Source organism: Rhinolophus hipposideros (genome assembly GCF_964194185.1).
Source record: "Rhinolophus hipposideros genome assembly, chromosome: 5".
Taxonomy (NCBI): Eukaryota; Metazoa; Chordata; class Mammalia; order Chiroptera; family Rhinolophidae; genus Rhinolophus; species Rhinolophus hipposideros.
This window is the reverse complement of record NC_138051.1, coordinates 71,799,790-72,088,147: the sequence shown is the minus strand read 5'-3', so window position 1 is coordinate 72,088,147 and position 288,358 is coordinate 71,799,790. Positions and strand designations below refer to the sequence as shown.

Genomic DNA, 288,358 nt, shown 5'->3' with positions numbered 1-288,358 from the left:
AACCTGCAGCCACCAAACCCTCCCATACTCTTGAAAACCCCGTCTTCTCCTCACCCGCAGGGCCTGGCATCTAAGGGCACTTGACAATGGTCCTAGCTCTCTTGGCGTGTATTTTCTTGGTGCCTCAAGAGCATCCTTAGGATCTGCGCTGCTCGGAGCCCAGGCAGCCCTTTATTCTTACTACAAAGCCAGCAGGGGGAGCAGCAAAGCCCCCAGAGCCTCGTTTTTATTTTTAACATCTGTCTCCCGCATACATTATACATAAGCCCCTCATCCCCCACAGTACTGTGATCAAGTTGTTCTTTTTGGAAACAAGACTGTGGCTGAAAGAAAAAGAAAAAAATCCCAAATACTAAATAATTAACTCAAGGACATCTTCCAAGAAAAATACAAGAATTCAAAAGAGTAATCTTCCACTTGAATGATTTGGTCCTCTATTAATTATAACTTCCTATTCATTGTGATTAATGATTGCCAGGATGACATTTAGAACAGAAAGTTGGGAAAGAATAACAAGGAAAACATCTTTGTGATAAAATCTAACCACGGAATCGTCTTTCCCAGGGGAAGTGGCAGGACTTCATTTCGGGATCCTTTTAACACTAGTCCTAGCAAAGTCTGGGAGAAAACTCTAGAAGGAACAATTGTCCTCCAGGGAGTAATCAGAAAGACCCTAAACAGTTACTTACATCTTGGTTTTATGAAGTGATTGACAGCTGTGAATAATGGTGATAGCAGCAATAGCAAATACAGACATTACAAACTAGAGGAAAATTTTATTTTATTTTTTTAAATGAATTATTGCAACCAGCTTAACAATTTGTTAGAAGGGAGCACCGGTGAGCCGTTAATACTCAGCAGTTTCATGGTGGGAAGCCTTTCCTTCATGTTTGTTATTTAGATCTATTTTCTTTTTCTCCATGGGCTCAATTAACACATAATTTGGATCACCTGCTAAACCCACTACCAAATGTACCACATACTTCACATGACAGCCTATAATTTAGAAGGAAATCCTCTGGAGATGCAATCATCATGATCTGTTAGAACATGCTACAGTTCTTCTTCCTGGTGCCTTATCCAGGGTGGTGAGGAATTGTTGATAACTCAGTGCCACTGAGAATGTCATGTACCAGATCTATTTGGTATTTAGTGGCAACAATTGGAAATAAATAGAATGCACCTCTCATGCCTAGCAGCTCTATCCTCTACCCAATTTCCTGGCAGGGTCCCCAATCTTTGCCTGGTTTATGGGGGTTCTCCTAGCCTGCTACAGAGCCAAGTCCCCAGAGGGGCCCTGAGGCTGACACCTCAGCACTGCTTCCATCAGCCCATCCTGAGAGGTTCGGTGACTCAGGCACTACCTCTGCCCAGCAAGAAACGGAGGGGTCTGTGGAGAGCAGAGCAGTGTTCAGGGCCACTGCTCACTCAGACATGGCTCACCCTGCAGCCTAGCCTGTCCTCTCGAAGTAGACTGCCATTGCATTCAGGCTACATGAGATACTACTTAAGGCTCAGGGCATAGCTCTTTCCACTCACGCATTTGTGGCCATTTTACTTCTAACACATTCTAGTCACTGAATAGGGCCACTCCGACCCATCAGATGTGGAGGGGGGTTTCCTTCACTAAATGCTAAATATTTTGGACTATCTGCTAAACCTACCATAGAGCCTGGCACCATTCTCAAGGCCCAGCCAGTAGAGCCTCTCCCCTTCCCTGGATGGATTTCCTCTCAGAAGCCCTGCTCCATTTCCTGGTTGAAGTCAGCCCAGACTGTCAGATCTGGTTTATTTTTGAGAGAGAGAAAGAGAGAGAGAGAGAGAGAGAGAGAGGTGACGATGATGATGATAAGGGGGTCAGGGCAACAAGGCCACTCCCAGGACCCTGATCTCTTTGCTCCCAAATGCCTCTGCCCTTATACAACTAGATAGATGCAGATATGTAGAGGCAATTCCAGCGAGACCCCCATGCAAACGGGTTTATTCAGAATAACCAATTGAGACATTAATTTGCCCGGGTATTGCTTCAGTGAGAGTCAAAGAAGGTGGGTATTTGTCCCTCTCCTGTCCCATGAGGCCTTTGTGTTGGACAGCTGGGCTGCCTAGTCTCCAGGGAGTTTTCCTGGCATTTGTAGCTCATGTCTATCTATAGCCAAAAGTTGCAAATGCCCAGGAGATAGCCATGTACATGCTTGCATGACACATTTTCTCCCCTCTCCCATCTAGGAAACAACCAACCCCACCCCCACATATAGAAGCACTTGGTTTCAAAGACTAGGCCAATTAAGGAAGGCTGGTTCAGGGGCAAAATGGGGAATAGCTTATTTCAGGAAGAGAAATGGGTGATTTCTTCAAGGTCAAAGGGTAGAAGAAAATGACAGTATCCACAAGTGGCATTGACGTGTGCCCCCCACACACACCGACTCTCACACAACACCCAGAGTTGGCTGGGCCTGTCTGTAAAGAAGTGCCATTGTATAAATGCCCAGGAGATGGACATTAGCTTCATAACGTGGGAGCTGCAGCCAAGATCCTACTTGGCCCAGAAAGAGTGGGCCACCCCATTCCTCTAGCCCTTTCCTCAGCAGTGACCCTAACAGTGGGTGACAAGACATGCTCTGCCTGGATCCTCTGGGATTTCCAGAGGCTCCCAGGGAGCGGTGGGGCTAACCCATATACCATCTTGATTTCTTACTACTTGTTAAGTGAGGGCTCAGTAGCTCATTCAGTTTTCTTCAGAACAAATGAAGTAGTGTGACAGTCATTATCCTGGAAAGTGTGGAGAAATTAGGGAAGATATGATATTTAACTTCACCCACCCATGGAGGTTGAATCCCAGATCAGAGAACAGCCAACATGTGCTATCACACAGTGACACAGGACCAGCTACTAGGTTCTTTTACAACCTCGTCCTATGCAACAAGTCAAAATCAGACTCTACCTTCTTGAACTCTGCTGCCTTCCTCCCTTTCTCCCTCCTTCTTGCCCAGTTAGATGGACCTCAGCTGGGCCTAGGGGAGGGTAGCTGTAGAGGCACTGGAATTAAAGAGGGAGGGGAAACATTCTGGCTTTAACTTCTTCCTCTGATCCTTCTGCCGAGTCCTGCTCAGAGTGGGTTCTCAGTGGGTCTTATGGGTGACGAATTAGCCAATTTTTCTCTTTCCATCTTTAAAACCTAAGTTGAGCTCCAAGCTCCAGAGGCCAGCCTAGGCGAAACCCATTTTCTTCCTCACATCTCCTCTCCTCACCCCCAGTCCTTTGATGGACTGTCCAGGCTGCATTAATTTATCGTTTCTCCTATGCCAATTTGTAGGAACACTTCTAGATATTCTTGATGTGGTTTGTTGTTGGTTTGTTAGTTGACTATATGCTCCATAGAGTCAAGGACCACGCCTTCTACTCCCCGACATCCCTAGCTGATGCCGGTTTAAATGCAGGTCTCTACCTCTAAAGCCCTAACCCCCACCCCAAGAGGACAGTATCTGAAACCTGGAACTCAGCCCTCACTGCCTGCCGCCTCATTCTCTTTGCCTTTACTGCTTAAAGTCAAGGTTATACCATCTCCTCATGCAGGTCTGAGAGGAGTTTGGGAAATCAAAACTGCCTTAAATCAGTATTTTGCGGAAAGAACCAAATTCAAGAATGGAAGCAGCCAACCAGCATCAGTCTATTAAGGCTCGACTTGCTTGGTTTGGTGCTATAAGTAAACAGTTTTCTCAGCTAGATAGATTTATTGCCCTGCCAAAGACCTGTGAACTCCATGAAACTCACAATCCTTTTCTGCTTTGGGGTCTCCCTAGGGGCCAAGCCCTTCATGTGAAAGAGATGAGATTATCTACTTTGCCCCCAAATCACAGTTCTAGGTTCTCTTGCCTAGTATCTTTGTTGTAGATATAACACCTTTGCTGCAAGCATTTCACCGCATAACTAATTGGCCATAAGGCAATTTTGCTGTAAAACAAACAAACAAAAAAACCCCATAAAATAACTGGTTGACAATTTGGGTTTTTTTGTTGGTTGGTTTAGTTTCATTTCTCCATTGATGAATCAACCGCCATAAAAATATGAAATAACAGTTTGGGATTATTTTGTCTGGTTTCATTTCTCCACTGATGAATCAACTGCCATAAAAAATATAAGGTAACTGGTTGACATTTTGGTTTCAACTGGTAGACAATTTGGTTTCAACTGATTGACAGTTTGGTTTCATTTCTCTGTTGATGAAGTACTCGCAGTTTTGCATTATGTAAATCTTAGCTCCACATTTCTCATAGAACTTTGGAACATTTGTCAATGGACGTGTGACACTATGCCAAGGACAGTGTAGAGGGCTTTCACAATGCAATACAAAGCTCAGTTACAACTCTGTATCCTACCGTTGGGAAACTGATACCTCTCGTGAAGGTAATGAAGAAATTTTAGCAAAAAAAAAAAAAAACAAACAAAAAAAAGTTGCTGAATGAGGAAATGAATCAACAAGCAAAAATCAAGAAAACATAATACTATGACCGAGAGACTTTGAAGACAAGTGCTTAGGTAGATGCCACAAAATAAAATCAGTGATTTGCTCAGTATTGGTATGAATCAGCACACATTTTAAATGTATTCAAATATTTTGTATTTTGCAATAAAGTCATTATTTTCTCTTTTTCAGGCAAAATGGCCTATGGCCAATTAGTTGTGCAGCAAAAATGTTTGAGGCCAAGATGTCTACAGTGACGATGCTTATGGCTAAAACACCGGACAGAATCACAGCACTCTTCTGAAGCCAGGCATCTCCTTTCTTACTGATGCAATTCTCAGCCTGAACTTTCTGGCCAACTCATTGTTCAAAACACCATGTGCTGAGGGGAGCAGTGAGTGAGTCTAAAACCATCCCCAGGCTCCCCAAAGACTTTTTCAGGGCACACCCACTGCATCCCAGGGAAGACACTGGCTGACCAGTGATTTCAGCTGTTCGATATCCTACAAGTAATAGCACATCTCACGCTGAGCAGCTCAGGACTTACCCACTGTATTCTCACTCATCAGCATTCATTAGCAGCCTTTTTCTACACCTGACCCATTCACAGCAGTAAATCCCATGTGACACTCTGTAGTCACCACACCTTTTCAAAGGTTCCCAGGCTCCCAGCAAAGGTGTCTGCTTCCTAAAACGAATTAAGCCCTCCCTCCCTTCTTATGCTGCTCAAGCCAAAGGGAGGGAGAAACTGTCAAACAAAGAAAAGAAAATGGCAAGAGAAAATTTCCCCCAGGTGGAATTCTTGTCCATGGTGCCCAGACGGACGCCCAGCCGAGTCTAGTGTGTGCAGGATTGGCTGGTGCTGCCTCACCCTCCTCCTTGCCATTCCCACCCCACAGCCCCACTCTACCGGGTACCACTTTGCCAGGCTACCTGCACTGATTCCCTCTCAGGAGACTGTGCGTCACCTGAAACATGCACTGTTTGGGCATCTTCGTGAGAGTAGTCGGAGTCCAGCCTTCCCAGGTGGAGCTACAGGACTTCTCCACTGCCAGGTTGGGTGCCTGGAATGTCATCTCTCTGCCACAACTGTTGCCACTTCGTAGTTTCTAATCTGCATGTTCTATTCCTTGTATTCTGTGCTCAATCCATTATAGCGATATTCCCTCCACCTTCTGTAGTCAGAGCTTTTAGTCTACCAAAGCTTCACCTGTTCTATGGTAATACTCCTGCATGTGCAGTTGGCAAGAGCTCAGCCCCCCTGCTCCTGGGCCTCCAGGTCAGACACAGGTCAATTCTGACCTGTTACAGTGCCCATTCTAATGGACACAATGATCGATTCCTGTTGGCGGTAATCTGGGCATTCAGGGAGGGAGGGCTATTTTCCTTCTGTGAGAACAAAAGACCTTGCAAGCCTATAGTTCCGAAGGTGGGGTGGGGTTGAGGTGGAGAATATTTACCACCATGCAGAGAGAGCCACACTGAGAATAAAACCAAGGCTGAGCAAGGTGGAGCAGAGGGCCGGAGGAAAAGTGGGATCCTGCAGATGCCACCTGAGTGTCTAAAAGGAGTCTCTCCTGGACGTTCTGGTGCCATGAGCCAATACATTTCTTCTATATTTAAGCTAACTAAAGATGGAATTTCATCACTTGCAATGACTGCCTCACTAATACATCTTCAGACCCAAACCCTGGAGTCACTTCCATATTATTCCAGGGTCTTTCAGTTGCAAGTAGCAGAAACTCAATTCAAGTTAACTTATGCCAAAAAGGGAAGAAATATTAACTTGCAAGAAAGGTTATGGCTACAACTGGCCTTAGGGACAAGAGCCTTGGGGAATCCTGGATGGCCACGTCTGCTTCTATCTGCATAGCCCCACAAGGCTGGTTCCGTAGCTGCCAGGTTCTGGACTTGGGCCCTTACAGCCTCATGAAGAGATGACCGGCTCGGGGAAGGCCTCTGGTTGTTCTGCCTCTGTCTATCCTTGGACCCATCTCTGTATCTGTGATTTGTCTCTACTGGGTCACACACCCACCCCTACAGTCAAGGAGAGTCTGTCACAAGAAGGAGGTGGCAGGGGGGGTACAAGTATTGAAACAATAGCCACCTAGACTTCCCCTCTCAGGAGTACGGAAACCCTCCCTAAATCATCCCTGATGAAGCCCATTCAGATAGCACTCCATGGGGCTCTGGGCTGCTGGCTCACCCTGGACATCTCACTAACCTGATAAAGCACCCCTGCAATTTATGTGATTGAATTTTTGGACCACACTTAGAGTGTTAAAGTCAAGTTACTTCATATTTTAAAGTTACTTTATATTTTAAAACCACAAAAACATGTATTTGCCGCTTAATTTTCATCTTTCTGTCATTTGACAGTTTCTCTTGAAGAGAGGACAAGGCACACAGTGTGTCCTCAGTCCCCGTCTGTTGCTGAGCGGTACCATGAACCAGCAAGCTGGCGCTCCCAGCCTGTGCCCCCCTTCTGCTCTAAGACCCTGCTCCATTGTCCATCTTGACGATGACTCGCCTTCCAGCCTTCAGAATGCATGTGTGCACGTGTGTGCACAGGGATGCGTGGTATGTGTGCGTGTTCCAGACGAGGAAGGGCGTGGAAGTACAGTGAAGGGCTGGCAGATCAAGACAGGTGGCAGGAGAAAGGTGTACAGCCACACTTCTGCTCACTATGCATATTGACCAATTTGTCACAGACCGAGAAGAGCTGGGAACATGGTGGCAGATTCTCATTTGTAAATACCACTCAGACATTTGGGTGGATTTTTAAAAGTCGGGAAATAGGGTCCAGAGTTTACAGACCTTGTTAGCAACCGATTTGTCTTCCTCAGTGTAGAGCCTTTAGGCAAGACTACCAAGGACTCTCCTTCCATGAGCTGATCATTCTCGCCAATAGTTCCCACACTAACATAGCGCCTGGCTAGAATACTGAAATGTTGGACAAGCTTCCTTCAAGGGAAGAAATTATAATGGATGAGGGCTGAAGTGTGTGTGTGTGTGTGTGTGTGTGTGTGTGTGTGTGTGTGTGTCAGAGGGCAATATAAAACTAATGAAAAATTATTTACAAATACTGTACAATTTAGTGACTTACTCTATTAATAGTACCAAAATAAATAATCCCTCAAGTCATTTGCAATTGTATTTATTAGGTGTCACTATTCCAAGTAAAGTAGTAATTATTTCTTTTAATGAATCATGTGTTGGTTAGTTTAATTGGCCTTCTACCTTGAAAATTTCATATCTCCTTATAATTAAAACACTTCAATTAGTTATAAAGACTTTTTATGTGATTCAAGTCTATTAATAACAATTTAATAGCCAAACTTTAAATATGTTCTCATTCTAATTACAAAACTATTTTCAAGACTTTCCTTAATAATATACAAGTCTTTATGTTAGCCAGTTATTCCTGTTGATATGAAAATATTTTAATTTTCTCTTGATAACAGCTGCTGACATAAAAAAAAAATGGGCCAGATAATTTTACTAAATAATATTTTGCCGCCTGTTGGCATACATGCAATAACTAAAGGTGGACACTAGAGGGAGGTAGACAGAGAGGGTGAGAAGGAAGGAAAAGTGGGATACAATATAGATATTGTACTGGAATGAAAAATACATTGGTTTGACCCCTTTGATGCTCATTTACTGGAGACCATACTCAGGAATCTAATTAGAAATGTGATGTGTGATTCATGTTACGTGAATTTACTTCATTTGGAAAGAGACCTGAACTCATCAGGCTTGTCTCTGAAGAAAGCTTATTATCAGGCTCCCTCTCCCACCCAGTATTGTATAATGGATTCCAATTTTCAAAATGATTTCATAGACATTATGTTATTTTGGAAGCAATTTGGTGTGGCAGAAAAAAAAACAAAATTAGACTTGAGTTAGGAAACCTGAATTGTAGTCTGGTCTCTTCCACTAGATGCCGATGACCTTGAATGAGGCACTTAACCTGTCTGGGTAGAAGCTTCCTCATATGTAACATGAAACTGTTAGAATAGATGATCTCTAAGGTCCTTTCAATTCCAAAACTCTATAATTTTATGATGTAGCCTGTGAGAGAGAACCCGTAGTGTGTGTGCGTGCGTGTGTCCTACCTTAAACAGAATTCTTTCAAATAAAAACACTATTCTGCCTTCACTGAAAGCATTTTCTCCTTCTGCCTTGGAGAAATAATGCAAAAACCAGGGAACTCCCAAGTAGGGAAACAGCCCCTCCGGGACTCAGCAAGTACCAAGATTGGGTTACAAAACCTGATGTGTATATGAAATGTTTCCATCAACTTATAAAATAAAAGTCCAATAAAAGCAGTAGCTTTTTATTATTATTTAGATTTAGATCATCCCCTGCAGTGTTGAAAACCCAAAGGCAACCTCTTGAGTTTAGTAGGATCTCGGAATGAAATGAAAACTGAACATAGCAAGAAAAATAGATGCATTAGACATCCTCATCCTACCTAAAAGGCAATTCTTGTTCTTTGTTTTGGGGGTTTCTTTAAGCCCAGCAAACAGCACAAATACTGAAAGCTCACTAGAATATTAAAGAATTCTTAAGCTGCTGATCAATTGTAACTTTTAGAATTTCTGAATTATGTTCTGTCTAAACTCTGGCCCCTCCGTGTCATTTTCATTCACTGAACACAAAGTAATCCTCAGCCCCAGACTGGAAGGAATCATTTAACTCTCTTGTCTGGGAGAGTGTGGATGGACACTCTGCTTCTCATCCATGTCTGTGCCTCATAGTTCCCAAAATTCTGTCTCAAGGGAAAAACATGCAAAAAACAGGGACTCTGGAGAGCTAGGAATGTGCATGAAGGAGGCCTACCCAAGGATAGGGGTTTCTGTTTCATGGATTCTCAGGTCAAGGCTTGGACAGGAGACCAGGGAGCCCAGAGAACCCAGGCTGAGAGAGACCATTGCAGGGTTCCCCAAAGCAGCGATGTAACCTGGTTAAGGTGAGCTCCAAAGGGCGGTTCAGTGGGTCAGTGTGACCCAATCCGGAAAGGAGAGAAAGCAGGCAAGGTTGTGCAGAGGGCATTCAGATTCCCAGTGCTGTGGCTGTGCAAGGCTTATACTGAAAGAAGGACTAGCAAGTATGCATGTGAGAAGCATCAGAAAGCGTTTCAATCAGATCCCCAGAGCCCCTTTCTCCAGACATATTCCAACTTAGGAGAAACATTTCATTCAACAATATTGGTGAAGTTCCTACTGACCCTGTTCTAGGCAATAGGGATTCATCAGCGCACAAGCCAGACAAAATCTCTGTTTCCGTGGTGCTACATCCTTGTGAGGGGAAAAACACTAATATATGAAATAAACATAATCTAATAAATATGTCAGATTCTGGAGGCAGCTGCTTTGAAAACAAAATAAGTAATATAAGGGGGATAACAATGATTGGAGATCATGGAAGTACAGTTTGAAAGAGTGGTCATGGTGGGCCTCACTGAAAAGGTGACATTTCAACAGTTTTAAAAAGGTGAGGGACAGAGCCCTGCCAGTCTGTAAGGAAGAGCATTCTAGGCAGAGGAGCAGTCAGTGCAAAGGCCCTGAGGCAGCAACAGTATGTTCGAGTGGACATACTGTATGTTCGGTGGAATGTGGCTGGAGCAGAGTGAATGAGGGGGACAGTATAAGAAAGTAAGATCAAAATGAGCAGAGAATTTGATGCCATTGTGAGGATGTTGGTTTTTACTGTGAGTAAAATGGGAAGCCACTGGAGGGTTTTGAGCAAAAGAGTGGTGTGACCTGATTTATCTTTTAATAGGATCATTCTGGCAATTGTGTTAAGATTAGCCTGAAAGGGGTATGTGTTGAGATTAGCCTGAAAAAGGCATGTAAGTCAATGTTAAATGGGACTTTCCATCTGAAATGCCCTCCAAACTGGGGAAAACTCTTAAAATCCCTTTGCCATATCTACAATGTCCCTGTTTTTTAGAGGGGTCCTCTGTGCCACAGCAGGACCATAGATCTCTTAAGAGGTGATCCTGCCGTAAGGTGAAGGAGCTCAGTTCCTTCTTGATTGCAAATGGTGTGGAAGCACCTGTGGTCCCTTCCCAAAATACTTTCTACACACTCAGCCTTCTCCAGGTCAAGCCCTGAAGCGTGTACAGTCTCAGATAGCAGCAAGCCGAGGGAAAGCAGAGGTTACTTCAACTTACAAAGCACAGCCTTCCCAAACTTAATGTGTCGTGAAGGTCCCTTTCTGCAGACCTACCTCTCTTCCCTTCTACATCCCCCACCCCCTCCATGCAGCCCTCTCCATCAGGTCCCCAGTCTATCCTCCTTTTCCTCCTCTTTCCAGTGGAAATGCCAGCCATCCCCACAGGAGGAGCTGCTGTCCCCTCAGACCCTAGCACCTCAGCCTTCAGCAAGATCCCCTCACTCATTGGTTCTTAAGCAGGGCGGGAGGATTGGGAAATGAGAAGGGGGCGGTTGGCTCAGCCACTGGGCACACTGTTGGCATTGAGTGCCTCAGGGCCAGGAATGCTAAATATCCAGCAATAGTCAGGACAGTCTGGTTCCATCCCAAAGACCAACAATCCCAATAAGGGTCACTCGAGTGTTTAAGAGTGAGAACAGAGACGAGAAGCAGACCCCAGGTTATTCCCACTAGTAAGAGTCAGAGCTGATTTTCTCACTGGTTTGCCTCAGAAGCAATCGTGTTTCTCCTACAGGAACTTTAATGGAATATGAATTGTCCTTATCAAAAACATAGACTAGTCTCATATGAGGAAGGCTTGTTCTTCCTGATAGCATGCCTCTGACCTCGACCTTGCCCTGATATCAGTAAATCCCAGCCTTTCTGCGCTAGGCGACATCCTATATAGCCCAGGACGGGCAGCACAGGTCCCAACGTTGAGCTGCCTGGTATAAATGCTGACTCTATCCCTGATTAGTAGTGTTGCCCCAAGCAGATTACATAACTCAGTTATGTTATCTGTGAAATGGGGAGAATACCAGTCCCCTGTGGATGTTGTAAAAGAACACATGTCAGGACAGAGTCTCATAGTGCTCAGGAAATTAATTCCTTCTTTGGAAAGAGGGGTGCTCCTGTTCCTCCTGCCCCCCAAAATCATAATATGTAACACAAAATATGCCTATGAATTGAGTGTGTGTATTTTTCACATTTCCTAGTTAGTGACTGGGACCCCAAACCGTAATTTAATGTGAATCTAAACAAGTTGCTCTTTTGCCAAAACTCATGGGGCTTGACAAGAGCAGATGGCTGTCAGCTGTGACACATCCCAAGAGTTACTCCATAATCACATAGCAACATTCAAGGCATTTGCAAGAATGTAATACTCAGTGCGATTTTAAGGTGATGTTGCTGTTATTGTTCTTATCTCTTCCAGCGAGTCCACCAGAGTAAAACAAGGAGCCAACTTAACTTACCTGTGAAAAGAGCAGACAAATCATCACGCCAAACCCTTGCTTTTTTTAGGCAATAGTTTTGACCTGCTGTTCCCCAAGACCTTCTTGCCAGAACTACAACCAAATAGCAAGGTTGATGGGTTTTTTTATTAGCTTTCTTGAAATTCTTCCTTGAATTACTTTGTTTTTCTTTCCATTTACTTCCTTGAACCTCTCAGGTAGAGTGGTAAAATTGCATACTTTTTTTTTTCCCCAGTGAAATCAAAATAGCTTTTAAGATATTCAAATTACAGTAGCTCTTCTCCTTTTTTACCAAGTCAGATGAGTAGATGGGAAAATGGCCTAGACATGTGTATGTGGTGTATGAATGGAGGGGAGGGGTATGTGTGTGGGGGGGGGGCATGTGGGAGGAGTGCGTGTGTGTGGCATGTATATGTATTGTGTTGTATGTATGTGTATGCTCTGTGTCTATATGTGTGGCATGTATGTGGAGGGGGTGTGTGTATGTGGGGAGAAGGGTATGTGGGGAGTGTGGTATGTGTATGGTGTGTGTATGTATGTGTGGTGTATGTATATTTGGGGGGGGTGTAACTGAGTGTCTGTGTATGTGTCTCTGTGTCTGTGTGTGTCAGGCAAGGCAGTGAGCCAGAAATGGAGAATGCAAGTCCAGCTCTGACCTGGCTTTGGTAAGAGCAGTGCCTGACCTTTCAGTGATTCACATACATTATCCCTAAACTGCACAACAACTCCACGAGAGTTTTTTACAGATAAGGAAACTGAGTCTCAGAGAGGTTAAGGGTAGGTAACATGCCCAAGGTCACACAGCCAGTAAGCAGAATGACTGGGATTCCAATCAGCCTGGATAACTCCAAAAGCAAACGCTCTTGTCATGATCTCATGTGGTTTACTAGGTAACAGTCTCGGGCAAACTAAAACATCAGTGATTTAGTCAGTATTTCTTTGCCTTTCAGGGTTTCTTTTCTTTAAATTTCTTTCTATCCATTAAATGTTCCAGTATCAACATTTAACTGTGTGAGTGGATTTAAAAGGAGGGAACCAGAGCTGGGTCTTACAATCCTGGCTATTCTGAGAACCAGTCAACAATCTTAATTCTCTACTCTGAACCTTAAGAGTGACCGAAAGATGATAAAAGGGAAAGAGAGATGGGACAACTCATACAACAAATTAAAGGAATTCTTGGAGGAAGAATTGGGCACAAAGCAATTATGTTTGGTCATATTTATTTGTAAACCAGTAGCCATGGGATATGTGCCCCAAAGAGCATGGAATAGAGAATATGTGGGAAAGGATAATGAAGGAAAGAAGTCTGAGCTGAAATGAATGGGATTAGAAACAAAATGGCTGTCAACTACCAGATGCTTGACAGACTCACAGAGGCCATTTGACCTCAAGTCTCCCTCAGGTGAAAAGCTGAGGCTATCCTGGCCCCATTAATTCATTCAAACACCAGATCTGAGATTTGGTTCATAGTGCATCTTTGGAAGAAATACCATCAGTAAAGAAAAGAGCATCAACTGCTGCAACTCTCCTGCTCTATTCTTTCCAGCTCTGCCACACAGGTGGTCCCTTGGCTTGAGAGACCCTGGAACCATCCTGACTGAGGGGACACAGGCCCAGGGGACAGCATATGTGAATAGACATTGAAAGGACTTAAAACATCCATGCAGAAAGAAAAAGGAGGCAGTAGATACAGCTTCAAGTTCTAAGAGGCAGGAAGCATTATAATCTGTTACTATTGAGTGAAAGAACACATGCAAGAGAGTATTGAAAACTACTTTGAACGTGGTAGAAATGCAAGATAGGATTCTTTTCCCCAAAGAAATCCATAGTTTGGTTCAGTTCATTTATTCATTCAACAAATATTTATGACTGCCTACTATGCTAAGTATGATTTCAAAGCTGGACATACAATGGTGAACAAGAACTGCTCCCTGTTCTTTATGGAACTGATATGTCAGCTGGAAGAGAGAGAATATAAGTAAACACATAAATAAGATAATTCCAGCTTGTATAAGTGCCATGAAGGGAAAAGAAAGCAGGGTGACGTGCAGGAGAGCAAACAGAGGAGGGAGAAGACAAGCTCCTTCCAATGGGGTCTCTAGACAGTCAGTGGGTTCGAACCCCAGCTCCTCCACTTGCCTTTGATAAGTTACTCTTCCATGCCTTGGTTTCCTCATCTCTAATACAAGCTACCGTGTTCCCCTGAAAATAAGACCTACTCAGAAAATAAGCCCCAGTTATGATCGTCAGCCAGACAGACGCGTTTAGTACATTATGACGATGTTCCAGAAGAAGATGACATGACTGTATTTGAATAAATGTAGATTGTTGTACATGAAAAAATAAGAAATCCCCTGAAAATATGCCCTAATGAGTCTTTTGGAGCAAAAATTAATATGAGACCTGGTCTTATTTTCGGGGAAACACGGTAATAATGCTTGCTTTGCAGATCGCTTGAGAGATGGAAAGAGATAAGTAGGGGAAACACGGGCAAATAGTAAGGTCTCAAAAAGGAGTGACGATGGGATTCTTAGTAGCAAACAGAATTCACTCCCACAGTTTAAGCAGCAAAGGAATTTCATAAAGGAGAGCTCAGGGAATACATAGGAGGGCCAGATAATGAAGTTTGCATCCTGGAGTAGTGCGCAATTGCACCTCTAGACTGCTCCAGCAGAAATCCTCTCTCGGCAGCCATCTTGGCTGAGCTAGGCTGTAGTCTGCCACCCTTGGGAGCTCCATCACTGTGACTTCTGAAAGCAGGATGTCTCTCTACCCATTTGCCAGACTAGAGTCCTCACAGCACCTCCTTCCTCACATTCCAAATGTGTCTCATATGGGTATATGTCTGATTGACAGATGGTAAGTCCTGTCTAAAAATCTGATTCCTGGGCGGCTAGTGAAGTGGGTTTATGGTTTCAACCTAAGGAGGCAGGTCTCATAATATGGGAAATTCTTCAAGCATAGGAAGGGTGATCAGCAGTGCTTGGTGCTATGTATCTCAAGTGTCCATGGTATAGAGCAAAAAACCACATGAGTGGTTCAACATAATCCATGCCCAAAACTACTCCTTCTCTCTCCTCAGAAAACAAATCAGCACACAGAGAGATCATCTATCTCTTCTTCAGAAGTTATTAAAGAAAGGTGGAATGGGAAGGGGGAAAACAACAATGAGATATCATTTTGCACCATCATATCAGCAAGACATGAAAGTCTAACAATACCATGCATCGATGAGCATGTGGAGAAAAGAACATTGTCATATGATACTAATAGGAGTGTGGATTGATGCAGCCATTTGGGCATGCAATTCAGAAATAACCAAGGAAATTAAAGACATTCATGCCCTCTGACCCAGAAATCCACTCCTAGAGAAATTCTCCAATGTGTACACGTAAAGAGGCACATATAAGGACACTCCCTTCAGCACTGTTGATAATACTAAAAACTGGAAATAACCAGGATGTACCTCAATCAGAAAATGGATAAATAAACTGTGGTTTATCAAATAGTGGAATACTATGCAGCAGTTACAATAAGTGAACTCTAACGACGTACAGCAACATGACAGATGTTGCTATCCATACCTGATACATGAAAAACTGAGTAAAATACAAGACACAGAAGGAAAAAAAGAAAAGCAAGGTCTGACAGCAATTAAATAAAACTTTAAAATGGAAACCACGGCAATCACACGTTGGTGAATACATTTAAATGAAAGTGTAAGTCACACCTGGGGGTGATGTATTCCACAGTCAGATGGTATGTCCCTCTGGGGAGAGAGGGAAGAAAATTGAAGGAGAGCATCAATTACATATGAAATATGATATCTACGTAAACATGCTTCTGTGTGCAATTAAAATGTTTCACAACTTTTAAAAAACTGAAAAACAGGAGGATTTGAAATTGCTCAAGTTTGCGTAGAAACTCTGACTCTTCCGCTTCCTAGAAAAAAACTGTAAACCAATCCGAGCCTCATCTGGAAATCGGGGCTAATAATACCTATTAGGCTGAACCTTGTGCAATTGTCTCTTTTCCAGAACAAAGGCAGTAGCACATCAGGAGTTTCATAGGTTCCATCTCATTTTACCCAGGAGAGCTGTGGTAAAGGAAAGGACATGTGTAAAGGGCCACTACTTTGGCACTCAGTAGACCATGATCCTTAGGAAAAGCTGAGATGTGTTACTGGAAGGTTTGGGTAAAGGAGCAAAGGAGGAGCTAGATAGCCTCTTAAGATCTGCTCATCTCAGGTAGCCAGGAGCCTATCAGGTGGACCCAGAATTACCCAAATCATTGGAATATGGGCTCTGAGATGAGGGAAAGATACTTGCTGGTATCAATTCTTTCAGCACAGCATTTCCAACATCATTTCAAAAAAGAGTGTGGGTCAAGGGAGGCCTTTTAAAGACAAATGAGGCTTTCTCTGGCTGGTGCCAGATGGAGAGGCCAGCAGAGACACATCTGTTTGGCTCAAGTGCAGGGCAGCAGCAGCCAGGGACCAGACTGTGATTTCAAAGCCAATCAACTTGGCCAACCTGCAAAAAGGGCTCTGATAAGCCCTCCACCAACCTTAAGGAGAATAGACTGGCAACTTCTCCATAGAATCAGCCTTCAAAACATTGAATGTACGTCTTCATTATACCCAAGACTGAACAAATTGTCTGGTAAATGCTTGTAGTGGGTGCCAGAAATGGCAGTGTGTGGGTTTTTTTGTTTTTGAGGGTTTTGTTTTTTGTTTTCTGGGTTATTTAAGGTGGGGACGGCAGGAAAAAGCTGAAAACGATTAATGATCAAAGCCTAGAAAAAAACAGTCCAGCCAATTTGTGCTGATTTTCTTCTGCCTGAAAATGAGGAAAACCCGTGGATTATTCAAGCTAAATTGATGTTTTTGCAGCAAAGGAAATGAAAGGTGCTTAATTCTTATATACACTCTCAGAGGTCCATTACCAAGCTGTCACCCCCATCAGCCAAGCCAGTTGGTTTTCCTTGGGCTCTGCTGTCTATGCTCACACAAATATGCTCCCAGCCATATGTCAGACCTTGGGCAACTGGCTGGTCGGGTTGTTTAAGAGGAGAAAATAGAGTTGTGAAAGAGCTGAAAAAAATAATCTGGACAGAAAAATCAACACCTGTGGTCTTTGCAATTTAACAATTAAACAATTTAAGTTGTTCTCCTCGAGTTGCAATTTTTCTGGCCCTAGCCTTGAAATAGTATTGAAAGGTTTATCCAGAGTCAAAACAACTCTGGTGACGGAACTCAAAATTCTTGGGCAGGTACTTAACCCCCTGAGTCCCAGTTTCTTCATCCATCAACCAGGGACACATGTAAAACAGGGACAAAACTTTACTCAGAGAGTTGTAATGAGGATTCTGAGTCACAGAAGATACATGAGTGACACAGATTGGATGTTCCATAAATATGATTCTTTTCTTCCTGGCATTTGTGCGAAGAGATAATCTTCATGTATATGACCCACAGTACATAATGAGTTCAGGAAATGGATAAAGATACAAGAAAATGTGTAGCATGCAATAGCAACTGGGCTTTGTTAACGACTTAATTCTTTCTACTTTCACCAAATGACTGTAAGTGTAATGTCCTTTCATACTCAGAAACCAAAGACTGTACCCAATAAAATCAGTGCACAAATGAAATACAAATTTTGCACAAATGAGGTAGCTCTTCAAATCACATGTGAACTGTCCAAGTGAAGAGCAGGAACAAGTAAGCAGCAAAGCCCCCACAAGACCCTATTTTCTGGTAAGTCAATGCCTTTTAATTCCAGCTGTTGTTGCTGAAAGCTTGTTTGAAAGGGAAGGACAAAAAAACAACTATAGAGGAAGGATGTTTGCACAATGAGAAAGGTTGTCCAGGCAGCACTCAGCTGTGAATACTTGTTTCCCCAGAAGCCCTTTCACCAGCAAAGGCTGCACAGGATGCATTTGCATTCAAGGAGAGCTGCCCCTCCAGCATCTCCCAAATTGCCCAGATGGGTACTCATAGGGAATGCAAACTTAAAATAAGAGCTCTAGAAAATCAATTGCATTCTACAATGGGCATGTATTTCTTTTGTAATCAGAAGACAATAGATCTCACAAAAAAGAAATAAAGAAAGCCAAATTGATTAAGGCTATACCACGGAGGCAGAAGTCTGTGTATATTGAAGCCTCATCTTTACAAACAGTTGTGGACAGAGAGACTGAGAATACACAACAATCCTACAAATTTTAATGTAGGGGAGCAACCAATATAGTGCTGAAGAGCAGAGGCTGGCAAGGGACATGGGTCAGCATAGAACATCAACAAACAACAGGACTAAAGAGAAGACAAATGGAGAAGAGATTTGGAACCAGAAGGATACTGCTTAGCACTACTACACCTCTAGAGAACAGAGGAAATTTGTGGTCATCAACAGAACTGCCCTATACAGATAACACTTATAAACCAAAATATCCCTAGGTCCTGTCTTAAGCAAGATCACTGCAATAGCTTGAAATATGTCCTCCAGATCAATTTCCACCAGCTACCCAGTTGCACGATCTTAGCCCTTTGCCTTCTTGCATCTCTTTAAGATTATCTCCAAAGGGATGGAGTACCTATGGATCATATAGCATTTCCATTTATAATCAGTCTCTTCCCTGATCCAGGCTCTGTCCACTCTCCTCCACTGTCTGCTGTCATTCTGCTGGCCCTTGTTAGTGACACATGCCTAGCGCACCTCATGCTACCAAGTTGCCTATCTGGATATTTCACATGGCCATTGCCATGGCCAGTTGCCTCCAGAAGGCTACTCTGCTCTGCTCTGTGGAAGATCACCTGCCATAGTTCTAGACCACTGATGTTCCTCACACTAGGCCCAGGCCACCCACCCCAGAGCCCTATCCCTTGACCTCCAAACCGCTTCAGAGTCTGCTCCACCCAACACTGGTCCTGACCTTGACCTCCACAACCCCACTGCTTGCCTGGGTTGCCAGCCAGTAAGGAAACATTGCCCCCTTTCTTGCTCAGCACTTTCTGAGGGGTTCCCAAAGTAGATTTGCTCAGACTTCCAGTCATAGGGTTCTTTCTATGTCATCATACAATCTTCTTCCTGCAGGAATGTCTCCTATACAGATTGGGGTAAACAAAGATGAAAAAAATAAAAGCACCCTACCCTAAAGAGGTCTACAGTGTAGTGGAAGAAACAGACACTCAAGTAACCGAGTATGCTACCAAGTAAGTGTCCATTGCAGCATAAACAAAGTTGACATATCAGTACTTAGGCTAAATACATACATAGGAAGTATGACAATTAACTTCTCAAACTTGTTGCAATGATGTTGCTAACCTTTTTTGATATCAGAGGAATTATTCATTACAAATTTGTACCAACTGGACAAACAGTTAACCAAGTTGACTATTTGGAAGTGCTGAAAAGGCTGCGTGAAAATGTTAGATGACCTGAACTTTTCGCCAACAATTCATGGCTCTGGCATCACGACAATGCACCAGCTCCCATGGCACTGTCTGTGAGGGAGTTTTTAGCCAGTAAACAAATAACTGTATTGGAACACCCTCCCTACTCACCTGATCTGGCCCCCAATGACTTCTTTTTTTACCCAAAGATAAAGGAAATATTGAAAGGTAAACATTTGGATGACATTCAGGACATCAAGGTAATACGATGACAGCTCTGATGGCCATTCCAGAAAGAGTTCCAAAATTGCCTTGAAGGGTGACTAGGCGCTGGCATCAGTGCATCGCTTCCCCAGGGGAGGACTTCGAAGGTGACCGTAGTGATATTCAGCAATGAGGTATGGAGCACTTTTTCTAGGATGAGTTTGAGGACTTAACTGTCAGGCGTTTTACATGTACACATACACGCATAAACTAAAGCAAAGCTCAGTGCCGTCCTTCAGTCTTTGCGTTGGATCCCGTCTGTCAGCACATCCTGTCTTGTCAGCCTCCATTCTTGTCCAGGCCACCATCCCCTCCTGCTTCTGCCCATGGCCCCTCTAATCCATCTGCAACCAGCACCCAAAGGGATCCTGTCTAGTTGAGTTGGATCATGTCACTGCTGTGCTCAGAGCCCTCGGATGCTCCCACCTCACACCCCCTCACTCTGACACCCCACGTGCCCTGAGTCTTTTTTTCTTTAACTTCATCGTCTGTGGCTCAGCCCTCAGCTACTGCCCCAGAGCCTCGGCACTGGCTGCTGGGCGCTCTGACCAGATAACTTCGCTCATTCTCCTTGGGTATTTGGTCAAGAATTGCCTCTATGCCCATCTTGTCTAAAGCCTCTCCGTCCCCGCAAACATGTATTACTGTCTATATTACGTATTTATCTTGTTTGTTGTCTGCCGCCCCTCACTAGAATGTAAGCTCTACAAGAGCAGGGGCTTTTGTCAGTTTTATTCACTATGTGTACCCAGTACTTGGTACGTAATCATTGAATGAATGGAAAAGGAGGGGGGGACATTTCAGTTGGTTCTTGAAGGATGTGGAGATAAAAGTGTCTGATACTCACACAGCTGCACACCATTATCAGTTTGTTCTTCAGGGGAAAGGGCCCAGAGGCTGCGTTTAGTACTCTGGTCAGCTTTCCACAGTCCAGAATCTGACCCTCAATCTGTTAAACCAGAAACACAATTTGCACCTTCTCTAAGGAATCAGTCTCACAGTGACCAAATTATGAAATCAGAAAAACCATTTACTTCCTTACAATGCAAAAAAACAAAACACCCTCTTATTTAGATGGAAAAAGTCTATGAACGTGATCTGTACATTCACTTCCCCTGGAAAGACCCACTTGGAAATCCACGATAATCAGAAGGCAGCTAATGAAATGAAATTAAGGAACGTGAGCAGAAACAAATGTGTAGTTGTCATCGGGTTTAGATGGCCTGATATAGAAGTACCATTAGACTTCCTATGGTTGCGTGTGACAGAAAACCCAACCCCACCAGCCTAAGCAAAAGGGGGATCTGCTGGTTCACACCACTGAGAAAGCCAGAAGTAGCTGACGTCAGCCGTGGCTTAATGCAAGAGTTTAAAGGGATTCGGTTTCTCTCTTTACATCTCTTGCCCCTGCTCCCTCATGATTGACTCCATTCTCAGACAAATTCTCTCCACACGACGGCAAGTTGGCTGCAGCAGCTCCAGCCTCACACTTACAACCCCCAAACTAGGTAAGGATGCAGCCTCTTCTCTAGCAGATCTGCAAAAGGCCTAAGATTCACACGCTGTCACCAGGGGAATGAAGCATGCTGATTAGCTTAGGCTTATCCCGTATTCCAGCTCCTGAATTGGGAGTCAGACCGCACCTAAAATATGTGGCCTTAAATTGAAGGAGGGTGAATCTCAATCATTAATGAGGGCTCTTAATGAAAATGGGATGAGCAGATACTACAAGGAAAAATTAAAAATTTCCCCTGCAGCCTACAGCTTGCTGTGACATGTTCTTGTCAGTGGTGTGGGGACACTCACAGTTGGGTGGATGTGCCTTCTGCCTGCCCAGTCTCCACATTATGCATTCCCGGGTGTCTACTGGCCAAAACTCCCTCTTCCCTCGTCAGTGCATGGAAGTACCCTCATTTTTCTGGGGCTCCACTGCTGACTAACCCCAGCTAACACATTCAGTCAATTACAACCAAGGCCCGCTGGTTGGGAACTCTTCATTCTCTCTCCTATAGACGACTTCACGTGCTCTAATTCAAGGTCACTCAAGTACTTTATGGGAAGAATAAATTTGTCCCCTATTGAGAACTGGAGGCATAGTCTGAGGCAAACCCTGCAGACACATTTTCTTTAAAGTTTTACATTCCACCTTAATTTTTAATATAGATTTTGCATTCTATTCTGTAGTATTTTACTTACCTTCCAGTAAAAACGGAATCTCCAGGAACATATGCCATGTCCGCATACTGCTCACCTGAATTATCGTATAGACTTGGATGGCATGCCATCCGTGAAACACATAATCTGTCTCCTACATGTAGACCAACATGTAGAAGCAACGAGTTTGGTCTGGGATGCTTGGGATACGAGGTTTGTATGGGACATGCAAGGGAACCTGTCTAGTAGGCAACTGGAGAGATACGGGCACGTAGCTCAGGAAGGAGGTGGGAATTGGAGATAGAAGTTCAGGCAACATCAGCATGACGTGATGGCACAGCCAAGGTGGGGTTGCCCGGGGACCATGAGGAGAGAAGAGACAGGTCTGAGGGTGGAGCTCTGAGTGCAACCCACGCAGCTGAGTGATGGAGAAGGACATGAGACCAGGTGGATAGAATCACGACTATCTGCCAAAAGGCAAATAAAGCCTCAAAGACTCTAAGCAAGTACCCAATAGAGCCAAATCAAGTTTCGGTGCTGGATAATTTGAGGGTTCCTGAGCCAGTGCAAAGCACTAGCCCACACTGAGGCTAACCTAACAAACCAGGATTTACAACCTGCTCAGCACAGAACTTGCAGCACTCGTTCACCCCTGTCACCATGCAGTGCTAGGCTGGCAGGACCACTTGGCATGACCTCCAGTCCTCAGGGTTGCAGGTGCACTGCCACAGAGGGGCCAGCTTAGCTTGCACAGGTGGGCAGAGCTGCTTGTGGGAGGCAAGTCCCTGAGGGTCCTCTCTGCTGGCCTCACACTATTTGTCATCTGCTCCTCATTTGCCTGGATCAAAGGCCCAGAAAACAGGAGGGAAGATCAGGGTAGGTTGCTGTCTGCACTACTGTTTGCTAAAGAACCATCTTTTTAGAGATATCTGTCTGCTTGTGAATTGTTGGACTGAACAAGTGACTGAGGCTTTTTTACTTTTTAGATCCTCTGCAGAAGTGACCGTCACCAAGGTATTTATAATGGAGTCTATTGCCAGCAAGGCTTCAAACCTTCCTTATGACTGAGGTTCCTTATGAACCTCTAGAAGAAGAGGAACAGACAAAGATTCCACATGCACCGTGAGCCGGCCCATATTAAACACTGCACACACAGCACCTCATTTCCTCTGTAGAATGACCTGCGTAGCAGGTGCTGCCATTACATTCATTTTACAGACAAGGAACCAGGACTCAGAGAACTAGTAAGTGGAGAGCTACATCCGACATTTTTCAGTTTTCAATAACTACTTCAGAGTTGACAAATCTCTTCTCCATAGAATATTTCCTTTAGACTCAGAGACTCACACTGACTGAGAATCAACCCCATTTTACAAATAAGAAAACTGAGACCCTGAACATTTAAGTGACTTGTCCAAGATCTGAAGGTTGGGGCCCCTGGCCTCCAAGTTCAGTGTTCTTTTCGCCATACTTCCTATCCACGCCTGCTTCCTATCCATTTCAAAAGAAAGCCTAGAAGATACAAACAGGTGATTTTCCCATCACTGATGAACAATTTTCTAAAGCAGAGGCCTCTTTCTTGACTTATTAGGGGATCTCAAAATCTGCCAAGTCCCAGGGTGAATTATGTGAAGTCGGAATTACAAGAGAGCATTGATATGGGGGAGATGACTTCTCTGGGTTTAATGAAGCCCATGCCACCTCCTTTCCTCATCAGCCACCCTGGACCTCTGCTTCTAAGGGACCTGACAAGGCTGCCATCTTGGCTGCTCCCTTTGTGTCCTTAAACCTCAAGCTTCATGAACTTGGCTCCTTACAACACTTCTTTTCCTACCCTCACAAACCATTCTGTCATTCATTCAACAATTAGCCATGGAACACTCTCTGGATCCTGTGTGATTTGCATTAGATTCTCATCTAACTTACCTTTATTGTTTTTATTACCTGCCTCATGCTCAGATGTCCTTCCCCAGCATGAGAACAAGGGGTTTTATCTTGCTTCTCTCTGTAACCCTTCATGGGTCCACACTTAAAGGATTTTTAAAATCGATATAGCCAAAAGTCAGATTGATATATATTTTTTTTACTATAATACCCATTCCTTACCAAAAATATCTTTTTTGGTGTTAAATGAGTTTCAATAACTTGTCAGGGGGAGATGCTGGCAATTTCCCTTATGACTCTCTTTCCCATGGAAGTCTCCTCTGCAAGCAGGTTGTCATAATATTGTCCCACAGAGAAGCATCTGGTCCGCCATAAGTTCTGAGCTACCTTGCTCCCTTTTGTTAAGCACTGGCCAGTAGAGAATAGTAGGTTGTTTAGTACATTAGTGAGATCTTTAGTTTACTACTTAGAATAATAACTATAATAATAATGTCAAGTATTTATAACTTTTCATTTTTCAAAGTAGCAATTGGATTTTAGAGCTGGAAAGGGCCTAGAGATTGAGCCAAATTCTTTCATTTACAGATGAAGAAACAGATAAAGCTCCGAGCACCTGATCTCCTGGGTGACCCTCACAATACTCCTTGTGGGTGGGCCACTTCCCATTTCACAGATAAAGGAACAGATACAGAAAGTGACTAGTCTCAGGCGACTCAGCCAATTCAGTGCAGTGCTGGGCTCAGACTCCCAGTTTCCCGATCCCACTGGACTGGTACTCTTTTCCCTCAGCTACAGGTTTTCTCCCTTGGCCAATGAACCATTGAAAGAGGTATTTAAGAAACTGAGTCATCTGTGACATTGGATCTTGGATCTTGACCTGTCCCAGTATGAGCCCTGCTCCAAAGTTCTCCCTGCTCCAGGGGGTTGCATTGTCTCTGCTCTCAATGACAGCTTCCTTTCCTTCACAGTCTGCCTTGAGTTCTAAAGTATGGAAACCCCAATACCTTAATCATCTGTTAGAGACAATTTTGAGCTGAGAACTGAGTAGTTTTCTACCACCTTAATGACAAGTACACATCTGAAGCTCCCGATAGCAGCAATTCCCATAAATTGGAAGATATTTTAGCTCTAAGTGAGGGGAATCATTATGCAGCCTTGTATGGCCCTGTTTGTCTGGAGCAGCTAATGAGGATCAGAGACTAATCAGGAAGTGCACCCAGCTAGGCCTCCAAGGACAGCCACCCAATCATGAGGGCACCCCCTGGTGGAAAGGTACAAAGGACTTGCGTTCTGTCATGCAAGGACTCTGGTCCCACTCCCCGCACCAGAACGCAGGATATGGTGAGGCCAAAAAAGGACACCAACGGAGCCATAGATAGGGGAGTCACACCACTATATTCTCTCTGGCAGCTGGGTTGGAAACACAGGAAGCAGGAGCCACACGATGCGCAATCTGCCATCCGTTTTTCTGCCAACCAACCAAGCAACGTAGCCATGGCAGTTATATCAGTGGCTAATGGCTAACCAGTAACAGCTGATGGCCATCTACTACCCAAGCCAGCACCTTTCCACATGAGGCTGAGAGCCAGGAAACTGCTCTCTGGGACTCAGTCCCCCCACTTTCCTTGAGTACAAAGGCAAAGCCCATGAGGACAAAGGATGTTGAACTTCAAGAACAACTCCCCAGCCTCTTCTCAGGCAAGTCTGTGTTGACAGCTGCTTCCCAAGGGCCACAACTGCAGTGGAAGAGCCAGAATGATTCCACAGCAAGTATTTATCATGGGCTCTCACTTTCCATAGATGAGTCAAGAAAAATCTATGATCTAGGTTTCAGCTCAAAGAACTTACATCTTGTTGGAAATTCAAGAGGTAGAACTCTGCTATCATTTTTGTCTTTCTGGCATCCAGTTCCCTTCCTTTTAGTAACAACACCTTGATTTTCCTCAAAGGTCCTCCACACTTCATTCAGTCCAAGTGATTCGGCTCCCACCTCTTAGGCTTTCCAACCTAGACACCTGAAAAGCATTCACTGAGTCCTTTAAGACCCAGATAAACTATCTTCTTCCTCTTCTAGAAAGCCTTTCTTGACTCTGAAAAGCAGTTGTCCCCTTTCTCCTGTGACATCCCTCACGTCTATCTCTGCATTCATCACACTGTACCACAACTCTGTGTATATGTGTCAGTCTTCCTGTCCACACTCTGGTCTTTTAAGAGCTAGGGGTGTCTTTTAATTATTTTCATATCAGCAGCTTCTAGCACAGTGTCTGACACATGGAAGGTGCTCAGTAAATGTTGGATGGAGTAATGAATGACAAGATTAACTCATAAACTATAAATATTCATGTAAGTGCCATATGGGAAGATCAGATCCCCCAGGCTTGTGGATACTTTATCAGCCTTGAATGCCACAAACTATGACCTGCTGAGGCTTTATTGCATTCGTTTGTGAGGCAAGAGAAACCCTATCTGACAGATACTTCTACTCGTATATCAGGCAGACAGTGCAAGATTAAACAATCAACCCTGGCGTGCACCTGTAGTGACCCTGAGGCCTGGCTACATCTGGCACTAAGGGGCCAAGTGAGAGAGCTGCAGCCCTAAAATGGAATGTTCCTCAAGGTCTCATCCTGGGTCAGGTCTGGGCTGTGGAAAGGAACATGAAGAGGAAGAGGGTTACACATCTGCCCTAAATTTTTTTGGTATCTGGTTTATAAAAATAAAATATTTGCCTGAGGCAACAGAGGACCACCAGGCTATGTGAAGCTGCTGCTGAAAAACAAAATACTTTGCTATAAGAAATAGTTACACCATTAAAGAGATTCTGAGCAATACAGGGCATTTCTCCCCTTGTAAAATGCATGAACTCAATCAATAAAAATTCTTCCTCCACATCTTAGCAGCCCCAGTATAACCTTGCCGCAATGGAAAAATTTCACCTTTGGTAGGAAGGAGGTGAACTCAGTCATGTTCTCAAGATATGCAAATTCCAACTGAGGTGTAGTTTTTCTTCCCCTTTCCACTCCCCTCCCCCAATTTAGAAGAAAACTAAAACAGGCCTTCACACTTACCTCTCATGTACAGACTCACCCAGAGCAACTTCCCATCCAGCAAACTCCACTCATGACTCTTTGTTCAACCTTGCCTCAATATCCTCATCTATAAAACAAGCCTAATAGACTGGCGGGCTTCCAGTCAAGATGGAGGAGCAAGTAAACACTCTGCTTGCCTCCTTCCACGAACACACCAAAATTACAACTAAACTACAGAAAACCATCAACAAGAATTGCCTGAAATCTAGCTGAACAGAAGTCCTATAACGAAGGATAAACAGAAGAAGTCACATCAAGCCTGGTAGACGTGTTAGAGATGAGGAACAGGCTGGTCCCACACCCAAGTGTGACAGTTAAAATTTGGGAGGAATACCTCAGCTATAGAAGTTCCCTCTAAGGAGCAAAGGGTCCCAGCCCCACACCAGACTTCCCAGCCCAGGGTTCCAATGCCAGAAAGATAATTTCTGTCGATGAAGACCAATGGAGATTAAGGCTGAGTGAGACAGAGGATAGCTAGAATTTCAGGTGTTTCTTTTAAAGGGCCCACACGTGGACTTACTCACTAATGGACTCACTCACTCTGAGCTCCATCACTGGGGCAGCATCAGGGAAAAACATCCCTTGAAAAGCATCAAGGAAATACAGGGAAGAACTGAATTGTACTGGAGGAGTAGCTTTCTCCCAGATAGTAGTGCTGGCAGAAGCCATTGTTCCTTTGTTGCTCCTTCCCCCAAACCAGCCTGCGTGGGCAGACTGGTGCCATGTCTGGGTCTCCATCAATCTGGCTAACATTGTTTGCTCCACTCTGGTGATTCCCTGAGATCCTGCATCACCCAATTTTCAGACCCACCCAAGCCAGTTCCAGTGCCTTTTCCATACAAACAGTTGGTCTTGGCTCATGCTGCAGACTTCCTAAGATCGCAAAGGTTCACAAACCCCAAACAAGCAGCATCTGTCCTCATTGTGCCCCGTACTTCTTACTAAGTAGCCCCAAGCCTGGCTCTAGTGACAGCCAGCCTCAGTTTGCAGCTTAGCCTTTTCCAGGCACCTCCTAGCCCAGCACAAGGGACAAGCATCTGAAGATCACTTTGTAGCTCATACCAAATGGCCCTGCAAAGGGCACAGGCAGCAGCTGACCTTGGGCTCCACCAGAACTGCTCACAAGAGGCCCCAGAACCAACACAGCCAGTGGCCAGCTTCAGATCACACCGGAGCACCATTCAACCACCTCCACAAATAACATACCCAAAAGGCAGCCTGGGAAGGCACCAGGGCCCCACTAAAGTAAATCCTGCTCCATAGGGTCAGTCACTGAGCAACAGCTCCTCCACTGTAGTCACAGCTGGTTCTCACAACCAATCAGCCTGAGGGTCAATCTCTCCCACTGATATGCAAACAACAATCAAGGCTCAACTACAACAAGAGGGCACATACAACCCATACAAAGTACACACCTGGAGCACCTAGCTCAGGTGACCAAGGAGACTGTACCACTGGGCCCCATAGGACACATACTACATAAGGCCACTCTACCAAGATTGGGAAACATCTCTGCCTGATACATAGGAACAAACACAGGGAGGCAGCCAAAATGAGGAGACAAAGAAACATGTCCCAAATGAAAGAATAGACCAAAGATCCAGAAAAAGAAGAAATAAAATAGAGATGAGCAATTTACCAGATGCAGAGTTCAAAACACTGGTTATAAGGACACTCAATTATCTCAGTGAGAATTTCAACAAAGAGATAGGAAACATAAAAATGTAAATAGAAAACATAAAAAACATCCAGTCAGAAATGAAGAATACATTAAGCGGGAATCACCAGTAGACTAGATGAAGCAGAGGATCAAATAGAGATTTGGAAGATAAGGTAGCAGAAAACACCCAATCAGAACAGCAAAAAGAAAAAAATAATCCAAAAAATGAGGCTAGATTAAGGGGCCTCTGAGACAACATCAAACATACCAACACTCGCATCATAGGGGTACACAGAGAGCAAAGAATTGAAAATCTATTTGAAGAAATAATGACAGAAAACTTCCCTAATCTGGCTAAGGAAATAGACATACAAATTCAGGAAGTGCAGAGTTCTAAACCAGATGAACCCAAAGAGACCCACACTAAGACATATCATAATTAAAATGCCAGATTAAAGACAAAGAGAGAATCTCAAAAGCAGCAAGAGTTACCTAAGCAGTTACTGTGTTTTCCCCAAAATAAGACCTAGCCAGACAATCAGCTCTAATGCGTCTTTTGGAGCAAAAATTAATATAAGATCTGGTGTTATATTATATTATATTATATTATATTATATTATATTATATTATATTATATTATATTGTATTATATCAGACCGGGTCTTATAATAAAATAAGACCAGGACTTACATTAATTTTTGTTCCAAAAGACCCATTAGAGCTGATTGTCCGGTTAAGTCTTATTTTAGGGCAAACACCGTAGTTACCTACAAGGGAGCTCCCATAAGACTGTCAGCTGATTTCTCAACAAAAACTTTCCAGGCCAGAAGGGATTGGCAAAAAACATTCAAAGTAATGGAAAGCAAGGACTTACAACCAAGATTACTCTACCAAACAAGGCTATTATTTAGAATTGAAAGTGAGGTAAAAATCTTCCCAGATAAGAAAAAGCTAACGGAGTTCATTACCACCAAACCAGTACTAAAAGAATGTTAAAGGGACTTCCTTAAGAAAAAGAAAAAAAGATTAAAAATATGAATAATAAAATGATAGTAACTACATATCTATCAACAATTACTTTAAATGTAAATGGATTAAATGTTTCAATCAAAAGACATAAAGTGCCTGAATGGATAAGAGAACAAAATCTTACATATGCTGCTTACAAGAGACTCACTTCAGATCAAAAGACACACACAGACTGAAAGTAAAGAGATGGAAAAAGTTATTTCATGAAAATGGAAATTAAAAAAAAAAAAAAAAAAAAGCTGGGGTAGCAATATTTTTACCAGACAAAATAGGCTTTAAAACAAAGGCTATAATAAGAGACAAAAAAGGACCCAGTAATTCTATTTCTGGGTATTTATCCAAAGAAAACCAAAACACTAATTCAAAAAGATACGTGCATCCATATGTTCACTGCAGCATTATTTACAATAGCCAAGATATGGAAGCAACCTAGGTGTCCATCATAGATGAACGGATAAAGAAGAAGGGATATAATGGAATATTACTCAGCCATAAAAAAGAATGAAATCTTTCTATCTGCAACAATATAAATGGACCTAGAAAGTATTACGCTAAGTGAAATAAGTCAGAAAGAGTAAGACAAATACCATATGATCTCATTTATATGTGGAATCTAAAAAATAAAATAAACAAACAAACAAAACAGAAACAAACTCATAGATACAGAGAACGTTTTGACACTTGCCACATGGGAGGGGTGTTGGGGGAATAGGTGGAAAAAGCAAATAGATTAAGAAGTACAGATTGCTAGTTACAAAATAGTCATGGGCATGTAAAGTACAGCATAAGAAATATAGTCAATAATATTATAACTAGGGGCAGCCCGGTGGCTCAGGCGGTTAGAGCTCCATGCTCCTAACTCTGAAGGCTGCCGGTTTGATTCCCACATGGGCCAGTCGGCTCTCAACCACAAGATTGCCAGTTTGACTCCTCAAATCCCACAAGGGATGGTGGGCTCTGCTGCCTGCAAATAAGATTGAACACAGCACCTTGAGCTGAGCTGCAGCTGAGCTCCCGGATGGCTCAATTGGTTGGAGCGCGGGCTCTCAACCACAAGGTTGCCAGTTCAATTCCTCGACTCCCGCAAGGGATGGTGGGCTGTGCTCCCTGCAACTAGCAACGGCAACTGGACCTGGAGCTGAGCTGCACCCTCCACAACTAAGATTGAAACGGACAACAACTTGACTTGGAAAAAAGTCCTGGAAGTACACGCTGTTCCCCAATAAAGTCCTGTTTCCCTTCCCCAATAAAATCTTTAAAAAATAATAATAATAACATTATAACTATGTATGGTGCCAGATGGATACTAGATTTATCAGGGTTATCAATCCATAAGTTATGTAAATGTCTAATCACTATATTGTACACCTGAAACGAATATAATATTGCATGTCAATTGTAATTGAAAGAGTAAAAATTATTTTAAAAAAAAGCTAGTGCATTTGGTGCTTCCCCAAATTAGAATTCAGAGAAAGCTGAAGTAAGAGTTATTTCTTCATTGAGCTTCAATATTCCTCTAAATCTACTTTTTGTTGCCCCAAGCCAAAGCCAGTTATCTTTTGATGGAAAGAAATTGTTTCAGTGTTATATGATTTGTATCTGGTAAATCCATACACCCTGCTGATTATCATCATATTCCTGTCCTTTAGCTGTTTTCAAAATGACAGTCTATTGATCCAGCTATCTCCTAGGTTTTGAAGTTCATGGAAAAGGACATCTCCATTGTATTGTTCTTTCCTGCTGTTCCTTGCCCTGCAGGGTAGAAGTGTTGTCTCTCATATTTTATGTACTTCCCCTGCCCCGTCAAATGCGGATGAATCGCCAAGAATCTTCTGATGCCTACCAGGCACAATTCCAGGCAGAGTTGGCCCTCGGGGTTTGCTGAGCAGAGTGGCACCGAGGATAACTCTCTCTCCAACCTCCACTGGGACTCTGCCCTTTAAATGAAGAAGCGACAGCATTGTCAAGTCCACTCTGCAGAGACAGGTATAGCAGGACATCCTGCATTAACAAAACCTTCTTTGTTTTGTTTGAGCCTTATGACCACCCAGTGAGGCTGGGAGAGAGAGTGGCTACAGCGACAGTTTACAAGGGTGAGAACTGGATTGTTTTGAGGGACTCTTGGAGTGACAGACCTGGGATTGGCCCTGGGTGCGCTGGCTCCAGGCCCAGGGCTCTTTCCTCTCTACTTTATTCTGGGATGCCCCTCAGGCACCATTCCACTGCAGTCAGTGCAGCACCACCATTGCTTAAACAGCACCTTGGCTCTGCCAGTCAGGAGCTTGAGCAAGTTTTATCTTTCTAAGCCTCAGTTTTTTCCTGTGATAACTGGAGGAATGCCCCAGTTAGCATTCCTCGGGGCTATTATATGGGTTAAATAAGATAATGCAGATGTAGCTTCTAACACAGTGGTGATCGCAAAATTGGTGTCCCATAGCTGTTATTGTTATGATTATTGTTATTGTTGTTATTTGACTGAAATTGTTCTGTTTCTGAGCCAAGACAACTCACTCAACCAGTAGGTCTTTTCTCAGTCTTGGTCTTGACATAATTGTTCCTGCATCCACGCTTAGGGTTGGGGTAGGCCAGGTAGGGGATGGGCACTGTCTTCCCAACATCCAGCCCCCCCTCTTTTAGTAACTGCAAATTCTGTTCTCCTTTTCTGACTGCAGGTCACTTTAGCAGGACTGTCTTTCTACATCACAAAAGATAAAGCGAAGTCCCAATAGCTATGTTAAGTGTCAATACTGGCATTCTTTTAAAATGTGAATTCCTAGTTAGGTTGTGTCTATCCCCATTCTTTCTTCTTTATGAATTTGTAGACAGCATCTAGCCCAGACCACAGCATGTGGGTACTAATGCAGCAAGAAGGATGATGAGGGGCCCACTCAGAGTGGGGTCCCCTGGGTTTATGAGAACTGAAATTGCCTCCGCTGTTTGTTTTTTGCCTAGTGTAGAGAGCAAGCTGGAGGCAAAATTTTCCTCACTCCGCTCTCTTGAAAGTAAGGAATCATTGAACATGCACCTTGACTAGCTAGAGATCTTGACCACAATCTGTAACTACAAATGATTCCTACTTAAATTTCTGTGTGTGTGTGTGTGTGTGTGTGTGTGTGTGTGTGTGTGTGTGTGTATGAATGAGAAGAGCAGAGGAGTGCTGGAGGAGAAAGGAGCTGAAGTGGAAACCTGAAAGACATGAACAGCAAAGAAAGAGAGAAGACCTCAGAGTCAGGAAGCAGGCTACGGAGATGTGGGGAATGGAGACAAAATTTCGACTGCTGTTTCTCCTTCCCAGGGACACACTACTCAATGTGCTTATGCAGCACTAAGTGCTTTCTAAAGCCTTGGAGGTAAGTACTGTGGTAGAACCGATTGTTCAAATAATTATTGCCCTTTCCTGGCAGGAGGATTATACTCTCCACTCCCATTCAGTTGGACAGTGACCAGTGATTCTCTTTCTTTTTCTCTCTCGCCCTCTCTTTATCTCTCTCTCTCTCTCTCTGTGTGTGTGTGTGTTTCTGTCTCTCTTTCTCTCTTTCTCTCTCCCCCTCCCTCTCTCTCTCCCTCACTTTGTCTCTCTCTATCTCTCTCTCCCCTCCCTCCACCCCCACCACTCCATCTCCTGCCACTGAAGTGCCTTGTCTGTCAGCCTGAGCCAGAGTGAACATGACGTGGACCAGCAGAACTGAAACCAATGCATAGTAAACATGGAACATGAAAAGGAAAGAAACGTTTGTGGTGGTGGTTTAACACAGCAGAACTTAGTTTAAGCTGATGTGGTAGGAAGGGAAACGGAGGGTCCAAGAAGGTAATTGCCCAAGATGACCCTACCAGCAGGTGGTGGCGGCCTTCTAACTGCAGAGCCCAGGGCTCTTCATTCCTACATCCTCCCTTCAGCCTCTTGCCATCATGTTCATCTTACCTGGCTCTCTGTTGCAGCCACGAGGCCCTCTGGCCAAGGACAAAGACAGCCTCTCACTTCCCCCCAGCTGGCTTCTCTACACTGTGGGTACTGTGAGCCACTTTCTCATCCCTCAGGCGCTCCTCGGGGGACCTCCGAGACCTGCACCCCTGCCTGTCTCCTCCTGAAGCAGCTCTCTTTATCTCCCTGAGGCAGCCTGACTAGGTAGTTACAGCATAGGCTTCAGAATCCCACAGAATCCAAAAGGTCAAGCCCAGGCTCTTCCTTTTACCAGCTATGTGGCTGTGGGCAAGTTCCTCATCCTGTGTGAGCCCCAGTTTCTTCAATAGAAGACTGGAATAAAATCTCCTCCCTCACAGGCTGCTGTGAGCAGCATTAAACGAGCTGGCAGGAGTGAAGGAAACATTCCAACCAAGGGACCACGCATGCCTTTATTTGAGAATCTTTCCTCACTCACTTGCCTGAGGGGTACTTTGTACCACTTGACCCTACCCTTCTCCCTCTATGGTTAATTCATCCTTATGCTGCTCTGGACCCATAAGATTCACTCTCTCAACAAATTGAACTAAAAGATCCAGAAACAAATCAGTTAGATCTGTTAGCAATTACTCAACCTTCCGACCTATCCAAAATCGGATCTCTCCTCGTCACCTCCTCAGCTCCCACCCTAGCTCAGTCACCATCATCTCTAACTGGAATACTGCAACAGCCTCCTAACTGCGCTCCCTGGTCCCACCCTCACTCCGACACACATACGTGTGCGCATGCACACACGTGCACACACATGCACATAGTGGGATCATTCAGTGTACGAACATCCAGCACGGAAGCAGGCAACAGCATGTGTTCATTAGTGTGAGTTCCCGTTCTCCCATCTAAATCCCCAGCTATGAGCAGTTCCCAAGGTTCAGAGCTTGCCCCAGTGGTCACTGCCCTGGAGTTATTTCTCCTGCAGTCAGCCCCTCTCACAGCCCCCCACATGCCCACTCGGCCCCACCCGCCTGCTTCCCTTTTGCACAGCATTTTCAATCCCTCCATCTATCCTCTGAACCTGCCTTGTTCTCTGCAGCTTTCCCTCCCAACTGGCCTGTCTGAGAAGAGAGCCTCTTGTTCTGGTCAGAAACTTAGAAGTTATATGGCACATCTATTACCTTCAACCCTATGTCTGTCCACACAGCTTGTTAATTCTTTGCAAACATTTCCTAGCGTAACTTTTCTTTTCCATTTCCACAGCTGGATTTTAGAGCACTTCATTCAGGAATCCTTCTCTAAGCCCAGAACAAATCAGGCCCCCATTTATGCTCTAATAGCCCCTGTATTTTTCTTTCATAGCATTGGCCATGGTTTGTAACTGCATATTTGTGATAGTATTAGATTACTGTCTCTCTCCTCCTTGACTATAAACTCCACAAGGACGGCTCTCAATAAATGCTGTTGGATGGACAAATTGAGCTATTTTTCTCTTTGTTTCTTTGTCCTTGTCCCCAGCTATCATGTAAGTTCCCCAAAGGCTGGAGCGGTGTTTATGACTGCTTGTATCTCCCCCAGCCCCAGTGCTTAGCACAGAGCACACTGCGCGCTCCATAAATAAGGGCACACTGATTGCTCTGTCCCTGTCACTTATTCAGATGTTGAGTTCCTTTGCGGAAAGGCCAGATCTCACTCCCAAGTGACCAGTCTGGTAACCAGACCCTGCTGGCTCCAGACTTGATAACCAGGGATGTCAGTGCTTCCACAGACGCCTACCAGGCGGGCGGGGTTTCTCTCCTTGGCCTCCTGATACTGCAGTGGTTAGAAACAGACGTCATCACCACATTGCGTTCCCGGAGCGTCCTGCTGGATGCGAGGAACACATGTAGCTGCAAGACCACCTGCTGGGAAGAGAATAGAAGAATCATTTGCTGAACATGGCTGAGGGGATGAGCCACTGTATAGCAAAGAGCCGCCCCATCTTTCCCAAAGCTCTAAATAATTTTTGCACTTTAAAAAAAAAAGGAGAAAAAAATGCACAATTAATTTTTCGTGTAGCTCATCCCACTTAGTTCAGGGAAGGGCTGCGCATACTAAGAGCCAGTCTTGAGGGGCCATGAGCTGCCTCAGACAAAGCCGTGGAGAAAGGGGAGAAGGAGGAAGCGCTATGGCTTTACTTATGGCACCTCGTGGATGTGGAGTCACAGATTGGAGGGTACCTGCTTGTTCTCGCTTATCTCTAACGTCCTGCTTTGGGCCCTGATGTGGTCACTTTTACTGCCATGTTTGCCACAATAACACTGGGGGGCGGACTTGTTCTCCTTTTCTCCATGGGGAAACTGAGGCGTGGGGGAAGTCAGGCCAAGGTCAGCCAGCCAGTGGGAGGCCGAGCAGGATTCCAAGTCCAGCGGGAGTCCCCTCCAACACGCCCGCCCAAGGCACTGATTCCCTGCAGGTATTTAGGGAGATGCTGGGTGACCATCTGTCAAGATAGTGTGGCAGGCTGTCCTTGACTCCAGCTGACTTGCCCAATCCAGATTTTCCTGCATGTGTTAACTGTTTACACTCTCTGCCTTTGTCCCAGAGTGAGGAAGAGCGGACAGAAGCAGAGAAGATGGCTCTGACTCTCCCTCTGCTCATGGCTGGTCATCTGATTGGGGGTCCCTTCCAGCACGCCACCCCACATGCCATCCAGCACTGCTGTGGAGTGTGTGACTGCAAAGAAGAAGGTGAAAACATCAGCTCGGGGCACATGCCCCTGGCTTATGTTCCTTGTACCACCTCACTAGCTGTGTGACGGTCGGCAAATGGCTTAACCTCTCTGTATTCATTTCCAAGGGCTGCTGGAACAAAAGTACTGCAAACTGGGTGCCTTAAAACAACACCAATGCATCGTCTCCTGGTTCTGGAGGCTAGAATTCCAAAATCAAGGTGTCAGCCGGGCTGTACTCCCTCTGAGGGATCTTAAGAACATGGCACACGCCTCTCTCCAAACTCCTGGTGGTCGCCTGATGTCCTTGGTGTTCCCTGACTTGTGGTGTATCACTCTGATCTCTGCCTCCATCTTCATGCGACATTCTCCCTGTGTGTCCCTCTCTTTTTCTTGTAAGGACAGCAGCCATATTGGATTAAGGGGCAACCCTACTTTGGTATGACTAACTAGTCTTAACTAACCATATCTGCAACTACCCCTTTCCAAATAAGATCATTTTGAGGTACTAGGACTTCAACATATCTTTTGTAGAGACACACTTAAACCCTCTGTGCCTGTTTCCCCTAAAAGGAAGAACGTAATAGGGTGCTTGTGGGGATTGGCTAAGTAAGTTAGTACTTGGAAAGGAATCAGAGGCGTGCCTGGTACATTGTAAGTGTGGCATAAATGGTATTTGTGATTCATGATGTTGTTATTACAATTGTCTGTGGAGGGGATAAAAGTGTCCCTTTTTGCTCAGAGCCATGAGTGGAACAGACTGTATTTTCATATAGAAACTAGCTCTTTCACCACAACTAGAAGTTTAAATATTCAGTAGCTAGAACTCTTGGTTGCATATAAAGGAAACCTACTCAGGCCAGCACGGGCAGTAAAAGGGAGGCAGTAAAAGGGAGGAGCGGCATTTCCTGGGACAAAAGCAAGAATTCCAAGAAGGCTGGAAAACCAAGGTCTAGATGGCTGTAAGGAATTCTAGCTTTTCTCTCCGCACCCCTTCTTCATTCCTTCACCTATCAGATCCTTAGTACCTGCATGATTTAGGGCAACTTACTTCTCTGTGCTTCAGTTTCCTTCTTTTCTCTGCTTGGCTGAGCCTGCTATTCTGTCTACAAGGCGGAAAACACAGCAGCTGACCACTCCGGAGGTTTTCCCAATCCTCCCTTCAAGAGAACAACCCAGGCTGTGACTGAATCTCCGCTTGGCAACCCCTAGTTGCTGAAGAAGGGCCTCTGGCCAGCCTGGATAGGGAGCCTGCCCTCGTGGCCACGTGGCAGCCTGATCCAAGTCCAAGGCCATCTCTTCCCTTCTCCAAACTCCTGCTGCTGCTGCAGAGACCCTCACAAGTACCAACTGTACATTTGCCTAGACTTCCATGGTAAGCCACACCACATCCCGCTCCACCTTCACTGGGTTCTCACGATACCTAGAGTAGGACCCATATTTGTTACCCTGGTTCAGAAGGCCCTCCTAAATCTAGCCCCTTCCTGCCCTCAGACCTTTCCCAGGCTCCCTTGGCCTCGTCTCCTTTCTGTTTCTTAAACACAGCAAGCTTGTGGCCTCAGCAGGACCTTCGTCTGTGTCATTCCTGCTGCCTAGAATATCTTTCCCCACGATTTTCACATGACCATCTCTTTCTCACTACTCAGATACCTGCTCAAATGCCACTCGACTCCCCAGAGACCTGCCCTGACCTCTCCATCTAACGCTGCCTCTACCACCACCCAGACACACTCTATCCCATCACTTGGTTGTCATTTCTTCATAGCAATTATCACTATCTGATTTTATCTTGTCTGTTCATAGGCTTACTTGCTTATTTTCAATCTATTCCCCCATAGAACATAAGCCTCATGAGAGTAAAGACCTGGTTTGTCTTACTCACCTTGAGCAAAGACATGTCCAGAGCAAAGCCTGATATATCCTACATACTAACAAATATTGGGGGAATGAACAAATCTATGAATAAATGAATTCTGAACTTAATACCATGTGAGTGGTAGAATCGGGCGTTTCTCTTCGCTTTGCATGGTACCATTAGCGATCCTTTCTAATCTTGCACCACCCACCCCAGCTTGCCAATAAGACATTGTCATGCTCTTCTGCACCGTTAGCTTCTCGAACCCCCATACTATTCAAAGCTTCTATTTTGGGGGAATTTTGTACCAGGTTTTTTTTCCTATTGCCCTTGTTTAACTTGTTTTACTCCATTGCTGGTAGTATAGTTCTTCATTTACACTTTTAAACATCACTAATAACATTTGTGAACATCAAAACCAAGCTAGGCTTTTCCCTCTTTAGTCCTGTGCAGTCATAGAAATTCTCCAAGTCTACAGTTTATTATGTAATTTTATCATCACCCAACGATGCGAGATGATTTATTTGTTTACATAAGTTCAGATTATTCAAATATTCCTTTATCTGCTCTGTGATAGCCATTCTTTTTCTAGTGCCTTAATTGTATCTTATTAGATATCTTGGTTTTGTTTTATGCTACATGGCCTTAGGATATACTGATGTGTTTAAACATCCTCTCACACACTTGGATATATTGCAAGTCATCGAAACTCATTGTAACTTGTCTATGAGCATCATGATTACTCTCTTGGGAAGTAATGCTAAAGGAGGAAGTGCATTTTCCTACATCCTAAAATGTATACACCCAGGCTTCGGAAGGCCCTCTTCCTGCTCATCTCCCCCTGCTGGGCCTAACCTAACACCTTCCAATGGGAAGTAGAAATCTCCTCAACTACTAAAGATTAGGGGCTGAGCAACACAGTGACCATAAGAGTCCAGGCACCCTCAGAAAGGGTTTTACAAAGTCTTCTACTTACAAATGTTGATTGGTCTCCTGTACTGACAGCACGCAGCAAAGAAAGGCGGTGTAAGGAGTTACATGGCCCCAGTCTCACTCTAGCTTGCTTTCCTTAGCTACTTTGTGGAGTTTGGTTTCTGTGTGTTTGATTGTTGAATGTTTCCTCTCTGTGACCCACAAGTTGCTGAGCAATCCACCTGCAAAATTAGAGAATTGAGCTCAGGTTGGATTACTAGAGTCGTGGAGGTCTTGGTACCCTCTGTCAGGAGAAGCTGTTCTGTCCCCATTAATTCCTTTCCGGCCCTGCAGCTCTCTGTAGCTGAAGGGTATGGCTATGGTGGTCTTAGTCCAGAGAGCCCAGGGTGGCTGAGACCTCATCAGGATGGAGTCACTTTCCTGAAGCATATGCAGAAGTGGGTGGGTGCCCCATTTCAGTAGAGAAGACCTGAGGCAGCTTAGTCTGACCTGAAATTAAGTCCCCTCTTTAATGAATTGCCCAGGGGGACTTTTCTTTTCCAATTTTCCTTCTGGTTTTATGGTTTTCCTTAGATTCCTTTCCCTTCATTGTTCTCTCCATCCCCCCTGGGTCTGGAGCTGGAGAAATTGTTTCTTCTCCTGCTGAACCCTCCCTGTTTATGGTCACTGGTACTGAAGCTTCCCTGTGGTTCCTGAGTTCCCCCAATCATCCCCTTCCTAATAGGAAGCAGCAGGCTTAGAGTGGTCACATTGTCTTCTTTCCGAGTCATAAAATTTTCTTCCTTTCTTTAGGATGCTGCACGGGTCTCCCAGTAGATAACTAGTTAAACCCCTGCACATGTCCTGCTATTAGATTCCTGTTTATGGTGACCTGTGACCTAGCAGCCAAGCCATTTACCAGCTGGCTTGGAGAAACAGTCAGAACATTTAAAATACCCAGCTGTCACTACACATCAATAAGGTGTTGATTAATACGACTAACTTTAACGTCGTTGATAAAAGCCGTCAGAGCTACGTAGATCTGTGTGGCTGACCCAGGGCCCCTCTGTGTAGCCCAAAGACAGTCACATCATTTTGCAGTACTATAAGCACTATACGAGGAAACAGGACATTTTATTCTCTTTGTTCTTGAGCCATTTGGAGTTTGTCTCTCTGTCTTTGTTCTTTTGTGCTACTTCCTCCCACCCTCCACCTCACATACCCCCTAGAATTCAGAGAATGGGAAACATAACTTTCGGTTGTATCTAACAGTAAAGAAAAATACACAGATATGGATGCAATGTTATTTGAAGAGTGCCTTTCCTCCATGAATGCAAAGCCTTTTACAAAACTGCCATTTCCTCACATAAAAGAGGAGAATGGTTTTTAAAAAATGGGAGAAAAGAAAAAGTAGGCACAGATAGAAGATAGCCCAAGGTCATATTTGGGAGTCAGGGATAGAATAAGAAATGGTCACTGGACTTCCCAGAAGGTGCTGTGTGTGGTGCTCGTTCTGGCGCTGGCTCTCTGATCACAGCCAGCAGGACAGGAGGTGGTTAGGGAAGCAAAGAGAGCTGGCCTGGGACCCTTCTTTGCTTTGCATTTTCTCAGGGCATTTAGGGCTGACAGGACCTTTGCCCAATCTCGGGCTACACTGTCAGTTTCCAAGAATTAGTCAGAAACTCCTGTGTGTCGAATGAATTGCCAAGTCACCACCCAACCTTGGCTCACAATGTTGAAATCATAATTACACCAACACAGGTTACCATAGGGAACCCAAACTAGGACGCTTGACATTTACAGATAGGAATAGCATGACTGCTTATGTAAATTATATCATAAAATGCAAAGGAATTTAATTATTTTCTGTTGCTTTGGCAGCAACACAAAACGATTTTGAACAAAATATTTAACAAGGGCTGTTTTGTGTGTTTTTTTCATGTTGAATCCTAACAGATTTATTTTCTGGAGTAGCTATCCATCCACCAACAGTTAGAAGACAATTTATAGAAATACGACCTAATATTCATAATTAAAGCAGAGTAAAATGTTGATTTTAAAAACTGCCTTTTTGGTGTGTGAGAGCAATGTATAGTGGTATATGCAAAATAGAGGCTGTGCCCTAGCTTGTTGAAACTTTTCATCCCAGTAGTGTAATGAATGGTGCAGGCAGGCAGTGTGGGGGTGTGAAGCCAGGCTTTGGAGTCAGTCTCCCAGGATTAAATCCCAATTCTGTCCCTTATTAATAATGGGGCCCGGGGTAGTGTCAGTTTTGGCCCCGGAACCTCAGCTTTGTCTTATGTAAAGTGACAATAAGCAACCTCTACCCTCCAGCACGGAGGCTTAAATGAGTTAATTTATGTGAATCTCTTAGTTCCACGCCCGCCACATAAGCACTGGAGAAACAGTAATGATTATTATGAAGAGGAATGCGATGAATTTCAAATATGCCCATGCAAATCCTGACAGGGGTGCAGGGCAGGGAGGGAGAATCTGCAGGCAGAGGGAAGAATCACCAGCAGGGCGAAGGCAGCTGGAGGAGGGGACATGTTATCTACGAATTGTGACTGTGCAAAAGCAAGACGGCTGTTGGCTTAGAAGAAAGAGCATTCAGGAGAGTGAGAGAGACAGGCTGCCAAATTCTTCGAAGGCCACAACCATAAGACCCATGGAGAAGCCTCTAATTGTGTAAAAGTGAGAAAGTGTGAATAGTTGCACAGACCACTCCAGGGCTTCACTCGTGTCACACACAGTATTTGTGTAACATCTTAGCTAAAGCAGAAATATTTGGGGCAGACTTCCCCACTTAGGGCTAGAGGCCCATCTGCCCTCTGGAGCGCCTCTTGGGAGCCTGCTGCCTGCACCAGATCACCCCATGAGTGTGGCTGGAGCTGGAGGCCTGCCAGTCGTCATGTTAGACGATTTTCTGGGTGTGGAGGTGGGGACAGCATCTATTACCTCCTGGTCTGTACGTGAGGCAGGGTGATGCACTTTGGACAAACTGAGGTGCTTGAACAAAGTGTGGGGCTCACTGGTTTGAGCAGGTCATGTCAAAATTGTTGTTTTCTTCAAGAGAAACTGATAAGAATATTATTTTTTTTTTGTCCTTGTGTTTAGGATTCTCAAAGTTAAATTTTAATCCTCTGCTACCAGTATGTTAACCCTTGTAGTTAGAATATTTGCTTTTTTCTTTCCTTGGTCCTGATTTTCTATTTTATTAGTCCTGTCTTTTATGTCCTCGATTGTAAGCTGCCCAGAATTCCTGTTGGAAGAGGTGAGATATAAACCATCAAATAAAAATAAATAGAAGACACTCCATAAAAGTTTGCTGAATTTATTGACTTGTCGAATGTTTCCACATAAACTAGACTGCTTCTGAAAAAACACTAAGCACAAGAGAGAGCAATAACTGAAAAAGGTTCTTATTTTCTTGTTTATGTATCAAAATTCCACCTAGGAAAGCAATCCCATTTCTCCTATTTCCTGAAGCCATAATGCAAATCCCCTTTTCCTTGTGAGAGGATCTGAGAATCTGTGTGAGGGCAGATGCTTCAAGAGGCTGATAGTACAAGTTATACACCATCTGTTCATCCTCTGCCTTGAGGCATGTGCCATCTCTTATTGGAGTGAGCAACTTCGGCAGCTAATTTCAGCCCTATCTTTTATCATCCGTCCACCACTGCCCTGCCCTGCCTCATGGAGGGGTGGGGGAAAGAGAAAAAAAGAAAAGCACACCTGCCTCCTCAAGGATCAAAGAGATCTTATTTGAAGCCATTCTTGAGGTTGCTATGGTGATGGACAATTCTGATCATCGGGGAGCAGGAGTTGCTGGTGCTGAGGAAAGCACTCATTTGCAGAGTTATGGCCAGATGGGTATAGAGAGAGCGCCAGAGTGGCTCCCCATTTGAGAAAATGACTGGCTTGTTCAGCCCACTCTCCACACTCCTGCAAAGTCTTTCTGATGGAAAGCCAGTCTCTCCACACTCAGATTAAACATTACCTGGCCCTTCTCAGCATGCTCTGGTACTCTGGTAGAGTCCTTCTTCCATTATGCTCTAATGGGCCCTACAATGACGTACTGAAGAAGTGAACGATTTGCCTCTGAGGGTTTTGAATTCAGTTGACTTGAAGAGGAGCCCAATTTCTCCTCTGATAGACTCTCAGGGACTGTCTTTCCTACGGCACCCACAGAGCTATAAGCTTCTGAGTCTGGTTCACACCAGGACTGTCTTTCACCTGTCTGGGGAAGTGACAACAGATATTTTAGGCTGAGGTGATTCAATGTCTAACCATACTCTGAGGTCATCTCCCTCCAAAGATTTTCTCCATGTGCTTGCCCAACCTTCTTTGCAGACCTCTGTCCCCTACACAGCTGTGTGCTTTTCTCATTTTGAAAAACATTTGTTAAATCCATTAGATAAAATTCTCAGGGACTAAACACTGAGCCGACTTGTGTTTGCTGACTAAAGCGAACTAGCGAGAACAATGAACCATAAACAGAAGGTAGACAGAGAACGTCTCAAAACCCAAGGCTGTGGGCCCCCATGGAAAACCGAAGGTTGCTGGAACCAACACACATTCCTGGCCCACTGTCTTGACTGGCTCTCCTACAAAGTTGGGAAGGGACATGTCTCTTTTTCCTAGCCTCCCTTGAATGTAGGAATGGCCCATTCTGTCCAACAGGTTCTGGTAGGGCTTCCTGGAAAATTATTGTTTTTCCCAATAAAAAAGTACCACCATTTTGTTCCTTTTGCATCCTTCCTCTACTGAATGAAGAAATGATAACTTGAGCAGCCATGTGACAACCATGAAAAAAGTACCAAGAGATCTCTGGGTCCTTAGCTCCAGACGCATCATCAAACCTCTGAACTAACATCAGCCGCAGCCTATCTCCAGACTTTTTGCTTGAGAGAAAAATGATCCCTATTTACTTAAACCATTGTAGACAGATTTTTCTTTTACTGCTAGCTGAACGCTTTCCTCATTGATATAGACTCTCATTTCCATATTTTGACTCTTTCTTAAAATGCAAATGTATAGGGAGAAACAGGCACCAAAGTCATGAAGAGCCATTTCTTAGAAATTTTAAACTCAAAGTTATCTAATTTAAATCATTTGGCAGTGCCCATTGGTGTTCCATCCATCATTCTTACTGTTTCAAAAAGTTGGCTAGGTTAGAGTTTTCTTAGAGCCTCAAAAATTCTGCTGTATCCTATGACAAATGGAGCAGTATGCCAATTTCTTCTGACCAACCCATTTTGGAAGGGAGGAGGGGAAGAGAGATGGAAAAATAGCACAGTAGAATGACAAAGTAACTTAGCCCTATAATTTTCTGCAGGCATAAATGAAAGGCCTCTTCAATAAGCAAAATTCCTAAATGGTCCAATAACAAAGAAAGAAACGGGACCTTAATTTCCTTTTTCCTCTTTATATGACAAGCCTCAATCCCAACAATTCAATCTGCCGTCCCTTTGAGAAATTTTTCACAAAGAAGGAAATTAAAAGGAAACAAGGGTAAGCACAACCCCCAAACCTGATAACGGAAGACTTACAAGCCTTATTTTTCCAAACCCCTTTTATTGCACTGTATTCACTCCCCAGTGATGTTAGGAAATGTTCTGATTTCTCCATTCCACCTCCTGGACGCTAGACCCATAGTTCATTTAAAGTAGGGGTCATTTCCTCCAAAGTGACAAAGGAAAGAGGGGATCCCAACACCTACTTCCCCCCAACTCCATGCCTCTAGCACATCCCTAAACCATACTGGAATAGCGTGACTCAACCCCCTTCCCCAGGTTTGTTATCACTTTCCTTTTTCTCCAAAGTGCTTCTACATTTTTGTTTAAGAACTTTTCTCTCTCTCTAGTTGAGTAGGTTCCTCAAGAAACTTTTTTTTCTCCCTGATTTGTTGCCTCATATTTGATCCAAGTTTCTGAGAGAAATCAGGGAAGATACAAAGCACCTGTGCAAATCTTTTTCTTTGTCCCTATCTCAGACGTAGAGGAAAATATTTTCATACATTATATCAGACACCATCCCTGTGCTTTAGACAAAGAAGACCTGCTACCTTGGGACCTAAGAGGGGGGCCATTTGGATAATTTTTCATAGGGCATCTGCTGGGAACTACTATCAGAAGGACTTCCCTTTTTGTATAGCCTCTTTTTGTCAGATATAAAGGAAACATCTGACAAAAAAATACACTTGAGAAATAGTCCCATGACTTGTTCATAAAAAGATAACTCTACAAATGATTTAACAAGAGATGTTAATCTAGTCCCTTAATAGAGATGTTAAGGGATGTTAGAGATGTTAATAGAGATGTTAATAGAGATTAAGAGATGTTAATCTATTCCCTATATTTAACAAAATATATTGAATGACTACTATGTGCCAGGTACTAGGAATAATGAACAAGGCATGGACCCTGTTCTCACGTAGCTCACAGTATGATGGGAGATGGAGAAATAGAGACATAATAATATAGTATAAGTACTACAATAGAGATAAAAGTGTAGGAAGAGTATGTAAGCTTTAAAGATGCTGAATAGAAGTTTACAAGCCAAGAGGAAATCCAGAGGAGAGGGGAGAGAGGGACAGAGTCTTGATGCCAAGGGCACTGAGCTAGACAGTGGTCCTGGAGTGGGAAAGGCTGCTCAGGGCATGCTGGGTGAGGGGCTGGGAGTCCTCTTTCACTGCCCAGGAGTTGCCTGGGGTCAGAGTCCACATCTGCCAACACATAGGGCTTTATGTCACCTGTATCCCAGAAAATTTCTATTCATTTAGACCAAGCTGCCTAGCGTAGGAGCAATCCCCACCCATACCAGGTCCACATGTCTTCATTCTGCCGCTTTCTAGCTACCCTGGAGAGTGCCTCCTTGCTGTGCCAACCTGGGCGACTATAAATTTAAAAAACAGGCATCTTAGTAGGGTGGTGAATCATACTACTAGAGTCAGATTTATATACAAACATTTCTTTAATGGCTGAATGGCCAAACACCACCATATTGATGTGCTGTGCATTATTGGACCAGCTCCCCAACTGTTGGACATTTGGGGTGTTTATTATTAATGATGCTGTGATGAACATCCATTAATGAGGTTTTAAACAGTGGTTTATGTGATGTATTCAAATTAACTGGCTGAAGGATCTTTATTTTTCATTAACCTTTAAAAATCTACTTTAACTTCATTATAACTTATACCAAACCGCACAGCAACACCCATCTCTTCCCTGTTGATCAGAAGTCTGATTTTTGTCTCAGTGTTCTATAGAAGCAAACAGTTTGAGTGTTCGTTACAAGAACTTCTCAAAAATCCATCAACTCGTCCATGAAAACATCCATAGAGTATACCCTAAGGTTCTTTGAATGCTTCCCCTCAAAACCATCACCTTGCTGTTTACACCAACGCTGGATTATTGTAGAGTGGTTCCTACCCAATCCAGGCAAGTGTCATCCCCCTGCTCACCTCCACTGAAAGACCTGTGTTAAACCAAACTTCCATCCTTAGTCAGTTCTGACTTCACCTTCCCCTGAGACATAGTTAAAAATTTTTGAAGCAGTGGTCTCCTTCATGATGGCAAGCAATAAACCCAGCTTTCTCTTAGCAACAGGTTGTATCAGCGATGCCTGGGGAGCCAGCTTTTTTGAGAGTCTACACACTTTGCATTCTGATAAACTCAATATACCATTTGGAAAGTTTGTACTAGTTGGTATTCCCACCAACACTGCACTCACTAATGAAGGTTGTTTTTCATATTTGTTAATTAGTTAATTTGAGAGGCAAAAAAAAACACACAAATCCTCACTGAACAAATCCTCACCGTTATTTGCATTTCACTACTATTTGGTGAGCTGGCCCATACATTGTTAACTCTGAAATCAGATGGTTTGGTCCTCTTACCACAGCCACGTTAATCTTGGCTTTGTGCCGTAGATTCCACTTCTGTGAAATGGGATATGTTAGTCTGAGTTCTCCAGAGAAACAGAACCAGTAAGACATACATTTTATTTTTTCAGAGAAAGATGTATTTTTCAAAGAGAGATACTAATTGATTGATTGGTTGGTTGATTTACTTTGGCTCACGTGATTATGGAGGCTGAGAAGTCCCAAGATCCACAGTCCTCAGGCTGGCGACTCAGGACAGCCTGTGGTGTAAGTTTCAGTCTGAGATCAAGTCCAAAAGCAAGAGAAGAACGAAAGAATGATATCCCAGCTCAAAGACCATCAGGCAGATAGAACTGTTTCTTACTCAGCCTTCATTCCATGTAGACCATCAATAGATTGGCTGAGGCTCACACATTGGCAGGGCAATCTGCTCTACCGGGTCTACCAATTCAAATGTTACTTTCATCCAGAAACACCCTTGCAGACAAAACAGAAATAATGTGTAACCCATAATCTGGGCACCTCATGGCCCAGCCTGACACATAAAATTAACCATCACGTGGGAGTAATAACTGGTCCTACAAAAGAAAGGGTTGTTGTGAGAATTAAATAACACAGGCACAGTGCTTAGAATGGAGCCTGGCACATAGTAGGCACACAATAAAATATTTAAGAAATGAAACTCATCTGGGAAAAGTCATTTTGTGTCAGAAGAGGAAGATTCTATTACAAATGTTGCGTTTAGCTTTAACCTCTTGAAAGATTTTTATTTCACCATTTTCAAATTGTTTTAATGGCATTACTCTTTCACGATGGCACAATTAATCAGCCGATGCTAGACCTGTGCTCAGAAGGCAACTGTGCCTTAATCACAGAAAGGCAGTGTCTGAGCCAGAACTTGCTGACATCAGTGGGGAGCTCCCACTGGGAAGTGGGGGATGGGTAAAATGAGTTCCTGTTGATTGACCACCCAACTATGCTGGTTAAAAACGCAAATGAGGATTTTCTTCTAAATGCAAATCATAGGCCCATTCACTAAATGAATTCATTTGAATGACAATGCTGTGGAGAAGAAAATGAGGACTCTGGTATTTCTTCACAGATTATGCCTCTGTTTCTTACAGAAAAACCAAGGATGAAGGGGAGGAGAGTGTCAAGCCAGGCAGGATCCCTGATGATGATTCAATGGCTCTTAGCTCCCAGAAATTACAATAAAAGGACATAAAATTACAGCACCGATTTTTCAAAATGGCCCCATTCTTCTTCAGGAATGCAGGTACTCATATATACGTATATAGTCCTTGAACTAGAAAAGATATTGGCGATCACAGTCCTCTGTTAAAAACTGGCCAGTGACCCCCAGTCCCTCTGCACCTGAACTGAAATTCAAAGTTGTGAAAAAGGCTTCCACCACCCACCGGATCTAGCCCTGTTCCTATCTTTGTCCGCTCCCAGATTGTGGGAAGAAACCTCATATCTGTCACATCGCAATGCTAACTCTTTCTGTGTACCTTTCTGGGTCTACTCAGTGTCCCCTGAAGCAACACCCCCAACCAAGAGTCCGACTCAGGAGACTGAGGCCACTGCGGGATTCCTCAGAAAAAGGCCAAGAAGTCTGTTTAGCAAGAGCGATCTGTCTGGGGGACACCGATGAGAGTTGTTGGGATGTGAAGTCCAAGTCCTGGGGACATTAGATTGGCCCTATCAGTGGTCCTGACTTCTGTGTCTGTGCCAAGAGATACTGTTTCTGCTCTGGGACACCCTTCAGGGGATACCCATCTACATTTTCAGAGAAGGACACCATTTCAGATATTTTAAAGAAGAATTCTAAATGGACTGCCTACAGGTATTTTATTATCATTTTATTTATTAATGAATGGAGCCAAGATTCTTTCATATTACTGGTCTCATTCTCCTGGTATAAGAGCTCAGGCTAGGCTGAATCAGAGGAGGACACCCTCAAGCACTTATTTTGAATAATGAGACCATTCAAAGGGAAAAGAGAAAATTAGAGACCATGAGAGGGAAAGAGGGAGTGCAGGATGAAGAGGTTTGGGCAGTTGTGAAGTTAAGAGGATTTATTTGCAGGTATCTGAGCACGGAAAGCTCTTACCCCACCCCTATCCCGCACTGCTCCTTCGCCACTGGGTCAGGGATCTCCAAGACCACCCCAGGTTCAATGTTTTGCCAGGAGGACTCACATGGTTCAGCATGTAGTCATACTCATGGCTAAGATTTATTACCACAAAAGAATACAAAGCAAAATCAGCAAAGAGAAACCAGGCACAGGCTTTCAAGAGCCCTACCTCAGTAGAGTCAAACGGGACACACTTAATTACCCCAACCACAAATCGTGACGACATGTCTGATACAAGGCTACCAGCAAAGCTTGGTAGAAACTCAGTGACCAGGGTTTTTACTGGGGGCATGTCGGCACCCTCTGCCTAACATTTCCCCAAATGCCAGACTCCTGAGAGAAAAGCAGTTGTTGAGCATAAACCACACTGTTGGCACACACAGTTTAGGCACAGTGAGCCACTCTGATCAGTTAAGGTGGTGGGAACCCTCCTGAAAACCATGTTCCCAGAGGCCAACCTTGTAGCAGGGCTTTCAAAAGGCAGCTGTCTTAGGCGTGCTATGTTAACTCTGCATACCTCTGTGGGTCTGCTCAGCGTCCCCTGAAATAACCCCAACCAAGAGTCCTACTCAGAAGGCTGAGGCCACAGCTGGACCCCTCAAAGAAGGGCAAACAAAACTGTTTAGGAAAGTCGTACATTTACATACACATTCATTTCAAGCAACCTTCTCTACCTGGGATGTCAGAGCGTCTGACGAGATTTCTTTGCCTTGTTTCACCCAACCCAGGTTCTCCCTATCTCACTCAACTTCTCCATTCCGGGGTTCAGGTGCACTGGCTGGGTGGGTTTAATGTTCTGCCTGGCCTTGTGGAGTGAGTGTGGAAGACACCCACCCTCCCCACTACAGAGGAGAAGGAGTTCACTTATCAGGTATTCACTGGGAATCTCAGGACACATCAATGGGACACAGAAGTTACCGTGAGTGGGGTTGGACACTGCAAATAGCGCCAGCAGGAGGGACCCTGACTTGAGGGTAAATTACTCTGGAAATCACACCTAAGCGCACGAGGCAGGAGTGAGGGAGCGGCTCTGGAGTCTGGGTTCAGGTACTGGGCTCTGCTCCTTGCTATAGTGGGGCTCCAAACTCTATATTTGAAAAATAGGGGTGATAAACTCTACCTCATGTTTGTTGTGAGGATTAAATGAGATATTCAACATAAAGTGCTAGTTCTCTTGCCTTTCATCTTTTTTCTCTCCTAAAGGGCTCCAAATCATTGCTGCTTCTCTCAATAGCTAAATTCCAGCGTTAAAGGAATTAGAAGTCAGCTCTAGAGTGTAAACAATAACCCTGCCTCACCCTCCCAGCAAGGATTATCGACCCAGACATGGTCTGTTTGCTCAGCAGGAAAAAGCTCTGAATATAAAAGCTCCCACAGAAATCCCAGAGCCCCAGAAAGCTAGACTAAAAGAGAAAAGTTTAAATAAGTTGAAGTTGATCATAATCAACAAATATTTATCATAGCTCTAGTCCTGGGATGGGTACAGTGGGGACAGTGAGAAGTGAGGGACAAGACCTAGTGGTCTTTGCTCCCAGGGAGTTGGAGTTCCATTACGAAGAGAAGCCTCAGACACTTAGGGTGTTAAGACAACTGTACAGAATAGAACAAAATGAAAAGCTTGCTTACAGGAAAAACAGACTCTATAGTGTGCTAAAGCAATAGCTAGGTAAGGGGCAAAATGTTGGCTGGGCCTTCGTGGGATGCAGCCTCTGTGATGGTCCCCAACATCCCCACCTCCTGGTACTCAAACTTGAACAATCCTGGTAATCCCCACTCATGTGGGCTGGACTTAATGACTTGGTTCTAACAAACAGAATACAGCAGAGGTAATGGGACTTCACTTCTGACATTAGGTTATAAAAGTACTGTACCTTCCATCTTAGGTAGTATTCACTCTTGCTTTCTCTCTCACTTGCCCACTTACTCTGAGAAAAGCCAGTTGCTGTAATGTAAGACGCCCTATGGAGAGGCTCACATGGCAAAGAACTGAGGTAGGCCTCGTGCCAACAGCCAGAAAGGAAGTGAACACTGCCAGTGACCATGTGAGGGAGCCAGGAAGTGCTTCCTCCCTTAGCTCAGATGACACTGCAGCCCTGGTAACAGTTTTCAATTTTATGAGAGACCTCGAACCAGAGGCACCTACCGTGTTTCCCTGAAAATAAGACCTAGCCGGACCATCAGCTCTAATGCGTCTTTGGGAGCAAAAATTAATATAAGACCCAGTCTTATATAATTACTGGGTATTATACTATATTATATTAATTATATTATATTACATTATTATATTATATATTATAGACCAGTCTTATATTATATTAAAATAAGACCGGGTCTTATATTAAGTTTTGCTCCAAAAGACACATTAGAGCTGATGGTCTGGCTAGGTCTTATTTTCAGAGAAACACAGTACGCACCTTGATTTCTGACTCTTGGAAGCTGTGGGATAATAAATGTTTCTTGTTTTAAGCCACTAAGTTTTGGGGTGATTTGTTATGTAACAATAAGTAACTAATTCAGCTGAGAAGGATGAGTAGGATTGCAGTGGGTAGAAGGTGTGGGAGAGAAGGAGGTAAAGGGGAAGAAGGAGGGAGAGAAGGAACATGAATGAATTTAAAGCGAATACTTCGAATACTTCGGTGAGAAAACCTGTTGAAGTCCAGCTCCTGGTTACAAATCGATGTGTGATGGTGTGCCTCTGCCTGGCAGGCCCAGGGGACAGCCGCCCTCCCACAGCAGCTTTGGTGCACAGCCCAAGCAGTTTCCGGAGGGAGGTGCAGTCAAGCACTCAGGCCCAGGGCTGATTGTGCTTCTCACACATTTACATTCCTAGCTCAGAGGCCCCTTCATTCCTAGAGCTATCCAAGAACTTGGGCACTCTTTCAGGTGCCCATCTCTGCTGAGGCCTCCTTATGGGCAGTGGGAAAAGGGTGTGGAAAGGGAAACTATGAAGACATTTTTCCCATTCTGACTCAGTACCCAGTTCTTTTCTACTCCTAGCCCTTCCCCCTCACCCTCCCTACAACCTCGGGGTCCATAAAACTGAAGTCTTTTGTTCTTGAGCTCCCTCAATAGCTAGGCAACACCTCCAAACACACTGCTCACCTAACCCTGGACTGGTGTGCATTTCTGTGTGGGGGGGAATGAAACAGGGGGAGTCAGCATCTTTTTGAGTTTTAGAGTCTTGCTTATACCAATCATAGTAGGTGATGAATTAATGGCTTAACGCCTTCATCTGTGGCCCATTGGCTTTAATCAACTACTCTAACACCAGTGCTGTCTCTCTCAGCTCAGATGAGCTCCTGACAAGTATCACAAAGATACAGAAGGAGAAAGGTTTGTGGCCTAGGCTGGACTCCAGCTGGAGAAAATGAGAACTACGAGCTCCAGAAAGCTCGGCCCGTCACTGAAGGAGATAAATTCCAGAGGACACCAAAGCTGCTGGATGGGAATGATGGATACAAAGAATGTCCTTAGTCATCTAATTGTCATCTTAATAAGTCTCCACTTGGTTTTTAGGGCTTCACCCACTTGTGGACAGGTGCAGCCTCTGCCCTCTAGGACCCTGCCGTCTTGATGACTTTGCTATGCAAAATATGCTCCTGGACCAGCAGGGCAGCATCAGCAGGAGCTTGTTAGAAATGCAGACTCTCAGGCTCCACTCACACCTACTGCACAATCAGCACGTTAACAAGATTCCCAGGTGATTTGTATGCACACTGAAGTTTGAGCAACACTGGTCTAAAAGGGGCTGACATACTCCCTTAAAAACAAACAAAAACAAAAGCTAAAATGATTGTTACTAAGGGGTCATGCAGGGTGTCATGCGGGGTCTCTGGTCCCGCTCCCCACATAAGAATGCAGGACATGGTGAGGCCAAAAAGGAACACCCACGGAGCCATAGATAGGGGAGTCATACCACTATAGTCTCGCTTACCGCGGGGTTGGAGACACAGGAAGCAGAAGCCACACGATCCGCAATCTGCCCTCTGCTTCTCCGCCAACCAACCTCACTTGCTAACTGCAATCCCCCCGTGCTAACTGCAATCCGCGCCCCTCTGCAATCCGCAGTCCACACTCCGTGCTTGCTAGCTTAGCCACGGCAGTTATATTAGTGGCTAATGGCTAACAGGTAATAGCTGATGGCCAACTAATTACAGCTGAGGACCATCTACTACCTGAGCCAGCACCTTTACGCGGGAGGCCGAGAGCCTGGAAACTGCTCTCTGGAACTCTGACCCCACATAAGGAAAGTCCAGGAGTGGGATCAACTTTTAATTGAATCACTCATTCAATTATTTATTGACTAAAAAAACATTTATTGAGTATCTGCACTTGATATACCAAGCTGAAAAAACACATCACCTTGCCCCAAAAGAACTTAGAACTAGAAGGAGTGTCAGACAGGTAAACAAAGGAAAATGAAGGAAATAGGTACTATTATGGAGGTATATACAGGTACAGAGGGGCACAAGGAAAGGGACATTCCACTTGACAAAAGGTGTGAGGGGTCAAGAAAAGCTTGAGTTGGATCTTATTATCTGAATAAATGTTAATAAGAGCAAGGAAGGACATTCCAGGGAAGGACACTCAGCTTGGCCCATTTGGCAAATAGTTTGGTGTAGCTGGGGAATGGGAATGCAAAGTAGGGTTGACAAAAATGCTGAAGCAAGATACAGGGCAAACTTGTGAAGGCGTAGGTACCCTTGCTAAGGAAGTTGAAGTTTATCCTACAGGGCTCTGAAGACAGTCTTAGGTTGCTTTTGCCTGTAAGTAAAAAAAAAAAAAAAAAAAAAAAAAAAAAAAAAAAAAAAAGAGGGCCCATCTAAAAGTGGCTTAAATTATAAAGACACTTAATTTTCTTATATAATAAAAAGTCCACCAGTAGAAAGCTCCAGGAACTCATCAGTGTAGCATTTGGGTCAGCTTCCCCCAACGATCACAAAATGGGAGTTGAGGTCCAAGCACCATGGCTTCAACACACAAAATCCCAAAGCAAGAAAAAGGAGACTTTCTCTCATCTGCATCTTTTCTATTTAGGAGGAACATATTTCCCAGAAACCTTCAGAAGGCTTCCCCTCAAGTCCAGTTGGTCAAAATTGGGTCACACCCTTATGCCCTAGCTGCAAGGGAATCTGGGACGGGGAACATTTAACACTTTTGGCATCTTTCACAGGAAGCCAGCTCTGCCAGCAAGGAAGAACAGTGTGAGGAATGGCTTAGGAACACCAACTAACAGCATATGCCACAGGTGGGTGTCAGGCAGGAGAATCACGTAATAAGATTTACACTTGGAAGACAGCTCTGGTGGCAGCAGCATGGATGAGGAGGTAAGAAGGTAACAGAAGGATAGCTGAAAGGTAGGTCAGTGGGAGATGGTGGATCATTAGAGGCCCCTGGAGAAACAAACTTTTCCATGCACCCAAGTGAGACATCCCCTAGAAACCACAAAAACAGTAGAGGGGCATTTGCAGGGCCTGAGGTTCGAAATGAGCCAGTGAAGTCTGTGTTATTACAATCCCTGTAATCCTATCTCAAGCCGTCAGCAAAAGAGGCCTGGGGAAATTAGGACTACGTAAGACACATTGGAATTCATTTCCCTTAAAATTATAATTACAGTTAATATTGTATAGCTTTATATTGGAAAGCTCAAAAAGGCTTCCTTAGGGCCAATTGACATAAATGTTTAAAAGGGTTCACAGAACTGAATTTCCAGACAGACTTTTAGCCCAACCTTTCAACAACTGTCATATGTACAAAGTACCTGGAAAGATTTTTCAAAAGACTAAGACATAAACCTCTGGCCTATGAAAGCTTGTTCCTAGTTTGAGGAACAAGACTTACACTGTGGATAGTACAAGATAATGTTCTGATTAGAGATCTTATGGCTGTAAGGAACAAAAGCCAATACATATAAAAGACAAGGGATAGAAGACTGTGAAAATTCATGCCAGCCAAGGGTTGAAAACGAAGTAACATAGAGTCTCGTGACAGTGGAAATCACCAAGAGCAGAGGCCTTTCCAGTTCTCTGGGGAACGTGGCAGCTTATGCCCATGTGTTCTATATTGATTCCATCCTCTTCCTTCTTTTTAGAAACTAGCATTTTCTGCTTATCATTTCTGCACAAGGCCCAACACGACACCGCTAGTACTCAGATCTGTGCTGCCTCCCAAGGCCAGCGTCTACTGCCAACTAACCACAACTTCAACATTTGGAAGCAGGCACTGGCAGATGATCAGTCTATGAATGGGGCTCCCTAGGTCACGTGTCCCCTTTGCTCCAATCAGCTGCATTTGGAGTCTGAATCAGGGTGGGGACAGAAGCAATACCAGACATGCGGCATATAGCCAGCCAGGATCCAGTACATGTTGAAATGGATACCCAGAAAGCCTAAGAAACTAGGGGTGGAGAGTTTGAGGAGCTGGCTGGGGAATAGAGTAAGAGTTTTCTTATCATAAAACTGTGATTTGGAAATATTCCTCTTTTTTTTTTTTTTACATCATCTCTGTTTTATGTATGTTTTTCCAAGATAACAGAGCCAGACCCCAAAAGTAGGAACGTGAAGAGCATCTAACGCCTCCACGCCACAGAGGAGGAAGAGCAGCATCACTGGGAATCACACTTCGAAGGCCATGTTTCCTGAGTTTCCAAATCTCTTCATCCCTCTGAATCTCATTCGCTCACCTAGAAAATGAGAGGCTACACTGAATGCCTTCTAAGGGTCCTTCCAGCTGGATCATTCTGTGCCTACGAGTTTTTTTTTTTTTTTCCTTAAAGAAAGGTGTTAGGAAAATAAAGACGTGAGGAGCAAGTCTTCTCATCATAGGAAGAAGATATCATTACTTATTTGCTACGCTACAATGTTTTGTCAGCATTAATGACCTTTCATTTTTAGAAAATAATGTGACATGGGAGGAACTAAGATCTTAACTCTGCAGTATAATTTAAAAAAATAAATGACCCAGAAGGAGACCTCTGTTCCCTACTGTAGTCTACTGGTGGCAAAGGAAGAAAAGATGCTGAAAAATTCCTTTGTATGTGACATCTAAAGTGATAACCCTTCATGTCGCTAGCCAATAAAAGCTGAGGGCAGATTCAAGGTCTGGAGCCTGAGAGAACTGCAGTTAATGAGGCTGGGTGGATCCCACGTGACTCAGGAGGTCAATGAAAGAACTGAGGACCGATCAAGGGGAGGGTGTATGGCGGGGCAGTTATCACCATGGGCCTCTGAACTTTCACTTGGATTCAATCTGTCAGCCTGAAGCAGCCAAGCCCGCTGGCTGCTTACCTAGAAGAGGCAAGTTCCTACGTTGGAGCCATTGTAAACACTTGACATCCACTGGGCCCCCGCTGTCATTCGTGACAAGAACACTGGACTCTCTCACATGAGAGTAAATTAGCTTGACCTTTAGAAGAAAAGAGAAATATGTCACTTTCCTAACACAGATAATAGGCAGATGGTCCCTGTTCCGAAGAATAAACTCACTGGACAGCTTTCAAGAGGGTAGAGAGGGTCCCTAAAAAAGAGCGAGGAATAAAAAAAATTGAGGTCAGAGCAAAGGCACACAATGCAAAGTTTAGTTCCCATCAGCTTTCCATGATGCTCGCACAATATCATTTTCTTAGGGTCTGATTTGTCTTCCTTCCACCCACCTTTCTTGGACATCTAATTAGTTTAGAAAGAGAGCCAGGATCTTTTGTGTTATTAAATTGGAGTTAGCAGGGAGGCCAGCAGTGTTTGAGCCATTTTAGGGGGTGGGATGTAAGTGTCCAGGACAGCTTCCTTGGTTATAAGCAGGGGGATATCAAGTCCAGTGAATGCGTTCTACCCACAGTCCTGCTCACAACTGAGCACATCGTTCAGAGAGAACAGTGGGAGCCAACCCGGGCCAAGAGCCTCAGTCTTACTTCAAGACAATCTCTCTAGTTCAGGGCACATGTGTTGCCATTGACCTGGGAAGTGATGAGGGATAAATAGAAAGCAATCCCTCTGACTAGAAAGGAGACTGTCCCAGGTGGCCTCAAGGTAGGTGACATTTTGGTCAGCTTATACCTCAGATAGAGGCTGTACGAAGTCTTGGAGTGAGAAGGGGCCGAGACTCCCTGGAGAGAAATTCTTCTGGCCTGATGAATGGGCCCAGCAAAGTTACCAGTTTTTTTTCAGGATGGGGTTTAAAGTCCCTGGGAACAAGAGAACTTCCTCCCTTCTGCCTACACAAACCCTCCCAGGTTCACCTCATTCGTTAAACCTCTGACCACGTCAGCCCCCACTGATCTGCCCCTCCTTGGAACTCCTAATGCAATTATGGTCCAAACCATCATGGGATCCGGCTGGGAGGCGGTTACTGAGGGATCATTCAGTGCATTCAGGATTGGGATGAGAGCATTTTACAGATGAGGAAATTGATGCTTAGCAATGCGTAGTGACTTGTCTAAGGCTTACCAGCTAGTTTGCGGCAGAGGTGGAACTAGAACCCAGGTTTCCTGTAGTCCCTCTATGTCATTAGCATATAGTGCCATGGATTTTTATGTGTGCCTCGTCTCCTGCTCTATGTCTTGTGTGAAGGCCTTTGAGGGCCAAAGGAAGCCTCTGCAGGCCTGAGGTGAAAGGCTTATGTAGTGAATGCTCCATTCTCAGTGTGAAGGTGAAGGGAATGCCAGAAGCTCAAAGCCTCTCTGTTGTCTCCAAGGAAGACCAAGGAGTGGCAACCTGACTCACTGATACCCTGAGAAGCCTGAGCTAAAAAGCTCGCTTTCCTCCTTACTCTGGCCCTCTACGGGGCCCTGTCTCCATGTGGCTGCCTGGGGTCAATCCTGGCTTTGTGCCTGGCTTATGTTTGGATCCATAGTCTTGGAAGGCATGGGTTCCTCCCCCATCTCCCAGTTGTGGGTGGGGAAACTCCCACCCTCAATGTCTGGTTTATCTTCTTTCCCAGATTCTAAGGGTAAGCTCTCCTCACTAAAGAAGAAAAATCTGTCCCAGACTTCTTTTGTAGAAGAAAAAAGATTTACTAGTTTAATCCAAATGAATGCCATTATAATACCTAATACTTATTGAGTCATACAATGTGCCAAATACTGTTATAAAGACTTTACATATATTAACTGACTTTATCCTCCAGCAACCCTATGAGGAGGACGTCATCATCTTATTTTACAGACAATGAAACTGAGGCTCAAGGATATGAACTCGCCCAAGGTCACACAGCTGGTAAGCGGCAGAGCTGAGATTTAAATCCAGGCTGTCTGCTTCCAGAGTCTAGTGGTTTCACCACAAATTGATACGGCCTTGCAACGCAATGCACAGTGCAATGAAAGAACAATAACAACAATACACCTTCGTATGGCAGGGCTCAAAGCTACCGTTTTCTCCACTCCAAAAGGTTATTGGGATATTTCAGTTCTTTTCATGAATAAGGGTCCCTAGAGCCAGCTGGGGCTCCTGAGTACTTCTGCATCTGGCATCATGGATCAGGTGAAGAGTCTGTTCTGAATTGGGTGAGATGACAACCACTGACATCTTCTGAGCACTTGCTGTATGTCAGGCACTATGCTTAGCACATTACAGACATTGTTTCATTTATTCCTCACCACAGTTTTATGAGGGAAATCCTATGTAATTACCCCCATTTTATGGATGGGGAAACTGATGCTTAGAGAAGTTACATAACTTGTCCAGGCAGCCACGGGCAGTAAATGTTGGAATCCACATTGCAAGGACTGCCATAACACCACTTCTTCCACAGTGGCATGCCTGCGGAGCGGCAGCATTAGCTTGGTGGCTCTGGAGAGAGTGTGCAACATCCCAGAGGTTCAGGACCACCTTTCATAGGAACACTCTCTGTCACCAGTTCACCGATTTGCCCCACCCATTTTCTCGGCTGGTTACCCAGCAGGAAGGAGCAAGGAGGTTCATCAGCAGAGCCCAGTTGGCTGATTCTAGCTAAGACTGCGATCTCAGACAACAGCACAAGCCAACAAGAGAGAAGTGATTCAATGGAGATGGGTAAGGTCCATGAGTCATTCCCTTTCGGCTGTGATTCACCGCAGGTGGGCGGAGGGACAGCAGTGATGCAGGCAGGCAGTACACTATAGCGGTGAAGGGTAAGGATTCGCGAGCCAGACTCCTTGGGTTGTAAATCCGAGATCTGCTACTTACTAGTTGTCTGACTTTGGGAAAATCATTTAATCTCCTTGTGTCTCAGTATTCTCATTTGTAAAATGGGAATTATAATGGTATCTACTTAATAGGATTGTTATGATAATAAAATGATGTATAAAGGTCTTAAGATATTGTATGGCAGATAGTAAGTGCTATAGAATGTTTGTTAAATAAGGGTAGACAGCAGGCCACATCTTAACTTAAAACTTTATACCCTATCTTATCTTCGGTGTTGTTGGGGTGGAGGTGGGATGTTATTTGCAGGGTACAGAGTGGGGCTGGGGGAGGAGTAAACTAGCTCATGCTTATGCTGTGTGGCCATAAGGGGAAGGTTTTAGAAAGGATGAGTTTTCCTTGACTGATTCATCCCTCAAGTCATAGTCCAAGCAAATGAGACAAGAATTATGTTTCTTATGAGTTTCATCCCCCACACTGACTGACAGATGGAGAATAGATACATAATACCGTGTTTCCCCGAATATAAGACCTACCTGGTATATATTACATTACATTATATTATATTATATTATATTATATTATATTGGACAGGGTCTTATAGTAAAATAAGACTGGATCTTACATTAAGTTTTGCTCCAAAAGATGCATTAGAGCTGATTGTCTGGCTAGGTCTTACTTTCGGGGAAACACGGTAATTACATGTTGAATGACTCTCTCCAACATTCTTTACACTCATAGCTTCTATCCTAGTTTAGTCCCACATTAAGGTTTACCTGGATGGCTGAAGGTCTTCTAATTGGCCTCCTTACCTCCTTTTCCTGCTGCTTCTGTCAGGTGCTGAACACAGCTTCCCAGCTAACCTTCCAGAAATGCTTAGAAATCTTTGATGACCTGTCTTTGCCCTCATCATAAACATCTTGACCTAGAATCCAGGCTCTGCACAATCTGCTCTCAGCCGACATTTCTAAAACTGATTCTCTCCACATCCCTTTTGGTAGCTGTGCTCTAGTCAGACTACTGGCTACCATTTCCCCATGGGTCTTTCCCATATTCCCATGTTTGACACTTCCTTCATCTTCATATGTTCAAATCCTGCCTTACCTTCCAGATTTACTCAAATCCTCCCTGATCCCTCCAGCCAGAATATCTGGTTTCCCTTCCTCTGAATTCCATAGCATTTTGTATCTTGCCTTCCATGCTTATTGCATCCTGGTCTTATTTATGAAGATAAATTCTCTTCTCTTCTGCAAGAATGTAAGCTCTTCAGGGCAGGATGTGTCTAATCCATCTTTGTATCTACTACAGGGACTAGAAGTGTTCCTCACATATGCTATCACATATGCTAGGCACTAAACAATTATTTTCTGGATGGATGGATGGATGGACAGCTAAGCCCTCTTGATCCTGAAAAGATTCCATGGGGAGTCCTTTCTCTTTACTTTTTCAGAGGACCCTTTAGCTACAGGGTCCACACTCAGTGATGAAGTAAGGATGGCACTGGGACTCTAAAGTCTCAGTTTTGTTTGACTTGATACATATGTTAGGTGGCTTGCAAATTTCAATATGGGCATGGAGAGCAGAGAAGTGAAAGAGTTAATGCCCAAGTCTAAGACCTAAAGGAAACCCCTCTTTCCTGGTCAATATTCAAACCATTTACTGTGATGCTCAGAATAATGTGAATTGTCCTCTGCCATTAGAGAATAGGAAATAGGTGCACCAAAAATTGAAATTATTTACCAGTTGCTGGAGGCACTGGGTTTAGAATTCACAGCTGGGAGAGAAAAAAGAGGGAACTTTTATTGAGTACCAACTATCTTATAAAAATAAGTCACCTAGCTACAGAAGAACCTTGTGACTAGAAAGCAATCCCGCTGATTAGAAAGGAGACTGTCCCAGGTCGCCTCAAGGTAGGTGACATTTCAGTCAGCATTACTTTTCCCTATTTTACAGATAAGAAAACTTAAAGTGGTGCAGTAACTTGCTCAAGATCACATAGCTGGAAGTGGTGAAGCCTGGATTTAAACTCAACTCTGACATCCCAATGCTGGTTCTTTTCAGAGAGCAATAATGTTACACTCTGTTAACCCTTATCACAGCCTCCCCCAAGTTGGAAGATTATATGCTTCCTTGTAGTTAGACCTGGGATATTCCATTGCTCTTGATGACCTCTTCATTCAATACCTCCACTGAATTAGTTAAGGTAATTACCTTAATTATGGTAACAAACCATTCTTAAAATCTCAGTGTATAATACAATAAAGGCTTATTTCTCACTCATATTATAGTTGAATAGAGTTGGGCAATACTCATCCAAGCAGGAACTCAGGGATCGAAACTGCTTCCAGCTTGAGATACCGTAACCTTGAAAATATAGTTTTCAACGTTACCTCAGAAGAGGAAAAAGGTGTGGACAATTGCACAGAACCCAGTCACATAGCCTCAACCTAAGTGCAAGGGAGAATGGAAAATGTAGTCTTCCTGTGTGTCCAGGAAAAGGAAATAGGATTGGTAAACATTAGTCAGTCTCTGACATACCCATTGTATCAGTTAGAATTCTCTTAGGAAACAGATGGCACATCTAGCTAGGATTTTGAATTTAATGAAGCTACTGTGTACAGTGGTGTGAATGGGGTTAAGGGAATCTATGAGGGGCTTTGAGGCATCCGGGACTAGCAAAAGCAGGAATCTTATACCACCCCTAGTCTAAGAGCAAGGAGAAGAAAACATGTTATTAGAGCCCAGTAAGAGCTGGAGCCATGGAAGAAGGGCTTCCTGACAGAAGCCACAGTTGTAGAGGAGGCAACCACTGTCAGAACTGGGATACCTAAGTAGGAAGGGAATGGAGAAAGAAACACCCTAACTCCTCTCTCCTTCTACCTTCAGACCTCCTGCCAAGGCCTCCCTATGGCCAAAGCCAACTGGAAGCCATAGGGCAAGAGAGCCTGGGTGATGCAGTCCACAGTGGTCAGCTCCCAGGGCACAGAGAATGGCTGACAATGGATCTTGGGGGTTAGGGATTCAAAAGAACAGACAGCACACTAACCGTTCCATCTGAACACCTCCCTTTCCTAGGAAGTATCACTCTCTCTTAGATCCTCCCCTGTGTGTTCCTTCCCCCCAATTCTGCCTATCCGGATACATGTACCCCAGCTGGGCACCCTGTATCACATGCCCCACACCCGCCCCTGTCTCTGCCAAACCTTGACAAATGGGATGGGGGAGAATGCAGACTTACCAAGAATCCTTAGTTTTCCTCATATAACTTACAGAACCCAACACAGAGTTTTATAGCAGCTCATGTTGCACTCTGTCAGTCTGGAACTCTCTGTGAAGAGAGAGGAGAGGACCAGGGCTGAGAGAACCTGTTCATAGAGATCCTGACACCCCAGGCCCTGAATGCCTTCGCCCTTCACTCCTTCCCTGCCCTCTTCCTCGCCTCCCTTGCCCTGTCCTTCTCCACCTTCAGTAACAGCCCCACCCCCGGAACCTGCATGGGACCTAGGCCTGTGTTGATTGTGATTAGCTGTGCAGCTACCTTCACAGGAACTCAGTGCTCTGGCAGGGCTTGGAGAAGCGGCTGTGGTAATTAGAGTGGATTTCTGGAATGGAAACTAATGGTGCAGGTTCAGATCTAAAATGCTTTTGATCCTCTTCATCATTAAAAGGCCATTAGAGGTACAGCACATATATTACTGGACATCAAGTCTACATTGACATAAAAAGAAATTAGGCTGATAATTGTACCCAAGGCCATTATCTCCCATGAGTGGGGGCACGTCTCACAGTTGAGACAACATTGATTAAGCTCGTTCTATGTTCCATCCTAATCAGATGTCTACTTCTGTGACTGCCCTGATTTAAACTGTGACTTTCAAGGACTTGCACTCTGGTTGACAGGCTGAGTCCTGGGGAAAAAAGACTCGAAAGACCACAAAAGTTTGCAGCAACCGCAATGAAAGGTTCTGCATACTTAGGGACTGACCTCAGCAAGAGAGGCAAAACCATAATGTGTAAAACAATAAAACAGACTACAGAGCCATTTAATAGGGTACTTCGCATGTAACAGGTCGTCAATCAACATCAGTTTAATCATGAAATTAAACAACGACCCAAAGGATTCTCTCTTTACAGTCTTCATGTAAGGACAGGCATTAGGCTATTTGTATTGGCTGAGATCCTAGCTACCTCTCCCAAACTACCACCAAAAAGATTCTCACGAAGACTTGTACTCTGCTCAGCCCTTGTCACTCAACCCTTGATAAAAGTGAACTGACGTCTTAAGATGATTAACCATAGAGCTGGGAGGACTATAGGTGGAGCTGGGCCCTCTTGTTAACTCTCTAGTCCTGACTTCCTGTTAAACTTTGTGGCAACTTCCGGGGGGCGGGGCGGGATGCTAGTAACTAGAGAAGCCATCTTGGAATCCGGGCTTTTTTTAGGTGGGCGGCTGTAGGAATAGCAGGGGCAAGTGTGCATTCACACACTCCTTGGCGGCTGTGTTTCTTTTTCTTTTCCCAAATAAACCACTCTTTTGGTGGACTACCTGGAGAATTATTTGGCCAGTCGACACCCTGTACATTCACATTCCTAGTCACTTGGCAGGCCCCAGCAGAGCCAACTACCACCCCCTCCCGTCATCGTTGCACCGCTGGCCTGGCTCCTCCTTGTCTGTCACTCCACTCCACGTGTCACCAAGGGCAGGAGGTTAGGTGACAACAGCAGAGTCCTATTTCCAGATAACTTGAAGATGGTAGAGGATGAGGGAACCACTGAGGTGGGTGGGAGAAAAGCTCTGGATCCCTAGGCCTGTAACTTCTCCAGAGGAAAGACAGGGTGGGGGACAGCACAGGGGTAAAAGGTGTAGAAAGAGAGCTTCACTCAGGGAACAGGTTACCAAATACAGGGCCCATGGCTATTAGCGCTTAGGTCCTAGACAAAAATATCTTCAGCACCATGCCAGAGCCAGTCACTGCAAAAAAGGAAAAAAAGAAGAAGAGAAAAGAAATCGGTAAGAAGACTGGAACCAGGGGGATAAGTTTGAGCTGTAACCAGTACAGGGTCTCCTGGAGACCCTCGGCCTCAGAAGCTAAGGTCTGGATGTGACTGGATTTTATGGAGAGGGTGATGATGGCAAGCCCAGAAAGACCAGAGGCGGGGGGGGGGGGGGGGTTCCTCCTCGAGTCAGGCCGTCCGCGTGTCCAGGGCCACCTCCAGAAGGTGTCATGGCGTGCCCACCCCTAGGGACTCGTGCAGCTACAAACTACTGTAATATCTACATATACTGATATGGAAAGATCACCAATAAAGAGTATAAAATAAAAACGCAAAGAGGCATAAACAGAGTAGACTAAAATTTGTGTAGAAAATGAGTGAAAAGAATGTATAACCATTTGTTTACATGTGCATACATTTTTTATAAAGGATAGGTAAGAAACCAACCACACTGGTTGCTTGTTCAGAAAAGGAGGGCTGAGGTAGAAGGGAGAATTTCCACTTTCATATTTTTAAAACTTTGAATGTGACTATTATTTATTCAAAAATATAAAATAGTCTAAAGTTATTTTTAAGTAAATGGAGAAGGGAACTATCATTTATTGAAAGTGTATCAGGATTTTCAGTGTCTAATTTACTTCTCTCAATCCTAATGAATCCTACTTTTTATTTTTATATCATTTTTTAAAATGACAAATATAATACCTACCAATGCAGAAAATCTGAGAAACTCACATCTAATATGAAAACAAACAAAAAATCAAATGCAACTGTAATGCCAACTACCCTCAGAGGTAACTACTATTAAAAGTTTTGATATAAAGCCTTTCACTTATATAGTTGTCTTCATAAAAATGCTATCACAGTGTTCATACTGTTTTGTAACTTGTTTTTCTCACTTCCCACCATATCATGAACATTTCCCCAGGTCAACGCTCATTCTGCTACAAAATAATTTCAAGTTTATCGTTTAATGATATTTAATATTCAATATAGAGATATAATTTATTTAATGAATACTGCTATTTTGTATTTAAAAATACTGTTATGAGCATTCTTTTATGAGGGTTGTGGATTAGACTCCTCTCTTTTTGATATCTAATCTGCCAGCAAATCCTGTTGGCCTTATCTTCACAACATTCCCCAAATATAACCATTTTTCCTCCTCTGACTACTCTGGCCTGACCCACCGCGTCTCTCACTCAGAAGGTAATGATAATGCTGACAATAACATCAAGTACAAAGTGGAATTTGCTGTTACAAGTATTTTAACTCATTTAGTCCTCAAATCAACTTATGGTCTAAGTGTCTCACATTTGTTAGTTCATTTAATCCTTACCAATACCCTATGAGGTAGGGAAAATTATTATCCCCATTCTACAGATGAGAAAACTGAGACAAAGAAAGAATATGTAGTTTGCCCGCTGTCATGCCGCTGGTAGGTGGCATAGCTGGGATTTGAACCCAGGCAATCTGGGTCCAGAGACTGCTCTGGACCTGAGCTCTATCACCCTCCCTATATGACTGCAGTATCTCCTAACTGGTTTCCTTGCTTCTACCTCTGTCTCCCCAAGCGATTCTCAAGGCAGCCGCCAGAGAATCACTTCTATTACATAAGTTAGATGATATCATCCCACTGCTGAAAACTCTATGGTATCTTTCCATTTCATTTAGGCTAAGTCCGTATGCTGATCTGCAAGGTCCTACACTGTACAGTGGTCCATGACCTGTTTTACCTCTGCTCCTGCCACTGTCCTTTCCAGTCACACTTGCCTCTCTGCTATTCCTTGAGTAGGCCAGGCATGCTCCTGCCTCAGAACCTTGCATTTGCTCTTCCCTCTGTATGGAATGCTTTTCCCTCCATTGGCCACATTCCTCACTCCCTATCTCCTTCAGCTCTTTGCTCAAATGTCACTTTCTAAGGGAGGACTTCTCTCACCCTCCTATTTAAAATATCAATCCTCCACCTCCACCGGAGAACTCTTTATCCTCTCTCTGCTTCTCTGCGTGGTTTCTTTCATAATTCTTATCATTTGACATAAGTTTCGTATTTATTTATTGTCTATCTCCCTCCTTGATTATAAGCTTCATGACGGTAGGAATCTTCGGCTGTCTTCTGCTCTATCTCTAAGGCTTAGAACAGTTTCATTCAGCTGTTCCTATACTCTGCCAGCTCACCTGGGCAGATGCCCAAACAGAGGCAGATTTGAGGGTCCTACTGTGGTGGATAATTGCCCCTCACCCCACTCTCTCTATATATATGTCCTTTTCAGGGTCTTTATGTCTTTCAGGTCTTTATGTCCTTTTGATTTGTTCTGCCACTTGCTAGCGGTGTGAATTTGAACAGGTTACTTACGTTCTCTGAGCTACAGCTGCCTCGTAGGTATAATGGAGTATATTAACACTCAGCTCATGGGATTGTTGTGCAGATCAAATGAGAAGTGTGTAAAGCACACAGTAGGTACTCAAGTGGTGGCCACTGCTGCTGCTGCTGCTACTAGGCATGGGAATAAGAAAGAAGGGGCTGTGTGGCAGACATGACCTTAGAGGGTCTTCTGGAGACTCATAGCCCCAGGCCACAAGTAGGTCACTTTGAGTAAGTCTGAGTACACAAAGGGAGCAATGCCCAGTGGTGTCGTCAGCCCAGTCCCCTGCCTTGGTCCCTCCGCTACCACATACATACTGTGCACTGCCCTGCACTGGCCCATCTCACATCCTTTCCTCTCCACTCCAGTTCCCTAGGAAAGCAGCTGAAGGTGCAGGTGTTATGGCCCCTTTGAGTTCAGTTTAATTGCCAAGCTTGTAAGTGCTCAGCACCGTGCTGGCAAATGAGGCAGTGCGGATGCATAATGTTGAAGCTCTGGTTGCATTAATAAGGATACATGGCCAGGTGATAAATAATCCAACTCAAGATGAACGGTAGAATGAAGGAAAGACTGAGGTAGAGAGGAGGGGAGAGGAACAGTGCCGTGGGATGGGGTGCAGAGCTCGGCTTGCTTCAGTGGGAGCAAGGACACTGGAGAGAACACAGGCTTAGGAGTCACCGGGCTTAAACTCGGCCTCACACATCAGCTCTCAGTCCTTGGAAGAGTTGCTTAGTTTTCTTATGTAGAAAAATGAGACTAACACAAGAACATGCCTGCACTGAACTGCTGTGAGAATTAGAGCCCAGCACAGTGCCAGGAACATAATAGGTACTCAGCAAATGTTCTTTTCTTCTGCATGCTCTGATTTCCTTGGCCTCAGAGCCCAGCCCCGGGACCTAGCCCACTCTTCATCCTCACCTTGGGGCAAGGAAAGGAACTAAGTCTCTGAGAAGCGAGGCCGACAGGAAGGCCAGCAGCAGTGGTCAGTGTCCCTGCCTCCTCCAGACATAGCCCATGCTGCTCACCCATTCACCCAAACTGCAGTGAGCACTTACAGTACACCAGGCCCTTGGGATACACAGGTGAATAAAATGTGGAGTCTGCCTTATAGGAGCCAGAGGCTGAGAGGGAGACAGACACATAACCATAATCGCTATGGAAGGAGTAAGGGCTTCACTTATGATATCTATGAATCCTAATTTCAAAGGATCTGCTTTATTGTCCCCACCATCTAATGTGATTTGGAGTTTGAAAAAAAAGGCTTCACAGTTTCATCAGAGGTCCGAGCAAAGTGCTACAAAAGTACAGAGATGAATAATAAATTCTGCTTAGGAGAGTCAGGAGGCAGCATCTGAGCAAGGGAACAACATGAGAGCTAATGTTTACTAATGCTTACTGAGCACTCACATGTCAGACCCCAAGTGGTTTACACATATTAGCTCATTCAATCCTCCCAACAGCCTTATGAGGGAAATACTGTTCATATTTTACAAGGATAAGGTCACATAGTTTGAAAGTAGCAGAACCAGGATTTGGAGCCCGAGAATCGTACTCTAGGTCCCACATGCTTAATGTTTATGTATTGCCTCTCTGAATCTTGAAGAATAAATACTGTGGCCATTCTGAGAGCCAAGGTCAGTTTTCCCCTGACTGAAACTATGCTCAGACCAATAGTCTGGCTCATCCATCTATCCGTGCCGTGTTCATTAGCACCTACTCCAGGGAAAGCTCAGTACTGTGGGACTTGTGGAGGGAGCAGCAACCCACAGTTCATGTCTCTACCCCTGAGCTCTCGTCTGCTGTAATTTCCCTTGGCTCCAGAGCCTAGAGAGTGGGATATTTGGAGTTGGAACAGTCAGTTGGCCTTCTTTTCCACCTCTGGTCCTGGGAGGCAGGGATGGTGAGACCTGAGAGGTTTAAGACATAAAGAAAGGCTCAAAGGTTTGGAGACTCAAAGGATCTTCCAAAGCAAGGGTTTTCTTCTCTATTTCAAAAGTAGAATAATTTTCTAAATGCAATCTTAAATGGATAAAGCGGAACTGCTCTAAGTTGGGTTGGGGGTTTTAGAGTCCCTCTCATTCAACATTCTCTGTACCCTTTCCCATCTTCTCAGGTGGCCTGAAACCTCTCTGGCCTGGAATGCAGTTTGCAAACTGTCCTAGGTAGAGCGAGCACTGACAAAAAGCTTGATGCTGCCCTCTCCTCAGCTCTGCTGGCTGTTGAGTGCTGGCAGCATCTGCAGCAGGTAATGAGGTCAGAAAGGGAAGTTATTCATTACTGCTGTCAATTGGACTTTTAATGCACATTTACATGACTCTGCCCTAATGTGCTCTGAGTTGCTTGGAAGAGAGGAGAGACATAGGTTCTGGGGAGGAATCAAGGAGAGTGGAGCCACAGAGAGTGGGCCAGGTTGGGGGTGTGGGGGAGGGGGAGATATGAGTGGCAGACGACAGATATTTTCTCCTTGTGTCAAATATAGGAGAGGCCACTGTTAAGTAGAGATGGAGGAGAATTAAATCAGAGAATCAGAGAACCATTCATAGTGAATGAAGCCCTCTCACTTGGTTTTTCCCTGGTTGATCAAGGATACCATCATTAAATTCTACTCACTAGGACCCTTTACAAGGGCAGGGGAAGAGCTAACTTTGGTCTGGAACCTAGAGTGGGGTTCCAGCACTGCTTCTATAGGCTGCCCAGATACTACTTCATGTTTCTATTCATGTCCCGTGGCCAAGTCTATAATACTGAGGCAGTGTTGCAGGCTGGTGAAGCGACAGAGCTTGGGAGTCAGACCTGATTTGAATTTTGGCTGTGCCACTAATGATCTGTTTGACTTAGGCAAATTACTTAACTTTTCAGTTTCCTCCTCTACAAAATGGGAATAATACCAGTTTCTCCCTCATAGGGTTACTGTGAGGAATAAATGGGTTAATACATATAAAGCACTTAAAATAGTACATAGCATATAGGTTATTCAATAAATGTTAGTTTTATTCTCACCAACATTATTATCTTCAGAGGTACTTAATTATAGCTCTGGATACACTAAAAGGTCAAATAACTACTAAGAGCCTCCTCCCACGTTAGGCTCAAAACGGGGTTTGCCAGATTATGGGCAATTCAATACTGTACTTAAAAAACAAACAAACAAACAAACAAACAACACACACTAAAGGCTTCTCTCTCAGTCACATCAGTCTATTTCAGCTGAGTGCAGGAGGTGGTTCTGCTCCATGAAGTCACTCAGAGGCCCAGGCTCTTTCACCTACGCTCCACGATGGCCTAGGGGTTTGGAGTCCTCACTAATTTTTTATATCCAGCCTAGAGGCAAGGGATGAGAGAGATCGTAGAGGATCATGCAGAATAAGGGTCTTACATCACTCCTGTCCACATTCTGTTGGTCAGAACTTAAGTTACCTGGCCCAACTATGAAGTGCAATCTAGCTATGTGCCTTGGGGAAAGATGAGACTGAGAGCAGCGGGCCAGTCTGCCATATCTTTCAACATTTTTAATACTTAATTCAGATATTAATTAACCACTTTTCATTTTGGAAAATATTGAACAAGACTGGAAAGAACAGTGTAACAACCCCCAGGACATATCACTCAGTTTAAACCGTTTTCATCTCAGGATCGATCTTGTTTCATCTATAGTTCCACCCAATCCTCCCTTCCTCCCATACTACTTTAGGGCAAATCCAAGGGGTTGCATCATTAAATCTCTAATTATTCCAGCACAGTACATTTTCAGACACTGTGTCAGTCACTGTGCCTACACGAGGAATACAATGATGAATGGGATGTAATTTTTGTCTTTAAGGAGCTACAGCTGAGTGAGGAGATTATAGATTAAAACTTACTGAAATAAGCTAGACTGAATCACAATAAAAATAGAAAACAGAACTCGCTTATTTGGGAGGATGTATCCTCCAGCATGGCCCTAAATAAATAAATAAATAAATAAATAAATAAATAAATAAATAAATAAAAGTCACCCTTGAAACAGCCAAAGTGACCCTACCGCATCAGTGGGTTTCCATAAGCATCTTCACTCTTCCTTGAGAAGCTGCTCCTCTGAGAGCCATTTTAGCTTAGGAGCTCCGTGAATCACAGGGCATGAGCTCACCTGTCACTGGAGAGTCTGATAATGGAATGACTGCTGACAGAGGCCCTTTCTGGCCCAATCAGCTCCCGAGGCTTTCACTGAGCAATGACCTCAGGCTTTAACGCTGTCTTTTCTTAGGGGTGGGAAGGATAAGTGGCCTCCAGGGGTTAAGAGGAAGAGGTTAATCAAAAAGAAACTGCGAGTTGACAGCTCTGTTTGCTCCAAGCTCTCTCTAATCAGAGTTCAGGACACCTTAATGGGTCACTAACCTTGCCCCAGACGTCCTGCTACATATCACCACCTGCAGACCACTCAGAACGCCAGACAAAGACAGAAATAAAATACCATCTGTGTCTTCTACCTCCTTCAGCTTTCCCCACCCTGCAGAAGCTGGGAGTATGAATTTCAAATGCAAGTGGGTTCGGAAATTAGACAAACCATCATTAGGTAAAACACATGTGAAATATCACACATCAGATGAAAACTATATATATAACTGCAGTCACAGAGTATTTACCTGTACGGGGATGGTGGGCGATCTGATGCACACCGGGGAATTGTTTCTGCTCAGAGGTATATCTTTTGAAGCACAGAAGGCAAATAGAATCACATCAAGAGTTCCTCCTGCATTTAGGGGTTGAGTAAGTGATAGTCATTTATTATAATCTAGCATCCTATGTAAGCACAGCAGGCTGACCTGGGAATGGACTCTCTGCTAGGACTCAACTTCCAGCGGATGCAGGCAAGCAGAGGTTCAAAGACAGTGAGCCCAAGCAGGGATTTCCAGAGCGCAGGGGAAGTCTGCTGCCCATCAACTCACAGAATCTTCACTTGTCTCACCTGCCCATCTATTTCCTGTTGTGAATATGGGTAGAGAGTGAATAGCAAAAAGTATGGAATGCTAGTTCTAAAACTGTACGGGAATGGGATAGGGGAACAAGGTTAATTGAAGACCATAGTTAATAACTTCATCCTTAGAGTGAGCCTCGATGATCAAACTTCAAATAATAAAATCCTCTTAAGGAGAAATGAAGTATGAGTCACACAGTTTGGTTTTTCACTGCTGGAGGGCAAGACTGTACAGAGGCTAGAAGAACAGACTTAAGAGTCAGGCAGTTTCATGTGACTGGATTCAAGTCAACCACCTATTAGCCATTTGTCTTGCAAGTAATTTAACAGAGCTACCAAGCACGAATAGTTTGGAGGTACACCACAAAACACTATTGGTTGTACCTTCTTTTGATAAAATATTTAAAGCAATGTTTGTAAGTATTCATTTTACAACAGTTGAAGTTAACATTTGAACACTATTTGTAGGGCTTCCTGTGAGATTTCTTGAACAGTCTTTGTTATTTTGCTGCATACTTTACACTTAGTACCCATGGCCAGAGCGGTGTGAGTGACTACCTCATGTATACCTCTCCTAATCCTCCACTGAAACATCTCAGCGAGTCAAATTATTAATACAGTGCTGAATTTTTCACCAAGCCCTATATAGGTGCCCCAAATCCCTTCAAATTTATCCCAGGATGTCAAACAAATATTGGAATTTTCTATGTGTGCCATCATGCAAAAAAGATTGGAAAGCACTAATTTAATCTCTGAATAAATGTCCTCAGATGAAAATGGGAATAATGGCACCTACCTCATAGGGTATTGTGAGGATGAAAATGAGTTAAAATAAAATGAGTTAAAATATATAAAGCACTTAGACTAGTATTTAGAACCTAGTAAATGAGTAATAAATGACAATTATTTTTCCTTGTTTGTAAAATGGAGATAATAATGCCTACCTTTTACGGCTAATATAAAGATCACACATGTGAGATAAAGCATGTTAGGAGCTTAGCACAACATCTGGCATATAGTAGGAGGTCAGTAATTTCAAATCAGTCTTACCAGTGCTCTAATTAGTTCAAACATACACAATTTTTTAATGTTAGATTGTAACTTTCCAGTGCAGTTCATGTGCACAACTTTCCAGTTAGATTATAAGCTCTTTAAATAAATTTCATTCTCTTCAAAACCTATTATACTTCTCTAACTATAGAAGCTGTCCAAAACATAATTGGAGTTTGATTTCGCAGAGCTGTAAGCCTTTACAAAGCAATATTATGTCTACTAACTTATTTAATTTCTCCAAACAACTTTAAGCTATTTACATTTTAAAGGTAAGAAAACGGAGGCCTAGTCAGATTATGTGGCTTGCCCAAGACATCAGCAGGTTAGTTTCAGAGCTGGAAGTAGAACCCAGGTCTGTGACTCCAAGTAGTGTTCTTTTCACCAGACCACATTACTATATGGGGCTGCTGCATACAGTTGTACAGGGGAGTGCAAGTCCTATTGCGAACATTATGAAGCACTTTTATGGTAGATGGCAGTAAGAGTCTTATTGTAAAAATAAGTACTATATTAAATGTCTAAAGGAGCACCTTTACCCAATCTGCACAAAGGTACCAGGGAGATTAGTGGAGGCCCTAATGTACTACTATCCCAACTACAATTTTCTCTGATGATTCAAACAGTATTTTTGGATGTTGAGCCCCTTTGGATTATCAATTTGAACCTAAAAGATAGGACTACTTACAGTACGGGTTAGCAAAGTTTTCCTGTAAAAGGCCAGACAGTAAATATTTTAGGCCTTGTGTGTCATACAGTCTTTGCCAGAACTACTCAAATTTGCTGTTGCAGCCTGAAAGCAGCCATAGACAATACGTAAATGAGTGGGCGTGGCTGTGTTCCCATAAAATCTACTTAGGACAAAAGGCCATGGATCATAGAATTACAGTAATTTGAACTATCAATAAGAATTTCTTGAAAGAGCATTATTCCATTTATTATCACCTGTTGATACTCAATAGGTGAAAAACTTTGAAAACTTGGAAATAGCACTGATTCAAACCCCTTGTTCTTTAATCTTAACACATCAGATGTTCTCATTCATGGTTTGGTGACTCACCAGTATGCAGTGATCAATTGTGAGGTATGTTTGCAAACAACCGCTAACGTTTGTGAATATTACTTAAACAACAATGATAGAGGTCAGAAGGGACTCACACTTGTTTTGCTTTCTTGAATGGGAAGGAAAAGACAGATCTAGTCCAGAGAGTGCTATTTCCTCCTCTCTTGCCACCAAGGAAACTGACTCCTCAGTTCTTTTGGCCTTTGTTTCTACAAACTTCTCTTCCCTTAGTTTAGATGAAAATAGAGCTCTGTTTCTATGAAAGAGGCTTTACCAGGAAACAAAGGTGGGAAAAAAAACAAACGAAAGAGGAGTTTCCAAATTTAAATAGGGAGGTTAACAAAGCCTGTGTTACATTAGGTAAGATTAAGTTACTTGATTGAAATGGAGATCTACAAAAAGACCTAGTCACCTGGTCTAACAAATATTAGGTTGGTGCAAATTGCAGTTTTTGCAATTATTTTTAACCTTTTAAACCGCAATTACTGTTGCACCAACCTAATAGATTGGCCCTTATTTCTCTTGCTACCAGATCAAGCTTCTAAGCCTGGCAGCTTCAGGTTGGCACCACTCATGAGACCGTTGGAATTTCAGTCTCTGCAACATCACCATGAATTCATGACCTTTTTAGAAACTGTGGACTGGAAGGGAACTTGGCGGTTATCTAACCTGTTACAAGCTTAAGGTTCCCTTTGGCATCCAATTTTGCTTGGACATCCCTGTAAAGACAGGAAGTTGTCACCTATATTAGCTTGTGTCATTATCCACAAACACAATTTATTAGAAGTTTTTTGTATGTTAAGTGAAACTTACTCTCTTGTTGCTGCTTCTGCACACTGCAGTCACATGAAACAACCCTGCTTGCTTTTTCACCATGTTTCCCGGAAAATGAGACCTAGGCTAGGTCTCATTTTCGGGAAAACGGTAGCAGTCTCACCAATATGTGAAGACGTATGCTATCATGGAGTACCAAGCATAGGACTCTAGGTGAGATATAACAGTCCAATACCTTCCCTGTCTGGACACTTCTGTTTTTGATGGATAAGGCAGAGTGGGAGGGGTAGTCATAGCACACTATTGGCAATACTAAATTCATGGATAACTAAATTCTCTGTTTTTAGTTCCATCTCCCACAGGCTCAACTGAGGCACCCCTGACCTTTGGGTCTAAGAATAAAACACATTTTTAAGCTGTACAGTATGTTAAGTGCTCTAGTATTCATTAGCTAATGCAGTGATTCTCAACCTTGACTATATTTTAGATTTACTTTTATTTCAATTTTTAAGCAATTTTAGGGATTCTGATGATCTCCAACAATATAATTTACTATTATCTCAGCTTTCAGTTGCTAAAAAAATTCAATAACAATGTAATAATAATAGTGACAAGGGCTCACATTAGTTGAGCTTTGTGCCAGGCATTGGCCTAAGAGATTTTCTTATGGTAACTAAGTTAACCCTCACAAAAACCTTATGAAGTACTTACTATTATTATTTTCATTTAATTGATGGGTAAACAAAGGTACAGAAAGCTTGTTACTTGCTCAAGGTCACAGTGTCAACAGGTCGAGGACCCAGGATTTGAACCCAAGCAGATCTGACATGAGAACTCATGCTTTCAACTACATCATATTGTTCTCTTCAATGTCCCTTTTCAAAGCATTAATAAACTATGCAAACAAGTCAGGATAGAGTTCTATGGCAAACAAGCAGACTTGAGTTAATCAAACTTTTTGAATAAAGACAGCTCATTCTTAATACTATGCTCCTGCATAGTCTGGTCCACAATAACATAGTTATACCATGCTGAAATCCCAGATGCAGAATGCAGACACAGTATTCCTGGAAGTGGTTAAAAGCAAGGCAATCTGCACCCTGGCTCTACCATTGTCTAACTTTATCACCATGGACAAACAATATACAACTTCTGGGCTTTAGTTTTATAGTGACTAAAATGAAGGTAATGATAGTACCTACCACAGTCTAAACAGAGGCTATCACAGGACTAAGCTTCTCCTTCCCCCACTACGCTTTGTCCTTTTAAGTCTCTGCCTCCGAGTTTCACTTCCTGTATGGCGGAGTTTAAGTGCCTACTGAATGGATCTCCCAATGGATAACAAATACACATTTTTAACAAAATACAAAAACTACCTAAAGTCACTGGAGACTAAACAAAAAGCAGGCAAATTCTCGAGAGACATTAAAACTTGGAAGAAGGGAATGGATGGCACAAGGTGAGTTTCCCATTTTTATGGCTTTTAGGCTCATAGAAAACTGCAGTCCTTTTGGTTGAAGAATCAGAGCAACCACGGCTGCTGGAAAGCAAGGGGGGGAATCTCAGAAGAAAGAGAGACAATAAAAGACAGTCCCAAATTCTGTGCAAAAACTCTACACACATCTCTGGCTGATCCCTGAACCATATATGTGTAGGATAGACTCCAGCTAAAGATAAAAGAACTGAATTGAGATTTGAACTGCTGCCTAAGACAGTTTACAGTTTAAATCCAATGAAATTAAATGCCTGCTAACAAACAAATCAGCACTCTTTAGAGAAATATAACAGAATATACAACATAAACATTTACGACATTCAGGATACAATCTAAACTTACTCAACATTTGAAGAACCAGAAAAAAATATTAGAAAGTGCTTAGAAAAACCCCGGGTACATAGGAAGTGCTCAGTAAATGTTAGCTATTATTGTAATTCTCATATGAAAACAAGAAATAATCTGGTATGTTTGGTTCTTGCATAGTTATCACTGTTAATTTTTTTAATAATGCAGTCTAAAACCTTACTCATGACTTGTCAAATTTATCAATCTATATGTTAGTAATCTATCTTCTCATTTTTAAAAAAGTATCTATTCATCTTTAATCATTTAGCACTTCCTAGTTCACCATGTTTCCTTAAAGACCACCAAGAGTCCTGATCCCGTTCTCTACACTGAGAACCAGAGACTTGAGGCATACTCATCTTGATATTTGGATGTAATGGAGAAAAACAGCAGCAACTCCCTAAGGAGGGCACCTCAGTTTGTGGCCTGTTGAGTCGTCACCAGTCTGTGAGCCTGAGTGTAGGAAACCAAAATTGGTGGTCAGGGCAGTTGAAACAGGGCTGCTCTGGATCCTCAAGGCCAAGTCTGAGCGGAGCCACGGGTATGAACTATCACAGCACAGCTGTCCTTTAGCATACTAAATTTCTTCTGAGTCCAGGATGAGAGACAGCCAAGCAGACATTTCCAAAGAATTGGGACATGTACAGCAAATGAACCTGAAAGCATTGTACAGCTATTACTCATCTTACCAATCCTTTCCAGAGACAGAATCTTGAAGTTAGAACTTTCTAGATCTAGTCCAGAGGTCGTAAACTAATGGGCCATGAACCAAAAGTAGCCACAAATGTCTTATTTACCCCAATTAGCGTTTTATGTATTTTTTGAACTAGCTAATATTTTGAAATCTGAAGATTTGGGCATAAAAAATACGTTGCTCATCTTGAAAAACAAAGATTTGGCCACATTATGTATGTCCTTAGGACAATAATCAGCTGAGTAGTAACCACCTTCTTCAGACATATGGAACCCAACGAGACAATAACATTTGTAAACCCTAATTAGATCCAACTAAATCATTCCACAGATGAAGAAAACAGAGCTCTGTAAAACAGTTTGACCTGTCTACATTTAATGGCAGAGTCAAACTTAGAAGGCCAAGTGTTCAGTGATCTTTAGTGAGTACCACTGCTCTTTCCCCTAAAGAATCTGAGATACAGAGACATTACCTGCTTGTAGGCACTATCTCAAGGAGAAACAAAACTGAGAACTAGGTCTCCTGCTTTTGTACTCACTCCCCTCCATTCCCTTTGCTGGGCCAGAAATTCTCAGGGAACACAATCTACTAGGGAAGTTAAAACTAGTCAGAAACTCAAAGTCCCAGCATTCCTCCAGCTGCTAAACACACCCACAGTCTAAACTATCTGCACATTCCCAGCCTCCACAGATGTTCTCATGCCCAGCTGGGTTATGAACAAACATGCTTTTTCCTATGTCAATGGCCTTTTCTCTACCCACACAGGCAGTTAGGGAACAATAGCCTCCATGGGACATTGACTCAGGAGAAGAGGTTAGAAAGAACAGTTATAGATGACAGGAGGTCAGCAGGAGCTCTGAACTCTCTTCCTGGCTTTCTTCCCAAAACATCAAATGGCTGTGGCCATGGCCTTCAATACACTGCTTTAAAAGAAGTGCAGACTCTGTCTAGATTGACATAGTTTCACACAAAGGATGCTCTAGCTATACTCCCCTTGAGTGTAGTGATATCGATTTGTGAAAATCTTTGAAATCTTTAGCTTAAATGGCCATGAGTACATAGTATTATAGCTTTACTACACCTCGGGTCCAGGAACATCTTATCTAAAATTGTCCAAAGGGATATTTGGTTCCCTTTATACCTTGGAGATGCTAATGACAAAATGATAGTCTGCGCAAGTAATCAGGATAGGAACTGCATGAGGAATGGAATAGTAACAGGGAACCGTTCACATGACATTATCCTCTGTAAAGGTAGTAGGAATACAAAATCAAGATTGTCTTATTTAAGGATAAAGAGAGCAGAAAACAGGTGGCAACTGAACTGGACTGGAGATGGTAAAGCGGAATAGCTGAGCAGGTACTGAGTCAGAGATTCTGACTTGTATAAAGAACCAAAAATGAATAAATACACTGTCACAGGGCAAGTGCTCAAACATGCATAATGTCAATGACAGCTGAAGCCAAAGAACCTGCCAAGGTCTGCCTGCCCTGCCAAGGATCCTGGAACTCCTCCATGTTTCCATGAGAAAGACTGCTGCCAGGAACCAGTAAGTATAGAGGCAAACTCTCATTTGTGCTTCCCTCTGGGCAATGCATTTAAAAAATTCCCTAGAGCCTGCATCTGGCATCAATTAGGATATTATGGCCAAGTTCCGAAATTCATCAACCCTCAAGCCGCACATCTATTCTGTACAGGTCTATCGATCCTGGCTGTTGCATGGGCCTCCCGGGAGCACAAATGAAATATCAAGCAGTTCGCTATGGTCAAAGAGGACCTGTCTGTTATCCCCCACCTAAGGAGATTTATTCTCATTGAGGCAGAGGAGATTCTTCTAGATGCATTATTTAGACTCCAATAGTTTTCCTGCTTACTGAATACACAGTGATTGTATTCTCTCAGAACTAAACGATGATGATGATAAGCATTTTATGAGATAGATTTTTAAATGTTTTTTCTCTTTTAACCCTCAACTCCCTCCGAAGCTGAGTCTGTTCATGTTCCCAACTTTCTTAAGACGGAACCCAGAAAACAGCCTAGGTTCTATATGATAGAAAAAAACACTAAAGCTCAGAGACGAAAGCAACTAGTCTCTCATTCATTTGGGGCACAAAGAAATCCAGGATTAGGGCTAAGAGCCCTTCACAACAGGCATAAACTCTTTAAGTGCCAGCTCAGCACTAAATCAGATTTGAGTGGTAGGACCAGGAAAACCTTGGTAAGACTTTTTGTAACTGCTTTGTTACTAATACATAAGATTGGTACCCACATTCAATGAGCCTAGGCTAAAAATTTGGTTCTATGTAAGACTCTTCAGAAATGGGTCTTTTAACAAGGAAAAGCTTCCAGTCTTCCTAATCTAGCCCTGGTCATTCAATTCAAAACCCTGCAGAATTTTTTTAAGTACCAGGTCCTCACGAGGGAAGTACAACAGTGGTGAGGAAACGTCAGCACTCCCAACATGGCAGCGTGTATAGGAGGCATCACCATTATGTACGTGATGATTTGCAAACAAAGAGGCTCAGAAAAACTTTTCAGTAAGATGTGGTCAGTAGTATTCATTAGCCCTTGACACCTGCAGGTTTAACAATTTGGTTAGTTTTTTTATCTTCCTTCCTGCTTGAAGCTACTAGCTCTTTAGCTATTAAAGCCACAGTCTAAACAGAGGCTATCACAGGACTAAGCTTCTCCTTCCCCCACTACGCTTTGTCCTTTTAAGTCTCTGCCTCCGAGTTTCACTTCCTGTATGGCGGAGTTTAAGTGCCTACTGAATGGATCTCCCAATGGATAACAAATACACATTTTTAACAAAATACAAAAACTACCTAAAGTCACTGGAGACTAAACAAAAAGCAGGCAAATTCTTGAGAGACATTAAAACTTGGAAGAAGGGAATGGATGGCACAAGGTGAGTTTCCCATTTTTATGGCTTTTAGGCTCATAGAAAACTGCAGTCCTTTTGGTTGAAGAATCAGAGCAACCACGGCTGCTGGAAAGCAAGGGGGGGAATCTCAGAAGAAAGAGAGACAATAAAAGACAGTCCCAAATTCTGTGCCAAAACTCTACACATATCTCTGGCTGATCCCTGAACCATATATGTGTAGGATAGACTCCAGCTAAAGATAAAAGAACTGAATTGAGATTTGAACTGCTGCCTAAAACAGTTTACAGTTTAAATCCAATGAAATTAAATGCCTGCTAACAAACAAACAAATCAGCACTCTTTAGAGAAATATAACAGAATATACAACATAAACATTTACGACATTCAGGATACAATCTAAACTTACTCAACATTTGAAGAACCAGAAAAAATATGACTTTCTCTAGAGAATAAAGAATGGAGCCCAACTCTGGGATGATTCAGATTTAGCACAAAATAATTTTTTAAAACAGTTATAACTACGTTATAAAAGTTATTATAACTATGTTCAATGAGGTAAAAAAACAACAAGCTTGTAATGAATAAAAACAAGAACTCTACAGAGAAATATAAAGCAGTTATTATCAGTAACCCATAGCAACTGATGTCCTGACAAGTGAGATGCAAATTAGAAAATAACATAAGTAATCAAAATAACATATTCAAAAGTACCTCTGCTCAGTTGGAGATTTTTGTTTCAAATGACTTATTTGTATCAAAACTAAATTGAAACTTGCTTACTGACACTACAGGCAGTTTTTGCTCTTTGGGAGACTTGACTAGACAGGGAGAAAAAATTTAGGGAAGTTTGGTGGGGAGATTTTGTGTACAGGTATTTTCATTTAGTGAGGATGTAACAAACAGAGCTTTTCTGCTTGGGATTCCTAATAGTCAACACCAGGCCTGCTACTGGTTCCTACACGGATCAATTGTAGAACACATGCTATGAAATACTCCTGCCAGGCATCTAAAGGAGGCAGGCTACAGAGAATAGAAAGTGTTCTTATATGAAGAAAAGTCATGTTCAGAGAGAAAACATAGAACATCGAAGTCTTGTCTTCTGAAGTGATTCTAACAGGGAATTACTTAAAGGAAGTATCCTGAAGAGATAATCCCAAATCCACCTTGGGTCTTGCGGTGGTTCCTCTCTCCCTTGTTCACTGAATTTTACATACTGTGAGACACATATTTCAGAAACAGCCAGCCTTTCCAACCCCAAAGATTCCTGGTACTCTCAAAAGCAGGACATAATAGGAAAGGGCACAAATTGGTTCCTGGATAAAACAAGAGGACCCAACTCACAAAAAGTGATAATAGCCACAATAAGAAGGATTATCAACAAGCCCTGAAATTGTTAGTTTTGGAAATGGAGGTGACTGTTCCTCGGAGGGCAAGGAGTATGATTATTTAATTTAATTAAAAGAAATAAACAATGTCCAATATACAACAATAAAAACTCCCAAAGAGTGCTCTTAGCAACTCTAATGTGCACCAACTAAATTCAGTTTTCAGTCTTAAAATGAAGCAATGACTCTTTGAGCTAAGACTTGGTCAATTGATCAGAAACAGAAAAAAAATAAAGCAGAGAAACTACAAAATTCCTCTTTTTATCATAGTTTTGCCACTAGAAAGCTGACCACCAAATCATTCAATATGTAAAATTCTAGAAACTTTACAAAATTCCTTTTTTTAAAATTTATTTTTTGTTATCAAAGAGAATGTCCAGGAACATTGAGTACTAAAGAATCTGTTCATGGCATTGTTTTACAAAAGTTCCTAACGGATACATCATTCTGATGTATCCTTCACTTATTAATGATGAAGTGAATGAACTGATGCAATTACTTAAAAAAAAAATTCCAGACAAAAACATCCAGTCTCAATTCTGAATCTGCTGATTGGAGTGAATTCAGTGGTTACAATACCACCACTGGCTAAGAATCAACCTCCCCACAGTAGGGAGCTTTTCAGATCTCGCTGAGTCACACAGGTCTCTCAGATATAGGCACCATGTTTGAAGTCTCACACAAAATGTCTGTGTCACTTAAGTTACACAATGTGGCAGTGTTTGTTTCATGGGGACATAATCTTGAAAGAAGAGGCGAAGTAGAAAACAACCTGTTTGCATGTTATATGTGAGTACATCATTGAACTGTGCATGGGTTTGGGGGCGTTGTAGCCCTTGTTCAAGAGGAATCCCACCAATGAAGCATCTGTCAGTCCTCAGTTGCTCTGCAGGTTTCTACTCATGTAACCATGTGTTGTTAGGTCAGGGCCCTCTTCATCTACTGCTTGGCTCAAATGATTTGAACTGAGTTTGGTTGTCTTTCTCTTCCACCTTAAGCTTTATTTCTCGGCTTCAGGATATGTGGGATACTTGACAGTTTCTATCTTCTCTCGGACTTTGTAGGAGGGATACAGGCCCGTCCTTCCCAGTTTTCTGTTGACACCTTTAGAATAGCCATCCCAATGATTTCCAGCCACACCAATTATATCTCCAGGTTCCATGGGGATTTCATCTGCAGTTCGAGGTTGGTGAGGATAAATGGCAATCTGGTTGTGGGCATTTTGGCCCCCAAAATAGTAGATGTCATCCAAAGAATGGAAGTTTGCAGAGGCATCAGGATGCAGTGTTTGCATGATTTCATAAGCAACTCGACAGACCTTGGGAAAGATTGAAAAAAAAATGTGTTAGTCTAAGTAAGATCTCCTTTATAGCAATCTGAAAGACCTTGGCCAAAGAGAATAGAACCAGAGTAGGACTAGGACTGAGAGAATGAAAAGTAGTAGATTCTAATCCTAAGTTTTCAGTCCATTTGTTCTCAGATAATGGTAAAACTCATTCTTCAACTCTGTGCTTGTTATCATTTTTTTTAGCATAAAAGATTATTGCAATTAAGGTCTCTGAGAGAAAACAATGTACACAGTGCAAAGTACTCTAAGAATATGAATCAGTTAATTTTAATAAACATTTAGTAAGAGCCACATAGTGCTCCATGTTTGGCACTAGCGATACAAAAAAGAATAAGACCTGGTTTGGGCGCTTGAAGAATTTAAGGTTTAGGATTATAAATACTTCATAAAAATGCTGCTGCTCCCTTTTCTTCATTCAGTGTTAATCAATCACATACTCTTTTCTGCTAAATTGGACTTGGGCTCAGAACTCTTCTCAACAGAAATCCATGTAATTACTCACCATTAATTAGACTGGCAAGAGAGCCAAAACATATTGCCATTTCTATCTACAGTTTTAAGTGTGCTGTGTAGATAGTAGCTTTCTAGGACTGAAATAAGATGGACTAGCCTTTGGGGAAGATGCAGCTACCTGATGCATCGAAGGCTACTTAAAAGATTCCTCTGTTCAAACAATACCTACCATGCCCACTGGATAGCAAGTGAAATTCCACAATCTGAACTTCATTCCTTGAGCTCAATACTCGGTGATAAAGTTAGACTATACTATCTTCATGGAGTTATAACATTTTAAGCAATTAATAAAGACATTCATTATAGCATAAATGGGTTTCAGAAACTTTGTTAAGAATAGGTGAAGAAAGAAGAGAGAATGCTATAATTTTGCTTAGAAAATTCTTCCATTATACATTGTGAACAGAGAACTCAACTCAGGTCAAATTTTCCTAAATTTTCAGTTGTGGTTATTTCAGTTAACGAAGCTTTACTGTCCCTATACCAATAGGTTTGCATTTACATAAAATGACACTACTAATAGTAATTGTTAATCTGATCATTAGAACAATTTAGGATTACTCAGCAGTCCTTTAAAACTGACATTCATGAAATAAAAAACTGAATGAAGATGTTCATTCTTGACTGTTATGAGCAAATGGAATCTGATTAATCATCACTTTAATGTATTGAAGAATCTTAACCTCAGGAACTTGAGGGGTGCTTTCTAAATGCTATATGTAATTTGTAAAAGAAACAAAGTTTAGACAGAATTCTACATTTTGCAAATAGGGACTAAAATACAAAGAGATTAAATCATCTGTCCAAATTCTAATGCTAGAATTTCAACTAGACATAGAACTAAGATCTCTAGTCATTACCTTGGTTCTATGTAGTTGAAATTCAAGTTTGCTACTTTATCAACAAACTAATTTGATATTGCAATGTCATGGTATAGTTGAGATCACTGGTAGAACACTGAGACTATAACAAAATGAGGTTCAAAAAGATGTGGAACTTGAACTTTAAATTCAGCCAAAGGCCCACATAGGGCAAGGAAAAATCAAGTGGAGACTCTGCAAAGGAAGAAACTAAATAATTAAAACAAAGAAGCTCCAATAATAGTGAAGTACAATAAAAATGATAAAGGCTAATATTTACTGAGTTTTTGCTGTCAGACACTGTTTTTAGGTATTATCTAATCTAATCCTCTCAGTAGCCCCATGAAATTCTGTCATGCTCATTTTGCAGATGTCAAAGATCAGTTAAGGAATTTGCCCAAGGTTCAGGTTTTGAACCCAGGCAGTCTGTGTGTGCTAGTTAACTGCTACATATATTTTCTCTTGTAGAGCCTGTTCTCTGTGTTCGAATTATAACACCAGAAGGATAAAACATAAGGCCAAGGGCAGCCTTGGGTAAACCTGAGTCTTCTTTTCAGAGCCCCACCACCCACTCTTCAATTACCCCTAGCCAGAAATGCATGACCTTGTACTGCCCTTGGGATGACCACAATGCCCACTGTGGCAAAGAACCCTAATGTGTTTTTTTCTTTCCACTATTAAGTATCTCACTCTCATAAAAACATTATTATCCTCAGTACTACACCTCTAGGGACTTTCTGTTGGGAGGAATAATCCTAATTATCAGTTTACGCCTTGGTATCAATAGTTATTGATGTGTTAGCTTGCTGGATAATACATATATTTTCTTAAGCCAAAGAAATAACGAATGGGAAAAATTTCAGACACTTAGGTGAACCCTTTATCCTTCTCATAATGGTGATAATGATAGCAGTTGAGCTTAGTGAGCACTGATTGTGGTCCAGGCGCTGTTCTTTTTTTTGGTAACTTTTATTTATTTTGAGTGTGTTTTTCCAGGAGCCATCAGCTCCAAGTCAAGCAGCTGTTTCAATCTAGTTGTGGAGGGCGCAGCTCACAGTGGCCCATGCGGGGATCGAACCATCAACCTTGTTAAGATAACCGCACTCTAACCAACTGAGCTAACTGGCCACCACCCAGGCACTATTCTAATAGTGCACTTGCATGTGCTCTCTCTTCAAACTCAAAAACTTTCAAGAACCCTATGAGGTGGCTATTATTATTATTTTCACATTTTACAGTTGAAGAAACTAAGCCACAGAGAAATTAAGTAAATTTCCAAAAATTAAAATAAAATGAAAAAGGAGCTAGTAAAGGGCAGAACTACAGTTAATACTCTTTCTGGCTCTCAACCATACTCTCAACTGCCTTAGGATAAATACCTAGAGCAAGGCAGTATGTGTTGAGTGAATACCGCTCTAGGCGTAATACCAGCCCAGCAGTGCAGATTCAAGTCCATAGGGAATATTTCTTAAGACCCATCTATAACATTCTGAGTAATTAACATATTTTCTCTATATTAACCATGGGACAATATACTGCAAAAAGCTAGAAAGATTACTATAATGTTGACGTTTGCATTTAATCACCCTAGGTTTCCTCTCAGGGCTTTACAAATCCAAATTAAGTGTCAGGTAAATGAAGGCTTTCAGCTGATGTCAATACCTGTCAGTTTGAGACCCGACAGGTAGCATGACTGAGAGTGGCAAATCCTTTGATTTGAAAAGCAGTAGCTGGCCACATGTTATATGTTCTATTTCATTCTGTGTTGACATGCACTATATCATTTTTAGAATACCACTAAGCACACAGTAACAGTTAAGAACAAAAATCCTGACAAAGGATAAAACATAGATATTTGAAAAAAAAAAACACAACACTTAAAAAGGGAGGAAGGTCTACTAGTCTGGATTTTATCCCTGAGGAGCAACCAGATGCATCTGCATGAGCCTCCAAACCTTTCTCAGAGCAGATGGTAGTTTTCAATTTTTTTGTCAAAATAGACAGGGACAGGAGGACCTCCTAGTATGCAAAGTTGGAAGCAGGTCCTTGTCTCATTGGGTGATGCTGGGATATCTGTGCATTTTTCCTGTAAACTACTTTGTTTTGCTATTCAATGAAAAAACAGTATCCACTGTTGTTTCATGAGCCATACCTCAATGGAAACTCCTATCCAGAACTATCTGTCTGGAATAAAATGAATGTAATTGTCTGGTTTTTCCCTCTGCACTTTCCAAAACTGATTCAAAAAATAGTGAGGGCAATTGTGTTGTGTGTGGATTTCGAATTAAAACATTAGAGAGTGTCACACGGGAAAAAAAAGTAATTTTGTCCTACGGTGATTTTAAAGCTAGAAGAAGGAAAGCAAAGCATAGACGTACATTCCTGTAAGTCTCAGCACCTCCAGACATGTAAGGTTCGTTAACTATTCAGACATGTAGTATATATTTATTTATATTTTAGAGCTTTATGACTAGAGCACTGGCTCTTAACAAGGGCACTCTTGCCCCGCCCCCACCCTGGACACTTGGTAATGTCTGGAGACATTTTTGGTTGTTACAACTTGAGGTGTGGGTGCTACTGGGCAGAAATGCTGCTAAATATCCTACAATGCACAAGACAGTGCCTCACAACAATTTATCTGGCCCCAAATGCCAATAGTGCCTAGGCTGAGAAACCGCAACTAGAGTAATAGACTTTACGCAGGCCTAAAATCTAGGACTGTAGAGGAGGTGTTACATCTGAGAACATGACTCTTGATTCATTCATTCTAACAATAAGCATTCAAAAACGTGTGGAGGTTGTTACCAGTTATATGCACCTGTTGCTCTGACAGACACATTGCCAGACTGTCAAAACAGTTGAGAGAGAACAAGCAGTTATTACCCTCCCCTGCTGCCCCGCCTTGAGATTGGTAAAAGGAGCCTCTCAAAAATAGGATCATCGCCCTAATTAGGGAGAAACATCAGCAGTGTATGCCTTCACGGGAACTTTAAGGCCAAGGAAGTTTTTCCCTTCTGACTAGGACTGCTGCCTATGTGATTCCTGTTCTGTGTAGCTGTCTTTGTGGGTAGTGAGTTGCATTCTTATTCCATATCAAAGAAACTCATATAGGCTTTGCTGGGCTAGGTATCTTTCCAACAATCATATCATCATCCCATTGTGACAATGTGCATTGTCACATAGTGGGCAACAGCCCATTTCTTTATGCTCTCTGAAGTATACTCCCATGAAAACGATGTGATTTTTCTTTCACATTTTCTTTTCTCAATTTCTTCTAAGCTTTTAGGCATATATTATTCTTACATGATTTATATTTCTTGGAAATTATTCTCTAGTTATATGTGAGTATTTTGCTTACTAGATTCTGGACCAGGGTAAGATCTGTATTTTTATCTCCTTTGAAATTCCCTCTGCACCTAGTATAATTCTGAGCAAATAGTTGTTTAACAGATTGTTGAATGAACTAGCTAATAATATGCACATAAATGAAAGCGCAGAATAAAATCCACAACAGATATTGCTCTGCTGATATTCCATTGGGAATATAAGGCTGACTGCACCACTCATAAAAGCACATCTACCAAACCCATAACATGTAATTATCTGCAACAATTAAACTCCAAGAATCATTTTAATACAGTACTGCTTAAATTTAATATACAGTTTCTTGCTTGGTAGAAATGTAATAGGACTTGAAGAGGAATTACATTTACTCTTTCGCATTTTTTATAAAGCAATCAAGTAAGGCAAAATACTGGGCATTTAAGCCTCTCAGTATCAGTGTATCGATGTGTAGAAATGGATGGATCCTGGTAACATATTGGTTGTATGTAAAAATCAGAAAGCATTAAGTAAGCTTAATTACTTGCTGTTTGTTTCTGTTAAATGCTGTGAATAAGCCAAGTACTTCAAACAACTCCAGTAGTTGGCTTCAGTGGAGATGTATTCAACCATCATTTGCAAACAACTAAATATTCAGTGCTCTTAAATAGCTATTTTGGGGGGAATCTTCTCATACTTTTACTAAAGGGATTATTCCCAAATATTAGGAAGATTGTACCTGAGTCACAACATTAAAAAACAAAAACAAAAAAACAAGAACTTCCAGACCCCAATATAACCAAAAAGTATTGGCCACTTGAAAATACCCCATTGTCACTTACCTGGGATGAAAAAGTACACACTAAGAAGTCTGCCTGGGACAGAAAGTGTATATCCAGAATCACACCCCGAAGTGAATTTTCTGTGTATCGATTGTGTAGTCCAGCTGACCAAGAGATAGAATTATCACTAATAAATTCATAACTGGGGTACCTGAAAAAAGAAATTTACACATAGTCACTGAAATCACAGTACTCTATTAGTACTCTATCCTATGAGTAGGAGGCAGACCGGCTCCTGTCACTAAGAGCCCCTCTCTTCTACCAGTAAAGAGAGCTTTAAAATTATGGCATTCAACAGAACAGACAACGAAGCATCTCTGAATCCATCCGTGGGGCATAAACCATTCTGGAGTACCTTGTATGTTATGTTATTGGCATGCCATGCAAAATACATAGATGTATCAAAATGTCCCTTCTCAATTCATGAGAGAGTTGAAAATAGAAGTCTCCCTATTTTCTTTGTAATGAGTAACTTTTTTTTATTAGTTTCAAGTGTACAAAACAATGTAATGAGTAATTTCTAAGAGGTCAAGCTGTTTTCATTTGGTCACTGAGCTTTTCCTTTGGAACATAAATGTCATAATTAAATGTCATTTAAATAATTAATGCAGAATTTGCAATAATTCAGACTTGTCTTCCCTAACCACCATCCTTGAAGCACCGTCTTAACCAGTAATGGTAATGGAAAACCATTTTGATACTTTTCTGAGAGCAAATTCCTTTAAGATGTCCACCAAGTAACTTTTTGGTAGTCTCAAGATAGGATGTTTAAAAATATTAAATCAGGATGTCTTTAAAAAGTCCACCCTATATTCAAATGATTGTATTCTGAAATAGCGGTTTAATTATACTCTAGTATAGAATGAACAAAGTTTTTCAGTGCATGAGGTAGATCTTCAGAGTTAAGTTAAAAACTTTGGAAAGTTACATGAAAATGGGATAATAATTGTACTTACTTTATAAAATTTTGTAAGAATTAAATACATTAAGCAACGTAAAGTGCTCAGAAGAATGTTACTTACATGTAGTAAATGCTCAATAAATATTGGTTGTTGTTTTTAGACATTTTTTTTCCCCCAGACATCCATCTGGTTTTATTCCTTACTTCCTTTGGAACTCGGCTCAAATATAGCCTTATTAATGAGACCTTTGGCAATTCCTATCCCTTTTACCGCTGAATTTTTCTGCATGGCTTTTATTATCTATCATTTGACATAATCTATATTTACTGCTTATTTACTGCATGCATCCCCCACCCCCATCATCCCTAACTAAAGAGAGGCACTTCATATGCTTTGTTCACTCTATTATTCTCAGCACCTCAAAGAGAATCTGGGATATAACAGAGGATCAATAAATATTTGTTGAAAGAATAGTAGTTCCTATTTATAAACCAGAAACATTAGGAGTCAGGTTATATGTCTGTCTCCTACACAGCATTCCCCCCAAATTGGGGCTATATCTTTTTTTTCCTTTGCTTCACAGCATCTAGCATTCCACACACTGCTATGGGAATAAATACATGAACAAGTGAGTGGTACCTATGTCTGGGGCTTTTTCCTAATCCCCTAACAGCTGCTTCAGATTTCTCTTCATTTCACAGTCACCACGGAGCTTTCTCTCATTGCCTCTAATAATGACTGTGAAGGCAAAGTCTCTGAGCACTATTTCAGACTGGTATTCAGTGTTCAGATCTATTTGGCCTCATTATTTTTGACATTTTGCCCTCCTCAGCTCCGAATGAGGGAGATGAAGGAAACATCACATTTGTTCTAAAAAGAAAGCAACCAGAAAGATTTTTAATGTGATTCCTGCAAAGCTGCATACAGAGGCATGGGGTAGAGATAGCAATAAATAAATACGAAAAGACTTGAGGGTGAAGGAGAGGGGGAATTGCTAACACATACCAGTACAGGTTTTATCCTTGACAAAGACTGACTTTGTCAGCATGGCTTGGGAGCTTCAGTGAAACAAAAAAAAGAGTGATCCTTCTACTGAGAAGTGACACTTAACGTCAATACCTTTCTGAACTTAAACTTCTGAACTTGACTCCCTGGAACCACACCAAAAGGGTTCCCTCCCAGGGAACCATACCTAAGTTCCTCAGGCCTTCTCTCTATAAGCAAAAAACCACTTGATGAAAGATGCTGGGCGGGAAAAACAAGCAGAAACAAAGTGAATAAGGGGAGAGGGAGATTTTGCATCTCCAATAATGAGCATGGAATTTTCTGTACAAACGTGCTTCTTTGTCTTTTGCCCACAAGTATGTCAGCAGAGGAATTTTTCCACTGTGAAGTTGCAGAGATTAGTAAGGATAAAAAATATTTTTTTCTTCTTCCACCTTATAAAAACTTATTTTTTATATCACCCACAAAGGACTAACTTGAAGTTATAAACTAACATCAAAATTTTTTTTTCTGAAGTCCTTCTTCAGACTGAGGGAGTATCTCCTCTTCATGACTCAGAAAATTAAAATTAAAGGATTTTCAAAGAGGAAAAATATGCATAAAATGCTATACATTTATTATCGAATATGGGGGAAACTGCTGCCTGGAATACCATGGGGAGAAGAATTACTAACTGCTGACCACAAAAAGGAAATTCAAGTTTTCAGTATTCCTATAATCCAAGTACTCTAACTGTACTACCAGGGTTGCTTGGTGTAAAATTATATTAATAATGCTGTGTCATGGATCAAAGCTGATTGATCCATAACACAGTATTATAATTTTACACCAAGCAACGCTTCTAGTACAGTGAAACTTATATACCTTTATCTAAATACTTCCAAGTTGAGAAATCTAGCTTAAGAAAATAATGTTGATAATTTTAGGCATACATCATTACATTTTTTATAAGAGTAGAAATAACCTAACTATCCAATATTAAAAGAATGATCAAATAAGCAATGGCATATCCATGTAGTGGATATACAGTCATTAAAAAAGATGTTTAAAATGATTTTTTTAGTGACTCGGGAAAACAGATCTATTGCTCTATTAAGCAAAAAAGAGCTCAAATTATACAGAATATGATCAACTACTAAAATGTGTAACTATATAAACGACTGAAGGTAATGTGTCAAAATTTAAACAGGTGTTGCCGCCACTGAGTAATAGGATTTGGGGTAATATTTTTTTCCTTGCTTTATACTTACCAACTTCCATATTTTCTAATGAGCATGAATTATTTTGCTAATCAAGAAAAAAGAAAAAAAGGAAAAAGGCTTGTAATGCATTCAAGAACAAATAAGAATAGATAAAATTAATATTTTAATATTTTTTTTGACCAAGCTACAAATTCAGTTTGGTATTTTAAAGTGAAGAAGCATGGTGAACAATTTTCACTTTGTTCCTCTCTAAGAAGTGTGGATATTAACCTGGAAAAATACTTGTGAAAATTTCATATTGTGTTTTATGCCCAAATGTTCATTTAATCCCTAACTTTTATAAAAGAATTGTAATTACATAATTTGGCTTGTACTTTGCTGATGAATTTCTCAGTCCTTTGTTTATAAGTGTGTGTGTGTGTGTGTGTGTGTGTTTGTGTGTGTATGCACTCCATAGAAAGAGTTAAGAAAAAAAGCAATTTATATCAGGTTAATGTCAATTCTTAGGAGGTAGAAATACAATTTAATTATCCAATGAGTTGGATAAATACCTGCATTATAGGTCTCATTCTACATTTGATTTTCTTCCCAACCCCTATTTGTGACATAAAAAAGGGACCAAGAAATAAATTAATTAAGTAGTCAAATAGTTTAAATGATTAACTGCTAATAAAATACTTTCATAAACTGATGGGATTGAAATAATTCAGTATTTACTAGCACTAGTTACTAGCACTAGTTACTAGCGCTAGGTACTCTGTCTGATGTGTATAAACTCGTGAGGGAGACAGAAGTAAGCAAGTGCTAAACACTAATAGGGATGTACAGAGGAGGGACACAGTCAAGCATTCAGGGATGATTTCTGGAATAGATGACATCTGAGCAGAGCTAAGACTACAGTATTCTTCTCACTCATTCCCTACTTTCACATATATTTAACACATCCTTTATTTATTGACAGTAACTAAAGGCCAAATCTAGGTTCATGCAGATCCTATGAAAAATTCCCAATCGTTACGTGTTTTCCTAACACCCAATGTTAACTCTATAGTAGCACTACTCACACTACAGAATTACTGTCTGTTTCCCCAATAAATTGGAAATTCCTTGAGAGCAGAGAGTGTCTTGCTTATCATGGAATTCCTAGCACCTAGTACAGTGCTAGAAATATAAGAAGGCTCAATAAATGAGGGTTACTGCTCAATACATACTAATAGTCCTATTCCTGCACTTACAGAACTCATTTTTGATTATTTACTTTTCTTTAACATAACCTCCAAATTCCAGACATTTTTATAAGATGAAAACTCATACTTTCCATATGTTTTCAGTTGCCCATAACTGTTAGTGAAGTTAGTGAGAACAAAAGGACAAGCACCCAGTGAGTTTCATCGCTAACAGTCCTGTATAGTTGGTTAGTGTTATGGACTGAATGTTTGTGTCCCCCCAGAATTCATGTTTAAGCCCTAACCCCCAATGTGATATTTGGAGATGGCGCCTTTGGGAGGAAACTAGGCTTAAATAAAGGCATGAGAGTGGGACCCTCATAATGGAATCAGTGCCTTTTACAAGAAGAGACACCAGAAAGCTTGCTCTGTTTTCTAAGCATACAAAGAGGTTATGTGAGTACATAGTGAGATGGCAGTTGCCTACAAACCAAGAAAAGAGGCTCCAGAATGAAATTTACTTCTTGCCGGCACCTCACATATGCTTTGATCATATTAACAAGTTATACAAATAAACAGTTGTTTGAATGATAAAAACCCCAATAGTCAGTAATAATATTACAAAAAGAATCATAAGTACACATGAGAATTAAGGATTCCTTTCAACTGAAGAGTCCCACTCTAGAATTACTCGTTTATCTAACTTACTTTGTTTTTGCCTCCTTTAATAAAGAAGGGTCATCTGTGGCCAAATACACTCTCTTTTTATCCACTTGCATCCTGCGAGCAAGAAGCTGAAAATGTTCTTCAACATGTACCATGTACTCCTCGATGGGATGGAAGGCTGCTTCTGTCCCCACTTTGTCTGTACGTCTGACGTGGACTCTGGGTAGTGGTGGGGGAGTAAAGAGAGAAAGTCAGATTCTGCTGATAATGTTCCCATATGCTGCATGCTCTATTCATAGTAGTCTTACGGACATTTAAAAGCAATTTTTCTTTCATTTTCACCATTTAAAAAATGAAACAAATATATATTTTTTTAGAATTCAAACACATATATTCTCAATATATTTAGAATTAAATTAATAAGGGGGAATTAAAAAATAAGTAAAGCCTTGAAGAATGCTTTCTCATAAAGTAATTGGTGTATCAGGAATAAGTGGCAGATTTCAGTTAGGCTCCATACTGGGCAGCAAAATACCAACCAGCGTTCCAGGAAAAACGGTGTATTTTTGACAACAAATGATACCGAGATTCACAGTTGTCATTATAGAATATTAAGCACATTGTAATGTTTTGATGCCAAGTTTTCTTTTTCTTCATTTTACCCTGTATAGCAACTGTAACTGCCAACTTGAGGAATTAAAAGTTGCCCCAGGAAAACACAGACCGACATGGATTCTTCAATCAAAGCAGGATTCAATCAAAGCAGGCAAAGCTTTTAAGGGTTTTTACTATTTATAAGTTCATGGAGCCATTCCAGCCCTTTTGTATGCATAATGAATTTCATCTCTCTCGTTTTCACTCTATTAAACACAAGCAGATGCTGATCTCATCTGTCCTATTTAAGAAAAACTTCAAAATTGTAAAACTGGGGACAGACGTTCACATTGTCCTGCACTGAATAAGACACTAACTTCCACAATATTCTCCTCCCATCTTAGAGCTTTCAAAGTAATTTTAACAAAAATAAGAAAAACAGTAATCATAGTTTGTTTTCATACATTAAAATTCTCCTTAAATTTGCCCTTTCTATATTCCCCCATCTCCCCAAATTACTAAACCACTATTCATATGTCAGAAAAGGAAAAAGGTAAATTTGTTTCCCTTTAGGTCAATAAAAGGTCCGCTTTTTATTATGAATCTGGAGTGAGGGTTTGATTTCACTGGAGTTACTCAGATATCTTCATGGCTAGTCTTTTCTTTGCATGCCAGACGATAGCGCAGATGTGAATATTATTATGTGAACATTTCTATCATCTTTTCCTTCTCAGATCCTTTTTAATCACGCTTCTCTTAGGAAGTTGGAATTGTTCACTGTGCTTCACAGAGATGAGGAAGGACAAAAATACAATTCTACTGAATTTCAATGAAAATTTTCATGAGAAGAAATACTATTTGATACTCTGATTTCACCATGGACTTTCTTTAGCCCTAACATTTGGAACAGGGGTCAGTAACTTCTATACATATGAAGACTGAGACACAAGGGAAGAAGTGGGGTGGGAGCTATGAAAACAAAAATAAAAACAAAGGAGAGCTGTAATAATAGAACAATAAAAGGAAGAAGAGCATTTGAGACAGTGGTAAAGTACTGCTAAGCAATTTTCTCAATTCTACAAGTACTCCTGAAATTAGGCTTGGATCAATAATTTGACAGACGACCTTAATGAAATCTCTACGGAAGAATCAGAATATTAGACCTGTGAAGGATATTAGAAGTCATTTCATTTAATGTAACTCTTTCATCTGACACTTAAAGAAACTGATGCTTCTGAAGACATGTCAGTGAACAAAAAGACAACATAAGACAAAGGGAGACTGGTTTCTCTTATATACATTTCAACCCAGTCTTCACAAAAGTAAGTTATTTGTGTACCCCACTGATTTTCACTATTCGATATCGAGGCCTTTTGGGGCAGGGAATCTGATTTTATTTATTCCCCATTGCACCAAACACAATGAATGAATGAATGAATAAATGAACGAATGAATGAATGATGGGTGTACACAAAAGTCTAATTATTTAGCATTATGTTAGTAAACCTTAAATAGCATCTAATCTAGGTTTTTTGTTTGTTTGTTTGTTAAATTTTAAACAAATGAGGAAAGGGTGGTGATTAATGAAGTCCCAGAATGATAAAATCACATAACTTGTTAGTGGTGAAAGCGAGACGGGACACTCAGATTCCTGAATCCCAGTGCACCCCTCTTTCGTTACAGCACACTGCCGAATGTGCAAATAACTTAGTTGTCTGTGCTACTTCATTCTTCTATATTTAGTCAATTTTCAATATGGTGGATGGATGGTTGATGGAAAATTAATAAGGGTTGCTTTCTTAAGGGTATGTAAGGGTATGAAAAACTACAGGAAATCCAAACAAAATTAAGAAGGTTCTGGAACTTTGGGGAGAGATATTTTCCCTTTAATTTCCTCAACTGTAAAATAATTATCTCTGTCCATTTCAAAGGACTGTGTTACAAGATTGATGAGATAATGTAGTTAGAGGTATTTTGGTAAGAACTACTATACTGCTATCTTTCTCCATCTTTCAAGATCCTGTTCAAACACTGCAGCTATGAAGTCTTTTCTAATCCAGATGGAAATATATTTCCCCTTCCTTGCCCTTTCATAATACTTTTTATACTTCTCTCAGAGTATTTGTCACATCCTACCCACACAATGTTAGTTGTGTAAGTCTCTTAACCCACACACCGTAATGAGCCACAAGGAGACATTTAAAAAAATTAATCTCTGTCCCCTACACTAGCATGTATTCAATAAATGTCCTGCAAATAAGTGAATGAATCAACACATGTATCAATATTAATTAATAGCTGACTTTATCACAAACAACATAAGCTACAGAATGCCATAGTCTAGCTTACAAATCTATTTTCAGGAATTATTTAGGCATCAATCGCTCTGAAAGGTGATAATATTTTACAGTACATTTTCCCCACAGAACTGAAATCCTTTTTAAATCCTTATATTATCATATCATCACTTTTAGGGCACATATTACTTACCCTATTTTATAGATGGAAAAATCAAAGCCCAAAACTACTATAAAGTAAGCTGGCTCAGCATTAGGGAAAAGCCAGGAATATTACCCAGTCTCTTAAACTCTCAATGCAATATTCTTTCCATTAGGCAAAGAACATTTCCCATGGTGTGAAACCTAGCATCAGGACCCAGGAAAACTCCTCTTCCATAGCCTTTTACATATGCGTACAGGAGCACGTGCTTGTGAGCAAATATAAATATACTCTTTTGGGTTTTTCTTGCTCCCAGGATTTCCTGATATATCTCCCTTAACATAAACACGAGACTGAATACATATGTACATTGTAACTCCCAAGTGGGCCGAAAAATCATTTTAAATAATAATTTTAACATTATCTTATAGTACAAATGATATCCTTATGCTCAAAATAACTTCTAGGACAGAAAAAAAATAGAACATCGAAAAGCAAAATAATGACTAATGGCAATTAATGAAGCCTAAGAATAAGGTGCAATTGAAAAGCTATAAATGTGATAGCTTCATCTCATTGCCCTGTTTGGGTAAGACAGGAGTCATGTACAATATCCAGAATACTCCCTTTCCTCATTTCCTCGTTTCCCCAGGAAAGATAGCTAATTTCAGAAATATGGGCTTAAGATATTTGTTGAATGTATAAATAAAATAAGTGAACAAAGGAAGAAAGGTCTCCCTGTGACCTAAAGTGAACTCTGGAACCTGTTTTTGGGTGAAGCTATGAAAATTACACGGTAAAGTTCAAAATACTTTGTAAAGGCATATATGATCCCTGCTACTACATAGCACTTTATGAGGAACAAATCAGATTCTTACCCAATAACTGGATGTTTGAAGCCAAGCTTCTTGGTGGCCTCTTCTATCTCCTTTTCCAGCCAGGGTTGTGGACGAATCAAGTATTTGACGAACTGAGAGACCCACCACACTGCAGGATCACCATGCACTCGAACAAGACGGTCTGCAAGGTCTTCCGGTACAGCCAGCGGTAAATAAGGGGGACGAGGATGAAGGCTGTCTACAATGGGCAGCTCGACCACCTGAACATTTTTGTCTTTTATTTCACCTAAGAGAATACCCAAATATCATCATCAGCACACTGTATTCCTCATACAACCACCATTTAACAAGAACTCACTCTGGGTGCATCACCTTCATAGAAACTTCTAATGAAGTATTATAATTTTCACTTTACACAGGCAGTTAAGTAACTTGCTCAAGGGGTTAGTGCAAAAGTGACAGAGCTGAATCTCACGTTCAGGTTGGTGTGCCTCTCAAGTCCATAGTCTTCTTTTCGTACCCCAGATAAAGGTGGTATCCAGCACTCAAAGTATCTAATCAGAGAATAACCATGTTGCCAGTGGACAAAGCCAGCTAGGCAAAATTCTGGTTTTTGTAATTGTTTTTTTTTTTTTTAATTAGACAGAATGTTCTCTAAACTTCCAGCTTGTCATTATAGCAAACGGTCCTTGCATTAGTTTCATGACAGAGCAAATGACTCTAGAGATACCTAGAGATTACAATTATAAGAGAAGACTCTGTATGTTTTGAAGAAAAAAATTAGGTAATTCTAAAGTCTTTTTTTTCTTGGCCAAAGTAGACCTATTATGTTCTCAATTATGATAATAATAGAATCTGTGTTTACCTGGATAATACTTTAAAATTAGAACAGAGATTAGATGCTAATTTTTGTAGATGATGATTAGTTTCAGAATCCAGCTACTACATATCATTAGTGTTACGAATATATCATCAATGTTCGTGTTTCCCCGAAAATAAGACCCAGCCGGACCATCATCTCTAATGTGTCTTTTGGCGCAAAAATTAATATAAGACCTGGATTATATTATATTACATAAAACCTGGTATATTATATTACATTATATTTATTATACATATTATATTATATTACATTATACATTATACATATAATGTATATATTATACATATAATATGATACATTTATATTATATTATATTATATTATATTATATTATATTATATTATATTACATTACATTTATTATATTATAGACCAGGTCGTATATTAATTTTTGCTCCAAAAGACCTATTAGAGCTGCTAGTCTGGCTAGGTCTTATTTTCCGGGAAACACAGTATTAATTCTATAATGCACTAAGAACAAACCAAAATGTGATAGCCAGCATCCCTAAAGTTTACTTTCCATATTAAAGACCATGTAACAATAACTAGAAGACACAAAGATACCCGGCAGAGATTTCACAAATATAAAATGTGCAGAATTAAATTTTCAATAACTGAAAATATTAACCTGAACATACAAAATAACTCCGGTAAAGGTGTTGTCATTGTGTGTAATAAATTAGAATCACAGTTAGTCAATGGACCATTAAAGAACGTACTTGTAGAGAATAAACCTACAATACATTTAAAATGTATTCACCAGAATGAAACACAATCCTCAAATTCTGTTTTTCTGCATATATGCAAAATGTTTTAAAATAAATTACATGATCTGGGAATATAATCACTCAAACCAAATGCATAGTTATTAGAAAGTCAGTTGGTATAACTAAGAATTAAAAACGTCTGGTTAATATTCTTTTTCTCTGATATGTAAAACTCATTTCAGGATTCTTAGAACAAAGCCCTTGAAACATGACATTTGCTGCATGAATAAATAGGAATTAAAAAACTTACCACCAGTACTGCAGTTCATCTAGGGTGCCAGTTAAGAAAGAGCTGGGCAACTTTATCAGATGAAAAACTGTAATTAAGAGTGTTTGGAAAAAAGGGAACTGCATTTTAAATTAAACTCTAATAGTCTCCCTAAGGCCAGGAAAATTGGGTGCTTTCCCTGATGTGGATGATAAGAGACATATTACATGAATTAAAGAGAAAACAAGGAAGGGAGAAAGGTAGTTCTTTTCTATAAAAAACAGAGAGAAATAAAGGAAGACCCTACCCTCTCATATATGACCATAAACAAAAGCAAAATTAGTAGGGCTACCTTCCTTTTGTGATTCCTTCCTAACAAGGTTATTCTAAATGTTCCGTGTAACTAGCTCCAAACTGTACTTACACGAAAGTATTACCCTCTGATTGCCCCACGGCATCTTCTTTAAAGCTAGCCCTATTGACAGCTTTCAAAAACAAAACTAGACCTATACCTACAAGACAGAGAACTCAGTTTATTTTTGTTGATTCTTTGTGATTTATGCACTTGTTCTGATATTAATTGAATACTACTATGTGCCAAATACTGTTTTTAGGCATAGTACATAGTGATGACATGGTTCTTGTCCTCCAAAATTTCCCGCTCAAAAACCTTACCCAGAACTAGACTGTTTCCAGTGAAAGAAAAATAAAATATCATCACCAACAAATATGCTACCAAAAAATTATCAATGTTACAGTGCCTAGTAAAATATGAAGAGTATCTATATTTGTAAATGGGAAAAAATTGGCATAGAATAAAAGGTTAACTTCCTTAATAATGACTTATTTCAAAATGAAAGAAAATAACATAGTACATGCTATGTTAAGTCCCTTCTTTTACTTAGTTTGCCACGTAACATCTTTTATTCTATTAGAATACACATTCAAAACAATTTAAATCTGGAATAGATCCTAGAGATAATCTTATTCAGTGTTTCTAAAACTTTAGTCATTTACATACCACCTTTATAACTTTTACCGCATCCATCTGCACTATTTAATGTTTTAAAATTTCACTTTTCAAAACTTAAATGAATTTATTTTATAGATGGTAGCTATAAATATAACTTCACTGAAAACAAAACCATGTTATTAAATTCTAGTATATAGATACTGTTGCTTATTAAAGGGCTCTGAGCTCAAGCCAGCTTGCTGTTAAAAAGGAGATTATTAGTGAGGTTTTAACAGGTGATAATTGCTTTTCCCCTTACATCTATGAGTTTGAAACGAAATGAGACACAGAAAGAGGAAAAAAATGACAACCTAAATATCAGCTTGATTACTAATAAGGATGAATTGTAGAATAGGGATTTTTGGGGGGGTTTTTGGCCTCCTAATAGTTCCCATCCAGTCCTAAGTGGAGTCTGTCAGCCCAGGCCTACTACAAGGTAAAGGAGGAGACACATGTACTCTGAGAATGGGCCACACCATGGAGAAGCTAGGAAGACCTGTGCCTTACGTGTTTGGTTCCTCCTCCCAGACTCACCAATCGTATAACACCCTCCTTTCCTTGCAAGTGGAAGAGAAATGAGGTAGACAGAAACAGCAAAAAACCCCTTCTGTACTTTCCCTTTCTAAGGAATGTAATTTATTTCCTTTGTATGGAAACTCTTGAGGAACGAAGGAGTCACAGTACCCACCCCTGCCCACCTCCACCCTCACCCCCAAACAATTACCCCATATTAAAGAACTATTAAAGATATCTTGGTATCAAATAGAGACTTTATTTTTGGCATAATCAGAAAGACTGAAAAAGAAATAACTTTCTCAACTATGTGTGATTCAATGTTTGTTTTAATGTTTTATCAGGAAACTGCCTGAAATTATCTCATATGTCACCTAGAATCATCTCTAGTAATCTGTTGTAAATTTCAGTTTGGGAAACACAGATTTAAACTCCCTCATTTTACAGAGGAAACAAACTAAGAGAGGTTAAGTGAACTTCTTAAAGATAATACAGCTAATAAAATGGCTAGGATCAGACTCTAGTGTTTACTCCATGTGTACTCAATATATATATATTTAAATCATGTAAGTATGGCCCTTTTGATCTATCAGGGTTTCCTGCCACTCTATTAAGACTTTAGTGTTGGGGGGCAAAAAATAAATAAATAAATAAATAAAAGTACTGCATCAACCTTCCATCAAGAGAATAAGTCATACATAAGTCAACACTAGCCATTTGAAAAGAAAGTAGCCTGGGCATTACACAACTGACTGCCCAGTTCAACTGGAATTGATATGATCATTACTGATTATTTCAGGGACTCATTTTTAAGACTACCTCCTCTTGTTGTTAATTCTGTTTTATAAGGTCATTCTCTTTGCTAAGGGTAGATAAGACTCAAAAGGCTTGTTAGTGCTCTATTCCAGGAGCATATTTTGTGCTCTTTGAAATGGAGGATCTCCACAGTTGCATGCGAGTACCTCCAGAGAAGCCCTCCTCCTTACTAGTCAATTCATTACAGCCCCATTTAAAAGCATTACTCTGTCATCATTCCCTGTGAGTAAGACAGAGAAGAGACACTAGCCCTGGAGCTAGTCAATTAGTTAGTCTTCAGTAGACTCAAGAGAAAGGACTTGGGAAGCTTAACATCCACCATGAATGAATAGGTTCCACTATAATGAAAAATGTCTCAAGGGTGGAAAAGATTGTGGGTCCCAGTCCACAGATTTCTTCTGCATTTACTGTCTTGTTTCTTCGGTTGCTACTAAGCACTTTAGTTGCTATCACTCTGATTTGTGAAAGAAGCAAAAACTCAAGAGGGGGAACTCTCCTGAAGACAGAACCCAGAGCTCAGAATGGTCAAGGAAAAGAGGTATGGAACAGGGTTGCCAGTTGAGAAAAATCTCCAGAAGGACAAAATTATCTGGAACTTAAATTTCCCTTGGGGGATGAGGGGATGATGAGTAACTTTTTGGCACTACCAAATCAGAAAAGCTGTCTGCTTTCTGAACTCAAGCCTCTTACAGAGGTTTCCCTCAATCCCCCCATAGGGCCAGACATCTCCCAAACAGGTACAGAGGGGTAGAATGAGGTTTTAAATCCCTTTCTAAGAGTTGCCTTGATGGTTGTGGTGCTAGGTGCCATTACGCCCAACAGCCATTCCAAGGACTGTGCCATCTGCTGAGACTCATAGCCCTATTTGAGGCTAGAGCAGGGAGAGACATAAACAAAATATAGCAAGACAAATGCCTATGACTGTAGTGCATAGTGATTATGAGTATGGGGTTTGGAATCACAGTCACAAAAACTGGTGTTCAAATCTTCTCTCTATCACTATCAGTTGTGTTACCCTGAATTTTAAGTTATATTTAACTTCACCACAGTTTCTCCATCTGAAAAATGGCATTGATAATAGCACCTTATGCATCTGTAAAATGGGATTAATAATAGTATCTTGCTCATCGAGTTATTCTAAGGTCGAAATACTGCACAGAGAAAGCTCAGCACGATGTCTGATGCATAATAATTCTTTAAAAAATGTTAGTTCTTTATCCTGGGATCAGTTCTGCTGAACAGTTCTCAAGAAGCTGGCTCTAGTTTGGTCCAAGAAGAGATTATTTGCCAAAATATTGCAGTCTCTGAAAAATGTACCATTTCAGTGAGACAAAGATATGTTCCCAAATATTTTAGATATAAGGAGATATAAGATATACACCCAAAGTAAATCTTATTCATACTGCTCACCATAGGCAATAGAATAATGAGCAGCTTTTATTTTTTTTCCAAAATATTCAACAAATGTCCAAACTGAAGAGCAGCAACTCCAAGCTATCTGAAAGTTCTCACAGAATTATCATCACTAACGTGATGAAAACCCTATTCTAACTGCAAGTACAGAACAACAGTAAGGGGTCTAAACTAGTACGACCTCCTACTCCTATTGCAGCAAACAATTTGTATCCTTAAGTGATATCCACAAAGTCTATCTGGACTTCTGGGATTTACATTTTCTTTAATTCTATGTGGTCAAATATAATGCTGACTAAATTCTCACTAAACTCTCTGAGACTTGTTACAGGAGACAAGAACAAAAATATATCAAGATCAACAGTTAACTATTAATAGCTGTGAAACCTCTAGAGGCATGGGGGAGTTTTCTTGATTTTATGGCCATTAAAAAAAATCACATAAATGTGTGAGGTCTGTTCTTTGGAACTTTAAAAATGATGACATTGATATTATATCCTCATTTAATAAGTGAACTCTGTCTTCATTTAAAATATGGAGGGAAGATACACTATTAAAAAGTGAACATCTGGGAGGCTTTCCTTTTGTTTTTCAACTACTGCGGCTGATTGAGATTTTTTTTGAACTTGAATGAGCAACTGTCGCCTGCCATATGCATTCCATCACTGCTCTACTTAAGCAACAACTCAAAAGACTGTTATTACTGCCAGTTTGAAGCCTTCAACCAATTGAGTGAAAAGTTCTAAATTCAATCATATGAAACAGTGCAGTGTTAGCAACATTCTTAAGAATTAGCATATCACACTACGGGAATGATTGTGTGGCATTCTTATGAGGAGCTTGCTGCTTTTACTAGAAAGAGAAATGCCTTGCGAAAGCAACTAGACTCATGGTTCACTGACCTCAATGATATTCTGACAGACTTAACACTAGAAAGGGACTGAAAGAACGACAAATGGAAAATATGTAGTATCTTAGTGAGTTACACAGACCAGAGTAAGGCAGGCAGGACCATGTCAAAAGAAAAAGACAGAAAAGATTTGCTTTATGACACAGAAGGCTCCCTGAAGTCATTCTTAATGTTTCTGAAACAAATTTAGTCATTTAACTTTTATATACATATATATATTACTTTGCCAGAAAGTTCCATTCGGTCCTCTGACAGCTTGCTCTTAAAGGGGATACTGCCAACAGTTTCTTTGATGATTCAGATTGCATAGGCCCTAGAACTCCATGGCTGGAGGTTGGAGGGACTTTGTTGTTGTTCAATAATTTAGTGCTTTCTCTTAACTAAGAACTTCCTTCCAACGCAAAGGATCCCAAAGAATCCTACAATAGCTTGTCTTATTGGCAAGAAACAAGATAACAGAGAAATGGAAATCAGTGGAAAGACAAGACTTAATTTCATCAAATTTACTAAAGAGACAACCCCCAACCTCTCTTCTCCCATTCTCATGAACAATTACAATCCCACTTTCATATTCCTCTCATTCCTTGTCACATGTAGCGGCTCCTTGAAATAAACAGCCAGGAGGAAAGACCTCAAGGTAATACATGGCCTTTTATTCCTTGAGAATCCCTGAAAGTGGTGACTGATGTGCAGGTGTGCCCTCAGGATCTCACAGGATAGAGCTGCCAGTTGGCATATGCTGAATTCCCTTCTGCTTTGGGGGAATTTTATACCTGACTCTGTGATTGGCACGTAGAGTCAAGAGTGCAAGGTTTCATGTTGGGTTTACAGCTACTTGTAATTTCTCTAGTAAGTTATCCAATTATATTAAATCAGGAAGGCCTAATTTGGATTTTCTGATGATAGGGTAACGGTCAATCCTAAAACACTAAGATACAAGAATTGTAACAAGAAATTCTAGCTATGCTATGAGAGGAACAAAAGACAAGAGCCATGTTGAAAGAAGGAAATAATAACAAAACAGTTAAAACTTTCGTGAGATGTGAGGAAAGAAGACAACTTAATCAAGTGTAGCACCTTGCTAAAGAAAGCACTATACAAAATGCTGATAAAATAGACAAACAAGGGCTGGAACAGCAAATCTCCCTCTTACTGCATGCTGAATCCATCCATAAAGTACTAGCAGCTCAAAGAGTCATCCTTCAGCATTCCCATCTTTAACTCTTTCTGCCATCTCAGACTGCAGAATATGTCTTCTTCACCAGCTTCCTCCTTTTCCACCTTGAAGTATGGCTTTATGTGCAAACCACAGCTCCTAATGTCACTGCTGCTGCCAATCTGGTATAAGTCAGCTGACTCCCCCTTTCTCCTTGTCTGGCTTTTGTTACATCTCTAGAAAGAGAGCTAATACTTTAGGGTGGCATAGCTAAAATACTACAAAGACATTACTCAAAAAAATGGCTACATTTTACCCTTTTTGGTTTAATTGGGGAAAGGGTAGGGGATATCCATAAATGAAGAAAAAGAACTTTGAGGCAAAAGGCACGAAACCTTAACTAATGGAGCATGAAAAAGCTTGAAAAAGCGGGGAGAGGGAGGACACATGTAGCAAACAGAGCAAGGAGGAGATGTCTGAGATGGTGAGAAGCCCTCTTTTGCTTGTTAATGCTTTAAAAAGATAATACATTGTACAGATTTGATGCTTCACACTATGGTTTCCATGCTATTTTTTATTTATGCTTAAAACAGGGACAGCACCACCCCACCCTTTTAGAACCTGGACTAAAATTTTCAAAGAAATACTTCTGTCACTCCCTTGCGATGAAGTTTATCTACTGTTTCTCAACATATGCACCATATTTTTTTAACCTGTAGTCAGTGATCTATCAGTGGGCCACAAAGTCTGACTCTGGTAGATCTCCAAATCAGAGGCCATCATTTTACCACAATCCAGATCATAAAGATTCTGGCAGGGATGAGAACCCAGAGTCTGTTCTTTCCATATGCTTTACTCCTTCTCAATGAACCATGTTATAAGCCACTTTTAAAATAGTTTCTGCACCCACCCCCTCCTGTCCCAACTCCCTATGGGCAACGTTAAGTAAGAGCTAACATTTATCGAGCACCAACTATATGCCAAGTACTACATTAAATGTTTTCCATACATTATCCAATTAATCCACAAAGTCTCTACAAGGCGAATATTCTCTTATTTCCATTTTACAGATGAAGTTAGTAACTTAACTTGTTCAAGGTCATGCAGCTAGCAGTCAGAAACAGGAGTTGAACTCAGACATTCTGATTCCAGAGTCTGAAGTATGTACCTCCATCCCTGCTCTATTAACTTAAAGTCTCAGAAGAAGCCAAAGTCCAGATCTCTATCTACAGTGCTAAATGGTTAAGAATCAATAATACCTTCACAATTTGATTGTAAAGACAGAATGTGAATTACCAACCTATGACAGTATTATTTCCTAATAATTATATAATAAGCTTTCCATGAAGGAGAAATAGCCTACTTCAGGACAAAGAAAGAATCCGGAAGCAAAGTTATCAGAGAGATTTATTAAAGTTGTAAATTACTCTCCCTATTATCTTTTTATATACTTATTTTCAACTATCAAACATTAAAGCAAAAATACTTTGCAATCTGAAATACTTCTGTCCTTAAAAAATATTTCCTCCTTTAATTTCTTTAGTGGTATAGTTAGGAATAAATAAAAATAAATTTCAATTTATTCATGAAGACCTTATAAATTAAAATATCTACTCCTGATTATGTAATCCAAAATTCAGGATATAATAATTGATGGTATCCAAAATGAATCACACAATAATTGCAAGTATTTTATATTTTAAGAAACAAATTTCAACCTTGATTAGTATAATAATTAACTTTATTCGTGTTAGTGGAATGTCTAAAAGATTTTTAAAAATCACAGAAAGGACTTTTAGAGGTGATACAGAGTAATGTTTAAGTGAATTCAATAGATTACTAAACTGAATATACATGAATGGGGATGATCACAGTTGTGCTTCGATATGAATAGTTTAGTCATAAATTGTGCAATTTAACTACGATATTTCAAAAATAAAGAGAAATATTATTACTTAAGAGGATGAAGATCTTCCAAATGAGAGGCTGATTTTCTTCTACCTAAAAAGATGAGAGCCGAGAGGAGGTATGTTTGAAGCCTATAAAATTAAGAAAGATTTAGACAAGGTGTCCAAGAATGTGTTCACCAAATCTGAGAATTAGGGACCTTTCGTTGCCGCTTGAAAGAAGTACTTTAAGAATAAATAAAATAAAGCCTAATTTTACACAACAGGTAGAATTCTTACAGAACTCATTATCCCAAAAGAAGGTAAATGATAGAAATTATATGTTTGGGGGAAAATATGCATGTTTAGACCTTGACATCATGTATGGTAACTATAACTCCCATAAAATGTCACTGAGAACTACTGTTAAATCAGAGTACTGAACTGAATGAATCAGTGATATGACCCAAAAATGCCCTTCTTAGGCTTCAATGCACAAGCAACATATACGACGAGATAATAAGACTATATTACATTTTGTCTCTAAAGGATGCATTTTCTTTGCGTACTAACAAACTATTATTCCTTTTCCTTGCAGTATGAAGATAAGAAGTAGATATAACATATAAACAAGAAAAGAATAAGAGGAGGAAAAACAGAATATTACTTATGCCTGCTGATACTGTTTGCTTGGTTAGAGTAGAATATAAAACTCATAAAATAAAGGATATTGAAGTTCTGAAACTAGTACTACATAGTTAACCAGTGCTACATAGTTATGTTTTTTGTTAGAATAAAATTTGTACATGACTATTTCCTTTCAACAATATTAAACTCCAAAAAATACTTATTGAGAACTGTTTTAGTCAAGGATCACTGGTTGCAAGAAACAGAAAACTAGTCAAATTTGTTCAAGTGAAAAATTACTGAAAGAATACAGGGAATTGCCAAGAAACAAAGAGCAGGAAGTACAACTGTATCTCATAGGACATGGGAAACCTTCAATGCTTATAGTCTCTCTGTGGCCACATGACCTGTGAAGGTCAGCTATACTCTCCTTTCTGCAAACTGACTTCTCTATGGGCTCAGGGTCCATCTTGGAAACATCAGCTTCAGTCTAGAGGATTTTACAACTCAGTCTCACCCTCATGAAAGCTAGTCTCTGTCTTATAATACTAACATTTACTGAGACCATTGGCTAAGTACTGCACTAAACGCTTATAAATATTATTTCTTTTAGTTACCAAAATGACTATAGGGCAAGTACTCTTATAGATGATCAGTGAAGGAATTAGAATCCAAATCCATCAGACTCTAGCTGGATTAGATTACCTCTCAACAGGAAATCTTATTGACACAGCCCAGCCTAAAGGATTAGTTTCCCAGGGTCAGGTAATCAATCACCTTGCCTATACAGCTGGGAATAAGCGCACGCACGTGTGTATGTGTCTTTGCAGGAGGGAAGGACATGACATACACAAGACAGCAAAGGCTGTATTCCCCAAATAGATGCTATTAGGTGTTGTGGGGAGTTGATAACTGGTGTATAGAAAATCTTTGGCTTTCAGAATTTTAAAATTTTAGAATTTTAACTCTCAGAACATAAGGCAATTTTAAGAAACATCCATGTATGTTATCTCTGTCACTGTATTTACCAAGTTGCATTATAATTATGTTTTTGTGTATATTTGTTTCCCCCACAAGTCTGGAATGAGGATGTAAACCTGACCCTAATCACCCTGTTGCCTCAGCAACTACAACTATCCCAGCCACACAGAAATCACAAAATAAGGGTTTAATTGAATGAATGAATTTAATATATAAAATACTGTAATTAACATGGATGCCAGTCTTCTGCAGGAAATAATCACTTAGTAGGTGAGCCCACTTACTCATTCAGCATCACAATCACAATATTATGGATAAATTTTGAGAATATCACCATTTTACTGCTTTAAGATACAACATAGCCACTACTACTCAGGTATCACCTTTATTTAAGAACTTCTTCCAGTCTCGCAGATAAATACCTGGAGAATGGTATATAATTACTTGCTAAGCTACATCTGGTATCGAGGTATAACACCTCGATTCTTCTTGTTGCTTCAAAAAGTACTTCAGAAATATAGTCATTCCGCCTTGGCTCCACCAACCAGTTTTTAACTCTATACTACCTCAAGAGGATATGACAGGAAAGAAGATGATATTCATGCTTTTATTACTTTGTTATGATTTCACTGTACACTTTTCCAGGGACCTGAATCTATTTTCCTGGGCTTAAAGAATTATCTTTGAGAGTGACAAACACTATAGAAGCTATTTTTGTTATTTCTAGTTAAGTTTTACATGATGTACAGAGTCTGATGAAATTGAAAATTAATGCTAAGCACGGTTTAGGCATGTTTGTTTTATTGATAGAACAAAATCTGTCCCTTCATTCAGAATTTTACAGGTTTCACACTGTATATTGATTTTGAAGTAGATAATGAAATTAATTTTTAACAACCTCACTTAGACTATTTCTATATATAACATACACTATAAAATAAACATTATTTAAAACCAACATTTTCTTACCTTATTGCTTTTTATGATCATTGCCATTATTATAATAAAACATACACTGTTTTCATTTTCAGAGAATTTTCACGTATTAGTTCAGTGTATTTGCAACATAGCTCTCTATTCTTCTTTAGGCCTTCCTTCAAGGGAAACTATTTTACCAGAGCCTACAGTACTAAGGTTTTACCAAAGCCTAACCAACCTAAGGGAGAGATATACCCATCTCAGATTCACTAAAAGACATACCTAATCTCAGGACAACAGAATACTTCCCTTTCCCTATCCATACCACCATATCAATAGGGCTACTGAGTAATAGCAAAGGATTACAGCTAAAAGAACTGCCTATTTAGGGCAGCCGGATGGCTCAGTTGGTTGGAGCTCACGCTCTCGACAACAGGGTTGCCAGTTCCATTCCCACATGGGCCAGTGAGCTGCGCCCTCCACAACTAGATTAAAGACAATGAGCTGCCGCTGGGCAGCCAGATGGCTCAGTTGGTTGGAGTGTGGGCTCCCAAACAAGGTTGCTGGTTCAATTCCCAACCATGGGATGGTGAGCCCTGCAACTAAAGATTGAAAACAGAAATTGGATTTGGAGCTGAGCTGCGCCCTGGAGAAACACACTGTTTCCCAATATTCCCCAATTAAAAAAAAAAAAAAGAACTGCCTATTTAAGGAGTCTTCAAGAAAACCTAAAAACAAGGGAGACAAAAACAAAGATACTAGAGGTAAATTTAATATCTGATACCTTGGCTACAGCTAACAGTTAACATAGCCCAACTCCTAGCCAGATAAACATAAAACCTGACACTAAAAGTTCACCTACTTCACTTTTTTTTTTTATCCAATATAGTAAATCCAGCTTTCAACAAAAAAATTACAAGATATGCCAAAAGATGAAACATACAGATTGTAAGTACACAGCAAGCATAAGATCCAGACTCATATATAGCAGAGATTTTGGAATTATCAGACTGGGAATTTAAAGTGACTATGATTAATATGTTAAGGACACTAATGAAAGAAGTGGACAACATGCAAGAAGAGATGAGTAATGTATGCAAAGAGATGAAAACTCTAAGAAAGAATCAAAAGGAAATGCCAGAAATGAAAAACACTATGCTAGAAATGAAAAATGCCTTTGATGGGCTTATCAATAGACTGGATATGACCAAGGAAAGAATCAGTGGATCTGATAAAGGATTTATATCCAAAATATAAAAAGAGTTCTTAAAACTCAACAATAAGAAAATAACCCTATTATAACATGGGAAAAAGATATGGACACCTCACCAAAAAATATATACAGATGGCAAATAAGCATATGATGATCAACGTTACAGATCATCAGTGGTTGCAAATGAAAACAAGATATCACTCCATGCCTATTAGAATGGCTAAAATCTAAAACAGTGACACCACCAAATGCTGAAAGGATGTGGAGCAACAGGAACTCTCATTCATTGCTGATGAGAATGCAAAATGATACAGCTATTCCTATGGACTGAATGTCTGTGTCCTCCCAAAATTTATATGTTGGAGCCCTACGCATGTGATGACATTGAGAGGTAGGGCCTTTGGGAGATAATTAGGTTTAGGTGAGGAAATGAGGGCAGGGCTCCCATGATGAGAATAGAGGAAGAGACACCAGAGCTTCCTCATTCTACCATGTGAGGATACAGCAAGAAGGTGGCTGTATGGGAGCCAGGAAAAGGTCCTCACCAAGAACCAAATTTGCTGACACTCTGATTTTGGACTTCTCAGCCTGCAGAGCTGTGAAAAATAATGTCTGTTGTTTAACCCACACAGTCGATGGTATTTTGTTATGCAGGCCAATCAGACTACGACAGCCACGTTAGAAGGCAGTTTGGCAGTTTCTTACAAAGCTAAACATAGTCTTACCATATAACCCAGCAATCCCTCTCGTGGGTATTTACCCAAATGAATTGAAAACTTATACCTATGCAAAACCTGCACATAAATGTTTATACTAGCTTTATTCATAATTGCTAAAAACTGAAAGCAACCAAGATGTCTCACAATAGGCGAGTAGATAAACAAACTGTGGTCCATCCACACAACATTATTCAGCAATAAAAAGAAATGAGCTGTCAAGCCACAAAAGACATGGAGGAACTATTTTTTAAACAGCAGTCAGTCAGAAAAGACTCCATAATGTAGGATTCAAATTATATGACATTCTGGAAAATGCAAAATTATGAAGACAGATTAAGATTAGTGATTGCCAAAGGTCGGGGGTTAGGGTAGGGGTGAATAGGGGTGAACATTGGATTTTTCAGTGCGGTGAAATTACTCTGTATGATTATATAATGGTAGATACAAGACATTATGCATTTGGCAAAACTGATAGAATTATATAACACAAAGACTGAACCCTAATGTAAACTACTGGTATGAATTTCAGTTAATAATAATGTACCAATATCAGTTCATTGATTGTAACAAATGTACCACACCAATGGTGTGCTATTAATTGGGGGGGAGGGGAAAGGAGGAGAGAGGAGAGATGGAGGAAGTATATGGGAACTCTGCTTTCTAACACATTTTCCTAAACCTAAAACTGCTCTAAGAAATAAAGTCTATTAATTAAAAAAGACTTAAAGAATACACATACACCCACATACTTTTAAGTAGTGTTTTTATTTTGTTATATTTTCTACACTTTCTGGGTTTTTTAGCAATAGGTGCCCATTGCTTTATGTTTAAAAAAATTATTTAAAAATAACTATGACAAATATAATGAACAAATTTGGCATCAACATAATAATATGATCCAGATGAAGTAAAATCCAGAAAAGTGTGCTCTCTGAAAATGTTGTGCAGTTAACATTATCTCTAATCCTTCCTTGTCTTGTCATATATTAATTAAAAATCATGCTACCCCTCCCCTAATTGTTTTCTAGAGAAAATAAATGAGGGGTGCTCTTTAAAACTTTTTTTTAAAAGGTACCTTAGAAACTGCTAAAAATTATTAATATGGCAAAAGATAAGGTGTTTTCTTTGACTGAAGAGGGAGGTAGGGCTGGAAAGGGTTTCAATGAAACCTCTAACCAACCAACAAAGGCTAAACTTATCACAAATTAGAAACACAGAGTTTTCTATTAAATCAAAGGCTTTTTTAGTCCAAGTGTAAGGCTATATGGAGAAACAGTTTAAATTCAATAAAATACAAGTCACAAGTTACCTGATACCGCTCTCCTGGGAAGAAATGTGTTCTATCTGAATGTATTTAATTTCTACTTCAGTGTAGATATTTTCAAGTTCACAATGGTAAGAATTTTCTGGTCAATATTGATATAAAGATTATAATTTGATATAAGTGGAAATGCAGCTTTTTCACAGTCCTCTTTCTTTTATGCCAAACATACATAACATTTGCCCTCTTAAATGTTTCTTTCTCTTTGCTAATTGGTGAGATTTTAAGGCTTAAAAGAAATCAAAATGATACATAATCAAGCCCCTTTCCCTATTTATTGTTTCCAGGCTGCTGTTAGCAAAACAAAAACAACTCTTAAAATTAACAACATTACTACAATATTTATTGAAATGGCTTTGGTGTAATAATATCTCACATCCATTAATAGGCCTCAACTTTTCACTCAAGCCCATCTAAGTAGCTTGATCAGATTCCATTATAATAATGTGTGCTTTCTTTCATTCCAGTATGACACAGCACAGAGATTTATTTCATATTGAACTTTAAAAAAAAAAAAATGGATTCAAAAACAGGTGTCTCAGGCTAGATTTGGAACTGCATAAGTGAGCTTTGTGTTAGGGGATGATAAGAAAACATTTAAAATTTTAATTGAAGAATGCCAGGCACCAGAGGAAATAGCATGCAATTTTTAAAAATGCTAAATGAAGCCAGCTGTCAAAAAGGGCAAGCTCGCTGGTGGTTACAGCTGTTCACCATCATGCAACAAAACACAATAGCTCTCTATTGAGGTGTGTCTCAACCATACAGACCGTAGCCTTCTCACATCATTTCCATATCCTGGGGTTCAGTTACCATAGCATGGGCATGAAACTATTCAAAGTGAAAGAAAAGTGGTTTTTTTGGCTATCTGTTGTTTTAAATTATCTGCAATTATATCTTTTAGTTAATTTAGGAAAGAGTTAACTGCATCATTCTTACTGTTCTATGCAATGGCTACTGAGAAAAAGTGAATTCATCTTATTAGTACTGTTAGGGAAAAATGTGTCCAAATCTCTTTTTTGAATTGAGATGTTGAGTGGCAGGCTGCAAAAAGGTGTTGTCTCACATTCCAATGACAAAAGAGATTGTAAAATGATGACTAAAGAAATACAAAAAACAGTTGGAGCTTTTACTTTCTCCTTATTTCTGGTAGTCACTAACCTAACCATAGAAGGAGGAAGAACAGGAGAGAGAGCAATGGCCTTAAAAATCCACAAACAACCGTCTTTTTCTGCAAGTATCTCTTAACTGTCGTCCCTGATACAAAATAGTATTTGATGAATCTAAACTAAACTAATTAAACATAAAACTGGATAACAACATTTTATGTTCTACTAAAAAGCAATAGCTTTAAAATGCTAGTTTGCCCTCCACAGTAAATAATTCCGTCAATCACTATGGAACAATTTCTTTCCCAGTTATTTTTAAAGAATGGCATGGCTAGATAGAGGGTTCAGGCTATTTTTTAGGCACAGTGCAAAGACTGCATTCCAGTCTTCTCCAAATGATTCTTTTCCCCCTTTTTCCTTTAATCTGCTCAGCATACTCTAAAGACCAAAGTAATTCATTTCAATGAGACAGAACACCAAGGTGGTCTCTAAAAAAAGATATGGCACATGCTTAACTTACAGAAGTGTTTTCTTATACATTTGTGGCCACTTAGTTTTTACTCAATTACATAGATAATCCCACTACTAAAATAGAGAGGAATATATATAAATAAATAGTTACGGGCATATTACAATTTCTATAGTAAAACACATACGAATATTAGTCTTTGTCTCAAAGAAGTGAAAATGACATTAAATATATGTTTTTATATAAAATCAATGCCAAACAATATATCTGCACCAACAGAGAACACAGAAACTAAAATTACTATTCATCAGTAATGCATATTTCTTTTCTGGCTAAGAAAAATGTTCAAAAAAAAAGATTTCATTTAATCAAATGAGAAACATTTAATTTAAATTATATATCCACAACAGACCGAGGAACAGTGATTTGTCCATATATACATTAATTAGTTCAATAATCACATAGTAATTAATGATATTCAGAAAAAGATATAGCTAAAAGCTATTACCAGATTTTTTTAAATATCATGAATATAGACAACATTTATTACTCATACAATGGATGCTGGTTTGCACAAACTACAAAATTAGGGAATCTTTATGCCTCCCCTGGTGTTTGGAATATTGTTCAATTGACATGGAGTAATTTATCCTTTTCTTTTTTTGAGAAAAAATCCTTCATATCCAACCATTTCATTAACTATTTAACTGTCATATTCTAAATTATCTTAGCAGAAAATGCATCTCCCAATGTAGTTTAATACTTTCTTGTGTACTTAATTTAGAAAGTACAAATCTTTCAGGATGACAGTCATTGTTTATATTCTTGCCACTGTTTACAATGAAGGGTTGAGTAATAATAACAATGTTAATCCTATGTCATTTCCTCAATTCAATTAAAATTTCCTAACAAGCAATTCTATATTAACTAGACTACCATTTGCTGATATACTTCAAAAGCATGGTTGCATGTATTTACTGTTTTACCCCACATCATTGCTAATGTATTATAAAATTAGATGTTGGATGTCTATGAGTAAGAAACCTATCATAAAAATTGCAATTACTCTGAATGTAAATATTAGTTTACAGTTTCGCCTATTCAATGACAGTTAAGAATGAATACAAAATGCAAGGTTTATTTAACTAAAGCACTATCATTTCCATACTTTTACAGCTAAAAATATACTTGTACCTCAGCACCTTCTATCCCATTTGTTTTGGAGTCCCTTGAATAATACAGCATAATTAGATATCAGACCAATTTTTTAGTCACATTTTACCAAAGGATAACTGAGAAGCAGATAGTTTAAGGCTGTCTTCCACATAATTCAGCAATTCAGAGGCAGAAGAAAAAATAATGCCCAGGAGTTCTGATACTTTGGCATTACTCTACCTAAGCTATGCCAGGCACATTTTTATCATCCTCTGTCATGTACACCTAGTGTGCAGAATTCTATACCTAAGATTTCTGGTCATTTTACAGCTTTTTCAAGACCAGTTCAAATGCCGTTTCTTCTCATTTTTCTGGCTGGAATCCCAATCCCTTGGGGTTCTTGCTTAAATTTTTATAAACATCACTATCCACATTTTGCCTCATGGGATATACATTTTAAATGTTTGTGTTAATTTCCCATTTAGATTGGGAGCTTCTTGAGAACAGGGACTCTGCCTTAATCATCTATACTGAGATTGGCAAACTTTTTCTGTAAAGGATCAGATAGGAAATATTTTATGCTTTACAGGCAAGCCACATATATCTCTGTCACATATCCTTTTTTTAAACAACGCTTTAAAAATGTAGCAGGCATTACAAAATCAGGCTTTGGGGGTTAATGTTTGCTTGATCCTTGAGCATAATGTTTAAAGATCAGTGCTGAAGTCAGACTAGGGGTTTCTTATTACCTCTGGCAAGTTATTTACCTATATGAAATATGGATGATGATAGCACCTACCACATAGGTTTACCGTGAATATTAAATGAGATAATATACACAAAGTTCTTAGTCACTGTTACATAGTAAGGTTCACAAAGACTTACATAGGTTTGTCTCACGAAAACAGAAAAGTCCAAACATTTAAAAAAGGGAAGGAGGGAGAAAGAGAGGGAAAGAGAGAGAGAAGGAAGGAAAGAGGGAACTACTAGCTCATATTAGAAAAAAGATTCTTTATGAAAGGATTTCCTTCGGGAATCCTTTACATAGCTCCACTAGCATGTTTAAAACATGACTTGATATATAATTCAATTTATAGAAAATCTTTAAGAAACACAATTGTAACATAAAAGGTACATCAGTATTTATAAAAATACTGATAATTTTGAGACAGGTAGCAAAGCCCAGACATCCCACAGGATATAAGAGCACCTGGATTCTATTCCTAGCTCTAGCAACCTGGATAGGTTCTAACTAGACTTAAGAGCATTTTTCGAAAACTTTTCAAATTCAATTGTTTCTACTCCACGACGACTTTGATGCTAATTATGTACTCCTGCTTCCTAAATCGTACCTCTTTTTATCTCTAAACTCTTTCTGCCAGAACCTTGTCTAAAAAGGGCAGAATATATTGCTAAAAAGATTCACTCTTAGCAAGAGATTTTTTTTTTTTAATCTACAATTTAGTGAAAGTGTCTCACACAGTTTGGAGAGTATCGTTTGAGATTTGGACTGGAATACAGGAGAGGTGGATTTTATGTGCTTCTTCTATTGCATTTATTGGTCAAGCACTTGGCACTATGTAAATAACCCAGAATATCTAGGCCCTGTTGCCATCTGGAGTCTCCCTCAAGGTAAAATAAATAGCTAAATTTAAATATAGAATGGTGCTTCTTCAAGTTTTCCACCAAAATGTTTCCAATAGCAGAAAAGGGTAAGGTAAACTCTATACTACTAAGGGTATGAAGGCTGGCCAAAACCAATGGGCTGAAGTTTGATGTTTCATCAAAATTTTTATTTTACACCATATATGTCCTGTTTGTTTTATTATTTACAAATAATTTAACTTATATGCCAGCAAATAAAACTGATAGAACAGGAAAACGTACCATGTTTATCCTGGCAGTTTGCAAATCTCTGTCTTGCTTTCCCCAGGTTTACTCATAACTTAATTTGAGAAGCATTTATAGGATAAATATGAAAATAAACATCTATAATTGTGTTTAAGAATGTGGGCTTACTCTGGGCAAGGCTGTTGTGTGGACAAAGCTTCAGCTCCCAATTCACATATTTTGTAACTACAAATGCGATACCATAGATTCTTTTTATCACCTTAAGTGGGAAGCTAAAGGTAAAGGAGGTATCAGAGTGAAAAGTAGTTTGAATTCTTCTGAGACATACATATATTCTAATTAGGATATTACATTCCTGAAACCAAGATTTTTCTTTCTTTTACGGACCATGAATAGCAAAACCAAAGTCTTATATACGTTGAGAAAGTCCTATGTATCTGCAGTGATACTTGCTTAGATCAGTAATTCTCAAAGGAGTGGGGTGTAAGGCAGAGGGACCTATTATAATCTTGAAGCAGGGATAGCTGGCTTTTCAACTACATATGGTACCAACTCACTCTCCAGATCTCCTCCCTGTACCACCACCCCAGCCCCCAAACACAGCCAGTTGTAAAATCACTAATTGCAGAGAGCAACTGTTATAGGTGGGAGTATACCTTCTATCTCTGGTGTCCTCATATAGAAAAAAAACTGAGAACTGATGGAGGCTTGAGGCAGCTGCAGGGAGACTCTTTAGTCCAGAATTTTATTGTGAGTAAATAGTGGGTTTATTAAGCACAGAGATATTCTAGTGTCTAGAAGTTATTTCTCCTCTCTGGATCTTTTAAAATTGTTCCACTTAACTTTATAACTTTAAAAGGGAAAAACTATCTATGACGCTCTTATAAAGGCTAATTTTTATCTTAGAGTAAAAGGATAATTTTCCTGTTATTACAGGTTATAAGCTAATGATATATTCCATTATCATGTTTGTGTTTTAAAATTTGGAACCAAACACAGAGACAATGAAAATAAACTGTATGCAAAATCATCTTAATACCTTTTATAGTTGTTAATCATTTCCCCCTGTTATTTCAGCTCTATAAAAGTGGGTAGGGAGGCAGTTACTGTGTATCATGAGCTTTTGTAGAGCTACACTGAGGTTTAGAAGCTATAATTGCTGAAGTTCAGGAAGCTACAAACAAAAGAACTGAGATCACATGTGGTAAAATTCACAGTCCAGTATCCTTTCCTCTTCCATCACATGATCCAAACAGAGAAATCAAGATGCTTTTTTCCAGAATAATAGATCTAGAATATTTCATGCACTTATTTCAAGTTTCTATTAATCACCAAAGGTTGAAAATATCGCTGTAAAAATACGACATAGAAGCATATACATAGCCTATCTTATCATGTTTCCCCCAAAATAAGACCTAACCGGAAAATAAGCCCTAGCATGATTTTTCAGGATGATATCCCCTGAACATAAGCCCTAATGCGTCTTTTGGAGCAAAAATTAACATAAGACCCAGTCTTACTTTCGGGGAAACACAGTAATAGGTATATTATGCCTATAGATTCTTAACCACATTGATAGTTTATCAATCAGTGCACCTGAGATCAGCTGTTATTAAGGATATAAGCTGGTTAGAATATTTAGATGATTTCAATAAGACATCTTAGTACTTTTGTAAATGTTAAAAATATTAGTTTCACTGGAAAAATTTAAAGTCATAATTTAATCTGTGCTCTGATTGCTGAAGATTTTTCTTTTGACATAGGGAGGTATTTGATTAAAGATATTAATGGTTAGAACTGCCATATGATCCAGCAATTGTACCTCTGGGCATATATCCAAAGGAAACGAAATCACTATCTCGAAGATATATCTGCATCCCCATATTCATTGCAGTATTATTTACAATAGCCAACACAGGGAAACAACCTAAGTCTCCATCAATGGAATGATGGTTAAAGAAAATATGACATAATATATATGCATGTATATATGTAGGTATGTATATATATGCATGTATGTATGTAGGTATGTACCTATCTATCTATCTACACACAATGCAATATTATTTAGCCATAAGAAAGGAAATCCTGCCTTTTGTGAAAACATAGACTTTGAGGGCATTATGTTAAGTGAAATACGTCGGACAGAGAAAGACAAATACTGTATGATTTCACTTATATGTGGAATCTTAAAAAAAAAAAAGCTCATAGAAACAGAACGGTTTGGTGTTTGCCAGAGGCCTGGAGGGTTTGGGGGTAGGGTAAAGGGTAAAGGTGGTCTAACGGCATAAACTTCCAGTTAAAAAGTAACTAAGTTCTGGGGATATAATGGTACAGCATGGTGACTATAATTAACAGTACTGTAGTGTATATGTGAAAGTTGCTAAGAGCAAATCTTAAAAAATTCTTATCACAAGAAAAATATTTGTAAATATGTGAAGCGATGGATTGAATTAAACTTATTGTATATATACATACTCATATATCACAATATATACATACTCATATATCAAATCATTAAGTTTTACACCTTAAATTAATATAATGTTATATGTTAATTATATCTCAATAATACTGGGAAAAATTTGATCAACCATGTTAGAACACTTAATTACCTTCCTATTCTCTCTACATAAAATGATAATGCAAAATTGTTGCGATATAGAGATTATCCAAATTTTAAAATGCAGGAAAAACAGCCTTATCGAAGTGTTTTAGGCAATTAATAAAAATATCATGTTGCTTTTTTCTGGATTTTATGAATTTGTAGTATTTGTGAGCTTTTAAAAATGTACCAAGAAGAGTGAACTCTAAAAAATATTAAAAATGAAATAAATTTTCGTAATTAAAAAAGTTTAATGGTTCCTAGATAACATCAAGAGCCAACTGAAAGCAATTTGATTTCTAACTTTACTCTCTAAAGCGAAAACAAAACAAAGAGCTTTGACTCTTGAATTAAAACCTGTTGGTTTTAGGGAGGAACAAAATCACACCACCATCTAAACGCAAATCCTGTAAGTGACACGTGTCTTCAAAACAAAATATTAGTCTCTCAATATTCAAACTTTACTACGAGCTACTTCTAGTTTCCCCACTGACTCCATGTTTCCTTGCCTCTCTTTTCACATGTGCCCACTGACAGAAAATTCTTGTACCACATCTCTACCTGGCTGATTCCTATTCATACTTTGGGTCTCAGCTTAAAAATCACTTCCTCCAGAGGAATCCCTTATATGTGTTAGATATATGCTTCAGAGTACTATCCACTTACCCATATCAAAATACATTTAATCCTTCAGTCAGTTGTTTGCCTTTCCCCCTGGCCTGCTCCTTACACGGCAGGGACTGTGCCCATTTTCTTCATGTAGTCTGGCATGGGTCCCGGCACGGGTCCCGGAACGTAGGAAGTGCTTTTATTAAGTTATTTTTATTTTAATGCTGCCTCCATGTTGGCCAAATAAAACTCTTTGACCAAAAGCTTTCTGAAATAGGGTATGGAAAGAAGGTAACCCATCCAGTTCAGATAACTAAATACAGCAAATGGCAATCTACCTAAACATGTACTTAAATCAGGCAACTCTAGGGCATTAAATTTTATCACATTTATAAAACTCTTTCTTACTAGTCATTATTTTCATTAAAAACAAAGTTTTCCAATTAGATTTATTAAATTAAGTAATTCAGTTCAATTTATTACATATTTATTAAGACAGTGGTAAAAAGACAAGAAGGAAAACAGCTAAAGTGGTTTAACTGCTAATCTAAATAAATGTTCAATGTTTAGAATGAAAAAAAGTGGAGAATTGAGTTTAAATAGTTGAGGTTCTCTATTGCTAAATCATCTATTCAAGAGTAGTGTTCATATTAACTACAAAAGCATTTTAGAAGCTGGTCATCATACTTGTACACAACTACAACAGTTAATATATTTGAAAAAAACAAATCAATAATTGTTGAAGAAGAAGAATACTGCAAACCATTAAATACCAAGATTCCCATTCTGAATTATCATAAAGGATCTTTTCAGAAGAATCAGGCCTATTATATATATTAGTTTAGGTTTAGGAAAACATCTTGTGATATAGAAAAATAAATTGACCATTTTATCAACAGCTTTACAACAGACATCAATTGATGATGGAAAAGATTATTATTATTTTCAACTGAAAGCATAATTTTTAATATTTTGCTTCACTTAACCAAATTACTTCCTACAAAGAATACGATTTCATATACAATACAAAATAATGAAGAACAACAATAGAAATCAACCTAGAATAAGGTATGATTTAGCTACTGAAATGATCAGATGTGCATACTAACTCCTGTTCAAATGTGACAGATTTGAACAGGAATCAGTAAATTCCACCTGCAGGCACATCATGTCAAGTGTGTATGAAGAGCAATTTCATGACAGTGGCGCCAAGGGAAATATCCCAAGATTCTTTGTACAAGTTAGAACAATAACAGATGTAGTTGATTTATGGCTAATTGAAGGATTAATGTCAAAGAGCTTATTAAAATTCATTCTGCTTCTTCTAATCCTAGAAATAGGTTAGTTTCTCCAAAAGGTACATACATAGATAATGTATATAAACAGAAACAGAAGTGGTTGGCAACCATACTTTTCCAAGCTTAAACATAAATCTTTTCCTTCTTTTGGCTACAAGATTAGCATCTAAATTATTTTAATTATGATGACTTCTGCACGCATATTGAAAATCATCACTAGTTTAATTAATTAAAGATGTCCAAAGGGCACACACAGTTTAATTCATTAGCATGAAGAAAAATACGTGATTTTATACAATACCTGTAGTGATAAAAGAAAGATCTATTTAATTAAAGTCATAATTCTATGCTAGCATGACAAAATGACTTCTTTAATCAGGGACTGCAAATGACTAAGAAGAAAATACCATTGATAACTTTTCAGTTTGGAAAAGTTTGGAAAAAGTCACAGGATGGGGGAGGAAAGAGGGTGGAGATATTAAAATTAGTTGTTTTATTTAGTTTCTAGACATCTAGGAATTTCTCTGTCTCCAGTCATTATTCTGCTAGGTAAGGTGTTTGGCATGTGTCTATTGGGAAGGACTTAGACTGGAGGTAGGTAGAAGTGAATGTACTAACCAGAGTTCTGTTATTTATAAGCTGTATGATTCTGGATAAATCACTTTGTATCCATTAAGCCTTAGATTCCACATAAACAAAGGAAGGATGATTTCTCCAACCTGTTTAATTGTAACATTAAGAAATTCTGGGCAATGGCCCAGTGCCCCGGGGGCCCGGGGGCTCAGGCGGTTCGATTGCCACATTGGCCAGTGGTCTCTCAACCACAAGGTTGCCAGTTCAATTCCTCGAGTCCCGCAGGGATGGTGGGCAGCGCCCCCTGCAACTATGACTGAACACAGCACCTTGAGCTGAGCTGCCGCTGAGCTCCCGGATGGCTCAGCTAGTTGGAGCCAGTCCTCTCAACCACAAGGTTGCCAGTTCGACTCCCACAAGGGATGGTGGGCTGCACCCCCTGCAACGCCTCCTGCAACTTCCACTGAAAGGACAACTTGACTTGGAAAAACCCATGGAAGTACACACTGTTCCCCAATAAAGTCCTGTTCCCCTCCCCCAATAAAATCTTAAAAAGAAAAAGATTCCAAATGTTTCAAATTCAAGCCATTTTCAATTTTCATAGCCTGTCCATACAAAATGCATCTATTCTCATAGATACAAAGTATACAAGGAAGGATTAAAAATTAAACAAACCAAATAACTAGTTATAGCACATAGCATATAGATAGACAGGGCCAAACTGTATATACTAAATTTGATAAGTCCACTGAGGCCAACTTTTCGCTTTTCTGTTAACTGACTACCACCCAAAAAGTTGCCTCTCTCTAGAAACAGAGAAATATAAGAACCTTGCCCTGCTGTGGCTATACACTTCTACAATCAAAGCAGCTTGGAACTGAACTAAGTCCACAAATGAAAAAGCCGCAGTGAGCCTGACAGAGTTGCTTTGCCTGTATTTTCCTAATTTTAATACCTAATCTATTTGCACCACCTGTAAACTACAGAGCAGATCAATGGAAAATGTAACCTCAAAACTAAAGCTCTGTTAGGTTCTAGATTAAAAGGTTCACTTTAAAATTTGCAGCGAGTTACAAAGAAAAAATATGTTGATATATAGAGTAAGGGTCCTAAATCATCCTAAGGAGGACAAAATATTATCGTAAGATAATATTATAAAATCCATACATAGGACCTTTTATACAGCAACTTAAATGCACTTTATAGAAATTACCCAATTATCTTTCCTGACACTTCTGTGAGGTGTCAGATAGTATCTGATATTTTCCAAAGGCGACAAAAAGAAACAAAGGAACTAAAGTTACTTTGCCGATGACATAGCTCCCTAGTCTACATTTAGTGTTTTAACTTGTGAAAAATGGTACTTACCTCCATGAGAAATTATATTAACTGAAATTCCTCAGCCTTTTTAAAAATGTTTGACTTCTCACTGGATGTGAGTGCTGAGACAGTGTATTATTTTGCTTAGCAGTTCACCTAATAACTTAGTTCAGTATCTTCCACACTATAGGCACTCAGTGTGTATTTGCTCAATGAATAAAGGCCATACATGACAGTGAGCAATTACTAGAGCTATGTGTCAGGTGCTATGCTAAGTGCATTACACATATTATTTCATTTAATCCTACCAACAACAACTTATAGAGATAAGTAAATTATTACTTCTCATTTTACTGATGAGAAAACTAAGGCTTAGGTTAAGTAACTTGCCCAAGACTACCAAATGATACAGTCAGCATTTTAACAAAGGAAGCCCAGCTTCAGACCTTGCTTAAAGATCATCGCTGTGGAAAGAACAGACCAGCAGTAAGAAACTCTGTCTATTGCCTCAACCACCAAATCCTAGGAGAGGAGGGAAATTTCTTGCTGCTCTTTATAGAATATCTTTTACAAAGCCTAATGTGGTATCTGAGTCACATTACTCATCAAATGTCTCCCGAGTAAAATTTAAACTTGCAGAACCAAATTAGGCTTCATTGTCCTTAATTGGAGATAAAAGTACTTGCATAGTCTGCCTCTGGTTCTCAAAGTGTAGGCCTGGACCTGGAAACACTGTCAGAAATGCAAATTCTCAGACCTACGGAATCAGAAACTAATGTTTTAACAAGCCTTCCAGGTAATTTTCATGCATGCTGAAGTTTGAGAACCCCAGGTCTACCTTACTTACAGGATAATTATAAGAATCAAATGAGTTCAATAATATGGAAGCAGCCTAAAAATAATTTGGTTAATATGGCAGTTCAACCCAGAGATCTGCCATGCGGTACAGACTTCTTACCTGACCAGTGTCCAGTGGAGATGCCAGATCTGTCTGTGCAGGTCTCACTTACAGGTCTAAAGACAGTTTCCCATCCACCAGTAGCATAGCGCCAATTCTGAGATTCCAAGATAAGTGTTCGCTGGGTGCCATATGCGATCATGAAGCAGTAGACCACATGATGGAGTTGACAGCCATAGCCACAGCCTTTATTGATATTACACACTAGCTTCTTGGCTTTGCTGCAGTCCTTGGGATTCTGTCAGGGAGGAAGAAAAACAAAGGTGAAGATAAGCTGTACAGAAAGGCCAACTTCTCTTTATAGATAACAAGTGCAAAAATCATATAAGTCAGGACTGATCCAGTATATTTTATAAAGCAAAGAATCTAGCTTTAAAGATTGAACGTCAAAGACCTCATTAAAAATTTTATGTGCATACTTAGGGAGATGTCAGTGAAACACAATAGTTACTTTGGAAACATCACTAAACAAATGTGAAATTACACAGTTACATTTAAAAGAATACTCCTTTCCCTATCAGAACATGAAGTGTGAACTCAACGGTGCTTACATTGAGGTGTTCATGAAAGAAGAAAAATAGTGCATTTATTCCAGCTGTACTTCAGCATTCTGAGCTTACCGTCCCTGATGAAACTCCAATCATTTGAAAGGAAAAATTAGAATTGACCTATTAATTCCATCTACCTCCAGAGTTCTAGACATTACCAACAAAGTCATTATGGAAATAAAGCCACTGGGTGAAAGGATATCTGAGTTTGAGAATTACAAAATATCAGTCATGTGACTTTTTAAAACAACCAATCTTGATGACAGTAGTAACTTTCACAATAAAATATAGAACATGGTCTCTATTAGCTGTCTTGAAAATCAGTTTTTAATCCGGAGATTCATTTTCCTATTTGTATACTTTGCTATAAGACGACTATAAAATGGTTAAAATACGTTATATTATCTAACAGTGGATGCAATGATGTTAGCTACTGTGAGAATTTCTTTTTTTCCATTCTAAAGTTTCAATATGGCTCGTATGCGCTGTTGCTAAATATCCCTGGGCATCTTAGGTCTTCAAATAAAAATTTGTTTTGACAAGGCCTCCTTAGGCTGAGAAGTTTTTCAAGCTGTTTGTCTTCAAGAGAAGACAAAGAATGGGCGCTGTCAGGAATAGAATCTTGTGTCCCACATAAATAAGAAGCAAGGAAACCAGTTTTCAATTTACATGAGCCTTGAACGAAGCAGTTGCCAAGCAGGTATTTTCTAGGGATATTATCTGTTCTGTCAAGTAGAGCCCTAGAAATAAAAGCTAGGACAGTGAGTCTATAAAGTGATTCTGAAGGAAAAGCTGAGAGGGAGAAACGCAGCACAGTTACTTTCAGAAGAGGTTATCCTTCATATTCAAATATGCCAGTGCAGGCTGGCTTTTTAGATCAAAGCAGAACCTATACCATCAACAGACTTCTGAAGAGTTAGACCCGTAGGAATCCAAGACAGCCCAGATAAAATCCAGCAAGATCCGGTCAATACTGCTTCTCCAGTCAAGTACTAGCAGTGCTGATTCTTTTCGCTTGATACTGAACTCATGGCAGACTCCTATGGCAATAACCATTCCCATTCCAGCTGTTACAGCCACAAAAGATTTGAAGGGACAGAGGGGTGTGATGTTATGTGGTATGGGAGACCAACATTATTTACTTTCTGTACAATATTATTCAAAGATCCTAGGAATAAATAACATTCTCAGACTGATCCAAAGCTTTATTATTAACTCAATAGTTTATCAAGAAAGCAAATAAAGGACATTGACATTTGCCAGATTTTTCATGCTTTGTAAGAAATACATAGCACTTTAATATTTCTAAAATTCATATAAGTGAAAAAGAAAATGTCCTTCATATATTTTTCAATAAACTTTTTCTTTTAGAAGTTTTTAGATATACAGAATTATTGCAAAGATAGCACAGCGATCCATATACCTCACACCCAGTTTCACCTATTATTATATCTTACATTAGTCTTCATATTTTTAGGGGAAAAGGGGAGACATAATAATGAAAGCATCTGACCTTTAGTTTTGAAACTATAGATTTTTTTATTTAAAAGAAGACTAACTTCTGCATTTAAGAAAACATATCTACTGTGTTTCTTAAGAGTTTAATTAGAACTCAATGCTCCAAGCACAAGAACTGAGTCATAAGAGAAAGAAGAGGGCAGTTTATGAAATGAAGCTTAATTCATGAGTCTTAATGTGCTTCAAATCAGGGTGAAGAGAGAATCTCAAATATTTTTGTGATGTCATAGGTAACACTGAGAAATGGGGGAAAAAGTCCTTTATGTTTTGTTCTCAAATGAGAAAGGTCTACATATACATGGTAACCAATGGAAGACTCCACGGAAGAGAGTGGTAAGAGAAAACAAATGACTGGAATGATAACAATAAATAAAATACGGACAAAGCTCAGTCACAGCCCTTTTTTTTTCTTCACTAAAATAATTTTAAATGTACAAGAATTTCAAAGATCCTTTGAATAAAAGATTCAGAAAAAGGCAGGAAGACAGTGAGAAACAGAAAAAGTATGTGTGTTCCTAACACAAAATTAGGGTCACCAGACTCGATATCTAGAAAAAATAAGCAGGTGTTAATAAAGGTAACAAAGCAACAACGCTTGAGATACTAGGCAGGGAGTTATTCTGATAGGAAGGACCCTTATAGGAAACCCCTTGTCAGAGCTAAGTCAAACATACCTCATTTATCCTCATAATCTCAAGAGACATTATTTCACACTGGATAAGTGCAATACCTTTTTTATTTAGTGCTAGATGATGCCCCAATCTTGAGCCCTTATAAACTAAGTGCTATGTAAGTAACATTTTTAGTTATAATTCTGCAGCAAAGCTATCACCATAACACATATAAATCAAGAAATGAGGATTTAATATAAAATTGGGTTCTTCTGTATTCCGTTTCCTTTTCAGTTTTTTAAATACTATCTGAGGCATTTCTTCTGATACTGTTAGTTTCCAAGAATAACCCATCTCAATAGAACTAAAAGCTGTATTTGTTCTCATTGTCCTATAAATCAACATTAGGAAGTATATTTAAAAGTATGTCTCTAACTAAAATGGCATATTAAAGGAAGCAGTATCTCTTAAACCTAAGTGATTATTAATTCACTAAATGCTATCATAATGCTGAAATATTTTAGTCTTTTACTTTGGTTAAAATATGAACAGTTACCATTGGACATATTTCAAATTAGGAAGTCAGCTTAACTTCTTATTCTTTTCTATAATAGCAAAGTAGAAACTTTGTTGAAAAAGTGAATTAACTAGTAAACCACAGCCATTATTGTATTACCTAGCCACTGACTGCTAGGATTTAGCGGTTTCCACTGCCTTCACTTAGTAAATTAGTAGTTAATTGTGACTTAATGATGTAATATTACAAAATAGTACTGATTCCATGGCTTTTAAATTAAATCTTAGATAAAGCGTTCTGCCATGACTATTTAGATTTTCCATATACACAAAGATTCTTCAGAGGAAAATCTTCTAGCCACAATGTAATTTCTCTCATTTCTCTGCCCAGAGTTACTTACAGAACAAAACATTGCAGGAAAAGACTAAACTAACAATAGCAACAAAACATTTAGTCAACATAAACTCTTGCAAAGAGGAAATGCTTACTAAACTATTAGTTCAACTGAATTGCATGTATGGAGACAAATGTGATATCAAGTCCACAGTCACAAAAATAAACTGCAAGCCAGAATTTAGAATTCAGGTCTGTCTCAATTCATTACTCGGCTCTTATCCATCCCCCCATGTCTTCAATACAAGATGCACAAGAAGTGCAGGCTCAGAGCACTTACCTGGTCATCATTGCCCCCCAGCTTTATGGATGTATCCCTGACGAATAAAAATTGTATATATATTGTGTATGTTGTCAGCAATATGATGTTATATGTATATAATGAAAGGATTACCGCAATCAAGCTAATTAACATATGTGTCATCTCACAGTTATAATTTATTTTTTGATAAGAACACTTCAGATCAACTCTCTTAGCAAATTTCAACTATACAATACAGTATTATTAACTACAGTCACCAAGCTGTACATTAGATCTCTAGAATTTATTTGTCCTACATAAGTGACCTTTTATACCCTTTGATCAACATCTCTCCAATTTCCCCCAACTCCCTGTCCCTAGTAAATACTGTTCTACTATCTGCTTTTATGCATTTGACTTTTTTAGATTGCACATATAAGGGAGAAAATGCAGTACTTGTCTATGTCTTATTTCACTTACTATAATGTCCTCCAGGTTCATCCATGTTGCAAATAGCAAGATTTTCTTCTATTTTATGGCTGATTAACATTCCAGTGTGTGTGTGTGTGTGTGTGTGTGTGTATAACCATATTTTGTTTATTCATTCAGTCATCCATCAATTGACAGACACCTAGGTTGTTTCCATATCTTGGCTATTATGAATATTGCTGCAATGGATATGTGGGTGCAACAAAACAGTGATTTCTATCTCTTCAAGATAGTGATTTCATTTCCTTCAGATATATACCCAGAAATGGTAATTCTTTTTTTTAAGTTTTTGAGAACTCTTTACACTGTTTTCCATGACTATACCAACTTACATTCCCACCAACAGTGAACAAGGGTGCCCTGTTCCTCACATCCTCAATACTTACCTTTTGCCTTTTTGGTAACAGCCATTCTAACAGATATAAGGTGATATCTCATTGTGGTTTTGATTTGCATTTCCCTGATGAGTAATGATCTGTCGACCATTTGTATGTCTTCTTTTGAGAAATGTCAAGTCAGGCCCTTAGCCCATGTTTTAAAAAGGTTATTATTATTGTTTGTACTACCATGTTTGCCCGAAAATAAGACCCAGCCAGACAATCAGCTCTAATGAATCTTTTGGAGCAAAAATTAATATAAAACCCGGTCTTATTTTACTACAATATAAGACTGGGTCTTATATTCATTTTTGCTCCAAGTCGCATTAGAGCTGATTATTGGGTTAGGGCTTATTTTTGGGGAAACACGGTATTTAGTTGAGTTCCTTATACATTTGGGTGCTAACCCCTAATCAAATACATGGGGAATGGAAATACTTTGTTCCATTCCATAGGTTGTCTTTTCATTTTATTCATTGTTTTGTTTGCTGTGCAGAAGCTTTTTAGTTTGATATAGTCCCACTTATTGATTTTTGCTTTTGTTGCTTGTGCTTTTGATGTCATATCCAAAAACTCCTTGCCAAAACCAATGTCAAGGAGCCTTTCCCTATGTGCACTTCTATTTGGTTTATGGTTTCACGTCTTACATTTAAGGATTAAAAAATCCAAATCCTGGGGATCCTTTCAGCACCTAACAACATTCCTTCCATAGGGAAGTTAATCTATATAGCTCCTATTTCCTATACAGAGGTCAGTAAAAGCAAAGGAATAAGCCAGGCAAGTTAAATTTTACTGTGCTCTTTGCTCTAATCACAAGACTGAACAGTTTTTGTTTGTTTTAAAAGATTTACAACATCTATCTTTGTGTTGGTAATGAAGAAAATATTCATTAATAGTATGGTGAAAGCATTTCATTGTATCAGAAATAATCTGATTTTATTTTTCTAAAATTATTTTCAAAACCAAAGCAGAAAAGGTAATGAAGCAAATAAAGTACTGCATAGTGGTAATTAAAATGAAGAGTGGGCATAGTTAAATAACTTTGAAAGACAAAGTTAAAAAGCATTCTCATTTTTAAAAGCCAAGACCGGAAATTATTGTTTCTTACCATATTAAATAAGAATACTTTCATATCAAAGTTGAGATAGTATTGTGGTGTCCTTTCTACTCCTCTGGCAAAGAATAATCGGTTGTAGTAGTAAGGACAAGACAACAGCTGAGGAACAAATAGGCCACTAAGTGGTTCAGGAAATCAATTTCCCTGTGCGTGTTTTATAAAGTTTTAATTGTAAAAGTTTAATGGAGACAAGTTAGCAAGATACATAGTTTACAGACTGTTCTCCTGACAGACTGAAGCAAAGGCAGATAGTTACTCTACAGTTACAGAAGAGGAAAACTAATCTTGGGAAGTAAAGTATCACCTGGCTTACTTCAAATACATTTTTAAAATTTCTGCTCTTTGCCTAGAAGTCTCTATCGAATATTTTAAAGCCATTAATAATAAAAAAAGGATGGAAATTCTACAAATTCAGTAGACTGTAACAAATAAATATGGTACATTTCTTCCACTAAGGGTCTCTTGAGATAGCATTCTGTCATCTCTGGGAATTCCAAGTGGTCTTTAAAAAACTTCTGCCTCCAGTTCAAGAGATGTGTACACCAGGTCAACCTTGGTAACATTTTCTGCTACCATAAGGGGCACAAAGGACAGGCAGATAAAGCATGAGATGCATCCAAATATAATTCTCATTCAAGAATCTAAGGTAAACAAAACTCTAAGGCTAGAAAAGAAAAGCTACCTGAGGAGCCAGATTCTGCCAATCCTACATAAATGTACACATCTCCTTGAGCATCTTTAATTTTTCTCCGTAAGTTTACAGCCTGATACCTAAGTTTCAGAACCAGCTTAAATGGTGGGATTAAAAACAGCATGCTTACAAAATTAAGGTTGAATTTCAGAAAAGTCCTCCATCCTATTTTATAATACTTAACAGGACCCCCCACTAGGCTCTCTTTCCTCAAAACCAAAATACAGGTCCTGTTAAAAATAAAAAGGAGGGCGAAGTGGAAAAGGGGTGAGAAGGAAGTAGTATGGAGAAAGGGGGAAGAGAGAAGGAGAAGAAGGGAAGAAAAGGAAAGAGGAAGAGGGAAAAGGGGAGAAAGGAGGAGAAGAGTAAAAGCAAGCTCTGGAATGGCTGCCAGCCCTGTCTTATACAGGATCAAAAGAAGAAGCAAGTAAGACACAAAAGAGAAACACTGGATGAAACTTTTGTTCTTGTGCAAAGGCTGAGCAGGTATTTGTTTTAAATAAAAGTCAGAGTAATTTATACTGTTTTGCCAGCTCTTCCATTCAGCTAAGTGCCATTCTTTGGAGTAGTAATGGTACTTATAGCACTTCTCTACTCACTGGCTTTTAAATCAAACCACCAACAAAAATTAAACCAGAAGTCAATTCTTGCTACCTCTTCTCCTCAACAGAGGCTTTGTTCAATGCAGCTAGCTAGCCATGCACTGGGAATCCACTGTTAGCTGAGCATAAATTTCTTTGGAATCTCCTGTTCTTTTATTGTATTATTTTAAAAAACAAAACAAACAAACAAAAAAAAACCAACACTTTTAAACCACTCTTAAAACCACTTTTCTCACTGCCTTGGTTTAATAGTGCTCTAACCAATTCACGTTATTTTCTTTACCTTTCAAAATCTTTAACACTGTTTTTACTATTTATTTGTAACTAATTTAAGACCCACGATAAATTGCATAAAACAGTACAAAGTTTTCCCCAAGGAGAACATCTTACTTAACCATAAAGTGTTATTCAACATTAGGAAATTAATATTACCCAATATTACTAACTAAAATGTAGACATTATTTGGATTTAGCCAGTTTTTACATGCACTCTTTTACAGTATAGTATGATCAAATTTTATAACATGTACAGACTCATGTAACCACTACCACAATCAGGATACAAACTGTTGCATCAAAACAAAGAAATCCTCTTCCATTACGCCCCCTTTAGAGTCACACCCTTCCTCAAACCTAATGCCTGCCAACCAAGGATCTGTTGTTCTCCATGACAATAATTTAGTCATTTTGAGAATGTTATAAATGGAATCAGACAATATTTAGCCTTTTGAAATTGGCTTTTTTAGCACTTAGCATAATGCTCGAGATCCACCCAAGTTATTGTGTCTCAATAGTTCATTCCTTTTTATTGCTGAGTAGTATTCTGTTCATGGATTGTACCAGAGTTTTATTCACCCACTGAAGGACATGTGGAGTGTTTTCAGGTTTTGGTTATTACAAATTAAGTTGCTATGCATGTGAGTGTACAGATTTTTATGTGGACATGAGTTCATTTTTCTTGGATAGATATACAGAATAATTGCTGAATCATATGGTAAGGGTATGTTTAACTTTGCAGCATACTGCCAAACTGTTTCCCAGAATGGCTGTACCATTTTATATGAGTATGAGAGCTGGTTGCTCCACGTTCTTGGTATTTTTCATTTTAGCCATATATCCTCTTTGGTTAAACTGTCTTCAAAATTTTTGCCCATTTACTAAATTGAATGTTTCTTACTATTGAGATTGGAGACTTCTTAATACATTCTGGATATAAGACCTTTGTTGGATTGTGATTTGCAAAGATTTGTCTCTCCCAGTCTATGCAAAAGTTTTGGTATACACATACAATGAAATATTATTCAGCCATAAAAAGGAATGAAGTACTAATAGATGATATGACATGAATGAAACTCGAAAACACTATGCTAAGTGAAAGAAGCCAGACAGAAAAGGTCACATATTGTATAATTCTGTTTATGTGAAATATTTAGAATAGGCAAATCCATAGAGAATGCAGATTGGTGGTTTCCAGGAACTGAGAGAAGGTAGAATTGTGGAATGGAGAATAATTGCTTAAGGGGTATGAGATTTTACTTTTGAGTTAATGAAATGTTTTGGAACTAGATAGAAGTGGTGATTGCAGTCTCATGAATGCGCTAATACTACTGAACTGTTCACTTTTAGATGGTTAGTTTTATGTTATGTAAATTTCATCTCAATGGGAAAAAAACAAGTTAGCATATCTGTATGGGTCTATTTTGGACTCTATTCTCTTCCATTGATATATATGTCTACCCCTCCTCCAATCCAGTACACTATCTTAATTACTATAGCTGTAATTGCAAGTCTTAAAATTAGAAAGTGTGATTCCTCCAACTTTATTCTTATCAAAATTGCTTTAGCTGTTTTAGTTTCTTTGCCTTTCTATATAATTTTTTTTTGGAAAAATGTATCTATACACACACACACACCCACACGCAGGAAGGATTTGGGGGGATTTTGATAGGAATTGTGTTAAGCCTATGAATCAATTTGGGAAGAACTGACATCTTTTCTATGTTGTCTTCCACCCAATGAACACAATATACCCATTCATTCATTTAGGTCTTCTTTGATTTACTTCATCAGCATTTTATTAATATACGTACATTTGCCTAAGTATTGCATTTTCAATTTTTGGAGCGACTGTAAACAGCAGTGTGTCTTACAATTTGGGTTTCCGATTGTTTTTTGCTAGGATGTAGAGATACGATTAATTTTTGTGTTCTGATCATATATCCTACAAATTTGCTAAATTCACTTATTTGTGCTAGGAGTTTCATTGTCATGTGGTTGTTGTTGTTTGGTAGGTTACTTGGGATTTTCTTTATAGACAATCACGTCACCTGAAGATAGGGACAGTTTTCTTTCTTTCTAGTATGTATACCATTTATTTCTTTGTCTTGCCTTATTGCACTGCATAGAACTTCCATTACGATTATGCTGAATAGGAATGGTGAGTGTACATCCTTGCCTCATTCCTAATTTTAGGAGAAAATCATTTAGTCTTTCACCACTAAGTCCAATGTTACCTGTAGGTTGTTTATAAAACCTGTAGGCTGTGAAGTCGCGTGCTCCTGGACTTTTTGTTTGTTGAGAGTTTTTTGATTACTACTTCAATTCCCTTAGTAGTAACAGGTCTGTTTAGATTTTCAACTTCTTCCTGGTTCAGTCTTGGAAGGTTATATACTTCCAGAAATTTACCCATTTCTTCTAGATTGTTGAATTTGCTGGTATATAGCTGTTCGTAGTATTCTTCAATGATTCTTTGTATTTCTGTGCTGTTGGTTGTAATCTCATTTATAATTTTATTTATTTGAGCTCTCTCTTTTTTTCTTAATGAGCTTGGCTAAAAGTCTGTCAATTCTGTTGTTGTTCTCAAAGAACCAGCTCTTAGTTGCTCTGAATTTTTCTATTGTTTTTTAAATTTCTGTTTCATTTATTTCCTCTCTGATCCTTAATTATTTCCTTCCTTCTGTTTACTTCGAGTTTTGTTTTTCTTTTTCTAGTTCCTTTAGGTGTAGTTAGGTTGTTTATCTGCGATTTTTCTTGTTTCTTAAAGTAGGCCTGTATAACTATGAACTTCCCTCTTTTCACTGTTTTGTGCTACACCCCACACATTTTGAAAAGTTGTGTTTTCATTTTCATTTGTCTCAAAGTAACGTTTGATTTCCTTTTTTTTTTCTTTTTTTTTTTTAAAGGAGGGCACAGCTCACAGTGGCCCATGTGGGGATCGAATCAGCAACCTTGGTGTTATTAGCACCACGCACTAACCAACTGAGCTGACTGGCCACCCCTTGATTTACTTTTTGATCCAGTGGTTGTTTAGTAGCATGATATTTAGTCTCCATGTTTTTGTGTTTTTTCCAGTTTTCTTCCTGTAGTTAATTTCCAGTCATGCCATTGTGGTCAGAAAATGCTTGATATGATTTCAATCTTGAATTTATGGAGAATGTTCGAATGTCCATGTACACTTGAAATTACCTGTATTCTGCAGTACTTAGATGAAATGTTCTATAAATGTATATTAAATCAATTTGATCTAATGTGACATTTAAAGCCATTACTTCCTTATTTATTTTCCGTCTGAATGATCTATTAAATTAGGAAGTTTTCAGTTTTTTCTTCAAACCTTCACTCTTATTTCTTTCTCCTTTTGGGACTTCCAAGATACAAACACAAAAATTTTTTTGTTACTGCCACAAAGGTCCCTGAGGCTCTGTTTACTTTTTTTGTACAATATTTATTGTGTTGTCAAATTAGACAATATCTATTGAACTAATTTCAAGGGCACTGATTCTTACCTCTGTCGTAGCTATTCTACTATAAGTCAAATTTTTTATTTAGATCGTTGCATTATTCAGTTCTAAAATTTCCTTTTGGTTTTTCCTTACATCATCTATTTCTTTGCTGAGACTTTTTAATTTTTTTAATTTGTTTCAAGTCTGTAATTGCTTATTGGAGCATTTTTTTATTATTATTGCTTCTTTAAAATCCTTGTCAGGTAATTCCAACATCTGTATCATCTCAATGTGATGTCTACTGATTATCTTTTGTCATTTGAATTAAGATTTTCCTGGTCTGATAATGAGTATTATGTTATGAGGCTGTACTTTCTATTTTAGTGGGCAATCAAACTGTTTAGATTCCTAGTTCACTTTTATGGGCTGTGGCTCAAATATCAGTTTAATTGTTAAAGCCTTTTCAGTGTTATTTTGTTCTGTCCCACTTGTGGGTTATCCAGAGGCTGGTCTGAAGCCTGGATGGTATATCATACCACAGTTCAGTTCTCAAGCCTTTTTCTGTATTGATTCTGATCAATTCATGCATGTGTGTTCAGAGGTCTGCCTGGGGTTTCAAACAGATTTTTAAAATCCCCTTCTCTAACTTCCTCCTCTTCCTAACCCTACTTACTTCTAGTCTACCTGGGACAGGGATGGGAACTGCCTCATTATTGCAGTGAGGCAATGGACAGGGCCTTGTCCAAAGTCTCTGAAGTGTTAACACCATTTGGGAGAGGTAGGGGTGCACTCATTGCAAGGGAGGGGAGCAACCTTTTCCTTGATGTTCGCCTAGAATAGGGTAAGTAAAATAAAATATATGTATTTTTTCTTCTGGCTCCATTCACTGGTATTTCTAGGTTGGAGGATTCTCCAATATCCCCAACTGGGATACACAGGAGGCAAAACAAACAAGCAAACAAACAAACAAAACACAGGAAATTCACTTTGTACAGGACTTCTTTTTGTTGGAATTAGCAGGAAGAATAGCTATAGTGTATTTACTACATCTTATCCAGAAACAGAAACCCATATTTTAAGCCCAACATATTTTCAAATATTTAATGCACATTTAACTCACATCTATAATGGTATTTACTTACTGGCAAACTAATGATTTTGGATTTCCAGTGGCATTTACTCATGTAAGTTCCTTTTTAAAATGATAAAACAATTTTTATTCAACAATTTGAATCTTGAGAACAATACGGTACTGTATCTTCTTATGTAAAAGGAATAGATAAGATTTATTTGAAGAAAAGAACTCAGGTAATGAACACTTAAAGAGATTATTTAATGCGTCTATGGGATATAGGCTTCGAACAAAGGAAAGACTCCTTATAGTCAAAAGCTTTCTCTTAGGGGCTCAGCTTTATTTCCTTTTTCACCATTATGTAAGTACGAGGGACAGAGCCCTGGGTCCTTTGGTTGCAAAGATAAACATAGTCATCTTGGGCCGGCCCGGTGGCGCAAGCGGTTAGAGCTCCATGCTCCTAACTCCGAAGGCTGCGGGTTCGATTCCCACATGGGCCAGTGGGCTCTCAACAAAAAAAAAAAAAAAAAAAAAAAAAAAAAAAAAAAAACATAGTCATCTATTCTATCCCTAACCCTTTAAACAATAACCTTCTCACAAGGCATACTATAACAACCCCTTTCTTTATTTCTGATGAAACTTGCAGCTTCAAGATATGGTCCCCTTTACTAACTCTAACACTTCCAAACCCAGCAAGTCCAGCTACTCCAGGGAAGAGAATTCAGACCAAAACTCAAAATAAAACAAACCAAAAAAATCCCTCCAAATAAGCAAAAAACAAACAAACAACAAAAAAGAAACCCACAAAAACCACCAGCCTCAGGTAGATCTGAGCAAGAGGAATATCCAAAGTCCCTGGGTTATGTCATTGGCAGAATGTTAACTAGAATTCCTCCAACAATCTGATATGCTTTAACTTGATAAAAGAAATGATGGCATGTGTGCATATAAAAGTGTTGGATTTTCATAGGTGATACAGCTTTTTAACAACGAACAATGGTTATGCCAATAAAAGATAGACGGGAGACCGCCAGATGGCTCAGTTGGTTAGAGTGTGAGCTCTGAACAACAGAGTTGTCAGTTCAATTCCCACACGGGATGGTGGGTTGTGCCCTCTGCAACTGAAGACTGAAAATGGCAATTGGACTTGGAGCTGAGCTGCACCCTCCACAACTAGATTGAAGGGCAACGACTTGGGGCTGATGGACCCTGGAAAAACATACTGTTCCCCAATATTCCCCAATTTTAAAAAATTACTTAAAATATATAAACAAATAAAAAATAAAAAGATAGAATAAAAGATACAGTAATTATGGCAAAACAGCAAATAGTTGAGAGAAAACAGTAACAAGCAATGATAAAAATAATGACCTGTCTCTACCCATTAAAATGCAGTTAGTGACTTCTTACTTCTCTATACGGAAATCTTTATGTGCTTCTTTTTTCTATCTGCATCTTAATCTTTCTGGCTATTACAGCCTCTTGACATGACAACAATAACCCAAATATACCAGTAGAATTTTTCTGTAGAGTAAAACAGAAGAAAATTATGAACCAAAAGAAAATTTTATTAATCCTTATATTCTCCCTACCTACAAGAAATCAAAGATGAGGTAAAATGAAAAGTGCGTATATTAGCACAGATGCTTCAAATCCCCTCTTGTAGGACTTAAAGTTGCAAATCAGACTTTGACAAGGATTTTAAAAAGAACTAACTACATTTTTGGTTTACTGTACATATGCTAATAGTAAATTATACTATTTAATTAATTAATTAATAGCTATTAAAAGACTACTGCAAAATGGCATCCAGATTGGAAATGAAGAAATGTTTATTTGCATATAACATGATAATCTATGTAGATGATATATACAAAAAAGCTATTAGAACTAATATGTGAGTTTAGCAAAGTTGTCGGATACAAAATCAATATACAAAAAACCCCACACTTTTCTCATGTTGAGGTAGTTTCCTTGTAGTCCTACTTTGTTGAATGTTTTCATCATGAAAAGGGGTTGAATTTTGTCAAATCCTTTTTCTGCATCAATTGAGGTGATCATGTGGTGTTTTCCTGTATTTTGTTGATGTGGCATATCCCATTGATCAATTTTTGTATGTTGAACCATCCTTGCATTTCAGGAATATATACACAGATGGCTGTTACTGTGAGAAGAGTGGAAATTGACCAAAATTAACTGCAATTAACATACAAGCTTTCCCCTGGATGTCGCAAGCCTTCAATAGACTCCAGTTCCAAAAGAGTTACATCAGTTTCTGCCAGGACATTGTTGTCATGGTGGGAAGATACAGTTCTGGTTCTTCCTACTCTGCCACCTTGTCAGAATCCCTCTAGACATAATGTTTTTAAAAGCACATTGGAATATTTTTGACAATTACGGAAATTTGATCAATGACTGGTTATTTAATGATATCAAAGAAATATTTATAGTATGCTTAGGTGTGATAATATTAAGTGGTTATGTTTTGGAAAAGTATTTTTATCTTTTAGAAATTAATTCTGAAATATTTACAAATGAAACAATAAAATATCTGAAATTTGCTTCAAAATGATCCTGGAGACAGTAAGGAGTGGTAGCAGTATAGATGAAATAAAATTGACCATCAATTGATCATTGTTAAAGCTGGGTAGTGGGTACACAGGGGTTCACTAGTCTCTCACTTTTATATATGTTGAAAGTTTTCATAATAAAAACTTTTTAAAAAGGAGCGGTAAAGTAGCCTATAGGAAAAATTAGTGTACTAGAGATAGGGGAAGTAGTAAAAAGATCCAAATAATGAATCAGAAATTCAAATATCAAAACAAAGAACTGTAGGGATTAAACCAAACTGAGTGTGTGTGTGTCTGTGTGTGTGTGTGTGTGTGTGTGTGTGTAATTAATTCAGGGATACTTAGAATGTTACTAGACTTTAAGCTTCCTGAGGGCAGACAGCATCCTGTGTCTGTTTGGTTTATGACTATACCCCTAGCAATGTACACAACGCCCAGTACATCCAAATACTTGGTGAATAAATGAACGAATAAACAATTAAATCAGAGCTATGCTCAAATATGCAAGGGTTCTATAAAACCTATAAGAATTCAAGATAATGCAGTTTTTATAATGCTTAGAAAACTACTTTTAATAAATTTTTTTTTACTTCCTATTGCAACCTTCATCCTTCATCAGCTTCTAGTGGAGCAGTCTCCTCTTTCATTTCATGAAAGCTACCCTTGCCACCAGATGGCCAATATAGAAATAGACTAGGTAATTGGAAGCAAGAGGTGGAGAAGCAGAATTCTCTCTGCCAAAACAAGACCAGGAGCAGGTTGTCATCATGACCATAAACTGTTTATATCAAACATTGGAGAAAAGTTGAAGAAGAGGGCTGAAAAAATAGTAGTGCCAAAATATAATGTAAGTAACAATTCTGACGGACTTAAAGTCCACATGAAAAGCAGATTTACACTGTTAAACGTAATTGACTGAGAACCAGAAGAACTATGGACTAAAACGAGAATATCATTAAGGAAGAAGGTGAAAAGACAACGCCAGATATAAAAAGGAAAGAAAAATTGAGATGAATGGCAGAAGAAACACTAAAATTTGTTAAAGACAGGCGAAAGACAAAGGTAAAAGATGAGAAGAGCAGGGTTAGAATCCTGAATGCAGTTTTCAACCATTGTCGCATAGGATAAAGAAAACTTAAAAGAGAACAACAAAAAAGGAGAAACAAGAGAACTCTACCAAAAGATTTTTAAAATGTAAGGGAAATTCAAACCTAGATTAGGAATGCTGAAAGACCACCAAGGAAGCACACTGTCTGATCAGAAGTAAAGAAAGACAAGGCAGATACAGTATACCGAAAACCTATACAGAAAAGACAAGAGTATGACAGCTACCTTTGCAGAAGATTCCTATAAGGAAGAACCTGTAATTGTAGAGAGCTGCCTACAAAATGAAAGCTGCCCTGAGAGGATTGGAAAGAAACAAATCACCAAGGGTAGATGGGATACTGATAGAATTATTTTAAGTCACAGAGGCTGAATCTGTCAAAATCATCACAAGAATATGTCAAAAAAATATGAAAAACAAAAAAATGTCCTACAGATTGGAAACGTTCAAATATATATCCCAATCTTCAAGAAAGGAGATGCCAAGAAGTGTAGTAACTATAGGACCATTGCTCTCATTTCACAAGTAAAGAGATGTTCAAGGCGATAAAACAGACTTCTGCCTTATATTGCGCAAGAAATACCAGATATTCAAGCTGGAGTCAGAAAAGGAAGAGGCACTCGAGATCTAACTCGAGCATTTGTTGGTTACTGAAGTGCTCCAAAGAATTCCAGAATGAGTCTGTGTTTCAGACTCCAGTAAAGCCTTTGACTGTGTCCATCATGAAAACCTATAGGTTGCTCTGAAAGAAACGGGTGCGCCTCAGCACTTGATAGTCCTGATCTGTCACCTGTATTGTGAACAAGAAGCTGCTGTCAGGACAGAATATGAGGGCAAAGGTGTCAGACAAGGGTACATTTTATTTCCCCTATTTGTTTAATCTGTACACAGAATACATCAGATGAAAATCAGGGCTGGACTCAGAGGAAGGAGGAATGAAAATTGGTGGACAAAATATCAATAATTTAAGATATGCAGATGACAACATCTTACTGGCAGAAAGCAGCAATGATTTGACACAACTTCTGATTAAAGCGAAAAAAGAAAGTGTCAAGCAGAACTGCATTTGAACATCAAGACAAAAATCACGACTACAAAAGAAACACACAACTTTAACAGAGACAACGAAGACACTGAAATTGTTAAAGATTTTGCTCACCGTGGTTCAGTCATCCATTCAAATGGAGATTGCAGCCAGGAAATCAAGAGAAGGCTGAGACTTGGAAGGGCAGCAATAGAAGAATTGGGAAAGATCACCAAGAGCAAAGATGTGTCAATAGAGACCAAGGCTAAGATCATCCACACACTCATATCCCCAATTACAATGTACAGATGTGAGAATTGGACAGTGAAGAAGGCTGATAGGAAAAAATTTGAGTCATCTGAGACAAGGTGTTGGAGAAAAGCTCTATGATACCCTGGACCACCAGAAAGACAAACACGTAGGTCCTAGAGCAAATTAAGCCTGAAACATCACTGGAGGCAAAAATCAAGAAACTGAAGCTGCCCTACTTTGGGCACATCAGGGAAGGCAGGGTTCTTTGCAAAAACCAGTAATGCTGGGAAAAATAGAAGGCAGCAGATAAAGAGGAAGAACAAATATGAGATGGACTGACTCCATCAAAGCAGCTCAGGAGTAAGTCTAGAGAAGCTGAAATTGTGGACATCCCCTATTCATGGAGTCACCAGGAGTTACAAACAACTCAAGGCATGTAACATACACACATCATCGCCACCATATCCACTTACCACTTTTTGTTCTTTCCTCATTGAACTTGTTTACATTTTTGATCTTGGGAAAGATATTCTCTTTCTTAGTATACACTTTGGTCTTAGTTCTCAGAAACTTCGCTTTTCTCCATTTGATCTTATCCCAAGCTAAATATTTCTTTCAAACAGGGAAAGGTCCTGAAAGCTTCTCCCTACTCCAGGTATTTTTAACCATTTAATAAATATCGTAATACAGCTAAGCTAATGACTATTCCTAATGAGTTAGGTATTATCACCTCTGGGGTTATTTTGGTTCTCATCCCTGTTGGGCAAAAATACAATAGTTATCTGAATCACTAGGTAGGTAGAACACACTTCACAACTTTGAGAACACTTGATGCTTGGTTTGAGCTCACGGTCAGTGCACTAACAGACAAAGTTTCCAGTTATACAAGGTCTGATCATTAAGTTTGTGAACTTGTTATCATGCACTTACATTGGCAGCACCGTACAAACAGCTCGGTAAGGTTTCATCACCTTGGTATATCAGTGTCTCACAGCTGTTTGTATCGACGTGTGGCATTGTCTTGCTGAGTGGCATTCATTATTGTTGCGTGTTTTTGTGTACCATCGCGAGAATGTCTGAACTTGAATTAGAGCAACGAACAAACATTAAATTTCTTGTTAAACTTGGCAAGAGTGTAAGTTAAATCAGGGACATGTTAGTCCAAGTTTATGTGGATAATGCCATGAAGAAAATGGCAGGGTACACATGGATTAAATGCTCACTGATGAAGAGAGGTCAGGGTGGCCAGTAATGAGCAGAATTGATGAAAACATTCCAAAAATTCGTTGAATTGTGCATCAATATCATTGGCTGACTGTGAGAAGCATAACAGACCAAGTAAACATCAAAAGAGAAACAGTTAGGAAAATCTTAACTGAAAATCTTGGCAGGAGAAAGGTGTGTGCAAAAATGGTCCCGAAGAAACTCACTGATGAACAAAAAAGCAAAGGAGAGTCGAAGTTTGCCAAGACCTTTTGGAGAGGCAAAATGATGTTTTGGGCCATGTTATCACTGGTGATGAAACACGGGTGTACCAATACGACCCTAAAACAAAGCGTCAAAGTGCACAATAGAAGTCAGACAATTCTCCATGACCAAAAAAGTTCTGTTAGTCCAAGTCAAGAGTCAAAACGATGTTGCTATCCTTTTTTGATATCAGAGGGATTATTCATTATGAATTTGTACCAACTGGACAAACAGTTAACCAAGTTTACTATTTGAAAGTGCTGAAAAGGCTGCGTGAAAAAGTTAGACGACCTGAACTTTTCGCCAACAATTCATGGCTCTTGCACACGACAATGCACCAGCTCACACAGCACTGTCTGTGAGGGAGTTTTTAGCCAGTAAACAAATAACTGTATTGGAACACCCTCCCTACTCACCTGATCTGGTCCCCAATGATTTCTTTCTTTACCCGAAGATAAAGGAAATACTGAAAGGAAGATATTTTGATGGCATTCAGGACATCAAGGATAATATGATGACAGCTATGATGGCCATTCCAGAAAGAGAGTTCCAAAATTGCTTTGAAGGGTGGACTAGGTACTGGCATCGGTGCATAGCTTCCCAAAGGGAGTACTTCGAAGGTGACCATAGTGATATTCAGCAATGAGGTACATAGCACTTTTTCTAGGATGAGTTCTCGATCTCAATTGTCAGACCTCATATTTGGGCCTTAAATTTATTTTAAAGAATTTTTCCTGTCCAAGAATAATGGGGTCAGACACATCTTGTATGGATGGAGGACTTCTCTCCATAATCTGAAATACATGTTTAATAGCTTCAAGAAAGCATTCCTTGTATGACCTGACCACTTTCCATTTCAAAGACCATCCACAGTCACTAGAATCCATATAGGAAAAGAGAAATTTGCTATTTCTCCAATTAGTTGTAATTGTTTGTAAGTTGTAATTATTTGTAATTGTTTCACTATTATTTGTAAGTGAAGAAAAACCATATAAAAAACAAAATAGTTGTTCTCCATTTTCACATCTTTTTTTCTCTCTCTCAAAAAAAGGAAAACTATTAACCTACCAATTTCCAATAAAAGTCCTATTCAAAGCATAAACAAATAAAACAAAGCCCCCAAAACAAACAACAATCTTTTACTACTGCTACTTTTTATATACTTTATTTAGATTCCACCTGACATGGTCTAAATTTTGCTTAAAATGTCAACTTTGAGGCGAGGCAGGAAAAACATCATCCTGTATCAGAAGACCAATAATTTCAAGTTAAACTGGGAATAATCTATATGCCCTAACTAGGAGCTCTCTATCATAGTTGCCAATTTCCAACTTTACCAAACAAGAAACTAAAGTACTGTGATGTCTTTCATTGTAAACTTAATATGAGCTGATTAGAATTTAATATGAGCTAATTAGAAACTACAAAGTAAATTCTAATAACCATAATGAAAAGAGTTTCTTCCATGTCATTCAAGTCTATAAAAATGACTTACATTATGCTAAAATGTGGACTCATAACAAAAATATCATCAATGTGCAGTTTTTAAAATGAGCCTGAATACAGTATCAGAAACTACAGAAATATAAATAATAGCACTTTCTCAATTTGCTATGATTTATATAGCACAAAAATAAACATCAGCACAAAATGGAATTTAAAACAACCCAACGTTACATGTTCACTTTATGGATGAAGAACTTTTTAGATAAATATATAAAGACTATAAGACCTTAAAAGATTACTTGATCCATTCTACTTGAGCCTAATAGCATAGCAGGGATTGTCCTCAATCAGACTAATATAATCTTTTAGTCAGTTTAGGCTTTTTATACTATGCCATAGGGCCTTCAACTCTAAAGAGAAAATAATTTTAATTAAGAGAACTATGGAACTTTGTCCCACTGAAGTCCAGTTGCCTGCCCTAAGTACCATTTTATTTTCCAGTTATGTTTTGTGAAATTGCTTCTCCCAAGTAATACTAAGGTACAGGATAAATGAATAGAAATCTAAAGTTGAAACCAAACTGAACTGAACTATATGACTGTGAGACAAGCAGGATTTTCATGAGACATAATGATATTTGCTCAATTCAAAGGATTGCAGAAAGAAAGGCTTAGATTTAAAGTGAAACCTATTGTTGATTAAGACAGAGGCTTACTCTAGGTTGTTTTCTTTGTACTAGGCTTTGCATTACATTTTAAACAAATCAGAATTTAAAAAAATGCTTGTTGGTTATTATGAGAACTGATAAATTTCAGTATGAGTAAAAATCTAGTAAAACTGAAAATGTTTCAACTACCCAATCCAATCACTGAAAGTAAATTATAAAGTCTGAATTATTTGTCAGGAATACAATAAGGTATTTAAATGACTAAAGTCTCCCAAACAGGTTTAAAATATTTAAAACATTTGCTTTCATTATATCTTTCCTATTATTCCCTACTCAGATACAAATTATTGTCCTCTTTTATATAAGTGATGGCTGATGGGCTAAACAAGGACAGCATTCTAAAATCTCACTAATAAGTTACATGAAATGTTTATTTTTATTTTGAATACAAGTATCAAAGGTCAATGATTTCTTTTCTTTACCTCAGTTTTTAGCTTTATTTCCTACTATACTAATTTTCTAAGCCCCTGGAAGTCTTTCAGAATTTAAGTTGCTTAAATAGCCTTTTTACACTAATACTTCACTTAAAGTAACAGTATGGGAACACCAATAGATTTGAATACCAAGAAAAGTTGTAATGGACAAACAATGTAATAATCACTTAAAAATCTGTACAAATAGCTCCACTCTTTTGATTAAACTCTCTACTCCATTTTGTTAAACCAGTGACAAATCATTGTTTTTAAAGTAGCTGTTGTCCTTAAAAATATACTGGAAATAAATATTCCAGTTAGAGAAAGCATTCCTTACAAACACATTCTCTATCCAGAGAAAATGAAGAGTGAGAGTGTGTGGGGACAGAGTCCCAGAAAGCAGTTTCCAGGCTCTTGGCCTCTCGTGGAAAGGTGCTGGCTTGGGTAGTAGATGGCCATCAGCTGTGACTAGCTGGCCATCAGCTGTTACCAGTTAGCCATTAGCCACTGATATAACTGCTGTGGCTGTGCTGGTTCGTTGGTTGGTTGGCAGAGAAGCGGCCAGCAGATTGAGGATCGTGTGGCTCCTGCTTCCTCTGTCTCCAACCCAGCAGCCAGCGAGAAATAGTGGTAAGAACCCCCTGGCTCCCTTGGGTGTTTCTTTTTGGCATTCTTGTGCGGGGAATGGGACCAAAGACCCCACATGACAGAGTGAGTGGCATCTTTAACCTCTAACAAATAAAATGTTAAAAATATAGTTCTTGACTTCAAAGAACTTTTAGACTGGACAGAAAAAATGATCATGAATACATTAAATAATTAAATAAAAATAGTTTTCTAAAATATGTTTTTTTACTGAGACTTTCCCCATCTTCTTGAATATTAAAAATCACTTTTTCTTTTTCAATGGAAAAAAAGCATAAAAGTAATAATTTATTAAATAATAATATTTGAAACTGAACTTAAGGTCCAAGTGAAATGCTGTTTTGCTATAGCCTAAAAGATTAAAAAGCCAATTAGTTTTAAATCATTCGCATGACTTTCAAGTGAAACCTCTTATACAGAACAAGAGAAATCAGCATATAGAGGGTCAAATTTGCACTATAGGTGAAAGCAGTTGGCCAGTTAAAAACCAAGAGGAAAATAAATACTGAAGCAGGTGGCAGATAGTTGTTATAGTGTGGAGAGCTGAACTATGACTAAATCATAGTTTAAATATAATTTTTGTTGGGTGAAAATGTAATGAATATGTAGAAATGGAAGGAACTCAGAAAGCAAAGTTATTTCCATTTTAAATGAAGATGATAGTTCTGCACCACCAGCTGTTTATAGTTCATTGAATGAGGTTCTAGTTGATAGGAGATAATTACCTCTTCCCTCCAGGAGGCAAGTGTTTCTCATTCTGCAGACACCTCTGATGAATGGCCACGGGAGTATGAGACCAAGACAGCATGCCACGATCAGTTTGGTTTTTAATGATCTCTTTAAACACTTGATTTTCTATTTTTTTCTATTTAAGTATAAGAAAATGTGTACCTTAAAATATACAGAACCAAGGCACTGGCTATTATTTTGCTTTTATAAGACACTGGAACCTTGAAAGAAGAGTGATTGCACACAGAAAGTGTACCATCAATAGTATTAGAAAGAATAGGCATGGTCATTTCAACTTTTTGTGTGTTGAAGACTTCTACTTACTAATTCACTGTTTTTCTCTCTAAAGACTACTCTAAGTTCCTTGTCAGTAATGATGCCTCCATTATCTCAGTCATTTCAGCCTTCACCTACTTGGAAAGGCCTATCAATTCTATCTTCTCAACCTCTTTCAAATGTGCCTCTTCGTTTCCAATGCAAACTGCCACCCACCTCACTATTTCTCACCTGCTTTATGGTACTCATATCCTAAATGGTATCCTTGTTTCTAGTCTCTTCCAATACTAACATAGTTCAACCAAAATACTATTTTTAGATTAATATCACTAATGCACCACTCTCATCATGCCATTCCTATGTGTAAAAACATTTCAAAAGTAGGTTGTAACTCCAAAATAGAAAAAGAGCTTACAGCAGATGAAGCAAACACACACACACACACACACACACACACACACACACAAAAAAAAAAAAAAATCAAAAGTAAATCAATTCTATCCAGACAAACATTTAAGATTGGGTACATATATTAATAACCAGAAGAGAACACCAAAAAATGAAAAGAATAAATTTAAAAGAAAGTTGGAGTTTACCCTTAATTTCTATTTCCTATTTGTTTTTATAATGATTTTTATGCAATAAATATTTCAGTACCACTTACTGTTTATACACCATAAAGCTTAACATGTGCCCAAGGACCTCTGCAATCTAATTCCCAAAACTACCTTTTTTCAGCTTATGTCCCATCCCTCCTTTTCACATAGCCCAAAACTCCAGACAAACTAAAACATCCCATCTCTCACTGGGTTCCTGTACTGCTCTTTCCCAGCTACGGACCATTACTTACATCATACATATTCTTCAGCCAGTGTGTTCTTCATGTTTGTGCATCTAAATCCTGCCTGATTATTAATTAATTAATTTATTTATTTATAATTGCCTGTCAGAGGCTTTTTTTTCCTTTTTTTTTTTAAGGAGGGCACAGCTCACAGTGGCCCATGTGGGTATAGAACCAGCAACCTTGGTGTTATCAGCAACACGCTCTAACCAACTGAGCTAACCGGCCACCCCCGGTTATCCTTTATAGCTTAGTTCAAATAATACCCTTTCTACAAAGCTATCCCTGACACCTTCCTCCAATGAGCATTTCATCTATATCTCTTGTCTAGAACATAGCACATTCTATTTTGCACTGTAGGGGCGGTGAGTGTGTGTGTGTGTGTGTGTGTGTGTGTGTCAGAAGTAGCCCTCCATAGGGCAAGGGACTTTTTTAGCCTTCTTTGTATTACACTCAAGACACAACAGTCTTTCTGAATAAATATGTAAAATGAGTGAGTAAATACTCTCAAAAAGCAAGGGCTTAGCATTATAATCTCAAGATTCATCCGTGCTAAGAGAAATAAGTCAGACAGAAAAAGTCGAGAACCATATGATTTCACCGATACGTGGTATATAAAACTGAAAACAACAAAAGAACAAGACAAACAAATGAAGAAACAAAAACTCATAGACACAGACAATAGTTCAGTGGTTACCAGAGTGTAAGTGGGGAGCAGGGTGGTAGATGAGGGTAAAGGGGATCAACTATAGGGTGATGGAAAGAGAACTGACTCTGGGTGGTGAACACACAAAGTGATACAGATGGTGTATTACAGAATTGTACACCTGAAATCTATGTAACTTTACTAACCAATGTCACCCCAATAAACTTTAATTACAAAAAAAAAGCAAGGGCTAAGAAGTCTAAACACCAACAGCAACTCTTAGTTTTATTATGATTTTCCTTCTTTTTTCACTCAAGTTTATTTCTTAACCGTCTTACCTGCAGATACGTTATTCTTCGCTGGACCAGGTCTGTCAGATCTTTGGCCTCTTTTTCCCGCCAATCACCTGCTCCGTCTGTTTGTTTGAGGTAGTGTAGGTCTGTCATTATAGACCTATCAAAGCAAACAACATTGGAGGTCTTACTTATTTGGACTTCCTCGTAGGATTACACAATCATGAGAAAAGAATACAATTCTTTATAAAGATTGATGCTCACACTGATGCCCATACTTTTATTTTCTACCAAGTCTGTGAAATTCAACAATTAGTCTCTAACACCCAAGATTCATTCCTACTGGAAACTTTTACTGTTGAGAAAAACCTACCTGTTTACCCCCCCAGACCAGTCAGCTACACTTATTCCCAAACATAGAGTACTACAAAGACCAGAGAAGAGTGGATACCCATGGCAAAAAAAATAGGTAGACTAAATTAACATAAGGGAGAGAAATAACTTGATTCCAATGTTTGAATACTACATTTTTTTGTTCTGTACTGTCTACTGTCATTTCATGTCCCCTCTTAAATTTTCTATTTATACTTTAACACTTTGAGTGGTTAGAAAAAGATCAGAGAAAACTTTTGACATAACTCTTATTAAACAATGGTCTAAACCAAGAGTCAGCAAACTTTTTTCTGTAAAGGGCCAGGTAGTAAATAGTTTGGGCTTTGTGGGCCTCTGTTGCTTCTATAGCAAGAAAGCTGCCATAAACAATATGTAAATGAATGGGTGTGCCTGTGCTCAAATAAAATTTTATTCAGGAAATAAGCTATGAGCCAGATTTGGCCCTTGGGCCATAATTTGACAATGCTTGGTCCAAACTAATTAAAATGTATGTTAAGATATAAGATACTTTCCTTTCCCTCTTTTGTGTAGCATCAGTACTTTCAATTATAACATGATTGGTTTCCTGCAAAGTAAACTAAAATACCCAATAATCTAGGAAGAGGAACTTTAGGGCTGGTACAGATGGTTTTATTTACATTGTATTAAATAAAAGCCATGACTTGCATTTACGAATTAAAAAAAAAAAGTAAAAAGCAAGACTGTCTCTAACACGCTCTACCAATCTGTCAGCAAACATTTTGTCAATTTCTGACCACATATCACCACTGGCACTGCTTTCTACCAGTGAGCATTGAGCCACCAACTGAGCCATGATCTTTTCTCACCTTAATTTTATTACAGTCACCTCTGAACAGGTCTACACCCTGCTTCCACCCTTGCCTACCTCTACAGTCCATTCTCAGTACAGCAGCCATATCCTGTTAAAAATTCAGTCATATAATGTACTCCTTTGCTTTTAACATTGAATGGGCTGTTCACCTCACTCAGTCAAACCCAGAGTTATTACTTTGACCTATAAAGACCCAGACAATATGGCCTTCCCTTACCTTTTTGATTTCATCTCCTACTACTGTCTTCCCTGCTTACTCTACTTCAGCCACAGTCTGTCACCAACCCCTGAACATGCCGGGCATGTTGCTACTACAGGGCCTTTGCATTTGCTCTTCCCTCCCCTCGAATGCTCATTTCCCAAATACCCATCTGTATGGCTGACCCAAATGTCCTTCAAATCTTTGCTCATATGTCAACTTCCCCATAAGGCTTTCCCAGGCTATCTCACTTGAAAATTCAACAATCACCATCAGCATTCATTCCTTGGTGTTCCCTCTCCTCCTTCTCTGCTTTATTTTTCTCTAAGTAATTATCATCTTCTAATATACATCATTACTTCCTTACTTTATTATTTTTATCCTCCTACTAGAATTGAAGCTCCATGAGAACAGGGTTTTTATTTTTATTCTTTTAAATCATCATTTGGAATAGTGCTGGTCACACAGAAAATGTTTATAAAGTATCTTTGAATAGGTACGTAAACAAAAAGTAGCAAAAAAAATTTCAAAAATTTTAGATGAGATAATGTTGATAATTTTTACCTTTCACAAATCCAATTTTGTGATAGAAAGGTTTGGGGAATAATCTTTAACTAGTTACGACACTAGCTTCATCCTTCTCTACGCTTGTCTCTATACTTTGTGTTAACTCTTCAGTTTAAGAGATGTTTATTAAATATGTGTTATTTGCTTGTGAAAATTACAGTTAGAAATTTATTTCTATTTGTCAGAAAAGTACATATATAAATAAAATACACCGTAATACACTTCTAGAAATTACCTACAATAATGGTATTAATTAAAAACATAAAACATTAGCAGGAGGTTCAAAAAGTACTTAAAGAACACCGGCCTGTAATGTTAAATAATAACAACAATTAATAGGTATTAAGTTCTTACAATGGGCCAGACACCTATCCTAGATGCTTTTCATTATTTCATTTAATCCTCATAACTACCATATAAATCAGATAAGGAATGTGAGGCAGTGAGAGATTTAAATAATTTGCGCAAAGTCACAAAGTTCAGAAATGCAGAGTGGGAGATCAAACCCAAGTAATGCGATTCTAAAGCTTGGGCTTTTACCTATCACACCAAAAAATGTCGAAGTAAGGGGTCTGGAGTACAAAAATGTTGACTCTGTTCAATGTAAATATGCAAAATCAGAAAGTCTGAATAAGAGGAGAAAAGAGCTTTTAGAGCCAGACAGACCTATTTCCCAGTTTTAGCTCTACCTCTTACTAGCTTTGTGTCCTAGGAAAGTTATTTTGACATCTCTGAGACTAAATTATTTCATTTAAAAGTAAGTATTATAATACCTTCCATATAGGTTTTTAAAAAATGATTAGTGATAATATATACAAAGTCGTAATATATGCGGTGGCTGTTTGCTGTAGACTGAATGAATATCTGTGTCTCCCCCCCAGATTCACATATTGAAACCTAATGCCCAATGTGATTGTATTAAAAGGTGGGGCCCATTTTGACTGGAGTGAGGTGGTATCTCATTGTGGTTTTTATTTGCATTTCTCTGATGGTTTAGTGAGGTTGAGCATTTCTTCATATGTCTTCTTGCCTTCTGTATGTCCTTTTTAGAAAAATGTCTCCTCAAGTCCTCTGCCCATTTTTTAATTGGGTTGTTTGTTTTTTTGGAGTTGAGTAAGTTTTTTATAGATTTGTGATATTAATCCCTTATCAGATATATCATTGGCAAATATCTTTTCCCATTCAGTAGGATCCCTTTTTGTTTTATTGATGGTTTCCTTTGCTGTGGAAAAACTTTTTAGTTTGATGTAATCCCACATGTTTATTTTTCTCTTACTGCCCTCGCGCGAGGGGATATATCAGTGAAAATCTTACTCCGGGTAATGTCCATGAAGTTTCTTCCTATATTTTCTTCTAGATATTTTATGGTTTCAGATCTTACATTTAAGTCTTTAAGCCATTTTGAATTTATTTTTGTATATGGTGTGAGGAGGTGGTCCAGCTTCATTTTCTTGCATGTGTCTCTCCAGGTTTCCCAACACCACTTATTGAACAGACTGTCTTTACCCCATCGTACTATCATCAATAAATCAAGAAACAACAAGTGCTGGCGTGGATGTGGAGAAAAGGGAACGCTAGTGCACTGTTGGTGGGATTGCAGATTAGTGCAGCCACTATGGAAAACAGTATGGAGGTATCTCAGGAATCTGAAAATGGAACTACCCTATGATCCAGTAATTCCACTCCTAGGCATCTACCCGGAGAAATCCAAAGCTCCAATTCAGAAATCAGTATGCACTCCTATGTTTATTGCAGCACTTTACACAATAGCCAAGATATGGAAACAACCGAAATGCCCATCAATAGATGACTGGGTTAAGAAGCTGTGGTACATTTCTACAATGCAGTATTACGCAACCATAAAGAAGAAAGAAATCTTATCATTTGCAGCAACATGGATGGATCTAGAGAACATTATGTTAAGTAAAATAAGTCAGAAAGAGAAAGACAAGTACCATATGATCTCACTTATATGCGGAATCTAAAGAAAAGAATATGTGAATGAACTAATCAGAGACAGTTTTGAGGGCACAAAGAAAAAACCGAGAGTTGTTAGATGGGCGGGGGGAGAGGGGGTTGGGGATAAGGGGAAAGGTGAAGGGATTTGGAAGCAGCTGGTAACCACAAGATGGCCTCAGGGTTTTCTGAAAATTAATTTGGGGAACTTATTCAATAATGTCGTAAAGATTTTGTTGGGTATCCGATGGACATGCGTCCTATTTGGGAGACCACCTCAGAGATACTGTGGATGCCTGATCATGGCATTGCACACCAGAAGCTAAACATTAATGAATGCCAACTATAATTTTATATATATAATGTGATGGCTGGGTGTGAGGTCGGAGGGATAGTGGATGGGGGGAGGGGGGTTCACAGTGTGAGGGATATAAATGATGAACGTCTAAGTATTACCTTGTCTTGTACACCTGAAACTAATAAAAAATAAATAAATAAATAAATAAATAAATAAATAAATAAATAAATAAATAAATAAATAAAAGGTGGGGCCCATGGGAGGGCCCACTGAAATCCCACTGAACTCCGAAGCCCCTTCCACCATATGAGGACATGGTAAGAAGTTGCTGTCTATGAACTACAAAGAGGACCCTCACCAGACACCAAAATCTGCCGGCGCCTTGATCTTGGACTTCTAGTCTCCAGAGCTGTGAGAAATAAATTTCTGTTGTTTATAAGCTACCCAGTCTTTGTTACTTTTGTTGTAACAGCCTGAACAGACTAAGACACTGCTATTTATGCTAGCATGCCTCAGAGAGTTGTTTCAGAGCTTTTACTTTGTGAAGAGGACCTACTAATAACCCAACATCTCAGAGGAAGGACCCATGGGGTGTAGATGACAGTAATATGCGGTACTGAAGTTCAGTCAGAAAAGTGATCCACTACCCGGTGCCTTATAACACCCTGAAGAAGTGGAGTGATCAGTGAGAACGCATGAAGCAGATGATAAAACCAGTCCTCAAAAACTGGGACTTATCCAGGAGTACATGACATAGCCTCAGTTCTCTTAACTACATATTAAACAATTTAGTAACAAAGCAATGGCTGCTCACAGGAAAAACGAAAATCTTATTTACCCTCATAGAAAACTATACACAATTAACAGAGAATACCTGATAATAGTCCCTTTCAATGAAGCAAAACTATTAATAATACACAAATAAAATTAAAATCATAGCCACAGTTTAGAATGTCCACCCAAATAATAGAGGAACAGCTTTACACAATGCTTTGGAACAACAGGACACCTGTGAAGTATTTTAGGCACATGTTTAACATGTCAGCATTATCCACACACAAGACACGCTGCAGTTTGCCCAGTTCCATGTTTACCTTTTTTAAACAGGGCAAGAGCCTAATATGTGATGCTTTATCTTTTTTATATTATCTTACCTAAGATCCAAAACATTTTCTTTTTATGAAAAAAGAGAAATTTTAGGTGGAAAAATCAAACCTACAACTTGCTGCCTCCTTAAGAAATTAACTTGCAGTCTTACCCCCTGAACAGATGTTTAACTTTTAAGTTTTTCCAAAATTAGAAAACTGAGGCCCCTATGGACTATTACGTAGCCTACAATATTCTTTTATAGTTTCTGGGGGGAAAGGCACCATGCATAGGAAATTGTGTGAGTTGGTCATGGAAACACACAAGAAGGCTTTAACTATAATTGAGTTATAGGGCCAAGATGTAAGTTTATCTCAATTATTTGCCCAGTTTTGTAAGACTCTCATCACTCTCATCACACTCATCACTCTCATCACACTCATTATTTTTTATATGTCATAGATTTCATCATATCCAAATGTGGTCATTTGCTTTTTCCTACCCATCAAATGGGAGTGATCACAAAATCTGTTGCAAGCCTCAACTTTAAGTAGCAGTATTGTCTCTCGAGATGTAGTACAGTGTGAATAACCAACTATTAGCAAATGCCTATTGAAGGAAAAAAGGAAATTCAACATGTTCTGTATGGCTTTCTATTAAATCAAACATACACATACACAGAGACAAACAGCATTACATTTCATTGACAATAATTACATAGCATGAAGCAGGTAAAAACTAGATTCGGTCTAATTTAAAGAGGAAAATTCTTTGAAATATAAAAATTGGCATGGTTTATGCTTTCATGTCATAATAATCAATCCATTCCTTTACCATTGGGAATGAAAGCTGATCTCTGTATTTTTTCATAAATTAGAAGAGTAAAAACATAAAAGTGAATGTTTTTACCAAGGTACAGTAGTACAAAGTTTTGGCAATTAATTATTCACATTCATCGCAATCTCTCTCAAGAAAGTAGAATAACCAAGCTTACAACTAGAAAGTCAAACACCAAAAAAAGGTACACACTAATTTTTATAATAATACAGTCAAAGTCTCAATATAAGTCACTCTATTCCAATAGTCAACTAAAATTAAGCTTGCTTTTTAAACATTTTGTTCTTGGCCTCCCCACTGGAGACCATGATATGACACAGTCTCAGTTCTCAGTAAGGAAGTCTCCGTAAGGAAGACAAGCACAGGAAAGACCTTAAATCCAACCTAGTTCTTCGAGGATTCAACAATGTTTAGAAGTTACCATCCTGCAAAATTTATCATCTTTTGACCAAAGACATGAAATAACCAAAGTTTCTGTTGTGGCCTATTATTGAGAAACATCGTAACTGAAAACTATTCTACAGAAATGCTTGGGTTTTTAGTGACTCCACTCTGAAGTCAAACCTAGAAATGTCCCCAAAGCTGGAGATCTGATTGTGTTGGTTTTGACTATGAATGTATCAAACACCATAATTGGTGGGTGGTAAATCTAAAGGCCTGGGATGAGACCAGGTCAATGCCTGAGAAACACAAACCCAGGCAAAATACCAGCAGAGGCCAGCTAGTCATTTCAGAGCAGGAGACAGATGCCTGAAGACTATTGGTAGAACAGAAAGAATAGTAACTCTGAGTCTGACAGCAAACCAGCTATGACAGACAACAAATCCTCTATTTCAAAAGCTGGGCTACATTTTTGTCCTTTGTATTTTCTGTTAATTTTCCTATTTTCATATTTTAATATGCCCAAAAGTTTTAAAATGTCCTACCCTGCCTCAATTATGCCACTGAAGAACCTCAAGGAGAGCATTTTGTTTATATCTGATTCAAAATGTTAAAGAAATTCCCTGAGGGCCTGCACAAAGCAGATGTAATTCAAGCAAGAAAATCGCAAGGTGAGGGAAGTAACATTTATTAAAGTCAACGTGATATGAAATGTAGACAAATGATTAGATATATTTAGTAAGCAAGAGTATTTTTAATCATGCACATTCAATTAAAAGAAAGTTCATTCTCTAGTTTAGTATCAGAATTACACTCCAAATCAGAAACACTGATATTTTCAGAGATTCATGTAAAACTGTGTCTTAAGACTGCTTTTAAATATAGGGTCACTTAAATCCTCCAAAGTGAATCAAACATGAAGTCAAGGGTGCTGAGTATAAAAATCCTTCAATGTCAGGTTTTCTTCTAATCCCAGGCTTCCTATCAGCATGACCCTGATAACAACTTAGATCCCCCCTCCATTTCCTCTTCTATATACTCCTTGACTTCTAACAAATACTCTCACTTTTGCAGAACCCACTGTTGAAATTGACTGGAGCTTCCATCCAGTTTTATTTAGGGGTAAATGACTTTTCTCCTGTAACTTGCCCTTCACAACTTTGGGATTCTCAATTGCAGGAGAATATTTTGACCACAATTACATAATTTTCTTTAGTTGCATAATTTTCAAAACTAATTCAATGGAATAAGACTTTGTTCTTACAAAAAGGCACAAAGTAGAGTGTGAAATAATCAAAGAATGCAGATAGTTGGCCCCTCCTTTTCCAATAAAAAAGACATTAACTTACTGAAGGCTGACTAAGTAATGAGTGCTTAGCAATGTAGGGTAGAAATGTTTAAGTTAGAGTTCCAGTCCTCAGGAGATTACAATTTGTCAGGGAGAAAAGCCAAATGAGTATATAAGAAACAATAATCTCCATTTATAAAAGCTATCGTCCTAGTAAAATTCAAGTACTCCGTTACTTTGACTCATCTTTCCCCCTACATCAGATCTGTCAACACAAGTCTGCAGTTTCTATTTTTCACAGTTTAATCCTTTCTCTCTACCCCTAGTGCAGCTACCCAGATCCAAAAGCTCATTATCATTTATTTAAACTTTTGAAAAATACGTCTAATGCCCTGGTACCAGGTTTTCCTTCTCGTGGCTCTCAAAATGATCTTTCTAAATTCACTAATAAGGAAATGCAAATGAAAACCACAATGACATACCACTAAATTCCTATTAGAATGCTGTGTGGGGAGGGGCAATGTAAAAATCGACAATACCAAGTGTAGACAAGGATAAAGCGACTGGGACTCATCCATCGCTGGCGAGAATGCAAAACCAGTGCCTTCACTTTGGAAAAAAGTTTAGCAGTATCTTATAAAGTGAAACATATACTCTGCTTATGACCAATCAACCCCACTCCTATGTATCAATCCAAAAGAAATGAAAACATGTTTCCACAACAATGTGTATGCTAATGTTTACAGTGGCTTTACTCATAATCACCAAAAAATGGAAAACAACCCAAACATTCTTCAACTGTTTAATGGATAAACTGTGATACACCCATACAATGGAATAATACCTAGAAATAAAAAGCAATGCACTACTAATACACAAAACAACAGAGATTGTGAATCTCAAATGCATTATGCCAAGTGAAAGAAATCACACTCAAAAAACTACATAGTGTATAACTGCATTTACATAAAATTCTGGAAAATGCAAAATTATAGGGCTAGGAAACAGATCTGGTGACTGCCAGGGGCTGGTGTAGGGAGGGGGAGGTGCTGATTACAAAGGGGCATGAGGAAATTTCTTGGGGTAGGAGCAACATTCTGTATCTTGATGGTGATGGTGGTTATACAACTGTGAGCATTTGCCCAAACTCATAGAACTATAGACTAAAATATGTACATTTTATCATATATAAATTATGCCATAATAAAGTTGACTTAGAAAGAAAAAAAAAAGAGAATCAGTGTTTCTACCAGACAAGTTCTAAGAAAGAAAGAAACCCCTTCGGAAGAAACAAAAGCCCATAAGTTTTTTCCCTATAATTGATGTCTTTCTGAACCAAACAATGGGAAAAGTGATTCATAGGAAAATCTGAACAAGAAAACTGATAGACTCAACCTCTGATTTCTCAGAGAACACAAGCTTTCAGTCCAGAGACAACCCAACCCAGACACTCTGATTTGGACAGTGTAAAAATGAAACAAAGATTTTTGTGTAAACAGGGGCAAATATAAACATTTTAACTCTTACACTTAAGGATCTTGAAAATTACCAGTGAGACAGCATTATTTCATATGAATCATATGAAATCATCTCTATTTGTATATTCATTAAAGGTTATTTCTCTAATGTTTGATCGTGCTTTACAGATTAGAATGTACCACTACATTCTAATATGGCTGCCTAGAGTTAAAATTACTACCCTGTAAAGTTGAATTCCAAGTTCATTATAATTTCTGCAGAAGACAAAATAAATTAACTTATGTACCTTGTGTACCTTTTCATTTTTATTTTCTGTGAAATATTATTTAACATATCCTAAGAGGTAGTATCAGGAATCATATTTAAAATAGAATTCAACTTACAAAAAATTTAACATTCATTTACATCAACTTTTCAGGGACTTTTTTCATGTGTATATTTGTACATTGTTTCTACACATAGTAACAAAATATATGCAGAAAATAATTCTTTAAATAATTAAATTTAGAAAAGACCTGAAAATTAAATTCTCAAGTAATTAAATCATTCACACTTTAAAATTAAACATTCCATCAGAAATCAACATTCAAAATTCTACTTTAAATACCACATAGTCTATACTCAGCTCAAATCCTCTTCAGAGTTGGATTTTCCTATAAAACTGCAACAAGCAAAACACACAAGCATACAGCTCCAATGAACAGAATCGCAGTGCCTAGAATCAGTTTTAAGGTAAACAAGCATTAAGGACAGACTTAGTCGGCATTTGTTCTACTCATCTAACTATGGCTTGATTGCAAACTAGGCTAAAAATTTCAAAGGGACTGCCAAATATGTGGCCTAATAATTCAATGCCTCTTGAAATTTATACTATCTTATTTCTGTAGATTCATTAATGCTAAAATGATTCCAATAAACTGATAAATTTTATATGTAATTTCACTTAAAACAGCAGAGCAATATTTCAAAATCTCTTGGTTGTGGTGTGATTCTTTTCCTCTATATAGTGGTAGGTTGTGTTAATCCAACAATTTTTCTTTTATTGTTCACTAATGAGACAGTAATAGCCATTACAATTCTACTGGAAATATAGACTTGTAAATGTAACAGACCTAAGGGCAGGTTTCACTGTCTGATTCTCAGATACATCTTGTTCTGCATGAACACATCAACAATAAAATATTTTCTTTTCTATGGAATATAAACTGCATATTTTCAGAAACGTGCAAACAAATGAAACAAATTTAACTAGGTAGATTTCAGGTTCTTTTTTCTAGTAACTAAACTAAAGATCAATGAATAGAATATTCCTTTTTATCAAAAACCTGTTAACCTTTAATTAAAAACCCTAAAAAGAGGCTATGTTAACGTTTTTAATATTTGAAATAGAAATGTAACTATCAGCCTCAGTATGAGTTCTAATGTACTAAATATAAAACTACACACTCCACTTCAAATATTGATTGTACATGAAGAAAATTTACAGGAAGATATTTCAATGTAATGTTGGCTGACCACTACCTTCAAAGTTTACTTAGGGTATAAAGGTTTCTAGGAACATATTTTAAATAATATCTTCCAGTGATATATTTCAGTTGATGAACTACATTTGGCAATTATTGTCCTTTGAGAATTCAGGTACTTTCTTGTTCCTAAACATGGTAGGTATCATTTATTATTCAGCAGGGAATTTACCAAAGTAAATTGATTAAATAAGTTTCAGTTTCCCATTCTTAGAGCGTAATCTTTACTAAAGCCCAAATGAAATGTAAAGTAAAAATACTACCTTTCATGATGTCCCAAATCTGACAGAAATTCATCTACATGTCTTTGGAGTTCATTTCCTTCTAAATTCTTTAATTTCTTCAATTCACTTTGTAGGAAAAACCAGAGCTCTTTAGCTCCGTTTTCAATCCTCCTTCTTAGGATTTCATGATCCTTCCCCAGACCTGCAGTCAAAGAATAGAGAGTACCAGCGTTTCCAACATTTTGGTGAAAGGAAATTTTAAATTATTTGTGCTAATATCAATATATTGAAGAGGAAAAACACTGTATAATCACCTACCATTTCTAGTTTGTTTCTTATAATTTTCAATCTGTTCTTTGGCCTTCACAAGCTGCTCTTCTAAAGCACGAACCCTTCCAGAAGCTGGCCCCTGATCAATGGGGCCTTCTGGTATCCTGTAGTTCAGGGTAGAAAATGTAAACGTTTAGCTTATAAATTATGCAACAAAATACATACTTACTAAAGTTACATGCTAAAACATATTTATTGGTAACTCAAGAAGTCACTGAACCATAAATATATTAGAAGACCAAATAAAATTGTCTTTCCAAAGCTATAGGATAAAGCATAAACATTGTAAAGGTACTGAACAGAAAGAGAAAAAAATGACGTCAACTTAGTCCTTTGATGCAGATTCTAATACAGATTTTTAAAATACTTTTTCTAACATTTTTTTACAACAGATAAAGCCAAACCATGAATTACCTATTACACTTCAGAATACATGTTTAGTAAGAAAGCTCTTGTTATAGCTATACCAGAGTAAATAAGGTATTGTGATTTTATATGAAATTGTATGCAATAACATTGAACAGAAGCATGAAAAATCACCATACTCCAATCATAAGTGTCCCAGTCTACAGAATTTGAATTAAAAAGCCTTCATTTTTACACACACAAAGTGAATAATGATAAAATGAATAGAGTTGGTAGGTGTACAATTATCCAATTTATGAACACAAATGTGTATACATTCATAAATGAGGCATTTCCTGGTTATAGTTTTTAAAACTTGGTTCTTAAATCTCCTTCTGAATTAGATGGCATGTTTCTAAGAAATAATTTGAAAACAGAATAAAACTATCACCTCTTGGAACTTATTTTGGCAGCAATATGCCACAGGACAAGGATGTCCTTTTCTAGAATACACTTTAGTGACACAAAATTTCAGACAACAGGAAGATATGTCTAAGTTCTCCTTTACCTCATTTCTTCATATATTGATGGAATAACATTAGGGGAAAACAAGTGTGAAAAATATCATAAGATCTTTTCAGCAGATTTCCGTTAAGTACTCTTAGGTTGGTGCGAAAGTAATTGCGGCAATTATTTTTAACCTGTTAAACCGCAATTACTTTTGCACCAACCTAATAAATATAATCTAATTCTAATAAAACATAAATGTATTAGTGATTTATATTACATTATTATATACAATAATCTAATTCAACGGTGGGTAAACTGTAGATAAAGAAAAGTAATGGAGAAGCCAATGTAAGAAAAGCACACTCTAAGGACTATTCTTTCCAAACCCCATCCAGAAGAGCTAATTTATAAGAACAGCCTTTTCGTCTGAATATTTGGGGAATTTGATATTTTTTAAGAATCACACTCACTATGTAAAAGATAGATAGGACATCTCTGGCTAAGATGAAATAACAGAATTCAGATTTACCATTATTCCTGAAACAACTGAAAATCTAGACAAAATGCATGAAACCATGGTTTAATAAAACTGGAATCAGGAGACTTACATCAGAAAGATGGCAAAGTTCCCAAACTTTGGTCCCCCTCAGGGAATGGGCCACTAGCAACTCTCCATAGACGAGATACCTTTATAAAGCGCCCAGGACACAGGGTAAGACTTAAGCTTGCCCTTGACCACAAAACCCCAGAAAAACCGCATTAGAAGGGTAAGAAGAGCAGTTTCACTTTGCCCACATTGTTCCCCCCCCCCCCGAGGTGAGCGCAGTGCTGCATGGAGGGGGTGTCCCAGGCCCTACAGTTTCTCCAGTGGGAAAAAGAGAGGGCAAGGTGGATATCAAGCTTCCCCAGAATTCTGGATGCTTCCTGGGAGGTCCACTTAAGTACTGCCTCATGGGGATTACTGGGAAAGTCAGCTAGAGATAGAGGAGGGGCAAGGGGCTCAGAGCAGAAAGTGCAAGATCTTGGACGACTGTGTTCTTGCTAGTGGTGGAGATCTCTGTTCCTGGTGGAGATCTCCGTTCCTGCTGAGCAGAGATCCTAAACGAGCAGCTCTGATCGTTTGCAGAATTGAGCCAATGGCCCCAACTGTCCAAGGAATTTGATTAGCAGTTCTGCCTGGTTTGGGTACCCAGCCAGAGGGCAGTCCTGGCAGAGGAGCTCATTCTAGAGCTCCACCTAGACAGAGAAGCAAGGCAGCGGGGCTCAACTCAATTGCTGAGGATAGCCTCCAGTCCCACTAGAGGAAGCCTGGCCAAAGACGCCAAGCAGCCGCACAGCACATCCTACAGCCTGCCTCAGCAGCAAAGCAAGGCAATAGCCCTACCCAACTGCTAAGCATAGCCTCCACATCCACCTGACAAGGAAGTGTAGCCAAGGACTCAAGGTAGCCACAGAGCCCATTCTACTGCCCCTTTCAGGTAGAAAGCAGAGCTAGCAATACCACCCATCAACTGAACATAACCTCTAGCCCCACCTCACCAGGTTGCACAACCAGAGACCATGGACAGCTCTGGAGCCCATCCTATAGCCCCACTCAGGCAGAGAGCCAAGCCAGCAGCCTCGTCCAACTGTGAAACATGACCACTGGCTCTGCCTGGCCAGGTAGCCCAAACAGTGACTCTGGGCAGCCTCAGAGCCCAGCCTACAGCCCTGTCCAGCAGCACAGCATAGCTTACATAATCCGTAGATTCACCCAGGCAGAGCATCCAGCCAGCCACCCCACCTAATCTTAATGCATAGCCTGTGGTTCCACCTGATCAATGAGCCCAGAAAGCAACCCAGTCCAACTGTGGAGCAGAACCTCCAGGCCCACCCAACTATGGGGTATAGCTGGCAACTGTGTCTCACCAGAAAGTCCAGTAAGAGACACTGCCAAACAGCAGAGCATAGCCAGTAGCCTGCCCCATCGCAGAGCATAGCCTGCAGCCCTGCCCAAATTTGAGGCACCACCTGCAGTCCCATGTGATCAAAGGGCACAGCGTGAGGCCCGATCTGATCATAGCATAAATTTGACTGGATATAGAATCCAGCCAAGGGCTCCATCAAGCCAGGAGACATAGCTTGGGGCTCCACCTGACCAGAGGCAATTGCAGAGCCCAGCATAAGGCCCTGCTCAATTGAGGAGTGTAACCAGCATCACTGCCCTGCCTTGCCAGGGAACACAGCCATAACCTGCCCAACCAGAGGTGACTGCAGAGCCCAGCAAATAACCATGCCTGAATGCATATCCCAGCCAGTGTTTCTGCTCAAATGTAGAGCCCAGCCACCAGGCCCACCAGACTGCAGAACAGTGACACCCTCCCCACCGCCTCAGAGCACAGGCAGTGGCCCCATCCAATTAGAGACCCTGAGAGCAAGTATGGTTGCCCGAGGCTGCTACCACCTGCCCATCTAGAATCCCAAGCTGAGCTGACTGGTGAAGGTCTTTTCCCACCAAAGCAAACCTGTAAAGGCTGGAAAAGAGACTGCTTTCTCAAATGAGCGGATACCAATTCAAGGATACAGAATCACAAGAAATTAGGTAAACATGACACCACCAAAGGAGACTAATAAAGCTCCAATAACTAACCCTAAAGAAATGGAGATCTATTAACTGTCTAACAAAGAATTCAGAATAATCCTCTTTAAAAAATTCAGTGAACTTCAAGAAAACACAAATAGACAACTAAGTGAAATTAGAAAAACAATGCACGAACAAAATGAGAAGCTCAACAAAGAAATAGAAACCATTGAGGGGGCAGAGACCTAGGAATCCAAGAGCTGAAAAATACGATGAAGAATTTAACAGAGAGCCTCGATATCAGACTTGACCAAGCAGCAGAAAGAACTAACAAATTCAAAGACAGGTAATTTGAAATTATCCAGTCAGAGGAGCAAAAAGAAAAAAGGAGTTAAAAACAGAAGAAAGCCTATGTGAGTCATGGGATCCTAAAAGAAAAACAAATCAATCTATGATTATTGGAGTCCCAAAAGGAAAAGAGAAGGAGTAAGGGACAGAAACCTTTTTTAAAGAAATAACTTCCAAAATCTGAGGGAAAAGATCTTCTATTCCAAGACAGATTACAATACGTCTCTCTAGAATCAGAGACAAATGTAAAAGTAACAAGAGAAAAAAATTCTTCACATACAAGGGAATCCCCAGTAAGGCTATCAGCGGTTTTCTCAGCAGAAACATTGCAGGTCAGAAGGGAAGGGGATAATATAGTCAAAGTGCTGAAAAGAAATATACTAACAACCAAGAATACTTTATCTTGTAAAGCTGTTCTTCAAAAATGAAGGAGAGATAAAGACTTTCTCAGAGAAACATAAAGACTTTCTCAGAGAAACAAAAGCTGAGGGAATTCCTCACCACTAGATCAACCTTATAAGAAATGCTGAAAGGGGTACTTGAAGCTGAAATGAAAGACACTAATTAGTAACATGAAAACATAAGAAAATATGAAAACACAGTGGTAAAGGAAAGTATGTAGTCAAATTCAGAATACTCCAATACTGTAATATGGTGGTGTTTCAATCATTTCATTCTGGTATAAAGGTTAAAAGACAGAAATATTAAAAATAACTACAATTATTTGTTAATACCTACACAATATAAACAAATGTGAACTGTGACATCAAAAACATAAAATGGGGGTAGGGGAGAAAAAGGGTAGAGTTTTTCTTTTATGTGATCAAAATTAAGTTATGATCAGCTTAAAGTAGACTATTATATCTATAAGATGATTAATGTAACCTTCATGGTAACCACAAAACAAAAACCAACTGCAGATGCACAAAAGATAAAGAGAAGAGAATCAAAGAATACCAACAAGGAAAATCATGAATCATGAAGGAAGACAGCAAGAGAGGAAGAAAAAAAGAAAGTACAAAATAGTCAGAAAACAAGTAATACGAAGGCATTGGTAAGTCCTTACTTATCAATAATTACTTTAAATGTAAACGAATTAAATTCTCTAATTAAGAGACAGAGTGGCTGAATGGATAAAAACACAAGATCCTGTTTACAACAAGAAATTACTTCGGCTTTAAGGACATATATAGGCTCACAGAGAAGGGATGGAAAAAAATCATCCATGAAAATGGTAACCAAAACAGAGCAGAGGTAGCTATACTTATATCAGACAAAATAGACTTTCTGTAAAAAATTGTAACAGAAGACAAAGAAATTCATTACAGAATTATAAAAGGGTCAATCCTTCAAGAACATATAACAATTGTAAATAGTGGAGTTGCCAAAAAAATGTATACAAGTAGACACTTTGGCCAACATTGCTCAAGCAGTAGTTCACCATAATCAGAAGTGTCTGGACGCTGATGGTAACCACTTTGAGCACCTCTTGTAATTGCAGAAGTCAAATATGACTTGTATTCATCTTTTGTTATTAGTATATATTGAGTATTACAATTTTAATATAGTTTTTTTCCTTTCTTAATATGTGTATGCATTTTTTTGGCACTCTCTGTTAAGCAAATACTTCCAGATCGGAAAAAAGAAATAGATACAATACAATAATCATAATGGACTTAACCACTACTGTGGGATCCCACTTTCAACAATGGATTGATCATCCAAACAGAAAATCACAAAGAAACATTGGACTTGAACTATACTTCAGGACTAAATGGATCTCATAGACATATACAATCATGCACTACTTAACGGAGAGGACATGTTCTGAGAAATGTGTCATTTGGCGACTTCATCATCGTGGGAACATCATAGAGTATACTTACACAAACCTGGATAGCATAGCCTACTACACACCTGGGCTATATGGTATAGCTTATTGCTTCTATCCTACAAACCTGTACGTCATGTTACTGTACAAAAATAACATGAGATTAAATCAAGCACAAGGGAAGATAATGCAATCACGAGATGTAGTAACAGGAAATGCATGAGACTACTGCTAGCATAACACAGCATTCTGTTTCACAGAAAATTTTTTTTTTGTAAGTGGAAAGATTACATTCTAAAATCACAATATAGTCTAGTAAATACATAAACCAGTAACACAGTTATTATCATTATTAACAATTATATACTGTAGATAATTGCATATGCTATACTTTTATATGGCTGGGAACCCAGTAAATTTGTCTATATCAGCATCACCATAAACATGTGAGTAACGTGTTGTGCTATGATGTCAGAATGGCTATGACATCACTAGGTAACAGGAATTTTTCAGTTCTATTATAATTCTATGGGACCACCACCATATATGAGGTCTGTTGTTGACCAAAATATTGTTATGCAGTGCAGAACATTCCATCCAACAGCTTCAGAATACACATTCTTCTCAAGGACATATGAAACCTTCTCCAGAACAGGTCATATGTTAGGTCACAAAAATGTCTAAACAAATTTAGAATACTGAAATCATACCAAGTATGTTTTCTGACAAAATGGCATGAAACTAGAAATCAGTAACAGGAGAAAAACTAGAAAATTCACAAATAAGTGAAAATTAAACAACATGCTCCGAAGGAAAATTGGATCAAAGAAAAAAATCAAAAGGGAAATAAAAAAATATGTATCTTGAAACAAACTACCCCCCCCCAAAAAAAAAAGGAAAAAGAACACACCAAAACATACAGGATGCAGAAAAGCAGACCCAGGAGGGAAGCTGATAGTGATAAACAAGGAAAGAGAGATCTCAAATAAACAACCTAAATTTATACCTTAAGGAAACAGAAAAAGAAGAAACTAACCCCAACTTAGCAGAAGAAAGGAAATAAAAGAAAAGCGCAAAAACAAAGAAGAGGAAAACAACAGAAAAGCTCAATGAAACTAAGAGCTGGTATTTTGAAAAGATAAATACTAACAAATCTTCAGCTACTTACCAAGGAAATAAGAGGACTCAAAAAAAAAAAATAAAAACTATAGATGAAAGGGACGATATTACAACTGATACCACAGAAATTAAAATGATCATTAGAGACTACTATTAGCAATTATATGCCAACAAATTGGACCACCTAGGAGAAACTGATAAAATTCCTAGAAACATATAAGACTGAATCATGAATAAGTAGACAATTTGAATAGACTAATAATGAGTAAGAGATTTGGCCTATAATAAAAAACCTCCCAAAAAAGAAAAGTCCAGGACCGGATGGCTTCATAGGTGAATTCTATAAAACATTTAAAGAAATATTAATGCCATTCTTTCTCAAATTCTTCCAAAAAACAAAGAGGAGGGGAAACTCTCAAACTGATTTTAGGGGGACATTTTTTAAAAAAGAAAATTACGAGCCACTATCCCTGATAAATACTGATAAAAAAGAAATTCAATAAAATAATAACAAACCCAATTAAACAGCTCATTAAAAGGATCATACACCGTGATCAAGCATGATTTATCGCTGGGATGCAAGAATGGTTCAACCTACAAAAAACAGCTGCATTTCTATACACTAACAATGAACTATCAGAAAGAGAAATTAATAAATTAAGAAAACAATGCCATTTCTAATTGCATCCAAAAAAAAATACCTAGGAATAAATTTAACCAAGAAGGTGAAATATCTGTACACTGAAAACTGTAAGATTCTGATAAGAGAAACTGAAGAAGACACAAAGAATTGAAAGATATCTGATATTCCACTTTCTTAGATCAGGATGATTAACCTTGTAAAATGTCCACACTAACCAAGCCATTTACTGACTCAATGTATTTCCTATCAAAATTCCAATGGCATTTTTCACAAAAATAGAAAAAACAATCTTAAAATTTATATGGAATAGACAAAACAATATTGAGAAAGCACAACTTTGGAGGCATCAAACTTCCTAATTTCTAGCTATATTACAAAGCTATAGTAACCAAAACCATATAGCATGAGCACAAAAAACAGACATTAACTAACAGAACAGAATCAAGGGCCCAGATGTAAACCCTCACAAATATGGTCAACTAATATTTCACAAGGGAGCCAAGAATATTCAGTGGGGAAAGAATAGTCTCTTCAATAATGATGCTGGGAAAACTGGATAACCATGAGCAGAAGAATGAAATTTGATCCCAATATTACACTACTCACAAAAAATTAACTCAAAAATGGATCAAAACCTTACATGCAACATCTGAAACCATAAAAATACTGGAAGGAAAAAAATAGGGAAAAAGGTTCCTTGACATTGGCCTTGGCAATGGTTTTGTTTTGTTTTGTTTTGTTTTTGTATAGGACACCAAAAGCACAAGCAACAAAAGCAAAATTCAACAAGTGGAACTACATCAAACTGAAAAGCTTCTGCAGAGCTAACAAAACAACCAACTGGAATGAAAAGGCAATCTATAATATGGGAAAAAAACATTTCCAAATCATGTATCTGATAAAGGGCTAATATGGAAAAATATATAAAGAATTCATGTAACCCAATAGCAAAAAAAAAAAAAAATTTTAAATAGTCTGATTTAAAAATTAGCAACAGATCTGGATAGACATTTCCCCTCAAAATACATACAAATGGCCAAGAGGTGTATGCAAAGATGCTCAATATCACTACTGTTCAGGGAAATACAAATCAAAACCACAATGAGATACCACCTCAAACCTATTAGAATGGTTATCATCAAACAGACAAGAGATAACAAGTGCTGGTGAGGGAGAAAGGGATGACCTTTGTGCACTGTGGGTGGGAATGTAAATTGATACAGCCGCTATGAAAAACAGTATGGAGGTTTCTCAAAATATTAAAAATAGAACTACCATATGATCCAGCAATCCCACTTCTGTGCATATATCCAAAGGAAATGAAATCAGTCTCTTGAAGAGATATCTGCACCCCCATGTTCACTGCAGTACCCAAGACATGGAAACAACCTAAGTGTCTGTCGATAAATGCATGATAAAGAATATATACATATATATATATACATATATATATAAATACACACACACACACAATGAATTATTATTCAGCCACGAGAAAGATGGAAATCCTGACATTTGTGACAATACAGATGAACCCTGAGGGCACGAAGTAAAGTCACAGAGAAAGACAAATACTATATAATCTCACTATATAATATAAATATAATATAATATAATATAAATATATTACATAAATACTATATAATCTCACTTACATGTGAAATCTGCAAAAGCCAAACTCGTAGAAACAGAGAGTAAATTGGTGGTTTCCAGGAGCTGAGGGGTGGGGGAAATGGGGAGATGTTGGTACAAACTTCCAGTTATGAGTATGCTCTGGGGAATGTACTGTACAGCATATTGACCATAGTTAATAACACTGTATTGTATACAGTAACTCCTCACTTCATATTGTCAATAGGTTCTGCAACTTTAAGGGAAACAATGTATAATGAAACCAATTTTACCACAAGTTAATTGATGTAAATAAACAAGAGTTAAATTCCTATGGCATCTCATGAATATTCTAACAAAAGGAGGTTGTTTGAATGAGCCCTATCTCTGCATCAGTTTACTGCCTTGAGAGAGTTTCCAGAATACAAAGAAGGAGTATTCAGGTAGAGCCCAGTAAATTTCCTGAGTTGAAGAGATAGAGCTAAGAGTCTAAAAAGACCAAGACAGCTAGAGTTTGGATGATAAAGTACCATAGAAGAGAGAGCTGAACAGAGAACTCCAGAGAAATGCAGAGGTTCCACTTTAAAATCAGCACACGTATGTAAGGAACTACTCAAAGCGGGGAAAATAACTAAAAGGATCAGTGGGAGCAGTGCCTGACAGTCATACAGGGTTGGGAACAGTTCCTGATCCTACCAGCTACACAGGAAAACCTCATAATTTATGGGCATTGAATACAATGCTCAGAGGATTTGGCCTCAGTAGCAGGGAAACAAGCCATAGACTAAATATTACTTGTGTCCTGCCTAACAATTCTTAAAAGAAAGACCTAAAACGATCAAACTACTATCAAGTAACTTAACTACATCCCAGAACAAAGCTTAAGAATATTTGTAAGAATACAAGTGTACCTGTAACCAACAAGGTAAAGGTCATGATGTCTACACTCCAATAAAAAATTACCAGGCATGCAAAGAAACAAAAAAATATAATCCATAATAAAGAAAAAAGCCAGTCAGTCAAAACAAACTCAGAAAGACAGAGATGTTAGAATTAGCAGATAAGGAGCAGTTATTATGACTGTATTTCATATGTTCAAAGTTAGAGCCAAGGAAGATATAAGAAAGATATGAAAGGTATAATAAAGACCCAAGTTGAACTTTTGGAGGTGAAAACTGCAATATACAATCGATGGGATTTATTGAAGATTACGTATTGTAGCTTCTACCTTAAGAAACTAGGTAAAAAGAGAAAATGAAACCCAAATTAGGTAGAAGAAGGGAAAAAATAAAGATCAGAGAGAAAATCAGTGAAATGGAAATAAGAAAAACAATACAGAAAATCAATGAAACCTGAAACTGGTTCTTTAGAAAAAATACAATTGATAAATCTTTAGTGCGGTGGTTGAGAAACCTTCCCTCAAAGACCAAATACTAAATGTTTTAGGTTTTGTAGGCTCACAGGTAAAATCAAGGCCATTATGTAGGCACATACATAATGCAGCCAACTTAAAATGTAACCATTTAAAAATGTAAAATCATTCTTGGCTTGTGGGCCGTAAGAAAATAAAACGTGGCAGGTAAAATGTGACCCACAGGCCACAGTTTGCCAACCCCCACTCTAGTCACACTGATCGGGAAACAGAGAGAAGATACAAATTATCAATATCAGGAAAGAGATGACAGCACTACACATTCTATAGATACTAAGAGATAATAAGTATGAAGAACTTTATGCCAATAAATTTGACGTCTTAGAAAAAAATGGGCAAATAGCTTGAAAGACACAACCAACCAATGCTCACTCAAGAAGAAATAGGTAACTATATTGCTTTATATCTATTGAAGAAATTAAATTTAATCTCTGACATAAAAACACTCTAGTCCCAGATGGTTTTACTTATGAATTCTACCAAACATTTAAGACAGAAATAATACTAAACCTCACAAACTCTTCTAGAACACAGAAGAGAAGGTAATACTTCCCAATTCATTCTATGAAGCCTGTATTATCCTGATAGCAAAACCAGAGAAAGACATTATAAGAAAATTACAGACTAATATCCCCAATGAGTACACATATAAAAATTCTAAAACAAATTTTTTAGCAAATTAAACTCAACCATGTGTAAAAAGGACAATGAATCATAACCATATGGGGTTTATCCTAGAAATGCAAGCTTGGCTTAACATTCAAAAATAAATCAGTGTAATTTACTCTATTAACAAAATTTTACAAAATACATAGGATCATCTCAACAGACTGAGAATAAGGACTTGACAAAATCCTTTCCTGTAGGTGATCCTCATTCTGTATTGACAAAGCCTTTTAAAAATGCCTACATCTTAACGTTTTTCTGAGATTTGATGTATACTTTAAAAATATAAAACTCCCCTGAATAAAAGATTTGATTAAAATCTTTATTCGAACATGAAGTTGTCCTTCTAATGCCAAAACATAAACACCACTCTTCGGGGAATTCAGTGGGTCTGTCCAAACAGATGAAAACAAATAAATTCCTGCTTTGCAGTCATAATATGAAAAAACAGTGAATTTATAGCATAAGTAGAATGATTGTACAACTCTCTCAGAGAAATTGAACTTTTCTCGTCAGGAACATATTTAATTATTCAGAATATATTTAATTATTCATTTAAACAGATTGGCTTTCTTAAAAACTTTCAATAATTATGGCACAAATGTTGGAACAATAAAGATCTTCATTAAGAAAAAAAACCGAGGCACAAATAAACAATATGAAGAATGAAAAGGGAATCATAAACACAGTTGAAAATTTTTAAAATATCACAAAATATTATAAACATTTTCAGGCACTTAATTTGAAAACATGAAAAAAATAAATTCTAGCAGAAATTAAATTAAAAAGATAGATTCAATAAGAATCAGAAATTGAATCAGTAGTCAAAAATCTACCGAATTAAAAAAACTCTAGATCCAGGTATTTTATAGTTAGAGTAACAGCAGGGATACCTTCGGAGAAATGCATTGTTAAATGATTTTGTCATGCAAACATCAGAGTTCACTTATACAAACCTAGATGGTCTAACTTACCATTAGGTTGGTGCAAAAGTAATTGCGGTTTTTGCAATTATTTTTAACCTTTTAAACCACAATTACTTTTGCACTAACCTAATACAAATCTGGGCTATATGATATACCAGTGTCAAATATGTGGTATGTCAGTTGACTGAAATATCATTAGGTGGCACATAACTGTATTTGAGTTTTACAAGTCTTCATAAAACAATTACTGAATCAAAGCTTTCTAGGAAATAGAAAAAAGAGAGGAAGTTCTAAACCTCCATCCTGAGATTGGTATAAAACTGACATAAAAGTAGCCCAAAGATCAAGAAAAGGAAAATTAAAGGCCAATTCAATTAAAAACTTATATTCAAAATCCTAAATGATAGATTAATAAATACAGCAACATCTTAAAAAATACATCATGACTCTGGCATGTAGACTTCATCCCAAGAATACCAGGTTGGCTTATGATTACAAAAGCTATTAATGTAAATTGAGTGCATTAAAAACAAAGGAAATAAAATTATAATCTCCATAGAAACAGGAAAAAACTCTTTGACAAAATTTAATTTATTCATTATAAAATTCTTAACAAGGAATGGAATAATTGCCTTAACTTTATAAGGAGTATCTATCAAAAATTCATAGTAAATATCACAGCGCATGGATCAAATAATCAGAAGTATTCCTTTTAAAGTTAAGGACATTGGAAGGAATGTCTGTCATCACTGCTTCTATTCACCCTTGTGTTGTAAATAGTAGCCAATGTAGTAAGAAAAAAATAAGTCTTACAAATACAGGAAATGAAGAAACAATTGTTATTTGCAGATGAGATGATCTTTAATTTTGAAAATCCAAAATAATCTACAAACTAATTGCACTAAGAGTTCAGGGAAATTACTAGATTCAATATTAAGGTACAAAAATTAGTTTAATGTTCCTAAACAACAATAACGACAAATTATAGAATGTTTCCTTTAAAAATATCACATTTAAAATAGTAACAACAAAATGATAAAATACTAGGGAATAAATCTAGCAAAACAGCAAAACAATTTGCATAGGGAAAAACATGTGTTCTGAAGAAGTAATAATTCCCCTAATTGATCTATAAGTTAGATGTAATTCTAATAAAAATTACAAAAGGATTTTTTAAATTGAAATTGACAAGGTGATCCTAAAATTCATATGAAAGACCAAAATCTTCAAATAGACTAGATAATTTTGCAAAATAATACACAGGAGTAATAAACAGGTTATTTGCCTTCTCAAATAACAAAACATAAATTTATAGTAATGGAAACCATGTGTTACCAGCGTAAGGCCAGATAAATAGATTAATGGAACAGAATAAAGCACCTAGAAACAGATCCCAGCATATATATAACAGAAGTATCATTCCAAATTACTAGATAAAGGATAAATTATTCAATAAATGTTTGCTGAGACAGCTGGCTTCCTACTTGGAAAATGTGAAAATTAAATAATCTGACATTCAAAACTTAAAAATTTTAGAAGAAATTTTGCAGTCTTCATGACCTTGAGAAAAAGAATTTCTTAAATAAGATCTTAAAAGCCTAAACTATTAAAAGAAAGATTGATAAATCTGACTAACTTAAATAGGAAAACGAATTTCTACACAATAAAGTTTATAGGCAAGACACAGATGCAGACAAGATAATGGAAAATATCTAGATCATTATCTAGATTATACAAAGAACTGCTTCAAATCTATCAGAAAAAGATAATCTACTAAAAAAATACAATGTATAAACTAGCAACTCATAGATGAGGACTTGATTAATAATCCTGAGAAGTGGTCAACTTTAAAACTTTAGTAACCAGACTATTCAAATTTAAAGAGATACCATTTCTCACCTGTAGACTGACAATAAATGAAAAGTGTGATATTGAGTGTTGGTGAGGATATAGAGAAACTAAAACTCTCAAATACTGTATTAGTTTTCTAGGCTACCGTAACAAAATATCATCAAGTGTATGACTTAAACAACAGAAATTTATTTTCCCAGTTATAAAGGCTAAAAGTCCAAAATCAAGGTGTTGGCAGGTTGGATTTCTTCTCAAGCCTCTCTTTTTGGCTTGCAGGTGGCCACCTTCTCCTGTGTGCTCACATGGTCTTTCCTCTATGTGAATGACATCCTGATGCTTCTTTTGTGTGTCCAAATTTCCTCTTATTCTAAGGACACCAGTCAGACTGGATTAGGGCCAGTCCTATACGGCCTCATTTTAATTTAATCACCTCTTTAAAAGCCCTACTTCAAGTTCAATCACATATTGAGCAACTGGGGAAAACTGGGGAGAGGGAGCACACAATTCGGCCCATAATGTACACCAAAAGCAGGGATATAAAATTAGAACAACCCACTTACAAAATACTGTAAAATGCTTCCAAGTTTAAAAGGCACATATACTCTAGAGAAATTCTGGCACATGCACACAAGGAGGGAGGTACTAGACAATCACCAACAGAGGAATGGATATATAATAATATCTACAGGTTAGCACTCACACATAATCTTGCATGAGTATCACAATGTTGAGTGAAAACAGTCACAGAATACATAGTATAATACATTCCAATACATTTTAAAAGCACATAAAACAATATACTTTCATGCATATATACTTATATAATAAAAAATCAAAGTGTGGACAGAAAATAGTATATAACACTCAGAATAGTGATTACCTTGAGGAAGGGAGGAAGGAAAATGTGATTGAGGAAGGGAGTAATATCTGTCTTTTTTCCCAGCAATCTGAAGCAAATATAGCAAAATGTCAACATTCTTTCAATAAGTGATGTCCTTTCAATAAGGACATGGGATTATATTATTTTTGAGCTTCATATATGTATTAGAAATACTCTTTAATTGCAGAGACATCCCTTAATAAAACTAGATGAAAATCGGGTAGAGCTCATGATGAATGCTATTTAACTGCCAACTTCTGGCATCATATAATACTACGTATTAGAAAATTGCTACAAAAATATTAAGTGGAATGTCTTTTAATTAAAAGAGATTAACCAACATAGTTGTTCATCATTTACCTAACCTTTTAGTCATTATAGCACTAGTGATGCTATGATAAAGTCATTTAACCCATCCTGGCATCCTGTCAATAAACTACTAAGACTAACATAAATTTGGACCATTTATAAATATGAACTGAACTGGATAAAAATTGGAATTCTACTTGATTATTCACAGATGCTATTTTATTTCTTTTTTTTCAGTTGAAATTTTAAGTTGCCACTCATGGGACTAAAATATTCCCAGCAAAAGCACAAAATATAATTACATTTATTTGGATGTCAAACTTTGCCAAGAGTCTGTCAATTAGATAGATGGAAAAGCCAGGCTTCTATCTACTGAGAGAAAATATAATTTTATTCAAATGAACTGCTTCTTGTGGCTGTACTTATTCTTTTTTACCAAATGTGTGAAAATTCAAAATGGAACCCAAAAAGAGTAGAAGGGTCAGGCAACAATGTCGGTTTTAACAGAATAATCACATGGAGTAATCCATATCCAAATTAAGCTCTAAGATACTGTGATATCAACGTTAAATAGGTTTCAAGCTCAATTCTCCAAGGAAATCTGTGACCATGTTTATTTTGACAAGTGTAAACTAAACCATTCTTTCATCATTCAGCAGCCAAAAACAGAACAATCTAGACTGAGTGTTGTCCCTGCTCACTTCAAATATGACAACAGCGCCCGTGTTAAAAGAAAGCATTTTAGACAAAACTTAACACCAGGGTAACGAGTGATTGTTTTAATAAGTCAGGATTTTTACCTCCAGATTTTTTTTTTTTTTACTAAAGTGTAATTGTTTATTTATTTGCTTGTTCAGTGTACTGCTAGTTTCTTTAAGTCTTATTTACTCAGAGTTATAGTGAAGATATAATATATGAATAGAGGTTTTTTTCCTTCTGTTGATGGTGTCATGCATTTTTTCTGGAAATGTTTTATATATAGCTTTTTGTGTGTGTATAGCTTATAGTCTATATATAGCTAAGATATATACATATACATATGTACCTATAAATGTATATATGCGTGTACATGTGTATATACATACACAATGAATATACACAAAATATTCATTCCACGGAGACATTATAACCAATTTAACCCATCCTCTACTGATGGTGATATAGTTTGGTTTACAACCACTTATTTAATATAAGTGCTATTTGTCTCTTCTCTCTGCTACTTCAAATCTGTCAGGGCAGTATTCTTTATCTAGCACCTGACACGTTCTCTGATATATATAGTATTTGTTTCATAAATATTTTTTGAATAAATGAACAAACAAACAAATCACTGATTACAAGTATTTATTAGAGCCAAGGGGGAAAAGAAGAATGAGGTGGTAAAGGCAGGGAAAAATAACAAAGCTCTGTTAGGTAGCAAGCTAAACATCAGTGAGAAGCGAAAATAAAGCATCTGTAAAACTGAAATATGAGTAAATGGAAAATTCAATTACTTATTCAAAAATCCAACTGACACACTTTTTACAAACTCATGCTCTGCATGAAGAAATGAATAGCTTTAAAGGAAGAAAATGCCTAAGATACAAGTTGCTGTAGGAAATTTAGACATATTACTCTTGGTTTTTTGGGGTAAAGTAAGTATCTAACAGTGGCCCGGATATCAAGTTATTCTACTTTCAACATCTATGGGTCTGTGGAGAAATTTCTACATTCCAAGAACATTTTTCAATAACAATAGCTAATTTTCTTCAAGTACTCACAAGGGCAAGAATCTTAGGTAAGAATATCTTCTAGTCACTGGTTTTAAAGCAGATTACGGATTTTTTTTTTTTTTTATCAGAGTTTATGTAACAAGTACACCTGATAAAATAAACTATTGTTGGAAATCTCTTCTTACATTAAGAAAGCAGTGAAGAGCTTTATTAAGAAATGGAAAAGACCTTGGTTGTCTGCCAGTTCACAATGCAAATCTTTTAGATGCAAGGACTGAAGGTAGAATAAAATAACACTTTAATTACTATTTTACTAAGTGAAACAGACCCCTTAGGACAAAATGTTGAAAAGAGACATGGAAACATTGCAAACCAGAGTATCTCTGGATGTCTGGGCCAGAAACATATCCTTGAATTCTTCTAAGCATAGGCTTCCCACAACATGGTGGTAAGGCTGTTGTTATATGACATAGGCCTAAACTTGAGTCGCTTGTTTATAACCCTGTCCCAATCATGCCCTAGCATGAATAAGAGTGTAGAGCATTTCAGAAACTATTCATAGCAAACTAAGACTATATTAAAATAAATAAAACAACTTTTTGGAAAATTAATTTCCTACCTTCGATTTTTAAGAAATGCTTTAAGATAAAGCAGAGTTGAAGCACTGTTGAAAGTGTGCAGGAAAGAAGGAGGGAAACAAAAGTAATTCTCCATGAGTTTAGGTTTTCTTTTCTCCTCTCCTCCTCTAATTTCTTTTCAGAAAAATGATTATCTTATTTATATGCCTGATACTAGACTGGACAAAATAATCTGAAAACATGTCTTTTTTTCTGTTTTAGGACTGCTGATGACTGACTCTGTTTTCGCTTTTTTCTCATGTATAAGGTGAGGAACTGGGCTCAGGCAAAAATTAAGTTTTATCTTCAGAGGCTTATAAAAATTATTTTTAAAACCATTAAATATTTGTAAATTTTATATTAACTTGTGAATAAAACATATCTTCAAACAATATTTCAGTCTTTGGAATAAATAAGTGTATATTATGAAAACATAACATTATTTTCCTCAATAATTCTATGATGAAAATAAACTCAGTAAGTTTAATTAGAAAAATGAGGATGAGACCTCTACCAAACAAAACATTCAAAATTACATTTTGAAGTCTGGATTTAAGTAGATGTAGACATACACTCTTTTCTCCAAAAAACCCAATATACAGAAACACACACACACACACACACACACACACACATCTAAAAGTAAAACAAGTACACTTATATTCATAATAGAATTCTCTTAAACAAACTGACAGACTGTTATTGACTATAATATTTTTAATGTAAGGGTAGGGCTCATTAATCCATCTGAATGCTTATCACCAAACTGCTAGTTTCCAAAGGGCTCAAGTTTGTAAAGCAAGTTTGTTTGTTTTTTAATTTATTCTCTACTCTTGTTTGTTCCATCATCAATAATGGAAATAATAATACAGTAATAACAGCTATTATCATATATGGTACTCACATTAACTTCAAAGTACTATGTCTAGTATTTAAGATAATTATTTCATTTACAGCAACTTAAAATAATCATGAAAAAAAAAGTATCTGTACAGATAAGGAAATGAAAGTTCATAGAAATTAAGCAAGCTTTGTTCAAGATTCCAAAGCTATTAAGTGGTGTAGCCAGAATTAGGATCCAAGCTTTTATTATTCTTCCTTTCTGTTAGTTTTAACAGAATAAATTAAAACACATAAGAACAAATTCACTGAAATGGCATGAGTTGTAAATATATGGACTCAGTGTTACCCTGATTTAGTTGTCCATAGTGATCCTTGGGGCCAATTATCCTTCCCTATTTTAAGACAAGTGTAAAGAGTTTCTAGGCATCCAAAGAAAACTGTTGTTATACTATCGTGCCTTTTATCCCAAGTTAAGCAACTCTGGGATATACATATACAGATAAAGATATAGATACATATACAAATTCTAATAAGTGTGGATAAATCAGATGGATTCATCACTGTCACTAAAGATCATTCGAATTGCTGCCTTTTTATCTGCTTGTTAGCTGTGTTAGGACAGCAGTATAGAGGTGAAAACCACAGGTTTTTGAGGAAGGCAGACTTTGATCAGGGTCCTACTAAATAACAAATTTAACCTTTCTAAGCTGGATTCCTTACCTGTACTATAAAAATAACAACAGTTATTTTCCACAAAGACTCATATTGAGGACTAGCTGCTCTAAAATTGTAGGGGATCACTTAACATTTTTATTGTTTTCTATTGTGGAACAGCATAGAATACTATAATATCTTCATGGTAGATCCCTAAAATTTTATAAAGATTACAAAGAATATGATGACAGTTTCTTGTTATGAATTAAACTGCTGAGCTATATAGGATGTCTGGTCTAGAGATAATTTTGTAAAATTCTACATATAAAAGTACATAGTAAATGTTTACACAGGACCAAGCTTAGAAAACTCAATAATATACTAAATATATACTAAAATATACTAAATATGTACTAAATATACAGTTAGGTCCTAAAATAAAAATTAGGTCCTATAAAATATACTAAATATACTAAAGTATAGGTAGGTCCTATAAAAGAAAATAATCACAAATTTGAAGCTATGATTTTTTTTTTTTTTTAATATCTTAGGGTCATCAAAGAATTGTGTATTTTCTTATCTGATTTCTTATTATGCTATCTTGGAGATGTTAGTTAAAAATTATCAAAAGAATAAGATTTAGTAACTTCCCTAACTACTCTGCACACCCACATCCATCATAGTCTCCTAGGAGAATCTGAAGGAGAATGAAAGGATGGCTTTTAAAAATTTCAGTAATATTAAAATAGCTTATCATATAAGAAAGGAAGACAAGCTTTCTCCAGAAATATAGTCTTGATAACTGCTGTAAACAAATTAACAGCTTTGGAAAGCATAGTATATAAATTACATAACAATACCAAGAATTCTAATTAAACATTGCTGCTGTCAAAACAATGATTAATAATCTTCAAACTATGCATACTCACATCCAAGTAAAAAAAATGCGGTTTTATTATAGGAGATCTATAGTTAAAGTAATAACACATTAAAATTATAACTTTCCATTTTGCATATGTATATACATGTGATCATCTCTGTGTACATTTAACTCAGTTAAAGAAATAATCATTTCAAAGGGGAAAAAAAAAATCAACAGAATCTAAAGGGGACAAAAATTAAGTTCAATCCTACTGACAAAGGTTTTAGATTCCAGATCAGCAGTTTGTCAGGGCATTACACAAACTGCATTTCCACTGTTATTGGATAAGTGTAAATTTTCTAGCCTAGATGATATTCTTTATGCTGACAATTGTAGAATAACAGACAATCAATTATCAGCCACAGCAGTAATGTTTCAGACTTGAATTGACAGAAGAAAATGCTGCTGAAAATAAGTTATTCTCACCAAGTTCTGTGATAGAGTATGTATGTCAATTCTACTTAATTCAAAGCGGACTTTCTTCTCAAAATCAGCTAATTAGTTTGAAACTGGAAGTTTCAAACTAGACTGAGGTACATATATCAAGGAAATGAGGAAACCTGATACTTTCCTTTTAAGAAAGATGAAGTGAATCCCGGAGACAAACAAATTTTCTTTATCATTTCACCTCAAAGAAGAAATTGTGATATTTAGTTCATATTAAAATAGACACAACAGGGTTCAAGAAAAGCCACTGTCTAAATACTTTTGAAATCTGGTTAATGAATTCTAGTTATTAAATCCACTCAAGTTAACGATACTCAAGACACTTATGGGAGATGTAAAGGTTATTAATTAATAAAATACAGTGAATATAACATGCCAGATAAATGCCATTAGCAAAAATAAGTATTCTAATTTATATTTAAAAATTCACGTTTGCAAGCAGTTTTTCACTTTTTCTAATTACTTTTAATAGAGATTTCTCAAAAGTCAAACTGGCACTGTGAAATTCATTAGAAAAGCACATCATCTCACTATTTAATTTCTGTATTAATATAACATTTTCTTACATGGTTATTAGGCAGACAAGTTTAGTCTATATATACTCTGTGAAATATAGAATCTATATAAAATCAGAACATTTCAAGAACAAAAGGCAATCTGGTCTGTTTGCTAAAGGAACAATTTCAAAATAAATGTAGTAGCCTCCCCATTAACTTCAAGATTCATTTTGGTTAAGTTGGATTATTCTTTATTAAAAATAGTGGACATTTTACTTACTCTACCTATTCACTTAAAAAAAGTCATAAAAGTTATACAGCATTGACATAAAGACTCACAAAAGGAGTGGCCTGTAAGTGACTGTGTTTTACAGTGATTCAAGTAAATGATTCAAGAAAAATATATGGTAAAGATCAACAGGCAATATAGGATCAGATTTGAAATCCTATGGAGTTATCTTTGAGACTATAAATATTATTGACGCCTAGAAGGACTGACCAATTGCCTAAAAACTAGTTGAAAGACACAAAGCTATCTCCATGACTTGTGAAGGAAATGGAAAAGAAAACTGCCAAAATACCATGCACAGAGCTTGCTCTTTGGAGCCTATGCGCTTACAACCCTGTGCAGTACTGTTTAATCAATGCTACCATTTATAAGAATGTATGTTTCCCTAAAAGGGGTCATTCATAACACATTTCTCAATGTCAGGATTCTGGTATCCCATATCAAACACCCCACTGATTTAAACCAACCACTCTTTTGTTTTCAGATATTATCTATAGGGAATCTCCACTGACTATTGCCTCAATATGGCCTCAGAATGGCTCCAGAGTACTTTAATCTCTTTCTGTGTTTGGTTTTCAGTCCAATTCAAGTTTATACCAATTCAATTTTTTTCAATAAATATTTGCTATGGGCTTTAATTGTACCTGACACAATTATTGGTGGATACCAAGTAGGTAAGACATAGATCCTACCTTTACCCTACCCTTAAGGAGCTCACAATCTAGTAGGGAAGGGCAGGCAAGTACACAATTACAATCTAGTGTGAAAAGTGCAATAGTAAATTGAGGACTAGGTAGCAGAGAGGCGAGAGCAATTAACACTGCAGAGATTGAGGAGAGGCACAGGTGGCTTTACAAGAACAATGCATGAGCTGTATGTTAAAGGATAAAGTGAGTGGCAAGCATTCTAGGCAGAAAGAACAGTAGGTACAAAGGATTGGTGGTGTGAAATGGAATGGCAGAGTAGTTCAGTAGTACTGATTTTAGACAGGAAGTGGTGGAAAAATAAAAACAGTAAGATAGGTAAGAGCTAGATCATAAAGACCTCTCATGCCATGTAAAGGTAAGATGTTTCTTACTGGACGCAATGAGGAGCCATTGAATGTTTTTAAACAAGTTGTGACAATATAATATTGTCAAGAGTATTCACTTCAGCCACAGTATAGAGAATGGAAGACAGGAAGGGTAGATCACTTACCATGGCAATGAGAGAACTAAGGGAGCAATAATTATGGCTAGAGATGTTGAGGAGTTTGACAGGGTACTAAATAGGAAGAATCAGGGGAAAGAGACTCTTTCTGCTCACCTATTTCCATAACCAGTCCTGAGTAAAATTATCAAAAATAATAAGAGTGGACAGAAATAATGTTTAGGAAATAAAAGAGCTGAGACTTCAGGAGCCTCTCCTCTCTCATCAGTTTAGAGAATCATATTCCTAAATCAATCCAGGATAACACTTTTAAATAACAGTTGACAGAATCTTATAGGAAAACAATGAAAGAGGAGGACCATCATATTTTTTTCCTTCACAAACAATCTTAATCCTTTAAAATGGTCCAGAAATCTAATTTTAAAAAAACTCAGATAGTTCTTATAATCAGGCAGATTTTAATGACTGATTCTGAATCTAACATGAAAGAATGCTAAGTAAAATAGGGACAGATTAACATGATACTTCTAAATTAAGAATACCATGTACCAGGGGTTCATAACGCCTGACCAATTTGGAACTCAGCCGAGAGCCACAAAGTGAGCCAAACAATCTTCTGAGTAGTAGGGTAGAAGTTAAGTCTCAGCACTGGAACACATTCGGTTGGTAACTGCCAGCAAGACATGGAAAATGGGCAAAAGGGCAACCTTCCCACTAGGAGAGAGGAAAAAATGCTCATGGATTGGATCCAGCCAATAGTAGTGATAGTGAATATTCACTCTTAACAGCAAAAAAGGTATCCTAAAACTACTCAAAGGAAATTTTATATGTTTTTTGAATTTTGATTATTCCTATCCAGTTAAATAAAAATATAATTTGTGGAATATGATACACTTTCATTTGAAAAACAAAAACAGTATTTATGTTTATAAACAATAACCATGTTATCATTGCCAAGGAATTTCTGGAAGACCCAGTGAAGATATGCAGCAACAGCATGTGAAAGGCAATATAATTGCAAATTCTATCTGTTGCTTGAAAAAAAAAAAAAAAAAAGGAGGAGGATGGGGAGGGACAAGGCAAGGAGGAAGGGCAAAACACCCAACATATATCCACAAATAATAATTCTCCACTTGGAGAGCAGCTATCATGTTTTATTCAATTCCATGAGCAAGATATGCCCAGCCCAAGTGCTGGCATCTAGTAAGTGCTCAAGAAATGCCTATTGAATGAATGATGCATTAAAGAATGACTAAAGATAGTTTTCCAACAAGTAAAAGAGAAGAATATTTTCATAAAAGACAGAAATATATGAAATTCATTGTTGACAATCCACTCAGGTTCAAACAAAGTTGCAACAAATCAACAGGATACCAGATTCATAGGGATTATTCTAGGGGAAAAGGTGATTTGAGTATTCCTGAAAATTTCTGAAGTTGCATGCTGGAGAATAAACTGTCCTACAACAAACTGAAATGTTAGTAGCATTATTATATAGAACTAAGCCATCTGCATGAAAGAATGGCATTCCTTAAATGCAAACCCATTCTCTGACAAAGTATTCCTTTGCTTTCCACCAAAGGTTGAAGTTCGAACAACCTTTGTATCTTTGATAATTAAGGAGGACCTCACCAACTGAGTATTCATTCTCTAAGAGAACACAATTATGCCCCCTATAAAAAGCCACTGCTTGAATAAAGGAAAAAATTGGTCATAGGTTGCTCCTCCTTCCCCACCAAATTTAGTCATTCTTTTATCCATAAATCACAAATGTATACTTTATTTCAAATCACATGTAATCATTTTTTTGTGAACTACTTTCCAGCACAGAAATAATTATGACACAAAACCAAAGTGGAATATCCTCATATCTATCCAAAGGCAATTCAGTACCTGTTTCAAAAATGGAGCTGGCAAAAAACCAATTACACATACAGCTACAAATGCACAAAACTGCAGAAAAGTCTTCATAATTAATCCCTCAGTAAAAAAGCAACTGAAAACTTCCTGAAGAACTAGGAGGTCAGATCTAGAAGCAATGACCTTTTGCTTATTCTGTTAAAAAAGATTTTTTTTTATTATCTTGCAACAGATTTTACACCTTTTCAGTTAAAACCAAGTCATGCAAAGACTTGTTATAATCAATCTGTGACATGCCTGCACTGTTAACCATATCAGTAAAGACACTGCTACTAGATTCCTCTCTCCTCTCTCCCCTCTCCCTACTCCCCTCTCCCCTAGAATTCTACCTTCCAGCTACACAATCTGACAGAATAAAACCAAGATAAAAGATTCTCCAGCGCTCCCTTCCCCTAATGTTACCAATGAAAAAAGGATCATTGGTTTGTAAAATCACAATCACAATAGCACCAACCTTTAATAACTTCACTGCCTTTCATCCAATGGTATCAGCTGCTTTGCTAATGCTAATTAAGCTATACAAAACGCCAGTAAGATAAGCATTATCAGCAACTATAGGGTTAATCTTTTCAAAGAAAGACTATGGAGATTTTGTATATCATCTTGCTGCCTACCATTGTCAGAACAAGGAAGTTGAAGTTTAAAGATATAATGTATTGTAAGCTTTCAGAAGTAGAATATTATGCCCCTTTCATGTTCTTAAATATTTCAATCTAAACCTGAATTTTTTTTGTCTTTCATTGAAAACAATGACAAGTGATAGGCCAAGAGAAAGCCACAAAGACTATTAATAGCAAGTTCAAAAGTAAATCTGAGTTTCTTCATATTGAAATGGGAAAATTTAAAGCTGATATTCATTTAAGTAACAAATGTATTTGACACAACTATCCTTATAAAGGAACAATTCATTATTTGCCCAAAGACTAGGCTTTGTTTCCAAAGTGTCAACAAAGTATTTTCTTCCATTATTATATAACATTACATGTTATACGAGGTGTGATCAAAAACTACAGTGAATGTTTAAATTAAAAAAATTTTATTACAGTAAAAGATACATTGCATTAATCCCCGTCAAAATACTGCCCCTCGCTTCAAACACACTTATCCCGTCGTTCTTGCCACTTTCTGAAGCAGTTCTGGAAGTCCTCTTTCGTGAGTGTCTTTAGTTGCGCTGTCGTGGCTGCCTAGATGTCCTGAAGTGATTCAAAACATTTACCTTTCATGGTCATTTTGACTTTGGGGAAGAGCCAGAAGTCACAGAGTGCTAGATCCAGTGAATAAAGTGGATGAGGACAAACCATCATGTTTTTATTTGACAGAAATTGCCATACCAGAAGCTATGTGTGACACAGAGACTTTCCCTTGTGATCACAAAATACTGTGAATGCTGCTGCTGAGTGCCATCCCCGCCAACGAAAAGGCAGGAATCTTCAATATGGGAAGCAGCACATTGAACCTTAGTAACAGTACGAGCCAAGTTTCGACTTGTTCGGTGCAGTCAGTCGGGTGTGACCTACGGTTGAGAGAAGGTGTGTTTTAAAATGTGCCGTAAATCATCCTCCATCATGACAACGCTCTGTGTCACACATCACTTCTGGTATATGGTAATTTCTGTCAAATAAAAATATTATGATGTGTCCTCATCCACCTTATTCACCAGATCTGGCACTGTGCAACTTCTGGCTCTTCCCCAAAGTCAAAATGACCATAAAAGCTAAACGTTTTGAATCGATTCAGGACATCGAGGCAGCCACCATAGAGCAACTAAAGACTCACAAAAGAGGACTTCCAGAACTGCTTCAGAAAGTAGTAAGAACGATGGGATAAGTGTGTTTGAAGTGGGGGCAGGGGGTATTTTGAGGGGAATTAATGGCAATGTATCATTTACTCTAATATTTTTTTTAAATTTAAACATTCACCGAATTGTTTTATCACACCTCATATATGTGTGTATGTTTTAACAAAATATAGATAAAATGACCCAAATTATAGGATATAAGTTTTCCAAGTCAATACAGAAATGCTTTTGATTTTCCCCTCCAATGAAATGACAAATGTGTAAAATTCCCCAAATATAGCACTAACGCCACCCCTTCTCCCACGAAAATTTTTATCAAAGCAAATGGAATGGTAGAAGGAAGTGAGAGAACATTACTATCCTTTGCCCTCAGGAACATAATTCCAGCCTGAAGTATAAAACCTATTTCCAACAAATAGCAGGAAACTAGGAAAACAATGTTTTAACTAAGATTTCCCTGAGGTACCGAATCTTAAAGTAACATGGTAGTATCTTGAAATCTTCTGTCCAGAGGTAAGATTCATAGGTTTTCACTGTGTTCCCTTCACAAAAGGACTGTAGTTCTCCCATATACCTGATGTAGTCCAGACACTAACGCTCGTTTAGGAAAGGATAAATGACACATTGGGTTCTGTCTCGTGCTGTCGTCATCTAGACAATGAAACCTGTTCCATTAGTATTCCCCCACTGTTTGCTAAAGAGGAGATAGAGCAACATCTCAAGGGATGTTCCCAATGGTCTGGTTTTTGGCCTAATGATGCAAAGATATAACAATTCTGCAAGTTAAGTCAAGATGTTCAGATTTCGGGAAAAGCATAAATAAACTTTACCCCTTTTCTGTCTTTTATAAAGAAAAAAACTGTGAATTTAAAAGGACAAAACCAAGTAAGCAGAGCTCTCACGCTCTCCTAGGAGCTACTAACTCTAACAGGTGAGGTTATCCATATGTCATATATTTGATTCTTTCTGCACAGATAGGGAGATTATCTCTGAAAGGAGGTATAAGAAAGTGACAGAGGTAACTGACTAAGGGGAGGGGTTGAGCATAGGTTAGTGGGGTAAATTACTTGCCACTGTAGGACCTTTTGTATTATTTGAATGTTTTACCACGTCTATGAATCACTTTTTAAAAATTGGAATCTCTTGTGTCAAAAATTGTTAAAGTTTAGGTGACATATACCTTTATCACTGTGAGAGGACGGGAAAGAAATGAGAAAAGAGGTCTTCATACTGAATGAGTGAAAGTGGACAACTTTGAGTCAACACATTTAAGGCAAAGCCCTTGACAGGCAAGGAGAGAATATCAAAGCAAAGATCTGAGAGGCCCATGGTGCAGAATCACTAAGTCTGTGACAAACTCTTATTTTCAAATTTGTATAGACCCATTATTCCTTATTTCTTTTATGTGCATACAGTTAAATAGTGCCATTAGTACACTTTGATATTTAAGGAAGAAGTTTCTAGTGAAATCAGGATTCTTTTTAAAATGATATTTCAGCATAAATAAACCATCCAGATTATCTGTAAGAACAAAGAAGTAGTATCCATTGGTAGACCGTTTTCCTGGCAAACACTTACTACTGAACTTGCCTGTTTTCTATATGTTACTGAAGAAAAGAACAAAACTGAGGAGAAGGAGGAAGGGAAGAGGGGGGAGGTGAAAGAAGGTCGGAGGGAGACAAGAAGGACGGAAAGAAAAGAGAGGAGAAAGAAAACAGAACATCTGATAACATGATTTCTGCAAAATTAAGAATCACAATTCACTCAAAAAAAAAATGTGCCAAGTGCTTGTTACATGCCAGGTACTTAATGACACAAACATAAATCAGCAGCAGCTACTATCCTCAAGGAGTTCATAACCTGGGAAAAACAGTCAGACACAAATCATGAAATACAAATTATACCACATGTAATAACAGTTATGATTCGGTATAAGGGTTTGGACTAGAACAACAAGAGACATCCGGTGTAGCTAAGGAGCTTAAGAAGGGCAGCCACATCTCGGCCATTCTAAAAATTCAACAGTTTGTAGAGAGATGAAGGAAGGGAAAGACATTTCAAACAAAGGAACAGCAGTATTAAACAGCACACTGTATCTGGGAAATATGAACATAATTTTATATGTCTGGAGCATATGGTACACAGGAGAATAGAAAATAAAAATGAAAAGGGAAGTTAAGTTGGAAAGAGTAATGGGAAATTAAGCTAAAAGAGTGAATAGGGTCAGTTTTCTTAAACTGTAGAAGAATGTTTATTTTAAAAGTAAATTATATATTGATACATAATTATATAATATATAAGTATGTATTAAATATTTATCATATGTGAATAGTATATCACTAACGGTATAAATATTCATAGGGTGACGGTAGTAGTATTTTAACATACAAAAACAAATTTCTTCAGAACACAACTACACTAATTATTGGTGTGTAAATTGATTATTCTATTTACCAATTACCCTTATCTATTAATTATATCTGGTCCAGTGAGCTCTCTACTTGGAAATAGTTTGTTATACTTACTAATATTTTGGTTTACATGAACTCAAAAGCAATACAGCTGTATTTATCATCAAATAATACCTATAATTCACAGTTGTCATTAATTCAGATTGATGACCTACCCCCCCCCCCCGACAAACAAATTAGGAATGTTTAATCACACAACCAATACATGGGCACATTTACTTTATAAATCAGACATGCATGCACAGGCAGATTCTGACTCCATTAGGGACTCCAGAAGGCCAAGCAAAGCTACATTTAGATAAATTACATCGATTCCTACTCTATGTGGCCACACCATATCCAATAAGCTGATGTATGACTGAGAAAATAAATTGAGAACTTAATCTAAACGTATAGTACGTGGTTTCTTCCCACAGATCCATGACCTGCATGAAACACTGCAAGTATTGATCACAGCAAATTTCTGTGTTACATGTGCCATGTGTAATTATTTATACAGATTATAAGGGATTACTGTAGTTAAATATTAAAAATAGTCCCTACATGCTTATACAAGTGTAGCTATAAAACTTAGAGATGTAATGATTCAAGTGGCCATTTCTACTAATAATATTGGTATATGGAAACCTCGGATCACACTTAACAATTAACAAACGTAATTGCAATACGAAACAGGATATTTTGTCATTATCTATAGGTTAATAAAACATAGTCCTGAGTTAATACTTAAAGTAAGAGAAGCTTGAGAGGTATAAAAAAAAGATAATTTTGGCAGTGTACTGAAAATTAGATACAGCTTCATAATTCCTTGGAAGATTCTATTTCTCCTTCTGCCACTGACTTTCAGAAAAATGAATAAGTCACTTAGCTCCTATATGTATCTGGTGGTAAAAAAGGTAATATTTTTGAAGTGCTATTGAATATAAATGAGAATTAACATAAACTATACTTTTGAATGTCTCCTTTGTCTTTATTTATTTGCACAAATAGCATTCTATATTTATTAAGTACACCTTTCTCTTCAAACCTTATTAGAATCTCTTTCGCATTTCTGATGTGAAACATCTTGCCAAACACTGGCTTTTGCATACATTTTAAAAGAACAAAAGGACTGGATTAAAATTAAACTTATTTTATTTGAACAAGCAATAACAATAACAAGAAAAGTATAGTGTGCTATTTTATACTATACTTCCTTCTAGCCATTGTAATTCACAGGCTAACTCTAGTATGTTGAAATCTTTTTATATTTATTCTCCTTCAGATAGCTTTGGCAAGAATATTGATCTGTCAAACTAGACAACCACTTTGTTTCATGATTTTACCTCAAGGAGTTATAACTGTCAATGGCAATTCAAAAACGCCCCCACCAAAAAACCCCCACAACTTCATAGTGAAATAAAAGTTTGCCTAGCTTTTTCTGCCATCTTGGCGCCTGGGGAGGCCTGCTGGGAACAGGACTTCTAAAACAACAAATATGTCTGGAAGGCTGTGGTCCAAAGCCATTTTTGCTGGCTATAAGCGGGGTCTCCGAAACCAGAGAGAGCACACAGCTCTTCTTAAAATTGAAAGTGTTTATGCTCGAGATGAAACTGAATTCCATCTAGGCAAGAGATGTGCAAATGTGTACAAGGCAAAGAATAACACAGTGACTCCTGGTGGCAAACCGAACAAAACCAGAGTAATCTGGGGCAAGGTAACTCGTGCTCATGGAAACAGTGGTATGGTCCGTGCCAAATTCCGAAGCAACCTTCCTGCTAAAGCCATAGGACACAGAATCCATGTAATGCTGTACCCCTCAAGGATTTAAGCTTACTGAAAAGTAAATAAAGTGGATTTATTCTCTTGTAAAAAAAAAAAAAAGTTTGCCCAAAGGAAATGTGAGTAATAGTCCAGTAAAGTTTTTTTCCTAAACAGTTACTACCAGATTATGTGTCACCTATAAATCAAGTGACACTGAAATTGCTGAATTATTATGGTCATATTTCTTACAATTACAGTTGTACCCCCTTATCCACGGGGCATACACTCCAAGATCTCCAGCGTATGCCTGAAACCACGAATAGTACCAAACTCTATATACACTATGTTTTTCCTAAAGATACATACCCATGATAAAGTTTAATTTATAAAGTAAGCACAGTAAGAGATAAACAAAAATAACTAATAAAATAGAAAATTATAACAATATACTGTAATAAAGTTATGTGAATGTGTTCTCTCTCTAACCAATCTGGTAACTGAAAGTGCTAATGGGAAGGTAGTATATACAGCATGCACACTGAGAGAAAATTCACATCCCAGGCCAGACAGAGCAGGATTTCATCACACTACTCAGAACCATGCACAATTTAAAACACATGAAACATTATTTCTGGAATTTTCCATTTAATATTTTCTGACCACAATTGACTGAGAGTAATCAACCATGAAAAGCAAAACCACAGATAAGAGGGAACTACTATATTTATCTTCAATTATCATGAAGTGCTTGGAGCCATTATCAACTCAATATTAGAATAAAAGAATAAAGGATAAAATGTAAAGAATGTTTAATCAAGACCCTAAACTCAAATATTCACATATGATAAAATATTTAATGTAAATTCACTTTGCCTATATGGCATTTATATATGGAAGAAAAACAAAGTTCTTCGACACATAAACATTTAAATTTTTTCAATTTAGTTATTTAAGATTTTAATATTCTTATTCATGTGGCATTTTTCTCAAAGAATGGTGCATTCTTCCTTAGAGGCCCTTCTAGGTATTGATAATGAATACTTAAAATTCCTATAGTTTAAATAAAGCTGAGGATGGGCAATTAAATACCAATACCTACAAGCATCAATCAGCTAAAAAAAAAAAAAGTCACACAATTCAGTCTTGAGAGCCAAATTATAAGAAATAAAGCCTATTCTATGCTCCTAATTAACCTACAATATTATTTAACTATTTGGTCTCTGTAAAGACTTACAAATTCATCAAATGTAAGCATCTCTCTACAGTTTTGTATTCTACTCCCAAAGAGGTTATGATTTTTCTCAGGGTAAAGTCACTGAAGAATGTGCAAGTTTTCTGAAATCTAATCCACTGCACTAAATATTTGACATAAGACAATTCTTTCTATTAGAAAAAACGAAAACAAGTATTCTGAGTTCTATGAAAGTGTGCAATGTCATGTGCTTTTTAGATTATCAACTACCATTAGCTAAAAATCTATTTATTGACGAACCACTAACACCAAGGAGTTCTTCTTCTAAATACGTTTTTAAATATCATTTACAACTTAACATTGCAAAATGGAGGTTATTATTGCCATTTTACAAGTTTAAAAACAAAAAACAAAAACACTGAGGGTCAGAATGATTAAATGACTTCTTAAAAATCATTAAGTAAGTGGTAGAATAGGAATCCAAACCCAAATCTGAAAACCCTGCTCATTTCATTTCATCAGACTGTTTCTTTTCTAAACATACCTGATCTCTTCCCCCTAAATCCCACTTCAGCCCTAAATACAAGCTGCCTTAAGAAGGCAGACATAAGAAACATGGACTAGTGCAGCACACAATAAAAGCATAAAATATGAAGAAATCAGAGATACAAAATAAGTGTCTAAGATTTATAGTACAGTCAGCAAGAACTTAAGATAAATATCAATAATTGGACTTGAACTTCCTTTCAGAGCAATCCAAGCTAACATGCAATATGGGTAATAATTCAGAGATTACGAGAGATAAGGACTAAATATCCTGGTTCACACAAACTTGGCCACCAAACTTGGTATAAAGGACCAGTCAGTAAATAGTTTAGTATTTTTATGGCTACATATGGCTTCTGCTGCATATTCCCCTTGAATTTGCTTTTTCTTCAACCATTTAAAAATGTAAAAGCATTCCCAGTTTGGAGGCCATTAAAAAACAACAGGGCCGGCCCAGTGGCTCAAGCAGTTAGAGCTCCATGCTCCTAACTCCGAAGGCTGCCTGTTCGATTCCCACATGGGCCAGTGGGCTCTCAACCACAAGGTTGCCAGTTCAATTCGTGTCCCGAAAGGGATGGTGGGCAGCGCCCCCTGCAACTAAGATTGAACACGGCACCTTGAGCTGAGCTGCCGCTGAGCTCCCGGATGGCTCAGTTCGTTGGAGCGCATCCTCTCAACCACAAGGTTGTGGGTTTGAATCCCACAAGGGATGGTGGGCTGCACCCCCTGCAACTAGAAAAACTGCAACTGGACCTGGAGCTGAGCTGCGCCCTCCACAACTAAGATTGAAAGGACAACAACTTGACTTGTAAAAAAGGCCTGGAAGTGCACACTGTTCCCCAATAAAGTCCTGTTCCCCTTCCCCAATAAAATCTTTAAAAAACAAACAAAAACAACAACAACAAATAAAAAACAAGGGAGAGATGGATTTGTCCTACGGGCCATAGTTTGCCAACCACTGCTAAAGCCAATAAAGTAAAAACAACAGAGATCCAACCATCTTTAGCAAGTGAGCTATTGTAAGGATCCCTGGTAAAAGGGTAACCAAATTTAATTCATGTTTCCTAATTCATGTGAAAGTGATCCTTACTTGTATCCAACTGTTGACTAATTCTGGGTGTATTTTTATCTATACTTTGAAAACTGAATTGAAAAGTATTCATCAGAAATACCTGCTTCCAAGAGAACAGTGATAATCAACTTGTCATTACATGAACAAAAGGACAGACCACCTACAGCTGGGACTTTCTGCACTCATACCTATGAAATTTAATGTCCATGTATGAAAGATTACATGTGTATACATATAATTACAGGAAAAATCCAACACTACAGAAATAAATGACATTACAGATAAGTTCAAAATAATCTCCCAGTACAGTAATTTATAGTAATGTAAGTCTCATCACCTTACTCTTGCCATATTCAATCATTCCCAAGTTGGGTAAAAGGAAGGGAGGGAGGAAATCTTACAGTACAACCAAGGTAAATGATTTTTAAATAATGGTCAAATATTTTTCTACCTAAAAATTTTCAGCCTTGAACATAGCAATACAGAGGTACTCCTGGGACATTAGAAACAGAAATGATAGATTGAATGAATGAATGAATGAATAAGGAATGAAGAGGGAAAAGAATTAGCTTTATATGAATTAGGAAATACTTCATATTATAGCTGCCTTCGGAATCCAGCAACCAAAGGCATCATCCATACAAAAGAGTATAAAATATTAATCTTACAATATCTATTAAATAAATGAAGTTATCTACTCAGCAACTCTTCCCTCAAGCCACGTTTATTATTCCTTGTAAACAGGTAAGATTTCGGAGTATCTAGTCATTCTCTGCCCCTCAATCTTTGTACAGGTAACCAAGAAAATGAAGAGATTGAGCCACAATAAATGATGTTCACTGTGATTAGAATGTATAGTCTGAAATAGTGGTAACAATCAGTAACCAGGTTAACATTCTTATTGATGTAAAAATGCCACCAACCTCAACTTGGCAACATTAAAAAGCATTTAACAAGCACTATTTAAAGCTTTTGGTTTTTAATTAAAAAAAAAATTACTGTATTACTCTCCACTTCCTAGAATCAGACAGTCTGGGTTCTTAAACTGGTTCTAGCATTTACCAAGCCTGTATGTGGTCTAGGGCAAACCACTTAACTTTTAAAATAAAAGAATATATGTAAAGTGCTCATACACAATGAGGACTTAAATGTTACTATTATTGAGCACAATAAAGCAGGCACAGAGACATGGTGCCTGGTGTAGCCCCGACTGATCCCTGTCTCCAGGTAGTCAAGCTCTTGAGAAATCTCCCTGAGTGTGGGTGGGACCTGTGATTTGCTCTAACTAACAGAACACACGAAAGATGATGGGATATAACTACTGTAATTCTGTTACAAAAAACTGCAACTTCATCTTGATAGTAGATTCTCTCTCTTGTTGCCTTTGATGAGGTAAATTACTATGTTGTGATCTGCCCTATGGAGAGATCCACTTGGAAAGGAATTAAGGGCAGCCTCTAACAGACAGACCGCAAGAAACTGAGGCTCTCAGTCCAACAATCTGTAAGGAAGTGAATTCTGTCAACAACCATATGATCTTAGAACTGTATCTTTCCCCAGCTAAGCCTTGAGATGAAGCCCCAGACATAGCCAACACCTTCTAGACAAGTAAGAGCCCCCAAAGCAGAGGTACCAGTTAAACTGTGCGTGGACTCCTGATCCACAGAAACTGCTGAGAAAACAAATGTGTGTTATTTTGTACCACTAAGTTGTGGTAATTTGTTGCACAGCAACAGATAACTAATACACCTGTTTAACAGGCTACATATAAATAATTGGATGCATTTTGTTTTCTAATTAGTTCTAAGAAAACTAAAATAAATAATTAAACGAACGAATCACCAAACTTGACTCCTTCTTAACACAATTTATCCAGTGCCTTTCATTATGCTTTGCAATTTTCTATCAATGGTCTATAATATTAACATTTGTAATATTAATGGTCTACATTTTTTGATTTAGGAACTGTAAAAAAACTCTACTTGACTCTATTTGATCTTCAAAATCCTATTACCAGCTCCACAAATTTTATACATGTACTATTTTCCAAATACGAGAAGTTAATTTACTCTAACTTTATCTGCTTGGTGGTGATTCTGACATTATATATGCATATATTAATGTGAATGAGGAAAGTGATTATGACTCCTAATTAAGAAAGCATGATCTTACCCTATATTGCACATAGCTGACTTTTATTGAACCATTCTTTGTTGGAAGTAGGGAGTGGGCAGAGCTTGGAATGAAGACAAAAAGGAATTTTTCTCTACAGGTTGGACTTCCAGCTGACCCTATAAATAAGAAGAAATTTCTACAATCCAATTCTTCCCCTTTACCCCAACTCTAAATACACAGACTTCTCTGTTCGTTATGGAAAGACAACTTAGAGGAACTTTTAAAGGAAACACCCCTATCCAAATTACAGAGAGTACATCAGAATAGGAGGGATGGCAAATGTGTATTCTGCTGTTGTTGGATAGAGTATTCTATAAATGTCAATTAGGTCAAGTTGATTGATAAAATGCTGTCCAGGTCAACAATATCCTTACTGGTTTTCTGCCTGCTTGATCTATTACTGAAAGAGGGGTGTTGAAGTCTCTAGCTAAAATAGTTGATTTATATGTTTTTCCTTGCCTTGCGTATTTTGCTTTATGTATTTGATGCTCTGTTGGTAGGTGCATACATGTTAAGAACTGATCTGTCTTCTTGCAGAACTTACTCTTTTATCAGTATGCATGCGTCTTCTTTATCTTTGATAATTTTCTTTATTCTGAAGTCTGTTCAATGGTAAATGGAGAGAAAAGGAATCTGACAGAAAGAAGGTGTCCATTATGGGCCACGGCATAGTCTTCTGGACCCACACATACAATAAGCAAAGGGTGTTAGGAAAACAAGGATTGTTGCACTTTTTTGTGTGACATAGCAGTTACTTTTACAGGCACCATAGCAACATGATTTAAGAGTTTCGATTATGGAGCAAGAGTGTCTGGGTTTGAATTCCAGATCTACTATTTATAGTTATGTAAATTTCAGCAAACTATTTAACTATGCTTCATTGTCTACATCTATAAAATGGGGATAATATGGGTACTTAAGTCATAGGCCTGTTGTAGAGGTTGAGTTAATAATATATAAAATGCTTAGAACATGGCTCAATACATACTAATACATATTTACAGCTACAATTGTTTTATTTTCTTGCTACTCCTGGTGATGATGATGTTGTTGTTGTCAGAATCATCAAGATGCTAGGAGTAAAAGCAGAAGCTAATATCTTGGCTTAAATCATTTCCCACTGCAATTCAATACCCAGTCAATGAACTATCACATAAAACATTAAGAAACCAAAAAATTATGACTTGTAGCTCTCTTGTGAATAGTAGCATAGGCCATTCATTGTGTCTGTACACTAGTGGTCCTGGCTTTACAAAATATTCGCAAGACTGTATACGAGTAATGACAAAATAGATTGTCATATTTTAAGTTCACATTCATTGTTTGCTATTTTAAAAAACTTAGATTTTTATATATTGAGTGTTTAAGTAGTCTTACACTTTTTAGTGCACATGAAAAGGGAGGTTACAACATTATATCCGTGTGTGTGTGTGTGTGTGTGTGTGTGTGTGTGTGTGTGTGTGTGTCTATCTCTGGGAATGCATAGAAAAATTAAGATAACAATAAATGATAATTAAAACAGAGATATATTCTCAATATGCTGTTTTCCTACTAATGTGCCACCCCCATAAAAGCTACTAATGACAATAATGTGGGAAAACATGTGTGATCCTATGCTTCTGTGCCGCATAACCAATTGCTACAGCCATAAAAGAAGTGCAGTTTATTTTAGCAGGTGCAAATTCATCGAAAATGTGAATTTTCTTTCCATGTGAGATTGTTGCTGGCCCTGCAAGTAAGAGTGTGTAAATGCTATTCCCACACTTCTTCTCCATGACAACTGTGGGTCATCTAAAATGAGAGGAGGAATTTTTACTTTGTGCAGCACATTTTCTGGCAATCACGTCTAGGTGGATGATTCCCAAAGGTATCTTTCTCATTCTGGCTTATTCCCTGAGCTCTAAACTCACTTTCCAATTTTCTACCGGATGGGTTCCGCTAGCACATCAATCTCAATATATCTAAATATCATCCTGATCTCATTTTCCTAATAGATTCACTGTATCAGTTAATGAAGCACAGATTATGTGATAGTTAAAAACTTCCAATTCTGCCTCCTTAGGCTAAACAAAAAACAAAACAAACCATATTAAAGGCAAGCTTTCCTTCGTGCAATAAAAACAAGATACTTGGCAGTCAGAAATAAGCCAAGTATCAATACTGACATTGGAATTAGGAGAAAAGTGAGCAATTACTATGAGCCTAAAGTGTTAAGGGGCAAAATCTTTTTCGAGGAGCAAAATTCCTATGATGTAGAACAAGACTTTACTGTAATCAAAGCATACTCCAAAGTCACTGAGAGCAGCAGCTACTCTTGGTTGATCTTGTACATGAAACTTTCAATTGAGATTTTTGAATTACTGACTTCTCTCTAGTTTCTACTCAGAGAGGCAATACAGTTCATCAGAGCCCAGTCTTTCAAGTCATACTGCCAGGATTCAAAGTAAGTGCCACCTCTTATAAAAGGTGTGACCTTGTGAAAAATTAAAAATTAAATTACTTAATATCCCTTTCATTCCTCATCTGTAAAATGGTTATAAAAACAGTACCAGCATCTCATAAGGAAGTTGTGAAGTCAATGAGATAATCTATGCCAAGTCAGTGGCACAGTACCTGGCATATGATAAACTCTCAATAAATGACAGCTATTATTACTAACTTATAAACTGTCAATCTTTGGTTCCCATACAAATAATTGAGTAAGACTCTCCTGAAAGACTGCCTTATCCATGATCTTCCCTGGCTCCCCAATAAGGAAATAAAATGATTTACAAATTCATTTTCTGTCAACTTTCTAATCCCTGACTACTTTGTGTCTTGCTGAATGGTACTACTATTACAAATGACAGAGATGAAATTTCATGGATTGTTGTAAAACTGTTAACACCAGCACTGTCTTCTATAGAACATAAAAAGACCAAAAACAATATTATAGTGAAGGAAAAAGTTATGGAACTAAATAAAGGGGAAAAAACCTGAGTTCTAAAGAAAGAGTGAAGGGCAGTGGGGACAGGGGAGTGGGAGCACCATGGATGTCCTCCTTAAGGCCTCAAGGGTATGTAACAGTGCCAACTACATTCTTCCTTCACAGAATGTTCCTCAGCTTCCACAACATCGCTCTCTCCCCTTCTTCTCCCCGCCTACTCTGAGGGTTCTATGCACAACAGTAAGCCTCCACTTTCCACATCTTAAATTTGCTTCTCAAGAAGAAATTAACTTTGTGCTCTTTTTTCTCTACATTACTTCCCTTAAGGTCAATTACCACTTCTAGAATGATAACTCAAACAGCAAGCACTAAATACATGATTACCTTCACATATATTGGAGGAAGTAGAAGATACTAGATAACTTTTAAACTAAAAAACTTTGAACACAAATACAGAGATTATCTGTAACACTATGTTCACTTGCTCCCTGAAAACACAAGACTTTGTTTTTCCAAACACTTGATGCCTTCTGACAGATACCTATCACATTTTTTAATAGACTAGAAGTCGTAATGATAATAATTCTCTGAATTCCAGATCCAGTTATCTTACTTAAGGATGAATTTTTGTTTCTTCATTTTAATGTTACAGTGTAGACTAACACAGTCTTTCAATTATTATAATGCTTTTGTTATAGTCCATATGATAAAAAATTTAATATATACTAATTTAAATCATAGTTTGTATTTAATGAATCAAGATTATCAAAACGCTGAAGATAATTATAAATGAAATATAAGTACATAAATGTCATAGTTTTTCTTTATTAAAATTCATATGCAAAATAAGATTTTCCACTATGGAGAAATTCTCTATGTTAAATATGGAGATATCATTGGTATAAAAAGTATCTTACTAAGATATTTAAATTTTTGCAAAAAAAAATCATTAAGTACTTTTTAAAAGCTGGACGAAACCCTGCAACTAAAAACAAAGTACAATATTTCATCACTCTTCCTTCAGCTTTTTAGAACCTACCGGAGAGATTCAGCCATTCGCCTCAAGTCTTCATTTTGCTGTTTTAAGCGTTCAAGCTTTGCCAGGATCTTGGACAGTTCTCGGCTAGAGTGATCAGGGTGATCATTATCTCGTACCAAATGACCACCTATATAAAACAGCAAGGTTCCCCAGGCAAAAAGAATGAGCATAATCCAACGCCAGGAACCAGTCCATGGCCGCATTTTCAGATTTTCAACTCACTCCCCTGGCGTCCTGGAGCTCAAAGAATTGAAAGCATCTTAACTCTATTTCCTGTTAGTGCAAAGGTAGTAGTAGCCTCCTGTTGTTTCAACGCATGATGCTTCCGACAGATTACTGTCTCTGGTAGTCCTGTGGTGAATCTTGCAAAGAGATCCTCCTGGTGGTATAAGTAGGAAGCTCTATTGTCCTGTGCTTCATGGACTCTACATGCTGCGGAAAGAGTAAGAAATGTATTTAAATTATGTAGAATATGTAAAATAGCACGTGCTCAGATTCACGGAGTTAAAGGAACACATTGGTGTTGACTGACCAACAGGCTGGCAAATGACCTAACTGCCTAATAACAAGTAAAATCTAAAAGCTTCAAGTCTGCATATTAAATTAACTCTGTATACCGGGGCCCTAACTGATAAATGAATTAGCTCTAAGCCTGAAAGAAGCACCATCATCACCTTTCTTTCTTACTTACATCATTGTGTAACAGCTCATATATGGAGATTAAAAGATTGTCTCTTTGAATAATCAATCAAAACCAAACAAAATATATTGAGCTACATATTTTGACCTAATGTTTCCATCATCTCAAACAGAAACAGTTTTATAAGTGAATTCATTGCTACAAGATCCCAATTCCATTCCCCTCCATTTCACTGTTCGGCTGCCATTATGCCACTTAATTTTGCAGGTGACAGGCAAATTATCACTTTTGGGATAAATTCTAAAAATGACATGCCTATAGCCAAGCACAGGTTATCACAACCATTAAGCAGTTGGCAAGCACTCCAAACTTCAAACAAGCAAAGGTTCATATGGATTAGGATAGATTATTCCTTCCTCAAACTTATTAAAAAATACCAACAACTGCAACAGAAATCGAATAGCAGTTAAATCTTAGTTACTGTGCATCTTAAACTACAAATGGGCATGCTTTCTCAGGTTTGGTAATGAGTCTCGTTTGTCACTTCTCTATCATTAGGCTTAGAATTCCCTTTAAAAACAAGACAATTTTCTCCCCAAAGAGAAAATTCACAGGAAAAGATACGGTATTAGTACCATTTAATAACTCCAGGGCTATATAAGAAAAGTCTTAGCTCCAAGCACAGAGTTCATCGTCAAAGAGAAGAGAGAAAAGAAATAATTTCTATAGACAAGACTGAATGTGATGGGGACTTGACCACTAATCAAACAGTCATTAAAGACCAGGTAGAAAAGTTGGAAAAGAGGCTTGAAATATTAGCCTCTTTTTCTACTTTTGAACCTCAAATCTCAATTGTTTTTAAACGACTAAGTATTAAAAGAGAAGGATATCTCTTCAAATGAAGTCCTAGAAGCACTGTTTCCTTCCCATTTATTCCTACAATATTTGCCTCACTGTTACTGATTCACACGAGCTAAAACACAGAATGAAAAAAATTGTACTCACTGAGAATTGTTTGAAAACTAAATAAAAAAGCAATAATCCAAATGAAAACTTGGTGTTTTGTGTGTTGTTTTAATAACTATTCTTATGACTATCGAGAACACTCTTTTTATTGACCACTGTTCATTCTGTCTCTCAAAATTCTTTCTAAAACCTTGCTCCTCTAATCTCAGGTACCCCCGTCTATTCACTAAAATATAAGAACAATTAGTCTATTCAATGTCTCAGGTAAAAGATCCAGTTAATGTGAGGTCTACTTTTCATGTTATATAGAAAAAATGCAGACACTCAGGGCTTCATGGTTAAAACAAATTTAAAAAATGAATCCACTCTAATGGTCTAAAGAATGGATTTAATTAAATAAGTCAACAAAAGAAGTATTAACATCGGAATTAATAATACTGTTTGTGATAACATATCCAACACTGTAAAGTGCTATCATACCATATGCTGAACATACACCCTAGTTAATTCCAAGCTACATAAATAAGATATTAAAAAAAAATTTTCTGTTCCTTCGTAGCAAAATAACTTAGAAAGACAACTGTGATGAAAGAAAGGTAAAGAGCTTTCTAAACAAGAATCATTTAAATAATAATAGAAAGATGTGCTGTAACATTTTACTTAGAACTACAACAAAAAAATTATAAATATTCAAAGCCAGAAAAAGTATAATATAAATTGAATAGAAATATAAATTCTGTTATACAAAGTACTTTAGGATTTTATAAATCACCATCAAAATCACCAAGATATTAAATTACCACATTTTACAGCAGTACTGATAGTACATGATTCATAAACAGCAAGAAGTTATTGTAGGAGCAACATGGTCATGTTTTTAATTAATAGTATCATTTTAACTCTGTTTTTGGAGAATATTTCCCCCAAATTTTATTGTTCTAAGTAGTATTTAAAAATGGGATTGGCAAAAACAAGCCAAGCTAAAAACCAAGCAGTTTTCTATATAATTTTCCTTTACATGACTTAAAAGAGCAGTTATAATATTTTTCCCTATCCATAATAAATGCCTATTTACTTACATATTTACTGTTTGAACTATGCCTATAAAAATTTAAATTCCATGATTTTTGTTCATTTAGTTTACAGATGTATCCCAAGTACTTAGAGCAGTGCTTGGCACTTGGCACTAATAAATATTTTTAAGTAAATGAAGAAGTGAATTAGTAAGTAAAGGATATCATACATGATATATGTTAGTATGACATATAACATAGAATCTGAGCACATCAGCTTCAGTTGCATTTTATGCCCCACTTAAGAAAGCAAATCTGAATGTAGAAAGTGAGACAGTGCTATTTTAAGGGGAAAACAGTTCAAAAATAAAATCATTCATAAACTTTGGGATTTATTATTGTCAATATATATCTTTCAAGATAACCTTTAAAAGATGAAAATAAACTGGCCTAAAAGGCCAAGAGATTAGGTCACCTTTTAACCATGAGAAAATACTTTCTCTTTACTTTGTCTTATTTTCCTCATCTAGAAGACTGACATTGCAAAGACAATGGGAAAACTGAAGCAAGTATATATAAAGTCTTTGACATGAAAGCCACTGAGTTTATTTGTGAAAGAATTTATTAGTGAAACTATTTCAACACTTAATGTAATTAACTAACTACATGAGCTAATTTCTGACTACAATTTAAATAGCAATGTTTTTTGAGATTTCCTCTCAGAGTGGGTTGTTTTCAAGTATTTATGAATTCATTCCTGTTTGAGATTCACATACTATCCTTTATCTGCAGAATATGAAATGGATTGAAATGTGCCAGACTTCCTTCTACAAACTTATTTAATTGGTGATACCACTTTTTTTAAGATAGTACATATTTAAATTATTCATTTCTTTTGGTATTTACAAAGACTCTTAATGTCTCTATTTCTGCTTAATGTCTCTATAATAAAAAAATATGTAATTTTTCAAAGTAATTCCTTAAATCTGGAAGCTAGAGTGCATCATCACTAAGATCAGGAACTTGAATGAAGTTACTGTGAGGCTTAAATGAGGTTAATATATACAAAGCATTTACTATAATATTTTATATATAACAGGTTCTCAATAAAAGTAATTCTATCTTCATGCTGACAAGATATAGATTTTAAAATATAGGTGCTAGAATCGGCAAAATCTACACCTGAGTCTTGCTTCTGCTATATAATAACTCGATAACCTCACTGAACTTCAATTTCTTTATCTGTAAAATGGATATAATACATATTACCGCTCTCCCACAGAATACTGGGAGAAGCTTTCCAAAGAAAGCCAAGGAAAGCACTTTGAACACAAACAGCAAATTGTTATTATGCCATATATGTTAACACTGTTACCTTATTTTATAGACCCAATTATAATATTGTATATAATTTATGTAACATGTAGTGTTGTAGGAAGTTTCCAAAATGACTGCCAATGATCCCTGTGTCCTCCATTATTCATGCCCTTATATAATCTCTTCCTCCTGAGTGTGGGCTGGATCTAGTTACTTGCTTCTTAAATGGAATACAGTGATAGGATTTCACTTCTGAGATAAGGTTACAAAATAATTAGACTGAAACTTCTGTTTTGCTCACATTATCTAAACTTATTCACTCTGACAATATAAGCTACCATACTGAGAATTCTAAACCCAGTGAAAAATCTTTCAAAAATAGACCTTTCCAGGAAAAAAAAAAAGCTGAAAAATACTGTGCCGGCAAACTGCACTATAAAAAATTTACAGCATGGTTCTACCAACATTTATAATGCAAAGCATCTAGAACAAATTGACCATGTATTTTACCTAATTCTACACAATACCATGATTCATTCACTCATTCATTCCGAAGTAGTTCTGAGTCCTATTTCATAAAAGACAGTGCCATAGACACTGGGAGTTATAGCAGTGAACAAGATAGACAAAAATTTCTGCCCTCGAGAGCTAATATTCTAGTGGATTGCAAAGAGAAGTAATGCCACCAAAACAACCCCCAAAAAGCCTCTGCTTGCAGCATCTAACATACTGAGTAATACAGTAGAAATTAAACTAAAGACAGGAATAGTTTAATCATCCCATTAGAAACAATAAAAAATTGCAGTACATTTATAACACTATTGATTGTTCTTATATTTAACAAATAAGAAAATGACTAAAAGCCACTTCCTTTAGCATCTGTCTATGTGAAAATATTTTCAAGAGTCACATTCAAGTGGCTTCACTTTAATGCTAAGCTCAAAAGATGAGTATGTGACAAGGTTCTACAGGACAAGATTACTAAGAGTCTAGTGTGTTCTGCTAGTATGAACCACATTCTAAGAGGGTGTTGTCTTCTAAACTCAAAAATAATTCAGCTGTAATATAACTAATATAGATAAGTGTTCCCTATGTAAAGAAATATGGCATTATATATCAAATATTTATTATATATAAACATGCCCTTTGATGAGAAACTCCACTAGCAGGAATTTATACTAAGATACATTTAACACATGAACAAAATGAATTTACATTCATTGTTTGAATGTAAACACTGTTTGCAATAGCTCCAAATGGAAAAAGCATAATTTCCATCAATAGAAATATGGTAGAATAAGTTATAAATTACTTTTCAAAACAAATTAATTTTTTTACTCTGACGCCAAAGAGGAGGAAAATGTGGCCCATAACCAAGAAGAAAATCATTCAATTTAAAACAGACCCAGACAACAGAGATGATGATGATGACAGCAGCCAAGGACACTAAAACAACTACTAAAAATACGTGCAAAGATTTAAATTGAAAAATATGTTGAAAAAAGAAATAAAAACTATATCAAAATATGCAACTGTTATAACAAAAAAAATCTGAAAAATTTTTCAATTCTCTGGAAAGGACTAAGGGCAGATACTGCAGAGGAAAACTTAGGTGAACTTTAAGACAGAGGGATACAAAATATCCTCATCACAAGAAAACAAATTTGTAACTATGTATGGTGAAAGATGTTAAGTAGACTTATTGTGGTGGTTATTTCACACTATATACACATATCAAGTCATGTGCACCTGAAACTAATATAATGTTATACTCTCATATCCATACCGAGACTTGTACAAAAATGTTCACAGCCATTTTGTTTGTAAAAGTCAAAAATGTGAAAAAATCCAAGTATCTACCAACAGGTGATTCGATAAACAAACTGACTCATTCATAGAATGGAATATTATTTAGCAGTATAAAGGAACAAACTACTGATATACACAACAACATGCATGAATCTTAAAAATATGCCTGGCGAAAGATTCCAAGAAAAAAACAACATGTATATGAAGTTCTAGAACATAGAAACTAATATATAGTGATTAAAATCAGATCAGTGCTTGCTAGGGAGCAAGTAGATGACTAATTAAAAAGAGGGATGACAGTTACATGAAGATATAGATTTGAGAAAAATCATCTAACTGTACACTTAATATGGGTACATTTCATTGGTATAAATTATACTTCAATAAAGTTGAAAAATTTTTAAGAAAAAATATAAACTATCTCCGTTTTGTGAATGTAACTGGAAAGGTCAACAATTGAAGGCCGCTGATTCATTAAATGGCTAAATTATGTGCCTACATTTCGAGTTTCAATGAGATAGACTTTTTTCCAACAAAATCATTATTGCACATTCTTACTTTCAATGAAAACGAAATTCAAAATTATTCTATAAATATAATCAACTTCAATCCAAACGTTAATGTGAAAGTTATATTTTCCACACATTTCACAGAAGAATCAACTCAAATAACTAGTAAAATAGTTAACAAACCACAGAGAAACTGCTTAATTCTCTTAGCAGCCTAACCTTTTCTCAGAGCAAAAGAAGTGATCATAATATTCAATGATTCCCTGATTTATGATATATAGTATAGTTTAGAGAGTTATTATTTTAGAAGAACTTATTTTCTTAACTACTGCAAAGAGTAAAAAGGAAATTATTATTACAGAGTGCTTCTTGTAATCACTGCAATGCAATGGAATTAACTGAAAAATTCAACAGAAAAATAAAATCATTTATTCAACAGATTTAATAAATGACTACTATAATACAGCAGAGGTTAAGCAGACTGTTATATTCCAAAGCCATCAGCTTGATAAATGGAAATATAATAAAACTTTGAGAAAAGCTACATATCAATTATATAAACTACAAATAAAGAGCCCTGTATATATATATAATTCAGTTCAATTCTAGATTAATATACATCTAAGATATATCTTTAAATAGCTTCTCATATGAAATCATTCATTTTCAAATTAAGTATTATTACAGAACTTATTTAAAATCTTTCTTACTGTCCAGCCTCCATATATGGGAAAATGGTAGTTTAAAAACTGTATGTTTATTAATTTAAGAAAGTAGGAAAAAGCAAGTAAAAATAGTATCACAAATTAAACTGGCCTTTTGATGCTAGATGAAATCAACTTTTACTTATTTATGTAAAAGCCCTTGATGAAACCGTCTAAACTGAAATGTAGAATGAAGAAAGGGAAGAAGGGAAGGAGGGAAGTAGAGAGGGAGGAAGGGAGGGAGAAAGAAAGGAGAGAGGGGAGGAGAGAAGGGCATGGAAGGGGAAAGGAAGGAAGGGCAGAAGAAGAAAGAAAAAAATTTTCATATAGCCCCTACCAAGATTATAAAACTCAATTTTCATTCATTACTTATAGAGTCATCTTTCATACTTTCACAATGCCTATCAGAAAGGTCACAGTATATACACATATGAATTTAAAATGCCAGGCATCCTGAATACATGAGCACTAAACACACTTTTTTCATTGAAACCAGCCGATATCTTAGAAATTGATCTTCCTAGTTATAAAGTGCAAACAAATAATCACGTTTATGAGGTTTCTATCAGGGGTATCTCATTCACATTAACTCAAGATAACACATCAGGTTGTGTTTACTGATGTAATTAATATATACTGTTCAAGTGGATCCAGAAATTTGGCTTTAGCATATTTACGTTCAGCCATGAATAAATTAATGGTAATACTAATAAGTTCAAATAGTAATGCTAATACTAATGGTAATATTAATAAATTCAAATGACATGCATACCTTAACCATTTTACCTGCTTATATATACTTGATTGGCAGCATAATATAGTAGAAAGAGCAACCATTTCAAATCAATCACTACCTATAACACATGGGCAGTTTACCCAACTATAAAATGGGAATAATGGTATATCCTCCCATAATGTGAAGATCACGTGAAATAATAAATGTAAAAGTGATTTGCAAATTGTACCGAAATTTTATAAATGTTAGTTACTATTATATTTCCCTTGTTCATTAGAAACCAGGTATACCAGCCTTCTGCCAGTTTCTAGAATATGGGAAGTACTTACCTATAGTGAGGCCTTCATTCTTGCTCTTTCTTCTACCTGAACAATTTCTTTCTACCTGAGCAATTTCTTTGGCTTGTTCTTATAATTTAGATCACTACTTAAATGTCATCTCTTTTAAGAGACAGTTCCTGATAACTTATATCAATTACGACATTAGGAAGAAAAAAAGACTAACTTGTAATGTCTTTAAAAATAAGAAAATTTTAACTTCTCAATTGAGAAAAATATAGTTAATTCAATTGCTCCATGAAACAGTCAAAAACCGCTTTTCATCTTCTATTCTACCCCCTTGGCATGTCAGCTTTTGTCCTCAGGCTAGTTCTCTTTATAGTAGCAAGTTGGCTGACTCAATTCCAGCCACATGTAATTATGTGTTAAAAAAACCACAACTGGTAATCTCTTCTGGTCTGACTCATTTTAAGGAGAGGAAACTACTGACAGAAGTCTTCCCCAGAAGATTCTGCACATCTTATTTGCCACTATTGAGTCACCTGTCTCTTGCAAAATCAATCATTGACAAATGGAATGGGATTGCCATATAGCTTAGACCAGGGGTGTCCAAACGGCGGCCCACGGGCCAACTGCAGCCCATGATCCATTGTTAATTGACCCGCAGCAAATTCCAAAAATATATTTAGTTTACTTAAATAAACCAGGTGAGGCAATATGTACTTCACCTCGAGTGAGTGGCCTGGCTGTTTGTGTATTTTACCGCATATGGCCCTTGGTGAAAAACACTGAAAAAAGTTTGGACACCCCTGGCTTAGACTAATCAAGATTTATCCCTAAGGGTAGGTTCCAGAACAAAACTGAGACCCTGAAAGCAAGGAAAAATGAAAGAATGACTACAAGACTCTACAAGAATGTTATGACACCTTGGTCTTTTTTAAAAAAGCACACACCGTCCCCCATTATTCTCTATCACAACACGTACTGACTTATTTATTCCCTATACTAAAATGTATGTACCAGTAGAGCAAGGACTTAGAATACAGTGCCTAAAACAGAGCAATCCTTTTATTAATATTGGTCAAACAAATGCATGAATATTGCCCAAGTGTACATATACTTATTTAACACTTACTTAATACCTAGGCAAAATCCTAGGCAAAATAAAATCAAACCTCAGAAGAACTGGAACTAAGATTCAGTCATTTTTATATGTTTATTCATTTATTTATTTATTTATTTTAATTAGGTAATATTGGGGAACAGTGTGTTTCTCCAGGGATCATCAGTTCCAAGTCGTTGTCCAGTCACCATTTTCAATCATACTTGTACCATCCCATGCAGAAATTGAAACAGCAACCTTGTTGTTGAGAACTTGCGCTCTAACCAACTGAGCCATCCAGCTGACCCTCTGGAAGCTGAGCAGCAGCTAGTCGTCTTCAATCTAGTTGTGGAGGGCGCAGCTCACTGGCCCACATGGGGATCGAACCGGCAACCCTGTAGTTCAGAGCTCACGTTCTAACCAACTGAGCCATCAGGCCACCCCTCATTTATTTTTACATGAAGAAAATGTCAAAAGTAGGTGCTCAGAAATAAATTATCCAAATATAATTTCAAACCAAAGACTTGTATTCAAACCAACTCAATAAACTGCAGAGTCCTCAAACATTACATTTAATAGTTAATAAACGCAGATAGATGTATTGTAAAAATTCCAAGTCATATATAATACAAATAATAAATAAAGATTCACAATTTTTCTAGAGAACTTTCTAAAAAACAACAATTCAAAAATTCAGATTCAAATAGATTTAAAACTTTTTACAGAACAAGAGATTCAAAAGTAATAAACATTGTATGCTACTGAAAAATTTAGTGGGATTTATTTTTTTAAATAAACACTTCAATCTTCATATAAAAAGCATGAAATCCCCTTAAAGGCTACTCTTTACTACCTCGTGTCTGAGGAATATTAAAATGATATTCTTGGCTAGTATTTGATTCACTAACACATGAGCCAGATGGGTGGCATAGAGATAATTTATATATCCTAAAATAAGAAAAATTTAAATAAATTTTGGTACAACCATTTGTGAGATATTATTGCTCAATTTAAAATGTGAAGTATGAAGACAAATATACATAATGTAATGTAGGTGAAAATGCAAGATGTTCACAGGTAGCATGGCATCTTGGAAAGTGTAAACTCTAAGATCAGAAAGAAATGGGTATAAATTCTGGCAATACCCGTATAGATTTGGACCACTAAAAAACCACGCAGGGCATTTTACCTTCTGTGAGCCTGAACTTTTTATCCTTAAATGATTGCAACAATTACTATCACATGAGCATAGCATTCTAAGTATAACGATAATAATAGCTACATTTATATAGTGCTTCCTGAATGCTGGTTACTTTTGTCGTTGCTTCACAATTATAATACCATTTAATCTTCTCAACAACTTCATTATGTAAGTACTATTATCCCCATTTAACAGTGGAAGAAATTAAGGCACACTGAGATTCAATAACTTTCCCAAAGTCACAAAGCCAGTAAGTGGCAGAACCAAAATCAATGATAGCTATTTTTTTTCATTATTGCTAATTATTATGAAAAATTTGCTGACTTTAAGAATTGCAAGGGAAGAAAATCTCCTACACATACTTTTTAACCCAAGGACAGGCAACTGTATAACTAAGATATGTCAAGTATAAGTCAATCCAGAGATTTAAAAGCCTCAAACTTTTCCTCCCAAATAGCACTGTTAGGAAAACTAGATAATACAAACTCCATTTGATTTCACTTTTTTTTTTTTTATAGTTAAAGCACAGTGAAGCAACTCTCAGTTCCACACCAAGACAGAGAAGATAAAGATACACTTTTCCCTATCCTTCCCACTAAGAACAACTGAAAACCCTGGACATTCTATATAAAACAAATATAAGAACACTGGGTAAGGTGGAAAGAAAAGGCAGACTTGCTAGTGATCCAGGGACTAAAGGAACAACATGGCAGTGAGTTCTCGGAGTTCTCTTATTGCCTCCCATATCCCAGAAGGAAGAAACAACAGAAAAAGCAAAAATATGGGTAAGTATAATAGACTTTCCCTTCTCTTCTTGAGTTTTCTACATTATGTTTGACAGTTGACACAAAAAGTATAACACTGTCTGCTATTATTTTAAATATATGTAGAGGAAATATTTAAGATATATTATAAACAGGAGAGGATAATGGGACTTACAGAGATAAAGTTTCTACACTTCACTCAACCTGATAAAACAGCAACACCGGTAGACTGTGATGTTGTTTTTTGTTTTTGTTTTTTGTTTGTTTTTTTATTTGCCACCAAAAGCAAAGGCAACAAAATTAAAAATAAACAAGTGGGACTACATCAAAAAAGCACTTCTATACAGCAAAGAAAATCATCAACAAAATGAAAATGTGACCTACAGAATGGGAGAAAATATTTGCAAGTCTTATATCTGATAATGGGTTAACATTCAAAATATGTAAAGAATTCATACAACTCAACAGGAAAAAAAATCCATTTTAAAAATGGGCAGAGGATCTGAACAGACATTTTTCCAAAGACAACATACAAATGACCAAAAGGTGTTCAACATCACTAATCATCAACTAAATGCACATCAAAACCACAATGAGCTATCACCTCATACTCACTAGCATGGCTATTATCAAAAAGACAAGAAATAACAAGTGTTGGTGAGGATGTGGAGAAAAGGTAACCCTTGTGCACTTGGTGGGAATGTAAATTGGTGCAAACTATGGAAAACAGTATGGAGGTTCCTCATAAAATGAAAAATAGAACAACCATATGACCCAGCAACTCCACTCTGGGTATTTGTCCCAAAGAAACAAAATCACTATCTTGAGAACATATCTGCACCCCTATGTTTATTGCAATATTATTTACAATAGCCAAGACATGGAAACAACCTAAGAGTCCACTGACAAAATATAAATTGTCAGAAATATATGGAAAGGAATTAATAAATCCACAAAGGAAAAACAAAGGTAAAAGCTTTATAGGAACCACATGTGATAAATTACAATGAAATGCATGACCTCCTATGGTCCTTCTAGGCCTAAAGTTCTACACTATCCAAATAAAACCAAATCATAAATTAGATGTGAATAAAGAGATTGTAAAATTCTCGATTCAGGCATCTAAATTTTTGTCTACCCAAAACTACTTAATTAAGTGTGTCAAATGAATTATTTGGTGTAAAAACTGAGGGCCCAGATATCAATACATAAACAATTTTTTAGAATCTTTATGTAAATGAGTGAAAGAATATCAACCATTTGCTGTGTAGGCTCCAAAATAATCTTTTCTCAACCTCTTCTACAGAAAATGGCTAATCAAATGTTTTCTAACTATTTTTTTCATATTTGCCAATCAAAAATTTTGAGATGACACTTGCACAAGTGCTATTACTAAGAAGGAACTTACCAGAAAAAAATCTAGTTATTAATACCTCATTTAACAGTGGCATAACAAGTTAACAATAGTAACCTATAAAAACTATTAATATTCCAAAGACCACCACCAATATCCAAAATGTGATTTGATAACTAGTTGCACAAATATTACTGAATTATTGAATATTTTCTTTTTCCCATAAAAGTTTATATTTCCCATTTATCTAATAAAACATCACCAGTATGATCAAAGTAGATCCACAATCTTCTCAACCTGTTAGTCATTTAAGCTACTCTCCTTCAATTCTCTTTATACCTTCATCCCCCCAGCACATACCCCTCTGTACACAACCATTAAATCTCAATGGTGCTTTATTATTTATGCTTCTTCCTCTCAGTATAAGGAGCAGTACCTTAGCTTAAACAAGATTGAGGTTTATTTTTTCCTTTTGTAAAAGTCTAGAGATAGGCGACGTACAGATGGTGACTGCATAGTATCCTCAAGGACCCACACTTCTAACTTTTTCTTCCACCATTCCAGGTGCTTAACTTCCATTGTCAAGATCACCTCATGGTCCAAAATATTTGCTAAAGTTCCAGTTATAACGCTTTCAATAAAGAATAAAAGAGGCTGGATGGCAAAAAAGAGGTCTCTTCCAACTAAGTCAGTGCCCTTTACAAGCACACACACAATACTCCTGCTTTCACCTCCTTTGCCAGAATTTAGTCACATATCTAGGTAATATAGTCTCTTCTTAAAGGCATCAATGTGCTAAGTTAAAAAAAAAATCAGTATTCTATTACTATAGAAGGAGAAAACAAATTTTAAGGTTAAATAGAATACTAGCAGCCTGCATAGTCACTCCCTATCCATTTTTCTCAGTTTCCGAATAATTCTTGATTTGGAGAGAAGTTTTGCATCATATCTTTAATAAAGCTGATGTGAAAGCTTTTCTCAATAAATTATTTTACCTCCTTTGCCATCTGTTGAGGGTGGCCAATCTTAAACTGCACGGTTATCACTGTAAGTATAGTACGATTACAATTCTGATGTCTTATTGGATAGGATTTTTCATCTGCCATATCTCCTGCACCAGCTGGGATAGAAAATAGAAAAATTGATTTTTTTTGTACAAGTGACCTAAGAGAATGCTAGAACTCACTCTGTGTATCTTGACCAATTAGCAAAGCAATAGAGTTCCAGTGTGTTCTCTTCTGTTACAAATCATGGATCTATGCTTATTCCACAGATCTATCTGCTCCATCATCATAATTATTATGCTATCAATCCTATTGTAGTACTACCACTTACTGAACATGTACTCGATCCCTATGCAAAGTGTTTTAGTTATTTTATTCATTCAGGCCTCATAACCACCCTATTATGCTATTTTATCTTAATTTTATCAAAGATAATACGAAACATTATTAAGTGCTTATATGTGTCAGGGTTACTCAAAGTATTTTATAAATAAATACTACTATTATCCTTAATGTACAGATGAGAAAGAGAAGGCAGAAAAGTTAGTAACTTGCCCAGAGTCATACAAGCTTATAAAATTAGTAATCACGATTCAAATCCTCACAAACTGGCTCCAGAGTCTACTCAATTAACTCTAAACCACACTAATCTCAAATAAACCAGCAGAGTGTAATTAACTTGCCTAAGCTCACAAAACCAGGAATAGCCAAGATTCACAGCCAGATCTATCTAACTATGGCGTCCTTGTTCCCGACTCCAAATGAATCAAAGCATTCAATCCCTTGCAGCCAAGGGATTCAATCCCTTGCAGCCAAGAGATTATCACTCTTTAGGGGCAGAGTTACAAGGGAACACACTACTAAAATAATAGGCATAAACCATGAAATTCAATGGTAAGCAATTTAGGAGAATGAAATGTAATGCATCCATGTTGCCTAGGCAACACTATAGGTAGACCAACCTCTTTGATCAAGAACAGACCAAAAATAAAAGTAGCTTTGGTAAATGGATCTAGTGACTGTCATATATGAGTTTGAATTTTCTCACAAGTGAATAGTCATTAGTATCTAAAAGATCTTAAATAATTAGGTGTCTGCATTTTATATCTATCTATTATCAAAATACTAAATAGGAAACACTCTTTTGGTAAACCAAACTCAATGGATATATCCGGAAACGGTAATTTTTTAAAGGTATCAGAAACATTTTTTAAGAAATAATGAAAGATAACAGAATAAAATCAGACATTTTGTTGTCATCTGTCAGAATTAATACATTTATACTTCTCTCACCTATTTCTTAAGATTTACAATGTACAATTCTGATACCAGAGTTAAAAATGACTTAGTTAAGCCTGAGCACACAACATACAAATCACAGTGCTACTATAGGTTTATTTTCAAATGTTACCCTAACAATTTCAGGTCTCTTCCAAGAAAAGCACAGACACACAACGACTCTCAGGTAGGGTACCTTGCACCTAGTACAGTAACTAAAACGCAGTAAGCACTAGTGATAATGAAGCTCATATGACCAACTGAGTGAACTATATGCATGAGAGTCATTCATTATTTTATGAGCACTTCATATCCTTCAAAAAAAAATTGGGCCAGCATATTGTTCTTCACCAAACACATCTTTTTCATAATCAAAACTTAAAAGAGGCATTCTCAACCTCACACGAATTTTAAAGAAATAATGAACAGTACTAAACTTACACTATTTCACTGTGTCTCAATGGATGGAATATAAAACACTTTTTACTAATAAAAAGTTCCTATACTAAGTAAGAATTGCTAAGTTGTTTTTATAGTTATATTGAATCCTGTGTTATTTTTTGTTTGTTTTTTTAAGTACCATAAAACAGCCAGTGATCTTCTGTAAGGCACAAAAGTACCAAAAAGAATCAGCTATTATAAATCATTAGTTATACCAACATTAATTTAATGCATCAGTTGACTGCTAACTAATATTAGATGAAAAGCAGCCAAAGCAGGTTTTATTTACAGCTATGTGTGGAAGTAAAACAGAAATGCTGTTACTGAAATAAATTTAATTTACACATTTACAAATGAAGTTTTACAAATAGTATTTGAACACAATTTGAAAAACAGAATATAATTTTATTCTGTTCCTTTTAGAAGTGTTAAGAGATCTCTACTGTTGTGTCTGCTTGCTTGCAGTGAAACTAGTTGGTTAACATGTTGTTGGGTGGAGAGGGGAGATCCCTGGTGAAATAAGGGGTGGGGGCAGCCATATCCTGAAAGTCCAGGTTCTGGAATGTCTCTTCACTCCAGGACAAAGATATGAGAATGCGTCTTGAGGTTAATAAATTATCTCATAAATTCCTTTTGGCCGGACAAAGGAGTAGATCTGATAGATAGGAATGGGTTCGTTAATCCTTTTACGGTGGGCAAACAGTACAAATCTGATAGACGAATTCCATTAGAAGGAGCCAACCACTTCCCCAAGCAGGCGAGGGAAGGTATAAAAGTAAGAACTTTTGCCTCAATCACTGGGCATCCCCATTCGGGACCCTCTCCTGCACGGGAGTTCCGACCCTTTGCTTTCAATAAACTAACTTCTTTCTAAAACTCTTTGCCTCTCCTAGGTCTGTGCTTCCATTCTTCGGTCTCACGAGACATGATCCCAGCACAAAGAAAATATTCTACATCATTTGGGGGCTCATCTGGGATTGAAGGAGAGATAAATACTGTGCCTTCTTACTTGCCCACTTATGGACCTTCATCATTTTTTTTCTCTTTCTCCTGTCACACAAATATTGGGCCTCTGTGAGCCATTTAAAAGTGACTAGCATGGCTGCCGACCCTAAGCCACAGAGGTAAATGCTGTGCAGAAGGGCTCTAGTCAATCCCCTCTGGCACTGAGCCAGGGGAATGTGGGCTACAGTTCGACCACTTTCTCTTGTAAGGAGGGGAGCCCAAGAATGGCGTGAGGTTGGCATGAACAATCCTCGGTGGGAACTGAGGAATTTTGCCTGTGGCTACTCTGCGGAAAATTTCCAAAGGCTCCCTGGGTCTTTCCCTTGTCCAGCTGCCCGGAATGGTGCCATTTGGAGGCTCTCCCTCCCCATTTACGCTACTTTTTCCTATTCCTCTGCTGCCTTTTTCCTTTCTGCAAGGAGGCTGAACGCTGGTGAGTGGCCAGGACTGTGGGCCTTTGCAGACAACTGAGGGACTCTGTCTGTGGCTACTCTACAGTGGGCCCCAAAGGTTTCTTTGGTCCCTTCCCAGCCCTACCACCTGACAGTAAGGGTGCCAGTGGGATGACTCCTCCATCTATGCTGCTCTTTTCATCCTGTCCCTATCTTTCCTCGGCTCTTAAGACATTGGTCCAGGGTCTCTTCCCTGTGAGACCTCCTCAACACTCTCCAGTAACTTATTTTGACAAGCTAGCCAGGAGGTTAAGCCCCTTTTAGGGGGACCCCAAAACTTCTCGCTCACTTTCCTATACCTCTTTTGTTTGCTGTCCTTTGAGGGCACGGTTGTGACAGTTAAATGGGCATTAGGGCATCCGCCGCTTGAAACCTCCAGTGACAGGATAACCCAGGGTTAGAACAGGTCATTTAGAACCTGCCGGGCCCAAGACAAATCCAAGCACCAGTGAGGTCTGCGTTTGTACAGCATAATGTCTCTCTAGAGACTTGATTTTTCATTCCCTCTGTTCTTCTGCCATCTCACTGTACTCCTCTGGAGACCTCGCGCAGCTTCTCTGCCACCTGGCTGCGCCCCCAACTCAACACAACTGCAGCAACGGGGGAAGGGCCGGGAAGGGCCGCAAGAGCAGAGCTCCTCCAAAGCACCACCAGCTGGGCCACCGCAGGCACCGCCAGGCAAAGTTTTTAAGGAGGAACAACATATTCCAGACTCGCTTTTCCTTAAGCAAGCAGCCTTGTCCAAAGCCTTTTGGGGCTTCCGTTACCTCTTTTTGTCCCCTCTCAGTTATTGGGCTTCAGGGCCTCCTTTCACTCCCTCTTGCCTAGGCCGTATGCCTTCCCTATAAGCTTTAAGTATGTACTCTCTCCTTTACTACCTTTATTTGGAAGGCCGCTATCATTTGGATAGTGCTGTAAATTTTCGAGAGGCCCAGAATCAGGCCATACATCGCTCGACTTTAAAGCACCTCACTATTGGCCACAGCCTTTAGTGGCCTGTGGGCCGGCACCAGACATTCAGGCGGGGACACATACAGATTTAGGTAGGCGCCCACTAGAGACATGGGTCCGGCAGCCCAGATAAGCATGACTAACCCTGGCACGCCGTGTCTCCACACTTGCCTGAAATCGGTCGTGCGATGTCCGTGGCCCGTTTCTAGGGGACGCCTTAGACCAAGTTGTGGGAGATGAATTGCAAAGGGATGCCTTTCTATTCTTCCTCCCTTCCACATGGGCAATCAGCCCTCACGCACCTTCACCCATCTGAATTACATCTTGAAACACTGGTACAAATTTGACACTCAGACTCTGAAAAAATGGCACCTGGTCTTTTGTTCTGAGGTTTGGCCTCAATACAAGTTAGAACATAGGGAAACCTAGCCTCCTGAGGGAAGCAACAACCATAATACTACCTTACAGTTAGATTTATTTTATAAAAGGGATGGCCAGACGTGCCAGGTTTCTAAAAACCCTCACTAGGGACTAAAAAAAAAAAAAAAAAGGAACTAAATTGATAGTTCGGGGGGAGGGAAAGGAGCTCCACCCATCTCCTAATCCACCTATAAATAGGAAGGTTGAGGTAACTGAAGGAAAAAAGTGACCAATTCTCAAGCCAGACCCCTCCCCCTTACTCCTGTGCTCTAATTCTAAGTCCTGCAGGGACCACCCGCAGTGGATTCAATGAAAGGGAAATCGCCTTTAGACTGGAGTCCCAGAAGACTAACATTCTAAATAAGCCTACTTTTAAAATTTTATTAACAGATAAAACTTTTCAGTAATAATATACTGCGTTTCCCCGAAAATAAGACCTAGCTGGACCATCAGTTCTAATGCGTCTTTTGGAGCAAAAATTAATATAAGACCCGGACTGGCTATAATATAACATAATATAATACTGAGTATTATATAAGACCGGGTCTTATATTAATTTTTGCTCCAAAAGACACATTAGGGCTGAGGGTCCTGCTGGGTCTTATTTTAGGGGAAACAGGGTAGTGTGGATATTTGGACAAGGTTTCTCACCATCTGTTGGTAACTTAAAATTTCAGTTTTACTAAGTTGTGTTAAATGATAAAAATCGTTAAATATCTAGGTATTTGAAAATAACAAAATGCTGAGGTGTTAATTATTAGGTAGGTCTAAGTTCATCTATTTCTGGCTTATCACAAGAATGTTAAGGGATAAATTAAGATCTGTTAACAAATATATTTTGTTGCAAAAGCCCACGTTTTTGAAGGTTGCCAAATATATTCCTGGATTTGCCAGTGGAAGTGCTAATTGCTTGCTTTTGGTTGTCAGTAAAAATTAAGGTTCTGAAGGTTATGTATTCTAATATGGAAGAAAATGGTGTGTGTTTTCATGGAAGGTATACGGTATGGAAATGCATTTATGTAGGTACTGAAAGAAAACAGTTTGTGCTATAAAGATGGTTACTTCTGAATGAGTGAAAAGAGACAAACTAGAAGGACTAGGAAGGACTGGGAAGAGGGACTGGGCAAGTTGTAGAAGGTTTGTGAAGAAGTTTTGAGAGTTTTATATGTAGTGTAAGTAAATAAAGTTAACTAAGTAAATTTAAATCTCAAAGGTAAGCTAGCACAAAATACGAGTTAAGTTTTCTCTCTCTACGAAGATAAAGTTTGTTAGACTATTATTGGTCTGCTACTGATATGAAAAAGTTTTCTGCCTAAAAAAAAAGCAAAATTATATATATTATATTCTACGTTTTATATTTTCTATAATAATAATATTCTGTGTTTTATATTTTATCAATCAGGTCTTTGGTTACTCAAAAATTAAATCTAAAACCTAAGTTTTGCTAATAATTAAATAAACTATATTTTAGAACTGCCAGAGCTCATGTGCCTTCCTCAGTATCAGCTATCGGCCAATATAAGGAAGCTTATACCTTCCCCTAACTGGCAGGAATTCTAATGGTCCTAGCCCACTATTACATCCCTGATTAAGAGGCTCAGACCCTAGAGAAGGCCAGGAATTTGTTTAAATGTCTTTAACAACCAATACAGGAAAACAAGAAATAAGGAAACAGTGAGACCAGAGCATGAGACCAGAGATAGGCCACTTTCGGCCACAGTTATAGACAACCCAGGGCTGAAGCCACCTCAGGGCACCCCAAAAGCCCCAGAGAGAAAAACGACAGATAAAGGAGCTTGCTTTGGATGTGGAAGCCCAGAGCACTGAAATAAGGAGTGCCCTAGTCCTCCAAAACAGCCATGCCTCCTGTACAGACTAAAGGGCACTAGAGGAAGGCGTACTCCTTCCTTGTTTTGAAGGGAGCAGGGACCAACTTCTCCCCAAAAATGGCTGTAATCACTGTTGGGCCTGAAGTTCCCCGTGGCTCCCAAGGTATTCTCATCACAGGGGTAAAACTGTGGGTGACCCTGATGTGGCAGATAAGCCTGTTAATTTCCTGATTAATATAGAAGCCATTTATTCTGTCTCAACTGCTCACTCTGGACCTTTTTTCCTCTGAAAACTGCTTGGCTGTAAAGATGAAGACAGCCCCCAGATTTGGGCTCATTTTACTCATCCTAGTTCCTTATCATTGGTCTATACCTTAAAGAAAATATAAAATAAACAAATTAAACTTAAAAAAGACTCTAGAAAAGTTTTATTAAAAGACCTCGAAGCCCTGGTTCTAAATGCTGCCCACTGCTTTAGATTCTAACCTCAATTCTGTTATTTCTTACATTAAGAAGTTCAACAGTCACTTCAACAATAGAAGGAACCCTCTCCAATTGACACGTTACTGTCTGCGGAGTCATGGACAAGCCAATTACTGCATATGGGGCAACCTAATCTTCTCCCATTCATTCTTAATCATGCCAGGAAGCCCTACTCCACCATTAGGAAAAGATATTATGATGGTGATGGGAACTATTGTTCTCCTAGCCTCTGGAAGTATTCCTAGCTGCCTCCCAGTAGTAGAAACCACATCAACCCTGATGTTTGGGCTTCACAAGGGACAACTGGCCACACCTTAACAGCTGCTCCAGTCACATCCATCTTAAGGACCCCACTTTATTTCCTTGCCAGAAACAATACCCTCTAAAACCCGAGGCATGAGGCATGGAAAAGACTAATCCTTATCATTAACAGTCTCAAATGACAAGGACTCTTTAGAAAATGCAATAGTCCTCGCAACACCCCCATTATATGTGTTCCCAAACCAAAAGGAGAATGGAGACTGGTTCAAGACCTCCGGGCCATCAATGAGGCAGTTATTCCTCTACACCCTATAGTTCCAATTCTTTACACACTCCTAACCCAAATACCTGAAATAGCCAAATGGTTCACAGTGTTAGACTTAAACGATGCCTTTTTCTGCATACCTGTACACCCTGACTCACAATCTTTTTGCCTTTGAGGACCCTGAAAACCAGATTTCACAGCTCTCCTGGACGTTCCTTCCTCAGGGCTTTAGAGATAGCCCGCAGGGCCAGCCCAGTGGCTCGGGCGATTGGAGCTCCACGCTCCTGGCTCCCAAGGCTGCCGGTTCGATTCCCACGTGGGCCAGTGGGCTCTCGACCACAGGTTTGGCAGCTCGATTCCTCGGGTCCAACGGGGTATGGTGGGCTCTGCCCCCTGTAGCTGGGATTGGGCACGGCACCTTGGGGTGAGCTGCCTCCCAGATGGCTCAGTTGGTTGGAGCGCATCCTCTCAACCACAGGGTTGCCGATTCGACTCCCGCAGGGGATGGTGGGCTTCGCCCCCTGCAACTAGCAACGGCACCTGGACCTGGAGCTGGGCTGCGCCCTCCACAACTAAGACTGAAAGGACAACTTGAAGCTGAATGGCATCCTGCACAACTAAGATTGAAGGGACAACTTGACTTGGAGGAAGGTCCTGGAAGTGCACACTGTTCCCCAGTGGAGTCCTAGGAGTTCCCCTTCTCCCCCCAATAAATAAATAAATAAATAAATAAATAAATAAATAAATAAATAAATAAATAAATAGAGATAGCCCACAGCTCTTTGGACAGGCCCTCTCTAAGAACATGTTAGAATTTTCTTATGAGAGTTGTATACTCTTACAATATGTCGACGACCTCCTATTATGTACTCCGTCTGAAGACCTCATCAGCCAAGGCACCACTGCTCTTCTAAATTTTTTAGCCCCTAAAGGCTATAAGATTTCCAAGGCTAAGGCCCAAATATGTCAGACTTCTGTCAAATACCTTGGCCTAATTATCTCTGAAGGGACTAGGGCCCTGGGGGGGGACAGAATTCGTCCCATCTCCACCTATCTCCTACCTAAGTGAAGGGCTTCCTAGGCATTACCGGCTACTGCTGCCTATGGTTCCCAGGATACGGGAGAAATGGCCCATCCCCTCTACCAATTAATCAAAGATATTCAAACTGCAAATACTCATCTGTTACTTTGGAGCTCAGAGGTTGAACAAGCTTTTAGCCTTTTAAAACAAGCACTGTTAAGTGCCCCAGCCTTCTTCCAGGAAAATCCTTTCATTTATATATAACAGAAAGAGAATGGCTTTGGGAGTCCTAACGCAAGCCAGGGGACCCTCACAACAACCAGTAGGCTATTTAAGTAAGGAACTAGACCTCGTAGCACGTGGCTGGCCAGCTTGCCTCCGGCCATAGCTGCAGCTGCCCTCCTGGTTCCTGAAGCCACAAGCTCATGATGGGACAAGACTTAACCGTCTTTGCTCCCCATCACATTCAAGGGCTTTTAAATGCTAATAATAGTCACTGACTCACTGACAGCCATCTCCTATGGTATCAGGCCCTCTTATTAGAAAGTCCTGTAATCCAAATACAGACCTGCTCCCACCCTTAATCCTGCCGCATTCCTCCCAGAGGGAGGAAGAATTAACTGCCAATGAGTGTTAATGCAAACCTATACTGCTGGAGCAGCTTTACAAGAAACACCCCTAAAACAACCCAGACTGGATGCTCTTCATTGATGAGAGTTCTTTTATAAAAAATAACATACGAATGGCTGGATATACTGTAGTTCCTCTACGCAATATCTTAGAAAATACAAGCCTTCCCTCTGGGATCAACACACAACTGGCTGAGCTAATAGCTCTCACCCAAACACTAGAATTGAGTAAAGGAAAAAGAGCCATAACTCTGACTAATCAATGTGTCAATTTCACTAACGGCTCCAACCAGTGTTTTAATCTTTCAGGCAGTAACAGTTTAAACTGTAGCTCTACCACCTCTATGAGTTCTAATACACATGTCAAATTACCAGCTAGATGGTTTCTCATTTGTGCGAAGATAACCTCCCAGCTTACAGCACTGGAGGACACTGCTTTCTTGGGAAATTAACTGTCTTCTTACCCCAAAAGCCTCATCAGGTTAAACATCACAATGAACTTACTCTGGACTCCAGCTGTAACAGCGATATACATTTATTCAGTCCCGCTGAGTATATATCCTTATCTCTTTTTGTAGTACCTGCTATAACCATTGCTTTAAATGTAAAGATCAGTAAAGATAAAGTTCAACAAATTCATAATATAGTTTCCAATATTAAACTAAATACAAGATTCTTCGGCCTAGATTTTTCCTTCATTCCTGGCTTCCCAGTTTAATGGGTCTTAAAGAAACTTTTCTCATTTTTCTTTTGTCCATTATTATAGGTATTACCTCATGCTGTTGCCTACAATATGTCTCAGCTTACAGACTACCCTGTAACTGGTTAGTTACAATGGCCTACAAGACAACAACATCCTCACCTGGATTTGTTCATCTATTGGGAACCCTTAGATAGGCCTCTGGACAAGCCCTAGCTGCCAGTCTCTCTATGCCCCTGCTCAGCCTGAAGTTGCCAGAGCTGTCATCGCCCCTATTCCCTAACGGCAGTTAGGGTTACATCTTCAGAGGGGGGAGTGAGACAGGTTAGTTAACATGTTGTTGGGCAGATGGGGGGGGGGATCCCTGGTGAAATAAACAGGAGGGGGGGGCAGCCATATCCTGAAACTCTAGGTTCTGGAATATCTCCTTCACTCCAGGATAAAGATATGAGAATGTGCCCTGAGGCTAATAAATTATCTCATAAATCCCTTTTGGCTGGGGCAAAGGAGCAGATCTGATAGACAGGGATGGGTTCCTTAATCCCTTTACAGTGGGCAAACAGGACAAACCCGATAGATGAATTCCATTAAAAGGGGCCAGCTCCCTTTCCCAAGCAGGCAATGGAAGGTATAAAAAAGTAAGAACTTTTGCCTCAATCACTGGGCATCCCCATTCGGGACCCTCTCCCACTCTGACCCTTTGCTTTCAATCAACTACCCTCTTTGCCTCTCCTTGGTCCATGCTTCCGTTTTTCGGTCTCACGAGACATGATCCCAGCACAAAGAAAATATTCTACATCAGCAGGCAGTGAAAGAATTCACAAGTAAGGTAGGAAAATAGAAGGAAGATTTATTAAAGTAAGAGAAGGGTCAGCTGGGCAGAGTCTGCTGGAAACTACTGCAAACTACTGCATCGAGTCTTTGTTTGGACTCAAGTTTTATATTTTCTAACCAGGATGTAAATTCTTTGGCCTATAGTTGGGGCCTATAGAAGGCCACAGTTAGACCTTTGCATATGTTACGTAGATTTAAATTGGAGCCAGGAGTGCATCCCACACAGATGCACAACCTCTCCCAAGTCACAGGGCCGGCCCTGGGCCTAAGTACACAGAACCACTGAAACTGCACAGTAAATATATGGGAAGCAGTATCATTAAGAGGCAAAAAAAAGAAAGCTTTCAAAAAGTCCCAAGCTAAATTATACTTGTTAAATCAAATTACATCAGAGATCCAAATCTCAAAAGAGATTTAGTGCCACCATTACAATCCCGTCTTAACATCTATTTTCACCCATGAGGAAGTAATAGGATCCAGAATTAAATTCCAGTGACAATTAGAAAACTGGATAAACTATGTATCTGACCTTGAACAACACGCAGCTCAAAACTGATTCCTAAGAGAAAGGTCAAACAGGTGAGCCCCATAGTTAATTACCTGGGACGTCTTTCTGAAAGCGTTTTGGCAACTGCCTACATGCTTGGAGGGGAAACACGAATAGAACCCAGTGAACTGCTAAGTTGAAAAGAAAGGCAAAGGCCATTACACAGAAAGGCCAAAGCAACAATTATTTGGGGCAAAAGTCCCTGAAGTGAGAGAGCTACATCAAGACCTATGGAGAGAAAAACAGGGGTATTCAAAGGGTTGAATACCAATCTGCATGTGCACTGGGTGAAAAACCCATGAGATTGGGCAAAAACAACTTCGTGGATAGAAAAAACAACCAGTAGCTAAAGCTGAATAATTCCCAGAACTCACGCAGGGCCAAGAATCATTCAAGTTATCACGAACAAGATAGAGTCCTCAATCCATGGAACATTTAGTAAAAACTCAAGAAGAGAGGTTCACCTTGTAACGAGGCTAAGAAAGCACAAGAGTAAAGGTTACTCCACATCTGCCCTAGAAAACCTTAAAAACATTAATACACATGGAAAGGAAAAAGGGAAGAAATTTGCTGCTGCTGAGCACGTCTCAGAAAAACTCGGTCTCGAAACTCTCCCAACCATGCAGTTCCTCTTCACACCACGTGTACTTTGTCTTGTACGCCATCATAGGAAAGGAGTCTGAGTGCCTCAAGGCACTGCCATGCCCAAGAATAAACGCAGAGGAATAAAAACAGGTGTAGGGTAAGAATGAGAATAAATCTGGGGGGAAAAAAGAGTTGGTGTGTAAAGAGGAGCAGTACAAGTATGCTCAGGTAATCAAAATGTTGGGGAAAACATTATAAGAAGCAATGTGTTTTCATGGTACAAAAAATTTATGTCATATCAAAGGAAAATGGAGAAAAATCGTTTGAATAAATACCTCAGATATTATATTGATTGGTTGGTCTGCCAGACCATCAGGATAACGAAGTTGATTTAATCTTAAAATACAATGCAAATGAAGCTGTAATTCCGCAGGCATATGGCAAGGTTCCAAAACATGCTAAAATCAATGAGACAAATACATTTGGCGCTACAGTGATGGGTGAAATCCAGTTTGATAATACTGGATATGATGATAAAAACCACGATGATATCTAAATTGAACTCAATGTTTTACATTCCAAGTTTTTTGAGGATTGACCCCAAAGGTTATATGGCTTCCTTGTCCTTGATAAAGTTAACCGGACTTCTATCTAGTTTAGCAACTTTATCTCAGCATCCCTTTCCTAAATGAATACATGAACTCATGATGCTCAAATACACTTAGAAGCAGTTTTTTGTCTTCCTGATTGTTCCTCTCATTAGTTAGATAAAATTTTAACAAACTTTAACATTAACAAGTAACTTCAAAAAGAATGCTTTTATTGAGCGAAAAAATGTCTGATTTCAAAGTCCTTGTTAATAACTCCCTTTTTTTAAAAAAAGGAAATAGTCAACTTGAGTAGTGTACGAGAAGATTAATGAGAAAAATCCCACCATGCAAGAGAAAATGTTTATTGTGTAACAAATCCTGGAATGGAATAACCATATCTATCTTACAGATAAGAAAACCAGGGCATTTAAAAGTGAAGCAATTGGTTGTGGAGGAGTTGGGGGTCACATAGCTAGCAAGTGTCCAACAGGAATTTCAACCCAGCTATCTGATTGTACTGCAAAGAGGTCCTCCACAGCAAGTATCTTCCCATGTCTAAATCAGACATCTGAAACCAAACGATTCCCTATAGATAAGTTAGAATAAGAGATAAAAATTTTGCCATCCCAAGAAAGCTATTACTAATTAACAGTGATTTTTGAAAGAATCATTCTAGCTAAAAAGCTCTTTTGTTTTCTTATGACCTATAAAGACGTTTGCAGATCAAAAGATTTTCATACAGCCGGCTCAGTGACTCAGGTGGTTGGAGCACCGTGTTCCTAACGCTGAGGTCACCGGTTCGATTCCGACATGGGCCAGTGAGCTGTGCCCTCTACAGCTAAGATTGTAAACAACAGCTCTCCCTAGAGCTGGGCTGCGGTGAGCAGCTGGAGGTCCGCCTGAGCTGCCCTGAGGACTGCTGTGAGCTGCCACAGGCTGCATGTGCTACAGTGTGCTGCCAGCGTGAGTGGCCGGTGTCAAGTGTGTGCTGCTGTGAGTGGCCGGCAGCGTGTAGCTCCTACCGGCAGCCATTGTGAGCGGCTAGCAGCAGGCAAGAGCTACTGTGAGCGACCAACTGCCGGGGAAGGGCGGGCGGGGTGGGATGGGGCGCAAGGCTCATAATACCAGCATGGGCCAGGGAACTGTGTCCTACACAACTAGACTGAACCGGAGTGCCAGGGTGGGCGGGGAGAGGCAGAAAAAGGGGGTAAAAATGAAATCATTAAAAAAAAAAAAGATTTTACTAATATAAACTTAAAAAAAAAAAAAACTTCCGAAATCCCCCCTCATCATTCACGAATCATCCATATTGAGCCACTGCTCTACTACCTACCATGTGTTTGGCACTATGCTTAGTATTAAGGATACAGTAATGAGCAAGACATTGATAATCCCCACTGGGACAGCAAAAACAAAACAAATAATTACACAATTAATTTATGTTTCTAAATATGACGAGCCTTGCACTCACCACAGGGCTTTTGTCTGAAACACACTTACCCAATATCCACCACAGCTCTGCCACTCATCAAATTCAGCTTATCACTCAACTATCACCTTCTTAGTGAAAACTTCCCTGACCATTCTACACAAAAATAGCACACTCTCCACTCCAATATTCCCTAAGACCGTCCTTGATGTACTTACTTTTCACTAGAACACTTATCACCATTGACATACTTATCTGTTTAGTATCTGTATCCTATTAGAATATAAGCTCCATGAGATCAATAATTTCTATTTTCTTGACTGATACCTCTCAGAGTCTAGAACAGTGCCTGTATAATATTGTAACAACAGTGCCTGTAGAAGGCACTTAAAATAATTGTTGAATAAGAAATAAATGAGTGCAATGAAAGAAAGTACAAGTATTGTGAGTGTATAAAAGGAGAAATCATTCATTTCAATTTAGGCTAACATACACAATGGTTTTATCTATATAAATATTTTTGTGTAACAATTAAAATACCAATTATAAGTTCTATCTATCATTCGTGTATACAGTATTAATTTAGGCATTTTGTTTCAGTTTTTCCATAATTCCTTTCTTAAAAATTATTTTTAAACATTTAAAGTATTTATAATAGAATGACTTACTGCTAAAAAGATTCGTATTTTTATATTAGAAAGGAGTCAACATCTAACAAAACAATGTATTCTCCATTCTATAAATTATTTCACCCTAAAAATGAACACAAGATGAAATCTACTATTCTACCTGGATTTGATATTACCATATTCACTGAACTGGAACAAGCATGTTATTTTTCAGAAATAAAAAGTAAAAAAAAAAAAATAGAGACAGAGAAAAATAAAGATCTAAAATCACCTTCCAAGGTTTACATTATAGCTTGATGTCTTTGCTCAGTCTGTGAAGATTTTATACAATTATGGCATTTACAGCTCAAGATCTAAAAAAAAAGTAATTGTTCCAAATTTAGTGTATCACAATCCAAAGGACTATGTGTCCTGACTAAACTCGTGTTTTAAAGAGGAATAATACTTTTATGTATTTATACCTAAGCAATGTAACCTTTATCATTTAAACAATTATCTAACAAAATCATTTAAAAAGGCACAGACCCCGAGACAGTTTTCAAATTCAATCCCATATCATATGAAATTCCAATAACTAGAGTCAACATGATCTTCCAGAGGATAAAAAAAAGTAAAGTTGCTATAGTATGTCTAATGAGTTTGTTATGAACAACCTATGTGTAAAAAGAAACATTTTTCATTAGTCTATTGATTTCTCCTGATAAAAACACAAGTTATTGCAAGAAGTTAAGAACATAGTCATGAAGTAATAATTTAATGATCTGCCCTATTATATACTACGAAAACCTAAAAATATTAACCAGATATAACCAGGACTCCCAAAACACATGTATTCACTCCCCTAATTTAAAAAATCAATAGTCATACTAAGCAAAGGAGAGAGCAAAAACAAATCTTCAGATAAAAAATTCAGTTCAATCTAATATTAATAACTACAAGCAAACTAAGTTTTCAAATACACAAGATAACTGAAGAACTTGCTCAGTTCTCCATAATCTAATTATGTAGACATTCCTCTAAACATCTACAAAATTAAAATTACTATTAAATATTTTCCTACCATTGTACACATTAAAAAATGGTACATTAAAACTACAGTCTGAGTGTTAAATGTAAATGTTAAATGTTAAAGGTAAATATTTCCCTGTGGTTAACTATATTCTTCCAGAAAGAAAATGCAGAATTCCTTAATGAAGTAAACATTCTACATTCACAGGACAATGGATCATCAACCAGTAAATATGTTTGATACAGATATTAAGTTTAAAAATCAATTTATCCAAAAATATTTCACATTAGCTTATTTTTAAATGGTAGCACATAGTGTTAAACAAACAAAAAAATTTAATGTCCATGGCTGAAAGTTTTTTTAAAAAGAGTTTATTAGGCTACTGCTAGCAAAAGAAAAAGGCCTGTCTTGGGTCATAGAATATAAACCACAGCAGCATGCTTAGGTAGGAAAGACAACACATCTGTCTTCCCGGAAAAAAAACGTTTGGCAAGCATTTTTACATCAAGTAGAGGGGAGAAAACTGTAAGCCTTTCTGAAAGGAGTTACATTAACTATAGACAAAGGATAAGGGAGAAGGTGGAGTAGGGCTAGTTCTGGGATAGGCACAACCGAGTCCACAAGGAAGACAGAAGTGTCCATGCCTGTGGATTAGCCATAGGCACCAGATTGGAAAATTAATGTATAAGTAAGAAGTGGAGGCTCCTGGGGTTCTATGGCACCTGGCTATTCTCTCTTTGGATAATCGAGGAAATAACCAAATGGAAATTAACCCTAAATTTCAGCAGATACACAGGAATATGTGAGCAGTCTTCTGTCAGAACTACTCCATAGCTATTAACAGGCTGTTCTCTCTCTTTCTCTCACTTTCCTGTTGTTGTAATTCTAATTTAGAACATCTCAGAATTTTTTTCTTGTCATTGTCACTGTAAAACAAAAGAAACAATCACAGAAATGAGTAAGAGAGAAAGGAAAGATCACAGGAAACTTACCTCCTAGAAAGAATAATTCATTGTTACCAGTTCTCTACCATCTCTGGAGACATATTACATAAATGAAAGGAATCGTTCCATATATCCTACTCTATAACCTAGTTTGTTTAATTCCACATTAGGTAAAGAACTTCTTTTATGTCAGCCAATATATTTCTATATATGTCATTATCTTTAAGAGTTCCAAAGTATTATGTTCTGTGTATTACTATAACTTACTTAACTACCTTCCCTATTAATAGATATTGATTTGTTCTCATTTTTAAAAATATTTCTAATACAATGAACCGGACACTCCACACTTCTTCACTAAAATTCCCCTTATCCCAAGTCCTTCTCTACAATACAGATATTCATTTATTCTAATATCTTCAAGTGCCTATTATAGTCCACACACATTCTAGGCAATCTAAGTTCCATGAGTGTAGGTACTGATTTTATTTTACTTCCACTGTTTAGTGGAGTGTCTGACAGCAGACTTTCATGTAAATGTTGAACGAAGGATGATCACCCTTGTTCATCTTTCTTCACTTCAATTATCTCCCTTTTTTCGTAAGTTTTAATTTTGAAATTACCATGTTTCCCCGACAGTAAGACCCAGGCAGACAATCAGCTCTAATGAGTCTTTTGGAGCAAAAATTAATATAAGACCTGGTATTATATTATATTATATTATATTATATTATATTATATTATATTATATTATATTATAAGAATCGGTCTTATTTTACTATAAAATAAGACCAGGTCTTATATCAGTTTTTACTCCAAAAGGCACATTAGAGCTGACTGTCCAGCTAGGTTTTATTTTCAGGGAAACATGGTAATTCTGTTTTCATTTTTTTCATCCTACAGAATAATGAGCAATAAAATGTCTTCAGCACTCTCAATTCAGCCTCACTGCTGAATGAATAGATGAATATGAAAAATATAGTATCACAGTGTTACTTTTTGAAACCTCTGCACATCTGTGTTTGAAATTTTCAAATTTTAAACACTGGGCTTCAAAACATCATCCAAAGGAAACATGAAGCTAACAGCGGTTGTACATTTTCCTTTGTTCGCTTTAACATTTCAGGTGAAAAAGAAGAGTAAGAACAACTCTTTAAAAGGTTCAGCTGGCACACACAGAAAAACCCTAAAAATCCAATTAAACTGCAAAATTATGACTGAATTAATAGAAGATTTATTTTGCTTCTCCAGGAAAAATACTCTGGGGGGTGGGGGGAACCACTGAAATACCAAAAATATCAAAATGGTTTTTTTCTGATCAAATGCAGGGCTTTAAAATTACTATTGAAATAGATCTGTTGAGAAACCTCTAAACATGTTTACTCTGTTTTCTTTCATTCAGAAAATCCAGAAACTCTAGGGATTAAATTAGAATCACAAACCTGGAAAGAACCTTGAGACTTACATGAAATTCATCCTTCTTACTTTTAGCTCATTTATACTTAAGCAGTTTACATACATAAGAACTGTATCCACAACTAAGCATTATCGAGCTCAAGGTAAGGGTGGTATAGATGAGATGAGACAAGACTTTGGAAAAAAGAATGTAAGTCACTCTAAGGATGTCACTGGAGAAGATTGTTTAGGAGTGTTATGATCTTAGTTCCATTTTAGTATGATTACCCCAAAATGTATGCTTCAACATTAAATGCACATGTTAAATACATATGCTTGATGGAATATGCATGTTGATTACGGCCATGTATATTGCCTCCTAACAGCTTAGGATGACATGCAAAAATCTTAGTGAGAGAGGATGCTGGTTTAGATCAGATTGTGAATATCTCTTCAGCCTCAAAAAGCATATGCTACCAGGTAGTGTTTTTATAAAAACTGCCTATTATTCTTATTAGATTGTATGTTCTTCAGAAATAGTGTCATGATTTTATAACTTTATATCCTTAATACTTAGAATATACAATACGTATTCAATATTCAGATATCACTGAAAGTGCAGATGTTTATCTAGCATTTTTAAATAGAACTTCATTACCTCAAATTTTTCTAAATGTTAAAATATATTACCACATTTGAACAAATACTTGCACACCAATGTTCACAGCAGCATTATTCACAACAGCAAACAGGTAGAAACAACCCAAATGTCCATTGATGGGTGAATAGATAAACAAAATTGTAATGTATCTATAAAACAGAGTATTATTCAATCTTAAAAGGAGATTTAAAGTATTTATTTATATACTTGGATTAATAGCTACCATGTTTGTTACTGTTTTTTATTCATTGCCCTTGTTCTTTGTTCCTATTTTTGTATTCCACTCTTTTTCTGTCTTTTGTGGTTTTAATTGACCATTTTATGATTCCATTTTCTCACCTCTCTTCACATGTTAATTACACTTCTTTTTTTTCACTTTTGTAAATGTTGCCCTGGAGTTTTCATTTACAACTAATCCAAGTCCACTTTCAAATAACACTATACCAATTTACAGGTAGTGCAAGTAACGTAAACTAGAATATTCCTAATTCCTCCCTCCTAACCCTTGTATCATTGCTATCATTCATTTCACTTATTCGCATATATAAGCTACAATCATTGAATATGTTGTTATTATTTTGAACAAATTATGTTATCGGTTAGCTCAATTAAGAATAAGAAAAATAAAATTTTTTATTTTACCTTCACTTATTCTTTCTCTAATGTTCTTTCCTTTTATAATGTAGATCTAAGTTTCTGGTCTATATAATTTTCGTTCTCTGAAAAACTTCCTTTAACATATGCAAGGCAAGTCCACTAACAACAAATTCTATGAATTTTTGTTTATCTAAATCTTTATTTTCTTTCACTTTTGAAGGGAGAATACACAATTCTAGATTGTTGGGTTTTTCCTTCTCAACACTTTATTTCACTGTTCTTGCTTGCGTGGTTTCTGAAGAAAAGTCAGATGTAATTCTTACTTTTTCTCCTCTACAGATAAGGCGGTTTTTTTCCTCTTTGGCTTCTTTCAAGATTATTATCTGTATGTTTGATTTTTTACAGTTTATATATAACATGCCTCGTTGAAATTTTGGGGGCTCGATTCCTGCTTGGGGTTCTCTAAACTTCCTGGATCTGTGGTTTGAAATCTGACATTAATTTGGGGCCATTATCAGTCATTATTTCTTCAAATATCTCTTCTGTTCCTTTTTCTTCTCCTTCTGGTATTCCCATTATGCGTATGTTACACTTTTGTCATTGTCCCTCAGTAGTTGGGTATGTTTTTCCTGTTTTTTCTCTCAGTCTTTTTTCTCTTTTCATTTTTAGAAGTTTCTCCTGATACTCATACATCTTCAAGCTCAGAGATATTCTTTCCTCAGCTGTGTCCAGGCTACTAAAAAGCCTATAAAAGGCATTCTCGTTTCTGTTACAGTGTTTTTGATCGTTAGCATTTCCTTGACTTTTTTTCTTAGAATTTCTCTCTCTCTAACTTACATTATTCATCTGCTCTTGAATGTTGTCTACTTCTTCCATTGGAGTCCTTGGCAGAGTTGTTGTAAATTCCTAATCTGATCATTCGAATATCCCTACCATGTCTGAGTCTGATTCTGATGCTTATATACTCTCTAAACTGAGTTTTTTTGCTTTTTAGGATGCCTTGTAATTTTTTATTGGAAGCCAGATACAATGCACTGGGTAAAAGGAACTATAGCAAATAGGTATTTAGTAACGTGGTAAGGTGTGAGGGGAGGAGAAGCTTCTATAGGCCTATGCTTAGACATCAATCTTTTAGTGAGCCTGTGCTCCCAGGCTGTGACCTTAACAAGTTCTTCTAAGTCTCCCACCCCCCACCGTTAGGAGAAACAAGATGGCTAGAAGAGGCTGGACTTGGATATTTCTTTTCTTCACATGGATAGGAGAGCAGGCTAGAATAGGGTACTTCCCTTCCTCCAGGTCAGTCTCTGATAACACCGTAATAGGTTAAGGCTCTGGTAAAATACTTTCTCCTCATGGTAGACCTTGTTAAGAAAAACAGAATGCTTGGCATATTTCAAAGTGGTTATCCCCCACCCCGACCCCTTGCAGGAAGCACTAGGAGATTTTTCTTTGATATTGTAAAGACATGGCAGAGCTCCTGGGGGTAAAACCACAAAAATGTAGAGGTCCCCTATAGTTCGGTCCCCTGCAGACTTGTCCACATACAGCCTCCAGCAATTCACTAATTACACTTTAGGTTTTCCTATCCAGTATTGGTTCCCTTGGAGGTTTCTGCTAGGATATGTTGTCATTCTCTGTATTTGCCTGCCTCTCTAATTCGGAAGGCAACAGTTTGGCCTGTGACCTCACTTCTCTGCAAGATCTAAGAATAGTTGTTGATTTTTCAGTTTGTTCAGTTTTTCACTTATTGTTAGAACAGAGAAATAACTTCTAAAAGCTGCTTAAGTGCTGAACTGAAAACAAAACAAAATCTTTTTCAATCTTTACCTCCACATTTACTAATTCATAAAGTGATATATAACTCTTCTGATATTAAGGAGAGAAAAAAAATGAAGATCTGAATTTGTCTCAATGGCACATTAAATTACCTAAAATATGGTTAATCATAGCATTTACTCTATATATAAAATACCAAATGCAAATCATTAAACAATACACTCATCCTTTCTTTCTGAAGCAATGAAAACATGTGAACAACCAAATATTATAAGATTCATTTAGAGCCCACATCATTATTACAAGCTAAAATATTTCCTAAATAAACACCGAAATATTACACTTCCATTAAGGGCTATTAAAGAAAACTATCAATAAGTACTATAATTCACTACTAGTTAGTTACCCTTACTGCTCAGTTAATTTGCAGAAAAATAAAAGTCTGTTCTGTAATTCCTAAAATAGCATTATAATCCATTCTAAACAAATTTAAGTTTTAAAATTCTTGTTCTGGAAGAAAAACAAATCAGTAGAAAGCTAAAATTTGATTTGACATTTGGATGCCAATTCCCAACATTTGCTATAATCGTGGAATTGACCTTTATCAAACTTAAGTCCCTTAGGAAATCTTTATCTACTGTAGAGTGCTATATATTCTTCCTATAGCAAGAAATACAGTTAATTTTCCATATCACACTGTAAAACAGCTCATTACTTTTTATATTACTGACTTAAATTTTATTCAACTGACTTTTAACGTACTTAACCAAAAGCATGCTGGTTGAATAAGATGAATGTATCTAATTCACCTTAAGGAATTCGAAAGCATTTTGCAAAACAAGCCTCCAAACATCGCAAGAACATGAGAATGGCCAAACCCAAGGCCACATATTAGCATTAATTCATTTTACACATACGTAAATTTTATTTTATTATTATTTCCATATCTGTGATGCATTAGGTACAACAGACATTTCTGAGCCCTTTATACAGTAAACAGATGGCGAACCATTACAAAATTAGGGCCTAGGGTAACATCCTACGGAATTATTAATAATCTTGCTCTTCAGTCAGAGGACAACTACAGACTTGGATAAATAACTTGCACTCTTAATTTGCAAAATATAAAATATATTTGAGACCCCACATTCCTGAAACCCCAAAACAAAATCAATATCTAAGTAAAACTGAGACTTAGTACTTGACATAGTTTCTAGCTAAAATAATAACCAACAAAATGGATCCAATTATGTCACTTGACGATAGATAAAAAAATGAAAACATTAAAAGCAAAAAACAAAATTAAAACTTAAGTCATTGCAGGTAGTTATATATGTAAAAATATTCAGATGAGAATAGTTATGTAAAAGAGACAAGATAGTCTAGCAGACAGATCACAGAATATAGTCCTGTTTCAAAAAGTGTCATATGATTTTTAGAAAGTCAGATGAAATAATGTAGTCTCAGTGGAATTTTTTGAGGAACAGTGATAGAGCATCAATAAGTAATACAGTGTTTTCTGTACCTAAAGAAAGAAGGGTTCCCTAACTTTTAAAAAGAGAAAAATTTGATTTATTAACAAAGTTATTTCAATATTAACTGTGAAAAACGGCTTACCTTCCTTCCCCTAGAACATGAGAAGCTGACGAGACCACATGGTATTTCCAAAGAAAGATATGATTGCTTGAATCTGGGTCACTGAAATTATCAACTGTGCAAAATGAGACAAAAGAAAGAGATAACATTAATTATCTACAATTATACATTTTCTTTGTTGTTAACATGAAACATAACTTACACAAAAGCTCATAGACCATTCAAATGAGATATGTCTCTAGGTTTGAACTCTTCAGGGACAGCTCTGCTAAAACAAAGACTGGACAAATAGTTAACTCTATTTACTCTATTTAAACAATTCTTGATCACTAAATGTCAGTAGTTTTTTCTTAATTAAAAAATATTTTATATATTTACTGTTATCACCCTAGTCTTAATTTTTTTCCTAAAAAAAAAAAACCACGAAACTTCAGCCAATACAAAAGCCCCCATGGTAAAAAAAAAAAAAAGGGGGGGGGAGGAGAGGAGCGGGGAGGAGACAGGAATATCCAAACAGATTCAAGGACAAAAAGCATGTTCCACACCAGATCATATTTACAGTTTCTCATCTAGAATTCAACTAACATCCAACTGCAGCAATCAGCCAAGCTTAGCAAATTAAAATAACAGTAATTTTGACAGATTACCTTCTATAAATATTCAAATATGGACGTTTGTGTGCATGCAAGGGTCTCTATATGCCAATCAAAATGCTTTGCTTAGGATTCTAAAATTGAGCTTTTTCTCCCCACCCTTCTTTTCTGTAGGAATCCCCTGAATTGTTAACTTTCACTTTAACTCTTGCACCTCAGCTGACAAAGAGACCAACATCATGGTAGAAAACACATTTTATTCTCTGTTCACAGCTTAAATTATTATCCATGGCATAAATAAAAAATTTAAGGATAACATTTATATAAAGCACCAACAGACAAAAATGAAGTACCAGCTGAAAACCTAGGTCTGTAAAGACAACAGTAAGTATCTGGTAGGAGTGGAATGGAGAGGGCAGAAAGAGGATCTTGAAGGATGGCAACTGAATAAAAGATTAACTTTTTATTCATGTAATCAGGGACGCCTTAGTAAAGTCCAAATGCAAAGAATAACCAACTTCATAAATTTGGGCTATATTCAAAGTTCCATTAAGACGGACTACCATATATTTGGCACAAGGCAAGACCCTATACTTTGACAACAAGTTTAAGTATATGAAAGAGACAAAAGTGGGGAAATACAATTAGTTGATCTTTGAACATGGGTTTAAATTGCGTGAATTCACTTATATACAATTTATTCAATAATACTGTAAATGTATTTTCATGATTTTCTTAACATTTCCTTTACTCTAACTTACTTTATTGTAAGAATACAATATATAATACATATAACATACAAAATATGTGTTAATCGACTGTTTATGTTTCCACTCAACAGTAGGTTATTAGCAGTTAAGTTTTGGGGAATAAAAAGTTAAGCACAGATTTTCAACTGCATCAAAATTATGGAGGAAAAGTCAACCTACTCAGAGGTATATGCCCTTCTGTTTCCACCTGGAAATAAATAGCTATTAATACCTCTACTAAGATTGCTCAAAATATTTCTAGAAAGTTGGCAGGCTTGAAAGGAAGTTATTTTATGGTCACTCACAATTCAACCACCGGAACCCAAGTCCAACAGAGTATCCAAGCCAGACCAGTGGTTCTCAAAGCAGGGAGGGAGAATAAAAGTCTGATCTAGGGATCAGTATCTGCAGCCTCCTTGAGATCTTGTTATAAATGCAGGATTTCAGGCCCTGTCCAGGGACCTATTGAATCAGAATCTGCATTTTAACAAGACCCCCAAATAATTCATACACACATTAAAATTTGAGAGAAAAGGTGTAACCAAAGACTGGTTCCCACTGCAGTCCACTATTGGGCCAATAAGCAACCAATTTTTAACCTCTAGTTTACAACATTATTATTCCCACCACAATTTTTTTCTTCATTTTTAAAATGAAGAATCTTGAAAAACAGAAACCCCTTGCAACTCAAAGGAATGAGTATCTCATAATTAAACCTCAGGTTCCAAAAAGGGCTGTGACAAAGTTATCTTAGAGCAAGTGGTCCTGTCTCGTGCCCTCAAATCATATTAACAAGTTAATTTTAAAATAATAAATCCTTTCTTTCCAAATCCTAGACACTAAGAGTATGTGGGGTCCCAGTGGCTATAAAAGAGACCCAGAGACCAAAAGCCTATGCCATCGTGTAACCAGGAGAGGAGAAGGCCATATGTGCTGGTTATTTAGCTATCATCTCTCAGCTCCAAATCCACCCTTTAATACTCAGCTTGGTAATGCTGAAAATAGACCTCTGGAAACCATTTTTCTCTTTTGCCGGCAACCTTCCTCCTACTACAAATAAGGGCACTGGAAGAAGAAATTGCTTTTCCCAGTCAGCACTGTCCCAGCATAGGCCCTCACCCCAGCAAGAGCAAGTGGTGACACCCACCAGTTTTTTCTGGCAGTCTCAGAAGTACCAGCAATACTCCCTCTCCAAAGGTGGAGTAGAGCCCCAACTCTACTCCAAGCTCTTTCTTCCCCCCGCCCTATAGATGGTTGCTGCTTTCTGCAATTACTGTCTCTGTGTTACTCCAGTGTCCCCCTTTTGCTCGTTCAGCACTCCAACACCTATATAACCCATTCTCCATATTGAATTTTCTTGGCAGAAATATCTAGTGGGATTGTTTCCCTGTCCAGATTCTAATTGACACATCATGACTAGGTGGAAAAAACTTCAGCATGATCTTGATCACTTTGGTAAACTATTTTCCTAAAACATGAAAGTTCATTGGAAAATATTTACTGTCTCTCCCCTCAATAGGTGCAAGATGAGAAATGGATGCAAGAAGTACAGTTGAGAAAGAAGGAATTGGAAATACAACCTGGAGTAATATATTGAAACAACTATCATGGTAGAAAACACATTTTAGCCCCCCAAAGTAAAGGCCAATAAAAAGTCTGAAACAAATACAAGTGCCCCCCCCCTTTAAATAATTAAAAAATCACAGAGTATGAGAAGTGGAAGGAACTTTATTTTTCTGCCTCTGCCATCGTCCACTTTTGTTAAAGTAGTTTTACACTGAGTTTGAGTTACTATACTTTCAGGAAACTGTTGAAAAATTAGGTAGAACCCAAAGATTACAAAAATGACGAAAGTACTAGGAAATAGAATCCATGAAGAAAGGTTCAAGGAGTCAAACTTTTTAGCTCAGTCTAGTGAAAAGATAACGTCAAGCCACTGTATTAGCTAGCTCCCATTTTAAGAGTTCTGACCCAAAATGCTTCATCGTCCCTAGAGATGTTTAAAATGATAGAAGATAAAGTAAATAAAGACATAAAATGGAGCTTCTTAACTTACTGACTAAAGTAGTAGTTCTCAATACTGTTCACACATAAGAATGATCTAGACTATTTTTTACAAAAATCATGATGTTGCCCAGGACATTAATGCCATATATCTGATTTAACTGGTCTGACGTGGAGCTGAGGCATAGTATTAAAAAAAAAAAACAAAAAATACCCCAACATTTATAGTGTACTGACAGAGGGACTGAAAACCGCTTAATGGAACATTCCATCACTTTACTACTAGGTATGGTCTAAGGACTAGCTATATCCAGGCTACCTGGGAAGCTTGCTAGAAGGCAGCATCTCAGGCCTATTCCAAAACCTCTGAGTAAGAATCTACATGGCAACAAGATCCCCAAGTAATCAGTATGCACATTAAAGTTGGAAAAATATCATTCTATTACAGTTTAATAAAGGTTATGGGTGAGAGTCCAAACTCTAGCCTAAAAATAACTTTCTAAATTGAATTTTTCTAAATTTTAGAGTCTATTAAACTGAGAATACTATTTTAGTGAGTGAAAAATAACTAATATTTAATAATAACTATTATTTATTTAGGATATAGTATTTGTAGGCATTGTTCTCTACAAAATGATTTAATCCTCAACACATGTCTGTAATGTAGATAATTTTATAATCCCTATTTTACAGAGAAGGAAACTGAGGCAAGGATTATATTAAAAAAATAACTTGCTCTAGGTCACACAACTATTAAGCAAGTGGCAAAGCTGAGAACTAAACCCACATAATCTTGTTTAAGAGCTTGTACTCTTAACCACAAAATTATACTATGCTTACCAATACCATCCCAAAACATTCTGAAATCATTCAGGAGGAAAGTATAATTATTGGTAATAAAAATGCTATACAAGTAAAGGAAAATATCAGTGTGTTTTCCTCAGGTTACAAAAAAACATCAACAGAGTTAGAAAAGTGATATAATTACATCGATACTGTTATGGATCTGTGGCCCACACTTAGAAAGGAACATGATAGAGAAGATAGTAACTCAGGAGGTTACTTATTATGCCTACATTGTCATTGTGGGTAAAGTGATACACATACCAATAGTGCACATGAGACTATCCTATGGACGAAAAAATTTTAGTAATAACCACTGTTATCTGCACATGGGAAATAACTGAAACCCCATGATACAGTCTGCTTAATGCCTCCCTAATTCACACCCCCAACTGCTCCAACTACCACCACCACCCCTCAGAAAGGTAAAGCACATATAGTTATGAATATATTTCACGATGAAACAGGCATGATATAAATTTAGTCTTATTTTTCTCCTCTTCCATACCCCACTGCTTCTAACTTCCAAAAGGTCCAATCTGCTCCTGTTATTATAGAGCAAAAATTCCAGGCCCAGTAAGACCCAATGTCACTTTTGAAAATGTTGAAGACAACTTTTAAAGGAGCGGTTAGACAGAGGCTGTCACTAAAAGCCCTACTAGAAATTTTAATAATTCATGTGAATTCTAAATAGCACAATAGAATAACCAAAGTTCTGAGAGATAAATATTATTGTACTGGCGAATGAAATGAGTTTAAAATATGCAAAATTATATCCTATGAGTATTTAAAGCAGAGAAACAATTTCTACGATGTTTTAGCTTCATTCAGTCCGAGCTTACTCCTAAATAAAGTGTACAATACACTTTTCATTAACCATGACAAAGCCCCGATGACCTAGTTTCTGAGAATGAACAAAACTACAGATACTAAAAATAGAGTTCCTTAACCCATAAGTCATTACAGTGGATGCTGGAGACTGAAAGACTTGGGGGCTGAAAATACCAATGCAAAGATTCACTGAAATGTAGTTTTCTGAACACCTAAGTTTAACATTATGACTTGAAGCAATTCATCGGTCCCTTTGGATGAGGTTTTACCTGAAGAATCTAAGAAAGCTGAGGTCCACATGAAGCACTGGGGGGATGCAACTTGATTTCCCAAAGAGTGGAGTAAGACTTTCCAGGAAGCCAACACAGATAAGACCCAAAAGGAGAGTGTTCTTAGGAGGCGAGGCAACTGCCAAAAGTGCAGAAGCTGAGCATTCCTGATATGACTCTTTCATTAACTAACATGACTAACAAAATGACCCATAACAAAACTCCTTGCAAATTTCCATCAGATTTTAATTATTCATATTAGTATGTAAATTATTTGTTAGTTTTTTCTTCTACTTAGCACGAGAAAACCACTCTCTTCACCTGTCCGCCTAGCTTCATAATAGTATCTTCTCAATCTGCCTTCCTTTCTTACCCTATTCAAAGACTACATTAATAATAAAATATGTCTTTATGAAAAAATAAATACCTCAAATAAATGATATTTACTAAATAGCAGTTGAATAAACACTACCCCTACTACCTTCAATACATAGAAAATTCATATTACATATATCCTGTGCAAAAATTTAAATGGAATAAAATTACCACCTCCATTATACCAATTAAACTGAAAGCTTATGATATAGAGAAAAATAACTTTGAAAATCACTAGAATTATTTCTTAATCATCAGGAAGAATTAAAAAGATGATTCTCAAACTTCATAGTGAATCAGAATTATGTATTATAAGCTAGTAAAATTACAGAATCTGGAGTCTATGACCAGAGATTCTGATTCATAAAGTCTCAGTTCCTGAGGATGAACCCCAAACTCTACATTTTAATAAGCTTCCTAAGTGATTACCATGAAGACTATCCTTTACACTTTAATATATACTTCACTTCAAAGCACTGTCACCTTTCCAATAAGTCCTTTAAGTCTGATCAGAATGAGAAGTCCTATCTCTCATCTTAACAGCCTCAACTTCTGATTAAACTATAGACCCTTGAAACTAATACAGAAAAAAAAAATGATAACAACCAGTTACTGAACACATATTTCTATGGGCTGTGGACTTTACATAAGCTATAATATACATAAGAATTAAATGATATACCTACATGTAAAGTACATAACACAATGTCGAACTAAAATAAATAAATGCTCAATGGAAGAAGTATCTGTTAGTTGAAAACTAATGTCCACACAAAAACCTGCACCTGGGTGTTTATTCATAATTGCCAGAACTTGGAAGTAACCAAAATGTCCTTCAGTAGGTGAATGAGTAAGTAAATTGTGATACATCCAGACAGTGGAATATTATTCAGTGCTAAAAAGGAATGAGCTATCAAGCCATGAAAAGACATAGAAGAACCTTAAAGTCAAAGCAGCCAATCTGAGAAGGCTACATACTTACTATATGATTCCAACTATAAGACATTCCAGAACAGGCAAAACTAATGGAAAAAACAAAAAGATCAGGAGTTGTCCAGGGCTGGGAGGTGGGGCGTAAAGGGGAGGATGAATAGGCACAGAGGAGGATTTTTAGAGTAGTGAAAATATGCGCTATTATAATGATAGATACACGTCATTATACATTTGTCCAAACCCACAGAATGTACAAGACACAAAGTGAACCTTAAAGTAAACTGTGGACTTTGGGTGATTACGTTGTGTCAACAATCATAACAAATGTACTGCTCTGATGGGGAATGATGATAATGGAGGAGGCAGGGGTTACATGGGAATTCTCTGTACCTTTCTCTCAATTTTGCTGTGAGCATAAAACTGCTCTAAAAAAACTATAAATCTTTATTAAAGAAAAGAAGCAATAAGATGCAATTGTTCCTAATAACAGAGATATTATTTTCTGTGGGTCCTCATATTGACCCTAAGAAGAGATTGCTATTATTTCCAAGTTGCGGGTGAGAAAACAAAGGTTTAGTAACTTGCCCAGGGAGAGTTAAGCAGCAGAGAGAGACAGGATTCAAGATCACCATGTAACTCCAAAACCTGAACTCCTTACTCTAAACTAGGCTAACTTCCTGAAGCAGAGGGCAACGACAGCAGATAGAAACCATTCCACAGTCATAACGACCCTTTTGACAAGAACTTTCCTGAGTCATCTGCAGGTCAGTCACATCTTAGGCACACTCTCACAAATGTTCTATACGAGTAAGAATTAAAGAAATACAGGCATAGGACACTATGAGCTCTGACAATTAAGTTCATGAACTTGTTGCAACGGTGTTGCTAACCTTTTTTGATATCAGAGGGATTATTCATTATGAATTAGTACCAGCTGGACAAACAATTAACCAAGTTTACTATTGGGGAAGTGCTGAAAGGGCTGCGTAAAAAAGTTAGACGACCTGAACTTTTCGACAACAATTCATGGCTCCTGCATCACGACAATGCACCAGCTCACAGGGCACTGTCCGTGAGGGAGTTTTTAGCCAGTAAACAAATAACTGGATTGGAACACCCTCCCTACTCATCTGATCTGGCCCCCACTGACTTCTTTCTTTACCCGAAGATAAGGGAATATTGAAAGACATTTTGATGACATTCAAGACATCAAGCGTAATACAATGACAGCTCTGATGGCCATTCCAGAAAAAGAGTTCCAAAATTGCTTTGAAGGGTGGACTAGGCGCTGGGGTCGGTGCATAGCTTCCCAAGGGGAGTACTTCGAAGGTGTCCGTAGGATATTCAGCAATGAGGTGTGTAGCACTTTTTCTAGGATGAATTTGCGGACTTAATTATCAGACCTCGTATGATGGGTGGTTAAGGACCGGTAATTATAATAACCAAAATTAAGTATGAGTTACTGAAAGAACTCCTTTGTATTAAGGAATGTTCTAATAAATATAATACTTAATATTTAAAGAGTATTTATTATTTTCACAGTACTCTAACATTAAAAATTAATAATAACTCCATGACAGGTGAACATGACTATTAACCTTCCAGCAGAAAATATGAACAAACAGGTTAATGGAATCTAGTCTAAAGTCATTCAGTGTTAGCTGTTTAACTCAAAGACATTACAAACTCAGTTTTGCGACTCTCCACATCCAAGGACTGTGATCCTTAGTTAAGAGTCTAAGAAGCCACAGGGGTGTCAAATCAAAACAACTAAGAGACTTCCATATTTATCCACATAAAATATGAACATAATAAATATGAAATTCAAAGTTCTCTAACACAACGTTTTCTACCCAAATTCTGTAAACTCTGACTACATTTTGAATGACTAAGTTTTACGTATAAGTTATTTATTTTTAAAAACACTTTGTAACTTTTCTCGAAACATCCTTTTCACCTCACCTGAAGTTCCTCTCAAGTGGCTATTGTTTTCTTTCTTCCAAGTATATTTCTAGCTTGCCTATTCTCACCACCCACCTCCAAAATGGTAAGCATTGGTCTCCACAAACCTCCTTTACCCCCATTTAAACCAAGACTACATTCACAACAAATAAAACACAATTGATCCTGGCAAAAAGATTATATTCATATACTGATAACATCAGCATATCACTAAAACTACAAACTCAGAAAATGGAACTTACTGATGATAAATGTGTATTATTCTGTTAATTTATTCTGTTAAATTGTACACAGCAGAACTTGTATTTTAACCTGGTATCTCTCAACGAGTTAATACAAGTCCTACAGCTGTTATTTATTAATAGTTTTATAAATCTTACAATTTTACAGATAAGTCTATAAAAAGATTTTTAAACAAATGCATTAAAATTAGACTCTTTGTAATATAATACAAACAACAGAAAAATATAACAAAGCCAGGAAGAACACATTTGTTCACTCTCTCCTTAAAGGAAATAAAATCTTCACTACCTGCCCCATACAAACCAGAGAGGCTGATTCACCGGAGTGCTGCTGCCCCAGAAACCCAGTACTACAGGAGGAAACCAAAGCGAGACTTCCGCTGGAGATCTGTTTGTTAAACACCTAAAAGAAGGTCTTTCCATTACCTAAATTGTTACAAAGAATACATATTACACTTTTATAGTTAGGAAAGATTTATTATTTTTATGTGGTAAGTTTATTAGTTGGGTTTTGTTTTGTTTTGGAGTTTTGGGTTGTTTTTTTTTTTGAGGAAAAAGCAGGTTTTAGAAATTCTTACCCGAGAAATGTAACCTTAAATATATTAAATCCCATAAAAAGTAAATCAGTGACGTGAAATGTTCCAGACAGAGACACAGAATCCCTGAACCAACAAACACCATGTTTCAAAAGTAACTGTGTGCTTCTCCAGAGCTCTGTCTACAGAAAAAAGCACCATCCCTCCAGCTAAGTAACACCCAAACAGCAGCACCACAAACAGCAGGAAGCCTAAACATTTGGTAAATCTCTCCCCACCGCTTCTCATCAAGCATAAAATACGTTCTCCTCCTGAAGATTCTCTGCACACAACTGAATGATGATGCCTTTCAGCCCCAGACTGCCCTTCACTGCTATACGGAGGGAGAATAAGCCATCCATTTGTAATTCAATCAGAAATTGTTAATGAACATAGCAACAGCATCGATCTTCTATTTTTTTAATTATAACTTTTTTCTTTTTGTGTGACTGAACAGCAAATCACTACAAATCTGAACCAAATTCTTAGAAGATAACACCTTAAAATTCTGGTTAGAATCCAAGTTATGTTATTATAGCCCCTGAATGATACCCAGCATAACTAGCATCTGCAAAAGAGATGGTCATTAATTGGGAAGGGAGATTGGCCCCAAACCTGGCTCTTAGCGACAATCATCCCTAACCTTTGTATCCAATCCTTGACTGATGAACTGAAAACCAAACCTTAGGAGGACATCCATATCCCTGGATCATAAAGCTACAGGAAAGGAGAGTGAAGTAAGCACTAACATAGAATGTGTATTTAATTTCTGGTTTATTATAATAGAACTTGCTCCAAATATTAAGATTTACCAAATTTGTTTTTAGACAAAGTTAAAGGCAATTTCTTATTAGACTAAAATTTAACAAAATGTTTTCTTTTTAAAACAGATGTAAAGTTTTGCAGATATTTCCAGTCAACTTGTAATACTTTCAATATGAGCTCAAATTTAGACTGAAAAACTATTATCCCTCTAATTAGTTTTAGCAGATGCCTGGGCCTTGATAAAAATCACTAAACATATATCTATAAAATTCAATGCAGAAACAAGCTGACAAAAATCATTTAACTGTACACATAATAGAAGAACTAAAAGTGATTGGAAACTTTAATAAAGAGTCACACATAATTATCACACCTGCATATGGCACTCCAGTTTTGGGAATCCTGAGCTTACCAAAACTTTTACAACTAAATTTGGGTTACTTGGGGTGAGGAAAAGAGATGTAAAAGAGGAGTGAGAAGTCTTAAAAAAAACTGCTATTTTGACTAAATCTGCAGCTGTAATTACAGCTGTTCTGAACCTATTTTTAGAATACAAAAATACATTTTTAAAAAATAATAACCAAAAGTGGTTTTAATAAACTGAAGAATTTGATAGAAGGACTTCTTCATAGTTAAAAGCTATTTTTTACTATATAGTTAATTAATATTCTATTGTTTTTGCTCTGCAACTAATAGATAAGAATTCTTATATAAATGCGAGAAGCATTCTCAACTTTCTTGGGTTTTGGGAGTTCTTAATTTTTTTTAACATTAAAAAAGTACATTAGAAAGAACACGGTATGTCTTTCCTCTGGTATTTTTGCAGAAGCTCACATTTTACATTTCTTCTCCCTTACCTTGCCATCTATTTTATGTAACTATGAGACAAGTCTATGACCCCAATTACATATATGTCTGATACCAATAAACAAGACATAGAATCCTTTTGATATGATTCCAAATATATTCCCAAATAATGTATTTACTATAAAAAAAAGTACATCATGCACCAACACAAATGAAGGTATACGCATTTTTAAGACTCACTTTTGTGTTATTTTATATCACATTTTGTGTCATGATAGGGATCTCAGTTAATTCCCTAAATAATTATTCATTAAAAGGGACAATAACTTAAAAATCACAAATCTGATTCTGGTCCAAAATAGCGGCTTAAAAGCTCCTGAACTCACTTCCTCTCACAGACACACTGAATTACAGCTAAACATGAAACAAGTCCCTCTGAAAGAAATCCAGGAACTGGCTGAGCAACAACTACACCTGAGGTGAACAAGGAAAAAACCTACATCAAACAGGAAGGAAAAGCTAAAACACACTCTCGCCATAAACCCCACTCCCAGCACAGCAACACAGATCTGAGAGGGAATTCACAACCACTAGCTTCTCCCTGAAGAGAAGGGTTTGGACCCAACATCTAGTGCCCCAACTTTTAAAACTTCCATCCAAGAAACGTGCCCTCTAAAACACCTAGCTCTAAAAGCCTTGCATCTAAGGCTTGCATCTAAGAGACCCACAAGACTACAGCAAACAAAGGACTGCTATGCCTCTTCCCCCAGGGCTCAGCTCAAAGGCAACAGACAGAAATGTCTACCCCCCAGGGTTTCTCCGAAGGAGGCTCTGCCAGCCAGGGGATGCGCCCCTTGATTGCCACCTGGTTCTGGTAGCAAGTGAGGCTTGCTTTCACAGAGCGCACAGGACCAGCGCAATCAAAGAAACAGTTCTGAAGTGGCTAACCCCCAGGGCTCGGCGCAGAAGGACCATACAGAAACACCCAGATTCCGGCCTTTCCCTGAAAACCGTCTACAGCAGAATACATTCTGCTCAAGCACATCTGGAAGTCTCCAGAATAAATTATATAACAAACAGGCCACAAAACAAGTCTTATTAAATTTAAGAAAGCTGAAATCACATCACATCAAGCATCTTTTCTGACCACAATGGTATGAAATTATAAGTTAATTAAGAGAATACAGGAAAATTCACAAATATGTGGAGATTCAAGAGCATGCTTCTGAACAACCAATAGGTCAAGGAAGAAATCAAAATAAAAATAGAAAAATGTATTTACACAAATGAAAATGTACTAAAACTTAGGATGTGTGAAAGTAGTTCTAAACAGGAAGTTTGTAGCAATCAATGCCCACATTAACAAAAAAGAGCTCAAATAAATAATCTAACTTTATACCTCACTGAAAAATAATAAAAAAAAACCAAAGTTAATAGAAAAAAACAACAACAACAACAAAAAGCCCAAAGATCAGAGCAGAAATAAACAAAACACAAAATAAAAAGACAATAGAAAAACTAAATAAAGCTAAAAGTTGATTTTTTGAAAAGATAAGCAAATCATGCACTCTTTTATCTAGACCCCCCCCCAAAAAAGAGGACTCAAATAAAATTACAAATGAAAGATACTACAATTGATACCACACAAATACAAAGTCATCTAAGAGACTACATGAACAATTATACACGAACAAATTGAACAACCTAGAAGAAATGGACAAATTCCTTAAAAAAAAACAATGCAACCTAACAAGACTAAATCATGAAGAAATAAAAAATCCGAACAGATTGATTACTCCTAGTAAAGCGATTAAATCAGCAATCAAAACCTCTCAACAAAGAAATGTCTAGGACCAGACAGCTTCACCAGTGGATTCTACCAAACATTTAAAGAACTGATACCAATCCTTCTCAAACTCTTCCAAAAAATGGAAGAGGCTGGAACATTTCCAAATTCATTTTATGAGGCCAGCATTACCCTGTTACCAAAACCAAATAAGGACACTAAAAGAAAACTAAAGGCCAATATCCCCGACGAACATAAATGCAAAAATCCTCAACAAAATATTAGCAAACATTATTCAACAATACATTAAAAAGGTCACACACCATGATCAAGTGGGATTTATTCTAGGGATGCAGGGATGGTTTGACATATGTAAATCAATGTGATACACCACACACAAAATAAAGGATAAAAATCATATGATCATCTCAACAGATGCAGAAACCATTTGACAAAATTCAGCATACATTCATAATAAAAGAAAAACTCTCAACAGAGTGTATTTAAAGGAAATGTACCTCAACATAATAAAAGCCATATATGACAAGCCACAGCTAACACCATAATAAACAGGGGAAAGTTGAAAGTTTTTCCTCTAAGATCAGGAATAAGAAGACAAGGATTCTCACTCTCACCACTTTTATTCAACACAGCACTGGAAGTCCTAGCCAGGGCAATTAGGCAAGAAAAAAGAAATGAAAGGCATCAAAATAAGAAGGGGGAAAAAAGTAAAACTGTCACTATTTGCAGACGACATAATATATGTAGAAAATCCTAAAGACTCCACAAAAATAAACTGTTAGAACTAATCAACAAAATCAATAAAGTTACATAGTACAAAATTATTATACAAAAATCAGTTGTGTTTATATACACTAAAAACAAAATATGGAAAAAGAGAAATCTACACTTCCATGTTCATTGCAGCATTATTCACAATAGCCAAGATATGGAAACAATCTAAGTGTCCATCAACAGAGGAATGGATAAAGAAGATGTGATGAGAGAGAGAATAGAACATTATATAGACATAAGAAAAGATGAAAATCCTGCCGTTTGCAACATGGATGGATCTTGAGGGCATTATACTAAGTGAAATAAGCTAGACAGAAAGACAAATACTACACGGTATTACTCACATGTAGAATCTGAAAAAAAGACAAGAAAAAAAATAAAAAAGTCAAACCCATAGAAACAGAAAGTAGAAAAGTGGTGGTCAGGGACTGGGTGGTGGGGGACACAGGAAAAGGTTGGTTAAAGGGAGCAAACTTTCTCAGCTTCACATGAATAAAATCTGAGGATCCAATGCAAAACACAGGTACTATAGTTGATATTAAGATTTAAGATTTGCTTAGAGCAGGGGTGTCCGATCCATTTTTTATTGGCCTGCAGCAAATTCCAAAAATATATTTAGTTCACTTAAATAAACCAGGTGAGGCAATACGTACTTCACCTCGAGTGAGTGGCCCGGCTGTTTGTGTATTTTACCGCATATGGCCCTTGGTGAAAACCGTTGAAAAAAGTTTGGACACCCCTGGCCTAGAGAGAACTTAAATGTTCTCACACACACACAAAAAGATAAATAGGTAAGGTGATGAATATGTTAATTATCTAGATGGTAGGAGTCCTTTCACAATGTATACATATGTCAAGTCACCATGATGTACACTTTAAGTATCTCACAATTTTACTTGTAAATTATACCTCAATAAAGCTGGGGAAAAAAGTGAAAAAATCAATTATCAAAGGAACTTTTTAAATAACTGATTCGTTCATTTTTAAAAATGTCCTAAAACAGCAGAGATTTTACATTGCATGTTTTTATTTCTATCTGTGGGTAGCAGGGATTTCTACAAAAACGTCAAGAATACATAAAGATACTACTTTCTTGAAAAAGACATGAAAAAGGATAAAGAAGCCTTTCATAGTTCCCAAGATTTAAAGATATTGAGACTAAAAAGATACTGCCCAGAAAATTAAAGAAAGCTAGGGTAGTAACATTTGCTTCATATTACCAAATGCTACAAGTGGAGGTGAACGAGGTGTAAGGAGCAAAGTAATACACTCATATTACAAAGAATAGGTTCTCGCCAGTGACTTATTCTTTAGTTGTAAATAAATCTGTTCTCTGACTTCTGAGTATCAAAAGAGAAAGCCATATTACTGAAATTTTTGTGATATTTTGCGGAACAAAATAACATAACTTTCTCATACTTTAGAGAAAAGTAATTAATAATACATGACAATACTAAAATACTGATTACACCTGACCCATTTACCCTGAGAGCCTCACAGTAAATCAAATATATTTTCCATACTTGTAAGTATATACAGTAGAAATAGCAGGTATACTATTCTTCATATATCTTTTCTCCATTCAAGCTTACTTGAAAAGTACAAGGCCTATGGTGAGCTTGATTAGGAAAGAATAAGAAACCCACCTCTTTTTCTATATTCTGAAAAGTTGGGAAGAAATGGCCCAATAATCCTAAATATGGTGGTCAAATATTCATATTTTCCTAATTCTGCATAGACCAATGTTTTTCATGTACACGAACTAATTGTATTTAAATTAAAAGCTAAGCAAGCATTACAAGAGGAACACAGGGAGCCACAAAGAAAGAGGGAAACTAGCAGATAATAAGAGGATTTACATATTCAAAGAGGACAAGGATCATTTAATTTCAAAGCATGGCTTCTATCTACAAAAGATTGGATCCACTAGTAGTCAAAAAGTACTTCATAAAGGCAAAGAAATCACATGAACCACAGACAGCAATTCACCAAGCTCAAGAATAAAGAGTGTTAAGCATCATCTGCTGTAAACCAGTAATACATTAAAAAGATACAAGGGAACAGCTAAGCTGATCCATTCGGTCACAAATTGAGCTCTCTGAAAAGCACACGTAGGCTTTGAAAGGTTGGCTGCACATACAAAAGTTTACAAACCAGCTATCAAAAATGATCTCATTTGACTTCTATAATCACCACAGAAGGATAAGGCAAAATTTAAAAAGTCAATTGCAATTTAAGTTGAAGATGTGTCATCAACGAAAATAGCTGCTGCAAAATCCTACTCAAATCTCCCTTCCAGCCATATGTCTACTTTGAAGCTTTTCATTATCATACATTATTGTTTCCTCTACTGCAGAGCACCTACATAACAGGATCCAAAACATAGTACAAAAAAGGCAGGGAGCAAAAACCGGCAGAATTTTCCAGTACTACGAAATATGTAATTCCTTGTTCTTTGAAGTTTCATAAAGATACTGCCTTCTGAGATCAATAGCTAGAAGCATTCTAAAATCATGACCAAGATAAAAGGCGTTTCTAGTTCGGAGGAAAGTTGGGGAGGGGGTTGGGAGAAGACTGCAAGAGCCAATGACAGAAAAAACTACTGTGAAGACACTAAAAACCTGAGAATTGTATATTGGCCTTCTCATGTCCTTGCTCCCCACAGCTGCTTCTTCCCAATCCTCTTGATAAAATCCAAATTGCCCAATGGCTGCTAATCTACAAGATCAATTCTCTGACAGCCATCCTTGACCAACTATTCCCCAAACTAGCTGAACTATGCCTGACCCATCCTGCTGAGTCCCTGTAAAAAAATTCTACCACCCTTCCCCAAGTTAAAACTCTCCTTCAGAGTTTTTCATGCCCAGCATTTTCTAATATAGTCTTATGCTGACAATGGCCTGATTAATTTTCTTTCAAACTGTGAAAAGTTCCAGGAGGTCAACACAGCAGGAATTTGCTTCATTTTTATTTTCTTGATGGGATCCAAGGTAACTGGGGATACTATTTCTGTGTCCATATAGACTCACTAGGGAACTAGGCAATAGAAAAGTAGTTTCCACTGGTCATTTCAAAAAATAATAAAAACAAAGACAAAAGTTTATGAAACGTCTAACTCTACTGCTACATACTTTTATGTAATTTATTCTATTTAATCCTCATTACAAGCCTCAGGATAAATATTCTTATTGTTGGGACGTTTGTTTTCTGCAGGCACCGCTAGGAGCTTCCCCCTCCTCCTCCGACACCTTATCGGAGCAATTTCCTGCAAACACAGCAGTTAGAGGCTTTCCCCTCAAAACAATGTTGTGCGATCACAGCTGTTAGGGACGGACCTCCTCCGCACCCTGGCTAGATTTCCCCCACCCCAACCCGGAGGACTAACCCTATAAAACAAAGCTCCCGACCCCAGTAAGTGCTCAGTCTTTGGGAACAATCCCGCTGAGCCCGCCAGCGTAATAAAGCTGTGTTCTCCCTGATCTCCGCATGCCGCTTGAGTCTCTCGGTTCTCGTGGCTTTTCTGCAACACTATATTCATTCTACAGATGAGAAGTCAGAACCTTAGATGGTAAATTTTATATTATGTGTATTTTATCACAATAAAAACAGAAAAATAAGCATGATTGCAATAATCACCAAAAACTAGAAACTCCCCAATGTCCATCAGCTGATGAATGGATAAACCAACTGTAGTGTATCCTACAGAACACTACTAAGCAATGAAAGAAAAAAAAGAACTACTGGTATGTACAACATGGATGAATCAAAATGCATTATGTTAAGTCGAAGAAGCCAGATTTTTATAGCTACATACTAAATGATTCCATTTAAATGACATTGGAAAAGGTAAATTATAGGGACAAAAAACACATCAGTGATTGCTAGGCTTTGAGGTAGAGGGAGAGGTGGACTACAAAGAGGCAACATGAGTGAATTTAGAAGATTATGGTGATGAATATACATTTACCAAAACTCATAGACTGAACACTAAAAACAAATAAATAAAAATTTTAATGTATGACTGAAATCTGGTCAAGAATGAAACCTTAAAAAGTCAGCTACTGTCTTTAAAATTTCAAGATATTTTCAGCACCAGATATGCCACACAACGATGCCAAAAGTACAATGTACCATATTCAGCCATAATTTGTTTTATCCAGTCCGTTACTTTAAAGTACAAAACCATTAAACAGGAAGTAAAACATTTTTTATCTTATCGCATTGCAAATTGTACCTAGTAGGGCATCAGAAAATGTTAACTAATACACAATTTAATAGAGTTTAGACTGACTTGGCCTTTCTACTTCACTAGTACATACATATGTAGCTTCAAACACAAAACTATTCATTTCTCAAAGTATTAACATATAATTGGAACTCGTACGTGCTGTCCAAAAATGTACTAACCTGAGTTGTGTTCAGTTAATGAAAAAGGCAATAGAGCACTTTATCTTGAATGAAAACATCATCAGACTCATGGGTGCTCTCTTAGCAAAAGCAGCGATCTGCAACAAAAGAAAAATACATGAAACTAAGCCCTACTCAATTTCAGTTAGTATTATTATACTTTTCTTAAAATCCTTTTTTTCTTCCCTTATGTAGCCAGTCGTGATATGTAAAATGTTTGTATATTCACTTATACTACAAGCAGTGCTTTTCAAATCCCAATAAGGAATGGGTTTTCATTTTGCAAATTACACTCAAATACAGTAACTGTCTTAATTTGCTTCGGAGTTCATCTTAAAATAAGTCAGCACCTATAAAACTTGCTTTGTGAACACAAAATTCTTCAATTTTGTCTACTTTTTAATCTATAGGGCAATCTGAAATGTCTGTCTTTTCACATTCACACTCAAAATCTTCCCTATCTCCCTCACCCCAATTAGCTGTACAACCTAACTTCTGACTATCTTCTACACAAACTTCCATTCAAGTCAATTTAATTTGCTTGCTTTCCACAGAACAATTCTGTCATTCTCAGCTGTCACTCTGCAACACACTATTCCTTCTTTTTAGAACAGGGACTTTTTTTTCTCCCTTATCCTCTTTGTCAATCAATGTATATCTGTCAACTTTCTCAAAATCCAGCCCCTCCATTCCTCCTTAAAAGCTGATATAATCATTCTGTACTCCACTAATCCTTGCTAGAATCCTCTGCTGCCTTATATGTGTGCTATCTCATTTAGTCTTCTGATTAGGGACCCTATCTCCTACTTCTTTTGTTGCTGCCTCTCCATCATCTGGGACCATTTTTGACACATAGAAAGTAATCATTATGATTGACTGCAAGTGAAATGCTCTTAATAAAGATTCACACATCAGTGTTCACTGAGTAAGTATGTGCAAGTCACATATCAAATGTTCACTGAGTATGTATTAATATATGCAAGTCACTGAGTACAAATACCCAGGAATGATATAGAGACACAATACATTCTATGGAAATGTCTTTCTGCCAGTTACGTTTACTATTTTAAAATATTAAAAAATAATAATAATAAAATAATAAAAATAAAAATGAGATCAGACTGAGATTATAAATTGTGAGAAGTCATCATCTTTCTCCAATGACATCAAAGCCTAGTAACCAATTTTTGCTGATAGAAATAATATAAAAGCATCATCACCAACACCAACGCCTCCACCACAATCCAACTATTTTCATTTTAAATTCCAAAAGTCAAAAAAAACTGAGACACAACAGTCTATAAGAACATTCAATAAATTACTCCAAACCAAATAATAAGCAAATTTGTACAGTAGTTTACTATGCACATTATCTCATCTAATAGATCTATTTAAAAGGACAATCCATTACCAAGTCAACTACTCCCACGGCCAATTAACATTCAATTCCTGAATGGCCATTAAATGAAAAATCAGTCAAGGCTCATTGTGATTCCTTCCTGTAACCTCACCTGGAAGTCTTTCCCAACCTCCCTCCTTTCTACAATAATCCAGTAGTATGTATGCTTCTAGTCATGGAGTATCTGGTACCACATTTACCTTCAGACAGTAAACAACCACAAAACTAGACAAAACATGTAACAACAGTTTCTAGACATTGAACAATTAGTGTAGATCTGCGTTCTTTGAGAAAAGAAAACAAGATGGATAAGCCCTATGTGCGCCTTTACTTTCTGCCAAGAGACATGTTCTAGACACCACTGCAGGCAGGGAGATTCAAAGCAGATTCACTGACTCGAAAAGACAAAGATCGGAATTCAGAAAGGTAGCTAACAATTGTCATCCCAATAAACTTTAGTTTAAAAAAAAAAAAAAGAAAAGAAAGGTATAGATGACAGGATTTACTGGACAACGTACCAAAGAGGAAGAAATTATGGAGAAAAAAGCTCCAGACATCTACATAGGGGTCCACCTGAGTCTTTGACTTAATATTAATTTGTATACACTCAGGGTGAAATTCCATAAAGCCAGGCAAAAAAACAACTCGTTGATCAAGTCAAGAATCCCTGTTCTTCTGCATGCCCTTTAAAAAAATTAAGAGCTAAACTAAATACTGCAAAAAAGAACATTTGTTTAATTTCAGTGGTGAATAACGTCTGCTGTACGATTTACTGTACTTTTTAATATGTTTGAAATGTTTCATAGGTTTAATTAAAATTCTCTGTAGAGACAATTGGAGAAAAGAAAAATGGGGAAACGGGGAGGAAATGAAGGGGAAAGAAAAGAGCAGGATGAGAAGTGAGGAGAAGGGTAAATAAGGAGAGAGAAGTCGGGAAAGAGTGAATAACCTCCTATCTCTACCATCCACAAAGCTACACATTTTAAGTATATAATACTGTGTAGAGCGTAATAAAATATACTATGAACAAGGTTGTTGGATTGAGGTTTGCAAAACAAGTTGTTTACTAGTAGGGACGAAAGCCAGGACTATGGTCATACATGTGGGAGACTGATACAAGTGAAGTGAAAATGAACATGTTTATGTGTGAAACTGAGCAAACAAAATTGAGTGGTAAACACGTTCACCAAAACAACTTGTGGTTATCACCTACGAAGTAAAAAGTCCAAGGAAAAGAGGCTAACAGCAGAGTCCGAGAGCAGTGCCACGAGTAGTCCGACTGGGCGCTCCGGCTAAGACCCTGTGCGCGGTGCAAGCCGCGATATGGGACTCCCCCAAGCTCTTCCTTGCAAGACCAGCTCGCCTCAGACCCGTCGGGGGCCCAGTCGTCTGTCCCAGACCAGGGACCTACTCCATCTTCACTGACTCTGGGACTTGGTTCCGTATTAAATTCTATTTTCTCTTGTGTAACCTATGGTGTTTACCAGAGCACTGGCCTCTGGAGGAACACTGGCTCCCAAAAAAAGCTGTGTCACTCACTGTATCTGAACCTGTATGTCGGGACTTTGTTCCCCACTCGCGTTACAAGTACCACGCAGGGACATAGGCCCTCCCAAGGGGTTAATGTCCCCTTGATTTTCAGGAAGAGACTGAAATGTGGCCCTTCCAGGCGCTCAGGACAAATACCAATCAATAAATTTTCTCTAGGCATCCCATATTTATTACTGCCTAGACAAACAGTATTGAAATGAAACATTCGTTAACTGAGACAAACTTTCTCACAAACCATTTTCAATGTTCAAAGCCAGGAACATTATTTATTTTGTTGTTTAATTGTGCTTAGCTTATTAACCTAAGCTAAGTTTATAAACATATTACATTAGTTACATTTTTATATTTACATCATCAGGTTCATAAAAAAAACAATCAAATTCATTTATATTCTAAGGTTTCTACCTCACCTTCATTGCAATGGCCTTGTAGGTCAGTATTGGCCATTGACAAACTACATTTGAATTTTAGAAGTATATATGCATTTCAAAAGCTTACTGTTTCTTTTTTCTTAAGTTTGCTATTTCATAACAGAAAATAAAAATTCAGCCAATAATCCCATAAAAGACTTTCTGCTAAAGCAAACAATGCTATGTAAAATAATTTGAGAATAAACAGCACATTATTTTATTCACTGTTTTTACTAAGTTTTCGTTAATGTATAAGTACTTAAATGTTTTTTAGGAGCATCATAAAAATGTGAAAAATTAAGCCATCCTTAATTAACATAACCAAAGAAATATAAAAATATGTTATCACACCTATTTACTACTATGCCTTTTAAAACATAATTCTATGCTGTAGCTCAGTAAAATGCTCATTTTTATGTATATCAAGTTGCTAAAGGACTAACTGCAAGGAATTAAGGATCTAATGGTATGCTACAGAGTGTTTAATGTGTACCAACTACCTTGACTAAGCACTTTGAATGGGCTGAAATCATGTAAAATCGTATAACTACTCTGAAATTATCATCTCCATTTTATAGTTGAGGAAACAAATTCAGTTAATAAATGGTGGCGCTAGAATCTGACCTCAAATCTGACTCCAAAACCATAGTTTTTTCCTACTCTATCAAGTTACACAGATTAAAAATGTTACTGTTTTTAATCATTCGTTAACAAAATATCAGTAATACTATCATTAAGTCTCAATTACATTAAAAAGAACCTGCAGTACATGGCTTAACATGAAGCTTCGGAAATATAATCTCAAATGATTACAAGCTAGTAAATGTACCAAACATTTTATGCTTGGCACCTGACAAGCAATGAAGCTTTTCATACATAAAAATAAGCAGGTCACCATGAGTGAATAGGCTATTCCAAAACCTATTCAGAACTTGGAATGCACTTTCATTTTATGTGAAACCAGTGCTAAAAATGGTAATTCTACTCCCAAGCCAGCCCACACTTAAATAGTAATTCACCAATTATATCTAGCTACCATTTATAAATACAGGGAAACGTGCGCACACATGCGAGTGTGTTTGTGTGTGGTGGTGAAGTTGTATTAATATTCTAAGTTCCAAATTGTGATCTCAGGAATTCATGTGCCTCTCTGTCAGTGAGAGCAGAGATGTCCCCACCACTCCTGGCAACATTGCAGAGAGGTATTGAGCACCAGAGTCTGAGGTCAAAGATAAGATTAATTAATAGTGCTTGCTGAGAACTCACACAAGAGAGCATTCCTCTACACTGGGATCCCTCATTTCCCAGGCCATTTCTATTCTAAAGAGCATTTAAAGTTAGAGTGTTTGTAAATCAAAGACTAACTGTATTACAAGTTAATTTGGTATACTGTAGAAAACATATCTTTACTTTTTGTCTATTTCTACTTCAGCAGAAAACTATAAATACAATGCTTAATAGCCAATTTGGCAAACATTATGGTTCAAATTATTAATACATGCAACTACATATTCTCTATATTAATTTGTAAAAGGAAAGCTATAATGCCAAATTAGTTCATTTTTGTTACCCAAACTGCTGATGGGCTGCTTATACCCACCAATTAGTAGGTATACTCCATGTATTTGGTTTTACACTGATATTAAATAAAATATAATTCAATAATTAATTGAAGAAAATATATAAACCCAATAACAGTAATAATAACTGTAGCTATGTTCTATTAAGCATCTACAATGTACCAGCCACTATGTTAATTATTAAATTATTGACTGATGTTAAATTATTTCACTTAAACCTCATAATACCAACCCTAGTTATTAACCCATTGTAATAGATTAAATAGATTGTAATAGATTAAAATCTAAATATGTCTAAATTCATGAGATCATGATGATCCTTAAATAGAAAAAAAAAAGACACTAAAACACCTTCGAAGATTTTTTACAGATAGAGAAATAGAACTATAGTAAAGTAACTTCTCTCTTCAAGGTCACACAACTAACATATGGTAGAATAAGGTCTGCTATCAAAGACCATGATCTCACTCATTTACTAAGCGCCTAGCAGCCAGGCACTGGGAGGGGAAAAAAGAGGTACAAAATCATAGACCTTAACAAATATTTCTTGAGTTCCTATTACATCCCAAGTACTGTTTTAAGCCAAATTGAAGTTGTTTTTACTGGTGGCTCTTAGTTGAAGCTCTCCTCAACTAATATTAACTCTATTATATAATAATCTCTGTTGCCAGGGATTTTTGGAGATATGGCTGATTCCACAGAATCAGCAGAAAATTTTAAATAAGCCTATAACAGCTTATCATACCATTAGCAAGAAGGCTATCAAAGACTTACTAGGGTAATATGAAGAGATTCAGCAACCTCTTAAAGAGGCTCCCACTGATCAAAAGGGACAATTTGAGCCTCCCTAACCATATTGATTGTAATAGATTAAAATCTAAATATGTCTAAATTCATGAGATCATGATGATCCTTAAATAAAAAATAAAAAAACACTAAAACACCTTCGAAGATTTTTAGGGAACAAAATCACTATCTTGAAAATTGGTAAATAAAAAATTAAGCATTTTATCCTCTTTTCCTTATAAAATGTACTATTTGATAACAAAATAGCAGATGAGGAGATCATTCCACGCAAATATCCTAAGTCATAAACAAAAGCGAAATGATTTAGAATATCACCAATTTGTAATCCCCAATGAATTACTGGATCTAGATATTATATGTCAATGGCTCCTAACATCACACACCAAAAGGACTCATCCAGATACCAAGGGCCTCCTGATGAACACAACACCTCCTACAGTCTTGCAAAGAAATCACGCGTAATTCTGACCAAGGCTCAGGATCCCGTGGAAAAATCTACAGGACACATAGAGAACAGGGAGACATGCTGAATCACACCATTAGTATGCAAGCAGAATCCAAACTGTGGGAAACTCTATAAATCCAATAGTCCAGGGTTCAATAACTAAACTGTAAGAAAGAGATCAGAGGAGGGGATCTACAGATTAAAAGGATCAAAAGATGTATCAACTTCAAAAAGAAAACAGATAAGATTATAGTTTCTAGAGATACACACTTGGGTGATGAAATTATGGATTAATATAAAAATCAATACAATGGTTACTCCTGTAGAGGGAGGCAGTTGATGGGGATAGGGTACATGGAGAGCTTCTGGGGTAGCTGGCAAAGTTCTACTTCATGCCCTGTGTGGTAGTTACAATTGTGTTCACTTTATAATACATTGAATACATTTGTGTGGTTGTCTGAATCTGTGCTTTATTTTACAACATGATTTAAAACAAGGGGGTGGGTGGGAGAGAATTTTGAGTCTGACAGACATAGTTGAAATTCCAGCTCTATCACATTCTTGTGTGATCGTAGGCAAGTCATCTAGTAATTCTATGCTTGAGTTTCCTAATGTGTAAAATAGGGAAAATAATACTTAACCATAATTATGAGCAAAGTATAGTTAAAATGTTCAGCAAAGTGCCCACTGGATGGTATTATTTCAATAAATATTACCTATTCAAAAATGTGAAGTTGTACTACGTGATCACCCAAATTCTTTGTACAGAATGCTTATAGTACTAATTCTTTTAATATGAAAGATTTTCTGTACATCATTCACTTTGCATACAAATCCTTGAACATTAAAAAAATCTAATGAGAAAACTTCAGACAGTACTTAAGTTTATTTAGCCAGTAATTAGACCAAATGCCTTCTAAAGCAGACATGTGTGCATGAGTGTGTGTGTATGTGTGTGTGTATGCCTTTGGTTTTACTTTTTAAATTAACATACAGTAAAAGTGACTCCTGGGGAGGAGTGGGGTTACACAGTTCTATGAATTTGAACACATTTATAAATTGTGTAACCACCATCATACTCAGGACACAGAACAGCCCCATCACACCGAAAACCTCCCTTATGCCCTCTCTATAGCCACACCCTCTCCCCACCCATAATCCCTGGTAGCCTATGATCTGTTCTCCATCACTGTAGTTTTGTGTTTTCAAGAATGTCATATAAATGGAATCATGAAACTGGCTTCTTTCACTAAGCATAATGCCTTTAAGATTAATCCAACTTGCTGCATGTATCAACAGTTCTTTTTATTACTGAGTAGTATTCCATTGTATGTTGAATCCATTCACATACTGACATTTGGGTTGTTTCCAGTTTTTGACAATGATGAACAGGGCTGCTATAAACACTTCTATACTAGTTTTTGAACGAACAGTCTCCTCAGCAATTACGCAGGGGTGGGATTTCTGGGTTTTATGCGAAGTGTATGTTTACAAGAAATTGCCAAATTGTTATCCAAAGAAACTGTAATTCTGCATTCCCATCAGCAAGATGTGAGAGTTTCCGTTGCTCCACTTCCTTGCCAGCTTGGTATTGTCCAAGTTTGTTGTTTGTTTTTGTTTTGCTATTCTAATAGGTATGTGGCAGTATCTCTGTGATTTTAATTGGCATTTCCCTAATAGCTAATGATGTTGATATACTCCTTTTTTTTACTATTACATTTAATTCTATCTGTTAAAGGAATTATGCTTAACAGTTTAGCACTCACTCAGCCTGTTAATGGAATGAAATAGTTTTATAAACTAAGCTTGATGTTTTTTCAGAATCATTTCCAACACTGAGGATTTCAAATTGGCTTCACCAGCAATAATAAAAAGTTTATGCAAACATTTTCAATTCATTGGGTATAAAATGTGTTCAAGTAAATTCAACTTGTATTAAATTGAGTTTTTGTAGCTTTTTAATAAAAATTGAGAAAATTAAATAGCTTCTTTTCCAACTTCCTTCTACTTATCTTTCCAGACGCTCCTTCCACAAAATAACTTAAGCATAACATTAACACTCAACAAACATTTATTGAGTGTTTATTTTGTGCTAGGCAATATGCTAGACTTTAAGTATACAAATATTAATGTCAAATGACCCTGTCCTCAAGCAGCCTATATTGTTCATGATTATTTAAAATTTTCTCGTTTTTTAAAATAGCTTGTCTCTTTCAGAAGTTTTAGATTTAAAGAAAAATTCAGAAGACAGCACAGAGTTTCAATATACTGCCCTCCCATTCAGCTTCCCCTATTATTAACACCTTACATTACGTATGGTACATTTGTTACAATTAATAAGCCAGTACTAATATATTATTATTAACTAAAGCCCATAGTGTATTCAGATTTCCTTAGTTTTTACCTATGTCCTATTTCTGTTCGAGGATCCTATCCAGGAAACCACGTTATTATATTTAGTTGCCATGTCTCTTTAGGTTCCTCCTGGCTGTGACAGCTTTTCCGACTTTCCTTGTTTCTGATGACAGTTTTGAGGAGCACCAAGTCGGTATTTTGTAGGATGCTCCTCTATACCGTACTCACTTTTAAACTTAAATATTTTTACTCATTTAACAAATCTCATTGTAAACCATAGCTTAATAATTTTAAATTATTAATTAACATACATGTATTTTTTTCTATAGATATATGAAAATAGGAAATGGCCACTATTCTAAGGTACAGTACTATAAACTACAATTAAACTGACATCTATATTTCAACAATCTTGATCTCCTCTAACTCCACAACCATAGTGTATAATAAGTCTACACATACCAAATAAGGAAGAAAATATTAATAAATTCCAAAGGTTATAAAGAAAATTACTTACCTGTCAATTTATTGTCTCTGTAAAAAATATCTTGCCACTTATCCGACATATCATCTGAATAAGAAATTAACTACTAAAATTTTGTATAAAATGCATTTCTTTTGTGTAACTTGCTCACATTTATTCATTTTTCCCTCTTTTACTTAAGTGGCAGGTGTGATTTTAACTTTTATTATAGAAGAATACAGTTCAAGTGTTGTTACCGTGGGTCTAAAATGATTACTGCAAGATTCTGCTGTTACAAATTGCCAACCAGGTAAGTTTCTCCTCAATCTTACCTAGGTCAAGGGTACTTCTCATCTACAACAAATGAAATAACTGGACTATGATGTGTAATAAACTCTAATGCTTGTGACTTACATACCAGCCACAGATATTATAAAATCTAAGAGTTTGAAAAAAAAAAAAGACCTTTAACCACCAGAGAAGGTAAGTCTTTTCCAACACGAAGAAGGACTCTGGATGGATGCACCTTAAGGTAGTTGTTTGGACAATTCACTTAAGAAAGTTATAGAAGTCACTCTTTGCAGCTGACTGACAAACTTAAAAAAGTAGGTTTTATCAAGTACAAATCAAATGTGTTGCAACAAGTGCTAATAATTCCAAATCTAACTAAATTCTATCAGAACAAAACCAATAAAGTAAAACTGTATTTCTTCAACAAGTCAAAAGCAGGAGGAGAAAAAAGGGGGGAGGGGACTATTCTAAAGTAAATGAAACTTAAAACAGATGTTACGCAACCAATTACAGTGATCAAACCTTTTGAAATCTTGATTCAAACAAAACAAATGCAAAATAAATGGGGAGTTTACTATGAACGAGTATTAGTTAATTTTAAGGAATTACAGTTAATTTTTTTAGGTCTGACAATGGCATTATGGTTATGCTACAAAAAATTTAAGTTTCATCCTCAAGTATTTATGGATAAAGTAGCATGGTTTCTGGAGTTTTCTTGAAAATACATCAATGAAAAAAGTATTGAGGGAGGTTAAAGTCAAGTGATATATATATGGGGATTCAATATAATCTCTATTTTTGCATTTGAAGTTTAAAATTACAAATAAAATAAAAATAAGAAAAATGTAGCACCTAGTGATTAAAATGTCTTCCCTTCAAACAGTTTAGTTACTGTTCACCATCTGACCAGAACCTAATATAGTACCTGTTATGTAGTATTTGGTCAAGAAACAAACATTTGCTTAACAAATTACTGAATCGCCTAATCAAAGATAATAGTCAGACCTCTAAAATTCAAAAGTGACAAAAATTTCTAAGAAAATGCGTCTCTCTGTCAAGTCTGGGCAGCAGTACTGGTTAGGTTTAGGAAACTGCCCAGTACAGGAACAGGAATTTCAAGGACAAAAGAAAAGCTATCTAAAAATACTCTCACTAAAGGAGTAGGCAAAGTTCAGAAGTACAAGGAAAGGTTGGCCGGAGCAGCAGGAAGAAAAGTTGGTGTCCTGAGGGGGAATTGGAATATTTTAGAAGCTAGTTCATTCTTAAGAGTCACACGTCCTTAGGGTGATACCAGCAAGGTAACTTCGCCTGGTCTTCTTTCACTGTCCTGCAATCGACATACTTCTTCATCCACTGTATTGAAATCACTGTGACATTACTAAAAGTATTCTGATCACTCTTTTCATTTGCCTATCTATTGTTCTAGGAATAACAAAGACTTTAGGAAAACTCTCTAATTCTAACTGAGAAAATTATATAATTCTGCTTAAGAAACCATACTAGATGACTCTGCCACAAAATAAATACTTTTTGCATTAGGAAAGAAACATAAATATTAAATGAATTATGAAAGACAATACCATTATCAGTAGAGACAGGAAAGTGTTGTAAGTCCTAATCAGAGTCTAGTACGGACCATCACACATTTCAAAGGACCAGTATAGCCACTGAGTAACAACTTTTCTGTATGGTATTCCTAAAATAAAAATAAGATCATTTTCTACTTGTAAAGAGGTCCAAGAGCTGAACCAGAGTGCTCAGCATTTATATGACAACATCAGCATTAGGAAGATTTTTGTGAATATTTATTGTTGTTTAGGAGGGCATTTTTTTTCCTTTAAAAATACTCTGCTTCCATAAAGAACAACTTGCTTCTTTTTTCTCTATGAAACACTCTATCAAATGAGTAATTTGCTTCAATAACTAAGACAATACAATTTTTGTGCCAGGCAAGAACTTTCTTCAAAGGAACAAAGAACATAGTTTCCATCACCCTTTAAACTTTTTAAAATATATTTATTTATTTATATTTAGGAATATGGTTTCAAAGAAACTTCTGTACCTTCATTTGACTGTCCAGTTCAAGTCTCACACAGTTCAAGCCTAACACAGTCTCACTCGAAATTATGTCTAAATTTCAAATTATCAGAGGTTACTAGAAGAGATTCTAATTAGCCCAGATGAGGTATGGTGTGCATTTTCTGAAGAAAAGACTGGATTGTTTCCCTCCATCTCTATATCTGCTTCTCTCTGAATATGATTCTAAGACAGCTCTTCTACATCATTACAGCTACAAGACTAGAGAGCACCTCTTTCCCTGGAAGGTGGTTTCCAAAAAGCAGAACAAGACTAGTATTTGCTCATCTCACATAACCATCCTTGAACCAATAACTGCGATGGTGATAAATAAGCTTCCATTTGGACCACGTGACTCGAGTACAGGTAAGATGAACTCTCCAACAGAGGGATGTAAAAAGCAGGGTATTGGTGATCTAGATATAATCACTGGAGGAGTTGCAGGTAGCCAATTAACCAAACCAATCTATATCTAGACCACCATTGGGGGGAACTTAATGGCTACACAATTTTTTTTAGAAATTGTACCTTTTTCATTAGGAAATAAAATATCTGTTACTGCACTTACACATTCTTTTATACTTCTGTCTAAAAGGTTTCTTTAAAATAAATACAATTTCAAAAACTACCTAACTAGTATTTATAGCAGCTTCTAATTACAATGTTATGCCTGTGAAAAAATGTTATGAAAAATGTTGGATGGAGAAACTTCAGGGATTTAGAAGTGGAAAGTGAAATAATATCTAGAGTTCAACTGCAGACCAGGAAGCAGGAGAAGGGGAGCTGCCTTAGAATGGAGTTCTGGGGGGTAGTAGATCCAGCTATACATAACAGAAAAACCCAAAACTATGGCTTAAACGAAATAGAAGTTTATTTCTCTGAAATAAAATAATCTGAAAACAGGCAGTGCAGGGCGCTGTTCTACTACCGTGTTTCTCCGAAAATAAGACCTAGCCGGACAATCAGCTCTAATGTGTCTTTTGGAGCAAAAATTAATATGAGACCGGTATTTATTATATGATATGATATATAATATCATATGATACCATGTATCATACCATGTCATTCATATCATATATCATATTACATGAGATCAGGTCTTATGTTATAGTAAAATAAGACCGGGTCTTACATTACTTTTTCTTCCAAAAGACGCATTCGAGCTGATTGTCCAGCTAGGTCTTATTTTCGGGGAAACACAGTATGTCATAGTGTCCTTCTGCTCTCCATCCCACCATCCCTAGAGGATAGCCCGTCCTCATGGTGTCTGCTGGCAGCTGGAGAAAAAGATAAGAAGGGTACGTACACCTCTCTCTTTAAATAGAATTTTGGTAAGCATCACACACTTCCACTTACATATCACTTCAGAGCTTCTTCACAAGGTATACCTTACTAAAAGAGAACCTCAGAAAATTAGTCTTTCAGCAAGTAGAGATAGTGCCCATTAAATATCTAGGTTTTGTTAACTTGCGAAAAACAGAGAATGTGCTATAGTGGGTCAAATGCAAGAAAAGGCACATGAAGATAGGAGGTGTTGATGTAAACTTTCCTTCTTTAACCTCAAGCTAAAAAATGGTTAGGATAAAAGTTTTTTGATGTATTACTTAATACCTGAGAGAGAAGAAATAGAGAAAGAGAAGGACCTTTAATTCTACTTCTTAGACTATTTCTTACTCTTCCCCGTATTACCACCAAATATATATATATATATATATATATATATATATATATATACACACATCCATATCCATTTGAGAAATAACAAAAAGTGGGAGGTGAAACCTCTTTACTATACAGAAGTATGAAACCAATATGTCTAACAGAAAACACCAAGGTAGAGAGACAATTTAAAACCAAACAAAGAAACAAAATCGCACCATCAATCTCTTACAGTTAAGACTTTCAAGTTACTTCCCAGGTCCAGAAACTCAGCCTACACTTCTCCTCTTGGCACCCGTTCCATCGTTTGGTGACACCTCTCTCCTTAGTGCCCATCCAGACAGCAGATCTAATCTCCCTGGTTCTCTTCTCCTTCACTGAAATTCCCATGGAACTGTTGACATAAGAGACATCCAAACCCATAGAAAACTTTTGTAAGAGTTTATTTGAGCCAAACTGATGACATATGCTGGGGAGCAAGATCTCAAAGGCTCTGCAGAATAACAGTTTTTCCAGCTTCTTTTATGCATTTGAAATTGAGGGAATATAATAAGATTACATGGAGGTGGGAAGAAGCAAGGCAGGGATTGGATTACAGAATAGTTAAGATTATGTGCTTTCTTGAGGGTGGTTACAGTTTATTTCAAAAGTGTGTTAACTTAGATGCACAAAAACAATAAACAGTTATAAGCCTAGGGTGTGACTACCTACTATGAACTGCCCAGTTAGGAATTTATGGTCAGATCATCCTGTGAGGTTACTTTCCACAGAACCCCTTTTATGCATCCAGAGGATCACAAGAATCATCATGAAGAAATGATAAAGTTTTAAAAAATCTTATAAAATTCCCTGGGACCGCAAATATTCTCACTTTACTGAATAGAACTAATGATGTCAACTAGTATTCATTCACATATCTTCTTGTCTCAAACAAGTAAGTTGTATCTCTAAGACTCTAAACATTAGATGATATATTTCAAAGGGTTTTTCTTTAACATGGGCATGATACAGAGGTGACCATGGTTCTGCTGGTGGTGGTACCAAATGAAGACCTTCAGAAGCCCCAAGTACAGAAAATATAACAGTATAATCCTCTACACCTCCTCCCTATTAAATACTAATAAACAAGTTAGTCCAATAAAAATCTTATTTCTTTTCTGATCACTAATTTTAAAAAATCCTTTTAAGTGCTTTCAAATTTTTTAAAATTATTTTTCCTCTGCTTTGCTGGTACCCTAAGCCTTTGTTGGATATGTTTTTTGGGGGTAATTAGCACTAAGTAGTGTTAGGAAATAGAAGCAAAAGCAGTTGCAACTTGAGGAAGTCTACTCTGTGTCAGGTATTTTACAAGCATTATTGATAATTCCACAAAAGGGAGATACTATCAACCCTGTTTTGCTGATAAATAACGGCTTCAAATAAGCCAGATAAGATGCCCACGTTCAGTCATGCAATGACTAGCAGAGCTGAGTACCTCTGTCTCCCAAGTCTGATCCATTAGACATACTGCCTGCAGGACACCTCTTCGGAACCTGCTCTTGGACAAAATTTCATTTCAGGAAACACAGAAAAATGATTTTTAAATGCAACATTTGAATAGTACTTAAATTTTCCATGGAACCTAATCACAAATAATTCTAGATAATGGCTGTAAATATATAGCCAGGACTGTTGCACTACAACACTCCAGAGTTACTTGGGGTTTTGTTTGTTTATTTTGGTTTTTTATGTGAATGGTGTCCTCTGGATTGTGTGACGTAGCAGCTACAACGCTCTGACAAACACTCGTCAAAGGCCTTGTCAGTGCCATTTACTGTTCTGTTTTGGAAAAATAAAACAACTGCAGTCGTTTAAAAAGCAGAATAACATTCTCAGAATGTTAAAGAAAGGCATTTTAAAAGCACATGAAAATATAGTCAGCATCATTAATCATTAGGAAAATGAAAATTAAAACCAAATGATATATACATCTGCTAAAAAAGCGAAAAAAAATTTTAAAAAATGATAGTACTAAGTGTTAGCAAAGACACAGAGCAACTGGAACTCTCATATAATGCTGGTAGGAATGCAAAACGGTATAGCAAACTTTGAAAGAGTTTGACGCAGTTTCTTACAAAACTAAACATACACTTACCATATGATTCAGCAATCCCACTCCTAGGTATTTACTCAAGTGAAATAAAAACTTAAGTTCATACAAAAATTATTCTCAAATGTTTGCAGCAGCTGTCTGTATTTGTAATTGCTAAAAACTGAAAACAACCCAAACATCTACCAACAGATGAATGGATAAACAAACTATGGTACATCCATCCATACTATAGATTACTACTTAGCAACAGGAACAAACTATTGATACAAACTATTGAAAAGGAACAAACTATTAATACATGCAACAACATGAATTTCAAATGCATATTCTAAGTGAAAGAGGCTAACCCAAATGTCTACAGAACTGTAATTCCATGTATAGGACAATAACCTATAAATGGAAAAAGCTGAACAATAGCCATAGAGAACAGATCAGTGTTTACCAGTGGGTCAGAGATAAAAGGTGAGAAGGCAACAATAAACAAGCAACAGGAGATTTGTGTCTTGGTAATGGTGATGGATACACATTCTATGCATTTGTCAATATAACTGTATATCACAAAGTGTGAATTTTACCACATGCAAATTTAAAAATTAAAAAATACTTAATGCATAGAAAAATACAAAATATGCCAAACAAAAAAAAAATGAAAGAAACAGAAAAGGGTTTTTAAGACTACTAGTTCTGGAAACAGTTACCCTATGGAGATAATATAGCTGCCTCCACTGAGCGGTAGAGATAAAACATAAAATGCTTACCACAAGGTTTACTACACACTAAATTCTCAACGGATACTAGGTTTCCTTCCCTTTAGCCACTTCTCTCTCCTATGCATGCATTTCTCTTTCCCTGTGTCTACCACTACCTTCTTTTCTTTCCTCCTCCTTTGTAGTGATGATAAATTGTTTTTTCCTACTTCACATTCCTTCCCTATTTCTCTGGTTAATAATACAGTAGTCTCCTCCACCCTTATCCTGCGGGGATACATTCCAGGTACCCCACTGGATGCCTAAAACCACGGATAATACAAAACCCTACTTATACTACTTTTTTCCCAATACACACATACTGTGCTTCCCCGAAAATGAGACCTAGCTGGACAATCAGCTCTAATGCGTCTTTTGGAGCAAAAATTAATATGACCCAGTATTATATTATATATATACTAATTATATTATATTATGTTATATTATATTATATATTATATTATAGCCGGTCTTATAGTAAAATAAGACCGGGCCTTATATTCATTTTTGGTCCAAAAGACGCATTAGAGCTGATTGTCTGGCTAGGTCTTATTTTATTTGGGGAAGTTTAATTTATAATTAGGCACCATAAGAGATTAAGTAATAACTAATAATAAAATAGAACAATTATAACAATATACTGTAATAAAGCCATGGGAATGTGATCTCTTTCTCAAAATACAGTCATGCGTGATGACTTACTGACAGGGATATGTTCTGAGAAATGCGTCATTAGGTTATTTTGCCATTGTGTGAAATCATCATAGAACGCGCTTACACAAACTAGACTGTACAGCCTACTACACACCTCGGCTACTGGGGTGTAGCCCACTGCGCCTCGGTGACAAATCTGTAAAGCATGTTACCGTACTGAATAATTTAGGCAACTGTAACATAATGATAAGTATTTGGATATCTAAATATATCTAAACATGCAAAAGGTACAGTAAAAATACAGAACAAAAATTTTTTTAAATGGTACATCTATAGAGAGGACTTACATGAATGGCGCTTGCAGAACTGGAAGTTGCTCTGAGTGAGTTAGTGGTGAGTGAAAGGGAAGGTCTAGGACAGTCCCGAGCACTACTGTAGACTTTATAAACATTGTACACTTAGGCTACACTAAATTGAGTTAAATAAATTTTCTTTCTTCAATAATAAATTAACCTTAGGTTACTGTAGTTTTTTCCTTTATAAACTTTTTAATATTTTTAACTTTCAATTCTTTTGTAATAACACTTAGCTTAAAACACACACAAATATATTTAAAAATATTTTTTTCTTTATATCTTTACTCAATAAGCTTTTTTCTATCTTTAATTTTTATTTTTAGATTTTTTACTTTTTAAACTTTTTTGTTAAAAACTAAGACACACACACACACACACACACACACACACATTAGCTTAGGCTGACACAGTCAGGGTCATCAATATCGCTGTCTTCTGCCTCCACAGCTTGTCCCACTGGAAGGTCTTCAGGGGACAACACACATGGAGCTGTCATCTCCTGTGATACCGCCTTCTTCTGGAATCCCTTCTGAAGGCACTGCCGAGGTTCGTTTTGAGGAAGTGTCACTCTTTTCAGAAATATGTCCATGGTTGTATGTTTATTTATTTATTATTTTTAATTGGGGAAGGGGAACAGGACTTTATCGGGGAACAGTGTGTACTTCCAGAACTTTTTTCCAAGTCAAGTTGCTGTCCTATCAGTCTTAGTTGTGGAGGGCGCAGCTCAGCTCCAGGTCCAGTTGCTGTTGCTAGTTGTAGGGGGCGCAAGCCACCATCCCTTGTGGGAGTCAAACCGGCAACCTTGTGGTTGAGAGCCCACTGGCCCGTGTGGGAATCGAACTGGCAGCCTTTGGAGTTAGGAGCACGGATCTCTAACCCTGAGCCACCAGGCCAACCCATATTTTTTTTTCATCATAGATTTGCTTGTAAGCAGACAATGCACCATGAACATTCCTCCTCTCTATCAATGAAAACTTTCAGTGTTGGGGCCAATGTTTTCAAACTTTTTACGCTTTTTGAGGTCTGCAAAAGCTTCTGCTAAACGCTTCACTGAATTTTCTTCAAGGTTCTTTTTCTTCTCCTGCACTTTCCGTTTCTCTTGCCTCTTCTTCAGCTATGCCTTCCTGTTCTGGTTCCAACAAGTCCTCATTAGTCAGTTCCTCAGGAATCACCCCCAGAAGCCCCTCAGTGTCATCCTCATCCACACCAGGTTAAAGTTGTTTGTTGTCTCAACCACAGCCTCATGGATTTTTACAACCCCTTCATCCTTGACAAATCTTTTAAAGGCACGGACGACCCTCCTGGGTTTCTTCTTCCAGATGCCACACATACACTCTTTGGTGACACCACCTCAAGCCCAAGCAAGGTTCTTGATACAGTCATAGATGTTGTAATCCTTCCCCAATTGTCTGTGTCTTCCTCAGGTGAGTTACAGCAACTGCCTGGGCAAAGATCCTCCTTAGGTAGTGGGCCATTAAAGCTGCTATAATTCCTGGATCTATTGTTTGGATCAAAGAGGTGGTATTTGGAGGGAGAACCAGCACACTGACATTGGGATGAAGATCACCAATAAAAGGACCATTATCAACAATAAATAAAATCTTGAAAGATACGTTATTCTCCAAACAGTACCACATTTCACTAGTACAGCAATTCAGGAGGACATCTTGAAAGAGGAGGTGAGACGTCCAAGACTATTTATTGCTCCTGCAGTACACAGGCAATGTGTGCTTATTGATATTCTTGAAGGTCCTGGGTTCTCACTGTGCCAGATCACAAAGGGTTTCAATTTGTAGCCTGTAACACTGCCCCTAAGCAAGACTGTTATTCTGTCTTGAAACCTGGCCTTATCAAAGGAAGTCCTTTCAGCATCTGTTTCCAGAATAGGGAGGTTTCATTCATATTGAATATTTGCTCTGGCAAGTAATTTTCCTCCACAGTCAGCTTCTGTAGAGTTTCCAAACATTCTTTAGTTACCTTCACAAGAGCACTCCCAGGTTCATCACTCACTTTCCATTCTGCAATGAATAACAATTCTTTAATTGTTTAAACCACCCAGAGCTAGCAGTGAATTTAACATCATAGTCAGGTCCAGCCTTTTCTTTCAACAATACAAACAAACTTTTTGCTTTAGGTGTGATTGTCATGTTGCCGAGAAGGATACACTTCTGTTTCTTGTCCAAGATGTCATTACAAATTTCTCCATGCCTGATACAAGTCCTTCTAGAATTTTTGTTAGTCTCATTGCCTTCAATGAAGCAGGTCTTTTAACAGCTTCCATCACTTTGTTCTCACTTTTCAAGATCATGGCTATGGTGGAATGGTGCCTGACTGGTGACCAGTAATCATCACTGATTTTCCCCCTTTGACTTTAAATTTCTTTCCAGTTCAATTACTTAACACGGCCTCTTACTGGCAGCACTCACAGATTTTCTACACTTAGGACCATGATGGACAAAACAACACAAGGTTAAATCAAGCACAAGAGACAATGATGCAATTGAGACACAGTAAACACGAGATATACGAAATATGATCAAACAATATGGCGAATGTTTAAATTTAAAAAATTTATTACAGTAAAAGACACATTGCCATTATTCCTCCTCAAAATACTCCCCCTCACTTTGAACACACTTATCCCATCATTCTTGCCACTTTCTGAAGAAGTTTTGGAAGTCCTCTTTTGTGAGTGTTTAGTTGCGCTGTTGTGGCTGCCTCAATGTCCTGAATCATTTTGACTTTGGGGAAGAACCAGAAGTTGCATGGTGCCAGATCGGTGAATAAGGTGGATGAGGACACACTGTAATGTTTTCATTTGATAGAAAGTGCCGTGTGCCAGAAGTGATGTGTGACACAGAGCATTGTCATGATGATGACTTACAGCACATTTTCAAACACACATTCTCTCAACCGTAGCTCATACCTGACTGCACTGAACAAGTTGAAACTTGTCACATACGTCACTATGATCCGATCGTGTTGAAGATCCCTGCCTTTCCACTGAATGGCACTCAGCAGCATTCACTATATTTTGTGATCACAACAGGAAAGATTCTGTGTCACATATCGCTTCTGGTATGGCAATTTCTGTCAAATAAAAACATTGCAGTGTGTCCTCATCCACTTTATTCAATGGATCTGGCACCACAGGACTTCTGGCTATTCCCCAAAGTCAAAATGACCATAAAGGGTAAATGTTTTGAATTGATTCAGGACATCGAGGCAGCCACGACAGCGCAACTAAAGACACTCACAAAAGAGGACTTCCAGAACTGCTTCAGAAAGTGGTAAGAACAATGGGATAAGTGTGTTGAAAGCAAGGGGGAGTATTTTGGGGGGTTAATGGGAATGTGTCTTTTACTATAATAATTTTTTTTTTTTTTTTTAGATTTTTTTTTTTTATTGGGGAAGGGGAACAGGACTTTATTGGGGAACAGTGGGTACTTCCAGGCCTTTTTTTCCCAGTCAAGTTGTTGTCCTTTCAATCTTAGTTTTTTGGAGGGTGCCGTTCAGCTTCAAGTTGTCCTTTCAGTCGTAGTTGTGGAGGGCGCAGCTCAGCTCCAGGGCCAGTTGCTGTTTCTAGTTGCAGGGGGCACAGCCCACCATCCCTTGCGGGAGTTGAACCGGCAACCTTGTGGTTGAGAGGACGCGCTCCAACCAACTGAGCCATCAGGGATGTAGCTCAGCTCAAGGTGCCATGTTCACCCTTAGTTGCAGGGGCGCTGCCCACCATCCCTTGCGGGACTCGAGGAGTTGAACCAGCAACCTTGTGGTTGAGGAGAGCCCACTGGCCCATGTGGGAATCGAACCGGCAGCCTTCGGAGTTAGGAGCACGGAGCTCTAACCGCCTGAGCCACCGGGCCGGCCCAAATTTTTTAAATTTAAACATTCACTGTATTTTTTGATCATACCTTGTATGAGGCTACTGCTGGAGTAACACAGCATACTATTTTACAGCAAACTTTTTCTTAAGTATAAAAAGCACACTCTAAAATAACAACAAAAAGTACAATAAATTCATAAACCGATTACACAGTCATTTATTATCAAGAATTAGTATTGTACATAATTGTATATGCCATAATTTTATACAATTGACAGCTCAGTAGGTTTACACCAGCCTCACTATAAACATGAGTAATACGCTATGACTTTATAGCAAGTACATCACTAGGGGATAGGAAATTTTCAGCTCCAGTATAACCTATGGGACAACCGTCATCCACCCAGTCCATTGCTGACTGAAACAACATTATGCAGTGCATGACTGTACCTTACTGTACTGTACTCACCCTTCTTCTCCTGGTAATGATAGGAGGCAATACCATGCCTACAGGATGAGAGTAACAACCAAGGCACTGTGACAGCATTAGACCCCTATAAGCGTTACTTGAACACGAGCACTGTGATACCATAACGGCCAACCTAATAACCAAGACGGCTACTAAGTGACTAATGGGTGGGTGGTGCATAGAGCATGGAACACATTGAACAAAGGGGTGACACATTTGGGGCACGACAAAGCAGAACAGAAAGCGATTTCATCACATTACTCAGAAAAGCACACCATTTAAAATTTATGAATTGTTTATTTCTGGAATTTTCCATTAAAATTTTCAGGCTGCAGTTCATAGCAGGTAACTAACTAACTGCAGAAAGTAAAACTGTGGAACCTCCTGGAATAATATCCTGGCCATGCTTTTTCAAGGCTGCCAATGTTTAATGGGAGGCATTTGAAATATGCTTTAAGCAGAAACAAAAAAAAAGAAAAAGAAAGAAACGGGATAAGGGGAGACTACTCTATTCCCATCCTTTTGAGAACTGACCCTCCCACATTTTATGTTGTTCTGATGACGTCAATGACGATTCCCCATAGTAATCAATCCAAGAATGGGTCCTATTTAGAGGCCTTCTTTCAGAAACTGTTAAGTTCTCATGAAGCATGCATCTCTGCCATGAAAGGAACCTTCTAACATAAGCAGAAAATAAGACCAACACAGAGAAAAATAAAGTCAGGAAATAGAAAATATCCTGAAGACATCATTTAAGTTCCTGGATCTGGCTGGTCCTATACTGCTCTACCTCTGTTCTTCCTACTTACAAAGCCAATAAGTCACCTTTTTGTTTAAGCCATTTTAGAATTGTTATTGTTTTTAATGCTTCCTATTTTAAAAGCACAAAACACTTTGTTTCTCTAAGGGAGTGAAAGTAGTACATTATCTCCTTACTTGCTGTGGCCTTCATTAATTTATTTTCCGTTTTAGTGGCTATTAACATAAAGATATTACACAGCCCTACTAGCTGCCCACTGAAGATTTACATTCCAAGTCTCAGGAACCTTAAAGATAACTTAATGTAAATTTTAGTCGGATTTTTAGTCTTCAATGCCAGTAGTGCTCACCTTTCATTTTACATTTTACCACTCAACTCACTCAAAGCTAGGTCATAAAGATACGTTGCTTTGTGTCACTCAGGTTTTATATTGTTCCTTCATTATTCTTCATCAATATCTGAAGAAAGGCAATAGCATACAGCAATAAGAAAAATACACACGTGCAGTAAAGATTAAAGCAAAAGTCTTATGAGTTGACAACATAAACTTCTAATAAGTTTTTCTTCAGTGTGCCTGCCTGTAATGCTCCTACTTATTCTTTAATGCTAAACTTAAATGTCAATACAGCTTCCCCCATCATACCTTAAAACTGCCTCTGTCTCTCCTTACCCTCTATTATAGCAATTACCAAATTATAATTTTTTATGTGTTAATGGTAGTGAGAACCTAAACGTCTAGTAACACAAACTGAAACGGAAAAGTGGAGAAGCATTGAGGAAACAATTTACAGTCTGACAACTGAATGGATTTGATGGGGAGTTCAAAGATGACTCAGAATTCAAGTTTGAAAAATGGGAGGAAATAAGCCAATAATAGAGAAAGGAAAGCTAGTGAGAAGAACACATTTTAGGAGAAAGAAAATTCAGATTTGAGCATACTGAGCTTGATGGTACGACAAACGTGGAGCTCTCCAGCCAGAAACTGAAGTTCAGACACATAGAGTATGTATGGGAGTCACCTGAAAGAGGTATTCACTGAAGCCAAAGGACCAGGCAACATTACAAGGAAAGAAGTCTAGATTAAGAAAAATGTATAAGGCATAACTTAAGAAATAAGTTGACCTTGGAAGTGAAGAGTGCCTAAAATACACCTACAGGAGAGCCAGGAGGACTACCAAGTTATAAGGAGAAGGGAAGAGGAAAAGGGGTTCACAGTGTCAAATCTGAAGAATTAAAAATAAAGAATTAAGACTGAAAAAAAAACCCAGGGAGGCCAGATAGCTCAGTTGGTTAGCGCTCGAGCTCTGAACAACAGGGTTGCCGGTTCAATTCCCACATGGGCCAGTGAGCTGCGCCCTCCACAACTAGATTGAAGGGCAACAATTTGGAGTTGATGGGCTTTGGAGAAACACACCGTTCCCAAATATTCTCCAATAAAATTTATTTTTTTAAAAAAACCCAATTGGCAATTCAAAGATAACTGGTAACAACAGAGAGAACAATTTTAGTTAACAGAGAAGATAGCAAAATTGAAAGAATAGACATACTGCTTTTTCCTTGGGGGTGTTGTACAATACACAAAAAGAAAAGAAAAAACAGGAGAACAAGAGAATAAGGAAAGGTGTTTGAGGTTTTTTTGTTTTGGTTTTTGTTGTTTTGTTCTGTTTTTTGTTTTAAAGATGTTGTTAGGAGAGACTGAAAAAAAACATGATTTAGCGGAGATAGTCATGAAAGCCTAAAGGACACACCCCTAAAACCAAATGGTAGAGACGAGGAGAAATTACACAATTTAGAAAGAAAAGCTGAAGCAGCTTTCGTTTGATGGTCTTAATGTTTTCAAAACACAAAAAACGTAAGTGAAATAACCTACAAAGTCTAAAAGCAGTGAAGATCGTTAAGTTGAGACTGTCTTAAACTGAAAAGGCATTTAAGACACCTAACCTACCACACGTCATAGCTTAGCCTCGCCTACTTTAAACGTGCTCAGAACACCTATGAGCCTACAGTTGGGCATTATCTCGAGTTTCATCTCAAGAGCAACTGCCTTCCTCTTCTCACCAGAAGCAGGAGACACAGATGGCATTTTGTAGACATGATGGGATGCAAAAACACAAAACACAATATCGAAAAAATGCTAGCAACACAGTACACTGTCGGGTACCAGTTGTCTACCCTCATGATTGCCATGATTGCGTGGCTGACTGGGAGCTGCAGCTCGCCGCCACTGTCCAGCATCACAAGAGCGTATGGAACCACTAATGCTAGCCCAGGAAAAGCTTGAAATTCAAAATTTTAAGTGTGATTTCTACTGAATGCTTATTGCTTTCAGACCATCATAAAGTCCAAAAATTCTAAGTTGCACCATCGTAAGTCAGGACTGGCTATATACTGGAATCAAGGGCTAGAAGAAGTCTGAAATAGCCCCTGTAGGAAGTCAATTAGAAAAGAACTGCCAATCAACATAAGCAAGTATTTTGGAACACACTTTCTAATTAATTGTTCATCTCATTTTCACTTAACTAGCAGAAGAGTACAAATTCTTTAGTGTATTTCACTTGATTGTTATTCTTTTTTAAGGACAGCCTTCTATATTATGATCCGAGGTAATGATATTCTGTATCTTTTCCATTGTGTATTACTCCACTTTTTCTTTGCTATGTTACAAAGCTTTTAAACTAATTATTTTAATGCTTTAACATGATTTTAGTCTTGCTCTGATGCTTTGCTTAAATATCAAAGCAGTATTTGATTACTCAAGAAATCATTAATATCTATTTTCTAAAAGACAAGTATTTGAGTATTTGGGAGAACTATATAAAGAATAGGCATTCTAAACCTAGAAATGGCTATATTGTCTGACAGCTGCTCATTTATTATTATGATTAAAAATAAAAATGCCCTGGGAAAATATGAATGATGATCGTCTTTAATATTTTAAAGCTTCAGAAGTTATAGAAAGAAATGTCTTTTCTTTTATGTACACTGAAATTTTTCCAATTACATAACTCATACTTAGGTATACTTGATATTTATTACAAATTCAGTGCAACGTGTAAAAATATGTCATAGCATACATTCAAGAGAATATTGTTATCATAAAAAATAGTCACCTTAGAAAGCTCTATACTTATCCCTAGAATGCTGCCATTGAATAAAAAGCTTTGGGATTCAACTTTTGGAACTTCTTTAAAGTCTTACCACAATCTTTACAATATTGTCAAAAGTGACAAATCTTCATTCACTAAATATAACTTGAATTTGGGGATATTTCTAATTATCATAATGTGATTTATCTAAATTAGAAATACCACTTTTGAACAAAAAGTGTGACTACAATGCATGAAATAAAATTTTTTCCCCTTCTTCCCACTCCGGTTCAAGCCACTGTTTCTCAGTCTAGTTGCGTAGGACACAGTTCCCTGGCCCAGACTGGTACTATGAGTCTTGAGCTCCCCCCGCTGAGGCAGGCGGTCTCCAGTGGGCGGTCGGCCCAGGGCAGAACGTAGCAGCCCGCTGCAGCCCTGACCTCTGACTGCTCACCGCAGCCCAGCTCCAGGGAGAGCTGTTGTTCACAATCTTAGCTGTAGAGGGCGCAGCTCACTGGCCCATGTGGGAATCAAACCGGTGACCTCGGCGTTAGTAGCACAGCGCTCCAACTACCTGAGCCACAGGGCTGGCCCCAAAACAAAGTTTCTTATGCTGCTATAATGACACCATTATTAAAATATATTTGTAAGTACATTCGCCTCTTCTACAGTGCCTGCTCTGCGGGTTACCACTCATACATCCTAGTATGTTAGGTAAAAATAAAAGTTTAATCATTTTACAGCAATACTTTTACTATCAGAGGTAATACAAGAAGCTCTGATGGTTTCTAAGAGTCAAATTACTGAATATTTGAAAGTAGTTAAAGCACTCTCATTTTTAAATTTAGCTAGTTGTCATTCAATGCCCTATCTTTTTTCATACTATACTAAAAATGCACATTACCCGTGTCATATACCTGATACCAGCCTGTGCAGTCAGTTGTCTACTCCTTTTACAAACATATATATGTACCTAATATATACGTAATATACTCCAGTTACTAACATAATATATATACACATATATATATATACACATATATGTATGTATACAGAGGGTGCCAAAAAATGTACACACATTTTAAGAAATCAAAAAACTGTATTAAAATTACTCTGATGGTAACCTCTTTGAGCACTTCTTATAATTGCAGAAGTCAAATGTGACTTGTATTCATCTTTTGTTATTGGTATATATTGAGTATTACAATTTTAATAGTTTTTCCTTTCTTAAAATGTGCATGTATTTTTTGGCACCGTCTGTATATACTCATACATACACCTCTATTTTTAATTCCCTATATATCTATTTTTCCCCATAGTTTGTCACTTGAATGTAATCTGTTGGCTTTGCCTCCAGATGAGCCCTAAGAACAGTCTTCCCAATGGTAGCCATACATTCCTTGGATTCTTTGAAAAACAGTCTAATCCCACTATGCTGCCTTATTAACCCCAACTTGGTTCAAACTTAACTAAAACTGTTCCATCCTATTTTCTACTCCCAAAACAAAGAAAAAAAACGAAACTAAGAAGCATAGTCTTTTCTTATGTTCATCAGAAGCTTCAATCACTTTTGAACCTATACCTCTGAGAATTATTCAACTTTGTCTTTAATTCTCTTCAAAAATCTTTATTATTAACTCAGCATTTAAGATTATTGCTATTCTCAAAGTTGTGCACATGAACTAAGAAATGCCCAAGAAAAAGCTTAATCAGCCATCTTGATTCTTCAAGGCAGTCCCAAATTTGCCCACTGCTGAATCATTTATTAGACCATAATCAAGGGGAAGAGTTAAGGTACATTCTAAGAAAAGTTCAGTAAATGTCAACCCAGGGTGAAAATTGGAATAGAAGAAAATCAAAATAATTCATTTTATGGAGAAAGAAACAGGCCCAGAGGGGTAATGTGGCTTACTCAAATTTATACATTTGGTGGCAAAGCCAACACTAGTATCCAAGTTTCCTGAGTCCAAGTTCAAAGCTTTTGTACTTTATCCATTCAAATTACTAAATAGGATTACACTAAATCAAAGGAGCCACATACAAAAGACTACATATTATATGATTCCATTAATGTCAAATTTCTAGAAATGGCAAAACTATAAGCAAAAAGCAGATCACTGGTTGTCTGGAGATGAGGGTAGAAGCAGGGATTAGGCAAATGGGCAAGAGGGACCTTTCTGGAGGATGAAAGTGTTCTAAAATTGGATTGTGATAATTGTGCACAACTGTATAAATTTACTAAAACTTCAACTGTGAATTTTATGGTACATAAACTATACTTTAATAAAGCTATTCAAAAAGTTACTAAGAAGGAACTCAGATTTTAGCTTTGAGTCTGTAGAGCTCTCAGGAAATTATGTGTCAAAATATTACTAAAACATGAAGAAACCAGCTTTTTTCTAAATTTCAGATCCTTTTCCCTTCAGAATTTCTTAAAGCTAGGTACTTTACCTTCCAACCTTACATTTGCCATAGAAACAGAAAGTGACAGGTACTGCACAAATATACACATAGGAAACGTGCAAAATTCCAATGAAAACACTTTAGCTATTGATCATTATTTTATTTCAGGTAGGATCTACACCACTCTAGTGAAGCCAATGCAGATAGTCATAGAAGGTGTGTTCTTTTTATCTGTTATCTTGTCTGGCAAATTACTCCAAAACAGAATTCCTTGGTGATTTTATTTCCATGACATCTTTATGACATTATAAGTTAAACACGAATAGACTCTTTTGAAACCATCCCTAATTGCATATTAGCAAGTTTCTTTAGTTATTATTTGTACATCCTTAGTAGGTATACATCTCTTCAGCTTACTCAGCATTGACAGCATATTCTTTGTTTCCTTACAAATTAAAAATAACGTTCTCTCTCTCATCCTATGAAAGCTTTACACCTATGAGAACTAACAAGCTGACACTTCTATTTAGACCTTAAAAATAAAGTTTCAATTAATGGAGGCCCAGATACCTGTAACTATGTCAGAGGAAGCAGTCAGGATTACTCAGTAAACCTACATTTCTCATGCTGCCGAGGCTCAGTTTACCAAGGCTAAGACCTTTTGGCCTCAAGAATTTCAATTACCACCTTCCTAGTCTTAGAGTTTCACTAAACTTTCTAAGAGAAAGAAAAACCTGAAACTTATAAAAAGAAAGTAAAATGTTTACCCTGGCTTAAACTCTAATTTTAAATAGGTTTTCTCAAAATTACAATATTTTGAAATTTGCTAACTGTATAAGCAGTTATTCAAAGAAATTAAGACATGAAAAATATAACATAATCTCTACTGAATATATCTCTCTTTCACGTATAAGTACAATTCCATCTGTTAGAGAAATTGAATCAGTCAGATCCAAAACCATCAGGGGCCTAATTATCAAACAGACAGTTTCTCCTTGTGAACGTTTCACAATAACTGGCTTAAATCTCCTAATCGTAGTCTTATGAATGGAGAACACTGCTGTTCATTTGAGTTTAAGAGTTAGTTCTCTTCAATAATCAATGGACACAGCATTTTTTTAAAATTGTATTTTTGCAATGAGGCACACGAAGGTGAAAAAATGTTCTAAAAACCAATTCCTTGTAGTCAGAAACTCCATAGATGAAGATAGATATAACACAGGAGGCATGAGAATGCATTCGAGGGGATTACAATATGTTAAATATTAAGCAGAACAATAACGCAACTGATACAGGACCCTTACCCATGAAACAGCATCTCCCATATCCTTTTTTATATGGAGGAACAACTGAAATTCTTCTAATCTCTTGCCTGCGACTACCTCAAAAGGAAATAAAGTCATCATAATAAACCTATTGTAACGTAAAAGCTAATGTTTTACCAGCACATGTTCTGTGAACTCTAAGAAAAACAAATCCTATAAGATGGTTAACTCCCACATTTCCTACCACTGTTGGGAGAGGAAGGATGACAAACAAGGAGAAGTGGAATGAGAGAGAAAAACTGAAGAAATCTCCCTCACCTCCAAGTAAGGCAGAGACTCATCAACCAGTACAATCCTCGACTGCTCTCAATCTCCCTCTCTTCACTGACTGCTCCAAGCATAGCTAAGGTCTGAGACAACAGACATAATATAGAAGCTAAAAATTATATTTTTCCAACTTTACCACTAGTCAAGATATTACAATCGATTAAACTTTAAAAATTATATAAATGACTTAAAAAACTAGCTTATGAAATGTAGACTTAAGTCATTTAATAACTTCACTATGCTGTTACAGGTGGATGGTTTGTAAATATTGTTTTTACTATAAGCAAATTTATGCCGGCTCTAGGTATTAAAGAGATTTGATATCTCATTTAAGGGAAGTGATATAAATAACCAGCCATAAAATTACTAAAAATTTAAAATTCATTCATGGTTCATTAACAGTCTTGACTGAATAAGATTTATATAGATACAAAATAGGTTCATTTTAGTTGTATGTTTGAGGTCAAACAGAAGAATCTCCCATTTTTATTTTACTTTTGTACATTTATAATCAGAAAGTTACAGTATTTAAAATTCATATCACACAATGTTTCTCATAATTCAGGTTCTAAAATAAACATTGGCTTGATTTCTAAGATTAACATCAACATTTTATTATTTGTAAGGTGAACTTTATTTACACAAACTAGTCACTAAGACTGCGACAAGTAAAACTGTTAAGTCTACCTTCTTAACATAAATCTGTTAAGTCATATTTATTCAGTTTATCCCATTGGAAAAATACATTAGTTCTAAGTTCTAAGATACAACAAATACAGGGAGCATTTAAAATAGTGATCTTTCAAGTTTTATTCCAGTGTTTCAGTGAAGATGTTATGTTATAGAAACAATACAAAGAAAAGAGAATAATATAGCAAAGGCAAGTTTGAACTACCTCAATACTAGCCTTATATTGGTATATCAATTAAAAAAAAAACACGTAAAATTCAAAACACATTTTCCCTTCACATGTCATTTTCTGACCAAAAAAAAAATTATCACAAAAAGACATTTTTTTAAAAAGTAGACGAGTGGGGCAGCTGGTTAGCTCAGCTGGTTAGCGCACAATGCTCACAACACCAGGGTTGCCAGTTCAATCCCCACATGGGCCATTGTGAGCTGCGCCCTCCACAACTAGATTGAAACAACTACTTGACTTGGAGCTGATGGGTCCTGGAAAACCACTTAAAATAAATAAAAGTTAAAAAAAAAAGTAGATGAGTGAAGCATTAGGTTTTTGCAAATGAAGTCTTTTTAAAAGAAAACAAATAAAATTAACCCCATAGCTCCGCTTTCTGTAGAGCAGGGGTGTCCAAACTTTTTTCAACGTTTTTTACCAAGGGCCATATGCGGTAAAATACACAAACAGCCGGGCCCCTCACTCGAGGTGAAGTACGTATTGCCTCACCTGGTTTATTTAAGTAAACTCAATATATTTTGGGAATTTGCTGCGGGCCAATTAAAAATGGATCGCGGGCCGCAGTTTGGACACCCCTGCTATAGAGTATGAGTAACTCTTATATTGAAATACGTGGCAAAATCCCATAGGCTCTCTTTGTTCTTCTTCCATTAAAAAGAAATGTACAGTATCATATAAAGTTTATACAGGTTATATGTTTAAAATACTACTTTAGAGATTGATGTAAAGTCATTTCATCAAGGAAGAAAAACCTATGCCAGGTGAGTGATATGGTTCATTGCATTAATTATTCCAAAGAAAAAGCAGTGGAATGGTGGAGAGTGGTTGAAGAGGAGATGTAGGCAAGAGAGTAGAATGTAGAGAGAAAGTTAAGGTTGAGACTTGAGACTAATCTGTTAAATATATCTTAAATGCGTACACATCCCCATATCATCTTCTTCAGCTGGGAATTTTTTAAAGGTTTTTTAAAAATCAACTGTAAATATATTTTACTTTTAAACATGTTTAACTGTCTCATTATAACAAACTACAATTTAATAACAATTCAAACTGCAAAAAAGAAACTATATACTTTATGGTACAGAAATATAAGCCACAGGATCTTTAAAAGGAAAACCAAAGGAAATACTGTATTGGTCCTCTCTAAACGCTACACCTACTATACTGTACTACTGTTGATTATAGAAGACTGGAAGTGGATATCTATCTCATCTGAAAAGTAGCAAAGGACCAGTATTGACTGATGCAGGATATAAAAGTACTTATAATAGTAACACTTTCAGTTTCACAGTTATTTAGAATCTTAGTTTTGCTTTATTTTTAAGTAAAGAATTTTATTTGCATATTTATATCTACTCTTATAATTATAAAATGGAGACTCTTTTATAAATGTGCCATAATAGGAAATGGGAGATTTACTAAATGCAGGTTATAACAGGAAACAAAGAGATTTACTAAATACAGGTTATAATGAACCAAAAATAACCATTAAAAATGGTAAAAGATACGTAAAAATATCTGACATGTCTTATAAAACTTTAATTTATAACATTAACCACTTAATATGGTAAACACCTTACCATTCTGTATTTCACAGATATTGTCATTCCTTCCAAAGAACCTACTTTATCTTATCAGCATTGAGATTCTATTTACATAATGAAGAGCAATAGAGAACACATAGCACAATCACTATCCTCAGAAAAACCAAATATTCTAATGATTTTAATATATGCATTATCAATTTCTAGCCTTGAATTTAAAGAATATGTGAACTGTGAGAAGTAAATTTACATACCTAACTGATTACAGTTTAGAAATCTAAATAAAGAGCCACAGACGAAAAATAACTGCTTCATATATTGAAAGGCACAAGTTCAATTTAGTAGATCGGCTGGACTCACTGCACTATATTGCAGGAGACAGAGGTTAAGAAGTGACCTTGGGATCCTGCTCTCCAGATGTCTCAAGGGTCCATTTCCTTATTAAAAGTATCTCTATTTTTTATAAATACCTAGATTACTACACAACGGATATCTTTGTTCATATAGGATTATAGTTGAAGCTTTTTTGAAATTTTAGGACTGTATATACCATAATGAAAAATTTAAAATGCAACAAGCACAAAAGGTCAATATACACTCCTTTCTTTCTTACTACATTACACAAGAAGGTTAAGAAACTACTATCACGCACTGTAAGTTTTGGCACATATTTTCAGATTTCAAATGAGAAATTCTATAAACCTTAAGCATGTACTTTCCATTACTTCAGATCATGAAAATTCTAACTAATTTATAATACACAATATATATACTCCACAAAGTACTGTATACAGATATATGCTCGTCTCAATTCCCTTACTCTTTTAATTAAAATTTTGTTTTCTTCTGGTCATAAACATCTGCGTGTTTTGCGTGTTTGAAAAATTCAAACATATATTAAGCTATGCTTTGCTTTGGCACTAGCTCCCCCTCCAGACCAATCTACTAATACAGCTGCACTTTAAAAAAAATAAACAAGAAACTCAAGTTTTTCCAAGCCACTAGCAAATTTCAAATTTCACCACTTTTACAGGCATTCCAATTCCTTAAACTAACTACTGAAAATCTGTAACCAAGCACTGCAGAATCTTATCAGAATTATTGTTTTTTTCAATTTCATGCATCTCAAACAAAACTGCCTTGTAGGAAAATAACTTCCAGTGACTCTTAAATTTTAAGAACATCTTAAAATACAATCAATATGCTATATCTTATAGAAATTATTTTGAATCACTATCCTAATAAACCACAATACACTCTTCATGTTAGCTCACCACTTGATCAAAGACATTTTTGCATCTGTTTCTGCAGTCTATGAAAGTTTCATTCCAGCTGTTCAGCTCTTCAATTCAAGTAGAATTCTCAATTTATAAAGCAAGGAAAGTAAAACCCATGCCTCCAAACCACCCTTCTGTTCCTTACAGCCAATTCATTTCTAACTCCCTACACTTTTATATATTAATCTGTAAAAATCACAATCTCAAATGCTTGAATTCCCACCTTATCCTTACTATTGCATTTATAAATTCAAGTAATCTAGACTTTCTAAACATATTTGATAGTATATTTCACAAGGATAGCAACATACAGGGCCTTATTACTTGACACAGCATTTTAGGTCATTTTTAACATTTTTAAAGAAGGCAGAATACAACTTCCTCCTCTCTCCTAAAATATTGTCTATATGATGCACCCTTTAAAAGAACTGTGCATAAAAACATGAAATTTAAATTTAACCAAGAAAACAAATATGCACTTAACCCCAGGAATAACAGGAGAAAAAAAAAACTAGTACAATGAAATCTTGCCTACAGTTTCTAAAGAGAGCCAAGTCAAAGTTCAGTCAGTTAACTTGTGATGAGCTTAATTCTAAACTGATTTTTTAAAAAAACACCTTTTGTTGAAATTTGTTCTGCATTACCTTGAGGTTTGGGGCTATCTAATGGAGATTCTGGCTTTCTAAGTCCACCTTCCTGAGCAGGCTCAAGTCAACTGTAAATTAATTCAAACATGGGGAAGTAGGAACACTTCTCCCAGTCTTTATCCACGACCTCGATCAAAAGACTGATATATGGCAAAACGCTAAAAGCTCACCAGGGATAAACCCTAATCATGACACTGTCATTTAACTTAGGAAATACACTGCGTCTCTGACGTCGTGTGGCTGAAGATTGCAATCCCCACAGTGAGAGAACAGGTGCTGCGTCCGACAACCCACTCACTCTTGCAGGACAAACCTCCTTTAACTAATAAAGATGAACTCATTTAACCTTCTCAAATAAGTTTAGATACTCAAAACCCTCCCGCTCATCATTTCCCCATCAAATGGGGAATGCAGGGGCACTCGTGCCGTTGAGTGCCCTGGCACTGGCCCCGCGCCGAGAGCGGGTCTTTGTACGGTCCACTCCCTGATTTCTGGCCCGAGAATCCCTCCCTAAAGCCCCTAACGCACAGGTATCCTTCTCCCCATAGCCAGTGACTACAGGGACCGAGTTGCTGGCGAAAGGGCAGGTAGACATGGAGAGGAGAAGAGGGACACCTCCCACCCCGCCCCCATCCCTTCTCTCCCCGGCTTCGGCCCCTGCCCTAAGCAAGGATGCGAGACGCCGAGGGCAACAGCAGCGACGCCGCCGCTCCGCGTCCAGGTCCGGACGCCGGGCGCCCCTCACCCCCAGCCCGCGCCCTCCCGTCCGCTCAAAGGCACCCGCCAGAGCGTCCCAGGGGCTCCCTCCCCACTTTTCCCGGAGCCGTTGGATAAGCAGCAGCAGTTGCAACAGGCCTGGGGATCGCCTGGGGAAAAAGAGCAGCGATAGCCTCCAGTCGCATCCCCAGAGCCTCATCAGATCCCGCGCTTCCCCAGCACAGACTCCGAGGCTCGCGGGGCCCGGCCCCCAAACGCCCCCTTACCCGAGGCGGGAGCAGAGGCGGTCTCCGCCGTTCCCCAGTCGCCGCCGCCACAGCCCTCAGCCGCAGCTGCTCAACGTTGGGGCAGTGGGAGGGGTGGATGGGTGGAGGATGCTACTCCCGACTGAAGGGAGAGGAAGAAACGGAAACAGGAACCACCGCCGCCGCCGCTTAACGGAGCCCCGGGCGCCAGTGACTGAGGGAGAGCGCGAGGCGGCGCGAGCCCGGCAGTCGCTGACAGCGCGAGACCGAGCGCGAGCCGGGCCCCGGGCGCGCGACCCCGAGCAGCGCCGGCCCCATTCCGCGAGAAGAGGAAGGGGACCGCTTGGCGGGGGGCTGGGAGGGGGCGGCGGGGGGCGGGGGCCTGCAGCGGAGGGAACCCCGCCACTCCGGTCGACCGAAGATAACGCGCGCACGCGCCGGAGCGGCTGACAACCAGCGCAGGCGGGGAAGCCCCGGCGAGCGCAAGCGTGCGCGCGCGAATGGGGGCGCGCGCCCCTCAGCGTTCCAGGCTTCTGGGAGAGGGCGCGCATGCGCCGGCCGCAGCCACCTACGGCGACCCCGGCATGTGCTAGGGCTTCTCCCCGCCCCCTTCTCGCTGCGCCCTTGGTTAGAGTCGCCGCAGCATCCACCGCCAGGCAGACCCGCGGGCCACAGCGGGACCGGGAGACTTCCAGCAGGGCAGCAGTTGCGCGCACGGGCGCCGGCTCCCACACGAGCGTACGCCGCCCTCTACCGCCAGAAGGCCGGAGGCTGAGCGGGGCGCGAGTGTAGCCGGACTCCCCACTCCGGGAGCGCCACCTCCAGGGAATGCCGTATTCTCCACCGCCAGGAATGGACCGGCCTATGCCAGTTTAGCCCGCAGCCCTAAGGAGCACTGGTCCTGGAGGAGATTGAAAGGCGGTTCTTTGCTGCTTATTAGGGGTGATTGCTGCTGCTCAGTCGCTGCAGGCAGGTCTGGCCGCTCGTCTGCAGGTTGTAACACGAACTGATGCCATAGAATGACATCGCACCCACAATGCGACTAACGAAGCCCCACTTTATCTTATGAGAGCTGTTTTCACATTCGCCCGAACAGAAAGGTCTCCCACGAGGGCCGGAGTTGGATGCCTGGCCTCTCCCGCGACCTGCGACTGGCGGCTGCGACAGCCTCTCTGAAGCGGAAGTTTATTCAGTACGAGAAAGAACACGGGACGGGGGTTGGGGGGCTGTTCCTTAGGATGCTTCCTACCCGCTCGGACTCGGGAAATTCCTGGCGCCCGCGATGCAGAGCAGTGAGCCGCAGAACTAACCCTCACCAGCCCAGACCCCGAGCTGAGACCGAGGACCGGAGAGCGCTGCCCCCGCACACAAAGTAGTCGCCGGCTAAGGGGGTGCCATGATGGCCAATCAGGGACGCGAGTTGCGTGAGTGGAGTGCGAGCCGACCAATCAGAGGGCGAGAGGATGAGCTTCCCGTACCGAACTCTTCCCTGTGTGTCCGGACCCAGATCCCAAGCCTAGGGTGCAGTGCCGTGGAAAAGCGAAATGGTGACCTAAAGACAAAAGTTACCCTCTAGACTTGGGTATTTTTAAGTAAATGCCTTGGGTACTTATCCTAGAGTAAATAGTGCGGACTTTTAGATGCTGAATGTGAAAAGAATCACAGAAAAGGTACTTAAGAGACAGTGGCCTGCCAAGACTGCAATCTGC

At 37.9% G+C, this 288,358-nt stretch overlaps 2 protein-coding genes across 3 annotated transcripts; one reads left to right on the top strand and one right to left on the bottom strand.

Moving 5' to 3' along the window:
• Window positions 1-80,905: 80,905 nt before the first annotated feature.
• On the bottom strand, window positions 80,906-287,978 carry FUT8 (fucosyltransferase 8). 2 transcript variants are annotated; one of them, XM_081049403.1, is made up of 12 exons: window positions 286,671-287,978; window positions 252,281-252,378; window positions 234,366-234,459; window positions 198,621-199,052; window positions 159,566-159,681; window positions 159,287-159,449; window positions 148,230-148,344; window positions 123,853-124,090; window positions 96,604-96,850; window positions 92,735-92,911; window positions 87,752-87,902; window positions 80,906-82,185 (listed from the first exon to the last, which is right to left on the bottom strand). In XM_081049403.1, the coding sequence occupies exons 4-12, from the start codon at window positions 198,821-198,823 to the stop codon at window positions 81,868-81,870; spliced, it is 1,728 nt and encodes a 575-aa protein (XP_080905529.1). In that variant the 5' UTR covers window positions 198,824-199,052; window positions 234,366-234,459; window positions 252,281-252,378; window positions 286,671-287,978; the 3' UTR covers window positions 80,906-81,867. The 2 variants fall into 2 exon arrangements, with proteins under 2 accessions (XP_080905529.1, XP_080905530.1); XM_081049404.1 differs by lacking the exon at window positions 252,281-252,378 and having other exon boundaries at window positions 286,671-287,191.
• LOC308497096 (large ribosomal subunit protein eL33-like) lies at window positions 189,405-189,737 on the top strand (the record flags this gene model as incomplete). The annotated part of the gene is made up of 1 exon (XM_081047265.1): window positions 189,405-189,737. One exon carries the CDS (start codon window positions 189,405-189,407, stop codon window positions 189,735-189,737), a length of 333 nt encoding a protein of 110 aa, XP_080903391.1.
• Window positions 287,979-288,358: the final 380 nt, after the last annotated feature.

Coding starts and splice junctions, on each gene's coding strand:
- FUT8 (XM_081049403.1), bottom strand. CDS start 198,823: ATGCGGCCATGGACTGGTTCCTGGCGTTGGATTATGCTCATTCTTTTT. Junction 159,682..198,620: donor CGAATGGCTGAATCTCTCCG/GTAGGTTCTAAA, acceptor CCTGAACTACAG/GATACCAGAAGGCCCCATTG. Junction 92,912..96,603: donor TTCAAACATCCAGTTATTGG/GTAAGAATCTGA, acceptor ACCACTACCCAG/AGTCCACGTCAGACGTACAG.